The sequence below is a fragment of the Drosophila grimshawi genome, unplaced genomic scaffold (genome assembly GCF_018153295.1).
Source record: "Drosophila grimshawi isolate 15287-2541.00 unplaced genomic scaffold, ASM1815329v1 contig_44, whole genome shotgun sequence".
Lineage (NCBI taxonomy): Eukaryota > Metazoa > Arthropoda > Insecta > Diptera > Drosophilidae > Drosophila > Drosophila grimshawi.
The window spans coordinates 15,688,146-15,946,375 of record NW_025063240.1 but is presented as its reverse complement, the minus strand read 5'-3'; the positions used below and the strand labels follow the sequence as shown (position 1 = coordinate 15,946,375).

General features: G+C 40.7%; 28 protein-coding genes, 1 long non-coding RNA gene and 1 other non-coding gene across 48 annotated transcripts; 15 read left to right on the top strand and 15 right to left on the bottom strand.

Annotated features, from left to right (window-relative positions):
- The first annotated feature begins 11,528 nt into the window (after window positions 1–11,528).
- Trnae-cuc lies at window positions 11,529–11,600 on the top strand. Its single transcript has one exon. It is a non-coding gene; the product is annotated as a tRNA-Glu (tRNA).
- Window positions 11,601–23,103: 11,503 nt separating this feature from the next.
- Window positions 23,104–28,854, top strand: LOC6571383 (alpha-(1,3)-fucosyltransferase C). Its single transcript, XM_043215586.1, has 3 exons — window positions 23,104–23,463; window positions 27,620–28,322; window positions 28,381–28,854. Exons 2-3 carry the CDS (start codon window positions 27,643–27,645, stop codon window positions 28,799–28,801), a joined length of 1,101 nt encoding a protein of 366 aa, XP_043071521.1. The 5' UTR covers window positions 23,104–23,463; window positions 27,620–27,642; the 3' UTR covers window positions 28,802–28,854.
- On the top strand, window positions 26,035–27,351 carry LOC6557776 (alpha-(1,3)-fucosyltransferase C). The gene is made up of 2 exons (XM_001984036.3): window positions 26,035–26,882; window positions 26,937–27,351. Exons 1-2 carry the CDS (start codon window positions 26,062–26,064, stop codon window positions 27,331–27,333), a joined length of 1,218 nt encoding a protein of 405 aa, XP_001984072.2. The 5' UTR covers window positions 26,035–26,061; the 3' UTR covers window positions 27,334–27,351.
- A 3,768-nt stretch (window positions 28,855–32,622) lies between the features above and the next one.
- Window positions 32,623–34,141, bottom strand: LOC6557760. The gene has a single exon (XM_001984038.3). It carries the CDS (start codon window positions 34,090–34,092, stop codon window positions 32,809–32,811), a length of 1,284 nt encoding a protein of 427 aa, XP_001984074.1. The 5' UTR covers window positions 34,093–34,141; the 3' UTR covers window positions 32,623–32,808.
- An 8,590-nt stretch (window positions 34,142–42,731) lies between these two features.
- Window positions 42,732–46,237, bottom strand: LOC6557748 (cohesin subunit SA-1). Its single transcript, XM_001984039.3, has 7 exons — window positions 46,130–46,237; window positions 45,963–46,053; window positions 45,693–45,866; window positions 45,353–45,554; window positions 43,845–45,295; window positions 43,480–43,782; window positions 42,732–43,423 (listed from the first exon to the last, which is right to left on the bottom strand). The coding sequence occupies exons 1-7, from the start codon at window positions 46,216–46,218 to the stop codon at window positions 42,917–42,919; spliced, it is 2,817 nt and encodes a 938-aa protein (XP_001984075.2). The 5' UTR covers window positions 46,219–46,237; the 3' UTR covers window positions 42,732–42,916.
- A 29,696-nt stretch (window positions 46,238–75,933) lies between these two features.
- On the top strand, window positions 75,934–81,423 carry LOC6557735 (protein rhomboid). Its single transcript, XM_001984040.2, has 4 exons — window positions 75,934–76,357; window positions 78,402–78,985; window positions 79,941–80,358; window positions 80,436–81,423. The coding sequence occupies exons 2-4, from the start codon at window positions 78,443–78,445 to the stop codon at window positions 80,783–80,785; spliced, it is 1,311 nt and encodes a 436-aa protein (XP_001984076.1). The 5' UTR covers window positions 75,934–76,357; window positions 78,402–78,442; the 3' UTR covers window positions 80,786–81,423.
- Window positions 81,424–84,983: 3,560 nt separating this feature from the next.
- Window positions 84,984–85,627, bottom strand: LOC6557732 (N-alpha-acetyltransferase 30A). Its single transcript, XM_001984041.3, has one exon. The coding sequence runs from the start codon at window positions 85,581–85,583 to the stop codon at window positions 85,059–85,061; it is 525 nt and encodes a 174-aa protein (XP_001984077.1). The 5' UTR covers window positions 85,584–85,627; the 3' UTR covers window positions 84,984–85,058.
- A 6,213-nt stretch (window positions 85,628–91,840) lies between these two features.
- On the bottom strand, window positions 91,841–105,410 carry LOC6557713 (protein rhomboid). Of its 2 annotated transcripts, XM_001984042.2 has the most exons (7): window positions 105,225–105,410; window positions 105,067–105,156; window positions 104,689–104,712; window positions 104,451–104,627; window positions 93,511–93,741; window positions 93,028–93,439; window positions 91,841–92,965 (listed from the first exon to the last, which is right to left on the bottom strand). In XM_001984042.2, the coding sequence occupies exons 1-7, from the start codon at window positions 105,393–105,395 to the stop codon at window positions 92,640–92,642; spliced, it is 1,431 nt and encodes a 476-aa protein (XP_001984078.1). In that variant the 5' UTR covers window positions 105,396–105,410; the 3' UTR covers window positions 91,841–92,639. The 2 variants fall into 2 exon arrangements, with proteins under 2 accessions (XP_001984078.1, XP_032598878.1); XM_032742987.2 differs by lacking the exons at window positions 104,451–104,627; window positions 104,689–104,712; window positions 105,067–105,156; window positions 105,225–105,410 and adding an exon at window positions 94,951–95,127.
- Window positions 105,411–107,467: 2,057 nt separating this feature from the next.
- Window positions 107,468–112,186, bottom strand: LOC6557696 (protein zer-1 homolog). Of its 2 annotated transcripts, XM_032738722.2 has the most exons (10): window positions 111,947–112,185; window positions 110,470–110,874; window positions 109,600–110,399; window positions 109,390–109,514; window positions 109,151–109,322; window positions 108,918–109,079; window positions 108,682–108,843; window positions 108,447–108,596; window positions 108,144–108,389; window positions 107,468–108,087 (listed from the first exon to the last, which is right to left on the bottom strand). In XM_032738722.2, the coding sequence occupies exons 2-10, from the start codon at window positions 110,768–110,770 to the stop codon at window positions 107,926–107,928; spliced, it is 2,280 nt and encodes a 759-aa protein (XP_032594613.1). In that variant the 5' UTR covers window positions 110,771–110,874; window positions 111,947–112,185; the 3' UTR covers window positions 107,468–107,925. The 2 variants fall into 2 exon arrangements, with proteins under 2 accessions (XP_032594613.1, XP_001984079.1); XM_001984043.3 differs by having other exon boundaries at window positions 108,144–108,596; window positions 111,947–112,186.
- Window positions 112,187–112,595: 409 nt separating this feature from the next.
- On the bottom strand, window positions 112,596–118,710 carry LOC6557692 (poly(U)-binding-splicing factor half pint). Its single transcript, XM_001984044.2, has 5 exons — window positions 118,547–118,710; window positions 118,135–118,228; window positions 114,811–115,105; window positions 114,065–114,568; window positions 112,596–113,995 (listed from the first exon to the last, which is right to left on the bottom strand). Exons 1-5 carry the CDS (start codon window positions 118,553–118,555, stop codon window positions 112,966–112,968), a joined length of 1,932 nt encoding a protein of 643 aa, XP_001984080.1. The 5' UTR covers window positions 118,556–118,710; the 3' UTR covers window positions 112,596–112,965.
- Window positions 118,667–126,026, top strand: LOC122322609. Its single transcript, XR_006246708.1, has 3 exons — window positions 118,667–118,918; window positions 118,988–119,059; window positions 124,994–126,026. It is a non-coding gene; the product is annotated as an uncharacterized LOC122322609 (long non-coding RNA).
- LOC6557685 (protein cueball) lies at window positions 119,065–126,182 on the bottom strand. Its single transcript, XM_032741183.2, has 4 exons — window positions 126,017–126,182; window positions 120,620–121,946; window positions 120,221–120,551; window positions 119,065–120,146 (listed from the first exon to the last, which is right to left on the bottom strand). The coding sequence occupies exons 1-4, from the start codon at window positions 126,180–126,182 to the stop codon at window positions 120,027–120,029; spliced, it is 1,944 nt and encodes a 647-aa protein (XP_032597074.1). The 3' UTR covers window positions 119,065–120,026.
- Window positions 126,183–127,402: 1,220 nt separating this feature from the next.
- On the top strand, window positions 127,403–133,350 carry LOC6557671 (puromycin-sensitive aminopeptidase). 4 transcript variants are annotated; one of them, XM_001984046.3, is made up of 7 exons: window positions 127,446–127,524; window positions 127,859–127,924; window positions 128,347–128,759; window positions 130,265–131,081; window positions 131,140–132,464; window positions 132,526–132,648; window positions 132,721–133,350. In XM_001984046.3, the coding sequence occupies exons 1-7, from the start codon at window positions 127,461–127,463 to the stop codon at window positions 132,934–132,936; spliced, it is 3,024 nt and encodes a 1,007-aa protein (XP_001984082.1). In that variant the 5' UTR covers window positions 127,446–127,460; the 3' UTR covers window positions 132,937–133,350. The 4 variants fall into 4 exon arrangements, with proteins under 4 accessions (XP_032596884.1, XP_001984082.1, XP_032596880.1 ...); XM_032740989.2 differs by having other exon boundaries at window positions 128,083–128,759; XM_032740993.2 differs by lacking the exon at window positions 127,859–127,924 and having other exon boundaries at window positions 127,403–127,524; window positions 128,083–128,759.
- Window positions 133,351–133,393: 43 nt separating this feature from the next.
- LOC6557656 (GATOR complex protein Iml1) lies at window positions 133,394–144,291 on the bottom strand. 11 transcript variants are annotated; one of them, XM_032740935.2, is made up of 20 exons: window positions 144,090–144,281; window positions 143,714–144,027; window positions 142,573–143,645; window positions 141,904–142,505; window positions 141,648–141,782; window positions 139,199–139,306; window positions 137,632–138,091; window positions 137,311–137,485; window positions 137,044–137,241; window positions 136,723–136,794; window positions 135,938–136,002; window positions 135,264–135,386; window positions 134,983–135,189; window positions 134,831–134,928; window positions 134,604–134,771; window positions 134,382–134,542; window positions 134,158–134,323; window positions 133,976–134,088; window positions 133,857–133,912; window positions 133,394–133,798 (listed from the first exon to the last, which is right to left on the bottom strand). In XM_032740935.2, exons 1-20 carry the CDS (start codon window positions 144,139–144,141, stop codon window positions 133,453–133,455), a joined length of 4,692 nt encoding a protein of 1,563 aa, XP_032596826.1. In that variant the 5' UTR covers window positions 144,142–144,281; the 3' UTR covers window positions 133,394–133,452. The 11 variants fall into 11 exon arrangements, with proteins under 11 accessions (XP_032596826.1, XP_032596834.1, XP_032596837.1 ...); XM_032740943.2 differs by lacking the exon at window positions 135,938–136,002 and adding an exon at window positions 136,382–136,437 and having other exon boundaries at window positions 133,857–133,915; window positions 144,090–144,280; XM_032740946.2 differs by lacking the exon at window positions 135,938–136,002 and adding an exon at window positions 136,382–136,437 and having other exon boundaries at window positions 144,090–144,280.
- On the top strand, window positions 137,449–157,612 carry LOC6557604 (membrane-bound alkaline phosphatase). The gene is made up of 4 exons (XM_001984053.3): window positions 137,449–137,526; window positions 155,518–155,686; window positions 156,035–157,170; window positions 157,231–157,612. Exons 1-4 carry the CDS (start codon window positions 137,482–137,484, stop codon window positions 157,570–157,572), a joined length of 1,692 nt encoding a protein of 563 aa, XP_001984089.2. The 5' UTR covers window positions 137,449–137,481; the 3' UTR covers window positions 157,573–157,612.
- LOC6557645 (protein phosphatase PTC7 homolog) lies at window positions 144,650–146,813 on the bottom strand. The gene has a single exon (XM_001984048.2). It carries the CDS (start codon window positions 146,349–146,351, stop codon window positions 145,416–145,418), a length of 936 nt encoding a protein of 311 aa, XP_001984084.1. The 5' UTR covers window positions 146,352–146,813; the 3' UTR covers window positions 144,650–145,415.
- Window positions 146,961–148,168, bottom strand: LOC6557634 (alpha-tocopherol transfer protein-like). Its single transcript, XM_001984049.2, has 2 exons — window positions 147,806–148,168; window positions 146,961–147,744 (listed from the first exon to the last, which is right to left on the bottom strand). Exons 1-2 carry the CDS (start codon window positions 148,108–148,110, stop codon window positions 147,123–147,125), a joined length of 927 nt encoding a protein of 308 aa, XP_001984085.1. The 5' UTR covers window positions 148,111–148,168; the 3' UTR covers window positions 146,961–147,122.
- Window positions 148,342–148,971, bottom strand: LOC6557629 (probable 28S ribosomal protein S6, mitochondrial). The gene is made up of 2 exons (XM_001984050.2): window positions 148,877–148,971; window positions 148,342–148,799 (listed from the first exon to the last, which is right to left on the bottom strand). The coding sequence occupies exons 1-2, from the start codon at window positions 148,919–148,921 to the stop codon at window positions 148,401–148,403; spliced, it is 444 nt and encodes a 147-aa protein (XP_001984086.1). The 5' UTR covers window positions 148,922–148,971; the 3' UTR covers window positions 148,342–148,400.
- Window positions 150,573–152,069, top strand: LOC6557620 (collagen alpha-1(XVIII) chain). Its single transcript, XM_001984051.2, has 2 exons — window positions 150,573–151,024; window positions 151,087–152,069. Exons 1-2 carry the CDS (start codon window positions 150,988–150,990, stop codon window positions 152,010–152,012), a joined length of 963 nt encoding a protein of 320 aa, XP_001984087.1. The 5' UTR covers window positions 150,573–150,987; the 3' UTR covers window positions 152,013–152,069.
- LOC6557617 (membrane-bound alkaline phosphatase) lies at window positions 153,544–155,260 on the bottom strand. The gene has a single exon (XM_001984052.2). The coding sequence runs from the start codon at window positions 155,204–155,206 to the stop codon at window positions 153,629–153,631; it is 1,578 nt and encodes a 525-aa protein (XP_001984088.1). The 5' UTR covers window positions 155,207–155,260; the 3' UTR covers window positions 153,544–153,628.
- A 253-nt stretch (window positions 157,613–157,865) lies between the features above and the next one.
- Window positions 157,866–164,582, bottom strand: LOC6557593 (serine/arginine repetitive matrix protein 2). Its single transcript, XM_001984054.3, has 3 exons — window positions 163,349–164,582; window positions 159,516–163,259; window positions 157,866–159,443 (listed from the first exon to the last, which is right to left on the bottom strand). Exons 1-3 carry the CDS (start codon window positions 164,245–164,247, stop codon window positions 158,399–158,401), a joined length of 5,688 nt encoding a protein of 1,895 aa, XP_001984090.1. The 5' UTR covers window positions 164,248–164,582; the 3' UTR covers window positions 157,866–158,398.
- Window positions 164,583–172,011: 7,429 nt separating this feature from the next.
- LOC6557346 (putative uncharacterized protein DDB_G0271606) lies at window positions 172,012–182,457 on the top strand. 2 transcript variants are annotated; one of them, XM_001984055.2, is made up of 7 exons: window positions 172,017–172,265; window positions 172,518–172,628; window positions 174,359–174,385; window positions 175,517–175,714; window positions 180,094–180,335; window positions 180,392–181,704; window positions 181,784–182,320. In XM_001984055.2, exons 2-7 carry the CDS (start codon window positions 172,533–172,535, stop codon window positions 181,804–181,806), a joined length of 1,899 nt encoding a protein of 632 aa, XP_001984091.1. In that variant the 5' UTR covers window positions 172,017–172,265; window positions 172,518–172,532; the 3' UTR covers window positions 181,807–182,320. The 2 variants fall into 2 exon arrangements, with proteins under 2 accessions (XP_032598649.1, XP_001984091.1); XM_032742758.2 differs by lacking the exon at window positions 174,359–174,385 and having other exon boundaries at window positions 172,012–172,265; window positions 181,784–182,457.
- A 70-nt stretch (window positions 182,458–182,527) lies between these two features.
- LOC6557344 (bladder cancer-associated protein) lies at window positions 182,528–184,226 on the bottom strand. Its single transcript, XM_032742759.2, has 2 exons — window positions 184,128–184,226; window positions 182,528–183,939 (listed from the first exon to the last, which is right to left on the bottom strand). The coding sequence occupies exon 2, from the start codon at window positions 183,867–183,869 to the stop codon at window positions 183,630–183,632; it is 240 nt and encodes a 79-aa protein (XP_032598650.1). The 5' UTR covers window positions 183,870–183,939; window positions 184,128–184,226; the 3' UTR covers window positions 182,528–183,629.
- Window positions 184,227–184,368: 142 nt separating this feature from the next.
- On the bottom strand, window positions 184,369–185,564 carry LOC6557337 (CAAX prenyl protease 2). Its single transcript, XM_001984057.2, has 2 exons — window positions 185,065–185,564; window positions 184,369–185,007 (listed from the first exon to the last, which is right to left on the bottom strand). The coding sequence occupies exons 1-2, from the start codon at window positions 185,465–185,467 to the stop codon at window positions 184,502–184,504; spliced, it is 909 nt and encodes a 302-aa protein (XP_001984093.1). The 5' UTR covers window positions 185,468–185,564; the 3' UTR covers window positions 184,369–184,501.
- A 174-nt stretch (window positions 185,565–185,738) lies between these two features.
- Window positions 185,739–187,496, top strand: LOC6557334 (succinate--CoA ligase [GDP-forming] subunit beta, mitochondrial). The gene is made up of 4 exons (XM_001984058.3): window positions 185,739–185,873; window positions 185,966–186,110; window positions 186,177–186,276; window positions 186,404–187,496. Exons 1-4 carry the CDS (start codon window positions 185,823–185,825, stop codon window positions 187,368–187,370), a joined length of 1,263 nt encoding a protein of 420 aa, XP_001984094.1. The 5' UTR covers window positions 185,739–185,822; the 3' UTR covers window positions 187,371–187,496.
- A 395-nt stretch (window positions 187,497–187,891) lies between these two features.
- Window positions 187,892–189,775, top strand: LOC6557332. Of its 2 annotated transcripts, none has more exons than XM_032737938.1 (2): window positions 187,892–188,748; window positions 188,812–189,775. In XM_032737938.1, exon 1 carries the CDS (start codon window positions 187,962–187,964, stop codon window positions 188,691–188,693), a length of 732 nt encoding a protein of 243 aa, XP_032593829.1. In that variant the 5' UTR covers window positions 187,892–187,961; the 3' UTR covers window positions 188,694–188,748; window positions 188,812–189,775. The 2 variants fall into 2 exon arrangements, with proteins under 2 accessions (XP_032593829.1, XP_001984095.1); XM_001984059.3 differs by having other exon boundaries at window positions 187,906–188,748; window positions 188,815–189,750.
- Window positions 189,776–198,636: 8,861 nt separating this feature from the next.
- LOC6557328 (collagen alpha-2(XI) chain) lies at window positions 198,637–212,811 on the top strand. The gene is made up of 11 exons (XM_032743174.2): window positions 198,637–198,660; window positions 206,001–206,130; window positions 207,456–207,787; window positions 207,856–208,060; window positions 208,122–208,619; window positions 209,901–209,906; window positions 210,069–210,218; window positions 210,337–210,381; window positions 210,494–210,544; window positions 210,601–210,837; window positions 210,904–212,811. The coding sequence occupies exons 1-11, from the start codon at window positions 198,637–198,639 to the stop codon at window positions 212,505–212,507; spliced, it is 3,282 nt and encodes a 1,093-aa protein (XP_032599065.1). The 3' UTR covers window positions 212,508–212,811.
- A 2,701-nt stretch (window positions 212,812–215,512) lies between these two features.
- Window positions 215,513–217,289, top strand: LOC6557311 (dormancy-associated protein 2). Of its 2 annotated transcripts, XM_032738385.1 has the most exons (4): window positions 215,513–215,595; window positions 215,679–215,772; window positions 215,835–216,149; window positions 216,892–217,289. In XM_032738385.1, the coding sequence occupies exons 1-4, from the start codon at window positions 215,569–215,571 to the stop codon at window positions 216,918–216,920; spliced, it is 465 nt and encodes a 154-aa protein (XP_032594276.1). In that variant the 5' UTR covers window positions 215,513–215,568; the 3' UTR covers window positions 216,921–217,289. The 2 variants fall into 2 exon arrangements, with proteins under 2 accessions (XP_032594276.1, XP_001984098.1); XM_001984062.2 differs by lacking the exon at window positions 216,892–217,289 and having other exon boundaries at window positions 215,835–216,445.
- Window positions 217,290–232,562: 15,273 nt separating this feature from the next.
- Window positions 232,563–238,227, top strand: LOC6557308 (RYamide receptor). Its single transcript, XM_001984063.3, has 7 exons — window positions 232,563–232,776; window positions 233,410–233,612; window positions 235,248–235,396; window positions 235,491–235,612; window positions 235,700–235,926; window positions 236,019–236,210; window positions 237,267–238,227. Exons 1-7 carry the CDS (start codon window positions 232,701–232,703, stop codon window positions 237,927–237,929), a joined length of 1,632 nt encoding a protein of 543 aa, XP_001984099.1. The 5' UTR covers window positions 232,563–232,700; the 3' UTR covers window positions 237,930–238,227.
- Window positions 238,228–240,209: 1,982 nt separating this feature from the next.
- LOC6557295 (fatty acyl-CoA reductase wat) lies at window positions 240,210–247,113 on the top strand. The gene is made up of 11 exons (XM_032741816.1): window positions 240,210–240,223; window positions 240,688–241,061; window positions 241,171–241,299; window positions 242,379–242,498; window positions 243,150–243,248; window positions 243,462–243,618; window positions 244,611–244,800; window positions 245,211–245,354; window positions 245,843–245,962; window positions 246,535–246,798; window positions 246,944–247,113. The coding sequence occupies exons 2-11, from the start codon at window positions 240,768–240,770 to the stop codon at window positions 247,053–247,055; spliced, it is 1,629 nt and encodes a 542-aa protein (XP_032597707.1). The 5' UTR covers window positions 240,210–240,223; window positions 240,688–240,767; the 3' UTR covers window positions 247,056–247,113.
- Window positions 247,114–258,230: the final 11,117 nt, after the last annotated feature.

The following is a 258,230-nucleotide window of genomic DNA, read 5'->3' as shown; positions in this document are numbered from 1 at the left end:
GAAGCGGCGGCAGCAGCTGCCACAGACGACAACAACAGCAACAACCACAACAACAACAAATCAGCATTGGTTCTTCTGCATCTTGGCCTCAAACTTGGACTTGAAGCTGAAGTTGGACTTGAGTTGAAGTTGGACTCACTGCACTTGGCGTAATTGAAATAATTTTAAGTGAAAAATTTGCATTCAAAAAATATTTCAGCCAGCGCACAAAAAAACAAGTAAGTAACAAAGAGAAGTAGCAGCTCTACAGCACAACAGATGCCCTACCAGGGAAGATCTACAGAGAGAGAGATACAGAGAGAGAGAGAGAGAGAGAGACAGAGTGAGAGAGAGATATAGGGAAAGGGAGTTAGTTCCAAAAGTTAACTGACATTTATAAGCATTATCAAGATCAAAATTAATCAATTACAAAGCAACCCTCCTTGAAAAGCGGCCTGAATGAACCGCTCAGCAGAGGTAGATAAGCTTCAGCTTCAGAACTTATTCGATGTTTTGTTTACAGATGTTATCCTTTTAAATCCTCTTTCATTTTACTTACAATATCTTTTATAAGTTGACAGTTTACACATCCATTCAAATATCATTGATTGGAAGCAATTCAAAATCTAGACTTCTGAGTTATTCCATAAAACTCAAATACCCAAACCTAAAGAGGGCAAGTTTTATGGCCACCACAAAAATTTACATGCGCAAATTTAAAGAGTGGCCGGTTGGACACAAAAAAAGAAAAGAGTCATCAGCTTACAGTTTGCAGTTTGGCATCCGGCCAAACATTGGAGCCATCTTAATCCTTGGCATTAAGGCAAATTGCACAGAACAAAGAGAGAAAAAAGACTCATTGATTGGGCCTAACGCGAGCCAAGCAATGAACTTTCAAGATGGAGCAACGAGCAACAATCTCCGATCTCCGATCACCGATCACCGATCCAGCGATCGACCGAGCACCATAATTTGCTTAATTCGGCGCTCAGCCAAAAGTTGTTCTTGCTCGAGCAACGTCTACGGTTTGGGGCTGGTTTCACGTAATGGGCGCTCAGCACGCGGCTGCCACTCGTCAATTTTGTGGGTAGCATATCTCTTCTTTTTTTTGTCTTCTGTTGGTCTTGCAACTGCTGACGATCGACACGTTCGGATGATCCTGCATCTGCTGCTGCTGCTGCCAAGGAGACAGCAGCTTCTTCAGCAGCAGCAGCACCAGCAGCGCAGCCTCAATTTAACTTTTTGACTGTGCCTGCGGGCAGACTGTAAGTTCAAGTTAAGTTTTTATCACATGTTGCACTTGCCGCTTTTTTCGGTGTCTGTAATTTTGTGCGTCGAGAAAAAAATATGTGAGCACACCCCTCGAAACACAAAACCAAACCCAGACCAAGTTCCATAATAACTCTGCACAATCTCACATATTGATAGCGCTAATAGTGAAGCGAAATATTCAGGTGAACTTGATAGGTCAGATAAAAAAGATGGCAATTTAAATGCGTTTCGTAGGAACTTGTTCATATTGTTTCACTTCGTTTTTCATGATATATTTCTAAAGCTTCAGCTTCAATTCTTTTCTTGGAAGCAGTATATTAAATGTAGAATAAGTAGATCTGAAGGACTCCAGCTAGACATATAGTTTATTTTATTCTTATTAGATTTGTGTACATTTTAAATTTGAACTCAACTACTAAGTTTACAGAAATACACAAAAACCTTTAATAATGCACATAAATAAAGTCTTTTTATTCGCTTCACCTAATTATAATTATGTTTTATTCTTATCCTGCAAATTTCATAATAATCTGACAATCAGCATTCGACCCGAACACAGGATAACTTTCTAGTGGTTTTTTATGCTCTGTGATAATGAGGCGTTGGAGCAGGGACTGCAGGATAACAGTGTTGGAGGATGCGTGCTCAACAATGTTAAATGGCCGACTAATTTCATTGATCGTTGCCAATCTATGCATCTCATTAAAGCTGCCAACAAGGTCTCGTTGTTTGGATGTTGTTGTTGTTTTTATGGTTCACCGCTTGGTGGCATCATAACTCAGCTCAATATAAATCTGTTAACAAAACGCTTAATCCGCTTTGTGCGTTTTATTTATGGCCATTTGATGGCGCATTATCGGATCAGGCACATGGCACCCGACAACCGACAACCGACAACCGACAGCCGACTGCCGACGACCGACAATCGGCAGACATGCGGTTCCATGGCTCATTGGACAGTTGGCAGCTGGCGCGCCTCATAATTGGATTCGTCACAGGCTCTCTTGCGGTCCTGGTCATAAATCGCGGCCTGCTTGAAATGCAAATTCGGTGCTGATACCCTCCCCTCTACCATTCGCCCTCTATCTTGTTTACTGTCGTTGCATGTCGAGTGTGGATATGTGGTTTTGGGTTTGGTGCATGTGAATATAGAGTATCATCGGCAAGGCATCAAAGTGCCACGCTGCAAATGTTCGCCAGCCCAATTAACGCGAGCAGCAGCACCAGCACCAGCAGCAGCAGCAGCAGCAGCAGCAGTTGAGAGAGTGCAGCAGCAGCAGCAATCAGAGTTCACTTGAACAGCGAAATGTTTGCAATTAAGCCTCGATTTTCGGCAAAGTGCGTGGCTCTTAACGGACAACAGGGATGCAGCAACAACAACAACAGCAGCAGGAGCTGTGGCAATAACAACAACAGCAGTAGGAGCTGCATCACAACAAAAAAGTTAACAACAACAACGAAAGCACTACGAAGTTAACAACAAGAAGCATTTCATGTTCCTGAAGCTGGCTGCTTGTCGATGCGTAACAAAGGATAATCCACAATACTGACTCGTTGGCTGGCTGTTTTGGCTGCTGCAGCTGTTGCTGTTGCTGCTGCTGCTGCTGCACCCACCACAAAGTCAGACAACGTCAACAGCAACAGCAACAACAACAGCCCACGCCAATACTCACAAGAAAACTGTCAATTGGCTTAAAGCGGAATTGTAATACCCTTTTAATTCACTTGAATAAGCTGGATAATGTCACAATGTTTTTTGGCATATCTTTTTAAATTCATTTTAAGTCAGGCTTTAAATGAAAAATGACGAAATTATGGCTGTGGAAAGTTTTGACCGGTCCCATATACCACTTTTTGGAGGCATCATTTCAACTTGAATATATGCGTATCCAGCCTTGAATGTAGTATTATTCTAGGAGTCGAACCACCATTAAAAAGCCATAATTTTTGAGAATCAGATCAGTTTCGCCAAAGTTATGGCATTGTAACTTGAAGTATCACAGTAAACCATTGTAGATTAACGTTTAGATCCCTTTTAAATACTTAAAACCGGCTGACCACCAGCAAGAAATAGCTAAGCTACCCTCGTTTATAGGTATAGTTAAGAACAACAACAGCAACAAGAACGACAACTGCAATCGTGTCCACACCCAGGCAGCAAAAGCAAAAGGCGAGAATTGCACAACATTTGACAGCGTCCAAGTCGCACTCCCGGACCCACCCAAGCCAAGCAGGCGAGCAAGTAAGCAAAAGTAATCCTGCCGACGACCCAATGTTCCAATGTTTGTCTTTTTTGCCACGCTGCAGATTAAGTGGTTTGTGGCCAGCTCCTAGAGACTGCTCGGCACTATGATGCAGGCAGCGCATCTAATGCGCAAAGTGCCCAAAGATTCGAGTCATTTTGTTGCCTTCCTGCTTACATTAATTAAACAAGTACCTGACCTGTGTGCAAACATCTTTCTCTCTCTCTCTCTCTCTCTGTTTGTCTATCTACTTATATATACATATTTATGTATAAAAATATATATGTTGTATGTGTTTGTCTGTCTATTGGACTGGGCAAATTAACTGTGGCCCATTCGGGCATCAATTTGTAACGCTCGAGACCAGAATGTCGATCTTGGCTCATTGCCCATTTAGCCATTTTGCAATTTTCACATTTCGCCAAGCACTCAACATCAAAACAAGTCGGAAAATCCAGCAGCAGCAGCAGGCAGGCAGGCAAGCAGGCACAAGATAACAAAAACATCAATGAGCAGAAAAGAAGATGAAAATCGATGCGAAAAGTGGCTATAAATTATGTCTGCGGTGGCGTCGATGGCGTCGACTGCCCGCCAAGTTGATTGAAATCGCGTCTCTGATAAAACGGAATTAACTTCTGTTACCCAACTGCCAACTGCCAACTGCAAGTAAGCAAAACCAACAAAAAAAAACAAACTAAAGGAAAGAAAAGTTCCTGCTGCGGCTGTGGCCGTGGCTGCTGATGCATCAGGTATGCAAAAGAGCAATATTTCAGAAATGATGAGTTACAGATGCGTTTGGGGCACCGCTGATGTGGCAGCAACAGCTACAGCAACAGATGCAAAATATGCTAGCTTCGTTTGTGGCATCAGCAACAACTTCACAATTCCAATAGCCAGCTGAGGAGCAGAGTAACTTCCCCTTCCCCTTCCCCTCTCTCTGTTCCTGTAAAACACTCTCACATATTCACATGTCCACAGCACAGTGGTACAAAGTGTGTAATAAACTGTTAAAAACTTGTGGACAATTCGATATTATATAATCTACAGCAAAAAGCTAGCTTCCTCAGAGTTGAGTATGGCGAGAAGCTCCAAAATCGAACTTGATTTTCCTATGAAAGCAATTTGCTATATTACCCCGATATTGACTATATATATAACTATATATATAACTCTGGAGTTTGGACTGGATAACTTTTATGCAAGAAAGTACTATATTTTATATATTTATAAACATATGTTTACAAACTAACGGATATATTGCAATTAACCCGCTCATTGAGCTTAAACTTTTGTACCACTGTGCAAAGTGAATCATTATCATGCGAGCTTAGCATCTGCCTTCCTCTGCAGTATTTGTTGCTATTATTGTCGATATGTTGTTCTTATTATTGTTGTTGTTGCTGTTGCTGTTGTTGTTGTTATTGTTCCCGGTGCATTGTTTACTTAGCGCAGACCAAAACAAAAATTCAGTCAGTTGGGAGTCCGCAGCAAGGCAGACATCGCCAGCGAAGCGTCTGCTATGAAACGACCACCGAGCAGCAGGAGCAGACGAATATGAGATGAAGATGGAGATGAAGATGAAGATGAAGATTATGGAGGGGGCACGTGAGGGGCATGTGACCATTCGCCATTGCTGCTGCTGCGGCTGCGGTGTCTGTGGCAGAGACTGCGGTTTAGCTACGCTGCTGGAATCTTTAACAGTTCGAGTTGTTGTTGTTGGAAAATGCTGGCAACAAAATTTTTATGGATTTATTGAAAATTGAACACACTTGAAGATGGGCAGCAGCAGGGTAGAGAATGGCTAGGAGAGAGGAGAGATGGGCTATGCCCGCCTCTCAGTCTGGGGGCCATTGCAAAGAGTCTTGTTTGGAAAACAAATAGCAAAATGGAAAATAACCGAAAGATGCTGCAGACCAGGTCGTGGATGTGGCTGTGACTGTGGCTGTGGCTGTTGATGCCACGCGTTGCATTTTGTTTGTTGCCCAGTTTTTGTGTTTGTTTGTTTACAGAAACGCGTGCGGCCAACAACAACTGCACCACCAACAACAACACTAATAACAATAACAATAATAACCAAGAGAAGATGAAGAAGTAGAACAACAACAACAGCAACAGCAACAGCAGCAGCGAGTGCAAAACGCTGCCTAAATTTGAGCTCAATCAATTTCTGTCTATGTTTTGTCTGCAGTCACAAATACATTTTCGCAGAACTCCACTCAGCACTGCCCTTCGATCTTCTTTGGTGGCGCCTCAGAACGGGTTGAGGCAGCAGCCGGTTCTCGGTTTGATTTAGTTAGTTTCGAGCCCGAACTCAGAGTCAGTCTGGGTTCAGTCTGAGCAAGAGCAGGGCAACAATAACAGCAACAACGCCGCCCACTCACTTTCCCAGGATGTCGGCATCGGAATTCGCTTTCGACGCCAGCCACGTGGGCAGGAATCAGGCCCAGCACGTTGCACGTTACAAGTTGCACGTCTACAGTCTGCAGTCGCCACGCACATAGCTGCCACAGTGGGGATTGTCTCTTAAAGGAGAGGGGGGAGGGATCATGCAGTCAATGTGTGGACAGCAGCAGCAAACACCTCGACGAGTCGCACAATCTGCGAATCTATTCGGCAATGTATAAAAATAAAAAAATGTATTATCGAAATTTCCAAGAAACGTGCAACAATCTTTGTTCTACGCGATCTATCCCCACTCCCCCCAACACACACACACACACACACACACACACACACACACACACACACACACACACACACTCATACAGAGAGTCAAGCATATAAACACTCATAAATATCCACAAGCAGACGAATAAGTGTTTTTTCCTAAAATATATACATATATATATATATATATATATATATATATATATATATATATATGTCTATATGTTTGTGGGGTTCTGTTCGTAAAAAAGCAAATTGAAAATGTTGTCGTTTTGGGTCGCCCACGCTGGCATTATGGGCAGCGGGGGTCATGGTGGGGGGCGGTGCTTCAACGTTGACGGCGCCTGGCGACATTTGAAACAATTTAAGCGATAAACTGTTCAACAGGCCAGACAGGTGGCTGGGTGAAAGCGGGAAAGGGGGGTAGTCTTTTGTAGTCGTGTCACATAAATTCATTAATTTGTCGCACTTTGCGAATTGCCTTTAAAATATTGTCAGCTTTATGGTGTCTTTAATTATAGCGACGACGCATTAAGAACTAATGCAAGAAAATTAATAAAAATAAACCGAACAGAAACAAATCGCATGAGAAAATCCAAAAAGGTGTGCCAGAGGAGGTGAGGTGAGCTGTGCGGCTGGTCAGTGAAAGCAAACTGAATGTCGTTATGAATGTTTGGGCATATTTAAATTTAGCAAAATATGCGACAAGACGATCAGACCACTGAGGCGAGACAGAACTCAAAATAGATGTAGCACCAGTTGCTGATATTTTTATAATAGAGAAATACCCTAGCCAAATCGAAAGACTATCCAAACTGTTCAATCAGTTTGCAACCCAAAACAAAACTGAAAGATAAATAAATAAATACAAATGCTGAAGTTGTAGGAAGGCAGTTAGACTTTAAGCTGTGGCACTCTTCGCGTCAAATATTTAGTCGAGAGTATTTGTGCGGCAACTTAGTGCACTTGACTTTGGCATCTCTTGTTTTATATACACAAAATCGTACGATGTTTCAGACGGTGTGATCTGTCATGTATTTTTAGTTGGCCCGTGCGACAGAAGCAAACCGAAGCGGCACGAAACGAAATGAAATGAAATCAAACGAAACGATTTGTGCCAGCGAATGTTTGCGGCTGCAATGTTCGATGCCCAAGTTGGCCACGACGCCTTGTCTATATGGATGGATCGATGGATCGATGCATGGATGGATGGATGGATGGATTGATGGATGGATGGATGGTGGCTCTATCCATATTTGGTCTATCGATTTGCCGTCAATCAATGCCACGCCCACGCTCTGCCTTGAGTCAATCAGTTAGCCCAGTCACTAAGTTAGTTTGTCAATCGGCTGTCCCATTAGCCTCGACACTTGCCGTCGCGGCTAACGGCCTTTTGGCCTCATCGTGTGGGTTAACGGCAAGAAAAGACTAAAGTCAGGGAGCGAGTTAGGTTTCTGCTGCTGTTGCTCTGGCTGCTGCTGCCTAATCCTCGCCATATAAAGCAGCTGCTTTGGGCGACCTGTAAAATAGTATGCAAATTGCTGATTGAATTGGAATTCTTGCGCCCGGTTCTCCAACGGTCCCGCACTGATACTGATGATGATGATGATGATGATGGTGGCGCGACAAATAAGGCGACATTGCTTGCCTACTAAATGAGTAGGAATATGGCAGCAAGAGAGAGAGAGAGAGAGAGTGAGAGACGGAGGGTAGTGGTGGTGGGGGGGAGGTGGCAGCGCCAACAGTGTCATGAATCAAAAATTGTATAAATCGTATCAAGATCTCCAAAGAGTCAAGGTCTTTGGCAGCTTGGACGCGGCCCACATATGACAGTTGTGCGCCAAGAAGGGGAGGGGCGCGGCTGACTGACAGACAGACACACACGCACACACACACACTTACACAGAGGGTAGTCACACAGCCGCATAATTAACATGCTTGACAACAGCGCCAACAACAATAATAACAACAACAACAGCAGCAAAAGTTGACAAGTGGAAGAAGCAGCAGCAAACGCAAAATAATCAAAAGCAAAAGCAAGAACAAGAAGAAGAAGAAAAAAACAACTGAAAAAATACATAACTCTTCTCGTGGGTGTCAAGATTTAATTTCATTTTGAGTTTTAATGCCATTTTATAGTTGGGTTTTTGTTCTCTTTTAGCATTCAAGTTCCATTGCAGGGGAGTTTTTTTTGTGTTCCTTTGCAGAGGGGGGCCCCCTCCTGCTCTACAACTTGGAATGTGTGAGATTTTTATGATTTGTGCAGTTTTAATTATGCTCAGCAACTAAGTAGTGTTGTACTTGTGTGGGTATCTAGTGTGTTGGTGTGTGTGTGTGTGTGTCTGTACAATAAGTACCTTGTTTGTTTTCAAACAAAACATACACAGCGAATACCGTTAGATTGGTCTCTTCAATGGGGTCAAAGTAGAAGGGTGCTTATGAGAAAACGCTGTGATTGTTTTATGGAAATGTGTTAAAACTTGTAAGTTCCTCAAAATATATGTACCTAAATGAATAAGAACAAATGTTTGCTTCAGCATATTTATATATTCCCAATCAAATTTATAATTATTATTATTACTTTATTTGTTTTGATTTTAGAACCAAAATTAGGAAAAGATCATTTTGTGTGCTTCTAGAAGAAGAGAAATTTGATTTGAAATTGGACTATCTAGATTACTACACTAGATCTTTATTAATTCAGAGCATTAATGTAATTATTAAACCTGATCTCAAACCGCTCACATTAAATGTTCCAAATTTCCAACACTTATCCCATTTTCCCCCCGCTGGCCTTAACTAATATGGGCCACACGCACGAAGCCAACAGCGGATTAAAAGAGAAATATTAAAACTCTAAACTGAAAATCAAAAAACTTTTGCATTCTTTTTTATTTTTTCATTAATAAAAACAACGGCAATTCTCAGTGGTCTTTTTCTTTTTTCTCGTGTGTGTGTGTGTAGCACAGTAACACATATTGCATAGAAGCCACACGGGAAAAGGGGTAAGAGACAAAGGGTGTAGGTGAAGGGGGGAGTTGTGTAAGTAACTGGTTGTACATGAGAGAAATATGAGAACATTAACGCGTCATAGTTGGCGGTGGCAACCAGTTACATTTTATGACTTTAGTCAAACCGAGGCCGTAGATGGAGAGCGGCTAATGAAAAAGAATTGAAGCTCGAAAGTAAATGAAACAAGTTGAAAATGCCAGTTGGCCTCGTTTCTCTATACTACCGACAGGGCGAAGTGGTCAGGGGTTTGGGGTATGCAACATAAATCTGACGTCAAATTTGAAATGCCAGAGAAATGAAAACGTTAAGCAGCATTTCTGATTTTTTACGGCTGAAAATTTCAGGAAATGCGCATTGCCTTCAAAACAACAACAGCAACAACAACATCAACAACGAAAATTGCTGCAATAACCCTTTTGAGGCGACGCAACGTTTTCAACTTTGTCGGTGACAACTAAATTAAAGACAGCTCCACCATTTAACACCAACTCCGGCCCCCTCAGCCTGAAGACTGCACCAACGGTAAGCGCAATTTTCTCACCACCGTGCCTCAGCTCAACTCAGCTCAGCTGACCCCCCGGGTTGGCGTCCCCGCAACCAATTCGGACACCCAAGCAGCAAAAATGGCTCTAAGCGCCGATTATGAAAGCTGAAAGACGACAACAGCAACAACAATAACAACTATGCAGAGATAGAGAGAGACGTGTCCGCAGCGACTGATGACATCGCTAGGCGAAACAAATAACACTGTTTTATGGGTTGTACATGTGACACTGACTCCCCCATCCCCCCTGACCAGCCCACCTCCTCATCCAGAACAAAAGTCTTTAGAATCGAGCGTAAAATTTATGTTGAAATAAAACATGACACCGTTGCAAACACAGGAAGAAAAGGCCACATTTCTTCAAGCAGAGGCCAGCGTTAGACTGGGACATTTTTATTAATTATGATGGAACTGCGAGCTATGCCTAATCCCAGAGAATTGATGATGGCGCCAATGCGACTAAGCTAGCACATATAATCTCTGCAAATATCTCGCAGCTTCCGCTTCACAGGGCCCCAAGCCCAGCCAAACAAAAGTGTCACAAACACTTTTTGACAATCGAACTATGAATTTGATTTATGAGCCCGAGATGTGCAGACATAATTTCGGCATCGAAACGAGCCCTCAGCACAATTTTCAATTTATTAATGCAAGTCACAAATTTCATCTGTTTATGGATATAACTTTAGCTATTTAAGTACATTTCCGCTGCTGTTACATCAAAAAGCTTTGCCGCCCCTCTCAATTTCCACAGGGTCGTTCTCGGTGATAGGCAACGACAATTGTTGTTGCTGTTGGTTGGGGGGGGCACATCCCACGAGGCCTGGCCAAAAATAGCAAATCCTGGCGAGCCCGACCAATAAACCTCAAATAATATGTGTCTACTTTGCACGCAGTGCGACATTCAAACAAATTGAAATTACCAAATGCATCTATGAAATTTATCGCACAACAGTCCACACAGCAGAGGCGTAGACAACCACAACAAGAACAACAACCGCCAACAACTACAACAACAATAACAACAATAACAACAACCATCATCATCATCAGCAGCAAAGCGACACAGAGAATTAATTTACGAACATCAATCTCAATGCTTGCAGCTCTGGGCAGCCAGCCACTGAGTATCCAAGTTCGTCTGCCTCATCCAAAACAAATTTGAATGTGTGTGTGTGTGTGTGTGTGTTTGTGTTTGTTTGTGTGTGTTTGTTATTTTGGTTGAAATTTATTTTTAATATTTTTCGTAGTGCTTGGCGTCTGATTCCACAATTCCAATTTCAATTCTCATGGCTTCATTGTGGGCGGCCAAAAGCGATTCCGAAAACACAATAAATTAACAATATTTATTTGTTTGCGGTAATTGTGCGAATAATTGATGATTATGTCTTTTATTCACAGCTCCAAATCGAAATCGAAATCGAAATCGAAATTGCAGTGAGTCGTAAGTGCATAATGTATGCGAGTGCTGAATAGGTTTTTAATTAACAACTTTTGCTGGAATTGAACAATTGTTAAATATACATTTACTGCTCGAATTTGAATAATTAAATATTTGACTACGGATGCATTTTAAATTTACAAATTTTAACTGGGGTTGGTTGAATATTCCAGCTGCACACAGACCACATATTAAATTATACTGACACCTACATTTATTTAATATCTAAGGTGTCGGAGACGCCTCATTCAATCTCCACGACCAAATTAAAACTTCTGCAAATCTGTATTTTAAAAATAAACAAGAAAATTCAAATTCCTCGAATAGTTAGTCGACTTGAATTAAGAACATATTCAAAGTACTTAACAAGTCCCATTTTGTCTAGTGGTTAGGATATCCGGCTCTCACCCGGAAGGCCCGGGTTCAATTCCCGGTATGGGAAACCTTCTCCGTACCACCTTTTTTTATGGGCTGTATAAAATATTTCCTTGGGCAAAACAAATCTTGGAGTCGCAGCAACATTATTTCTCTGGCATGCAATCTAAGCACAAAATAAAAAATGTTATTTTCTACCCAATTACCGCAGTTGCTCCAAAAGAGGGAGGATGAACCCCATCATTTCTAGGCTATCGTTTAATCCCATATAACTTTTGGGATAATTTTCTAATTCAATTGAGGCGGCTCACTGCCAAAAAGAGGCTTTCTACACCCAACTAGTAAAGTGGGCTAAATAAAGCGGGTAGTCAACCCTGAGCTGGCTGAATTACGAGCCACATACAAGAAATGGTCACAGTTCAAGCACACAAAACCGAACCGAAACGAAACGGACAGATTTTACGACTCTGCCAACCGAAAGTAAACTACAAATGTTTACACAACTTTGGCCTGTAGCTTGCACTACACCTACAACACGTCAAGGATACCTACCAAACTGGCAGGCGGCTCAGCAGTCGTTGTTGCTTGTAGGCGTGGTGGGGCGTGTAAAGTTGTAACAAAAATTGAAAAACTTTTGCTGTCTTCTTGTTTCTTTCTGATGATAACGAGAAGCGGCGTGCGCCCTATGCCAATTTCGGCTCTGGTATGGGCCACGCCCAACGCGGCCTCTTCACCTGCCACAAGTGTAGGCAAAGTGGGGCATATAAATATATATATATAAAATTTGGCGAAAAGTTTCTTACATGTCGGCTGCAAGTGAAATACATTTTTATCTGCAAGTGGTTTGAAAGTACTATCTATCTCTAGCTACTTAAGCTTTCAGATACATGTACCAACATATGTAACTCAAAAGCTTTGAGCAGCCCCAAACTTCCTTTACAAGTGCATTTCAAGCGAGTTTCCTCAGAAGAGTTAACAAAAGAAATTCGCTGCATGCGAATGGAATCCCAAAAGTGCTGCTTGTCAGGGAAAAGCTCGCTGGGATTTGCATTTCCATCTCTAATTGTGCGGAAAATTGTATGAAAATAATTCGCGAAATGAGAGCGTGCCAAATGCAAATGCAAATCCCCTAGAGAGAAAATGCGGACGACTTGAATATATATTTAAACAATCGAATATTTAAAGTTCCAAATTCAAGTCGCAGTCTTTAATACCGGACGCATTTGGACTTTTGCGGTTTGCTCGAGCTCAGTTCAAGTTTCATATTAGTCCCCTCAATCCACCTTGCCCAACTGCTTTTGCGGTTTCGCAATTTTGTTAAAGATACCAAACAGCGATTCGAATAGATGGAAAACGTATATTCGTCGAGGTGAGAACAAAGCGCTGCCAAAACCACAAATTTGAGCGCATGAGCGCGTACCAAAGGTTAGACCAAGGGCCCAAGAGTGAATGAGAGGTATTGGCATGCAGCTGGTGCAAGCAGATTAATTTGTCTATATAAATGATTGAATTCCCAAAAATGTTTCTGAATTGCTGCATTAAATTTGGGAATTTTCGATAATACCGATTAACTAAAAGATCATAGACTTAAGTTGAAGATAAATGGGAATAAATTGAGGGAGTAGTATTCGTAAGCAACTCTGGCGTGTTTCATTTGGGTGCAGTGATAGGGTTTCACTTTGTTACCTTAGTTCCAAGTGCGGGTGATTCTCCGGCGAAAGCAAAGCCACAGCAGAACAAACGCTGAATCGCTTGCTTCTCGTGGCACGAGCCAACGGACCGAATGCCACACAAGGCCTAATTGCCACTGTGTGCATTGCTATCCACGCCCACAAAATGTGCAAACACTCTTCAAAGACTGACAGAGAGAGAGAGAGAGAGAGAGAGATAGAGAGAGAGAGAATGTTTGTCTGTGGCTGGTTGGTCTACAGATGGTAATTATACCGTTAAAGGTAAACACACCCGGGTGTAACTAAATAGTGGTACATGTATATACTTCTGTGCATACACATGCATGGTTACACGAAACCCAAGCAGATCCTGGTTTTGTCCAGCTGATGAGTGAATCGCGTGTCGCAGCCATTTCCTATGGCTAATTTTTCTCAATTCGCCCTTTTGGTGAGAACACAAAGTGCAATTTAATTGAGCGCGATGCACAAGTGAATTCAACTCGACACATTGCATCACCAGATTCACTACCCAATGTCGCATGCCACAACCCCCCTCCCCACCGCCAACAAAATGGCGTCAATTACAGTTCACACATGTGGGTGGATGTGTGAGTGTAGCGTGACAAATATTGCAGACATGTGTTTAAAGTTGCACAGAACTTTAATTCATATTCCCAGCGGCGGAAGTGAATTAAATGGCAGTTGTCAAACACCGTTCAGGCTAATGGTATGCAACCCCCTAGGTTACTTAACTGAATTAAAGTTTTATAACGTTTGATAATCTTTAAAATGTCAGGCTATTATTTAAATTATTATTTAAATTTACGATATAAATCACGCATAATTTAATGTAGTGCTTTAGTTTTAATAGACTTGCAGAGGGCATTATAATTTTGTCGTAAACTTATCCGAGGCTTATCCCATAAGGTATTTATATTCTTGATCCGCATCACTACGTGAGTCTATAACAGCAATTCGACTCTTGTCTACAAGGGTATCTAAACTTCGGCTAGACTTGCAGACGTTCTTTTTAGTGATTTATTTTCATTAAAAACAAATGAAGGAATTAGAGCTGCATTTGTGTTATTCATGGGAATTATTATTATTTTCCAAATCAATTGATTTCGATTTGAATAATCAATGATAATAATCGTTTCAGTTTTTAAGCAGCTTATGCAGTTGAGCAGTTTAAAAGTAAGTTGAAAACAAATAATCTGAATCAAATAACTAATGCTAAGCATTTTTAACAAACAGTAAAAAGAGAGATAGAAATACACACACACACACACACACACAGACCGTACAACTTCCAGGGATTCCCTTAAGTCACTAAATCAAAACAAATCAACAACAAACGTGAAAATCAGGTAAGACAATGAAGAGATTACATTTACTTATTCCCTCTGCTGGCCCATAAACAAGTTCCCCTCTCCGATGCCGATGCCGATGCGGTTGCTGTTGTTGTTGTTGATGCTACATTCGAGATACAGATAAAGATAGCCAAGTGCAGTGGCGCTAACAGGATCATAAATTTAACGATATAAATCGTTGAGACTCTGTGCGTGCTGTGTGTGTTTGTGTGTCCCTCCTCCAGCGGGGGCGTGAGTTGTAACAATTTAGAACCCTCATACAAAACATACACTCGCCGATTTTGAATTACTTTCGTTTTTATCGCCCGATTTTCGTCTCTCTTTTTTTGTTGTTTTGTTGTTGTCGCTTTTTCTGTATTTTGATTTAATATAATTTACACGCGAGCTGCGTAGACGAGGACAAAAGACGCTGACGTCTTCACTTCATCATAAATTCACCTGTCGTTGTCGAGTTCATCCTGTGGACCGGACCTGCTTCCGTTGCCATCAACCAACACTGGCCTCTATGTGTCCTTTGGCTAGTTGGGTAGGGATGGGAAAAGCGTTGGAAAATTTATGAATTTGGTCGTCTGGTGTGGCAAGTGCGCGAATATTTCGTGGAATTTGTATTTTCTTATCCATCCCCGGCCAGAAAACAAAAAATAAAACACTACTTGGCCGACAACGGGGCAGTGGCTGTTGGCTAGTGTCTGGCGCGTCAGTCGAATTGAAATTTCATTAGTTTCACGATACGCGACCATAAAGCAATATCAAGAGGATGGGCACGCACCTCAACGTCACGGACTTGGACATCGTCGCCGTTTTACGACCCTTCCCGGGAAGGTTGCATCGTCAGCAACGAGACGGTGCTACTTCCAGTGGCAGGGGCAAGGGCAGCTAGCTAGCACGCAGCTCAATGAATTATTGAAAGCGATTTACATTCAAGCATTCATATTTTATTTGTTGTTGTTAATGTTTTCATTGCTTTTCTTATTTTTCTTATTTTTTTTTTATTTTTATTTGCGAATGCATGAATTATGGATATTTCCTTATGGAATGCGCCTGGCATGCATACAAAAAGAGCCAAAACCAAAACCAAAAGAAAATGAAGCGATGAAATTTGTTATCATTGTTGAAAGTTCGTTTTTGTTTTGTTCAAAATTTATGGAACAAGCTCGGGGAATGTATCGAAAACCATAAGTACAAGTTATGTCCCGTATGTTTGTGCTCTATCTACTAGATATATATTTTACTAGATAGAATGTGTAATAAAAAATGATTTGCATTCGTTGTGGGAATCAAATATAGAAAATATAGTCGTGCACACAGTAAGGAAGCTGGAATGAGGATTCAAAAACTGATTATCATAGTCAAATATATTCTCTTGAGCTATGACTGTATTTTAACAAGTTTAAAAATAAATCAAGAAGATCCAATGAGAGTTAAGAAATTATTATAATTTTAATCATTGACCCATTTTAATATATTTTCTAAAAAAGAATAATAATAATAAAAATTGCTTAAACATCTCAAACACCAAATATGAGAACATAAAAATATTCCATATATATATCAATTCCGCTTATAAAAACTGACAGTGCCTAGGACCACCGCTAGAGGGTGTGGTCAGCCATAAAAAAGCGCCAGCATAATAAAAAATGTACAAGCACAGCAGATATTCATAGTGGAAGAAGGGCAGAGTAATTGTTATATTCTTAACAATATTCCGGATATTTATGACCTATGCTCGGTGTTCAGCTGCAGTGGTCCGCTCTCCTAGTTGGCTGCTAGCTAGTGGGACCGGTGAGGGGGTGGGAGTGGTGGTGTGGGTAGCGCAATGGAGCGTGTTCCGGTCGCCGGTTCTAGTCGCTATTTTGCTGAATGCGTGAATAATGTTGCGAAAAATTTTAATGCGCTCGCTGCGGGCGCCAAATGGAAATGGAAAATGGAATGCAATGAAATGGCAAGATGACAAATGATTATGGAGCAACATAAATTTCAGCGCTGATTGAGCGAAATGTGAGCTGAGCAGTGAAAAGAAATAAGAAAAACAAAATCAAAATAATATTATGCATAATGCACAAAAAAAAAGCATAAGGGCGGAAAGATGGAAATTGTTATAGCACAATGCCACGAGCCCTGAGCAAAAAGTCAAGCAGCAGCAGCTCAAGGCAAAAATCTGTGCAATCCATTAATGAAGTTAATTTGCCGTTGAACGTTGCAGCAGGTTTTCTTTCTCAAGCGTTGTCTTCAAATTCAAAAAACAAAATAAAAGACTTGTAGAAAATCAGACAAAGCCAGCAAAGCTGAGAGTGAGATTGAGAGAAAGAGAGACAGAGACGAGCAGGAGCAGCAGCAGGAGCAGGACACAGCAAAGTTGATCCTTGAGCTTATGACTGGTGAATGACACGAGTGTCATCCACTGCTATCATATCTCAATCTTGGGCAGGTCCTTTTTTGCTGTCGTTGTCCGGGTAAATAACTACAACTTGCCGAGAAAGCAATTTTATTGTTTCTTGCGCATAAAATCCAACAAAAGCCAGGTCTCCATTGTGGCCCGCTCCCTCTCACTCTCCGAGCTGGCACACATGCAGCTAGTCAAGTGGGAGTCCTTGTTGGAGAACTTTGAATTTATTTTGGTTCGAGTGACTCAAGTGCAAGTCTAAACTGAACTGCAAGTTGTCCTTGCGCTTTTGTCCCATGATTGCGTACAGTTACGGCAAAAGTTTTCGATTCTGATTTCTATTGGCGCAATGAGTTTATCAAACGCTTCATTCACCTCCCTGGTGTCCATTTCACTTCACATGAGCTGTGCAATAAAAATGAGGTGACACACACGATTCGGATCCACAAATCGATTTAGACACTTGAGCAAAACTGAAACGGTAGAGCGGAAAAATATTGAGAATAAGTAAAAGAAATGCATTTGTCTCAATTGTCTGCTCCATTTGTTAGATTGATATTTGAGAAGGGTGATTGGAAATTGGAATATGCGAATCTCTAATCATGTATAAAAGCTACAAGTTAAATGTAAATGACATTTTATATTCACCGAACCAATCAAAACCAATATTATATAGTTGTATAACTTCATAGTTCTTTATTGTATGTGTGTATCAATGGGTTCAAAGTATCTCCTATGCTTTATGAATTTAGTATATTTAACGATTTCTAGACCATATTCGAAATATATGTGTATCAATATAAAGCGAATGAACATAATGATTATCTCATATTTTTATCTATTCACACATGTCATAACAAATTCCTGGCAAGTTTTGTAAGCGAAACTTTTCAAGTTGAACGGACGCCAGTCGAGTCATCGACAATGCATGTGACTGTAAATTGTAGCGGTAATGCTGCCACACACACACACACACACACACACACACACATCACACACACACACACACACACACACATCACACACACACTCACATACATTTATAAAACAATGACAACGCGGCACCCACAACAATGAGACAGCAGCAACTGTGTATGCGCTGGGTGCGTGTGTTGGATGTGTTGGACTTGAAGCCGTGTAGACCAAGTCAACAAGTAATAAAATATTAAAAACAAAAAAAGAAACCCACCAAGAAGAAAATGAAGTCATCTTGTGCAAATATGAAAACAAAGTCAAGTGTTAATTTGCGTGGGAAAAACAATTTCATATTTTTTCATTTTTATTTCGGTTTTTTTCGTTGCTCTCCAATGAGGCGGCTAAAAGTTCTGTTGATAACTGTGTTGGGCTTGTCATTTGCCCCCCAAAAAGATACAGTCATCGACATTGCTGTTATTATTGTTGTTGGTGTTGTTGTAGTACCTGAAAGCAAAAGTGTGTAGCCCCCAAATTGTAATTGTCAGGCCGAAAAGCAACGAAAGGCCGACTCAAATCGAGCGTGTGAAACTTGGGGTTAAGAGTTCAGTGTGCGCAACTGAAAATCTGCCTTTGAGCTAATGACAAGTGCTGTGATTAGTTGTTGGCTGGTTTTGTTGGTTGGTTGGCCCAAAAAGGGTCAAAGCCGCATAATATGCGTAAGCAAATTAGTGGAAAATGCTCCATTAAAAACGGGCTCCCAAACGCTAAAATTGCCAAAACTAAAGTCATGTCTGAAATTGGCCGCACAAAACATTAAGTTTCAGGTACATCAAACATTTTGTTGCCTCTCTTATCTTAACAATAACAAACAACAACAATAACAATAGTTAAATGCAAAGGTGCCTCCAACTTGGTCTGCAACTTTTTGGGGTATCCACACAGCAGAGAGTGAAACTTTTGTGCGTCGTTTTCGTTTTTGTCAACATTCATTGTTGCTGTTGCTGTTCTGGTTGTTGTTGTTATGGTTGTTTGTCTTTTTGATGGTGTTATGCGAATGACATTTCCATGTACTACAAAAGTTTCTCGACCGCCGCTTGTTGTCCTGTCATAAGCAACGCACTCAGCAAAGGTATATTGTTAAAGACTGATTTAATAAGAGCTTATCAAAGCCAGGGCATTTCTTAGTCGTGCATTTGCTGTGTGAATATTTCTTTATGAATGTTTAATGTTTTACATTCCACGTATTTGGTTGTCACCTCAGTTGTTGAACCAGTTGTCACAAACTTGAGGGCTTTTCTTTCTTTAGTGTTCACGTCAGCAACTGCATTTGTACATTTTAATTAGACGCTCTGCTGCAGCTGGGAAGAGCCCATCAACACCCCAAAAAAATAAAGCGCTGTGAATGAAGCCAAATTCAAATTAATCAAATCATCAATGCCGACAAAACAAAACTCTTACAAACAATCTGAGCTCGGCTTCAGCTCTTTTCGCTCTTTGATCCACACATACACACACACACAACAGAAAAGAAATGAAAACATATTTCAATTATTGGGCCATGACCGCAACGAAGGCGATTCAGAAGGCGCTGCTGTTGGCCATGGCCAGGTCGTGGCCAGATCGTTGCATGGGGCGTGGGGCATCAATCAAAGCCGCAACAGATACGGTTAATAACAACTACCAAAATTTCTGGACCAGACATCCAGAGCGCGAATGCAACGCATCATCGACAGCTCCATCAACGTCATCATCACCAGGCAAGCGAAGGTCTTGCTAGTGGCGGGGTTGGGGGGGTGTTGGGGATATGAGGTAGGGGATTGGCTGTTGCAGGCGCCCTATTTGCTTGTGTGGTCGGTCGCGTGGTTGATTTTCAATTCCATACGCACCGTTGGATGCCGGCGTTCTATTGACTAACGCATCTCGCTGGCTGCCCAGCAGTCAGTCAACCACCCAGGCTTAAATCTCAATTGTGAGCGACTCCAAAACTGCATCCAGCAGCGATTTTCATCACTTGCATGGTAATTAAAATGTATTTTCTTTTTAATACATCTGTGTTGGGTGGTCAATCAGCTCATTCTCATTCTCGCTCCAGCTCCATTTCACTCGATCCCTCTCTGTCTCTCTCTCTCTCTCTCTCTCTTTCGTTCGCTGGCAGCTGTCACAGCTCTAGGCCTGGCCATAACTCAATGTCCTCGTCGTCAGACACCGTCGTCAGCCAACATCATCAATTTTCTGAGCGACTTACATACAACAAAAAAAATAAAAAGTGTTAAAGCGCGAAAAGCAACAACTAAAAACAACAGTAAAAAAAAAAGAAAACAAAAACAAAACAAAAATTGAGCAATTTGTTTCGCTTTGTTTTTTCCGCTGTTTTTCCCACCCGACAAACAATGCGCATTCGCACCAGGTGAAATCATCTCCCCGCCCACCTCCTTCCCGTTCAGACGTGGACGGGTATGTTGGTGGGGTGTTGCACTTTTATTTCGACACTCATTTGCAATTTTTTCGCTAATGTGCACCAGGCAGCGATGGCTACAGTGATAAGCAGCGCTGTGTCTCCCTAAACACAATGCAATAATTACAATTTATATCTTGCAGATACAAATCGCGCACATTAAGCGACTGCAAATGGAAATGGCCAACAACTGCCGTCGCTTACCAACAAAGAAGAAAGATAAAAAAAAAAACACAAAAAAAAAGAACAAAAAGCTGTCAACGTGTGCGTTTTAACGCTCCGCCGGCTCCTCGGCCTGGCCAGCATATTGGCCAGGCCAGTGGGCGAAGCTGATGCCAACCGAGCACCAACAGCTGCTTCACTCAGTTCACTTCAGCTCAGTTCAGTTCTGCTCAGTTTAGTTCAGGTCAGTTCAGTCAGCAGCAGCAGCAGCTGCCCAACATATTCTGGGGTCATTGCCAAAATTTCAATCAACTTTGGTGGTCAGCAAGAAAATAAATATACATGTATATTTGCTACTTCTAACACCCTGATTATTAAATACCCTATCGACCTTTTATCTTTTTCTTTAAATTAATATTTATATTTTATATTTAGATTATTACGGATTCAGATATAGGCATAGATTAGCAGCTTAACAAAATATTTGCTTACTATATTTTTGGGTTTACTGTTAAAAATATTTTATAATTACGAATCATCATCCCATATTCAATTGACTCTGCGCACAGTTAGTGTATGCTTGAGGAGCAGACAATGTTGAACAGTAAACTTTGCATGGAGTCGACTCGACTCGAATAAGTTGATAGATCCAGTTACAGTTTTGATCGACAGATATCACACCTGGCCTGGCTTAAGCAAACCAGCCCGACTTGTCTCGACTTGTTAACTGCTGCCAATAAGGAACAAAGATCACAGCCGTTGGCCCGACAAGCGCCGAAGGACGATGCTCGACAATGTATGATGCTTGGATACTTAGGCCACGCGTGCCCCAGATTAAATTACGAGGCGCATGCGGGAATACTCCACTCATACACACATTCAGGACGATATTGGAGACGGACCCCCCAGCCAGGATGCTGCAGCAGCAGCAGGAGGTGGAGCAGCAGCAGTAGGAGCAGTCTATTGGACAGCATCAGGTCGCTTTCTCTGCTTGGGTGGCCTTTCGGTGCTGCTTTCGCTGCTCTCCATGCTACCTCCATCAGTTAGTAGCCAATTGGTCATAAATCTTCTGCCCAAGGACGCAAACACTTCAATTAGCCTAAGCGCCGCTGTCTCGTGTCTTGTTTGGACTTCTGTGTCAGTTCGGTCTCGCTGTTTTATTTATTTTTGTTTTATTTTTGTTTTTTTTTTATGTGCCGCATTCCAATCGCAATTAGCACATTAGCATTAGCGCGACTGACCTTTGACCTCGCTGCCACACCCGCTGTGCCCGCCTATTGTCCTGACCTCGACACTGTCCTTGCCCATCCGCGTGTCCTTTTGTTTCGGTTGCTGTTGCTGTTTTCTGTCTTCTGTCTGCTGTTCCTCTCCCACCCCTTGATTTTTCTCGCTATTCTCTGCACTTTGTCACGCATTCATTTGCCAAATGGTCGGCAATAATTGCGGTTGTCGCATTTTCTATTCCGCGCCGTCTACGCCGACGGAACAGGCGCCTCCGTTTATTTACATAATTGTCCATGTCGCGTCGTCACGGTAGCGTCCTCTAGGGATTGCACTGGAAGTTCAAAACTCCTAGAGCAAGTTTGAACATGGAGCAGGGGACTATAAAATATATGTGCATGGATGGCTGAAAAAATGAACGGAAAGACGAATGACAGCAACAAAATGCTGCAAGTTAAGGCTGAAAGCAAGGAAACAAATTTGACAAAAAAATATAACTTATATATATAAAATATAAACGAAGAATAAAAGACAAAATTAGCTAGACAAGTTTTGTGGAATTTTGAAGAAGTCAAATTTAATTACTAAAGAAAAATATTTAAGATAAGTTTGGCTAAGAAAAACAACCTGGAAAAGAGATAGAAAAGTGAAAATCCAATAAGCGGAAAGGCTAAAGAATGCTTTATAAATTGTAAAAAAATATAAAGCAAGAAAAAACATGTAATTTGGACAAGAGAAAAGAACTAATGGAAAATATAAGGAAAATTCAACATATTCAAGTGAAGATTGAAAAACAATAACAAAGCAAGTAAAAACCAAAAGTTAATTAAGTAAACAACGTTTAATTGAGTTGCAGCAGAAATGAAGTGAAGACAAATTGTAAAAGCTGAAATTTCTTAATGTCGAATTCTGTTGAATTTCGACCGGAATTCCTGGTTTACATAATATTGCCGTAGTTCAACTCATTGCGAGAGACCACGAGACTGGGCAAGTCTGTTTCGCCTGCGCATCAATCAGCGGTTGGCAAGTGCCTGCATCCGGGCATTGGAGAGATGCATGTGTCATCAGCGCTGAGTTTTCGTTGATCGTGACAATAAAAATAAAAGCGAGCAGCAATTGGTTCAACTGGGCCAAAGCAACATTTCATGATTGCCATCATCATCAAAATGTTTACGTGGATGATGGACAACTACAGCAACAGCAACAACAACAACAACAACAACAATTGAGGGGGTACTGTGAATTGATAATGACAATAGAGACGTGGACAATACACATTTACCCCATAGACGCTGTCGTAGTCGTAGTCGTTGTCATAGTCGGTGCCGGGCCGTGATAATCACAGAGCTGCTCAGATTTGATTGAATGAATGCGAGAGTGCCGCCGCTTTGTGGGTCAGCAATGTCTTATTTGAGTGGCGCCAAAACACGACATGACTCAACACGCACACCCATTGAGAGAGAGAGAGAGTGTGGGTGTGAGAGCGATTCAGGAAATTGCGTGACGAATTCGCAGCGCGAGCAGTGAAAGTGGCAGATGAGTGAAAAACAAATGAGTTCAGACACTAAGTAGCTCAAATTGGAACAGGCTCTCAAGTTGCGGCACATCAATAACCAAGCAGTTATCCAAAATAGTAGTCGTAGTCCGACACCAACACCTAATTAGGGTCCAAAAAGGCGACTGACAAGTTTAGCGCCACTAGCGCGGGTGGTCGAGGAGCGAGGAACGAGGAACGAGGCACGAAGAGGCACAAGGTAAGATCCTAAGACGGACACACCCCGAAAAGAGCAACACACACAAGGCAACAAAGTGGCAGCTGTGTCTAGGCCACGTTTTGGGACGACTTCGATTTGGGTATCCTGCGGTAACAAGACGAAGTTTTCGTTTTTTTTCTCTTTCTGTTTTTTTCTGTTTTTGCTTTTGGGTGTCGCCCATAAAGTCGCCAGTCGTCGATTCGATGCGTTTCATGTTTGAGGTGCAGACCAAACTGAGATAATTACATGTTAATTCCAATTCTCGGTTATCTCTCTCTCTCTCTCTTTATACCCTTAACCTGTTGAAAATGGGAAACGAAGGCATATTGAAGTTGGGCAAAGGTATGTTACAGGCAGAAGGAAGCAAGCGAACCCATAACGTATATATATTCTTGACAAGCATCGATTTCAGAGACTGTTTGCGTATACCGATACAAATTGAGCCTTGCATCTGTAATCAGTTCATTGAGAACGATTCAGCTTAGGGTATCTCCTAGTCGAGCTCTCATGTCTAGAGCATTCCAAGTTATTTTCTCTTGATGTTTAATCCGAAGACAACGCAATCAAGACCAATTTGAAGCGGCGTCTCTCTGAGGTGGCGACTTTGCCGCCGGCGTCCTTTTTTGTATCGTTGTTCTTTCGAATCGCATTCGATAATTAAGCAGTTGCCGCACAATGTGTGCGGCATTTAATTGAGCTGATCTCAAGGCTTAAGGACACCTCGACCAGACTAAATACTCTCAGTCTCAGTCATAAGCCAAAGGTAAATCACATATATGCTTATATGCATATAGTTGAAACGCTCGATCTCGACTGGCAGGCCTATTAATAACTTTAATTAAAATTGCGACTTCGTCATCATCATGATGAGCACTCTCATGATCGCGTTGTACATTTTGGAGTGTGGGAACCAAATTATTCAAAGCAGCAGCAGCAGCAGCAGCAACAAGCACACACAGAGCCCATAATTCTCGGCACTCTCTCATATGCATATTTATTGCATTTTTTCGACGCGGCAACGCCCCCAAAAAATTCACAATGGAATTTCAATTCCATTCCACCGACTTTTGACTTGCGACTGAGTCCAGGAGCATCGCACCAGATACAGAGTCACAGTAAGACTCAGAGTCAGAGTCAGAGTCAATCTCAGTCTCATCCTCCAGTCTCCTGTCTCCAGTCTCCAGTCTCCTTGCGAAGACTGCAATCGTATCGCTTCTTTTGTTTAGCTATACATTTTTCTTTTGTCTCCCCCGTCTCCGCCGTCTGCCTCGTGTGCTCCTGGCATCCAGTTGAACTCAACTGACTTCGCAGGAATAATTAAAATTTATATGTGTTTCGTTTTGGCTTAGCGATTTATTCTTTTTGTTTAGCTTAGCTCACTTTACTGAGTCCCCCCACACACACACACCCCCACTTCTAATGATATTGCCTCGTCTCCGACGAACCTTTCAACCTTTTGGACCCGTCTGGCACTCTGGCAATTCCATTTCACTTTCGCACATAAACGGCGTTAAAGGCTGGCGCTGCCAATTTGCATATGGCAACTGTTGCTACGTGCCACAATCCTTTACACCAATCCCTTCATCCTTCTCACCACTACTCTTGCTTGTCTCATATTAAAACGCTTGTCAATTGCAAAATTGCGAGCCTTGTGCATATTTCTTTCTTTAAGACCTTTACGGAGATGGAGGAGGAGTAGGAGTCCGTCAAAGTCATCGGCACGTTCCCAACTGTCCAATGAGCAAATACAACTGCTAATTCCCCACTCCCCACCCGCTACTTCCTCAACTAACTTTCACTAGCAGCCACATCCTTGGCAGGTTTGTGCGGCGCATTTGAAATGAGCAGCGAGAAAAGTTGTCAAATGAATATTCGAAACTGTAGTGATATATCATCAATGGATTGAATGACAGACAATGAGAGAGAGAGGGAAAAGAAGGAGTGAGCGGTGAGAGGGCGAAATAGTCGGATATGGTGCGGAACGTGCTTCAATATTCTTCTCTGTTTTTCTCTGGCACCGGGACGAGTTACGCCAAGTTTTCTGCCCAGATTGTCATGTTTGGCAAAATGATTAATCACCTTGTTCCTGTTCCTGTCCTCAATAACAGAAGGCAACTCTGTTTGAATAAGGAGTGAAACGAACATGCGGGGAGAGGGGGAAGTGCAAGACGGAAATGCAAAAGTTGTCGATGTGGAGTGGTGGGGCGGTAAGTGCGCTTGACTGCTTTTAAGGATTTCAACACTTCTCCACCGGGATAACAAATTGCAAAAATTCTCAACAATATTACAATTGTAAATTGGCGGAAATCGTTCCCCATTGATTGATTGATTACAGATTTGACTAATACCAGATATATATAAATATATATACACAAATTATACGCACTTTTGCTGATTTTAAGTTCTTAGACATGTTTTAGATCATTTCACTGACTTACATATAAATAATAAAACCAATCAAGTTTTAGTTAGCCATCTTAGCTGGCAGCGATCTAACCGTTACAACAAAAGCAAACAATATATATATATATAATATTTATATGTATAACTACAAATAAATTGGCACTTGATAGGATTCGTCGCTTACCCATTCAGAAAATGTTTAGCAATCGAATGAGTCAAGCAAAGTCGGAGAATGGAGAACAGATCGAAGCCAATAACAGTCAAGGTGATATTGAGGACTCCATTGACTCAGATTTGGCATTGTTGCCGCCACCACATCGCTCCATTGGAACGCGTCTTCAACTTCGACGTCTGTCGAGCAAACGTAGACTGATTTTGAAGTGGCTGATTTGTGTGTCGGCGATTTTCTTGCTGCTGCTCCTTGTGCCGCGTCATCAAATGATCCGAGAGGGGCAACCAATTGGCGGATCGAGAATACTCCTCTGGAACGTTGCGAATCCTAAGCATTCCTATCAATGTCACTGCCTGGTGACCAGTGATCGTGGCGGTGGAATCATAGATGCCATCATCTTCGATGCGGACAGACCCTATTCGTTACAGGGTCTGAACAATGTTAGACGGACCCCCAATTTCCTCTCTGTCTTTGCAGCCAAAAAACCGCTGAGTTTAGTCAAAAATTCGGTATCTACGCATGCTCAATCTAAATTCAACTTCACCATGACCTATCGCCTGGACTCGGATTTGATCTGGTCAGACCACTACTTCTCATTGCGACACAAGAGTTATAAGCGGGTGAACAAGTTTGAAGAACCAAATGAAGACTTCATGATTAATATGTCGGTAGTGGAAGCATCCAAGCTAAGCCTCAAGCTGGAGCTTAAACACAAGCTAGCTGTTTATATGATGGACAACTTGGTGAACGACTCCACCTTGCCACCACAGACACCCAACTATCTGCAGGAGCTGCGCCTGCACATGGATTTCAGTGTCATTCACGACTGCCATGAAAGAATAGGGTAGCTAACACAACATTCAAACGAGTGATAAAGTAATCTCTCCTCTTTTGGTAGATGCATTTCCTACAATTTTATGCTGATCGTTGAGCCCAGCTACTGTCCGGACTATGTGCATCCGCAGTTCTATTTGGCGCTGGCCAATTATGTGGTGCCTGTGCTAATTGGTGGCACCAATCTCAGCCAGCTTGCGCCACCCAACTCTTATATAAACGCCGACCAGTTCCACACACCTAAAGATCTGGCGGCGCACTTAATATGGCTCTCGACGCAGCCGGATCTATATGAGCAATACTTCTGGTGGCACTCCAAGTACCAGATCCAACTCAATAGGCAGCCCTACTGCCACCTCTGTCGCCGTCTGCGAGAGAATCGAGAAGTTAATCCTGCCACTGAATTCGTTTATTGGTGGACTCAATACAAGTGTCCGGTGCCCAGCAACTTTAGTGTTTAAATAGCTATTACATAAAAAGTAACTTGAAGCCGATTAAACAGTCACGAAGAATAACTTTTGCAGCCTCTTAACCTATGTACATATTCTCAATCAAGAGTTCAAAGCTTATTGATTTGCGATATCAGATATTATATTTGATTTTCAGTTCAGTTACCCCAGTTGGCATTCAATTTCAGTTTCATTTTTAGTTATTTACACAAAAGAATTTTATAATTTAATATGACTACTACATTTAAGTAGACAATTCGTAAATTCTAAGCATTTCAACTGTACAAATTGTTTGCAGGAGAACAAAAGCGGCCACCGGCAATGGCAATGGCAATGGCGAAGTCTAAAATCACTTTGAATAAGGGCCAAGACAAAATCTATCTTACCTTGGCCATTGGAAAGAGCATCGTTTATCTTTCAGTTATATTATTACTGATCCACTGCGGACGATATGTTCACGTGATGAGAAGAGGAGCTAAGGAGTCCAGCGGCAAGGCTATCCTCCTGTGGAGCGAGGGCGCGATGACCATTCCCAATTGTGGCTGTCTGGTGACCAGTAAACGCAATTATGCCGGCGCAACGTTTGAGGCCAACGTCTTCAATGGAGATCGACCGTACTCCCTGAAGCGACTCGATCGGATCAGGCGTACCCCAAATTTCCTGGCTGTCTATGCTCTACGACATCCCAAAAGCCTGTCGCGCGATCCACTGTTGGGGCATGGTAAAACAATCTTCAACTTTACGATGACTTATCGCAGGGACTCGGATGTGATCTGGACAGATTACTACTTTGCCGAAGAGCATAGCAAAGAGGCGAGCTTCCTCGAAGAGGTGAACCAATCGGTTGCCAATTTACGCTCTCAGCTCCAGTCGAAATCCGCTCTGGTATTCTACATGATATACGAAGTGAACAACAACTCTCTGCCCGAAAGTCTCTACCTGCAGGAGCTGAGAAAGTACCTGGAGCTGGATGCCCAAATCAGCTGTCATGGCTATCATGAGTAGGTCTATAGCACTTCTCTCACTTTAGTTTATATTTACATCAAATCTTGTTCCTAGTTGCGCTCAATATAAATTCATGCTGATCTTTGAGACCAGCACATGTCCGGACTATGTGCATCCGCAGTTCTACACGGCAGTGGTCAACTTTGTGGTGCCGGTGATAATTGGTGGCGGGAATCTTAGCCAGCTGGTGCCAACAGGGTGCTACATCAGCGGCGGAGATTTTGGCACACCCAAGCAGCTGGCTGAACATCTGGTGGAGCTGTCGTCACAGCCGCAGCTGTACGAGCAATTCTTCTGGTGGCATTCCATGTATCGACTCCACAAGAGTCCGCATCCCTTGTGCGCCCTCTGCCGCCAACTCGGTCGCGAGGTTCCGCGACGAGAGCGCCAACCTGGCGAGTTCCTTAAGTGGTGGACTGGATACCAGTGTCCAACTCGCACCGATCGTCTGGCCTCTTTGCAATCTTCTGCCTGATTCGACACACACACATTCAACCCGAATTATAATTGTCGCCTGCCAAATTGGAATCGCTGAACACTTTTTTTATTTCACGGAATTTCGGCGGCACTTCATTGACCTCTTCGCCGACGACGAGTGCTTTGCCTGCCAGCTAATAATTAGCTAAAAGCTAATACCCTTATCCAAAAACTTTTATTATACAACTTTGGCATGAAGCATGTGCTTCTAAGTTTGTAGCATGGCATTATGTTTGAGAGTGATTCTATATATCTGAAGATAGCAATGTTAAAGTCACATTGTTTATTTTTACGTAAAGAAATACTTAGTAGCTGCATTAAAAAAAAACCATAAATAAAGTTCCGAAATTATATTCTAAGCTATTTGAATGGAAGCAAGAGTATTGAGAAGTTGAGCAAATGTTGATTATGTGTTTTTGCGACTGGTTCTTGAAATAATTGGGATGCCAACTCGTGCCGAAATGCCTGGCTATTAGGGTGACCATTTAGTGAGGCAGCTTTTTATTTTTACTTTTGCTGAGGGGGTTAAGGGAACTCAAGGGTTTTTCAACAAGTTGTTTGATGCCTGGGAAATCAAGCGCAGGAACATTAGCAGTCAGTCAGGGCAGAGATAAAGCAAATAGAGAGTGCTCTCATCCATCCATTGTGGAGCTGAGCTGGCCAACTGGATGAGACTGAACTGATGAGAACAACTGTGAGCAACTGTGAGTGGGCGACGGACGATGTGAACGACGACGATGGTGACGGCGTCGGTAAGGTGCCAAGACTAAAGGCAGACACAATGCACGAAAAACAAACAGAATTGTCATGGGAAATATTTCATAACATTGCGTCTGAGTTGATGCACTCCTCTCACTCTGCTCTCCTCACCCTCTCTCCCTCTCTCTCTCTCTCTGGCTGTCGTGTTCTGTTGTCTGTTGCTGGCACATTTCAAAACGGTATCACATACACAAAAACACTTTTCTTCTTGCCACACACACACATACAATATTTATAAGTTAAATGCTTCACTAAACAATAAGCCAAGCCAAGGCAACTCGTCCGACCAAGTGGAGGTGATGGTAATGGTGAAGGTGGTTGGAGGTTGGAGGAGTTGCTGCTGCTGCCGAGAGTCCAACTCTAAAGTTGAAGGCAAGGCGATAATGAAGCACATCGACAAAACGCAGGCAGGGAAGGGTCCCACAAGCAAAACAGCCTTTTGGGTTGACAGGTTGTTTCTGGTATTCGGTTCTGTTCTGGGAAGTTCTCATCACGGCATCTCTGTCGGTCTGTGCCTCCGCATCGCCGACTCTGTTTGCCCATTCTGTTATCAACTATTACAATATTTTTGTTTAATTGACAAACAGGTTTATCATTTGACGCTCCAACTGTCTTTTCCCACAGTCATTTTCGGTCAGCTTAACTATTTAACCTGACACCAAGAAGGCAAAAACTATACAACTTTTCTACAATGGGCCCTTATCACAATGGGAAAACCTATTTGTTAATTAAACTCTACATCAAAAGTTTGCAAATTAAACATTAACTTGTTAATTTTAGATAATATTTTCTGATATTTCTATCGATTATTTAGAGTTACTTTAAGACTTCCCCAATAAGAGATGGAGGTTATAATCAATATCAAATTAATTGTTACTTATTCTCATATTCGCATTCCTCAACTTTTAACCAGTTTGCCATAACTTTGAGCCACTGTGCTAACTGTGGATAGCGCATCTCAGGATTGATTGCTTTGTGGCACATCTCGACATATTCGACACAGTCTCGTTTTTGATCACCATTAAAGCTCACATAACAATGCGATCACGACCAGTTGTCTCCAAAAAAGAAAAGAAATCGCCACCCATTTAATGTCTTAATTCACTTAGATAACACCACAAACTTAAAAACTCAACTAAAAGAGCTTCTGATGATGCTGCTGGCTGTTGATTTTTCTGCTTCTGTCTTGGGCTTGTTTGTGTTTGCTTTTGGCTTTTGGCTTCCCAGAGAGACTTTCAACGGACAGCAACCGTTTTCTCACCTGGTGTTCAAGATGCTCAGCCTGGCCAGAAAGAGGCTGCTTCTGCTGCTGCGGCTGTTTTAATTTGTTTGTTTACATTTTGGGAAGCAAAGAGCTGCTCGGCTTTTTTTTCCCAGCATGTCTCGGAGGCTCATTTGTTGCTGGTGTTTGGAAATAGAAGCGCAACAGAGAGAGGTGGAGAGGGAGGGAGCTGGGGCGATGTTAAGGGCTCGTATCGCTCGTGTTTTGGGTGTGTTAACAACTCGACACTTCATTAATTGAAGTTGAAAAAGTGCATCTATAAAAAGACTATTAAGTTCCACATACAAAAGGAACGCTGTCTCTCTCTCTCTCTGTCTCTATCTCGAGCAACTTGGTACTTGCAACTGCCACAAAGTGATTGAATTAGACGCAAATTTGATTGCTTTTTCGAAAAAGTTCAATGGTTTGCTTCTAACAAACAATTGAATATAATGCCAGAGCTTTTCCAATGCAACTTGTTTACTCAATTCAATTCGATTCAATTCGTTTTGATTCTTCAGTTTCTCAAGTAGAGTATTCCAAGTGGGTTTTGTACATGAGAACAATACACTTGAAGATTTGGCAATTTCTGCATTTTTTGTATATCATAATTGTTGGAATATTATTGAGTGTCAGAATTAGCAGCAGATTAACAAGTCTACAGATAATCACAGCAATCAAAGCAATGACTGGCAGAAATATTCCTCAGCTAAACGAAAACTAAGCAGAAAATTAAAAAAAAAATTACTAACTATAAAGATATCTTTGTACATAACGAAGATTAGATACCCTAACAGACCAGGAAAGAATATAGAATAAACATAACTATATATTTATTGGTCTACTGATCTAGAATTTATATAATTTATGGGCTCGTTGACGCTTCCTTTTGTCTGTTACATACTTTGGCGCAACTTTATTATACCCTTTATCAGGGTATAAGAAAACTATCCAATGTGAAGGCTATAAAAATAAATCTATATGCAAATGCAGCGCTCAGTGAACATGGCAGACGAGAAAAGTCAAAGGTATTTAAGCATAAGTCAGCGTTTAGAGGCCAAGATGCGAGAGAGATACCTGCAACGAGGCAAGTTGCAAGTTGCAGCTAAGAGTCTGGCCCACCAAAAATAGTCTTGGTGACAGCAGTCCAAGGACTCCGCAACTGGCGCTGCCAATACAAATAGCAATGGACCATGGACCATTACCAGACAACTGGCGCAGAGGGGTCTGCACAGAAATTGTGACAAGTTGCGGAATTATTTTTCGCAGAAGATGTTCATGGTTTTGCCCCAACCCAATGGCTGCGTGCAGATGAGCCGAGATTGATAAGCAGCCAGGCAGAAAAAGAAGAAGAAGACTGGGAGCTGAGAGTGAAGCCCGTGCCATACTGTTCCCATTCCCGATGCAACAGACGTGGACGTGGCTGCCACTGCGATGCAAGTGCGCAGATAATGCGAGCGATTTATGCTGTGCAGCCAGCGGGGGCAACGGGGCACAAAAACGAGGGCGTTGTTGACAACAGTAGCTGCGGCAGCAATTTAACAGCGATTACAACCGCCAACTGGCATTTAAGTGGCCATTGTCAGAGGGAATCGCGATCTGCGAGTGCCAGCAATGCCAGATAACCGATCCGCGACTCCTTCTCCACTTCGCATGTGGGCGAAAGATGGCAGGATTGTCGCCCTGTTCTTCTGTCTCTCCACTCTTAATAGTCGACTCTTGAAACACTCAAGTAATGGGAGCTTAAAGAGTGGCGCTAAAAATAAAATAATAACTAACTATGGCTATAACAATAAATATAAGCCGACGATTATATGAAATCTATTTGATATAGTAGTCCGAAGTTGATGATACTTTGTCCAACAATGGGGAAGAATTCTCACGCATATTTAGTAAGTTTGATTCGGAAAACTTGGTAAGCGAATATGTGTATACTTTAAATTTGATGAATATACTTTTAGAACTGACAGACAGATATGGCCACATCAAGTTGATAGTCGCTTGCAAGGTCCGCAGGGTGACACTTTGGTGTTGGCCACATAGGTCTTGGGATTATTTGTGACTGCCAATTCCTCGGCCCACAGAGTGTTCAGATAGCGTTCGAGCTTATCGACCGTATCTTCGCTTTCGGAGCAGGTGGTGAAAGAGGTGTCACTGCCTTGCGAGAGGCTGGTGGGATTGTGCTCGTGACACACATTCGAGGACTCACTGTACTCGTTGTGCACACAATCGATGGGGCAATGATGATCCTCCCAATCGGGCTCCTTGGCATCTTCATAGCTGCTCTCTTCCGCATCGGATATAGATTTCTTCAGCTTGGACTCCGCTGGTGGTGGCTTCTGCTCCTGTTCGAGGCGATACCATTTGACCTTGTAGGAGTCCTGACCGCATTCGCCATACAATTCGCCCGTCAACTGATCAATGTTGCACTCACAGATGAGCCTCGGCGCGTTGCACTTGTGGCAACGAGGAAACTTCGACTCGTGATTGAGAATGGGTCGTGGTCGCTTCACGTTAGACCTAATCTTGGGCACCTGAAGACCGCATACAATGCACGCCTGGGGCAGATCAGCGCAGTCCGCCAGCTTGAATTTTTCGCGCACACGTTCGCCAGGCTTGGGATGTCCCGGAACCGACTGCCTGGCGCACTTGGGGCAGCTACAGTTGGGCACCGCTAGAGGATTCGCCCTGGCGCTCATGCGTTCGTATAGGTCACGATAGACAATGTTGATCTGCTTCTCGAAAGCCTTGTGTGCCCAGAAGAATGCCGGCCGATAGTTGTCAAAGATTTTCGCTGTCCTGTAGGCGGCATGCATCCAGGCGGCCTTCTGTGTGCTTATGGCCATGGCATCCACAATGGGATTACTGATCGTCCGGTCCGGTTTGCCGTGAAAGAATGCCTTGAAGGCCCGTTTGATGATCGCATACGTGAGCATCGCCTCCACGTTGCCCATCTCGCACTTGATTTGCAGCGCCTGCAACAGATCCTCGCGCCGCAAATGTGTCCCTTCGGGGGGATTGGCAGGACATCGGGTGCGCAGCTTCTCGTGATAGATGAACGCCCGCTTGATGATCGATCTGGCATTGTAGGCCCGACCCGTGTTGATGCCACAAACGACCATGATCTGGGCCAGACTCTTGGCAATGTCCTCGACATTTTCGTCGAACAACTGATATGGATCCAGTTTCCGTTGGCAGTTGCAGCAACATCCACTCGACCCCGGATCCAACTCGGTAGTTGCAGCACCTTGCTTTTGCAACATTGCCATGTTTGCTGTTTGTTCTCCAGGTCTTTACAAACAATTTTGTGTTTTTATTATTTTTTCTATTCTCTACAACAGTCAAAACTTTAACAAATTTTGTTTCGGTATCTATTTGAAATTTGAAATAAGGAGACCTGAACCTGTCCCTTGGCAAACATAATACATAAAAATGTTCAAACTGACGCATTTCAAATACAAGCAAAATCTTAGCTTTAGGCTGGAACTAACCAATCAGTCCAAGGCCAAGCTATAAATCATAAATTATTAATAATCGTTAATTCCCTTCTAGATAAATGCCTTTCTGTGTGTTTTGAGCAATCTGTTCCACTGTGCACATACATATATTATAGTTCTAGCTATAGGTATAGGTATCGGTATTGGTATTGGTTTACCATAGACCACCACCACGAGCCGCAACAAGTGGAACAGGCGGCTGTGACTGCAATTATGCTAAATAGATGCTATGATAGCTTCAATGGGCAGGGCCATCGGTATAAATAAGACGAAGAAGAAGAAGAATACGACAAGCCAGCCAAATGGGTATTTTTGTTGTTGTTCTTGCTGTTGTTGTATTGACTAAATTGTTCAAATAAATTAAGTTGTAGCTTTCGAAGCGACATCGGATAGTCGTCGCATAGATGGATAAGATACTTATATAGCTTGCTTTGCTCTTGGTGTGGGGATTGGGGCAAGCAAATAGCAAGAGCTTGCTTGGAGACGGGGCAACAAAACACAGACATAGATCGAGGCTGTTGCGCCTCACAGAGGCTGCCGCCTTGTGTCGCATTGTCATTTGATAAATTATGATATTTGATCAATTGTTCAACAGATGGGGCAGGGGAACGGAAAGGAGGAGGGGTAGATGCACTGTGTCTGCCTAATGAAATGGCTTTCTACGTGTATGCCTGCCCCTGCCTCTGCCTCCTCCCTCCCTCCTCCTCCTCCACCACCTCCTCCTCGCCACACCACTGTCATGGCCAGAAGTAAGAGAGAAGACCCGCATCAAGTTGCCGATTGAACTTTTCTTGTATTTACATTGTAATGGCATCTGGCGAGCAAACAAACACACAACAAGACACACACACACACACTTAACGTGCCAAGGCGAACACATCTGCATAGCATTCACAGCATAATAGAATTGGGACTCGAGACGACGAAGAAGAAGAAGAAGCAGCAGAAGATGCCTCTTTATTGTGGCTAATAGGCTCTTCTTGTGGCCTTTGTTGTTGTGCCGCCGTCGTTTGCACTCCAAGGCGCATTGCAATGGACCCCAAGATGCCGCCTCACCTTGCCACATGTGGATGTCGATTAATGAATGGTCCGACACGCTGGACATGTGGCACGATGGCAGGGGTGTCTGGGGGGAGAGTGGGTAAAGGGGTAAAGTGTTGCTGCTGTGCCTGTTTACCATTCATATCGCATTCATTGTCGCCGCAGTCAACAGGCCTCTAATTATGTGTAAAGGTGTTGCCTGTCTGTGTCTGTGTGTGTGTGTGTGTGTGTCCCTCTTACCCCCTGCCTTATCCTCTCTTGCTAACCATCTCTCGCTGCTCCCAGACATCTCTTCAAGGGTTAATTTCTGTTGTTGTAGGCAGGATTTGAACCTTTTGTCGAGTCAATCAATCGCTGCTTGCTACTGAAAGCAGCTACTGCTGATGGGACAACTGTGTGTGGCATCTGTTTCGGTTTGGCTACCGATACCAAATATCAAATTAAGAACAACCTAAATTGAATTGCCAAGTACCAATACAATTTGTAACTATTGATTGAGCCAAATAAAAAAATCAATCTAAAATCAGTTAAACTTTGACCTCTAGATTAATATTGAATTCAAAATTTAATATACGATTCTGTTTCTATTTTTAATACAAAATTAAATTCCCAATTTGTTTAAATTATTTCATTTATCAAAACTAATCCGATTTTCAAAAACCAGGCCTGCTTGGACATGGCTCGAGGAGCATTATAAGTCGTTTAACTATTGAGTTTGGTCTGAATAACTTAGTAAACTAAAAAGACTTTAATAGACTAAATCATCTGTCGCCCGATTGTTACTATGGATTTTTGCATAGAAACGGATGAACATTGCTATTCATGGCTAGTGATGCTCATCAATAATATATTTACTTTCTGTGCTTTGAGTGGCCTCCTTCAATATCCTCTGCAAGCTTATAAAAATGTATTAATAAAAGCCCAAAAAAAATATTTGTCTTCACTTTCGTTTGAGGCGCTGTCGAAGTCAGCTGCTGTCGCAGCAGCAAAGTTCAAAGACCCAACGAGACAAACAAAAAAAAACAAAAAAAAAAAAGGGGCGACAGCTGATGATGCTGCCACTGATGTTGCTCCTGTGGCAAGGGGCATTTGCACTTTTATTGCTTCGAAATTGAACGCCTCTTGAAAATGAAAGAGAACGCGCCAAGTCATCATAAAATGCCAATGTAATGAAATAAATTGAACACAACATTTGTTCCACAGCCTCCGCTGGACTTGGACTCCTTTTTTGTCTCCTTGGTATTTATGTGTGTGTGTGTGTGTGTGTCTTGCCCCTGTCACAACAGCAAACAGACAGTGAGACGGTTAGACAGACAGAAAGACAGACCCATAACAATCAAAAGGCACACAAATATTTTCAATAATAAATCTATTTGATGGGCTGCTTGAGGCACACATTTATCAGGGCGCAACGCCAACTTTATGTTGCAAGGCGCCTCTGAGAAATGTTTTATGGAATATGCTATAAGGAATATGGAGTATGGAAGGTTATGGGTCATGGGTTATGGGTTATGGTCGAAGGATGCGTTGACAGCAGGCGCAGTCGTTAAAAATCTCAAAATGACGACGCTACACATGATTAATTGTTTGTGGGCACACTTGGCACATACATTTAATATATATACGAGTATAGTGGGCAGATTCTGTCTCAGTCAGTCTGTCAGTCAGCTGCTGTTGGCTCAAAACACTTGTCGCCATAACTTGAATATTTTATATTCATTCTGTTTTCTTCTTTTTTTTTTGTGTCAGCTTGTAATTAATTTCTGTCCACTTTTCGTAGCCGCATCTGTTTGAGTTGGTCAGAGACCTGATGACAATCCTGACACCCTTGCCGCCATCTGGCACCTCTTTGTCGCGGTCACCTCTCCTCACCCCTGGTTGGCCAATTGTCCGCCTTTTTGTGGTCAGTCGATATAAATATTGCATTTAATTGAACTGTCGCACGCTTGACCTGGCCCACAACAATTAACCTGATCGACCTTTACATACATCGTAATCTCAATGAGCTAAGACGAATATATTTAGTGAAGCATGGCACTATTAAGTATATAACCTAATGGGTAATCAAATATCGTATTGCTGAGAATACGCATGGGAAATCCTTTTTTAGTTTTATTTATTTCATTTGCAATTCAAGCATTTCTTTATCAATATTTTGAGTATAAGATTAATATGCTTAAATGTACTTATTTTATTTATTTACAGGTGTTCTTTATAAGTTTCAAGTCATAAATTTAAACACAATATCAACTTTGTGCTGAAAGTCAATCCAGTTTCTCGAGAAATCTCAAAACATATGCAGTATTCTCCATCGGTCTTCTCAACACTTTCTCCCCTCTCCAAGCGTAAATAAATCAATGCGAACAGAGCAAAGAAAAACCCTTGTAATTGCTTAATTAAATTGCCGCTAAAGTTATAATTTGAGCTGTGAGATAATACCGAAGATTTTTCAGTTGCATCTGCTGCTTGGAGAGGGGGACACTAAATCAGGTTTGCTGACAGGGCTTGACTAATTTTAACCCGGCCACAATTCCGGCTGCACTTGAGTCGGAGTCGCAGTCTAAGTCCTGTGCAGCTTGTCTCCATTCTCCTTGCTGCACATATCCTTTCAAGTGGATGCTGCGCGTGCGCCGCGATCTGTCTCTGTGTGTGTGTGTGTGTGTGTGTGTGGAGTGTGTGTCTGTGTTTTCCAAGTGGTCGCGTGCTAATGGGGAGCAAAGGTGCAGCCAGCCAGTCAGGGCTCAATGGAACGGATTTGGTTTTGGAGCAGCGTGTTAATTTATGCCTCAGATGCGTGTCCTACGCAGTCTCAGCTGCAGTCTGCAGTCTGCACTCGGAGTCAAAGGACACGACACATGCCGACACATGACTTTGTTGACACACACAGGCAACAGGAGTAGGGGGCGACTCCTAAGTGGTATTTATTGGTTTGCCAAGCGGCGACAACTGCCGCATGCATCCTGCTTGCTGTTCGCTGCTTGCTGCTTGCAACTCCTGCTCCTGCTGCAAGGATTGAGTTACGCGTTGGCGACACATTTGTAAACAGGCAACCGATTTTTGTAGCTGGACTACCGTCGTTGCAGGCGCGTCTTATTTGCAGTCACATTAGGAACGGCGCACACAGACACGCACACACACATAGGGGAATTACAATAACAGATTGTTTCCTTGCCACACGGTGTGTCCTTGTTTTGTTTGCCGTCACTCAGACAGCACACGGCGAGGATCAGGATCAGGATCAACAGCAGCAGAAGCAGAAGCAGCAGCAGTCCGTCTGATTGACAATCTACAAATTTGTGCGTTTATCAATCAATGGAAAGTCGCCGCTTGTGGCAAGGACAACATGCAGCCACGTCAGTGGCACGTCACGAGCCCATCAACAGTCCCTCGTTTGATGGATCGTCCGATTCATGTTTTTACACTCAACTACGCGCCTCAAAACACGACTGTGCAACTGACAGTGTGTGTGCCCTGGTGTGTGTGTGTGGGTGTGGGTCTTTGATAAATGCATAATAAATGAACCAATGTTCAAACGTAATGGCTGTAATTTATTAAAAATTATTCGTTCATTTACAAATGACTTCTAAATGTTTTAATTTCAGTAAGCAAGAACGCCCAAAAATCGAACTACTTATGAAATGTAAACATACAATGGAAGAAATATCAGTAAAATCCTTTGCATTTATTTTTCACTCTTTCTAGAAACTTACAGCGAAATATTATGTTTGATTTATATTATAATTTATATCTGATATTTTATATCTATCTGTTATTAATTCAAATACTTAGGACGCTTTCTATGTTTTTAAAAGCTCAGATCAGGTTATCTCCTCTCTCAACTGGAACATTCCATTATGTTTTCCAGTGATTCCATTCCAATATGCAAGACAGCAATCAATCAAACCAGCTGATCAAAAGCAATGACAAAACATGATTCTTCACACACACACACAAAAGTACTCTAAGTCTGTACGCACACACACATACAAACAGAATAATACAACACGTTTGATGTCCATATATTAAAATGTATGTCGAACAATAAACAGCTTAACTTGTGAGAGTAAAACCACCCAAACCCCACCCTCTCTCCGCTTCATCAAACCAAGCGCAAAGAAAAGCAAAAGCAAAAGCAAAAGAAATTCACGTGCTGCTGACTGACAAAGAAATAACAACAACAAAAACAACAACAAAAACAACAATAGAATTACACAATTAAAGCGGAGCGCCAACAGATTTAACGGACTCTGCACACTTTCAGACACTTGCACACACACACACATACACGTGTATACAATGTGCTTGTTGACGCTGAGAATTGTGCTGCGACAATGCCGACGTTTAAATTGTGAAACTCGAGCAAATGTTTGCCATGAATTACTATTTAATGCTGATCAATTTGAATTTGGTTAAAAGAATTTTCCAATATTGAATAAGCTCGAGGCGTCTATTGGAATTTCAGCTGTGCTCCCTACTTGCAAATGCTGGCAGTGCTGAACGCGTTTTGGACGCGTTTTAAAACGCATTCCAGTTAACTGAATTGCGAATTTCCCCGTTAGCAAATTGCACATTTTTAACCAAAAAAAAAAAAAAGAAGAAGAGAAAGATGAAAGATAAAACTCTATACGACTAGTGCAATAAATTTGTGTTAATAACAGTTGTTGTAACTCCGCCTCTCCCCCCCACAACACAACAAGTGACCATAAATATGGCCAAATGGGTTGACAGTTGGCAGACACCAAAAAAAAAAAGAAGAGGAACTGGAAACCCTTCCACTCGAAAAAGTGAAAACGAACTGTGAACTTCCAAATAGTTGTGCATTGCATGAGAGTGTGTGTGTGTGTGTGTGTCTGTGTGTGTAATACAATTTGTGGCCAGAAATTTGATATGAATCAAGTGCCACGTGTCGCCCTTCTTTATTTATTTTGTTTTTGCGAAATATTTTCGGGAAGAGTCGGAAAAAGAAGAAGCAACCTGGCTGGTTTGGTTAGCTTGCCCCTTTAAAAGGGGCACAGGACACAGGACACACAGGACGACAGATGCGCGTGTCGAAAATTTGTTGCTTTGTGTTACACTTTCGTTTAAACTCGGCCAAGAAACTAATTCGACGAAGCGAGGACCGTTTTATTTTTATCGCAAGCAGACATCGCTTGCAATGAGAGATAGACAGAGAGAGAGAGAGAGAGAGGGAGAGGGAGAGGGAGAGCGGGAAGCTAAAGTTGGAGGCGGGAATGCATCTCGTTAAACCGCAACCGCAGCAGTTGTTGTTGTTGTTGCTGCTGCTGCTGCTGCTGATTCGGATCGCATCAGCACATCTGTGCCGCCGCTGGAAGTACTCTTTTCCCGTTGTCTGCGAGAGAACGAGAGAGAGAGAGAGGGAGAGCAGCAGGACAACGAATAGCGGTTGCCCGTTACGCGAAATTAATGGCCCCTACCTGCTACATGGCGCGGGGGGGAGGGGCGGAGTGTGACGCATGCCTGGTGGCAGATCGCCAGATCTGTAGATGGGCCAATTTAGATGCACAGATGTTTGTTCGCCGTTCGCCTGCTGCTTGAGTTGGCGCAGCAGGACTAAAGACGAACAACTCTTTGGCATCGTAAATGGTAAATGCGAAGTGGTAAATGCTAAATGCTAAATGCTAAATGGTAAAAGGTAATCAGCACACGGCTCCAACTCGCACAGCTGCCACCGAAATCGGAAATCTGAACCTGAATCCTTAGAGAAATAAACCAAACAGTATTTTTCAAACATTTGCACAATATTTGTGATTATCCTTTTCCGACCAAAACAAATAGGATGTTTTTGCTTGTATATGTAAATATTTAAGTTATTATAGAAAATATTGTTAAAAGCACACATCTGCAACAGTCAGAGCTTAGTTTGCCTCTCATATATCAAATTCCATTCCATTTCATTTTTGATTTTCATTTTTTTTTTATAAAAAATAATAAAAGGAAGAATAAAGAGTTCATCCTCTTTTTGGCTATTATTTATTTTGCTTTTACTAAACTTTTCTTCGATTTGAGGATATTGATTTATATTTAGTTAACAGAGTTGCGCAATTAAAAAGATACTCGAACTTTCTGTAGATTTCTCTTTTGCAGTTTAGGAAAACCAACAAAAAATTAAACACACAAATTGTAAAAATATTTTATATCATATTTACGCTCTTTGGAAAAATCAATGGAAAGGATTTACATTTAATCTTAATTGAGTGCAGATAATAAAATTAATTTGTGTAACAAGCGCTGCAGCGCTCCTGAATATGCTAGTGGATCCGCGGGTCTTATGACGTCAGCTGTTGGCTAAAAATGGACACTTGAACGACTTCGTAATCGGACACCACGGCCGGACACTTGGCATGTGCCAGGGAAATGAAATGAACTGATACCCAAAACCAATAAACAGAAGTGCGTCCACTTGAATTACATTCCCGAAATATTGTATTTAGCGCGCATACACCTTAAGGTTAACCTTCTCTCACTCTCGCTATCTCTCTCTCTCTCTCTCCCTTTAGCGACCGGGTGTCAAAGGACGTGTTCATCCTTTAACAGTCGCTGAGCGAGGTCCTCTCTCTCTCTGCCCCCTCCTCTCTTAGTCTCCAATGAACCCGCAAAGTTGCGAGTCAATTTGTCAGCAGACAACACGGAAAAGGCCACGGAATCGAAATTGAAAATTGTTGAGCTGCAGTTCTCCTCCTCCTTCTGCAACTGCTCCTGCTCCTGCTCCTGCTCCTGCTCACCATTCGTACTTTTGAATGGAACATGGAAATTCGATACATTGCCAGCTGCTTCTGATTGAATGCAGGCCACCCTGTAAGTGCACCCATCAGACATCGACACACAATGCACACATACACACACAGACACACACATATTATGCAACGATTTTGAATAGAGTCCTTGAATGTGTGGCATATTTGGTGGGGGGATATGTTTGTCAAAGGACACGAGAGCTTTTGCAACTGCAACTGGCAAACAGCAGTACAAAGGAATACTAAAATATTCAAATATTCGAATATCATCCCAACCCCTATCCAACTTCAGTTGTTGCATGCCGCATTCAAACCACAGATTGTAAGCCAGAAATATTTCGACCATTTTGTTGTTGAGGGGACATTTATACAATTGCTAAAGCACAATAAAAGCCAAAAATAATAAAGTGAAACAAAAAAATTCAAAAAAAGTTTAGCAAATGAAAAATGTAAGTAAAAAAAAAGCGAAATTAAATTTGGTAAAAATATTATAGTCTGAAATCTATGGTTGAAAAAGAATCTGTGAAAAATGTTGTCAAAAATTAATCAACAGTTTTTAAAAAAAAACAGTAAGAGATGATCTCAGCAAAATTTAAGAAATAAATACCGAAGCAATCTATGATAAGACTTTACTCTGTGAAAATAATTGGAGTAAAAAATGTTCATAAATTAATCACCAGAAGAAAATAATGTTTGATTAACTATCGAAAGTATTTAGTCGGTTTCTGATAGATGCCTGCAAAATGCTTGGTCCGTTTTCCATTTCTATGCTAATGGATTGCTCATTTCGTTGCCTTCAATTATTCTTCCTGTTGCAAATGAAAGTCACGGCGACAGCTCTTTGCGATGGCTATGTCCAGGGCGTTGCGATAGGAGACGAGTGATAGCCAGTACTCGGTACTACTGTTGGACAGATTCGAGGGGTAGTTGGTGTTCAGGAATCTGTGCACATCCAGCATATCCTGGGCGAGAAGTTGCGGTATAAACTGTTGGGTGACGCTCAAAAACAACAGATTGCTATTCTGATGATCCGAGGCAAACCGGATGCCGGCCCGATGTAGAACGACTACGGATTGACGAGCCTCCAGCTGGCTGGAGTTCAACTGCTCCGCCAGCATCTCGGCCAGCCTGATGAGCTCAGCAAAATCCAAAGATGTCGCAGCCACACTCGCGTCCGGATAGTTCACTCGAATGCGCTTATACACCATTAAGATGGTGTGCATCAGGGTCATGCCAAAGTTCGGGGGATTCATCGCAATACTGCGCTCCATCAAGGAACGCATTATATCCCCATATGGCAAATGGAACTGCAATCGTATATAGTTAAAGATACGCTAAGATATTAGTTATGTTGAGCTCTTACTGTCCTATAATGCTGGAGGGCAATGGAAGTGCGCATCATGACCATCACATTGTGGAACGAGAGTTTCAAGTAGCTGGTCAGAATGCGACGCTTACTCTGGAGCTGAGCAAACTGTTCGGGTTGAGTCAACTTGTGAATAGCTTCCACATCCGCGTCGGCAAACACATAGCGCTCCAGAAACCTCTCGAGCAGCACATAATCACTGGATTTGGTTCGATATTCCAAGCCAAGGATATTGGTGTCCTCGCTTTGACGCAGCTCATCGGCAAACAGGCAAAACAAATCGCAGGTGCAGACAAAGGCCTGAAAATGGGGGAAAAGAGCAGAAATTAAAGAAAATTCGATGAGGAAACTCTTACACATACTGTGCAGCTAACTTTGAGCTCCGTTGAGTGTTCGATAAGACTGGTAGTCACCAGCAGGAACAATTCCAAGCGTTGCCGCAATGCCCTGCACTCCTCGGCCATGTCGATGTTGTCGGCATGGGTCAGATACTTCAGATCCCAGCTGAGAGACGAGTACATCAACTTCAGATAGAGACAAAGTGCCTTTGGGCATGGAGCGGAATCCTGCCTGAGAATGAGCAGCACTGGATCGCTCAGCTGCCACTCCCTAAGATCAAAGTGGGCATACAGTGCGGAGAGTAGACGTAGCGTAACCAGCAAACGCTGGGATGGCTCCTCCGATGGGGATTGCTTGGAGGCAATAATATAATTGGTCACCGCTCTGTTGAGCAGCTGCTTGCAATGATTGTCGTTGCTATCGCTCTGATCGTAGAGATGCTCCAGCGTCTGGGCACCCATGCGCAGCACACAGTTCTCCTGCTCCTCGAACATCATGTCGCCGATCTGATCGAGCAGCGCCTTCACCTGTGGCCCCTGCAAGAACATGTATTGCGGTAGCTCGAGCAGATTACGCAGATCGTTGCTGTGGTCACGATACTGGCGCATAAGTGCCGCCAAATCTGGCAGCAATACGGTTGCGACCAACTTCTTGGCATTCAAGAGCGGCTGATGCACCGGATACTCCGTGTAGCGACCCGGTGGCACCTCGCCACTAACCGCCTGCTTGATGGCCCGCGACATGATCTCAATGAGACAACTGTTCTCCTCCCGTCGCCAAGACTCTAAGTTCGGAGGCGTCAGCAGCATGGAGATCATGCTGGACCAGGCCAGCACAATGTCATTGCGACCGTAGTAGGCATCGATGAGAAAGGCGCAATGCTCATGCCCCGCGACACGCAGAAAGAACTTTACCAGTATCTGGAGAAGCTCCGGCTCCGAGATGTCGTCGCGATAATGGAACGGAACCAGTGCGGCTGCCGCTTGGGCAACGCCACGATGGGCAGCAAAGACCAGGGACTCGATTGCCAGCTGCATGTTCTCGTCGAGTATGTGGGGCGATGATCTGTAAAGGTCGCCCACCAGTTGTATGGCCATCTGGCTAATTTCATTCTCGGCGCTCATCGTCAGACCGAGCAGGGTATTTCGGTATTTAATGCCCTGCTCAACGCAGGCGACACGCAGCAAAGCATTGGCATGCAACTTAAACAATGCCTGAAAGCTGCATTCACACACCTTTACCGCATTATCCTGCAGCGAAACGAACAAATACTTGACATCATCCGGGTTCAGATAGCAATTCGGATACTCTTTGATCCACACTCCGAACTCGGCCGCACTCATTTGGCGAATATGCTCCACACAATCCATGCAACGCTCCAAGTAGACTTTGGCGAATAGCTGCAGCCAAATCTGCCGGAGCCTCACATTCGCCAGGAAAACGGTGGCACTCAGCGCCGTCATCATCTTCAATGCTACGCGAAATGAATCTCATCTAGATTAAGTAGTTCTATTTGGTGCTCTTCTCATACCTATTAGGGTTGTGGTGTGTCTAAAGGCACGCACCTTCGAGTCGGCCGCAACCATCACAAACCCAGTGATATTCTTCAGGAAGTAGTCATCCAATATGATGGGCGTAGAGATCACAGAATTCATTAGTTCCTTCACAAACTGACTGATATTTTTGACCAACAAATAACGCATTTTCATTGTCATGGGATATTGCACACTTTTCTATAATTTAATTGTATAAAAATATATGTAAATTATAAAAATAAAATATGTTTAAGATCGGAAATGGGGCTGCACATAATTCTATAAATATTCATTGTGTATTTTTGTTTTCAATCATTATTACAAACTAGAACTTACATTGCCAAAATGAGCCGTGGCTGTAATGAGAATATTGCCAAAGTCAAATGGTAAGTTTTGGCTTTGGGGTATTTGATAATTGCAGCCGCTGGCCTCCAAAACAAACTGCATGAGCTTAATCAATGCATCTGTAGGATTATTCATATAACATCTGATCCACGCCTGGCAGATATTCTGCAGTAATTCAAATGAGATATGCAACATTTTAATGTAACGTGGAATTAAGTGGCGATTTGAGAATGAAATATCTGCAAATTTGGCTGAACTTACCTTTAGCCTTTTATTTTTACCGCTTACAAGTGTAAATAGAGAATATCCTGACTGCGTATCCTCATTTTCCTTATTGTCGCTCACATCGATGCTTCAATGGTGTGTTTTATATGTATTGTAATGTAAATATAAGAATAATATATAATGCATAATATGCATAATATTACCTATAATGCTGACTAGTTTCTTCCAAATTGTTGGACAAATAGGATTGTTCGGAATCCTCTGCATTGAGTTCAATTGAAGTGCTGCTCATTTTGAATATAATATTATAAACAATTCACAGAACAGAAATTTCTCGACGTGTGACACACGTGCAAAAGCTGTAGACAAAAAGTGTTGCCAGCCTTTTCCGAATACTAAGCAAAAAAGGCAACTCTAACTGTTAATTTCAAAATGGGAAAGTGCTTAGCAGTGTTGCCACTTCAGCATCCTCAAGATGCTGCTGCCTTTATTTGATCGAAGTTAGGCTAAATGAAAACAATGAGAGAACATTTTGTGAATACATACAGGAAATATATATATATAAGTGATGATCTGGAACCCTGATCTGATCAATAGAATCTGATGTATAAGCTGTTCGTTAAATATTCATAGCCGTGTAGCTGAAATCGTGTTGACCTGTTAAATCAATACTTGTGTTTATTTCTAGGCTAGTTGAATGGTTCTTCCCATCGAGCATGTCAAACAAGAGCTGCTTGGACGTGATCGCCGCGGTATGTTTGTGATAATTCAATCCAAGGGCCAATTATGTGGTCAGTGCCATATTCCCACAGGTCGCAAACTGAAGCTGCTGGTGGGTCAGGTAGCGAACAACAACAACAATAACAGCAAACAATTAGCCCGACAACAGAAACAGAGCGCAAATTGGGCAGCCACTTGTCGGTCGGTTGGTCGGAAGAGAGAGAGAGTAAAGGAGATCTAAGGGCACCGCCCTGCTCGGGGTCGAGGCTAACAAGGACCAAATAATCGGCCTCTGCTCCCAAAACGCCAAATACAAATATTGACGTTGCTTATCGCACGCGATCTCCCGTCGCAACCACCACGAGAACCACCTAAACAGATCACAGCCACCGACGCCGACGACGCCGCTGACCACTTGAATGACTTGGCAACTTTTGATTGTTTTGTTTTGTTGCTGTTGTTATTGTTTTTTTTTTCCTTTTTGGCCTGTCGAATTATTTCAATCTGCGCTGATGACGCGGCTCATTCCGCGATGATAAAAAGCTGGCGATAAGACGCATTCGGGGCATTCCTGGAATTCAAACAATATTGATGTTCAGCAAACACAGCTCAAATTGGCGCACGCAGTCAGCAGCCAGCTGCCAGTCAGCCAGCCAGCTCCTGTGATTGAAAGATCAATCGAGTGTGGCCGAGAGATCAGGAGAGATCAGCTGCTCCCCTCCCCCTCAGTCCGTAATTGGACTCGTCCAGCGCCGGTCAAACAGCCTGTCCACGATCACATCACGAGCATATTCAAAATGCTCGCCCATTGTTTTGGGCTCATTGCAATTTCCATTTCTCATATTTTATATATTCGCATTCAGCACGAAATTTGACCTTTACCTTTGTTGCTATTTATTTTTTTTCGGGTCGGGAATTAGCCATTTGGCCAGCTGCATGTGGCGCTCATCTTTTTTGAGGCGCACGTGGCCCAAATCCTGGCTGCGAATGCAGATGAGCAGCTCAGCGTGATTGATGTGTTCCTGCTTTAGGATATTAAACAATAGCTGACATTTTTGGCAGTCGACTCAATTGATAGGCACAAGTTTGCTGCCTTCTGCAGCAGGCATTCTTGGCCAAAAGTTTGTAGCGCAAATAACGCTCAACTTTCAATTCAATCTATTTGCAACAATAAAGATGCCAACAAAGAGAGTGAAACAGAACAGGGAGTGTGAGGGAAAAGTTGAAACCGCAAGACATCATGGCAAAAGTTAAAATGGAAAGGATAAAGTTTGTGCTAGTTTCTTTGGTCCTTGCCAAAGGCAGTTGCTAGATTTATGTGCAAGTGTGGCTCCGGGCATGCCTTTGTCTCAATTCCTCCTTAGAATATGCACGCTTGGAATATATCTAAGCAAGATAATTTGTTTTCGAAAATTGCTTTTGCAGTTTTCCCCAATTCGATTGCTTAAGTTGGGCACGTGTTCAAAATGTTTTGTGCCTAGTTTAGTCGTTGTCTAATACAACCAATATAAATTATATATTCAAAATAACTAAAAATGCTTTTCTGTGAGTGGAGCCAGTTTGTTTTTGGTGACAGCAGTAAGAAAATCTAAAAAAATAAAGCTGAAATTCGAACACTTCGAATATATATATATAAAATATATTTAAAACAAGTTCAAGAATGCGTTAAGTAAGTTTAGCCAGTTTATTTCTAGTATCAGAAGAGCCACTTTATGATATAGCTTTCATAAGAAAAATCGTTCGGATTTATTAATTTTAAACTGAAAGTTAACTGCCGGCAGGTGGAAGGTATCTAATATAGCCATTCTTATATGCTTACAATTATTTCTACATAACACTTAACTAGCTGGCCTGACTCATACGAAAAGGCTTCAAACTTATTGAACATGGTGGGATTTGCTTTACCTTTTAAATATTAATTAGAATATTTAAATATGATTGGAACCTTCTCAGGCATGACACTTGATATTTGTAATAATTATCCACATAATCATTTATATTTTCTTTCCCATACTCTGCAGCAGATGTTCCATTCACTCAGCTGTCATATTTTTGTCGATTTCTGCTCCGCCCACAGTGGCAGCAATTACAGAAAATAGTTGTAACCAAGGTAATACGGTCGGGTGGCAACAAAACATACAAAAAAAATCAACGTGCCATGTCCAGGCCTTGTCGCACTATTTGGGTCAACTGTGGTGGCAGCAACTGAGGCGCGAACGACGGCTAACCAATAAGTTTACCTGTTTGCCCAAATGCTGCAACACACAAAGTACTCGAGTACATATATAAATACATATGTACTTGTATGTCTTTGGACGCGGGCGTTGCTTAATTAATCAAAGCGGCACGCGGCGGTGGGCGCCACAAAGCGAGCCGCCACCAAAGACCAAAAAAACCAAAACCAAAAAAAACCCAAGCACAAAATTCAAATCCAATCCCGGACAGCTTTGCCTAGATAGTTGCATACAAATGTTTAAAGTCAAACGCCTTCTTCCGCAGCGGATGTGGATGTGGACATGGGATGTGGACACCCGCGCACACACCACACCGCACACACACACACACAACAGTCAGCCACATGTGGGTGCTCAGCCAGACAGTGCAGGAAGCGCAGTGTGGCAAACCAGTTGTTGCCCCAAGCTCATTCATGAATTGGCAAAGGCGTCGTCGTCGTCTTCGTGGTTGGATGAGTCACTCACATCGACTGGCATATAGTCTGGTCTGCGCCATCCTCAGACTCACAATTAGGCTTTTAGCTAAGTTAAGCAACTGTTGTAAGAGAGAGAGAGGGAGAGAAAGAGAGACTCTCTGCCTGCCACAACTGGCTGCTAATTGACACACCTCGATGGTGACGTTGTTGCCATCACGTGCTCAAACCCAAGCTGCAGGCACAATGACTCATCCAGTCAGCCAGCCAGACAGCCACTCAGTTAGCCAAGCAGTCAGTTAGCCAAGTTAGCAAAGACCGGCCTCAACACATGTGCCAAAAGACTGCCAAAGTCGAAGTCGAAGCCATCGCCTTTTATGAATGAAACGATCTACACAAATGAATGTTAGCAAATGTCTGCAGCTCCAGGCACAGAGAGCTCCAGACGTAGTCAGTGCCCCCTCCCTCGACACCCCACCACCCCTGGTGTTTGTTGTTGTTGTTGTTGTTGTTGTTGTTATTGTTGGTGTCGGTTGTCTACAACTTTTGCCTTTATAGTAAATCGTGTTTTGCATGCGCGAGTAGGTTGCCAACTGTCCCCGCCTCTCACCTACTCTACCATCCTGCTGCCCACCTTGGCTGCAGTTCTTGCTGTGGGGGAAATGGTTATTTTGAAATTCATTCATGAAAAAGTTGCCAGTTGTTTGGCGAGTTTTAAACCTTACTGCACATTGAACATTGCAACCTGACGGAGTTGGTAAAATGAAACTTGAATTGACTTGAGGTACTTCGCTGCGGGTACTTGGAAGTCGCTGCATTACGACACGTCCAATAGATTTCTGCTTAAATGACCAAATGCTGAGTTTTGTAAACGTTAATTGGGTGATTAGAGAAAATGAATTTTAATATGCTGGCGGAGACATTTAAAAGTTCATAAGTTAACAATATTATTATGAGTAGTAAAAGAAAAAGAAGAAAAATATAAATTCTCGAAATAACTGATGTCTAAGATGTCTGTCAAAATCGAATCAGTTGATAAATCACTCGCTTCACATAGATATATACATAATACTATATAAGAATTATTCTTCCATGTCAGATTTAACATTATCAGCTTAAAGTAAGTAGTAGTAGTTGGGTGGAACAGCTATATTCACAGAATGGGACACAACACACCAACATAGGTCATACTCCCAATAATAATAAGTTCCTCACAATAAGTATGATCTAAGAAAAATGCACTTACTTTTAAACATTTTCTGAACAGTTGTCAGTTGTGAAAAAGTGGTCAAACAAAGTTCTTAAGTCCCACGGGGAAATAGCTTTCGAAGCTTCAAACTAACATAAAAATGAATATGCTAAAAAATGCTAATAAGAAGCACAATTTGAACCATTTCGTATATGAAAATGAAAATGTCATGCATATATGCGATATACATGTGACTGTTGGTGGTGCTGTTGGGTGGTTGCCTAATCGGTTTAACTGCTGTATAAATCTGGAGCAGTAAGCTGGGGATCTCTCCCCATCTTTTTCTAACTGTCTCTCTCGGTGGATGCAACGAATGCAATATCTTTCAATCGCACAAAGCTCGCAATAAACAAAACATAATTCCCGAAAATACCCAAAAAAAATGGAAAAAAAAACGGGTAGCAGCTGGCTGCTGGCTGCTGTCTGTTCCTGTGGGATGACCCCACAAGAAGTTGTCAACACTCTTGACAGCAGCTGATTCTCTGGAACTTGTTGTTGACAATGCGCCCACAAAACAAAAAAAAAAATAAACTGCATGTGTGTGGAGTGTGTGTGTACAGTGTGTGTGTGTGTGTGTGTACAGTGTGTGTGTGTGTGTGTGTGTGTGTGTGTAGTTGTAGCGCCGCTCAAACTCACTGTGGCTCTGTGGGGTTAATGATTGTTTATGACTGGACTTGGAAGCGGGAACAATCCAACCATTTCTCAGGCTCATAACTCGACAATATATATGTGTGTGAGTAGATATGGTTTTTTGTAGGCTCTCGCAAGATTGATTGCAGCGGGACACAAGTGAAATTAAAAAAGTGTTAAGCCGCCACCAGGTGGTGGCGGTGGTGGTGGTGGTGGTGGTGGTGGTGGTGTTGTTGTTGTCGCACGGTGGTCCACAATAAATCCCAGCTAACTTGACCGAAAAAACATGACGGCACTTTTAATGTCTTTATTTATATAAAAACAAAATCGGGGCGAGTGACAAGCGAGCGACCAGCGACCAGAAGATAACAGAACTTTACGAGCCACACGGCCAAGAACGAAGTCAAACGAAACGAAACGAGACCTTAATTGAAACAGCATCTGGACCTGGTCAACAGACTGCGGCACGCATGTTGACTGTTAGGGCCTCGCTGCCCATTAAGGCGATAAAATGCAACAGGCCGCTAGCCAGCTACACTCAGCAAAACAATTCTATCTAACTAATAACATTCGAGAGAGTTCGAATAGAAGGTATCCTAAACTATAAGATACTTGATTTTTGATTAATATGATATTATATTATTATATTGATTAACAAAAGATGTATGTCCAATTTGATCTTGATGAAATTTTGACGGCTGAATATGTCTGGATATATAATATACCAATTAAAAGACTGTATCCTTACCATCTTCGTCATAGAATTTTTAAAAGTTTTCTTTACAAATATCAATGTGTTCTTTTTTCTGAGTGTGGCAAGTGTCGGTTGCGCACTTTAAACCCAGTTGGACATGGTCGACACCTCCGGCAGGAGACGCTAACTGGGCTTAATCGGCGCGTTGCGTTGCGTGCGACACTTGCAGTCAGCGCGACCGCTCATTGGGGCCTCATTAATAAGGGTTTAGACGGGACACCGACTCGGACTTGGACTTGGACTTGGACTTGGACATGGACACTGTGAGATCACTGTGAATAAATTAGGCGGCGGCGGCGGTGGTGGTCCACAGTCAGCTCTTCAGGGCCCCAACTTAGCCATCATTATAAGCCTTTGTTCTCTCTTTCTGATTTCTTATTTTTTTTATATTTCTTTTTTTTTTTGTCTCATTCTTTTCTTTATGTGGCTTGTTAGGCAATCGTGTTGTGTTGTGTTCTCTCAATTTTTGGCTGCAAGTCTGTGCGTTGAGCGTTGCGTCTTTGATGTCTTCTTATTTTTCGGGGTTATCATTTTTTATTCGGTTATTAAGCGAGTGTGCTGTGAGTGTGTGTGTGAGTGTGAGTGTGTGTGCTGCCAGAGACCACCAACATTGGGCCGAAAACGAGAGACAGATGTGTGAAGCGCGCTCGTTTGCTTGCCAACGGAATTCTTAACAGGATTTCAGTGATAAACATGGAGCATATGGTGTCATATATGTTTTATTTTATTTTTTTTGTTGTGTTTTTCGGCCCGATAAGACTTCTGCTGGACAAGACCTTGAACGGGTTCTGCGACTCGACATCACTTGCACAATTGTTTTGAGCTACTTTTCTCGATAAGCATCGTAGACGTTTTTTTTTTTGGGCTCATAAGTCGCTTGAAACCTGCCGCCTCGGACAACATTTAACTCACATTTGGCACAAAGGTATTAAATGTCCATATCCGCCCATCGAACAATCGACTCAGTTAATGCATTTCCAAATTTTTCGCATTTTTGGGCTTCCTGTTTTTCCGAGGACTCCTTTTACACAGGTTTCCAAGCAAAAGAAATCTTTAACAACAAAAGAGACCAGCTAAAGAGTTATTAACAAAATTGTTGTTAAAAATTTGTTTGAACAGAGAGTGAGATAGATTGAGAAGGCTGGGCAAATTCTCGAATAATGTTGGACGACGGTCCAAACAAAAGGATTATGTCCAGTTTTGTGGGATTATTATGAGGCCCACGCACATACAATTTGTACCTTTTATCTCTCGCAAAGAACGTGAGAGCAAAAGGAAATTAGCAGAAAAATATGTGCAAGATGGGACCTTAAACGACATTGCGATTAAAGGATTAAGCTGCATAATGTTTCCAAAATATAGTAGAGCGAGAGGGAGGACCGGTGAGAGACAGTTGAGAGAGAGAGAGAGGGAGTGTTAAGGAGTGACAACAATGTTGCTGGAGGCTTTGAAGCAGCCGAAGTGGTGCTTGGGAGACTTTTGCGGTTAACTACTATATATCTTTATATATGTATATATCTTCAGCTACAACTGAACGCTTGCGGTCGAAGGGGCGACAATTTAATGCACGACTGAACCAAGCAAATCACAACTGAGTCACAAAAATGTCCAATGCCAAAGAGAATTTATGCAAATAAGCTGCGGCTTTCTAAACGCACGAATCGAAGAGCGATATTCAAGATAGAGAGAGATAGAGATGCAGAGATTGAGAAAGACAGAGAGAGAGAGAGACTCCAGCGATCTCCTTCAAGCGTTTGTCATGTCACCAAGGCAAATAATGTTGAGGTCAATGTCGATGCTGGTTCCCACGTCCGCTGCAAATCAAAAGTCATTACAAACACTTTGCTGCAAGTGCCACTAATCCGGCAAGTGCAGCACAAAGCACATCCCACAGATGGGCCTCTCTCTGCACCCCACCCACCAAAGAGAGCAGCAATGCGTTTCCAGGCTGGGAAACTGGGAGACTGGCAGACTGGCAGACTGGGAAACATGTCTCAATTTTCGTGTGGGCGCTGGACGATCGCTTTCAGGTGTCACACACACACACACACACACACACAACACACACTTTAAGCTGAGGGTGGGGCGGGGGGGTTTCGTTTGTTTACTTTTCTTTTGATCAAACAATTCTTGAAAGCAACGAGCCGATGAAGAGTGTTCCAAGCAAAGCTCTGTGGGAATAACGCAATCGACTTTCCATACCAACAACAGCAACAACAACAGAAGCTGCCTGGAACAGTTATGAGCATTGCTTAATTTGTGTAAATATTTGGACATTTATACGAGATTTTGTAACAATTTATGAGAGAAAAGTCAATCGAATGGAATTTCTCTGGGAATCCGTCGTAGATGCTATTGAACCAAACAATTTGTAGTTGTTTTGTCTAGGAGATTGTATTTTAGTATGGCTCGAGTATGGCTTGAGATCAAAACACCAAACAATGGGCACCACTCTTGAATGCTTACCATAAATCGGCTCTCATATGCAGATGAGGCGATTATGAGACAAGGGACTCGATTCATAAGTTAGATCGATGATGCTAATCATATTCTACTTGTGTTGATCTCCTTAAGTAATTACGGACATTAAGTAGAGCAACAGTTCTCTCTGTCTGACTACTCTTCTCTCGGCTTAAATACTTTGTGATATTTTGCGGCGCCTTAAGAAGAATTAAAATTATGTTACTCTCCTCAAGCTGATTCTTTGTTTCGCATGCAAGTTAAACTTACAAGAATGACTAAATATTTATTGTTTCTGCACAGCGTTTATCGAGATTTTCGGTGCAGATCAAAGGACATAATGCAGCCGAGGGACGACAAAACACAATACAAAAGCAGCAGCAGCAGCAGCAGCAGCAGTAGTCGGACTCAGGCTCAAATTGTTGTGGTTAAAGCGGCTCACAGTAATTGCCATCAAATTGGCCCAAACTGTTGGCCAACAGCACAGTAAAATTTGGAACTGAGGCGCACGCAAAGGACCCAAAGAAAGAAAACAATTAGAGCACGAAACGGTTAATTATCCTTTGTTCGCATCGCATACGTCGCCTGGGATTATCCTTCTGCAGCAGCAGAAGCAGCAGCAAGATTCAGCGGCGACAAAGGAATCACGCCCAAAAAGTTCCGATTTGCCGGACAAGCCGATAAGCTTGCAGGCCCACAGAGCAAACTAAGCTACTTAAAGGACATTTGCAGCGCTATTAATTCAATTGTTGCGCCCCTAATCCTTCAGCAGCCTAAACAGAGGCCTAAGACTGATTTGCATAATTTGTTCGATTTTGCGCCGCCTGAGTGAGTAGACGAGGATGAGGAATTGCTCACCACGTGGCGACAATTGCTTCCTGCTACTGCTAGGGAAACTTCGCCTGCATTTTGTATCTTCTAATTGCTCATCAATGTCGGCAATGATCGCTTTGATCACTCTCTCTCTCTCTCTCGCTCTCCCCCGACTCTATCAAATCCCTTTAACAACATAATTGAAGTGCTGCCCGCACAAATTGACTGACAAAATGATGCGATGGCGGCGCCTGCAAAAGGATCAGTCGATCAACCAATCAAGTGACCAAGTGGCTAACACAAAAAAAAAAAAAACAGAAAACTCTAAGCAACCTTAGCTAATTGTTTTGGCCCCCATCGACTGTAATTACATGGCCAGCGGTTGCAACTACTCCACGCGAGGATCGGCAGCGCCTTAACTGCCGCTGACGATCACAATGATGACGATGACGATGACGATGATGTATTGCCCTTTTGTGGACCAGCACCGAGGATCGTTCGCCAGGTACGCCCAGAGCCAACGCCAACGACAAACCGCCAACGCCAAAACGTCAAACGCCCGCGCCACAAAGGGCGTTTTGACGACTCGATCTGCCTTGACTCCCATTTCATTGTATTGTATACCCTTTAAAAATAGATGTAAAGTGTATAACATTGTTGTGGCAATCGGAGATATCTGAGACTATATAAAGCAAACATCAATTTACAGATGCGATATTAAAAGCTTTGTCGTTATAGCCATGTCCTAGGCCCTTAGGGATTTCTTGAATGACTTAAAGGCCACATTACAAATTAAAGATATTGAATCCTATATAAACTTGATGACTTTTATATTCACTTTTGACAGCAGTTCATTCACAGTGTAAATTACAAATATTTTCATAATCTGAGTTTGTACAGGGCATTTGGCAGTCGTGCACTCTCGAGTAGAGCACTCTAACTTGTTGTTCTCTCAATGCGCTTGGGATGCTCACGAAAAAGGAACGTTGCGGCGCCTTTTGGCCCTATTCGCTGGCAAACTGTGATAATTACACATTAATTGTTTAATTCCATTCGATTGTGCAACAGAACTCAACTCGACTCGACTCGATTCGAACTCGAACTCGACTCGAAGTCGACTGGAACTCTGTGGTAGGTTTAAAGGTTCTGGCAGTCGCGCCCAGTTGAAAACGAAGGGAGTGTTTTGGGTTTGGTTAATAACTAATTAAGCGCTCATGTAAAGAAAATAAAACGACGCATAAATCAGTGAAGAAGCTGTCTTTGGTGGTCTTCAAAAGACGCCCACGCCAGCTGATCCTCTGAGCTGTGCATGACTTAACATTCCTGCTTATCACAGGGCTATAAAATTGTTGTTCTCTATTTTTGTTTTATGTGACCATTTGATAAGAGTGGAAAATAAAAGTGTGACGCATGTGCTAGGAATGTGTAAACGGGCAAAGGACTTTATCTAACAAGGAGTGCTGCTGTCGTCTGCAGGTAGCATGCTATTTCAATTTGGTTGCAGGTAACGGACGACTCTCTTTTGAAGCCCATTGAAAAGGGCTGGTATTTGATTTAAATGGGGTAAGCTTTTGGTCGGTTGGAGCATGCGGCTGGCACTGGGGCAGGCAACAAAGGGCATTGCAATGGCGACCACAAAAGGCAACCGCACAATTCTATTTGGAATTCACTGACCAAAGCACAGTCAGCTGTGCAGCAGTTGAGTGGGGGATGGGGGCGTGGTGTGGCGCAATATTTGTGTCTGCCTTTAAGGCTGAAATGTTGCAAGTCTACCAAATTGAAAATATTCCACTTTGTTTTTTGGGCTTTCCACGTTGCTTTCCACTGCTGATTTTCCTTGTTGATTTTCATTTGTTCTTTTCTTTTCTTTTTTTTCGTGCCACATTCATACTTAATTAAGTTTTCACACCTACAAGCAAGCACCTACCCGTGGGCGCCAATTGGGTGGGCGTGGCCTGAGAACTTCTTAATTGTGCGCTTCATTTTTGACCTGTCACTACGACGGCTCGCTTTCCACCCATTCCCTATCCCTTTCTGCCATTTTTCGATCTTCTTCTCAGCGATTCCCTGGAGTTGCTGCACACACAAAAAAAGTTTTAATTTCTCACTTGTCTCTTGGCACTTGCCAAGTTGCCAGGTGCGCATAGAATGAATGAATGAGGGGGAGCGACCAGGAGGAATTGGACTTGCCCTGACAAAATAATTAATTGCAATGCCACTTTTTTAGTTTTGTCTACAATTTGTCTTTGATTCCCTCGCTGTGCCTGCTTCTGTCATTTTAATTGCTGCTCGCATTTTAATTGCGCCTTTAAATGAATAACAACAACAACAACAAAGTAAACAACTTAACTGAATAGCTAAAAAATGAAAATAAACAGTTCTCTGCTGTGCATCAATCAAATATTTTATTGCAATTTCGCTGCACTTCCGAAATGCTCATAAAATCAATTCCCAAATAGAGTCATAAAAACAGAGAGAAATGGACAGGTAACAAAAAACCCAAGTGAGGGTCCCAACAACAACAAAAAAACCAAAATCCATTGTCTACTTAGTTGCCTGATTTTTGTTTCTTGTTGCGCTGTTGCTTGTTGCCTGGTTGCCTGTGTTTTGTTCTTGTTTCTGTCTCTGCTTCATAATTGCGGCCAGCACAAATATTTTGATCATATTTCACGGCCCAATGACGCTGTGTGCGTGAGAGAGAGATAGAGATAGAGAGAGAGAGACTGCTTATGACTGCTTATGATTATGGTCCAGTCATCTTACTCGCATATAGATGGCATTTGGTTTTTTCTTTCTGGGCGTAAGCTATAACTGTTCTTGTGTCATTTGCCTTTGCTTCTCAAATTCTCACACTTTCCATCGTAAATCTGTTGGGTTAGCGCCGTTTTGCATCATCTCTATCTCTCTATTGCGCTCGCTCTCTCTCTCTCTCTCTCTCTCTCTCTCTTACTCTCTATCCCTCTCTCTTTATCGCATTATCGCCTTTCCGGTTGCCATTGGGCATATTAAAGACACCTTATCGGTGTTTGCTCATCGCCCCTAATCCGTTGTTAGCATCAGCAGCATCAGCAGCAGCATCAGCAGTTGACATCTCCATTTACTTCCACGAATGACAATCGAACTGACACTTCTTAATAACAGTGGCATGTATCGGAGTGTTGAGGTTGGATTGAGCAAGAAGCGAAGAATGAACCGTTAACTTAGCGCCAGGAATATAACAGGAAATATTTTTTGATTAATGAAATGCACTCAAGTTGAAGGAGCATAAAGAATGGAGAGTGGGGCTACTGATAAATTTTGCTTACGAGCATATCCTTTTATCCTTTTTGATTGAAAGAACACGTACAGAGTACATAGCACACTAACAAATAGAATAATGACAGAGGAGAGCTACAGATTTACGAGCATTTCCTTTTTGCTTTCAACTATTTCTTGGTAAGTACGTATTCTAATTACTTTCTTGGATTTTGCAAAACTTAGCTGGTTGTTAAATAACTTTGACTTAAGCCGCAATCGTAGCCAATTATATAAATGTTCATATATGTAACATATTACAAAAAAATAAAAAACGAGAGAAAAATTGCTTAGCTCAAGACTTAATGGAATGCTTTCTTGGCAAGTGCAATTCCTGGGCATTGAGGCGTGCTGCTAATAGGTGTTTTATGCAATTTTGCAGGGAGTACTCGGCGTGATAGAATTGATAGAATTGTTTAAAGACGGGCTAATTAACTGCACACCAACGACAATGGCCAACAGGTGGCAACAGGTGAGTGGCAGCTGAGCATGCGTCGAGGTGTGACCAGACCAGACCATACCAGACCAGACCTGGGCTGCCTAAGCTTCAGCTTCAGCTTCAATTTCTTCTGCTTCTTGGCCTTCGCGAGGCATCCTCTTTCAGTGCCGCCCAGTAACAAGCGAATGCGCCAAATGATTATACGGTAACAGCTCTCTCGTTCCGGACCCGCAGATTCAGGCATGTGTTTCTGTTTATCAATATATGGTTTGGGTTATGAGATTGGGTTCGAGTTTTGAGTCTGTGCCTGGGTCGCTAATGATGATTATGCCTGTGTGCTGGGTGCTGTGTTGTTTTTACCGATTGTTGTAGTTTTAGCTGCTGCTGTTGTTGTCTTAAGCGTGTTCGTTACGCTTCGCAGTTGCATCAACAACAACTATAACTAAACTTAACTTCAAGTTAATGTTAATGTCTGCAATGCGCGTTCTAGAAATGATAATGACGAAAGATGAGCCAGCAAAAACTGCAGCGTCATCATTGCTTGGCTGTAACGATGTCAGAGCCATGTGACAAAAATGCCGCCAACACTGCCACTCTCCCCCTCCACCACCTCCTCCCCCCCTTTATCACACCCTCGCTGTTCGGCTCTGCTCCAGAAAGCAGGCAGCTGCCATCCGCAAAGCGCAAATGATATAAAAATATATATATATACATACACGCATCCAACATATATAAAGTTATTACAATTTCGTATTTACTTTTCATGCCTGCCTCCCTTTCCCTTTCCCCCTCCCCCTCCCCTCTCTTCGTCACTTGTCTGTCAGGCTGGCGTTCTTAATTGGAAACATTTTCCCAAAGACCTCCTCCGTTTATAAAAGCAACTCGAGCAAGCCAAGAAGTCTAATTACCAGAAGTCATTCTGTTTTACGCTAACACTCTATACCCACCACCCCTACGCACCCTCCCCCCGCCCCGCTCCACACCCCGACACCATTTTTTGGATACAAATTTTTGACAGCAACTTTTGCTGAACTACAAAACCAACAAGAGCAGCACCGAAGAAACATATAAAAACAACTATGTTGAGAAAAAAAAAAAGAGGGCCAAAAGAAATGAAAAACAGCAAAGTCATTTAATTGCGAAAACGCGTTTTAATTGCTTTAGTCCAAGAGTTCCAGCTAGAAGTAGTACATTGGTTGGTTAAGCGAGCAGTTTTTGCTACTTGGCTGCTTGGCCTGTGAGCTTTCCCAGCATTAAAATTGTGAACTGTGGGACAACTATTTCGATTCTTATTTTTTTGCTGGCCAAAAACTACCAAACTACTCAAAAAGTGCCACATAATTTGCTTAACCAAAAGGGTCAGGCGGGCCAGAACAGGCCGAAAGTAACGCTCGACTGGCCAACTTGGCATTTTATCTTTCAACTGAAAAGCTGTCAAAGTGGAGCCAGTCTGTGTTGGGGTCCGGGTTCGGGTTCGGGCCAATTTTCCGGTTAGTTACTTGGGCAGGCATTCATTTCAAATTTGAATTTATTAAATGCCAACCTAAATGGATTAAGCCGTTTTCGCACCGTTGCAAGGATTAGCTGCAACAAATTTGTTAAGCACTCTTGTTAGCCACATAAAATCCTAATTTTATTTGACGTTCACTTTTAAGAAGGGGGCTGGGCCCCACCTGAGCTCTATAAATTGAAATCAATTATTGCCACAACAGATCTACGGCATGTGAAACAACAAATGCAACTGCAACTGCAACTGCAACTGCCACAGCAGCCCCTGCCAACCTGCAACGTGCAACTCACCAACTGGCCATGCTCATAAATCGAGCCCGATTGTCATAGCCGCAGGCGTTCTTTTCGACATTGATTGCCAGCTTCTACATATTTTCCCACAGTGCGGTGTTGCCCGAAAAGTGAAAGAACCAGCATAAGGAATTGAACCAGTTAGTAATGTTCAAATGCATTAAATGCTAAAGTTAAATACCACACCAAAATACCCTGTTGAAATAGTGTCAACTGAATGTTTATCGAATTTCTAATGAGTGTCAAAATGATGATTTATTAAATTAGAATCAAATTAAATGAGCAATGTTCAAATGAATCAAATGTAGCTAAATACCCTGAGAGAAATACTATTAAGCAAATATTTATTTATTTGTGAGTCCAGATAGCTAAAATGTTTGCTAGGAATCAAATGATAATATAAAAATTATTGATTCAACACATTTTATTATTATTTATGCAAATTGTTATTGTTTGAAAAATGAATATTAAAATTACAAATTAGTTGAGCTTTATTATTTTAATATGTAACAGTAATTATGGTAAATACACATTTATAAATATATTTATATATATATATATTAATTGTGCCGCCAGCATATACAAATTTGTAATGATAAACAGAGTTTTTAAAATACACTTATGTAAACACAACAGTAAAATATGTAAGACTCTGTTTAAGTTTTAATAAGTGTTATTTAGAGTTTGGATCGAACATAAAATGTTATCACTGTAATTATAACTAATTAAAATAAATTAAAAGAAAAAGAGAAAGAATCGGTAAATATACGCTGCATATCAATGATTACAGGGTATCGAGCAAAAAGTTATTAAATACTGGCAAAATTGTGGGGCTCGGGAGTTGGGGAACGTGTGGCACCAACACTGTGACATGAAATGAAGCATGGCATGGGGCAAACACACACACACATATGTATACATATTTGTGGCATGGTTTAGGCGCATGCCGCAGCGCCAATTACGCGTCTCTAAACAGCTGAGCCGGCAAATGGAACCGAGACTCGCCTGCATCCTCATACCCAATACCCAATACCCCATACCCAATCCCTCATCTCCGATTCCCCCATTCTGCACACTGGGCATAAAAATTAAAATTACACCCGCGGGCCACAAGTCCAACTGGCCACATAGAGACACCCAGAATGAGCAAAATGGGTTGGGGATGGGGATGGAGTTCGATTCGGTTCTGTTCTGTTCTGTTCAGTTCAGTTCTGTTCTAAAAATGATAAACACTCTGCAGTCCAGTCGGACAGTCGAAGTTTTTGAGAGCCATGGGAATTACACTAATTTAAAGTAATTGGCTATAGTTTTTCACTTGGCATTTAAATATGTGTCGGGGCATATCCATTGGTGCTACATGGTGCTCCACACACACACACACATACACAATTTTAATCGATTTGCGTATATGGCGAATGGCGGACTATTAAAAAGGCCCCAAGCCGAAAATGAAACCTGAATGGATGGTTGGAGCGTACCCAAAAGTGGGCGTTGCCCGAAACTGAATGGAAAATGAGTGAGTTGTGCGCGAATTGCGAATTGCAAGCTGAAACCCCTCCCAACTTGCACCGCTGTCCTACCAGCTGGAGACCTTAGCGCATTCCAAGTAGCGCATATGCTGCACAAATTGAGTCAGAGAGGGAGTCAGGGAGTCTGGGGGTTCAGGAGGTTCAGGGAGCACAAGGTAGACGCAGCGAACTCAAAACCAAAACTAATTAAAAAATTGGCCCAAAACAGCTCAGCGACGAGTGTATGATTGTGTGTGTGTGTGTGTGTTTGTGTGTGTGTGTGAGGATCGTTGGATTGCGAGGCCAGGTTTTAGCCCATCTGCATGCCTCATCTGCGGCATTTGCCTGCGGCGGTGCCGATCGGTAGGACCTGCGGAAGAGTCGGACGACTCGCTCCCATTTTCTTAACCACTAAAATTAATAATAAGTGATCTGGATCTGGTTGCGAGCAGCCAAAGATGTAGAACGTTCAGCGCATAAATAAATGTTATGTGTTTTTTGCCAGCCACCACAGGAGCAACAGCCGCCGCCGCAATCGTGTTGCAAGGGTCTCCTCCTAAAAAAAAAAAAATACATAATGCGCCCTGGACTCGGTTGTTGTTGTTGTTATTGTTGTTGTTGGCACCTTTGTGGCCCGCGGCGAGACAACAAAATCATTTCACCGCCGCCTGTTTGGACAGTGCACCACATTTGGCAGATTGCCTCAACAACGGGGGGAGTGGCAGTAGGTACTACAGCGCCCATTATTGATTGGCTAATCAAATCATTTGAGAGGCAAAAGCGAGCACAGAACAGAACAACAAACTCCCCGACGAACATTCAACGACAGCCGCAATTATCATTCCAAAGTCGAGTTGCGATGCGATGGCTAATTAATAATCCCAGCGATTAGCAGCAAGCGAATCCGAAACAAAGCCTCAACAGGCTCAATGCCTATTAACTGTCTCAAATCTCAACCGCTATTTGGACTTGGCCCCTTTTGTCTCCTGCGGTTTGCAGTCGCCGTTTATTAATTAAAAGTCCCTCAGCTTTTAGGTGGCTGGGCTGGCTGCCTGGCATATTGACCGGGGCCGCCGACTCATCTCAACACCTACGGCAACAACAACAGCTACAGCTACAGCTACAGCTAAAGATACAGATACAGATACAGGCACAGCTTAAGATATGGCAACAGCTTTAACTTCCAAGTGCAACTCCATCTGGCTTTGTTTTATGCTCAGTCTCAATCTTTCATCATTATACGCTTTATGCTCTGTGGGGCATAACAATTTTGTTATGGAGCTTACAGCTTATTCAGAGCTGAATATATAAAAATTTAACTGTTTGTCTAATTTTTAAAGTTAATGTACCATAGACTTGTCGCTGAAGTCGACATTATTTATTAATATAAAACAATGCTTCAAATATAACAGTTTATGTTCAATTTATAATGAGAGTCTTGTTGCTCCAGATTTACTATATATATTATAACATGCAGTGACTAAAGTAACAGCAAAACTGAGAAATTTTTACTGACTTACACTGAAAATGTTCAGTTTGTACTTAAGATATTTTAAATAAATAGCTCGATGAGTGTATTTAAAATTCGATCGTTTATTCATTTGGTTGTCTCGTGCTTTTTGGTTATTCGGCATTAATTAGTTGGCTTTCGCGTGGCCATTTAGTGGCCGAGACTGCCGAACTGGAGTGGAGTGGATTGGAGTCGACTGCTGCAGTCCTTGTGCTTTGTGCCTTGTGCCTTGGCTTGGTAGGTGTTCCCTAATGAGTTGAGGCGGTGGTGAGGGCGTCTCCGCCCCGTGCAGTAAGTAAGGTAGTAGAGGTGTACTTGATGGGGCCGCCCAATGTTTGCTCAAGTTAGCCAACTAAATGAGTTTATTAGCCAGCTTGAAGGCGGTTCGCACAGCGGCTCGGATGATCCGTTGATCAGCCCAGAAGCACCACGAGAAGAACAAGAGTTATGTGTGTTGCGTATAAAGTCCGGAATCTATGAATGATTAAAGTGCTAATGAAGATATTCACATTAAGAGCATTAAATGCGCAGAATGAGCCATTTGCACTTATGAACCATTAAATCTGAGGAAGCTGCAATCACAAAAAAAAAATAAAATAACAATGTAATTGCAGTAATATGCATTTACATTGCAGTAAAGTATTTATAACAGACCCATATATTTATATATATATACATATGTTGCTGTATGTTTGCCCCTGCTGCGATTCATTAAATTACTTCTTAAATTGACAGCAAGCACAATTAATAAACTTCAGCTGGATGCTTTACAAGATAATTCCAAAAAGAAATAAAGCCATGAAGTGAAGCGAAATGCTTTTTGACCACATTTAAAAATACATATAAAAATATATTTATCTTATAGCACAACATGTGCAGATTAAAGCACAGTAGGTATTTAATTGTTGCATTAACCGCAACGATAATTGAATTAATTTTGACTGAATACGTTGTAAATTGCTGATAATTGATTTTTGGTTAGACAAATTTAGCAAACTGATGCGAGCTTTGTGTATTTTATATCCAAAATCAGGGCAGCCAATGACCAGGTGAAATTGTATGCCAATTAAATTGGCAACTCTAATCACTCATTTGGGCCAATAAACAGATGATTGATGATTGAAAACATTTGATGCAACACTAATTGGGGAAGGAGCACAAAAGCTAAACTTTATATAATTAAAAATCTATAAACAAAATTATTAGGTATTAGTATTAGAATAAAACTCAACATTTTTTAGCAATCACTCAACTATTTTATGATTCGTCAACAGATCACATTTGTTCCCTTACATAAATGTCACTTGTCTCCTCAGTTCTATCTTCGGCTTCCCTTCTTTAATAAACATTCATTTTTATTGCAAATTTCTTGACTCAACAGGAAAGAATCTGACTTGTCACCCATCACATGTTGCGTCCAAGGCAAAATGTAGCATATGGCCAGGATCAGAGGAGAAACACACAGGACTAGCGGTAAACAGCTGTTGCAGTCAAAGTCGCGTGGCATCTTGAGTGGAAAGTGGAAGTGCGGAGCGAAAGTGAGTCTGGGGCGCCCCAAGGAGCGTGCTTATCACAATTTGTTATGAAACAAACGCAAGAGGGACGCAGCTCTGTGTCAGTTGTCAGTCAGTAGCCAGGACAAGGCTCCTTTCTAATGATGATGCTGTCAGATTTGCATCGCTCGCCCTGCCACACAACAGTTGCTTGAGTGACTTGACTGCATTTTCACTTTTTCCCGAAATGAAAAGTGTTTCTTCCATAATTTTTGTAAATTTAATTTGGTTGCCGCAACAGATGCCAAACAGAGAGCGAGAGAGAGAGAGGGAGAGAGGGAGGGAGAACTAGAGGGACTATATATCCTGCATCCTCTTATTTTGTTAACGAAAATGAAAATTAGTTTTGACGCTGTTATGACGGCTGCTGCTGTTGCTGCTGCTGCTGCTGCTGCTATTGTCCCTCTAAATAGGGAACGAGAATTCTTGCCTTGATTGAGGTCCTCACAACGATCCGCATACTTAATTTAACTGACCCCGCTTGACCGCTCTGCTCCTGCTCTCTATCCTTGACCGTATGGCCAAGATTGTGAAGCGTGCCCAGCACACGATTTCCAGGAACTGCTGCCCAAAACCAATCATAATATATGCATGTGTCTACCAAAATTGAGGCTGAATCATTAGAACGTTTATTAAACGGACTTCAAATATTGGCATGTGTGCGATTGATGAAGAAACTTTATTAAATGGTTCCTATTTAATTATTTGTGTACTCCTGCAGTGGATATTATATTATATTCTTGATCAGCAACAGTTGCCTGATCAATCTGTCAGCGTATTCCTAGTTGACCTAGTCAATGATGAAACAAGATTTATATCACATGCCCAACATTAGTTTTTGGGCCTACAATTGAAACATGAAAATCAAGCCAGAATCGCGTTTCCAACTTTTAATGTAGTTTTAGTCTAGAGACCAAACGATGATTAATAAACCCTGGGTATTGAAAAACGAAGAAAGTTTCACAAAGTTATGACTCTGGAAAGACTTGAGCAATCGCCAATAATACTTTTTGGGGCATAATTTTAACAAGATCATCGAGCCACTAGAGATTTAACTATGATTAATCTTTTGGGTTTATAATTTAAGCATGAATTCCAATCGAAATTCGTGTTGTCAACAAAATTAGTGTTTGGCACAATATTATTCTAGATGACAAGCGAATGTGAAAAATACATTCGATTTCAAAATCCGATCAATCCGGGCTAATAAGTCTTCGTATGACAATGCATAGCTCGATTTTCATTTGGAATCTGTGATATTATGCACATTCATCCTGTGCACTGCAGGATATTGCGATGAATGGCAATTGTGGAAATGAGCAAGACCAATTTCCATTTGTTGATGACACGTTTGCACACACATAAATACAGATACACACACACACACACACACGCATCAATGTATACACTCACATGAGCGGGCATTATGCATGAACGTGTCCTTTGCCAGCGTTGCTAATTCCACAGATACAAAGAACAACACACGCAGCGAGTGTGTGTGTGAGAGAGAGAGAGAGAGATAGAGACAGAGAGAGAGAGAGAGAGAGAGAGAGTCCCAAATTTAATGCGAATTAATTTCCATTTTCCACAAACGTGACCGGTTGCGAGTTGGAGTTGGAGTTGGAGGAGAATGTGTGTCACGGTCAGGCCATGACAAATCGAGGCGCGTGAGCCGAACAAGAATCTCGACCAGGTCAGACCGGTGCAGAGCGCTGAGATTTTCCACAGCATAAACCCAATGACACAGCGGGCGATTCGGCTTTGCGTCAAAAAAGTGGGAAAATGCATTTAAGCCGATTTACGGAGTTATTACGCAAAATTGCGTTTTAAGCAAGCAAACAGAAAAAAGAAATAAACTGATCAGGATTTTAACTGGGACAACCCTTCGCTGTGTGTGTTGGAAGAAGCCTCACATTAAAACCAAATAAATTCACATTAGAGAGGACTGTTTGTGCGACGCGTTCAGCTGGAAGCGCTGGAAAAATTATCAGCACGCGATTGAGGCAGCGGCCTGTTACTAATTAGCCCCCCGCTCCGACCCCTGCCAAAGCCACACACACACGCCCCTCTCGACAAACGTTGCAATTGCAAGCAGCCAGCCAGGCAGGTGCAACAAATGCTGCAGCCGCCTGATTGAGTTGCACTCTCTCTCTCTCTCTCTCTCTCTCCTTCTGCCCCTGACTCGCTGTGTACAGCAGCAGAGCGGTACGGTCAATGGCTTGGACTTAGATCGGGGATAGTCGCGAGCGGCGCGTGCTTTACTCGGTCTTAACTGAAATGTCGATTCGTGTGCATCGCTTCCGTGCGCCAGCTGCAATTTGTGGCTCATTGCAGCACAAAAACAAAAAAGAAAGAAAAAAAGGGCAGCCGGAACATCGATGGGTCAAACAAAAACGAAAACCAAACCTGAACACAATTTATAAGTAACCACAAATAAACGGACAACGAATAGAAAAGTACACTTTCCACTGAGCAACAGATCTCAGCGAGAATCCTTAAAAGGCAGGGTTTTTTCCAACTTATGTTGCTGAGAAATTGCATACCAAAAATTCCTATGGTTATTGAGTTCATTTACGGATTGGTTGTCAATCACTCAATACAATTTTTACTCCTTGTAAAGCATTTGCCAAACTTCTTCTTCTAGATGTGCCCAACCTATACGAAAAGCCTTAACCAAAAATGTATTGATTTATTTCCCAACTAAAGGAGTAACGTCACAGATCTTGTTAAATAGTTGTGTTGCCCTCTTTGGACTACTTTGCGATCCGTTGATACAATTTCATAAAAACAAAACACGAGAGACAGCATTTAAAAGAGCAAGCGAGGCGTTTTACCGGCAATTATCGCAGGAAGAGTTGTCGACCTGGGGAGGGGCGAGGACTGCTGGCAGAGAGAGTGCTAGAGAGAGACAGAAACTTTGCGCTATCAAGCGGCTTGAGCCTCGCACCGAATCGGGTTCATTATTAACCACAACAAAAAAATTGGTAAAAAAAAACAAAAACAACGCAAAGCGAAAATCGTCGAAAAACATAAGCGCAAAAAGCTAAAAGGGCCGCATCGAAAAACAAATTGGAGGCTGCAGTTTCGGTTTCGGTTTCGGTTTGGGATTCGGTGCCTGCCCCCGTCGTGCTTGCAACCTGTTGTCTGCTGGCTCGCGTGTTGTAATTGCCCCCCAAAAACCGATGTCTGCAGCATCTGGTGGCGGCGCAGTTTATCGCTGTTTGCTGTTTACCTCATTTCCTTTTGCTCCAACTCCTCCATCTCCATCTCCCCAAATCCACACTCGGCCACATTCTGTACTCAAGTTGGAACGCAGTGTCAATAATCGACAGCTGCCTTGGCATTTCTTTTTCGGGGATCCATTCCGTGGCGACCTCCCCCTTTTACATAACTTTGCCAAGCTGCCACAACTGCCACAACAGCCACAACAGCCAATACACCTGCCCCACTCCCCTTACAACTCCCCACTTACCCCTTTATTCCATCAACGACCGCACGTTTTTCACATTTTACCGCCGTCAATTTTATTATTTCTTTTTTTTTGCTTTTTTGAATGCAGCTTTCAATTAGCCGCCTGCTTCTTGTAATGAATGCCGACAACGTTGGAGCTTCAATCGTCGACTTGTCGAGGCTTCACTGAGGATGAAAGTGGGGTGGGGTGGGGGGGAGAGGTAAGGGGTTGGCAAGCACGTGCCACATGCGGCAGCATGCGCCAGACGGGCTTAAGCCGAGCAATTTACCAGAGATTGACAGCATAATCCATCATTGGCAGCCGGCGGCAACTGAAACGAGGAATTACGCTCTTCCCCCTTCTCACCCCACAAACCCGACCCTTTTGGGCAGAGTCCATGGCCGATAATCTTGTAACTGGTAGCTGGGGTTTTTCACAACCGCTGGCCACAACAACAGGTGCATATGATATTTATGGCAGCTCTCGCCAGGAGATGGCCCATAAAAAATGCCTGTTAATTGATGTGTTGGTCAGTGCGAAGAGCCAGAAATCCTTTTGAATGCGGCAACAGGATTGTAGCAGATGAAATGTGAAAATTGTTGAAGTGAAATCCTTTTGAAATGACTAACAGAAAAATTGCAGCACAAGGGATTGAAAAGTGAAAGACGACTTAAGTTAAGGATATAACAACTTGATAAAGAAAAATGAATAAGGACTACAGAAACTCATCTTGATGCCAACAAGTTGGGAAAACAATACTTATTAACTTCGGAACTACATTCATTAGATGAAGACAACTACATCCAGGAAGTCTTTGATTGTATTGAAGAGAAGTGAACACAATACTTCTTAACTTATTTAAAGCTCCTGCGCCTGCTACGATAAACTTCATATGAAAACACTTCTAATAAAAATACCCAAGATAAAACCACTTTGAGAAAACTAACATGACAAGACTCCCGTGATAAAACTTATAAGTTAAAATTCATATACAAAAAAAACTACTATGAAAAAACTTCCAAAACCAAACTTCTATGAAAAAAGGAACAAAATAAAGCTGCTTCGCTTAAGCTTCCAACCAAAAACTCATTGCGTATTCTTAACCACTTCAATCAACAAATATTTAACTTTAATTCAAAAATAGTGCAAGAAAAGCAATTAAAATGTATTCATAAAGGGGAAACTGAAAACCCATTTGATGCATTAAAATATTAAATCCGTTTGAACAGAATATCCACAGGAATGAAACTGTAGACGGGAAATGGAGTTGCCACTTTTGCTTGTTTCCCGTATGAAAAACTTAATTTGAAATTCAGTTCAAAATTTCAGTGCAATGTTTGCGCAAAATCCGTAATTAAAATTCGTTGATAGCTTACAGAAAGTCAAGCTGCAGTTCGTTAAAGCAAACAAGGTCAGTTAAGGGATTCAGGGAGTAGACGGAAGAGGAGGAGGAGGAGGAGGAAGAGGAGCAGTTTGCCGGGGGGTGCTGGACGATTCCGATACGGTATCCATTTCCATGGTCAGCGTGTCGCGCGAGGTTCACGCCGCAAGCGCAAATTAAAATTATAGAGCTGACTGGGTTAGTTCTGAGAGGGGGGGAAATAGGGAACCCCCGGGAACTGTTTACATTGGACAACTAATGACAACTGTGGCCAGTCTGCCCAGCGTGGAAAAGTATTGAGTTTCAAGTGCAACTGCAATTTGGAGGGCAGCAGCAGACGCTCGCCAGACAATGTCACCAAAAGGGGTTGAAGGTGACACCCGACTTAAGGGTTGGAGGGAGGCCACACAAGTGCCAAAGCCAGCACTCCATGGATTTTGTACTAAGCAGCTGATTCCGCTTGAGTTGCAAGCAGCTCTCGAGGGCGCTTCAGTCGGACATTCACTGGGAATAACAATATTTCAAATTGGGCAGACAGCTTCCGTTAGCAACTGCTGCAACAAATGTAATGCATTTAAAACCCAGGCGAACCAGCACAAACTTCTCCTTAGCCAAACCAAAACCAGCCCCCTCCATCCGCCCCCCTGTTCACAGTTGGATAGCAAACGACTGTCGAGAACTTTTGTAATAAAAAGTTCATTAGTGCAGCAACTCCTGCTGAGCTTCATGATTCTGTTCCTTGCTCCTTGCTGCTGCTCTCGCTCTCTCCCTCTCTGCCTACTTACCCCACATGTGTGTCGGCTGAATTGCAGTTTTAATGTGTTGGTCGAAGTTGTAACTAACTGGGCAGCAGTTGGCGAGCAGTTGAGTGAAGTGCAGCTGACCAGAGAGAGAGAGAGAGCAACTTGCAAGCGGCTCGAAGCGCGGCTTTCGCACTGCGGTTCAACTTTTGCCGCGTAATTAAAACCAAAGCATCCCAAAGTGAACAAGTGCCCCCTAAACTGATTACTGCAACGATTGCAACGATTGCACAGACTCCCCAGTCACCCAGACTCCGAGAGTCTCGTGGTTCACTGGGATCAGCTTCATCATAACTTGCTTGCACAGCGACCGCCTTTTTAATATGTTGTGGCCTCTGTCAACACTGTGGCAAGTTGCATGTTAAAACTGTAGTCTTGCCAAGGGAAACAAAACAAACAAAAGATTTTTGATTCAACTTTTACTACACTCTATTACACAATATTTGATACTGTTTGGAGGGGCATAAAAATAATTTAACTTTAAGTTTACGAGTTCAATCAAATACGGACTATCAAAACATTCAATATTTGGATTCAAAATATTTGGAAATATGCTCAACTGACATTATTTTAGCTTCAATTTATAGTTTCTGCTTTCAATTCCATTTTGAAAATTATATAATATTTTACTGAAAATGTGTACAATTTTTACTTAATTTATTTCACTGTGTCGTCCAAGTTTCGAAGCTATCAGGTAAAAGGCTATCTGCTGAAAAGTATCTGGCTTAAAGTGAATTTTAGTTTTGTGAGATGTTTAATCTGTGTTTGCTTTATTCGCAAAGACTGCACTGCACTGTCAGAGTCGGCGGAGTAGACGTGGAATCAGTTGCACATGAGTGAGCTGCTGCTCCATTTTCCCATTCAAGTTGAAGTAATTTGTTAATTACAAGTAAAATGGGAAAGAACTTTGTTTGTTTGTTTGCTTTTTATTTTGCGGAACTTTGATGCTGGCCAGCAGAACGAGAACACACGGCAGACAGAATAAAAACACATTGCATTCGATTATGCAACGAGTATGAAAAGGAAAACAACTTCGAAATGTAAACAAGCCATACCAATACCAAAAAAACAAAACTAAAACTAAAAAAAAAAAAATTAAAAACATTGCAGTTGAAACTAATGCAAAGAAAATTTCCATTTGAAAGCGAATGCACAACTTGCTGGGCTACAACAGTGGCTGGAAGGGGTAGAGGAGTTGAGGGGGTTGCCTTCAGTAAGTATTTTACAGTTGGTGGCAGCAAATGTTGTGGCTGCGACACTCAATTGTAAATGGAAATTGGAAAAATTGATTGAGTTGATGGCGAGAGAGGAGTATATAATATAATGGCCCCAGTAATGAGACTGTCCGCAACACAGACAAAAACAAGGACCCTTTCTACGGCAACTGCTGACGACGACGACGAGCCCTCAAATTTATCTATTGGATTAAGTTTGCCTTTTGTGGACGTCATTATGGCCAATGCCAAACACAAATTGGAAATTTATTGTTATTGCCAGAGCACAAGGAAGGATGGAAGGAAGGAAGGATGGAGGGATATGCGGAGAGTGTACATAGTAAAAATGTCAATCAATGAATTGCAACGCGAGTCCAGGCATGTCCTTGCCCGAATGCCAGACCCATGGCCGTCTATAATTGAACATAAACATTGCATTCAAGTAGTAATTGTTGAAATTATTGTGCAGCCTAATCCCGAAACCGAACTGAACCCAACTGGCCAAGGAGCAGGACAGCAGCAGGTCAGCTCCCTTTAAGCAGGACATTTGTATGCCAAGCAGTTTTCCCAGACTGGGCCAAAGACAACGCTTTTGTTTCAGTTTTCTGTTGACTCAAGCAGCACTTTGGCCAAACGGCAGAAAATTGGGACAAGCGGCAAATGTTTGGCATGGAAAAATCATTGAAACATCAATTGGCAAATTTGAATTGGCTTTGACTTGGTCAAATAGTCAATGGTCAATCGCAATACATAAATAAACAGAAAATAAACAGATAAAATAAATCCAAGTAGGAAGGAATCTATAACAATTCAACAATTTCATTCATTCCCAGATCAACAACGAGTCATTCATAAATGTTGAGGAAGCAATCAGGAAAAGGATGTGATTAACATGGATGGTTCTAAGCCATGGGAACAGTTAGCAATTTTGTCATAGAAAATATATAATCCAAATACAAACAATTTGCTGGAATTTCACAAAAATTTAATTTTATTTAGATATAAATTTGCTTTTTGTATTTATCTTGATTTATTTAGTCTCGCTTTCTCGACTAAATATCCTTTAGTAGCTGCATTATTGATTTGAAATATTTGCGGCACGTTCGCTTTACATTCTAGGAAGCTGTTCTGAGAGACGCGCCCCTGAATTTGTTGCACCGACTCGAGAGATTGTATGCCATGCACTAAATGGGAAAAACACACATGGACTCACAGGATGAGCAATTTTGTTGACAAGTGCAACAAAAGTCGCCGAAATCGCGAAATGCGCTTCACAATTTCAGATGAAAATCCGCAATGCAACGGAAGGGAGCAAGGACACCGACGTAGACGATGAACCTGTGTTCCTGTCGCAGCAACAGCAACAAACAAGTGCGGAATTTCCTGACTCCGGACACATGTGGCACGCACATGTTTGGCAGAGCGAAAAAGAAACACACATCAAAAAGGAATTCCCCAGGTCGAGAGAGGGAAGCCCACGCCCACAGGTGACTGGGTGACTGAGTGGGTGACTTACCTGTGATTTGCGACGAGTGACTGTGACCAGTGACTGTGACCAGTGACTGTGACTGTGACTTGGCAAGAGAATATTTGTTGCGTTGCGTGTGGAGTCCCCTACGTGCCTGGGACGTGCCTCCCCGCGCTGCAAGCGAACGTGGGAAAAAAGGATTTACGATGCTGGCTGCTGCTGGCTGCTGCTGCTGCTGTTGATGACGTGCCACGGTCATGGTCATGGTCACTGTGTGTAGTTGTGTATGTGTGTGTGTGTGTCTGTGTGTGTGCGGGCTTACCTGTTGCATGCACATGTTAAAAAGTCATCATAAATCTCTGTGCGTATGGTTTGTGTGTATGTGTATGTGATTTTTATGTGAAACTCTTCGAAAACACATTGGAAAAACACTTTTCACTTTCACATGCAGCTTGAGACTTTCTGCTGTGTTTGTCTTATCGAATGGCATCTGTGTAAATTCCCGGCTTATCATGCAAAACACGTAGCCACGTAGTAGTCGATAATAGTAGATCCCACTGTTGATCCTACTGTGGCATTGCAGCTCGGCTTTAGGTGCTTGCTACTCCTTTTGTGCAACATTTCGTTGCCTTTTCCAGCGAACGAGTTCGCCCTTTTCGTTTTTCTTTTCCTTATTTTTGGTCTTAGTCTGCCTCCGGATCACGCTTTGTGGCAGTCGTCTTAATAATTTGTATAAATATTTATTTTTGCTACCGATTTTGATCTAGCAAACTTCTGCCACGGACGAAGGTGTGAAATTTAAAACCACTTGGCGTCGATCGGCGAGATAGACACTGAGGAAAATCTATCTTTTCCAGCAGATATGAAAGGGTAGGAAAGGGAGTCGGGGTATGTTTGGGCCATATTTTGCATTTTCTTTGTTGATTTACAGTCTGCGTTGATTTCTCATTGACGTCTTTCAAATTTAAACACACCTGCTTTATATAATTAAGTGAAACAGCTGCCAGTTGTTGCTGTTTCTGAATTGTGGCACGCTTCAAAAAAATATATATTTATTTATACATATATCTATAATCTAATCCTTGAAAAATAAGTAATAGTTTAGTCCGACTTTGAATCTTACACAGTATTTATAACATTTTTGAAAAATATGATTTAAATGTTTGCGGCTCCAATGCCACAAATATTGCATTTATGTTTATATGTATAAATCATAGAATCTATAAGCAAATATATATATTTTGATATTGAAAAGTTTTTAATTGTTTGAAATTGTTTTATCCTTGTAATATAGAATTATGAGAACCATGTACTAAAATTTGCCACTAGAAAACAATTAATTCCAATATTGCGAATTATAATAATATTAAAAAAAATTTGCAGTAATTAGGAAATTTCTCCAATCCTAAAAACCCAAATGAGCAATATTAAAAACGACTTTTTCGCAGAATTCACACAATAGTCCATTTCAAAAGAAGCAATTTGCAGTTTGATTTAGAACAAAGATAAAAATTGCTTAAGTTTTTCTTTCATTGAGTTGATTCCCTGGCTAGAACGGCGGGCAGTACACAAAAATTTCATCACAAAGAGTATCTTTTCAGGTTTACTCAGTCAGATAGAGATTGGTAATGGCGCTGATGGATGAATCATGGTCAACAGCTCAACTGCATTGCAAGACGATTGACTAATCGCATATTACGCATATTTGAATAAAATCGCAGCTAGTCGAATATACAATGTGGTATGCATAGCGGCACAGTAGGAACTTTTTGTTTTTTTGTATATATATTTGATTGGTTGTATGAATGGTAGCAATGGAATGTGCCGCACATAAGAAGTTTGTATTGCTATTGACGGTTGCAAAATGAATTCAAGTTTAAAATACCGGATTTGCGGTGAACAAACATGTTGCAGAGTGGACAACAACAAGAACAACACTGAGTGAAACTCTTATACGCTTACGCTCGCGAACCACAAAAACGAAAACACAACATGCTCGAAGTCCAACATACATTTCTCTCTTTCGCTCTTAATCTGCAGTTGCACTCATTTCGAATAAGCTAATTTAGCCTATGAATTTAGCCCATACGAAAATAATCAATTTAAAGTATTTAATATCTGCAGATATCAACAGACTTTTAAAAGAAAAACAATTAAATGCAATTTGTTGCAGCCGGCTGTGTTGGTTCGAACACGTTGTAGACATTCTCTCTCTCAGTGGTTCGACTCACCTGCCTGGTATGATGGCAACCCACCCCCATGTGAGAAGTTGCGCGACCAGCTATTTAAAGAGCGGCACTTGCTTGGAGCTGCTTTAGTTGCGTGCGAGACGTGAATGCGAGAGCATCGTCTAAGAACAAATAAGAAAACGATTCACTTAACGGACTCGATAAACAACAAGAAATTCGTCAAATTGAAAGAAAATCGCTCAAAGTGTTCAGGTGTTCAAATGTGCGTGTAAAAACCAACAACATCAACAAAAAAGTGTAGAAAAAAGCAACAACACAATTTTCGCTCTATGCTCAAAATGAATTTTATGAGCATTAAAACAAAGTTTAAAATTATTATCAATTGTGGCAAGCAGCAGAGTGAAGCAAAGTGAAAAGCTATAATAATTTTAAAAAAATAATTAACGAACAAAATTAAGCAACAATTGGATTAAAAAAGCGACACCAACATTAATTTTAGATACCAAAAATAAGTTCTTAAAAGAAATACACAAATATCATAATATTAAAAGGTAAGCCAGCAATTTTGACCTTAATGAGATAAAATTGCAATGGAAATTGTCGCAGGGAAAAATATTAAGTGCAGCAAAAGGGCCCGTAATGAGTTTGTTCAACTCAACAGTTTATATTTTTTTGTTATTAGGGGTGGCGAGCAAAAAGGCGATTACATCTGCGTGTGTGTGTGTATGTGTGTGTGTGTGTGTAAGTGCAATGGGCAAATTGTGACTGGGGTTCATGTGAAACTATTTTTGAGTTTGAGTTTGAGTTCGAGTTAATTTCATTTATTGCAAATCATACGCAACATGTCTGCTTGTCTGTCTGTGTGTTAATTGGCAAACGTGCAGCACGCAAGCAAACAGGCAACAATACAAAATTTTCATGCTCTTTGCTTATTTGGTGCAGCTTGCGCAAAAACGTAAATTCCGCTTGAAAAATTAATAAATTAATTAATGAATAAGCAAAGCAACAACACACATAAGAAATAACCAAAAAGAAGAAATGAAAAATGAGAGAAAAAAAGCTTGCTGCTGCTGCTAGGCAACCAAGCAAGACAACAACAAACATGCACAGTTAGAAGTGCGCTTCGAACTTCTCCCACACACAAGCAATATCAACATTAAAATATGAGTGAGCGAGTGAGTATGTGTGTGTGTGTGAGTGCACTTGCGAAGACAGCAGGCAAGCTTAAAGTTTGTATGTGTGTGTGTGTGTAGGTGGGAGGAAGTGAACGAACAAACTCATCATACATGTGTGCGTCTGTGTGAGTGTATGTGTGTGTGTGTATTTATGAGTGTGCATTGTGCAATGGAAAAGGCGACGTTAAAAATTTGGAAACTTTTTGCCTATTGTTGAGCGACTTAAAAAACTTAAAGAATTTAAGTCAATTTAGGCGTGCAAATGTGATCACAATAAACAATACACTGAGCGAAGAGATTTCTTTTTTTTTTCTTTTTTGTTATGTTGTGTGCAGGCAGCAAAAATGTCATTAGTGATACGTTTGGTAATTGAAACGAATGCGATTAACATAATTTGAACAAGACAAGACAAGAAAAAAAGAGAAAAATTACAATAATTTGCTGTTATTAGCTGATTGGTTTGTTGGCCCATTAGCGAAACGGCCTTCCAAATACAACAACACCAACAACAACAACAAGAAAACAGCAGCAACAGCAGTAAAAATGCAGTTAATTTAAAAGCCATTTAGTTATGTCAACAACTTTGAACTCGAACTTGGCAAAAAAAAATATACAATCTTTGTGAGCAGCATTCAAATGAAAATTACTACATAGAAGCATATTACATAAAAATAGCACCTTCCCTCCAACTCTCCTTCTGTCTCTGTCTCTCTGGTAGGCAGCCAAGTGAAGTTCCGTTTGGTTTCATATAAAGCACATGCAGACGAAGAAAAAGCAGAACACAGATAGTAAAAGTGTGGGAGGGAGAGAGACGGGTGAAGGAGGGAGTGGGAGTGAGCAGGCCTTTAACTGTATTTTATTTCAACGTGCGCCTTGCTGGCTAATTTTAGTTTTGTGAAGCCACCCTTAACCAGAAACAAAGGAGAAGGAAAAAGAGAGAGAGTGGGAGGGGAAGGGAGATGGAGAGTGAGAGACCATCAAATTTGATGGGGCTCTTGCAGAGCGGAGATGTTACTGCTGACCTACATACAAATAAACATTCCAAAATACAAACAGGCAACTGAGGAGCAGCAGAGAGGAAGGGGGGCGGGGGTGGTGTTCCGGCCTAGGAATGCAACTTGCAAGTTCTGCGAGCGATAAACAAAATGCCAGACGCAAATGTAGAGTTTCCGATAATTAATGTTGCTATTGGCCCCCTTTTTCTTTTTCCTTTAGTTATTTATTAATAATTTTTTGTTGTTTATTTGTCAGTTTATTATTTGTTTATATCATTTTTTATGTTGTCCGGATTTTTTTCAATTTTTTTTTTTTTTTTTTTTTGCTTGTTTTATGAATAATTTATGCACTTAATTAATTTTTTGTTTATTGTGCGCGGCAAGTAAATTAATTATTGATTTTTATTTTGTTTTACTCATTGCAGCACCAGCAAATAAAAAGGGAAAAGACTTTTAGCTCAACAAAATGGAGGCGAGAACAACAACAGCAACAACAACAACAACAGCAACAACAACAACAGCAGCAGCAACAAGCAGCACACAGAAACCGCACACAAAGCTGCAACTAGAAGCGGACGCAACAACAGAGGCGGAGGCGGAAGAAGAAGAGCTTCAAGCAGCGGCAACAAAACCAGCAACAGCAACTGCAACAGCCGCGATCATCATTGACATTCCAGCGACAAGTGGCAACTGCAACTTTGCCCGCTCCTGCTCAGCCTCATCCTCCGCATCCGCATCGTCCTCTTATGACACGGATTGCAGCACGGCGAGCAGCACTTGCTGCACCCGCCAAGGCGAACACATTTATATGCAACGCGATACGCTCCACAAAATGACAGCGCCAACAACAGCAACATCTACAGCAGCAACTGCAATACCATCTGCAACAGTTGCTGCCACAAATGCGGGCTGCAATTTGGCAACGCTGGAAGCGGATGATTTGGCAATGCTCAAATTCGAGCATCGCAAACATTGGCCTTGGTTCATTCTGATGATCTCCGTCATTGAGGTGAGTTAACAATTAAGGCTAAAAAAAAAACACCCAAAAGTGGAATGGAACGAGTAACTTGCCCAAATGTACCACACTAGAAAACAAATATCCCTTTCTACCACATAATCGTAAATAATATATAAATAACGCGTTTGGTACATTCGTACCACAAAGTCGTGATCAAGTATCCATTTTTGGTACATTTCTACCTTTTTTGATACATTTGTACCATACTTTTTTGTTTTATCGGTACATTTCTACCACACTCATCCTTACCAAGCACACACACACACACACATACATAGTGCAAATTAGCTCATGTTTCATTTCCGTTTTGTCTGCACAAAAAGTGTTTGCAAACATTGAAAACAAAACCAGATAGCAATGCTCATTGCTAATAGGATTTGTTGTTGTTTTGATAATTTATTATTATGATTGAATCAAAGAACCGCAAAATGCAATAAAATTCGTTGAAGAACTTTACAAATTCTCCACTTCTAACTAAAAGCGATAAAATTTCTGCTTTCTTTTGCACATTCTTTCACTAACACACACATAGGGAAAAACGTAAGAAGTTTTTCCGTCTCTGGCTGCCTGCCTGGCGCCCCAAAATCGATTGTAAACAAGCAGCAACAACAACAACAACAAGACGAGCATAATAAAAACTAAAAGTAGACTGAGAAAAAAGGGCAGACTGAGACTGACTGTGTTAGTGGGAGTGAGATGGCGCGCTAGTAAAGTTACAGCGAATGCCAAAATAAAGTTGGCAGGACTCAAAGCAGCACTGCTATGTGTTTGTGTGTGTGTCTGTATGCAGCTCCGACTGCTGTATGTGTGTGTGTGTGTGCTGCTGCTTGTCTTTTATGTGGAACACATGGAATTTGTACGTCAAACGTCGCGTGCTGCGACAACAACAACAACAACAAAACTAATGTTTCACATTATGCTTTCTCTTCCTCTTTCTTTTATGTAGATTGCAATCTTTGCCTATGACCGTTACACAATGCCCGCCCAGAACTTTGGCTCACCGGTTCCGATTCCCAGTGATTCAGTTTTGGTCTATCGACCCGATCGTCGCCTCCAAGTCTGGCGTTTCTTTAGCTATATGTTCCTGCACGCGAACTGGTTCCATTTGGGGTTCAACATCATCATACAGTTGTTCTTTGGCGTTCCACTGGAAGTGATGCATGGCACGTCGCGCATCGGCGTCATCTATTTGGCTGGCGTCTTTGCTGGGAGTCTGGGCACCAGTGTTGTCGACTCGGAGGTTTTTCTTGTGGGTGCCAGTGGCGGGGTTTATGCCCTGTTGGCAGCTCATCTGGCCAATATTACGCTGAATTATGCGCACATGAAATCCGCATCGACTCAACTCGGCTCTGTGGTCATTTTTGGTGAGTTAAAAAGAGACTCTTTCTTAAATAAACCCCAACTAATTTAGAGTCTTCCCCTCTGCTCCTTCTCCTTGCAGTCTCTTGCGATTTGGGTTATGCTTTGTATACGCAATATTTTGATGGAGACGCCTCCGCCGCTGGCGCCGCCTCCGCAACAACATCCGCCTTTGCCAAGGGACCCCAAGTCTCGTATATTGCCCATTTGACTGGAGCATTGGCGGGTTTAACTATCGGTTTTCTAGTGTTGAAGAATTTCGGTCATCGTGAATACGAACAGCTGATTTGGTGGCTGGCGCTGGGCGTCTATTGTGCATTCACCGTTTTTGCGATCGTCTTCAATCTGATCAACACTGTCACCGCGCAGTTGATGGAGGAGCAGGGCGAGGTGATCACACAACATTTGCTGCACGACTTGGGCGTGTCCTAAGCAACTACTAAAACTACTACAAACCCAGGAGAGAAACATAGACAGATAGGAAGAAAAAACAAACAAAAAAACGAAAAAAAAAAAAAGTAAAAAAGTTAAAATGCGATTTTAGTTTAAAACTAAATTCGAAATTCGTTCGGCTTTACTTTTCGTTCCGTTCCGTTGCGTTGCGTTCCGTTAGCGTTTCATTTCCAACATTTCACGCAGACAACAAACCGAAAAGCAGAACAACAACAACAACAGAAACAACAACAACCAAAATCAAATCACTCAAAAACTCAAATGAAGAACGGGCCGAAACGTGTAAACAAATGTTGTGATAGAACCAAAGACTGAATTTATTTTGCGTGTAAAACAAAACAAAAATAACAAAACAAAAACACCAACCCCCACCCTCGAAGAAAAAGAACACCCCAGAAGAAGTAGTAGAAGATGAAGGAGAAAAACTATAACTAATCGCCTCTCTCGCTATGATTTCCTAAACAATGTTTATAGTTCATTTATTTTTTGTAATAATTTATTGGCACCAATTTAACTTATTGATAGGATTTGCGATTAGAGCCTAATGAATTTGATCAGAGCTCCTTGTTTATATTATAGTCTATTTAATTATTAAAATAAACACACTCTAGATATACGCCACACACTATATATATATATATATACATAGCTATATATATATGTATAATTAGACATAACAAATTGTTTGAAATTGTAAATATTATTAAGTCGCACACTAGTCAAAAGCAAAAACCACAGCAAACAATAATTAAATTAAATTAAAGCCACTTCAAATGCGTTCAAAATCCACAAAAAACAAAACACACACAAATATTTATTAACCTAAAAAAAACACAAACCGAAAAGCCAAAGATAATACAAATAATCAAAAATAATTATAAAACACAACAAAAACCACAAAAATTGCGAGCAAAAATTCAAATGCTGAAAAAAAGAAGATTAAACTAAAATCAATATTTACGAGTAGTTAGAGTTAGTTCTTGACATATTGACCGAAAATTACGATTACTATAATTACCATAATAAATATTCATTCACGTGAAATCAAGAGTTAATCTAGCGTAAAACTCAGCAAAGCGTAAGCCAAAAAAAATCAATCCCCAACAAATTCGCATATATATATATAAAAGCTAAGCTAATGAAAAAAATAGTTGTGAACACACGTAAATCCCCCCCCCCCCACCCCCCTTATCCTAATAAAAATGATATAAAATATGTACATGTATGTGTCAAGAACGAGACAAAACAAAATAGCAAAGAAAAACAACAAAAAAAAACAATAAATTAAAATTTGAACAAAATAAATGTCTAAATTATATATGAAATTCATGGTGCGTTTTATTTAAAGTTTTTCATTTCAGGGTAAAATTTGCATTTACAGCAAGAATAGAATTCCCAACTTGGGGTACTCACTGAAGGACTCAACAGGATATTCTTTTAAAATGACTACGGTTTTCAGGGATAGACGAAAAGCTGAAATTTAAAGTGAAACCAATCGCTGAATAGATTGAAAAGGAAAGCAAAAGGATTCTTTCTATGAAAGCCATATGATATGGTAATCAGATAAGTTTTTAAGTTAATTTGAAGAGCATAATAATGGAAGCATGGAAGCTATGGGAGCTATAGAATATAATAGTCCGTTTTCGATGATATTTTGTCCAAATGTTTATTTAAGATATCTTGGTAAACAAAAAAGCTTTTTATACAAGAACTTATCTCTAATTCTTGCATTTAAAACCCATTTGTTATTCATATATATTATTTACATTTATCATACACATTTTCTATGTATATATATATATATATATATATGCCCCTTCATCATAGCCACGACCATGTTTCTTTTTTATCGCAACTCGCACAACTATCAATCAATCAATCGAGTGAAACTAAGCTTTGCTCCGGCTTATTGCACTTGCAACAATCATAAATAAATAAAAATACATGCACAATTGTTGCAACAACAGATATTAATTGAATATGCACTCATTATCTATGCTGCATAATCAAAAACAATGGCAAAATGATTTTGCATTACATTTGCCATCTGCTTGAATGCATCTGCTAATTATTTCTGCATTTGCATTAGATCTGAGCAAATAATGCATGTATAAATATGTATAAATATATATATATATATATATATATATGTCTATATGCTGTTATAGAGAGTTTTGGGATTTGTGGTATTTGTCATTGTCGAAAGCAGTCAACTGAGCAGGAGCAAGAAACACAGAGCATTAGGGGTTCTGTCCCAGGATTACACAGCTCGTTAGTCCCTGCCACCCATCCATCTCCGCCTGCTCCTCCCCCAAGCCAAGATTTATGTGTGTGTGAGTCAGAAGACAGAAGCTGCCGCCGTCAACCAGCCATCAAATTGAAATTCAGGTAAAATGTCAGTGACAGTTTAGAGAGACGAGGACGACGACGACGTCGTCAGGCTTGAGAGTTGAGCCAAAAATCCACATAAATAACGCGAGCATCGGGCGTTGGTCATCAAGTACACACACACACACACTGACACACTCACACACACACTGACACACTCACACACACCCCACCTCACCCCTTCGTGGCCTGGCAGAAGCCGTTCGGCTTGTTTTCTGCGAATGGCAGGTGCAATTCAATCAACGCCGTGCTTGCAACGTTACGTTTGCGTCTGTGGCACCAACTGGCCAACTCAGCCACCTGCCCCAAAAGCTAAGAGAGAGAGAGAGTGTGTGAGAGAGAGAGAGAGAGAGCGAGCGCACTGTATTTGGTCCAAAGGTGAAGCCGTTCAAATCGCTCAAGTGGCTCAACTGAGGAAGCTGGTCCGCTAAGCTGGCCTGCCTCAAGTGCGGATCAAAGATCAACGTTCGTCCGAGGGCAAACCAAGAGGGCCTCTCAAGTGTTTGGCTAAAAAAGAGTGCAATATTATCACAGTCTCTAATGCCAACAAAATTGCATCTTCACGCAAAACGGAGTTTATCAAGAGTTTGTGCATAGGAAATCTTATCGAGGTTCTCATCAATAAGGACTACTCAATGCAACAAACTTAGCAATCAGCTTGGCTTGGGGCAAGAACCGTAAATTTCAAGCCAATTTATAATCTAATAGCAAAGAGAATATTAATCAAATACTATAATTTATTAAAGTATCGGTATTTTGATTTGTAACATTTAATTTACGACTTTTTAGTTATCAAAGAGTCGTTAATTTTGTTAGCAAGCTTTTATGATTTATTTCGATTTATTTTGGACTATTTATTTATCAAAGTTTCGATAGTGTGTTTTGTGAGCTATCTTTAAGAATTATTTACAATTTGCTTATTAAAGTTTGGCACGTTTTCCAACAAATTCATACTGAGCATGATCAAAATAAACGTATATATTTTTGATAGAGGAAAATCAGACGAAATCTTAAAGCTAAAGAAACCTTTTTTTATATTTATTCTGCAAAATAAATAAGACAAACCTAGACCCACTTATATTTAGTTATGAATGTATAACTAACCATTAATATATAAATTCTAAGAAATACTTATTAAATAATTAAGCTAATAATAACTTTGATTATGCGTTTCGATGATTTTGTTATTTTTAGCAAAGGGTAATGATTAATTATTATATATATATAGCATCTATTAGAATTATAAATGAAAATCATAGCATAATTTGTAGCTAAAGAAAATATTTATATATATATGATGCTCACTCTCGTGTGCTAAGAAAGGACCACCTCGTAGCCAGGACAAGTATATATATTCTTATGTATTTATGTATGTATGTGTATATCCTTATCATAAGTGGCTGAGCTCGCTTAATAAGTGCATAACTCGACGAAAGAGGAAAAGTCATTTGATATGACCCTGAATGGTAATTATCCCTCCATGAATAGCTGGCCTGGCTGGCTGCTGTTGGCAAGGGTGAATGTCAAAGGTAATCTTTGTGTGGGTTACAAGTTTCACATCCTTTGAGCTGCTTGTTGCTTGCTGTCGTCCATCAGTAATTGCACTCAATTAGGTGGCTATCAAATAGTTTGCCTTACCTGAGCACAAGTTGTCAGTCGGTGGCTATTAAGTGACTACTGTAGCTGCCTCACCATGGGGCGCTAATTGACAGCACAAAATGACAGCATCAGGAGAGAAGCAGAGAATGAGACAGAGACAGGGAGAGCAGGAGAGAGAGCCAGAGAGAGGCAGTCAGTTGAGCAGCATCTTTATCTTTAAGCCAACACATCTCTACTGTAAGTAAAACTAACAACAACAACAACATCACTGTAATTTAGCATTCGAGGAGAGGATTAGCCTAAGACCCAGTGCATCCACACCGTTCATATAGAAGCGCAGCATACGCTTCTCCCGTATGAAACCAAGACTCTCGTACAGACGCAGTGCCGCCTTGTTGGACAGTTCCGTTTCCAGCGCAATCTCATCCACATGCTCCAGCAACATGGCCTCAATGGTCTTCTCCACGAGCTTGGTGCCAATTCTCAACAGGCGATAGCCAGGCTCAACGGCCAGCATGGCAATGTAGCCGTGCCGCGCATAGCTGCTCTTCTGCTCCATCTTGGAGACGATGACGCCCACATAGCGTTCACCATGACGCGCAAAGATGCAGAGCTCTGGCCAATTGTAGACAAAGTAGCGATACGTGTAAATCGAGTACGGCTCGGAGAGCGACATCTCGATCAGGGCTCGAATGGTCTTCAACTCGGATTCGCTGTTGAAAACGGTGTATGTAATCTCTGGCGGCAACTCCCTCCTCAGCGCCAGAGCCGGATCCGGTCCATCGCCCATATTTGCGTTACAATTTTCTTAAATGATATAGTAAATGGTTGAAATATCTACACTGACTTATTAGTCAACTAGAGAGAACAAAGTTAGAGACAGAAAATCTTTGCTTCTTATTCGATCTTAATGAAGTGTTCACACCTAATGAAGAATTTGTAACTTTTTGTAATAATCGCGGGCTTTATCTTAAGAATCGCGTCTTTTATTGCTATCGGAAATTGATATGTATCGATATTTGCAAAAAGGGCACAGGTATCGATAAAATAAAAGAAACTTTTTCAGTGGCAGAGCTTAGATTCCAAAATTGAAAGTTTCTAGATCTTTTTGTCCCTGCGATCGGTTTGTTCATCCTGATGATACTTGGATGTTGATGCTGATTAAGAAGATTTATATATCTGTCTGATACTTTCTTTCGCACAACTTCATTCCAATTTTTAATGGGTTGAGGTAAAAAGAGACTCCAAAATGAAGTAAGAAACATATCCAATGAAGTTTTGCCAATGAAGTCTTGATATAAACACAAAATATCTCGATAAAAATGATATTATTAATGCACTAGCTAATTCCATACCCTTAAAGGTAAATTATTCTTAAGCAAGTTGAATTCTATCTTTTCTTCTTAAGAGCAAATGAACATTAATCAAGTCGTCTTCTCTGCTTTTAACAGCAAATAGTTTCCATTTAAACGACCTTGTCAAAGGGGCTGCAGGGGCACAGCTCCATATCAGCAGTTGGCACATTCGGCTGACTCGCATAGAAGGATATCGCCCACAAAAAAACCCATTCAGCCCGTGAGCTGTGGCAATTAAGCGACACACCCAGCCGGGTGCTATCTGCTCCACACCCCTTGCCCCATCCACTTCCCCAATCTACCCTTTTGGCGTTGACAGGTAAGCACGCAAACACCTGGGTTTTTGAGCATGTGAAAATTATGAAAATGTCTGCAACCAAATTTTGACATAACGCAAATCCTTTGTTGTCTGTGGCAAACAGAAACAGTGTGGCAAATATTTTTAAAACAACAAGTTAGCGGGTTTTTGTTTATTTTTTTGGCTTTTTTTCTTTGCAGAGCAAGCAAATGCTTTTAAAAATACTAACAAAAATATTTAAATATTGGTAAAATCATTTTGGTAGGGATTTGCACACTTTTTACAGTACACAAAATATATTTGAAAGCTATATATAGCTATAAACACATTATATATGTATGTAAAGCTGATTATCACTTTTTTCGATTCCCTTTTACAGCTATTACAATTCAAATATTTAAAGTATTTAAGCTTAAGTTCTATGTTGTTGAAAACCCAACTCTTAACTCAACTTCAGATAAGTATCATTTGGCATTTTTTTTTGCCATTGGAATCCTTCGTTTTTTTGTTTGTTTGTCGAAAGTTGGCCAACACTGTTGCCAGGATATAAATGAATGTTGGAGCACTTGTACACCTCGAATGGGGGGCCAGACTTAAATTGCCAGCCAGCACGCACAGGGAGGTGATGTCGCGGAAGGCGCCTTCTGCATAAATGAAAACTAATTTCGCCTGTGTCTGCTCCTGTTTCTGCTGGCTAAATGGGTGGTTTTTGTCGGATTTTTGCCTGGCTTTCGGCTGGTTTGGGGCACGCCGCAATGGCAAGTTTTGATGAAGCCACAATATGACCTCATATGGGGCAAGCAGTTTTTGGACAGTCCAGCTCAGTCCACTCCATCCAAGCTGTATTGCAACAATGTGCTGGCGACACCAGCAAGGCAATTAACCTAAAAGCTCCGCCCATAAATGCCAAGTCTCATATCCCGATCCATGAAATTCAATATGATGTTGATGGTGGCACACACATTTACGGCCCATTGCATAGATTAAACCCGTAGCTTGATTTTTTGACCGTCCCCCAAATCCAACTTTGTCGCAGCTCCACTCCACAACGCTCAGCTAATTTTGTTGGAGCTCTGCAAATGAAATCCTTGCAGTTTCTGCCTTATTTGTGGTTGGAATAGCAGCCTTATTATTTCAACATTTGTGTCGCATTTTTGTATAATTACTTTTGGCTACGACCGCAAAAACGTTTAACATCGGCGAATCCTTTGTCCTAGCTGGCGGGGTCAAGCGGCTTTTGGCACTGCCACAGAGAAGGCGCTTTCAGTCCTGAACTCGTTTTCTAAGCATTTTTTTAAATATACCCTTGCAGAAAGAGTATCGCCATTTTATCATAAGTTGTGTTACATATTGAAGAAGGAATTAGATAGTAAAATGAATTGAAAATCATTTTGACACAGTTTGGGTTGCTTAAAGTCATTCTAAGCAATTTTAGATGTAGAATTAAACTAAAGTACAAATGAACTCAAAAGTTGAGTATAAGTTCAGCTTTGGAAAAGTTATTATTATTAGAATTCTGGGTAAACTTTATATGTGAAATGTTTTTAATAAATTCGAAAAGTTTACGAAAACAAATTGTAGAATAAAATAATTAAAAATGCCTCAAGATTTAATATAGTTCTCAGTTTGGACAAAGTTATGGATGTAAGAAGTTTTGGAGAACAATTAAAGGGGTTTGAAAACTTTACAGCACAAAATCTTAGATTTCTAAAAGAGTTTCACTGAAATTGAGAACTAGCGATATTCTCTAAGAGTGCCTGAAAAGTGTATTCAAACCGTGCCAAGCCAAAGACACAACAAAAAATCCCTTTTCTAGATATACATAAAAAAAATTCAGGTCGCAACAATTAGTTATAGCATAAGGACATAAGGACACTCAGGCAGTCGTGCTGCGAGGCAGGACTCACTGCAGTGCCCCAAGTACTTAATGAAGCGCTTAGCGGCATAAAATATAACAAACAAAAAAAAAAGAAGTCAAGTGCCGCATGCGGCAACAAAAAAATAATAGAGCTTGCAACAAATTTCCATATTTGCCATGGCGCCAAGTGAGATAAATGCACAAATCCTGAAGCAGGCGGCTGCTTCACCTTTTGTCCAGGAGTGGATGGCAGAGTTTATTAAAAAAGTTCAACTGCAAATGGCCCGAGGGGCACACACACTTCAGTCGAGTTTCAGTTTAGTCTGCACACATTCCTGGCCACAATATTTCAGTGGGCCTTATGACAGGTACAAGGAGAACTTTTGATAAGCATGCATCGCGAACATGAACAGTCCTCTCGCTGTTCCGCACTGTTCACTGTCGCAGATAAAGGCGAACGGATACCCAACCAGAACCACAACTGTGAGATACTTTTCCACATCGTTGCCGTCGTCGTCGTCGTCGTCATCATCTTCTCTGTCATCACAGTAACAAAAGCCAAAGGCATAGCCACAAAATGCAGGTTGATTTTTCTGCGTCGCGTGGGACGCATCGTCCGCACTTTACATGGTCACCAATGATGCCCTCACTTGTCCTGCCCTCCACCTGCTCGCTGCTCCTTGCCTGGCATTGTTCGCCTCTTCAGCTAAATTCCTGATACATGAACGCGTGTGCATGAATATGTCAATGTAATGATCCGAGTCTCAACGTTGTTGTACTTTGTATCTGCTGCATTACATAAATATTAACTTGTACTTTTTATTCGCAGCAGTTCCATTGTGTAATGGGTAAAAGGGGTATACTGAAGTTATGCGTACGTATGTAACAAGCAGAAGAATGTATCTTAGATACCTGAAAGTATTTTTATTCCTGACGAACGTCTGTGAAACTTTCATCAAGATTGGATAAGAAACGCATATATTTTCTTAACCAAAACGTATTCTCATGTTGAAGAAAGTAAACCAGCAAACCTTTCATATATTTAACAGCTGTGTATAGGATATCTTCGAACTTTACACTCGTACTTGTTATAAACATGTTTGCCAAGCACAGCAAGAAGGCAGTTAGCAGACAGTCAGCATAAGAACCAACTCTATACTGCTCTGACTTTAGTCTCTTTCTTATTGATATGATTTATTTACTTGGTCTCAATGAGTTCATCGTGATTTTAATGTGTGTGTTTAAGCCTTGGGACAGCAGCACAGTTTAGAAGTCAATTAAAAATATTACACAGGTTATTTTCGACTTTTTTCTAATCGTTTGAAACTGTCTACAATTCCGGAATTTATGCTAAAATACTTTGACAAAAATGCTCCGAGCTTTTTAAATATGATTTCACCTCTACATGTAAATTGCAATCAAAGTTTTTAACGTAATTCTGGCTCGAAATTCATGTTAAAATTATACCCTCAAAATGTGGCGTATTAAAAGTTTTTATATGAAATAAAATTGATGAGAGCCATATATTTTGTCAAAACTAAACCAATTTTTTCTACAGCTGCACCTTTTTGTTAATGTTTTGGCATTTATTAAAATACCGCTTTTAAATTTGTGCATACTAATTTTTAATCATTTATTATCTGCGTAATCTGGGCGCGGACAATGGCTAATTAGATCGTCAGACCCGCATTAATCAACGTCAATTGAATCCTTTGTCCAAGCAAAAGTGTCAGCTTATTTTTCTTATTTGTGCTTCTTCTGTTGCTACGCCCATTTCCAATTTCCCCGACTAGTTGGGTGAACATATTATTTGCTTATATCATTTTGACAATTTTTGCATTGGACTCGCTCCTTTTTGGTTGTTTGTCTGACAACGCCTGACGAATGACTAACGTTGAAATATGCTCAAACAAACGTAAACTCGAGTCCGCCGGGATTTGCTGAAATGAATGGTGAAGGAGCATGTCAATGCGAACTGGGAGCTGTTATTTTTTAGGCAAAGCATGGGTTTGCCTGGCACGGACCATGGAGCATGGGGTATGGGGTATGGGGTTTGGGGCATCTGTGAGTGAGACATCGCCAGCATAACAAAAACAGTGCCACAGCAAAAAGACAAGGTACAACGCTTTGTTGACAGCCCAACTGGTCGTGGGATGTGAAGGATGGGGTGTAAAGGGTGGGGTGTGAAGGGTGGCGTGTGAAGCATGGGGTGTGAAGGATGGGGTGTGATGGTTAGAGTAGTTCCCGGGGTAGCTCTGACAGTTGGCCGTGTCCCAGGTGCGTGCACGAAACTGTCATGAAAATTTCTACAGTTTTTCGCATTTCACTGTCAAAGTAGGACCGCCCTCGGCTCGCCCCTTTAACACGCAACGCTTTTGATAGAGATGGATGCCATGTTCAAATCTTTTATAGCACCTTAAAAGTTTTAAAAAAAAAAGCTTGCGTGTCTCAAGATGTCGCCAATATGTACATTTATATAGATAAAATCTAACATTTTAAAATTTTACGACTTATCTTTAACATTTATGACATGTGTTTCAGTATTGAGTGCTTGCTCTATGCCCGACACATAAATGGGTTATGAGAAACCCGTAAGCAATGCTAAAAGTCCGTAAGTCAAGGAAACACGACTACCAGTTAAATACTACCACTTCCACTTTATGTGTGTTTGCTGTGCAAGAGCATTTTCACAGTTGTATTATATAAATTTTAATACATTTTTATTTTGCATATAGATCGATTGTAAATTAATTTCACCGGAAATTCTAAACATCATTAAAATCTCTACAATTTCCATGTCTTTCACTTTGAACTTTCTTAGCAGAAGATAAACAGCAGCTGACCCTCTCTTCAGATTTGATTTCTTTGCATCCTTTGTTAATTTCCATTCATTAAACTTTTTTGAACGCACCAAAAAAAAATACAAGAAATAATCCCTTTAAAAGCATTTTAGTTGAGTAGTTTATATTTACTTAAAAGCAGCGCGCATTTGGCGAGTTTCGCAATGCGCCAATGGCAACAGCAACAACGACATAAAAAGCAGCTCATCTTCTCTTCCGATTTTTTGTGTGTTCAGAAAAAAAAAGCAATAACAATTTGCAGCTTGCATAGAAACTATAAAAAAAAAAGAAACAAATACACGGCGCTTCTTTGATATTGTTAATGCTGCGCGTACATTGATTAAACACAATTTAAGTATTATAATTACGCGTTTCAATTTTAATTGAACAGTTCAGCGTCAGATTAGCATTTTCCCAGTTTGTGTGTACATTTGTCTGAACATCGAGTAAAAGTCGCAAGTAGACGGGAAATCTGCAGCAGCAGCAGCAACTAATAATAAAAAGGCAATCAGTTTTCAGTCAGCAAGCAGCACAAAGCAAAACAATTTGCAGTTAGTTCCAGTTTTTCTTTTCTTTTTCTTTTTTTTTCATCTGCTTTACACTTTACTTTGTATTTCATGCTAATCAAGAATATATATCCATCAGGCGTACTTACCGTCTACATAAAAATCATTAAAGAAAAATACTCGTAGCTCATTTCCGTTTTCATTTAGATTACTTTATTAGCTTTTCAAAATATTTACAAAATACATTTCAATTGGTGCTGTTTGCTTGTTTTGTTTTGTTTTTTTATAATTCACTAATGCTGGCAGTGATGATTTCTTTCATAAGGGCAATTTAAACTTAACTACGTTTACCAATTTGAGGTAGTCTCGAGAATATACGTTATTCATTGTATATGTAAGGCCTGCAGTGGGACAGTTCGGAAAAATGTTTGGAATAAATGCTTGGACTTTCCAATATCGGTTTCAATATATATGCGCATTTTAGCACTTAAGCATATTTTATTTTACAGCTGTTGTATCTCTTGCTTAAGCCTATAGAAAAATAGTTCTAAATTTGTGATTTGCAAATATCCCTTGAGCATCAAGTTGTATGTATATATGTAAATCTAATCAGTTCCGATTTCTTGTAAATAAATACATATACCCTAGATGTATATGGTTTCTTATCGATTTCAAGTTCATTTTCCAGCTTTTGTACTTGTAAAACGAAGCGTTGAACAAAATGCGTTAATTACGTAGAGAAAGTGACGATTGTCTACACTGTACAAATATGTAAGTATATATGTATATATATATATATCATACATATATATATATATAGCGTGTCTGTACAACAAAACGATGAAACTATAAACTTATTCACTGTCCAATTGGGGCAAACAATAAACTAAATAACAAAAAAAAACATTAACGAATCCAAAATAAAGAATAACAAAATAATCGATAATCAACTTTTTCTTTGGGGGGCAGCCTCCTGGGTGTCCTGTGTGTTATACTTGAAAGTCATTGAAGTACGTCTCGGTGAAGCGAATCTTCTCCACACGCATGTTGAACAAGGTGACGCCATTGAGCACATTGAAGGCCACGGCAAAGACGACGAGGGCCGTATACGTGCCCAGCGCGATCCACCAGAGCAATTGTTCATGCAACTTCTGCTCAAAGTTCTTGAGCACCAGCAGACCGATGGTTAGACCTGCCACAGCGCCAGCCAAATGTGCCACATACGAGACTGCTGCCGAACTGCCGCCCATCTGACCAGGCAGCGAATCCTCGCCAGCGTAACGCGCATAGATGGCGAACCCAAAGTCAAAAGAGGCTGCAAGCGACAGATTAAACCCAAAAACTGTATAAATAACAAAAAGGAAGTGAAATCCTTACCAAAGATGAGTATGAATGCGATGCGCAGGACACCGTAGCGCATCTGATGGTAGTTGAGCAGCACATTGGCCAGATGTGCCGCCAGCAGGGCATAAACACCGCCACTGGCGCCAACCAGAAACACCTCCGGATCAAAGATGCTGGTGCCCAGGGAGCCGGCGAGCACGCCCGAGAAATAAATGCAGGCGATGCGCGACGATCCATGCACCATCTCCAGCGGCAGTCCAAAGAGCAGCTGAACGGCCACATTGAAGCCGAGATGAAACCAGCCGGCATGCAGCACCATATATAGCACAAATCGCCAGATCTCGTGACGCTTATCGGGCCGGTAAATGAACATGGAATCGGTGGGTATGGGACCCGATGGCGCCGTCTCTCCCATCGCCAGCGAGTGATACACAAAGAAGGCCAGCTAACAAATTGCCAACAAAACTCAATATGTATGCAAGTAATGTAATATATGTATATATCTAGACTAGATACCTCAATGATTGTGACCAGTATGATGAAGAATGGGGGCGGGCAGCATGTATAGCGATCCGCATAGTATTTACGATCACGCTCCTCCGGCAGCACCTCGACGGCCACGGCATGCACCATCTTCCTGAAGAGCGGCGGCTCACTGAGCACCAGCTGAAAATCGTTCTCAGAGCACACTTCCCGATCCCGCTGATGCACAGCGCATTTGAAGCTGCGCGTTCGCTTGCCGCTCATCTGTGGATGTTGCAAATATAAATATTATAAATAATTAAGTTTATTTGATTCAGGTCAAAAGATCTGGAAATTGAAATGGAAATTCCCATTAGCAATCTTCAATCTTCTAACGTGCGTCAATGCTGAAATCAGCTGTCCAATTTCCATTTTTTGCCTATGCCAAATTAAAAGCCTAAGAGAGCGCAAAGATGAGATAAAAACCTTGGAAACTATTTATTTCTGGCTCGCATATCTGTCGACGAAATCTGCAAAAAGACGCTACTACATAACATTTAAGCCACAAAACTAAACGAGCCATAAAATTATGAAAACGAGTGTAAGACAAAAAGTCAGATTGCTACCGAATTAAGACTAAGCTAGAGTTGGTCGCACTCAGCGCGATTGCAAAACGAAATCATTTTTATTATGTAATTAAGATGTTCCAAACGCGATGCGACGAGAACTGGGCGAGAGCAATTACGGGGCTCATAAAAACTAACAAAAAAACACAACAAAAACAATACGAAAAATCTGCAAAAGGCGGAAAATGTGTATTGTGTTTAATTAAAACTGAGACTGTGACAACCACCAACAAGAAAATCCAAATGAAGCCTACGCGCAATTAAAACACACGATTATGAAAACGAAAAAAATAATTAAATGGAAGTGCCTGACTAAAAAATACCCATCAATATATGAAGTAAACAAATGTATACTAATATGCACACATCTATTATTCTCCTTTTACTCACGTAAAAGTTTGCAAGCCCCCCACTCAGTCATTTGCCATTGCACAGGGTATACAAACAAAGCAAAAACCATTCACAAATTAAGCTCGCAAGCGGAATGGCAAACAAAAGAGGAAGGCGTATAAAATAGTTACTTCCGCTGGCAGCCGCAAGCGGCGCTGTTTGTCCGTGGGAGGTTAAACAAGTGTCGCTTCTAGTTAGCCAGTCGCGCGACAGTCTAATATTAGTAATTATCAAATTTGATTTAATTGAGGAATCGCCTGCGGGACCAGCCAACCAGCCAGGCCATTAAACTTGCAATTCGTACTCTCTTCATTACACTCCTCCTTCTCCCATCAACCACACTCACACTCATAAACACATTATGCATGCGGTCAAACGCAATTATTACGGCATCAATTTTACTAGCTCATTGAAAAGAACGAAAATTATTTAATGAAAGCAATAAATTGCGTATTTTGAACATTTAGTGCATACTTACACAATAAAAACACTAATTTGACACGATTTTCGCCTTTTTGATACTGACGCAAATTCGAATGGCAATAATTATGTTATCACTTTGCCCAACAGCTCGTTAACATAATGCTCAATATTGCATTAATAAACAATAAACAAATGTACACTTAACATTTAAACTAAATCAAGTTCTGTTACACAAGATGCAGCGTCGCGCGTTGCTTAAGTTTTGCGAACTTTGCTTTAATTCTTCAATTTGGCAATGCTGACAACACTTGCTGCCAATCAGCCAGAGTTGCATTTGCCATTATCTGCTCATCCTTTATCAATTGCAATTCTTCGCTGCAAAAATTCAAATAGGCCAAACATTTTACTTCCGATTTGCAATTTTCTACGTATTAAATTGTTAGTGGCTGCTGAATGAGGACAATGGGAACACCCAAATGCATTGTGAAATTGTGATAAATCTGGTTTGGCCAACAAACAAGAGATCAAACGATGAGGCGGCAGCAACTAAATCGGGCCGGAACATTTGGTAACAAAATAATTGTTTATCATTTGTTTTGTGACGTTCACCACGGGGTGTGCGAATTACATTGAGCACTCTCCCTCTCTCTCTCTCTCTCTCCCCGCACACACACATGGTGTCCTTGCGGCTGAGCCTGATAATGACATTACGAAGCGGTCGCACCGCATGACGTCATGACGACGGCAACCAAACCAGGTAAAATATGCAATACATATATACATATAAATATATATATATTTCCCACATACAATCCGCTTTCATTTAACTGTATGTACATAATTCTATTTTGTGCCTCATTCACAGGAGAGGGACGACAACGATGTGTGGACGATTGTGGATGTGAATGTGGGCAGCGTGTTTTTGGGTCGCAAAACATAAAGCGACAAATTGACGCAAAACATTTAACACACTCCCCCCCACACACACAACGAACAGAAACAGTCAACATCATTCACGATATGGTCAACATTGGGACAGAGGAACGTCGGCGGCGACGGCGGCATCTATTTAAGAGGAACACCTACGAAAAAAATTCCTTTGAATTACGTTGCTGCGTTTGTTTGCCAGCGCCTGTGCCTGTGCCTGTGTGTGTGAGTGTTTTTGTTAGCCATGGGCTATGCGCAAAAAAGGACATCTTCGCTGGCGACGAAAAGAGGGAGGAGGAAGGAAAAAACGCTGTGCACTCCATTATGCATTTTATGTGCCCTCATTGAGCGTGTTGACATTTTTATTCCATGCAGTTAAGCAATATTTATAAACTGTGCCCATGAAACCAGGCCAGCAATGAGCCGGGCTATAAATCCGGCCAATAATCTCAACATATATAACGATTTGAATTTACATTTGCGTTGAATTTGTCTTGCTGTGGCACTTCTTACAATCATATTTTCTGCAGCTTATTGCGTGTTCCTAGCTCGAACTTTTTGACGTTTGTAACTCGAAATCGTTTAAAACTCCAAGAAAAATAGGCTAAACTTATGCCATAAGTTGACTTTTTAATTGAAAATTAGTATGAGCATTGAATATATATAAATTCTTTAACTGTATGCAAAATTCTTAACTCGAATTTGTTGAGACTGTAAAACAACTCAAGTTTATAAGTTAAATTTTTAATTCAAAATTAGTATGAGTCGTGAATAGATTATTTGACCAACTATTTGACTTAACTTAAAAATAACTGATTTTATATTGAATCCATGCACCCCAAATTGTCACTCAAATATTTTGTTAGCTTTAGATATTTTTGTTTATTGTTTTTCATTTAATTGAATAATAATATTTGAACAATGCAGCAAGTCAACTTTGCATTGCTTGGCCGCAGGTGGAAATGGAAAATGTGGCTTAGCAGCATCTTTCCACAAGCAACTTGAGGCACTTGTTGTTCCTACTGTTTTTGTTGATGGCTCGGCCGTCCTGTGAGTAATTTGGGCCTGGCTCAAATGGTTTTTACTCAACGCATAATTACTGTCATTTTTTTTTGTTGGTGTGCATGTCTTTGTCGGCCTCTCTGGCGTCTACTAATTATCACATTTTTACTCATTAAAGTCACATTTGCCTTTGCAGAACCTGGCGCCCCCGATGATACTCCAACTCCTGATGCTGCTGCTGCTGCTGCTGCTGCTGTTGCTGCTGCTGCTGTTGCTGCTGCTTCTGCTCCTGCTTCTGTTTCTGTTTTGCTACTACTCTTTGGTGTAATTAGAGGTCGTCCTGAAAGGTAATCAGCCTTTCAATCGTTTTGCTACTGCTGTCAGCTGATGATGATGCTGATGATGATGATAATTGATTAGCCTATATAACGCAGATGAGTCCGACGAGCTGCCAGATTCTTCCTCTAGACCAAGTCGAAAGTCAAGTTTCATTTTGCATCTGATTAAACACAGCGCGTGCCGCGTATCAAAAAAAAAAAAAACAAAAAGCAGCAAACAAACAACTGAAACAGCAGCAGCTGAAGCCAAATCGAAAACTGATTTGGAGCGGAAGTTCGTTTGCACCTTTTGCTGCAGTTGTTTCCTGTCTGCAGAACAACAACATATATATAGATGTATATGTGTGTCAAGACTTGATTTGAGATTGCTGCCGCTTTGACGTTTTGGCCTTTGACGCCGCCTCGATTGTCGTGGAGTGGAGAGGAGAGTAGAGATGGGGAGGAGGCTAGCTTCAAGAAGGTAGCTGGCTGGCTGGCTTTGTGCAAATCAAAAGCTATATTCGTTTGGCTATATAGATTCAAGATTGCCCCGCTCTTGCACACACGCACACTCACAATGGGCGCCCTGCAAGGATATGTGCCACATATGCAAAGCCAAGGAGCAGCTGTCGTTCTCGTCGTCGTCGTCGTCGTTTTTGTTTGATTTGCGATTTGGATTCGTGGCAGGCGGAAATGGAATGACACGCAGCGGGCACAAAAGCAAACGTGGCGCAGCCTGAAGCCACTCCACGTCTTTGTTTGGCAGCTCGTCGCTAAAAGATTGCCAAAATGGAAATGGAAAACAACAAGACCAACAACAATAACGAGTCTTTATTCCACTTAGCGCACGCATTGTTGGCAACTAGTCGTGCGATGGGTAGGAGTCCAAATGGGCGTGCCCCTAATGCTGAAAATGAGAACACAGCCTGCCAACCAGACTCTCCCTCTCCCTCCCCCTCTCTCACTCTCTCTGTGTGTACTTGCATGTTTTTCTAGTAATCGGATATCAGTGCCACTGACTAACAATCAAATTTTATTTGATATGTTCCTCTGTAGTTTTTTCAATGTTTTCCGAGCGACTGCACACGGCATAGCCTAATGCCTTCCCCCCACCACCAACACTATCAGCTGCCCCGCTGCTGCTGCTGCTGTTGTTGCAACAAGGTGCAAGCATGGCCAACGCGTGTCCTAGCAGTCGCTGCTACGCACTTGATGTCTCTCATTACGACTAATTTTGGCAGAGAGTATTACTGCTTTGTCATTGAATATGTAACCAATAATTAATTAATACTGATTTTAAATTAAAAAATCGCATTTTTAGTGGTTGACTCAAGTAAGAAATCTGGTAGAAAGCAGCCCATAGGAGGATCTCAGTTATTTGGCCATACCTGGAAAGAATACATCCGTTTTTGAAAGCGTGCAAATTATAATTATATACCCCATAAGGTATATATATACATATATATTATTGATCAGCATCACTTGCAGATATATCCGTTTTTTGATAAATATAGTAAAGAGACCAATAGACTCCTATTCTATTTGTAGAAGAGCAGTTGCGAGTCTGCTTTGGTGAGTGTATCTAATCTTCAGCTAGTTTTTGGTTTTTCTAATTTTTGTTTTCATTTTTTATTTGGGCACAGGTTAATGATGCGCGCCCCGTGCCCGCGTCCGCCTGCGCTTCCGCCCAACTACAACGGCAACACCAACAGCAACGTCACAATTATGCGAGGCACTTGAGCTTGACACAGCCAGAGTGCAGGGTCATCATCAGTGGCATCTGTATGTCCACGCTGGCGTCATTGCCTCGTTCCATTGACCTTTTGCAATGCGACGGCTGCCAAAAAAAATGTTGAGGATCGCGGGGAAAGAGTGCTAGTTGTGTGTGTTTGTCTGTGTTTGTTTTAGTGCCATCATAAATGTCAGGTGCGCTGCTGGCTGACGGCAATTTAAATTTGATTCAACATAATTAGTTGTGGCCATTACGGCCAGTCTAATTTGATTGCCGATGGTTACCTGACTAATGAGCACGGCACAGACTACGTCAAACCAAATTCCAAGCAATTGCTGTGGTTAAGCAATCTAAGATTCACACCTGCACCTGCCACTCTCCAAACATCCAAAGACAACTAAGAAGAGAGAACGCCACTGGGAAATACCCTTAAATACATGGCAGACTTGCTGTTATCAGTTTGTTCAATATGAAAACATGATTTCAATTGAGAAAATCAGTGTTTCTTATCCGATCTTGATCTGCCAGTTAATCAGTTTTGCACTAGTTGATGATACCCATTTTGAATGTGTTCAGGGTACACATAAAGTGCAGAAAAAATGCATAAGCGATTATTGGGCAAGCTGAGACAAATGCAGTCAATGAAGTAGCATGTGCCTGTCCGCAGGACATCGATGCCACCCACATCGAGGCACCCAAAAGCACAATGCAAAAAGAGTTGCACGAATCATTATCAGCACATTTCGTGACTATGGCAAAAGAATATCCTACAGCAGCCAGAGCAGTTATCAATTTGTGCGTGTGTGTGTGTGTGTGTGTGTGCCTCTATCTATGTTGCATAGTTGCAGTTGGTGCTTTGCCAATTCGTGTTCACATCGTTATCCTTGCCCCGGTTGCACAACAATCAAAATAAACTGCTGCCAAATTGACCATTGGCCAAACATCGTCAGCAGCAGCAGCAGGAGCCGCAGCAGCAGGAGCCGCAGAAGCAGGAGTTACAACAGCAACAGTAGCCATCTCCTCGTCCTCTCCTCTCCTCAGCTACTCCTCTTGCGACGGCTGGCCATCCTTGGCATTGTCACGTTTTCGGCATGGGCCACAAGTCAAAACGAATGTTGGAACGATCCCAGCAAAAAAAAATGCTGCCATTTTTTGCTTGCATTTTTTGGGTGTAGATAGATGGATTGATATAAAAAGCAGATAATCGAACGAATGCAGTTTTGCTCCAAATGGAAAATCATAAAGGTTTTTATTGGCCTTAAAGCCGCTGAAAATGTGGCTTAAAACTAGTTTGATAAACTGCTCTCAGTTTATTATAAGAAAAAGCAGACAGAGTACAAAAATTATGACTGTGCTGAAGAGTAGAAGAAAAGTGAATCCTTCCTTAGACAGCCTTCCTTTATAACTTTAATTATAATTGAATTGAATTGGGAATTTTAATTGCTCAAAAACTGAAAACACTTTTAATTTAAGTAGATTAACACTTTTGAATATGGAAACTATGAAAATGGGGAAAAGGGACTTTTATAATTATAATCATTACTCAACTAAAAATCACCTCAAGAATTTTATTTTATTTTTTCAGGCATTCACTTCTTCATAATACTAATTAACCCCACGTAAGCATTTACTGGAATTATGATTGCAGAGCTGAAGCGACTGCTCTCAAATGGACTAACATGGAGCACATTCACACCTGGAAGCCACTCACTCCAAGTGGTGGTGTTTACCTGGAATTGGACAAAGGCAGACCGTTCTAAAGTGGCCGTTTTTCATGCGATTTGCGATATTTTATTGTGGAATAATGAAATCGCTCACTGAGAGATTCCAATTCAATCTACGCGCATCGCTGCGGAGACCCATTTATGGATTGGCATTGATTTAATACCGCGTCCAACGATCTATGTGCGCTCGGGAGAGACTGCTGGCCAGTCTCCCGATGACTTGCGTCCCCCGAGTCCAAGGCGCAAGGCATTTTGCACCTTCGAAAGGCAAACGTTCGGTGGCTCCAAAGTCCGCGGCTTCGGCTGATCTGATTCCACCGCCTATCAGCGCTGCAAATCAGCAGTGGAGACGCCACCAAGCAATGGTGGATGGAACTGGACAGGAGAGCGGACAGCAGAGGAGTAGCCTCAACTCAATGTTTATTCAATAAACCCGATCGGCGGGCAGACAATGTCGCCAGCTGGCAGCCAGTTGGACATTCCTCGCTGCCTGGCAGACATTCCCTGCCCCAACCAACCCGATGCCGCCTTCTTCCGCCTGCAATGCGACAAGCCACAGGAATTTCTTGGTGCGTGCTCGGCACAGGTTCAGCTGGCTGGCTGGCTGGCTGGCTGGCATTGCGACTGCGACTGCGGCTTGGGCTTTTGGCGTCTGCCAGCTGCGCCGCTGATTATGATAATGGAAGCGACTTGAGAGTTGAGTCTCTGTGTCTTGCAACATGCAACTTGCAACTTGCGATTCACCAATTGCTTTCGCTTATGATCGAATGCTTGAATGGCAGCAGCAGCTCCGTTTGACTTTCTGATTAATGCAAGAATTCTTTCCACTCAACGTTCCTGCTTCTGTTGTTATTTATTTTTGTATTTTTTGTGTTTATTTTTTTGTTTTATTTTATTTTTTTTGTTTGGCCTGCAATTAAAAGCCATGTACCCTTGGATTGTCAGCTAAATGGCAAGTGTGCAAATCATTATATACACGTTCATGCCACAAATGTTGATGAGCTACCTCGAAAGTTTCTTGATTTTTTCTTTGTGGCTCCTTTGCGGATCCAAAATATCCTGCTGTTGAGGGTTCTTTGCAGGAGTCGCTCGATAATTGGCAAATTCAGTTATAAGAATTTGGCTTAAATCGCCATTTAAAATTCCAACCAAAAAAACAATTTTTTTGTTGCGGTTTTTAAAAGCTTATAGGAAGGAATTTTATGAAATGCTTTCAAATTGCTTAGCGAAATTGATCAAATATGAAATCCATGTTTCTTTAAAACAGAGTTTTTCCTTTCTTTGTGGAAGAAAAACGCGTATAGAAACTTAATTCGTTATTTTCAATGTATTAAGGGAATTGAAAATGGGATTAGAAAATGATTCGTTGTAGAAACAATTGCATAGCTTCCTATCTGCAATTTGTAATACAGTCAGATATATAGCTAGATATATATATTGTTTATATAATATAGATAAATAGGTCTTTATTTATTGTGTGTAACATTCAAATTGTAGAATTTATATCAATAAATTAGGCTTCTCGCATTGTAAATCTAAATTGAAAGAACAAGTTTCGATCTTTATCTATCTTTACGTCGGAATTCTTGTAAAATACCTTCTGAAAACCCCACTCTATAAAATAATCGTTCATTTATCTATAATCTACAATTGTACCAGAGAATGTCTATTTAAAATTATAATCTTATTGGAAACGAAAGCATTATTTCTTCTCAAAATTGTCAAACAAGTTCAAACTGTGCTGACTGCAGAGTATAAATGCTTCGATCTTGCCACACACACAGACACACTGAGTGCTCCGTTTGGATGCGTGAGCCTTCAGCTGCAACTTGTACTGGTTTCTGGTGTCGCCTGCTGTGCCTGGCCAGATGTGCCCCGGCCTGTGCTGACGAACGACGATCGACGATCGACAGTCTCGTGCCTGCAGTTGTCATAACGTTCAACACGTTTGGCCCCGCGTCGGCGCCGCCAACGTCTCTGGCCTCAGCTGGCTGCCACAGCCAACGGGCAACTGGCTGCCTCACCTGGCCACTGCGCTGCCATAAAAGGATTTGTCACGTGCGAGCTTTTGTTAATCAAAATGCAGCAATCATCGGGCAATCTCCATTGTATCGATGTCGGCGGAGGCATCGCCTCCACGCCGGGCCTTGCATTATGCATGCCGCATGTTGCTCCTGCTCCTGCTGCCCCATCGATTGCGGCATTCCTGCTTTAATTCAGCCAGCGACCCAAACAAGGACTTGCCCCCAACTCCGACTCCGCCGCCGCCTCGTCTCGTCACCCTTCTACCCCCGTTTTGCGATCATTGAAATTTATAATTAAGTGCAAAAATCTTGTATGTAGCATGTTTGCTGCCCCTTCCTAGTTTGCCCCCTTGTCTGTGGTCCCAGCTTGCCTAGCAGGCTGCGATTGCTGGTCGCTGATAGGCAACGTTGTCTCCTTTTTTGCTTGACACCTTCGCATAAGGAGCAACGCGACAGGATCTCTGCGATTCCAAAGATAGCATTGAAAACTGATGCTGCAGTTGATCTCATTTGAGAGTGATCGACGAGCAGATGCCCTGTAAAAATAGCCACAAACAAGTGGATACAACAAGTAGAATCTAGATCTAGTTGAGACAGCTCGACTAGGAGATACCCTCTACCCAGTTGTTAAATGCATATCAGGCTTTTGATAGTACTTTTGTCAAGTGTCTTTTATGAAAATCGGTAATCGATTTGTATCGATAAAATTAAAAAAATATGAGAACTATTAGTCCAAATTTGAAGTCGCTAGCTCTCAATGTGCTAAGATTGGCTTGCTTCTACTAGTGATGCTGATGAAATATATATATATATACTTTATGGGATCGGAGATGCTTCCTTCGTCAGTTATAGCAGTGCAACTTGAGCACAGGGTATCTGGCAATCAAACAACCTAGACTATAACACTTTTATTTATTAGGGTTAGAATGATTAACCAAAAAGAAAGACAAACGCGTTAGCAGGCTATCAGCAGGAGCTACTTAGTGTCAACAAGGAATATGTCATTACGAGGGAAAGACACGAACAGAAAGACAAACGAATGTGCTGTGCCCATTCACAAATGCCGTTAGACACACACACACATAGATACACACACCCACACACACACAAGAATAGACAAGGGTAAACAGACACACTTTGTGTTGGCCTGGCTAATTCATGATTTTGAGGACGCCCAAGCAAACAATCGAAAAGCAAGAAATACATTTGGCATTCATTATGTATGTCCTTGTGTGTGTTTAGTGTGTGTTTGTGTGTGTGTTTAGTGTGTGTTTGTGTGTGTGTGTGTGAATCAAATCGAAATTGCATTTGTCAGTGGTAAGTGAAAAACTTTCAATTTACTGCCACAAATGCAAGTGGAACTTTAAGTCCTAATGCAGGCATTGCTGCCCTAATCCTCGAGTCCAGTGACAGCAAATATAACAGCAACAACAACATCAACAACTGTTGACCAGCCAAAACACACACAGTGCTGGCGGGGCTGTGTGGCAGCCAGCCAGCCATGACGAAGGTGCATTTTATTTGGCGAGTGCCAATGGACTTTTTGCATTTGCCACAGTGCAAACAACACAAACAGGAGAGAACAACAACAACAACAAGAAAAGCAAATCCTGCTCGCAGGATACGTTGCCCGTTGCCCGTTGCCTGTTCTGTGTTTGAACACGAGCCTACACTTTGGTCATGGACATGGAGATGGACATGGGCAAGGGCATTCCACATGCACCTGCGATTGCACTTAAATCCTGCTGTTTGTTTCGTGCCGCACGAAAAAGGGGTCACACACGAGAATTCGATTTAGATTACGACTTAGATGCACAGACGCCACTTACCACGTTGACAAAGTCCTGGAATGTTACATAGCCAGGGCCATGCGGCAGTTGTGCCTTCTTGGCCCGCTCCAGCAACAGCTCCCGCTTGTTCATAGGCACTTGGGACAGAAACTCGGGCGATCGCAATGCGACTAAAAATTCGCAAACTGATATCTCGCCAAAGCCCTCCGGATCGAACTGTTATAAACATAATATATATTTAATATAGATGATTAAGTTAAGATCTCCTTTTACTTACCATATCAAATAAAAGTTTCCATTTCTGCGTGTGAGATAAGAATCGAGAGATTTACATAAGTTATAAGGATTGCACATGTAAATTACAGAATTTGCTTGCAAATTGAAATCGTTTTACTTTTAAAATAATAAAGGGAAATTTATGAATATATCAGCTTAATAATATATTCTTAAAAGTCTGTCTACAATGCCACATTCAAAAGTATTTAAAAATATGAAAATACCTTTGAAATAATTCTTTTTCTTTTCTTTTTCTTTTCATATTTTTAACAAGTTTCCTTCTTGCGTTCTTAGTTTGAAACACTTTTAAATCATTAGAAAATGCGAATCCAATTTAAGCAATTTCCAATTTGCGAGCAAAAAATGTATTCAAACCTACATCTCTGAGCAGTTCCCGACGCAGCTCGGCCTCATCAAAGTCGGAGTTGAGTGATGTGTGTTCCGTATCATAGCCGGCATCGTTTGTGCACTGAGTGGAAAGGAAAATGCAATAAATATTGATTGATAAAGGAATCAGTAATAAAATGGAATACTCACATAGCGCATCTGTGTGTGTGAGAGGGTGCCAATGGAGGCCAATGAGCCGGCAATGGTCGATATGTGCTCGATGTCCGCCAGCGTCTCCTGCTGACTACTACCGCCTGCATTCTGTTGGCTGGTGGGTAAGTCCAATGCTCGCGAGCTGCCTGGCTCGGAGCCGGGCCACATGTCGCCTTGCGTCCGTGTTGCGCCTGATCCGCTCCAGGATTATTAATGAATTCGCTTTAAATGATCTTACAACTAAGTCTGGCAGTGTTTCTGATTTGTTTCTGATAACTACTGTGCTGCAAGAAATAGAGATAAAAGAAATACATATTAATTTTAGTTCTGCATTTATATTTTCAATCAATTCAATATCAACTTGAACAAATTTTCAATTCCATTTATAAACAACTTTTACACACTGTGCGAGCTTTTAACAGAGAGCTTTTGTGCCCTTCCCAAAGCTTGTGTCTTTGATATGTTGAAATGCCAAGAAACGATTCGACGTTTGTTTGGTTGTGTGCGTTGAGCTGCAACAGAAGAACATTTTGTTGGTTGTGGTTCGAGGTTCAATTCCCATCGGAGAAATGTTTTTGAGAGTGTGTGAACCACCAGTTAATTTATTTCGCCCCGCAGAAACATAATTTGTTGCAATTTGTCGTGCTTGGAATTGCGGCATTCGCTTTACGTGGGCCAGAGAAAACTTAAATTCCGTTTAATCATAGACTAAAATCGGTACTCAATACCTTAGCCTATTTCATGCCCGGAATACAGATCTTTTAGATAATAATTGCATGAGTCTCAGTCTCCGGTCATCTCTTCCCCTCTTTTTTATTATAATTTGCAAGGTTATTGATCTGACTATGATGATGATGATGAGGTAAAACGGGAAGTACTTGAACACAATTAAACAGCAAACTTGGCAGTTGCTTAGCACCGGCAAACCGTTAGCCGACCCAACACACAACACAACACAACCTAACAAAACAGCAAAAGCAATGCATTTTCATGTTGATGTTATTTCCCCACTCACAACTCAAACCACTTTCCGATTTCCGTTTCGTGGCGACGAAGTGCGCAGAATCCGTTTTCGACTATTGTTTTGCCTTTGGTGATTTTACATGTTGACTTTGTTCAATTCACTTGTGAATCGCTGCTGCTGCAACTCACAGTAAGGAAGTCTTGAGAAAATGTTGCTTCTTAAAACCACATCTTGATATCGTTTATCGCGTTTACCGTTTGTTATTCCTTGTGCTTTACCACGCAACACGCAAAAAACAACAAACAAACGTTCGACCGGGCGGCAAAATGGCAACTGACAAGAGCAGAGAGCGTTGCCAACTGCCTGCAAATGTGACACGAGTAAAGCTCAAGAGAGACTCAGAGAGAGAGAGAGAGAGAGTTGGCAAGGGTTGCTTGTGGTGAGTAGTTGGGTTGGGTGTGGGTGGGTTGGAATGGATATGCTTGATGAAGTTGGCAATGCACATGCGTCACTCGTTGCTTGTACGCGCTTTTCAACTCGCTGGCATTTCACGTGCCACCAACAACCCCTCCGCCCCCCGTTCCATTATCAGACGACCAACCCCATGACGCAAGTGTCAACATTTGTAGTTAACAACACTCACAGACTGCAGCAATTTGCTCGAACTACGTACATACATAGCTTTATTGTAATAGGGGTAGGAGTTCCTTATGTAGATCCCAAAAGCAGGTGTTCTCCCGTTCCTCCCACATATGGTTGTGAGAAAACGATAAGACACAGATGTGTGTGGCTCTCATTGCAAAACAAATCAACTTGGAAATATGACCGTCTCATGAATTTATGCACAACAAAAATAGAAGAAAAGGAAACCAATCTTAAAAGTTTGAAAACAAAACACAAACTTATCGTATATGCATACAATATAATAATAGATATATATATGTATATATGTACATTTAATTTAGCCTAGACTCGTAAGCATAATTTGAAGAACATTCTTGCAGATGGTTAAAATCCTGACACATGCGGTAAACAAATTAAATAGTTGGATGGGAACCAAACAAAACACGATTTGCAATGAACACAAAGCGGACAAGTTAATATTGGATCTGTGGTTACAGCTTAATCTCTAAGTATATAAACTCTAATAAAAAAAACAAATCGAGACATACGCATACATGTATATATATAAATAACTAAATACCCATACATACATGTATATATATATATATATATATATATATAATTGTAGTATACACATTATGAAAGACTCCAATAAATTGCATAGGGTTATTTAATTAAGGATCTATTTAATATGCAGCTACTTCGTTTGCCTTTTTTAATTACTTTCTTAATTTTTGCTTTCGTTAACAATATTTACAATATTTCCGACAGGGCCTTAATCTCGTCTTAAAAAAAATCGCTCGCTTGCTTACAACATGATATATATATATAAATAATATATACTGTATATATAATCTAGCAATCAATATTATATATATATATATATTTATATAGATTTAGCGTTCTTTTTACCTAATTATCTGCCATAATTCTCTCATGTCTTATTTTTTTGTTTTTGTTTTTGTCGCATTTAAAATTTGATTTTGTTTTGTTATTGTTTCTCTTTCAAGTAAACATTAAGGAAAATCGAGGAAGAATCTGAACGATAACACTTGCTGCTGTCTTAAACACAAACATATTACAACAAACTCGAATAGTAATCCTAGTGGCCTAGTTCTCCTCCATGCGCTCCACACCCAAATCGCACTGTTCGATGACCAGGCGAGCAATCCGCTTAATCTCACAATAAGGACTCTCGTGCGCAATCAGCTCGGTCAGTATTTGTATGCCATTCTCCTGTTCCACCAGCTGGCAATATTTGTCCGGATATACCTAAAATCAATCAATATGCGATAATGACTCCGTAACAAATCCGTTGTACTTCATACCTGAGTGAGATTGGCCAGCGCCCAAACGGCCCAATGCTGACACTGTGGCGTCTCATAGCAGCGCACCAAGCTGAGAATGGGCTCAAAGCTGCGATAGTTGATGTTGCGCTCACTCTTGATGTTCCAACGCTGTATGGCGGCCACCATGCGTTCGAGGACGTGTTGTCTGGTTGGTGTCTTAATCGTCCACGCATCGGCGCCATCGGACGCAATGTGCGCCAGCACTCCAGCCGCATTGTAGCTGACCTGGAAGCGCAGTTGGTTAGCATTGTCATTGGCTAGTCTTCCACCTTGCTGACCCACCTCGATGCCATCGCTCAATGAATCAAGCAGACGCGCAAACACCTCTATAAACTCCTGCGTCATCAGCTTGGGCCGCAGCCATTTCACCTCAGCCACATTGCCCAGCAGCCCCATCATGTTCCTCAGCAGCTCGTCACGATCGGGAAATGTCTGTGAATAAGTTTCACACAATTTGTGTTTTAAATTCAAACAAAAATGCGCCAATCGAAAAAGGTTGCGACTCAATTGTGCTCACATTTAAACACTTAAGGAAATACTCCATGCCGCGTCCATCCAGAAATCTCTTACAATTAATAGCAGTCTCATCGGTTACATTCCACATGGTCGACCACGCAACCTCCATGACATCGTCAAACACTGAGCGCGTCAGTCGATCCTTTATCAGAGTCAGCATTGTCTAAAAAAAAGCAATCAACCCCAATAAATCATTGGGCAAAAAAGGGGAGTTTATAAATTGATTGCAAGGCTTACGCTGACCACGCCCAACTCGCCGAGAAAGAGCTTCTGGCGGCCGTCCACCTGGCAGGCCAGTGTGTTGAGCAGATAGATGGCGATACGTTGCACGAATCCCTCCTGCTCCGTCTTGGACACACCATGCAGCAGTATCTTAATGAGGCGCTCGTACTCGAACAGCTGTTGTGCATACAAATTATTGATTAATTTGAGATAGATTCACAAGATTCTATTACAGATCCTGGCCCTACCACATCGGCTGGCATCTGGAATTGTGTCAGCGTCAAATAGCCATTGCGCAGCATTGTGTCATCCGTCAGATGCATCTCCATGCCATTGAGCAGCGTTCGAATGATGTGATTACGCAGCAGTGTGCCAAATTTGGAACGATCACGACCCTTCACTATGTAGAACAGTGTAGCGCTAAGCAGAATGAGATTTCAATAGATGATTGCGTTTTTTTTTCTTTCTTCATAATTACAGCACTTACCTGCCCGATATTTGCATGTGCTTGAACTTCAGATGCCTATCCATGGCGCAGAGCACCACATCCAGCGCTGTGTGGATATCTTTGCAGTTCTCAAACCGAAATAGATGATACAAATCGTTGAGTACCTGGCAACGAACAAGTGATAAGTTTAATATAAAGTTGGAGTAGGGTTGTAGGTGGGTTGGAGTAGGAGTTGGGCTTGCCACTCACCCTTGTCAGTAGAACGGGCCTGTCGTGGTAGTAGCGCGCCGCAGTGAGTATTTGCTGCTCATTGGCATCGCCGGCCACTTCGAGAGCGGGTATATCATGCCGTTTACACGCCCAGTGCGCCGTGTGATAAAGGCCGAGGAACTGCAGCGGTCGCTGGGTGCGCGACGCCAGCCCCGGTATATCGGTGGGGCCGAAGTGCTGCTCTGTCTTGGTATTGGCATTCGTTGACTCCTTGGTGGCGACACCGTTGCCCGCCAAATTTGTGCCCGAGATATCCAAATGCGTCAATTGTCGCAGATTGTCCATGAGCATCTCGAGCGTCTGATCGGGCAGATCGTAGGTGCCATGGCCATTACCCAAACTGGATATTGAAATGTCGAGGGTGCCGAGGCGTCGCAAACAGCAGATCGCATGCAACTGATTCGCGATGGGCCACACATTGAACAGGATGAGCGTATGCAGGTTGGGCAGCATGCCAAGCGCCTCCAGACTAAAGTTGGCCAGCACGCACGACGTCAGATCCAAATGGCTCAGATCCTGCAAGTGTGCGAACTGCAATCGATGATGCATCACAACGCCATTCAGCACCAGACGGCGCAGATGTGGGCAGGTCAGTTGAAAGTCCACCGGTTCCTTCTCGTTTGGCTCGGCATTCTGCAGCAGATGCGAACTGATGCCTAGCTCCAACGAGCGTAAACTGTCGCCATAGTGGGCCAGCAGGTGATGTGATTGCACCGTTATCTTGTCACAATACCACATGGACAGGGCAAACAGTTTGTGACGCATCAGCGTCTCCAGACCTGCCACATAGCAATATGATAAGAATTAGCTATTGTTGTTTAGAATTAGAATTGCGAGTGTAAAACTAACCGGAGCTGCTCAGTGTGCTGTAGCGCAGATTCACAATCTTCAGGGATGTGCGACGAGTATCGCTAAATAGATTGATCACTTTGTCGTCCAGTGGCCGATGGAAGCGCTGATATTTCTCTAGAAACTCATCGCATATCTCATTTGTTAGCACAATGCCAGCGTTGAGGGTACGCTGCCCGCTTTCCGTATGGCTACTGATTATGTCCAGACTGTTGCACACCTTCTGATAGGCGATCTCCTTCAGTGTTAGCGGCTCCTCGTCCAATGATCCATCCTCCATTAATCGCACCTTGCAGCTCATCTTGTGCGTTTCTATATATATATATATATATATATGTGTGTGTGTGTGTGTGTGTGTGTCTGTGACTCAACTGCTTGCCTCCGGATAAGTTTCTGAGTCAGTTACTGGAACGACAGATGAAAAATATGTTGTGAGTCAGTTGAGAATTTTTTAATTGCACAAATGCTTACTTTATTTTGAATAGCAAACATAATAAATCAAAACTGATCCTGCTTCGAAAATAGGTTGTTGCAAGTACAACGTTTTCGAAACTGTTACAAACCAGAATTGATAATTGAATTTAACTTTTTTGTGTTATTCAAAAAAACACTTTAAAAAATATGTGTCAATATTGCAAGTTCCGAAAATGATGATAAACAAAAACAGTTAGCTTAGTCATCAAAATATGTTAAGAATGGTGACTCTTTGGGATATATATTTTTAAACTGATAAATAAGAATAGAATGATATCATAGAGATACTCAAAGGATCCAGCAGATCTATTAAGATTTAATGAAGCCATTGAACCTAGCTAGAAATCAATATTGGCAGACTTGATCTGTGGATTATAAATAAAACAAAATACTGAAAAGTGCTGAAGTCATGCTAAAGTGATTGTTTTAATAGCTTTGGTGCTTCTTCAGGGGGTGCTGCGAAAGACGCATTACGTAATAAGTCATAGCAATTACTTGCACTAGTGTGCGTGTGACTCTGTGTGTGTGACTCTGTGTGTGTGTGTGTGTGACTCTGTGTGTGTGTGTGTTTATTTTTGCATGCGTGTTGGAAAGCGAATAAGAATTTGGAGACAGGACAAAGTCTGTCACTGCGATTTGGACTCTATTTCGCCAGCGCTAAATGTCAACAAACATCGCAAAGGGCAAATCGAATAACGGAAGTAACAAATGACTGACAACAGCTAACTGAAGCTGAATTTCTACTGGTGTATTGGTGCGTAGTCAGTGAAGGGGTGAAGCTGTGTGCGTGCGTGTGTGCGACAGACAGACAGTCTGTCTGCTCTTATCAAGGCAAGGCCAGCAACAAAAAACACAGCCATATTTTAGCCATCATCGTTCGCATCAGCTGTGTGTGGCCAGCACAGGTGCCAGGCGCATTTAAATTTCATAATAAGCACAAAAAAAGGACCTGTTTAGTTTTTCCCATCTTTGTTTTTTTTTTATTTTTTTTTTTGTTGTGTACCTTTTTTTATTGGCAAGAAAGCTGTTCGCGAGTCGCGACTAGCGACTCAATCGTCGCCGTCGTCGATGAATTGTTGCTGCTGCTGCTAAATGCTGCTGCTGCTGCTGTTGGCGATGTCTTTGTCAGGAAATTGGTTTATTCTAGCATTGAATACGTTTGATTGCTGGCGCTGCACTGTTTGGAACGCGTTCACATTCCAGGTGCGCCACACAAACACTAATTTATTTGTTTTTCGCCCAAATTACACTTTATTATTCACTTTTTGGCATCATATTTTCTATTTTCTTTCTTATGCTTCTTCTTTTATGTGTTAACGCAAATTGAAGTCTGTTATCGCCAAATAACAGTGCTCTGTTAACATAACATAACATCTTTTGGCACTGCCAACTGTTTCAGCATATATCTATCGCCCAACTGATTCTTGACTTTCTGTTTTCGATTCCGAAAAATCGATGATGTTCAGTTTAAAGTTTAGAAATTTAAACACTGTTAACGGAAATCAACTGAATCAAATTTTATTTTTATGGGAAACTAGTTTTTATTTTGTATATTTTAAGCGCTGAAATGAATAAAATTTACATTTTGTTAGTTGTGTGTGTGTTTTTTTTGTTTGCTTGTATGCGACAGAATAAACTTGACACGTGCAGAGTTAAATCACTTGCAAACTGGCTGCTTATATTTATACAGAACTGGCGACAATTGCTTGGATCTTTGCGGACCGCGTTAAAACCTAAATCACTCTCAACTTACTCTTTTCCAATTGCCCATCATTACATCGTATTATTATAATAGATACTGTGCTTTTCCCATTCGTCTCGATTCGTTTCGGAAAAATGTACAAATCTTGTGACTCGCGTGCGCATCAAAAGTAAAGTAATAAATAATTGTTCGTTTGAGTTCTAAGTAAAAAAGGCTGTTGCTTGCTGCCAATTGAAGGTCCGAATCCATAAGCTTAAAGATCATAATCATAATCGTAATCGTAATCCACTCTCCACTCTCTCTTTCATTCACTCCATCGTCTACCCGGACAGATCGCCCTGATCGAAAAGGGACTGGTCATATAATTCAGCGACGACTCGCCGTCCACCAAAGAAGCGTCCATGGAGCGCATCCTTGCCACGCATCGCCTCAACGCCCGCTGAGAATTCAACAAATATCTTAACAATAATCTCCGCCTCGTCATCGTCCTCGTTCTCCGTTTGTTTCTCATTGAAAATGATGACACGACTAACGATGCCAAACTTGCTGCACTCCTCCTGTATCTCCTCCTGCAGCGTCTCATCGACATCATCGGGTCCGACCATGTTTCGCAAGATGATGACACGCGAGTCCTGTGGCCGCATCAGCCTCTGCATCACCAGCTGACGTGCACTCTGACCCTTAATGGACATGTTCTCCTGCTGCTGCAACGTCTGCACATCGCCCTCATCCATTAGCTTCTTTTGCAGCTCCTCCTGCTGCTTCTCCTGCGCCTTTTTAATGTTCTCCGACAGATTCGCTGCGGTTACCGCTGCATTATTTGCAGCTGCCGAGAGCACCGCTGCTGGCGCACCATTGCTGGCCTCGACGACGACGCCTCCAAGTGGCACGGTGGCTGCACCGGCGGCGGACACCGCACTGGCCAAGGCGACCACCGTTGGCGGCGTTGCGAGCAGCGCGGGTGGCGGCAGTGTGGGTGCCACACTCTGAAGCGCGGGCAAACCAACGGGCGGCATGCCCAGCAAACTGGGTCCACCCAAGCCCGGTGCCTGGAATATGCCTGGCGGCAGCAATGCTGAAACTGTGGGCGCTGTCGGCAGCGCCGCCAGTGCGGGATGGAGGGCAGCAGCCGATGTTGCAGCACTCACCACCGGCATCGCGTTCACCTTGGCCGCAATGCCCAGACCCGGTGTATTCTGCGATAGACCTAATACCGCATTGCTAGCCACCGCGTCCAAGGCCTGTATCTTGGCCGTGGCTGCTGCGGCGGCAACAGCAGCTGCCGTTGGCATTGTTGAATTCGTTGTTGGACAAGACAGCACATTCGGCGGCGTTATCGAACGTCCAACGCTACAAATGAAAGCACAGTTTTAGTTAAAGAAACGTTCAAAGATCAAGGGTGGCTTCCTTGTTACTCACCGCAACAGTTGGCCGCCCAAATCGAAGAGATTCATGCTGGCAATGGCCTCGTCCATGGCCTGTTTGTTGGCATACTCGATGAAGCCGTAGCCCTTGTGTGTGTGCACAGACGAGCCCTGCGCCAGTTTGCAATATAGAATCGGACCAAATGCCTCGAACACACTCTTAATGTCATCCTCCGACAGGTCGGGATGAATGGAGGCCACGTAGATGCGATTGAAACTCTTTGCTTCCTCCTGCACCTCATCGATGACCTGTTGCGCCTGCGGCATATTACTCGGCCGGCCCACTTTAATGTTGCGTCCACCCATCAGGGCACCATTCATCTGCTCCAGCGCCAATTGCGCTCCCTCCGGTATCTCATACTCGACAAACGCGAATCCCTTGTGCTTTTGTGTGATCGGATCCCATGACATATTGATCGATTTAATAGGACCAAATGGCGTAAAGGCGGCCCTTATGGTGTCCTCCTTGAGCTCAAACGAAATGCTGCCCACATATACCCTGTAAACAGAAAGCGATCAGTTAAATGCGAGTCTAAATAGTGAATGAGATCTAGGAGGAGAATTCTCGCTCAGATCTTATCAGCTAGATGGCACAGCGAATAGAGACCGCTTCAATGACCAGCTCCAATAACGCGGAACACTGGCCAAGCAGTCGATAGTTCTTCACCAAATATTATTCATATTTTGCATCACAACGATAACTTTGAGTTGATGGTAATTGATGATGATGTTGTTAATTACCTGCACATGAGGGCCAAGGCCTGTTGTCGCTGCACCTGGGTACGCTGGGTGGCCAACTGTTGTTGCTGATGGGCGAGGGTTTGCTTCATCAGGACCATCTTGATGCTCTGCTCCATGGCATACTTTTTGGCCTTGCTGACGAGATCATGCTGTTCCGATGTCAACTTGGGCAATGCACCACCGAGCAGTCCGAGGAGAGCGGAACGCGTACCGGGTCCAAATTTCACATCACCCGTCTGTTTCAGATCATACAGTGGCTGCGAAAGGTAGGGAATTTTCGTATCCGCTGACTTGCCTAGAATTGGGAAGACAGATTAGTGCATCTCATACGATGGGACGGGGGGCAAATGGGCCCAACATCATCATCAAACCGATCAGCTATGCGATCGATTTTATTTGCAATTTGCTTTGAATACGACTTTTTTAGTTTGATTTGTTTTTTGTTTTGATTCATTTTCATGAGTTATTTGTGTCGACCTTAAATGCAACAATGGACACCAAATTGTTGTCCACCGTCCCACCACAATATAGAGCTGGTGGCTGAGGGGGACGGGGGAACACCAACGGGTCAAAATGTGATTAAAGTGAAAGAGGTTGACATTTGAAGTGACACAAATTTGAAAAACCGATGCCTGCAAGATAAAGACAAAAAGGAAAAAATAGAAAAAAATCATTAATCATAAAAAGTTTTGCTGGACGGCGAGAACTAGTAGTAGCAGTAGCAGTAGTAGTAGTAGTGGTAGTGGTAGTGGTAGTAGTAGTAGTACATATTATGTATCAGTGAGTGTTCTGGAGAAGATCTGGAACTGCTTTGCGCACGTGCCAATTGCCAGCCGGCAGAGATGATTCAGATGCGGTCACAGAGATTCAGATTGTTGGCTACAACACACAATAACAATTAAAAGCTATCGTTGCATTACTCGCTTTAACTCATTATTCATACAGGCAGTATTTATCTCTGTGCTTTCGATTATCGATTATCGGTATTTTTTTCATTTCTGCAATTGGCAAAACTTTGCATATCGTCTTTTGCTTCACGGTTTTTTCTTTGGTTTTGTTTTCATTTTCTTTAACAAATCATTTGTGATGCATCTTTGCATTGGACAAAAATAAGATTTCGATTTACGTAAAGAGTAGTTTGTCTGACAGACTCTGCAAGTCATTCGAATTGTCATTCGTTAAGGCTGGAAAATGCAAGAAAACAAAAAAAGGAAAGCACCCGTAAAATAAAAACATAAATTATCCTAATATAATTTAGAGTATAGATTTCTTTTGGAAATACGTAGGCGGTGCGAGTATATTAAGTACGACAGTGCGTGTTTTTGTGTGTGTGATGGTGATTTATCTTTCTTTTTTTTTTTTTTGTTGTAGATTTGAGATAAATGCAATATTAACGAGTATTTCAATCTAGAAATCATTATAAAGCTCTTCCAACGGACATCCAGCCGGCAAAACGTCGCCGCACAAATCGAAACCAAAGAAGAAATACCAAAAGAACTGTGCACACTGAACAAATCGCACTGCTCCGCGATCGATTGTAAAAAGTATCGATACATTTAATTGTAACATTTAATCAAGCAAAAGCTGCGGTGATGACACAGTGTGCACAGCTCCTCTAAATGTAATTTTTGTTTTTGATTTTTTGTAAAATAGAAATTATAAGCGACCTTATGTGCGTTTCGATACGGTTATCCATGAGTTGGGGGGCGTGGTTTATTGACTTGAAGGGTCACACATTACATTTGCTCAGTGATAAAAAAGAGAAAAATAAAAAGAAAAACAAGACGCTGAAACGATAATAAGAGCAACAATATGTTTTAAGTTGGTTAAGTATTTCCGCCGTACCTTAATCATGGTGTTTTTGTGTGTGTGCGTGTGTGTGTGTATATAGGTACTATATGTGTATTTTGATTTTCTTTAACTTTCGTTCTTTTTTTTTTATATATATCTAATCGGGCAGCATACGTGGATTTTCTCGCTAAATCTGGCTAACCCATCTACATCATCTTAAAAACGTGCTTTTTTATAAGTTTGAATATCGGACAACTGTGTTGGGCAAGTGTTATAATTTCAACTGCTTCGGCTACAAAAATTTTTTAGTCAAAATGTATGTGTTGATATTAAAACATTATGTGATACAAATAGAGTTATGACTGTCGCAGTGACTGTTGTTGATGCCGACGACCCATCTCGGGGCAGCGAGCGGAGGGAGGAGAACCGGGTTACCGCGACGACGACGTTGATATCGGCAAAAAGGTTGGTTAAAAGCAACAAATGCATTTTCATCGATGTTTGTTGGTAGTAGTAGGCAGTAGTAGGAGTATTGGCAAATACTCTATAATGGGGCTCATCACTTGTGATAGATGACGATTCTCGACAGTCGATAAGACCACAACAACAAATCGTCGTCGTTTCGGGGCGGAACAAACATAAGAAAAGAGCGCTTACAAAATAAATGTAAAAAAAAAGAGAGATATATATATATATAGAAGAAAAAGAGAGAGAGAGAGAGAGAGAATAGTTATATATGCTTTTTTGATTAGTTGTTTTTTTTTGTTGTTTTGTTGCAGTTTGGTTTTTGTGTGTATTGTTGCAACGGGGATTCACCGAATTGGATACATACACTCTGGTTGGAGAGCCTAGCTTAGTATTAAATATATGATATATTAATATATAGGTTGGTTATTTATTTTTTTGTATTTTTTTTCTTAGTGTGTGTCTCGTGCAACGCACTCTCTGACAACACATTCGATTGTTATAGATAGTTTTATGGAACACTTGAGTCGATTCGCAATTAATGTTTTTGGGGGGATCGCGTGTGCTTTTGACTGACTTGACTTTGTTTCGTTTTCGTATTGGTTTTGGTTTTCGTTATTGTTTGACTCTCACCTCACCTCACTTGAGATCATCGTGCGAATTTGAAGTCTGCAATTACTTAAGCAGAACAAAAAGAAAAACCGATTATTTAATAGCGTCTGTGCTGGCCCTTAAAATGCAACGAAGTAGAAGTAGTAGAAAAGAGAGAGAGAGAGAGAGAGATGTGTATGCAATGTATATGTTTTTTTTCAAGAGAATATAAAAACAACAAAAAAATGTAATAATAATAATAAGAATAATGATATATATAGATATTTTCCATTTTGATGCCTTGCTTGTGGATTCTTTAACCTATACATACATATATTTTGTTTGTATTACTTTTGTTTTTGAATGAACTCACTACATACATACATACATGTATATAAATGTATATATATATGCAGATAAACACATATACTTATACATAGTACATAAGCAATTCGCGAGAATAGCGAAGACACTTACCCGAGTCAGAACGCGACCTCTTTGTGACTGGCATTTCGCCGATTTCGCGCTGGTCATCCGAACGTGGCGATCTGGAGGCTCTGTCGTTGCTGCCCTGCAATTGCAATTGCGAAGGTCGCTGGGTTATTATTATCGAAGAGAATTCGTAAACGGTTAACGTATAGCAGATACACACGGATACAAACTTTAAACTACACACACACACATGCAAAAAGTGAAGCTATTGTTTTTTTCGCGCACACACACACACACACTCGCACTCACATCACACGTTTGAGTGAAGTGAAGAGCAAAAGAAAACGCGAAAAAATGGGTGCAAGGCACGCGCTGCGGCTGCGGCGGCCATTAAGCCACGCCAAAATACAAAGGCCTAAACGGGTACGAAATAAGTGGAATTGTGTTAGAAACATACCATCCTCATTAATTGCACAAATATAACTTTGTTTTGTGTATTTAGCTATGAATTATGTTGTTTAAATACAAGTTGAATTATTTTTTGCGAAAAACTGACGTGACGTCAAGAAAAATGGATACGACGAAAAAGTACTTGCTTTGTATCGATACCAGTATCGCCGCTGATTATCGATATGTATGCCTCAAAAGTGGACAGTGCCGATTTATTTATTTTATTTCACGAATAGCTGTCGTTATTTGTGGAGCATAAGTGTCGTCAGAAAATGTTTTCCAAAAGTATCCACAAAACCCACGAGTACCCACAAAACATAATTGTGGCTAAACGTGTTTTTTTTTTTTTAGTTGATTCTCTTCTACACACGTACACCATGTACGTGACACGCAGTATAAAACTACCATCTCAGTTGTTAAAAGCGCATACCAAATCCCCCCATTTCAGTTACCGATTCTAACTGAAAGCAGCATGTGCAAATTATCTAAGAAGTGGAAGAAATTCATAGATTACTGCAATGTACGTATTGTTTTTTTTGTTTTTATTATTCAACCAGTGTCTTATTTATTACAACTAAAGCTAATTTACACATACATATTTACATATTTACTCTCGTTAGCCGAGTCTCGCAGATTTTAATTTTTGTTTTCCAAAAAAAAAAAACTAAAGCTTAAGTACAAAGGCAATTGTGGTGCGAGCATTTTTTTTTTTCTTGGTTTATGGCAGTTGCAAGTTATGACCTTGGCTGATCAGCGAAGATCAGAAAATGAAAATTGAGGAACTTTCTCGCTCTATCTGAAGTAGAGATAGACACAATGTAAGCAATGACGTCAGTAGTCCATAGCTTATATATTTTTACTTATTTACCACAGTTTTGAACCGTTATGAATCACAATTACTGCCTCGTTTTGTGCAAATATTCGCGAAACATTTACCTGCTTATATAATTTTTATCTGTGTGTGTGTTAAAGCTATCTAGAATTTTCATTTCAGTTTCACTTTTCATTTCATTTCAAATTCAATCAAATAGTTTCGTACGTATGTATGTAAAAAATTTCCGTCTACCGTTCTCAATCTAAAAACTTAAAAACTACACGATTGAGCAATCTATAAAAAAAAACCCAATTGCCAATGGTTTGGGAGGCATTTTTTCGTTCTTGAAATAAATAAATGAGACCAGACTAATTCAAAGAACGATTGCTAAGTACACGGTTGCTTCAATTAAGTATGTGTGGGAGGGGGGATAACGGATATTTCATTCTTGAAATAAATAAATGAGACCAGACTAATCCAATAGAACGAGGGGGGTAGGATGAATTCAGCTAGTAGGTTGCATAAGCTTTGGCTAAAACACCAGCAACCGTTGCGTTGAGCCGGGGCGGCGACAGCAGCTCTTTCCAAGCTCGAATGCCAACAGATCCGTGCTCAACGACAACGATGACGAATGAGGATGGCAAATTACTCATATGTGTGTGGGTGTCTCCGCCTAGGACAACAGATTGTCTTCCATGCTGTGTATCAGTATCTTTTTGTCCTCCTTGACACACGGCGCCTTCCGATCGCGTGACGAGAATGTTTGCTCCACCAGCTTGGGATCAAAGCACGGCTATAAATACAAACAATTATTGCAATTAATAACCAATCCAATTTTGGATGAGGAGTAGAACACTTTTCACTAACCGTTTCACAAATATTCATGTTGCAACAGTTCTCTATCGTAATCTCGCACTGCTCGGTGGTCAGCGGGCGATTGGTCAAGGGTGTATCACTTGAGGAATTGAGACGCGCCTGTTTGCGCACCACAAATGTCTTTTTGATGCGTGGCCGCTTTGGCTTGTAGATCAGACGTACGCCATGCACCGTCAACGCCACCAATCCCGATGTGGTCACCAGACCCAGCACGATCACAATGATCAATGGACCCTGCACCGGTGGCGCTGGGCCACATTGACCCGCCGTTTGGTATTCGGTTATGGTGGCGGTGTCATTGCTGTTGCTCCACTCCTCGCAGCTGCAAAAGAAAAGCGGGGAACATTAATAAAGAGAAGGCAATTAAGGTGGGTCAATTTCACTACTCACAAATCCAAGCAACTGACTGGCAACTGCGTCTCCGGATGTTGGCAGTAGATGGCGCACTGTTCCGTCAGATTGTGTTCGCAGCGTTCACCACCAAAATTGGGGCGACACTCGCAACGCATTGCGTCGCTCTCCTTGTCCATGCTACAGTGACCCGAATTGAGGCAGTGGCCATTGCACTTGTGGTACTCGCAACGTTCGCCATAGAATTCGGCTTGACAGTAGCACTTGGGGAAGCCGGCATCGGAGATTTCACAGGTGCCGTGCACACAATAATTATGACACTCGGAGATCTCACAGCGTGCACCCTTAAAGCCCACCGGGCAGATGCAGAACTCGCCCCTGCTCATGAAACTGGCACCGTTCAGGCAATGCTCCCGCTCCAGTTGGCTGATCCGGTCGCCTTCGGCACTGCGTATGTGCGTCCGGTTGTTCAATCGGGTGTTCAGCTGTTGTTTGACCTTCTTCACTATGCTGGCACAATGGGCATCCTTCTGTAGGCGCTGATAGAAACCGGTGCGTGTCACAATTCCATATGCCTTCTCCTTGCTGAAGGGTTTCGCCAGTTCTGGCTCTGCTTGCGTTACATTTGTCACTTCCTGTGAGTATGTGGGCTTGGGATAGCTCCAGACCGCCTTGTCCATTCTGTCTGTCCAGTAGATGGCATCCTCGTTGATGGCCAGATGCTTGGGATCCTGATGTTTACCTTTGACGACCACCTGGCGATCGCTGCCATCGAGTCGAGCACTTTCGATGGCAAAGAATATGCCCACCTTGTTGTCAACCCAAAAGATGCGATCCGACAGCTGATCCACAACAATACCCCGAGGCATATCAATGTCTGCACTGATGATCGTTTGCCTGCCCTTGCCATCCAAACCAATACGTTCCACACTGGCACTCTTGATATTTCCGTTCGTCCAGTAGAGCTGACGGCGACAAATATCCACGGCAATTCCATCTGGTTGACCGCCCTCCCCGCTGAGATCCACCAGCACTTTTGGCAACTCTGTGGCTAGTGTATCGACGCTGGAAAAGAAGATCTTCTGCTGACGCATATCGGCCCAAAACAGATTACGATTGAGTGGATCGTAGGCGAGTCCCTCAACCGAATCATTCCCTGTCCGCTGCACCACAATGGGCGTTGAGTCATCGCGTCTCAGTGCAAATATGCTTCCGTTTTGATGCGTCTGATCGCTGAAGTAGATCATTTCCTCGGCCTCGTCGAATGCCAATGCCGAGAGATCCTCGAAACGATGTGCCGATGCATGGATCTCGCCCCATGTGCTGTTCAGAAACACAATCTTATCGCGCAACGCGATGGCAAAGTCTGTAAAATGCAAAAATGCAAATGTTCCATTAATCGGCAAGTCACGCACGCGATGAATAATCAATATCGATATCGATGACAATCGTATAATAAGATAAGAGCAGCCCATAACTATTTTATTTATAGCATGCCTAAATGATTATTAGTAAAAGGTGGCGGGGCAGCGAGGGTTTGCAGGTGGATTGCAAGAGCGTATTGCAAACGGAGATCAATCAGATTTGATCGATACGGTTAGCGCTAGCTCTGCACTACTAATGGATCATCTTTGCGAGCAATGCAAGTGCTGCAAATCACGCACACGATGCAGATTCAATATCAATATCGATAACAATCGTATAATATAGATAAGAGAAGCCCTGAGACTACATAACCACTACTGCTATCTATGGCATGCAAAATTGATTATTAGTAAATGTGTGTGTGTGTGTTGAGGAGGGGGGGTTGTAGGTGGGTTGCAAGAGTGTATTGCAAATTAAGTTCAATCAGTCTCGTTCGATTTGGTTAGCGCTGGCTCTGCTTCTTCCTAACCATCCCAAAACGTATTGTGTTTCTGATCAATGTACGCCATATTTGATTTATGAAACGCATTTAGAATTTCGAATTGAATTTCAATCAATTACGCGCCAGTTTTATACACTCTGCTAACCAATATAAAAGAGAGTATATTCTTAAATAAGATTTTAAGTAAATGCTTAAGAGATAAAGTTTCGAACTTCGTTGATTAACGCCCCCCAAAAATCAGGTTTAAAGTGAAAGTTATTGATGAGTTCTTGTGGAATGTAAGCAAACCTGTTGTTCCAGGCCTCATTAAAACTGTTTGCCACCTGTTGACGACTTTTCGAAAGAAAAAAAAAACTGGAAACAGATTAGTACGCAATTTGCCACTTGTCAATTTGCAAACTCATGTAATTAAAAATAATAATATGACGTTTTTCCAAAGGGATTTGATTGCACAACTTTCTTCAATTAATTACATTTATTTTAAACGATTAAGTCTGGCTGATAAGATAACCCAGGGGAAATTTGAAAATCCCCATAAGCTGCATCAAACAAAATATGCACATGTCAAGACGTAATAGAACTGGGAATGGAGCAAAGGTGCATTCCACATCCACATTCTTGTGTCGTGTGGAAATCTCCAGAATTTATTTCAAATCAACATTGATAAAATGCAGCGCAACTTTCAATTTGGCAAAAACCGAGGCGACAACAAATAAAAAAAACCGGTTGCTTTAAGAGGGGCGTTTTAATTTTGGCCAATATGGCAGCTGTTAATTACGCACTTAATTGAGTTCATTATGATTAAGTACAGTAAACAAAAAAAAAAAAACAAAATAAAGCAAAACAATCGTCGCGGAAATGGTAGAAAACTCCCAAGACGGAATCAGCAGTTCCGTAATTGAGATACGTGTATATATTTGCACACGATCTATAGATCGAAGGCTGAAACAGCTGTTACTTTTTCTTTATTTATTTTATGTTGAATTTTTTAATTCGCGTGTCTTTCACTTTCACATGCTCACGTGCATAGTTCAATAAGCGACTTTAAAATTGATTGTTTATTGCAGCTAATTGTTTATGAAATGACTTATTATGTTCTGTTTTGGGCCAGCGAACTTTTGTGGGTCACAGTCGCGTGCAAAAAGCATCGCATGGCTAATTCAGCTAGCCAGCGGCCAGGTTAACTCCGCTAAAGACCAAAGCAAATAGCAAATAGCAGCAAACTTAAGACACGCTTACATAAACAAGTTTATAGACAATTAGGGGCATTCATAGACATGTGTTTTCTGTATTGGCGGACCTTTCCAAGTTGCGGGGAGACCGCTGAGGGTCTTAACCTTCGCTTGAGGTCAACGGTTTATCGGTGCAGAAAATGTTGAATTCGTTACATATATCAACACATAATCAAAAAGCAAACAAGTTTACGACTACTTTTGCGCGATTACTTCAATTATTCTTTGACAAGTGCAATTATCAGTTAGTGTCATTTGACTTAAAGTAATAGCCATAAATCAATCTTCCACCTTGGACTTATTATTATCTAATGTCGCAAATGAATCATCAACAATAGTCAATAATATTATCTCGGAATAATGGCGTGAATCGAAAAAGTCCGATTTAACTACTTCAGATAGGTTTTCCAGAAAGTTTTTGGACCCTATTTTAATTATTTATTTTACAGTTTATGAATGCAGTTTTGATTAAAATTGTTACGAATCTGAATACATTCAGGTAGTATATAGGATATATGCGAAGCTTTGTCAATTTAGCATATGCTAACAATATAAAAGGTTCCCCTACGGCCTGGCCTTATAGCGTGTGTTCATTTAAAGTGATGTTTTCAAACCAAAAACTAATAATAATTAAAAATTGAAAATCTATTTTTTGTATATGTATTGTATTTTGCGTTGTAATTTTTGTTTGTATTTTGTTTTTCGTTATTTATATTATACATAAACACAAAGATCATCCAGTGATCAATGACATTGACCCTACGTCTTTCAGATAATGCAAATGAGCTGTGTCTTATGCGCTAACCGATTGAAATATTTATTTGGCAAGTCGGATCTCTAAGCGGAGATTTATTGACCAGCATAAATGCATTTTACGGCTTGTCTAAAGTCATAAGATAACATAATTCAGATTGTATTCCGCAAATATTCTTAGATTCTTAAAATATATTTAGCAATTCAAAAGAGAAGAATTTTTATTTAAAACTGAGTTTATACATAAACATTTGCAGCTGTGCTCAAGATTGGATTCCAGCCTATTACATATTTAAATGAGTACAGTTTATCATATGTATCGATACCTTTTCCTGTATTCTGCTTTAAGGGCAGGTGCATTGATCTTCTAGAATCGAGATCCATAACACACAACGTTACAAATATTTATCGATGACTTTCTGTATACTGCTTTATGGTGTATTGATCTTCTAGAATCTAGAACTTAAGTCTGTAACCTGTTTGTTTTCTTTTTGTTTATCTAATGAACAAATATCAAGCGTTAATAATAGTAACGATGTACTTTTACTAATGTCATTGCAGGTAGCAACAGGTTGCAATATGGCGTACTTCAATGCTAGCGTCTGCACGTGGAAACGCTCAAATGACCAATAACTTATCGGAGCGAATGCATGTACATATGCGCAGATGTGTGAATGCCATACGCACACATACACCCACACACGCCTGTGGATATATGTTTATGTACATTAAGTACAGTTCTTTTATTTTCTAGGAATTTGTTTCCAATTTCTCAGCTAGAGTGCCACTAGCTGAAATTTCAACGCAAGAACTGTTTGAAGTTGGATTTGAAATGCGAGCTCGAGCATAAACAAGATTCCCAGCTTTTTTGTTTGGATAAAACGAAGCTGGGAAACAGCGACGCGGCAACCAACATTGATGGCAAAATAGTCCAATCAGCAAAAAAAGAGAAAGACTGCTGGCATACGTGACAATTAAATAACTCTAAATGGCGGCGGTCTCCCGGTGTCATTGCCGGTTCACGCCATATATTCGCTTATTGCAGAGAACTAAAATAGCACTGTGCTCTTTGCTCTCTCGTTTTGTTAAACTGGGGGTGAAAGTGCGCAGGGACCTACCAAAAAAGAAACGGAAGAAGTGTTGGCAAAAATGCTACTATTGCAAACCAACGTGTGTTCTATGTTATGAAATTCCAAATAGCTGAACTTGAAATGACAAGCGCCACACTATCATGAGTTGATAAGACCAATGCGTAAATTCTGAATGTACAATCAAGAAATTTTGCATAATCAGCTGATAGATAGCTATAAATTGCACGAACTACACGACAAGACACGTAGGAGTGATACAATAATATGGCCAAAGATATCTATATCTATATATATATATAGATATGAGAATCTCTATGCGTAACAGTGGAGAATGTTCTCTAAATGCAATTTTTAAATTGTTCGATTACATAAGAAACAACGAGTATATATCATAAACAAACACCTGAAAACTTAGCAGTTTGGCAACGTTGCCACCGCAATGCAACCGTTTCTAACCACTCTGCTAATTCGCACTAATTGTATAATATCTTACCCCATCCCATTGGAGATGCATCTGTTAGCAGTGTGTTCAAGTTGATAATCAAAAACAGAGTCGAGAAAATAAGCATTTTCGATTTATGTGGCTGCATTCCTTGTGATGCCATTAATGGCTGTTCTTGGAATCGATGGAATCGTTGTAAATGTCGAGCGGGAAGCATGTCTTGCTTATTATGGTTATTACGTGAACATGTAGCGCAGGATGTTTTGAGCGCAACCAAGCCAGAGAACCGTGCACCCAAAATACTTATAATCAACTAAGTTCATTTTAGCTGGTGGAAAATGCATCTCTGGTTTTATGTGATTTGCTTTACTGTATGACAGTGGTGCCACGTTTTCATTGATTTTTCATAAATATGCACTGTTTTTTCTACATGTGGCAACTCACATGTCCCACAGCATGGCGCAAAATTCGAAATTGTAATTGGTCTGATGTCGGTGGAAAAACATGGCAAATGTTTTTATTAGCCAAATCGACTCGTCTGCTGAGCCCAGCTTAGTAACCATTTCTGGTAGTCAGTAAAATTAATATAAATGTAATTTGTACGCTTTTTAATAAAATGAAATCAATAATATTATGCATAAAATCGAATGTTTATACCCTGAACCCATAAAAAACGGGTAAAAAGGGTGCAAATGTATGTAACAGGCAGAAAGAAGCATCTCCGACCTCATAAAGTGTATATATTCTTCATCAGGGTCAACAGCCGAGTTATAGCCATGTCCGTCCGTCTCTATGAACACTCAGATCTCAGAGACTATAAAGCTAGAGACTTTAAGTTTGCAATATAGGTGCACGTTTTTTTACTCTTCCTACCTGAGCTTGATATAAGAAATGAGTATACTAGCAAATCTGCTCACATTTGGGTGCAAAACTTATTATTGGGAAATTTGCCAATAGTTTATTAATATATAATATATTTAATGTATTTAACAGCCGTGTACAGGGTAAATCGTTATCGAGCTCACTCGACTACTGCACTCTTACTTGTTATGGCACTAAGCTAGGGAATTCAAAAAAAAAAACAGCTGAAAAATTCAAATGGGACTGAAAACATAAATGCCACTGTGAATAACGGTTTTTACTTGCTAACGGTATGTGCGCACTAAGCAGACAACGTATAGAAGCGACTGAAGAAGATATTACTGTGAATAACGTCATTTACTTGATAACGGTATATGTCGCATAGTGCAATAGATGAGATGAGAGAGAAATATTTCCAAGAGAGAGAGAGAGAGAGAAAGAAAGAGAGGATATGTACTCAAGCGATCCGATTTTCCAGTCAGTTTGTCTACGGCCTAGTATGTAAAAATGTACAACAAGTCGTTTCGTGTAACGATATTTCGACAGTGTTGGTAAACATGGTGAAAAAGTGAGTCTCACTTATTGCGCTGCCAACAATCGTTCCATTTTAGAAGCAGATTAAACGTAAAGTACGATGTACAAAAATGTTTTAAAGGGAGGTATTCGTACAGCACAGAAGGCCTGGAAATTACGAAACGGTGATTACTCACACATTCATTAAACAATTTATAACAACAAACAAAAAAACAAAAGAAAAAACACTACGGCTGCATAACAAAATACACGTCTGAAGTGAGTGAGAGCGAATCAGCTGGTGTGTGGCCCATTACCAAAACGTACCAAGCGCTAGTGGGTCACACTGAAAGCGTGTGTTGTTTTTTTTCTCTCGTCACCAGAAGCCGCCAGCCGCAGTTGCCCGCAGTATTCTGCTCTGCTCTGCTCTTTAATTTCTGCTACAAATTAATTACAAATACAAATACAATTCGGTTATTAAATTTATCACAAGTGTTAAATAAACGTCATACTTTGCAGAACTTGGCAAACTCAATTTGGATTTAGCTAAAGCCAATTCCGATTTCGAGCAGCATTTGTGCGAAGGTGAGGCAAAAAAAACATCCACCGCCCGCACGCCCCAAAAAATTAAAATAAAATAAACCGCTTGCAATTGCAAATCAAACGCGCTCTCTCTTTCACCCACACGTTATTCATTATTTAATAATCCTTTTGTGCTAGCTCTGTTCCACTTCTAATTACAGTTGCAACCAGTTTCAGTTCCCGCAGCCTTACCCGTTCCCGCTTCCCCGCCTTCCAGTTACAGTTACTAAACAAAACCCATAGCAACCAATCCTACATATTGGCACAGTGGAAATTGGCTGAGAAGAGCTTTCAATATTGTTGTCGCAGTTGTTGTTGTGCTTGCTGTGCTTTTACTAACGCCCCATTGTTACCCCCACGCCGCCGCCAACTTCTTCATCGTGCGCTGAACGACGCTGATAAGCATTCTGGGTATCTACGTGCAGAGACGTGCCACCTAAATACACTCGTCTCATCGAAACAGTTCGTCAAAGTGCAAAAGCAATTTTATCGCGACTATTCGAGCGTTTCACTGGGTGCACCACTCAAAATAAGCGACGCACCACTGTTGGGTGATCTTTGCAGTCGTTATCGTGATATACTTGGACACACCTCGGCAGACGTCGTTGGAACGGGAGAACGTCAACAAGGCGATAAGAAGCAGCAGCAGCAGCGGCACATTCACAGCTGTTGCTCCAATCAGAATTCGTCGTTAACGAACGGATGCGATAGGATGGCCCAAGGCAAGGCGGAATTTGAGCGTTTGCCCACGAATGTGGTGCCAAAGCATTATGAGCTAATGCTGCAGCCCGATCTGCAGGCGTTCAGCTTTACGGGCAAGACAATCGTGCAAATCAATGTAAGTACCGTTTTGTTATCGTTGCTTTTGTTTTCCTTTTTTCTTCGTTCACTTTGCAGCCGCGGGCAACTTTCGCTTTCACCTCGACGACTGCTGCAAATCATAAATATGTATGTCTGTCTGTATGTCTCTCTCTCTCACGCGCTCTTATCTTTAAGTGCCATCGTGTGTATGTATGTATGTGTGTGTGTGTGTGTGTGTGTGTGTTTGTTGTATTTCATTACTGACGCGTGCGAAAATTGTACCGTCTCCTTCACACACACGCACCCTCATAATGTGTGCATGTCTCTCTTGTGTGAGTGTGTGTGTGTGTCTGCTATTTATTTTCTCTTTATGCTGCAATTTGCATGCAGGCAACGTTCGCACATTGGGCTGATGAGGAAGTGTTGTTTCTTTGTTGACACCAGGCAATGACTTGGCACATTATTGCAAATTTATTTGAAGCGCAACGCATTGCGCCACCCACTCAACACCCCATCATCCCCTCTTGCACTGCACTGCACAGTCGACGCCTCTGCTGATCTCATAACGGAAAATGTCGACAATTGTGTTTACGTTTCCTGCGCAGCAGCTACGGGATTTTTGATCACTCCTCGAATACACTAAAAGAAATGAGTACCTATATATACATATACATACATATGCACATATACATATATATATATATGTCAAATATTTGTCTAAAACTAAGCGATCGCTTCCAACAGAAATACAGCGTAGAAATTTTAGCCAAAACGAGTTTTAAGCTGTTAAGCAGGAAACCGGCAGGAGAAAAAAAATAAATAGCATACAGTAAATATTTGATTTAAAGAACCGAGAACATGTTCTCGCTTTGTTCACACAAACAATGGCCTTAAATTAGCAAGTTAAAATACAGCTCAGCATGTATTAGATGCAAAGAACTTTCTATTATTAATATTATTAATATGCATAAAATAATCGTGTTCACTTTAGGCAATGTTCACTGCTCACATGTGTTCGACCTTGAAATAACGGTTCATAGCGCATCTTTATCGTTTGCATCACTTCCACTCACCTTTCGCAGCGTTTATCTTTTAATACACTGTCAGACAATAAACCGTTTTGATTGGGACTATAATATAATAATAATAATACGTGTGCAAATAATTTTAGCGGTTTTAGAAAGTCACTTTGTGACTATATATATTATTTGTCTATAAATTATATTTTTACATTGTTTCGCACTCTTAATTTAAGCTCTTCGTCTTGGCTTGAGTTGTCTGTTTTTTTTTTTTTTTTTAATCTCATCTCCCCTCTTTCGTTGCCCACAAGGTATCTTCGAATCGAGCAAACTTCTTTCTTGTTTTTACTCGTTTTTGATAATGGTTAACTGCCAGCACTTCTGACGCACGATCATTGACTTATTGCCCCTGCTTCTTCGTCTTCTTCTTCTTCGACTTCTTGGCTTGAATTCCTAGAAGCGCGTTCTTTCTAATTGACTGTTATTATTATGATGATGATTATGATTATGATGCTTGTTGCAGGTCACAGAGCCAACGACTCTGATCACGCTGAATGCGCTGGACATAACCATCGATGGGGCGCAGTTTGAGTACGAGTGCGAGAAACTGAAACCGCATCGCATCAGCTACTCCAAGGAGAATGAGACGGCAACGCTGGAGTTCACCAATCAGATACCGGCTGGAACGGCGGGTGTGCTGCACATGTCCTTCACTGGGGAGTTGAATGACAAAATGAAGGGTTTCTATCGCAGCAAATATTTCACGGCCTCGGGTGAGGAGCGTTATGCTGGTGTCACCCAATTCGAGGCGACAGATGCCCGTCGCTGTTTTCCCTGTTGGGATGAGCCGGCCATTAAGGCGACCTTTGACATTGCCCTGGTCGTGCCCAAGGATCGCGTGGCCCTCTCCAATATGCCGGTGAAAAAGGAGGACAATTTGCCGGGGGAATTGCGTCGGGTGCGCTTCGATCGCACACCCATCATGTCCACCTATCTGGTGGCCGTTGTTGTCGGTGAATATGATTTCGTGGAGGCCAAGTCGGATGATGGTGTCATCGTGCGCGTCTTTACGCCCGTCGGGAAACGGGATCAGGGCCAGTTTGCCTTGGATGTGGCCACCAAGGTGCTGCCCTATTATAAGAGCTATTTCAATATTGCCTATCCGTTGCCCAAAATGGATCTAATTGCCATTTCCGACTTCTCCGCCGGCGCCATGGAGAACTGGGGTCTGGTCACCTATCGTGAGACATTCGTCCTCGTCGATCCCAAGAACACATCCCTGATGCGCAAACAATCGATTGCCCTCACCGTTGGCCACGAGATCGCTCATCAATGGTTCGGTAAATATTATCTGCTTAAACAATACTTGAAATCTTTATTAACAATCAATAATTTCAGGCAATCTGGTGACCATGGAATGGTGGACGCATCTCTGGCTCAATGAGGGATATGCCTCATTTGTGGAGTTCTTGTGCGTGCATCATTTGTTCCCGGAGTACGATATCTGGACACAGTTCGTGACGGATATGTATACGCGTGCCTTGGAGCTGGATTCGCTGAAGAATTCGCATCCGATTGAGGTGCCCGTCGGTCATCCCTCCGAGATCGATGAGATCTTCGATGAGATTAGCTACAACAAGGGCGCCTCGGTTATACGCATGCTGCACGATTACATTGGCGAGGATGATTTCCGCAAGGGCATGAATCTATATTTGACGCGGCATCAGTATAAGAATACATGCACTGAGGATCTGTGGGAGGCACTGCAGGAGGCAAGCTCCAAGAATGTGGGCGCTGTCATGTCCAGTTGGACAAAATACAAGGGTTTCCCTGTTGTCAGCGTTGAGTCCGAACAGAAGACGCCTACGCAGCGCATCCTGCGCCTGGAGCAGAGCAAATTCACCGCAGACGGTTCGAAGGCGGATGAGGATTGTTTGTGGGTGGTGCCCATATCGGTGTCCACATCGCGTAATCCCACCAAGATTGCCAAGACCTTCCTGCTCGAAAAGGCCAGCATGGAGGTGGTGCTCGATGATGTTAGTGCCGAGGACTGGATCAAAATCAATCCCGGCACCGTTGGCTACTATCGCACACGCTACTCGCAGTCGATGCTGGAGCAACTGTTGCCGGCCGTCGAGAATATGGAGTTGCCGCCGCTGGACAGACTTGGCCTGATCGATGACATGTTCGCTATGGTGCAGGCGGGCCAGGCCAGCACTGTGGACGTGCTTCAGTTGGTTGGCTCCTATCGCAACGAGACCAACTATACCGTGTGGACGGCGATCACCAATTCGCTGGCCAATCTGCATATCCTGATCTCTCACACAGATCTCATGGATGACTTCAATAGGTTTGGACGCTGCCTGTACGAGCCGGTCGCCACACGGCTCGGCTGGGAGCCGCGCGAGAATGAGAATCATTTGGATACGCTGCTCCGCAGTCTTGTGTTCACACGGCTCGTTTCTTTCCGCAGTCCGGATATCACGGAAGCGGCACGGAAACATTTCCGCAGCCATGTTAATGGCACCGAAGCACTGCCAGCGGATCTGCGCAGCACCTGCTACAAGGCTGTGTTGCTAGACGGCGACGAGGCGATCTTCGAGGAGATGTTGACGCTGTACCGTTCCACGGATCTGCACGAGGAACAGGATCGCATCTCGCGTGCCCTCGGCTGCATTGGCGATGTGAAGCTGCTGCGTCGTGTTATCGACTTTGCCATGTCCGTAAGTAACGCATAATGCTTTAGATGAATCTGGTTGCGTACTTAAACTGCTCCATTTGTAGGGTGAAGTGCGTGCTCAGGACTCGGTGTTTGTCATTGTCGCCGTCGCTGTTAATCCCAAGGGTCGCGACATGGCCTGGGAGTTCTTCAAGGAGAACAACAAGCAATTGCTGGAACAGTATCAGGTAATTGACTAACTTTCCTCAACTTCTATGACTGTGCTCTTGGCTCATCGTTATCCTTGTTCATCGTTGCAGGGTGGCTTCCTGCTGACGCGTCTCATCAAATATCTGATTGAGAACTTTGCCTCCGAGGCGAAGGCGCGCGAAGTGGAAGAGTTCTTCCGGACGAACCAGATACCCGGCTGCGAGCGCACCGTTTCACAAGCCGTGGAGACAATACGCCTTAATGCTGCCTGGCTGGAGCGCGATCGGGAGAAATTGACCGAGTTCCTGAAGGAGCAGAATCTGTAGACCGTTCACCTTTTTTTTTTGTGGTCTGGCCTCATACCAAAGCATTTAGCAACAACTACAAAGCAACTAACAACAACACGAGCACGACCAAAGCTGTCACAACAACAACTACAACAATTCCCAATCCCTGTTAAGTGAGCCAAATAGGTTAGCATTATTTAGAAGCAACTATAACTATGACTCCTTGCCTTTCTCTCCTCATCCTCCTCCTCCTTGGTACCTCAATCAGACAAGGCCATCAACAAAGAGCCCAGCGGCATTTAAAAACCGAGCTAAATATCAACTTGCTCAACAACAAATAATAATAATAATAAAAAATGTGCACTTCTATCTTATACGTATACAAAAACAGAAAGTTATGTTGAATTTATGACGATAAATAAATGCAGTTAAAATAATAACTGACTTAAATAATGCTGTTGCACTTCTCAAACTGAAACGCATAAGATTCCCCAAATCAGTTTTCCTATATCAATATTTAATAGTTTAAATTAATTCATATCTTAAGTTGGAAGTCTATACAATTTTTGCATCATCGCTGTTGTTATTGTTGTTGTATTCAAATTTAAGGCATTTCCGCTTTAGCTCCTGCGAATCCGTCCAAAACTTGGCCAGACGCTGATCACTGTTCGAGCAGAACTCACGGAAATCCTTCAGCATGCGCAGCTGGAAGAGTTCGCCATCTGCCGAGTTGTTGATGGTCAGCGCCTTCCACTTCTTGTTGGGTATCATGTGATTCCAGGCCCACAAGAAGCCCACCTTTTTGGGCACATTCGTATTGTTCGTGTGTCCATAAACACAACGCGTGAAATTCGCCTCCTGGCGACTGGGTGACTCCACCTGGTAGTTCTTGCTGGCACAGCTAAATGACAGATGAAATGGCTTAATCAGGATTCCGAAGGATTCTGCCGTCAACTTACCGTATTAGAGCAAACATATTGCCAGTGCAATGGACATATTGGTATTCTTTGGGCATCTGCTGGAAAAATGATGAACAAAATTACCAAGGGACAATATCAGATGAGCAGCTGCGACTTACGTCCTTGTTTAGGGTGAACTTCTCCTCGAGCACGCAAGGCATGAAACCAAATCTGGCCAAAATGGTCTCCTGCAGGAAGAGCATGCGATCGGAACGGCTATTCTCGGGGAACTCTGTAAGTGCACATAAAGAGATTACAAAGATGCCCCTGCTCCAATTAAACCCCAAAATGGTGCACATACCATCGAAGAGGGCGGCGCCATCCGGTAAAAATGTGACGCACAATGGAATGAAGATGGGACCACGTAATGGATCTGATTTCTCTGTAAACGGCTCAGCCATGGGATCAGCGGGCACAGAGACTAGCTGAAAGCCACACTGATTCGCCTTGCGCATCCAACCAGAAATCTTCCAAAGAATTACAATTAATATGAGGAATCTTAGGCAAGCTGAAGTATTTCATTACCAGATCAGAAACAATGGGTCCCGATGAGGTTACCCACTCGACGACCAGCTCGAAAGCGAATCCTGGCTGCATGACCGTGTGATGCTTGACATGACCCCATTCCATGCGATCGCTCTTCTGGTTCACATCGATCTCCAAATGCGACTTGCGACAGACGCGCTCTGCAATATAAAGTGGATTAGTTCCTATCAGGGATCAGGCTACAGGCAACAGGCTATTTACTGTTCATGCAGTACTCCGTCCAGGATTGTGGAGCGGGCGTATCACGCAAGAAATTGGGCACCTTTGTGGGCGCTGGCTCGTCGTGCCACAGGAAGCCGCAACCCTGGAGCTCAATCTCCAGCCACTCATTGACAAATGCGCTATACTCGTTCAAAGGCGGCGCATAATCTAAAAGGATGCAAGGATTTCTGATTGCTAAGAAGCTCATTGGCTGCAGATATGCTCACCTTTGGCATTCTTGTCCTGCTGGACGACATAGTAGAAGACAAAGCCCGGCACAACGGGCTGATTCCAATCGCCAGAGGCGTGGCATATCATGCGCTCCCTGCAAGAAGTGGAGTTAGTCTTGTTGAGATGGAGCTTATAGAGATAAACTCACTTGCGCATTGCCTCCAACAGCTCCAGAGGATGGCGGCCGTTGGTCACACGAGAACGGAGCCATATCAGCGCATCGTAAGAGATGAAGGTGCAGGAGGGTAGCGATTGAGTTTGGGTAAAGAAGCCCACGCCATTCACCGGATGCTTCATGGCCTCAAACATCTCTGCCAGCGTTGCACTCGCACTGAACTTGATATCCATGGGGAAACTTACAACAGAAAAAGAAGAAGAAGCTAACTGGTGAACAGAAGAGCAGAAGTTGTCTCGGGCTGATGCACTTACCCATCATCCTGATCGTCGCGTGGAGCGACTGCAGTCGCAGTTGCTGCCGCCGCTGTTGCCGCATCCTGACTGGGCAGGATGCGAGAAATGCGGCTGGCATCCAGTTTGGGTCGCACATCGATGCTGTGAAGACAAAAGCTGGATTAGCACTGGCAAAGTTGGCAACGCTGACAAACCATTTGTGTGTAGGGAAATTAGGAGGTGAGTATGTTATGTGGCTGTGTGTGTGTGTGCAAGTGCCAGCATTTGTGCAGCGATTACAATTTAGTAAAGTGTGGTGGGTTTGAGCATGTGTGTGTGTGTGCGTTAGTACAAATACCGAAAAATGTGAGACAACTTAGTGCAGCTCTCTCTTTCTCTCGCACTCCAGCTCACTAAATTCAAATTTAGGAAATTTAAGTATGTGTGAGCTAGTGTGTGTGGGGGGGGGGTAGAGGGGAGGGGGAGTGTATGCAAAATCACAAACGCAGCTTTCACTCTTAAAATTTGCAAACCAATGGTAGAAGTGTGGGGAGTTTTGTTTTGGGAGATCAGGATGGGGTACAAATAAAATAGAATCGCAACGCAAGCCTCAAATACAACCAAATAGCGAGAGAGAGAGAGAGAGAGAGAGACAGATATACTCTCTCAATTGTATGGTTGAATTTGTTGCCTGCTCGCTGGATGGCACAAACCTTTGCTGTGGTGAGTTTAATAGATTATGAGTCTTTTCAGTGTTTCTAGGTGTGGGTGTGTCATGCTGCTGAAAGCCAAATACCAAATTAAATCAAATAAATATAACAGAGCCGAGGCATTAATCGCAATAAAATTATAAATATAAATATATAATTATGATTTTCATACGCTACAAGTCAAGTGCAAACAAACTAACAACATACAGCTTAGATCATAGCTACAAAAACATCAGTCACCAATATATTTTTAAAAGGAGGAGGGTGGGGAGAGCAGCGAACAAAAAATAAAGAAACTCAACTCGCAGGCGCAATGAATGAACATTCCCATAATAAATGTGCTACATATTGCGTGTTTGTGTGTGTGTACGACGTGTGTTCGTGTTGGCGTGTGTGTGTGTGTGTGTGTGTGTGTGTGTGTGAGTATTTTGAATACGATATAAAAACCTGGGTCTCTTTCCGGGCAGCCGATTGCTGCCGACGCGCTCACGAAATGGCTCTCCCTGCAGACGGACGATTTGCAGTTGCAGTTATCGTTTCAGTTTCATTTGTCGTGTGGAGAAACAGACAGAGACAGCGACAGAGACAGAAGACATTGAGAGAAACATTAGAAGTATGTTCAGCTTAAGCCTGGCGCCTAGCGCATTATTATGAAAGTAGTGTGAGTAGTTCGAACAAACGAGACAAAAATATTGCAAAATAAATGGGGCCGGGGGGTAAATTGGTACAAAATGTGCGCAGCTGAATGAATGTAATTAGATATTCGGTAAAGTGGATAGATAAATAACCTGGTTAAGAGGCCTGGACAAATTGCTCGTACTGTGTCGTCGCTTGGTTAGACTGTGGGTGGTGGGGCTATCCTGTAAATGTACATTATGTTAAGCGGTAAGCACTACAAATTGCAATTACATAACGTATGTCAGTGACAACAGCCTCTGTTAACTGTCTTTCTCTCTCTCTTTGAGAACTGCAGCAGCAACTGGAATTGCAACTAGAAATCGCTCAACGATAACGATAACAATAACGATTAAACTCGATCAAAACAAAATAAGACAATAACAAACTAAACACAACGAAAGAATGAACTAAAAAATTCGCTGGCATCTTACGCGAGCTTTGCGGCCATTTTGTCGCTTCAATTTGCTGACAGTCTCGATCAGTCGTACAAAATCCTCAATTTGCTCCCGTGTGTTATCCACCACGGCTTCGGTGAATATATCACAGCGCTGGCACCCAAAGCTAACGATCTTATTAACCATGCTATCGCGCGGCAACAGATACATGCGAAAGCGCCAATACTTCAGGCTCTATAAAATCACAAGAAATAACGACATTAATGAGTGGTGAACGAGGTGAATTACGCTCAAAATACTCACCTCCATTAGCGGATAGTCGACGTCGCCGCGCGTGCAAATGTACAAATCCATGTGATTCCAGCTGAAGTTCTCCAGCTTTTCAGTGGTGAAGTTAACGCCAGATATCTCATACGTCTCGTGTTGTGGCGCGTGAAAGCGATAGCGATAATCCACATTGATGGGCGGATAGGGATGCCTATTAAATTGCAACGAAAAGAGAAGTTGCAACATGAACAAGTAATAATGATTCAGTAAGAATATAAGTTCTTGTCATATTGGCATCGATTGCTATTTTCTAGGACCACAACTTGTCTTTCTGTTTGCTATTAGAGATCAGCTCACCTGGGCCTGTAACCCGTTACGGTGATAACAGAGCCGCTGAACGAGATCTTGTGAAAGATGCGTCCAATGGAGAGCAGAAACTCCTTGTTCGACTCGCAGGGTGGCTTTACGGGGAGCACAGCAGATGTGGATTGGTTGTTGGTGGTGGTGGCACCACTGCCAACTCCTGGTCCACTGGCCGAACAAGCGTTGCTGGAGCTGGCTGTCGTCGGCTTCTCCTCGACAACAATTAGCTGAAAGCCCTGGGCCAGCCGCTGTGAGACGATCTCCTTGCAGACCTCCTCCGTGGAGAGGGGCTTGCGGTAGACGGCACGACTGGTGGCATAGTCCTGATTCACATCATCGGGAAGCAGTGTGTACGCGGAAATCACGTAGTCGTTGTGAAGTGAACGCTTGTCCGGAAAATAGTCCGTGGTGATGGGCAGGCAAGCGGGTATCGATAGCGATTTCCAGTCAACGCCTGAAAGTGGCAACAATAATAGAAATGCATACCTAGGCAGTAGACGCCGCAGCGTGCATTTGGACAAGAGGGCGGAAATGGGTGTTCAAGAGGTACGCAAATAGAAAAAGCCAACGCCGATACGAGATACGAGTATTAAAAATAAGTATTTATAGTATTTATAATTATATATATATATAGTTGAGTAACACAATTTGCAATTCGCTTAAGCTCTATGCATAATAATTAAAACCAGATTCTCCACGTGTACGCAAGATTCAGAGAAAACAGCGTGAAAACTTGCTTAACTTTTAGATTTGCATTTTTTGGTCAAACATTAAATTAGCAGCAGGTGCATGGACGTGCAATGGGCGTGGCTGAAAAAGCATGCGAGTATTACAAATAATAATAATAATAAAGGGAATTACACATGCCAACATGCTCGTGCGAGAATTCAACAAACCGTAACCACCTCAATCCGATGTGGATAAATTGTGCATAGATTAAATATACATATATATATATATATAATGGGTGGTAAACATTCAATAGTGTGTCTAACTACATGGAATGTTGTGGGCTGGAGCGGGGCAAGCGAATTGAGGCGGGTGGGTTGATGCTTGATGTGCTATTATATTTGAAATCTACAATGTCCTCTATGAAAAACTTGTCGATTTAGTACATGTGCGTGAAATATACAATGCAGATATAAGCGATGAGAAAATACTTTGATTTCATCTAGATTAGACAGACGTAAGATTTCCCAAAATCATTTCGAGCATTCATTTTGCTTAAACAGACAAAAGTGCCAAAATTTAATTTGAATTTCTGTTTTTTTCTCTCAGCTTATACTCAATACTTGCTTGCTTACCTTGCAAATTTGTATTAGTAAAGTGTATCGATTAAAATCGATAACAGACATTGATTTAAAAACAGCGACTACAAAGTGCTTTAGTCAAGATGAGTATTTGTGCAACATCTACTCTACTAGACAATGTTATTACATAACTACATTTTACAGGGTATGTGTAGGGGATATGTGTGTGTATGTCTGTGCATGTATATATGTGTGTGTTGTAGATGCATTGCTTTATACAAAATTGTGATTATTTTTTGTTTTTGCCAAACCTATGATGATCTTTCCTTTGCCGACCGCCTCTGTTGTAGCCTCAAGCGGTGAGCTTCCAAAATTATTATGGTCACTTTCGACAATCGGTTTCATAGTTGTGTGTTTGCCTGCCGTATTCCCAATAAAAGCATTCCCATTTTTTAAATCGATTTTTTTTGTTGATGATTGAACGATGTTGAGATCGATTAAGTTTCGATTGTTATTGTGAATTTTGATTTTAGAGGTTACATTTCATATCCAATTGGGGTTTGTTGTTGTTGTTGTTTGTAGTCGTTGTTGGCCGCACAGTTTTATTGATGTGTTGGTGGAGTAGCGGGATTTTGTGAATTGGCCATTTAAGACATATACACATATATGTATATATAAATATATATATCGTTAATATAGATCAAATTTCGAATCAATTTTCGTCGATAACATTTAATGGAAAATATGTGTGTTAAAAATCGTGATATACAAAAATACAAATGTGAATTAGTTGAGATATCAAATCCGAATGCCTTAAATACTAAAAAAAATATATATAATAATTGTAGAATGCGGTTAATATTAGGCTACATTAATAGTAGTTATTAACGGACAATCTCCACGATGAATGCGCCCAGACTGACGAGGAATCCAATCAGATACAAATAGAAAACAAAAGCGACCCTATGGAATGTTAAAGGGCTCTCCTGGTCCATCTGCAGAAAGTCCGCAACACTGGCAAAATCACGAACATAGCCAACCCTCTTGGCACGGGAATACCAGCGATTGTGCCACTTCTGTGGCAAACCGGCCTCGTTGACGCGCAACTCGAAGACGTGCAGCGGATGCTTGAAATGTGATCCGATGCGCAACTGGAACTGATTGGGAAATGTCCCGTAGCACAGTCCCGATAACCAGAAAAGTTTGTGCTGCAGATAGCGCTGCTGCAGCTGAATGAATTTCCAGCGTATTGTGCTGATGGGATAGATGTAACCCGGACTCAATTTCACACGCTGATCATAGAAATGCTGGGCATTCGTATAGGTAGACATTCGACGAAACTGTTCCTCGTGTCCAAAGGAACTGACAATCGCATCAATATCACTGGGTACCACCAAAATGGAATAGGGCTGCTCAAATAGTTCCGTTAATGTCCCCGATGGCTTTATGTTTAGTCTCACCGTCCACAGCGATGTGACCCGGCTGACATACAGGGAGACAATGACAAAGAAGCTAAAGACGAAGCAGGCGGAGATTAGCATGTTGCAAGGAAATATCGGAAAACGCTGAGAGACACGCACTTCATCATAGCTGAACGCATGATTGCCTGGCACTCCCAGCAGGGACCAGGTCTGCATTCGCACCGAACGACTTGCCCAACGTTGCAAGAGGATCACAAGTGAACTTAGCAGGACCAGATAGAGCCATACGTCCTTTTTGAATGCCGTATACAGGAAGAAACCAGCTGGAAGTTTATAATCCCGTGGCATCAAAAAGCATCGCTGCACCACCGAATATGGATACGAATAGTCCACTTTTCTGGAGACCTGTAGCGTCGTAAACTGATGTGGACTCAACTCGATTCGATTCTCAGCGAGCATTTGCACCAACGCTGGCATATTGATATTGTTGGATTCGTTGATATACAGCGGATAGATCTCCAGGCACACATTCAAATGCCGCATCAGTTCAGTTATCAATGCGCCACCGGCACCATCCAGGTGCAGCTGCCCCTCGTTCGCATACCAAAACGTGGACGGCACATCCACTTGAACGGGCACACGCAGCTTGTAGCCAAGGAAATCTGGACGATTGGGCACCGGGAACAGCGTGAGTTCGTCTTGGCTGCGACTCAGTTCGATTACACGCAGCCTGGGATAGGGATCCATGTGGTAGAGTTGTTGCTGAGCAACCATGACGAGAGCCGAACGAAATCCATGCAACCACAGGTACTCAAAGAAGGACTTCAGCATTGCACGCTTCTCCTTCCGTTGGAGGATGAATAAAGTCTTCCACTCTCGACAACGTTGTAATTTCGTCGTATGCACCTGTATCACGGGATCTCTAGAATCACGGGCAAAGATCACAAACAGCGATTGTCCATTGGTCATAGGGTTTAACTCGTCAGTGTAGCTATCAGTTGCGATGATCTTGGGCAGCTGCTGAAAGTAGTTGTTGTCACTGCTCAGTGCATCCAGAAAGCCCTCACTGATCGCTCCAGCGCTGTACGTTATGCTGATGGACTGCAGACGATGTACACGTCCAATCCGATCAACAAATTGTGCCACATCCGTTGTGGCATTCGCAGCCAGCAGCTGCAGCATCAGCAGTTGCAACATTTTCCCCGTCAATGCTTGAAAGCAATGATTGCAACGGGTTTTTAAGTCGTGATTTTGCGTTACCCGCCCCATGATAAAAATCTCTCGAAATAATTCCCGCGCGCTAACGATTATTGATTAAATAAGAGCTATGCAAACATACCCGTTGTAATCGCTGGCGTCCACTCCTGCTCCCCAGTGGCACCCCACAGATACGACTTCGCCTGTGTGGCAGTCAGATTGGGCACATTGGCGGCCGGCGTTGCATTTAGCAGCGAATTGTGGCGCTTCTTGAAAACTGAAATGAGACAATGGCAGGTGCATCAGTATAGCTCAAACCGTACTCTAGCAATCCTGACGGACAACGGACAATTCAACGGACAACCGACACTTCTCCCGTTTCAACTCTTAATACTTACAATCAGATTTGTCATCGCCTATGGCAAAGTTTTGTGAAGTAAAAGATCTGGTCAGGCTAATCATGGAGTGAGTTGACATCTGATCAAACTGATCGCCAGCCGACGAGTTGAACTCGTTGTTCTCATTGTTATTGTTGGTGTTGTTGTTGGTGCTATTCGAGTGCTGCAGATGGCGAGAGTAGTTGATCGCCGGCACTGTTTTTGCTGGCACAGCTTGGTAATGATGTTGTTGGATGAGCACACCCGTTGGGCCCTTGGGAAAGATGTGCGTCCAACGGCGTCGATTGGAAGTTAGCTTAATGGTCACATGCGATGGATCAAAGGGATTGATGAGCGCCCGACCCGGGCGCACAATTGGTGCAATGCTGACAATTGTTCGTCTGGCATTCTTCTCTGATGCCAGCGACTCAGACAGATTGGTCGCGTCGGAGAGGGTGGCCAGCATGCCCGAGGTGCCGTGATGTATGTCCGGATCAGACATCTTACGCCGCAAACTGGGTATTTTTGTGGGCGTCAGATTCTCCCAGTCATTGTTGCGATACGCATACGTCTCAAAGCTGGGCACCGACGTCTTCTTTGCCCTCACCACACGCTGCAAGGAGCTAAGAATTCGAATTTGTTAATATTGCATTAATAGTATTTGGCATGGTATACAAATCGAAATGTTACCAGGTGCTCTGGGCGGGCAGTGGCTGAAAGATTTGCTCATCGTACGCATCATAGTCGAAGAGGGAGTTGTGTATATACTCGGACTGATTGCAGCTGAGAAAGTTACGCTCACTCTCCTCCACATCGGGGTCATCGTCAAACGATAGAATCGGCAGCTTGATGCGTGGTATAAAATTAGAATATGCAATCTTCTTGTTCGTGGAGTAGAAGCTCAGATTAATCCAATGCGGCAGTGAGTAGTCATCGGCCGATGTGAGTGTCGTATCCTTGTTGTGGAACTTCAGCAGCGGCACAGCATGCAAAGGCTGCTCGCCCACACACACAAGATCGCTGCCGACGCCGTTGTCGATGATGCGCTGCTTGGTGATGTTGGTGAGTTCTCTATCCACTGAGAATACTCCGACACCGGGCGTAATCACAACGGACAGTTGACCAGTGCGATCGAATGTGCGATCCAAATAATGTTTCTCGAATGTATTCAACGATATGTTGAGCACCTCCAGGAAGTTGCCCTGCGTCGCCGTCGAATTGGTTGCCAGCGGTATGCGCATATTCTGACGTTCATGATAGCGCAGCACAGTCGCCTGATACGAGGTGAACAGTTTCCGCAGCTGGGCGAGCACAGTGCACCAGTCATCGTTGCGTTCGTTCTGTATAGCGACGCGATAGAAATCCTCGTAGTAGCGTCCCTTGTAATCCTGCTGCAGGCAGTCGCGCATATGGGCGGGAAACTCATCGAGGTTCTTGGCCGCATAGAAGGTGCGCGAGAAGAGGACAATGGTCACCTCGTGATTGCAGCCGAGTTTCTTCCACTTCTGAAAGAGTTCGGTGAGAAATCCATTGACCGCTTTCTCAAAGTACAAATCGCCGTGGATATCGAAATCCCACATTTCCGAGGACATTTGCAGGAATAGATAGACCATCGAGGTGCTGCTGCGGAACACAATCTTTGTGTCATCCGTAATGACGCCGCTGGCCACACGCTCACCCTGCGACCACATCTCGTACACCTGACACCGTATCTGCATGTCATTGTAGTCGATCTTCTTGTTCACATACACGCAGGTATTTGTCTGATTGATCAAATTTCAATTAATTGTTATTGCACTCTACCAGAGATACGTGAGACACCACTACATACCAGATACGTCTTGAGACGCCACATTTCCGAGCGTCCCATATACTGATCCTTGAAGGTGATCTCTATGGAGTCGAGTGCAACATCCGCCGGATTCACAATTCGCATCACGACATGCGTATAGGGTTTCATCTTGAATGCGACAGCGATGCACGACTCAATGCTGATTACATTGCGGCCCGTTTTGTTCTGTTCGTTCAGTTCGGTTATCTGCAGCAGCAGATGGGTGCCATTCTCATCGTCGGGTGCATAGATTTCCACCACATCGCCGACCTTGGCTGTCGGATGATCCTGTGGATTTAACACTAAATCGGCATCTGTGCAAATATAAAGGCAATCTAGAACGTTTTCCTTAGATAACATTGTGTGCATTTCTCACCATATGACTTATTACAGCCCCTTGTGTGCGTGATTAATTTATAGGTCTTCATTTTATTTTGTTAGCTTTACGGCTCCATTTACATTGAACAAAACTTTGTCCTTCTTCTATTCCGTTGTTTTCTTGGGTTTTGTTTTTCTTTCGTTTACTGCTTGTGGGATGGTATTTAAGTGTTGGCTAACGTCGCGTGGCGCGCAACAGCTGATGCAAACGAGTTAGTGATGTGCTCAGCACTCAAGATATCGGCAAAGCAAAAGGACTGCGCAATATAGAATCTCGCATCGTGCGGCGATAATCACTGGTGTTATCTATAGATTCTCTGTGATATAAAATATCTATTTATATTTATATAACATTTCTATTTCAAGCAGTTGGCCAAAAATTCTGCAGCCAGTATCGATACTTGATATTTTATTGGCCTAGTGACCTTTGTACCCTCATTTTGCACGCTTATTAATTACAGCGATAATGTTGCCCATTTAAAAACGAACAATTTCAGGCAATCTATAAACTCTAAAATAAATACAAAATATATAATATAAATATAAAAACGATATTGATTATAATTTCATTGAATAATTTTTTTATTATATCGCAATATCAGTGAATACATTTGACTAACAGTTTTGTCAGACAGTTGCCTGGAAAAATCCTCAGTTCAATAATTGCATAGCGTTTTGCATTTCAACTTCCACAACAATTATTATTTTTGTTTTTCTCGTGGGTGTGTTGGGCGTATAAAGTATGTATGTATTTATGTTTTAATGTCTGTATGTTTCTGCTAGTGTTTAGTGTGTCGCATTTAATTGTTGATTAGAACTCGTAACCGTTGCCATTGACGACAACGATCTTTTCGGCTGATAATGTCTTTCTCTTTTTTTTTCGTTTTGTAAGCGCATCTATTTATACATAATATAATAATTATATATATGTATGTATATTATGTAGCTTAAGGCATTGCACGCGCTTTAATAATAGTTGATTCGCTGTTTTTGGACTTTGCATAGTTCTTTTTTGTTTTGTTCTGGGTCGCTCACCAGGATGCGTCGATTAGTAGAACGTGGATAAATATGATTTATTTGTAAGTATTTATGAGTGGGCGAAGGATGTAATTAACAATTGAAGTGTGTCGTTTGTTGTGTGTGTTCTCAAATCTCCCAACATGCTCTGCTGCTTAAACATAGACAAAACTACCACACACACTCCTAAATAACTAAAACGAGTACGGGCTACAATTAATTACAGTTACAAACTAGCGTTGTTTTTAAGGACCGACGACTAACTACTAACGGACTAACTCAACTCAACTACAACTCCGACGACATCTCACATCGCCACAGTGGCAAGGACAACGGTGATGTCGTCCGGTTTGCCGCCACGCGCCTGTATATTATTGCGACGCGCACTGATCGCAAAGGGGGAGAGGAACTCGCTGTTGAGGGACAGAGTGCGTGCCATCAGTGCCAGAGTATTTGCTGTCATTTGTAGCTTGACGGGATCCCTTTCGCCCTCAACGTCGCGCAGCACCTGCAACATCAGATCCTCGGGCACATTATCGAAAACGCCATCGGTGGCGATCAGTATGACATCACCCTCTTTGACGGGAAAATTCATTGTGTCCGCAGATTCGGGACTGTCGCTGAGCACATTTGGCCCATGGCCGGGCGGGGGCAGCGATAGTTGGAAGGGTGTGTTAAAGTAGTGCTGTTGCTCCTCCGATTTGTGGACTATTTCACCGGCACGCACCACCATAAAACCACTGTCGCCAATGTTGGCTGTGTGCACCGTGCTCGTCTCACGATTCAGGATGAGCACACAGGCTGTGCTGCTGCCCAGAATGGGTTTCTTTTGCTCCATTAGCTCGCAGTAGCTGTAGGCAAGCAGGTTGACGGGTCGTTGCGGATTGAAGTGGGTGCAGCGCACCAGGCGCTCGCATGTGCGCATCAGAAACGATGAGAACTCGCCCGGATCGATGCCGTAGCTCCGCCAGCCGCCGACACCATCGGCCACGCCCATCACATCCGCCTGCTCGGTGGATGCTTTGAACCAGGAGTCTTCGCCGTATTTGCCCGGCTTGTATTTGTGTCGCAGATTGTCCTTGGCAAACCCACAAACCACCGAAACGAATCGGGGTCGAGATCGATTAGAGTTTGGCTTTGCAGCACCTTTGGTTGTGGCACCCGTTGCCGAGTCGAGCAGCGTTGAGAAGCTACTGCGTAACGCCCGTGATATCAGACGCGATGTCCAATTAAGCGAATGCATCGCAAAATAATATTCTTTCGAAACGCGTCCTCGTAATTGTCGTTTAGTCGTTATGCACACACACACATATATATGCAGCTAGTATATCGATTTTACACAGTGTACATCTATTCGTGAACTCTGACAGATTTAATTGGCATACGCAACCGCTTTTAACCAGTTGCGAGCCACTAATTTAGCAAATTTACGTCCTAATTATTAACGAAAATACAACTACGACAGAGTTATGTGATACACTTTTTTCCATTAGTCGTCTGGCTCACATACGTCACGAGAACAGGGATGTTATTCAGCAGCATTAACATGGCTGTTGATAACAGCAAACAAACATTATACATTGATCGCACTTAATTTTTAAATAATCAACCTATTTTAAATGCTAAATTACATTAATTATGTTGTAAATAGATTTTAACTGAAGTTAAACAATTAACTTGCTCTAATTGACGGCTAGTTTTGGAGAAAATTGTCTCGAATTTGAATTCATTTCACTGCCAAAAGTATGCAATTAAGTTATTTTATTAACAGGTGTAACAAACCCTCGTTGCGCTGTTATACCATATGTCAAAGTCACATGGGGCAGAACTGTCAATAAATTCACAATGACGATACCATCGCATCTTTTTTAATCGATATATTTTGACAAAATTTTTTGAAAGTCTCAAATTACACAGTAGCCTTTCATTGTTCCTAATTTTATGCCAATCAAAATGTCCGACCACCATAATTTTGAATAATTCCCCGTTCTTACATACTAACAATAGACAAATTCTAGTCTACATTTAGTTTCCTAAATGATCCTTCTATACCGAAGATGCTCTCAAAATCAATAGGAACTCCGGGGCGTAGCTTCTCGTCCGTGCCATATTGTGCGTTAGCCTTGTAGTAATCTCTGTGATCTTCGATCTTTTTACCCCAGATCGTAGTACTTTCCTCAATGGAGCCATTTTCACCACCATACTCCTTGGGCAGATATTTCAAAGGAAGCTGTTCCATCAGAGAATCAATATTGCTGTGAATAAAGAGTCGCCCCTGTTGTTTCTTTGACATCATGGGCTTAATCATATTGAAGACGGTCTCAAATCCGGGGATTACGTTGACAAAATGCTGAGCCTTGGGTCGTATGGGGAACGCCTCCTCATTGAATACAGTCATCTTTTTCGCCAAACCCGGCGTCATTTGAAACAAGTGCGATGCAGTCGCACCCTTCATATCCATAATAAAAACCACTCCGCTTATAAGAGCATCATCATCCTCTAAAATTGACAATTCCTGCATAGCTAGACCCACTCGCATAACATCAGTTATTTTATATTTATCAGCTGGTGTAACGCCCATTCTAAAAATGCCCACGCGAGCTCCATTATACAGATTAGGTAGGAAGATAATGGGTCTGTTTATGACATTTAATACATTAATAAGTGACCTTCGTATCGAGTTTTTGGTCGGCTTACCCCAATCGTTGAATTTCTCGAAACTTCGGGTCGTCAATATCCGTAATGTTAAATAGCTCCGGGTATTTGGTGCGCAACGTGTAATATTTATCCAATTTGGATTTGGTTCGCTCCAGACTGTACTTGCAGCCGCGCAGAAAAGCGATCAAGAATTGATCATCTTTGCGAGAATTAAGATGCGGTTGCTGGTCAATCCATGTCTTCAATGTCTCCAGGTCGGCTTCAATGCGCTCAGGAACCTCGTTGAGGTACTCCTTGGCCTTTGCTTGCAGTTCCGCGGAGAGTGGTCGTATTTGGGGTGGCATATTTAAATGTTCTGAGAACCGCTCGTCACTACCTCAATCACTGACTATTGGACGACTATTGATAAGTAAGTACGTTCATATGCGCTGTAAGTTATTGCTGATTTGATTAGTTTATCATTTTGCGATAACATTAATGGCCGGCCATATACCCAACTTACCCGGCCTTCTAAAGTATGTATTTCATCAGCGAACTTAAGCAGTTCATAATGTAAAAAAAACAAAAAAACCAAATTCATCCAGGCACTTTTCAATTTACTGGCGTGCTATAATTTAGTTGCTCTTCTTATAGTCTATTTCTGGAAGGGATAATAATCTAGGCCTGAATTGTAGTTATATTTGGGCTTCTGTTTCCTTTTCGCTATATCGATAATCTCCTGCACATCCTTACGGTATGCCGGTGGCAGCATTTCCTCATGCAACGTGCACTTGTGCTCCTCCGGCTCCTCCACCCGGAAGATGTAACGGCGTATGATATCGATGTCACGCCCGAATTCCTCTTTCAGATCCGATATCTTTGTGGGTGCCGTATCAAACGTAATGGTAAAATGTGTCGCCTCCCTATGGACGACTCCATGTTCGCTCACTTTGTGTGGCAAGGCGCGTGTTCCAAGATTCTCAAGTTTGCGTATAATGCCGCCTTTGTCGAATATAGCTTCAGCTGTTCGCTTTATCACCGAGATCAATTCCGGCTGGAATAAAACGCACATTGTTAATATTTAATTTACATAACTGTGCATTTGCATTTGTTTTTTTATTTATACTTTACCCGAGGCAGTTGCCGCAATACCAGAGCCAATTCATAGGAGGGCATTTTATCGACTTGTGGCAACTAAAAATTAAGGCTCGTTTTGCACAATTAAGTTATTATTATTATTATTAGTATTAAATTACAAATGGTACAAAAAGCAATAAAATTGTTTTGGTTAATGTGAACAGTGTGACCAACAAAAGATACAAAAAAAAAAACCTTATTAGCACAACAGCTGTGAAACACATTTGATGCATGCTTTCCGGCAGTGCGCCAAATATGATTTTTTATTTATAAAATGTAGCTGTTTGATAAAGAAAAAGAATGAATATAAAAATACAAGACACAGAATGAAAATTTAAATCAAAAGGATCTTAAACATAAGTACACAGCATGTATAAGCATGAATTTTAAGCTTTGAAACGGGCAGCCCCAGTCGTGGTGGTGATGTACTTATTGCTATCGATGCAGATTTGTCTTCGGAGTTAAATTGAATATTAATGGTGTAGTCTTCTCATTTATCTGCTATACCTTCTGCTTCCTTAAAGCTTTCTGATCGTGATTTTCTTGTTGTTCTTGGTAACTTTAATGTCACTGGAACAATATGGACTTCTTTTCCTGACAAGTGTTTTCTCATTCACGACTCAAAATGAGTTTCTTATGGACTATACATATGATATGATATGATATTACAAATTCTTTAAATAAAATGCATTATCTGATTTTTGTCTTGGATCCTTCCTTCTTCTCTGTGTTCCGTTTTGAACCCATTCCCTATCCTGAAGATTCCTAGCACCCAAAGTTGGAGGTGTTGTTTGATGATTCATCAATATCTGCATTGTTGTCCTCGCTGCCTGTCACTAGTATACTTGGCTGGCTCCCAACTCCACTCCCCTAACCATTTACAATTGTATTTATTATGTAGTCTTTTAGTTAACTCCCTTTCTGTATTTGTGTGCAGCAGATTTCTTGTAATATAATAAATGCCTAGGAACTATGCTATTGCAAATGTGATTTCAAATTGTTTGCGACAATCAAGTTTATCTACATTGTAGAATGGTTCCGATTTAAAAGTCGATAATATTATCTTAATAATATTATATTTTTAAGAACACTTCAGATTTCTAATCAAAGCAGAATATTTACCTTTGTTATGGAATAATTTTAGCAATTGCCAATTTGACATATAAAAATGTATTCAGTCAGTGAAATGTGGACTTATCAATTAAACAAAATAGGCAGCCAAGCAATTGAAAGATTAGTTTCGAAAGTAGTGCTTTATCAAAAACTTATTCGAACATTGAACATCACTTTTTCTTTCACAAAGTATGTACTCAAAAGACGAGACATCTGAGATTAGCTTTACTGTAGCCGATGAGGATGCGTGTTTGGGATGCGGCACTTTATTAATTGATAAGGCACAAATGGAAGAGCACATTTTATTCAGTTCTTAGCCAGAACATGAGTACTAGTTAATTTATGCAAATACTATTGAGTTTTCCAGTTCCAATCTCTTACTTTAAATATAAATGTTTGTTTATGCTTATCACTGTTTTTTTTATTTATTATTCTTTGAAAGGTGGAAAAAAAATATATGTGTCTCATCGATGTCATTATTATTCAATGGCTCATTAAACTCAGCAGGCTCTAAATAACAAAGTCTCGTCTTTCGAAAGTAATAAACATTAGGCTTGGAAAAGAATTTGATGTTCTGATTGTATTGAGTGACATGGCATAAAAAATGTAGCGACCCAATTCTAGAATCGAGTCCCGGCATAAAACCGAACATGTTTTTCGACATAAACTATCATAAATGTCGCGAAGCTGGCAATGGCACTACCCACATCATCTGATTTTCTTATTCTTCATTCTATTATTTTCTGACGATTATCTGATGCAAGACCAGTTATAGGGCAAGCTGCCCACCTGGAAAAACATTTTTCGGTCTCTCAGTCGGACTCATTAGAAAGAACATTTTTTTTGGGTAGGCTATTTCAATTCGCATCGAATATCATTTAAACAAGCACTCAAAATTCTTATGTCCACCGCTCACGATATAAAAACCAAAGACTCGCTCTTAGCTCAGGTCAGTCTATAGTTGTTGTTGGACTAAACCACAAGAAGACATCATGGAGGCTCATTCCGTTCTCGCGGCACTGCTGCTTGGTAAGTTTATGCGAAGTATTGACTAAGAATCCTTTAACTGAAGGATTTGTTTTCGTTTTAAGGCATTTATTGCACGGCCAGTGCAACATTATTGAACTGTAATTGTGAGCCAGGGCCAAGAGGACCACCAGGACCACCAGGACCGCAAGGATCACAAGGACTGCCTGGTCTTTCAAGTGGTGGTGGCCTAATTGGTGGAGGTGTTATTGGTGGCGGTGGACTTTGGCCACCGTTTCCAGTGCCCCCATTTCAGGGACCTATGTTAGGTCCAAGAGGCTTCCCAGGAGCATCAGGGCTACCGGGACCACCGGGACCACCGGGACCGCCAGGATACTGTTTCCCTTGCCCGTTTAATTTCTTTGGATTACGACCAGGTTTCGGCCCAATAGTCGGACCAGGACCAATAATCGGACCAGGACCAATAATCGGACCAGGACCAATAGTCGGACCAGGATTAGGAACCGGACCAGGAGCTAATGCCATTGGCCAGGGTACTGCTATTGGCAATATTGTTATTATCCCACCGACCCCCAATAATCGCGCCATGTTCTTCCGCATCACACCCGATGGCCAATTGATCCGCCTTGAAAGTCCCAAAAATGAGCTCGCTGAGATTCTACCGAGTAATTTCCAAGAAATCATCGCCCAACAGTCTGCCGTGCCAACAGCTGCCTCCTCAGAAACAGGCATAACACCACCCACAGAGTCCGCTACCGATGATCAGTCGCCCGATGGCCTGGATGAGATGTTTGCAGCAGAGACGATACGCAAGGAAAATGGCAACTCTGAAGCAAACGATTGGCGTCGTGTCCTCCTGCTGGGCGAGCCGCCAGCAACAAAGGCTGCCTCCCCAGAGCCGGGCACCGCCAAACAGCTAGAAAACAGCATGGACAGCTTTCAACAAGCGCTGATCGATCTTAGGGATAAGTATTCCTCTCTAATGCACGCTCCACGCGCCAGCCATCCACCATATGCAGTTATTGTATAGACACTCGCTTTAATAAAACACGTACTCATAATTTCAATAAAAGTTCTTGACAGAGGATAGTAAAGGGCATTCTTTGAACTTAAAATACCTGCAGGAACTGTAACTTTGGCAATACTGCTCCGATTTTAAAAACCCAGGGGCTCTTTAGTATTGCTTCTTGTTGTTATATGACTAAAGATAAGATTTAGAAAGCAATATTCAGTGTAATATTCAATCATGAGAACTTAATAGTACTGTTTAACTATAATCAAAAAAAGAAAGCACAGAATAATTTCTTAACCGACTTGTAGGTTCACAAAAGTTCACGAAAGACTTAAATTAATTCATTTAATTTTTAATTTAATTAACCGCCACTATAAAAGCTGTCATAATTCAGAATCAGTTGAACTCAGTCTTGTCAAAATCGGATTACCTTTTAATAGTAAATATTATTATTATTTACAAAGTTGCAGAAATAAACATATTTGGGTATTTCCATGGTCGTCACATTTCGTCACATTTGAACGTGTTTGGAGCACTGTTTAGAGCAAGAGGCAGTCTCTGCCGATTTTGTGGTTCCAATATATTACCAATATTTTATTGGTAATAAATTAAAACCACCAAATCGGCAGAGCGTTCAATTTTCACGTGAGTATCACGTTCACAACAATATCAATGCTCATGTACAATTTAGATTTAGAATACAATAGAACCAAATTTCTAGACAGATTTGATATCGGTCAACATAAGCCCACGTCAAGATTCAGACTTACTGATAATACATAAGAAACGTTTTTCTCCACCTGTGCCCACCGCCATGAGTCCTATCAGCAATTGGAACTGGAATAGGACTAGGAATAGGCACAGGTATCGTTGGATCCGCTGTTGCTTATTATTGATTAACATTTATCTGATAGTAGTAATAATTTAATGTCTTTTTTCGACCTCTAAATTCATACTACATTTAAAATTGAATGCATGATTCTTAGTTGAGATTCTTCTCATATCCTCAAAGTTTATCCAAGTATAAATAAGATGCATAAGCTAAAACTGTACCAACTGTTCAATTTATATAAGACCATATACTAAAAGTCACTCACTAAATCAATTACTTATAATTCAACGCGTGTGTTATATGACAAAAGATTAGATTTAGAAAGTTAGTTGTCCGAATCATAATCCAAAGTCGTAGCAATATTCAGTCTAATAATATACAATCATGACAATTTCATAGTATAGTTTGCCTGTAACAAGAACACAAAATCATTGAATTTCAAGATAAGAACAACTAATAATTTATTAACCAATTTATAGGTTCACGAAGGATCCATTACAAATAAAGCTGTCATTGTACAAAAATAGTAAACTCAGTAATGGGATTCAAGTTTCCGTCAAAAACGGATTATCTGCTGATTATAAACATACGCAAAGGGTAAATACATTTTTCAAGTGTATGGAAATGTATGTTTTATTTTTAGATTGTGAATACCATCTACGTTAAAATCCCAAAAATAGTATAATCAAATGTCACGACAAATTATACCAACTGACATTCATCAACAGTAATCTTTAGACTATGTTTTTAATGATATCGCGTTCGACTTTTAATTAAAGTTAGAATTTATTCAAGCTGCCAATCAATCACAGGCTGTTTTTCCATCGCCAACGCAGGCGGCAAAGGCCATCGTGTGGGGAATGGAGTTCTGCTCGTAGACACCAGTGAAGAGATGCGCCCAAGGACCCGATGCAAATACTGCAACGTCCTCGCCACCGTGCGTCTCGGACTCCAGGGGAGCAGTAGCGGGGAATAGCTGTTCAAAATCGTTGCCAGTCAATAGGGAGTTGGGGTCGACACGCTCGTGTGCCTCCTTATCGTAGTAGATGTCGAAACTCTTGCCATTCGCATAGCTCAATGGCAAATAGGATTTGCCATCGGTGCCCGGGGTTTCGGCTGCGCCAAAGATATCACTGCCTCGCGGCTGATAGCCACCCAGGCTGAAGGCGTGCGAGTGATCCGACGTAACCACAATCAGTGTATCCTCCTCGCTGGTCATCTCGCGCGCACGCCTCACAGCCTTCGACAACTCGGCGGTCTCATCCAGCGCAATGCGCGCCATTGTATCGTGATGGCTAATATCAATTTTGCCACCTTCCACAAACAGGAAGTAACCGTTCTCCTCGTTCTCCAGCATCTCGATGGCCTTCTCCGTCATCTCCTCCAGCGTGGGCTCATTGTTGTCCTCATCGGCTAGCTGCTCCAGATGGTAGTGCATGTGGCTCTTGCTGAACAGACCCAAAAGACGATCCGTTTCTTTGGGATCAACCTTGAGCAACTTCTTGCGATTCTTTACGTAGGTGTTGCCCTTGGACAGAGCCTCGAATTCCTCGACCAGATTGCGGCCATCTGTGCGACGGCCCTTGTCATAGTGCTCGGGATCAAAGAAGTTACGCTTTCCGCCGCCAAGCACGACCTTCAGTTTGCTGCCCACCTCGCCATGGATGAGTTGCACTGCAATATCGTCCAATCCGGTGGCCAGCTCACCACAAGCCTCTTCTAGTAATGCATTATTCTCCCATTCACGATCGGCAGTGTGGGCATAGACGCCCGAAGGAGAGGCGTGTGTGACACGTGTAGTGGTCACGAGTCCAGCTGCCTTGCCCGCATCCATTGCCCATTTGCCCAAAGAGAAGACGTGATTCGCTTCGTTGGCCATGGCCAGGCAATCGCCGCGTTTGATGTGAGCATTGACACCAATGGTGCCGTAGTTGGCCTTGACGCCGCACAGATACGATGTGGATGTTGACGCCGAGTCTGGCACAATCTTATCCACGCAATAGGTCTTGGATAGGCCCGTGTAGGGGAATTCCTCAAATGATAGCTTCTTCTCCTCGCCGCCAATATAGTTTCTAGCTGCAGCCAACGTTGCCAGTCCCATGCCATCACCCAGGAACAGTATAATATTCTTTGCACGCTTTGTATTCCGCACATAGTTCAGCTTCTCCTGAATATGCTCCTTGCTGGCCGACAGCCAATAATCCTGTGTGTCCTCGCCGTTAATGTGTTTCGCGCTCATACGTGCACTTGATGGCAGAAACGGATGCATGAACTCTTCGTCATCATCCTCGGGCACCTTGCCCGGCACTGCTACGCCCAGCACACAGTCGGCCAAGAGTAGCAACGGCAAAAGACCGCTCAGAAATCGTTTAGTTAGCATTGTTTTCTTAACTGGTTCTCAGCTCGGGAGTTGAGCAATCACTGAACTGGGCAGACGCTGAACGGTGCTACTTTATAGAAGCGCTTTTAGCGGCTGCAATTAATTTCAAGTGATGATAGCTCATTTTCGCGTGATGTAGTATTTATGGGCACTTCTGGGGAAGGTGCATGTGTCAAAACAGCACTTGAGCTGTCGATCGATTGACACATTCAAATATCACACAATACCAAATAATATACGACTTGAGTAGCGGGATTACAATAACAAAGGCCCATTTTGTTGGCTATATAACCTTGCCTGCTTCTCGATAGCTCAACAGTCTAACGTTAGCCGTCGGACGGATCGAAATTAAATCGAAAGTTCCGAACAAATTTTACCAAATGGCAAATAGTAGATTTAAGAGTACTTGCTTGCTGCTGGCAATTCTCGGACTGGTCACCTGTCCAGTCTGGGCTGAACCAACCGATGAGCAGGATAATGGTGAGTAATGTCAAGAAGTTCTTGATGGTAATCTTTTTAGTGGCATTTCTATTTTTTCTTTGATTTATACATTTAATTACACTTACATATAATATAGAAATCTTATCGCAAAAAGATTGTTACACTCGCCATCACGTTAATCTATTAACAATATTCAATATATTTGATCAATAATCTATTTAGTGTATCTACAAATCGATTAATTGTAGAAAATTTGAGTTTTAAACATTACGAAGCAATTTTGATTACTATCTGTGAGAGACGATTAATCATTATCAGACAAAATATTACTTACGTCTTATGAATTGAAATTTGATTAGCAATTTGATTTATGATAACCAAAAACAGCACAACATCCACGTTTGCAAATCTCACGTGAATTTGTCGAAATGGCCGAGGAGTTGGACACACGTTTCTGGCATGATAAGGCCCAATCCATACTGACCGATAAGCTGGAGCACCACAAAAAATTGAATGAGAATCGTGCCAAGAATGTGATACTCTTCTTGGGCGATGGTATGTCCGTGCACACGATTGCCGCGACCCGTGCCTTCATGGGTGATAGCAATAAACAGGTCTTCTTCGAGAAGTTCCCCTATGTGGGTCTGTCCAAGACCTATGCGGTGGATGAGCGCACTCCAGACTCGGCCAGCACGGCGACGGCGTATTTAAGTGGTGTCAAGGGCAACTATGGCACTATTGGCGTCAATGCGAAAGTGCAACGTGGCGATTGCCACGCGGCAACTGACAGCAGCACACACACGGAGAGCATTGCCCAGTGGGCGCAGGAGGCGCGCAAATGGACGGGTCTGGTGACAACGGCTCGGGTGACGCACGCCTCACCCGCTGGCGTTTACGCCCATGTCGCCGATCGTAAATGGGAGCATGATGGCAAGGTAACCAAGGATGGCTGCAGTGCCGAACTAAACATCGACATTGCGCGACAGCTGGTGGAGTCGCCAGTCGGCAAGAATTTGCGTGTGGTGCTGGGTGGCGGACGTGCCAATTTCCGTGACAAGAGCATGGCCGATGAGGAGGGATATGCGGGCAAGCGCACGGATGGGCGCGATTTGATCAAGGACTGGCAGGAGGATAAGCAGCAGCAGGGCGCTGATGCACACTATGTCTGGTCACGCAGTGGTCTCTACAATGTGGATCTCAGCAAGACGGATTATCTGTTGGGTCTATTCGATGCCAGCCATTGTAGCTACCATGCTGAGCGGGAACATGATGAACCCTCACTCTCCGAGATGACAGAGGCGGCCATCGATGTGCTGAGTCGCAGTGAGAATGGCTACTTCCTGTTCGTGGAGAGCAGTGGAATTGACGGGGCACATCACGCGACAAAAGCACGCAAGGCACTTGAGGAAACCGAGGAGTTTGCTCGCTCCATTGAGCTGGCCCGCAGTATGACCTCGGAAGAGGACACGCTCATCGTTGTCACCTCGGATCATTCCCATACAATGACCATCAACGGATATCCGGTAAGTTGCCTATTAATGCAGCTTTAATTTTATACTCAATCGCTATTCTTTTCTGTGCAGTATCGTCGCCAAGATATCCTCTCACTGGCTCCGAATTTGGCCACCGATGAGGTGCCCTTCACCATACTCTCCTATGCTAATGGCCCGGGCTTTGTGAATACCTATGACGATGGTGGCCGCATGGATCTGACGAATGTGGATACCACAGATCCAAACTTTCAATTCCAGGCCACAGTACCACTTGCGTCGGAGGCCCATGGCGGCGAAGATGTGGGCGTCTTTGCATCCGGTCCGCACGAGCACTTCTTCTCCGGCAACTATGAACAGACGACGATTCCCGCTCTGATGGCCTATGCCGCCAATATTGGTCCCTTTGCCAAGAACGAACTGAGAAAGTCTTAGTTTGAATAAAGTGATCATTGTGATTAATCTGCTCATAGAATAGGGTTCTAATAAGTTTTTATAAAGTACATGAAGTACATGAAGTGGGTGGTGTCCTACAAAATTAGATGGTAGATTCAGTTGTGGATTTATCACTCGCTGTCAGCAGAAATAGACAAAAAATAATATTAAAAGTGATATATTTATATAAATAAGAGCAGATAAGTCTGGTTGCATATTTTGTGTATATTATTTACGATCACTTTGACTTTCAAAGGGCATTCACTCAAAAATTAGTACTCAAAAACACATAATTATTTGTATTCTACGTACATGTAAGTCAAATGTACTTTCGTTTAATTATTGGTTTGCTTTGTTTGTTTGTTTTTCTTTTATAGTTTTGTATAAATTTTCGTTAAATACATGTCGTATCATGTTGCTTAGGCTAAATTCGACTCTATTTGTTTCAAGTCAATCGCTCTATTTACACTTGTTTTATTTTCTTGTAGAAATCAATAGACTAAATGTTAAATTGGTTCACAATGCAAAACTATAGCTATAAAAAATATGTCTAACAATAAATGCGCTTTCTTTACAAAATACAAATGGTAAATGATATAAAAAAAAAGAAGATAATAAATGATGCTGAATAATTGCCAGGGACTCGTTGCATTGTTAAAATAATATATCTAGTTTGATGATACAAGAAAACTACTTAAGTCTAGAATTTTATGATGTGTCCAGCTAGTTGGGTGTTCTAAGTACATACTATACATTGCGAACGGGATTCTTAAAATAGACTTTAGGCATGGGTTTAAATGGGTGCGTGCAGTGGGTTTGTTTCTTTTTATAAGGTCTCCACCAGCTGCGCCGGCGGCGGATGCTGATCAACATCGGGAGTCGCTTCAGCAGGCGTAGCCGTCGTCTCGTCTTCATTGAGATCGGTATTGGCCTCTTCCAGGCCGGTATTGCCCACATCAAGATCTAGTGTCTTTGGCAGCGGTCCTATTTTCTGCAATATGTCCACGGGCATAATTTCACGCATCGTCGGCACCGGCTGTACGGTGAAATGTGACGACAACGTGGGCAACGGCGGTGGCGTAAAGTATGGTGACACCAACGCTGGCGGCGGCGTTAATGTCAAGGGCGGTGCTGTCAAAATGGGAACGGGTCCGGGTACAGGCAATGGCAATGGCAGGGATACAGGCACTGGCACAGGCGCTGGTATCGATGCAACGGAAGGCACGGCCGATAGCACAGGTGCTGGTGCTGGTGGATAGCAGGGATAGCTCTGTGCGCCCAGCACGGGTATCGGTTGTGAGGCGATGGGAGGCGGTGCGGCGGGATGGGGCACCGTTGCCATTGGCGGTGGACCACGCAAATAATGTGGCAATCCATGCTGCAGTGGTGGCGGCGGATGCTTACTAAAGAACTCCTGCAGCATGGCATCCGCTTGCGCCGGCAACGGCGGTGGCCGATGCCTCAAAAACGCTGGCATTGGTAGGCGTCCAGATTTGACCAGCATGGCCATATACTTGGGATCGAAGCGGGGTGGAGGATGCGACACTAATGGTCGCAGCTTGCGCTCCCATGACTTAACAATGACGCCCTTCATCGGCTCAAAGTGATAGTAGCGGAATCTGGGCTTCTTTTGCACCAGCACAGGTTTCTCCTGATTCGGCGGCTTCGGCGCAACTGGCGGCAGTACCGCTGGCATCGCCAACAGCTGTTCGCGGATGCGCTGCAATCGAAGTGCCATGGCGGCACAGCGATCACGGCACAGACTCACTCCACGCTCCACGGCTGTCTCAATCTTGATGCGATCCTCGCTATCGCTCTCGTAAGTGGGCAACACGTTATCCACAAAGTTGACGCGCTTGCGTTTCGGTTTGCTGTATGTGGCGGATAGTGAATTGGCAATGATCAAGATTTGTACATTTCAATTAAGATTTCAGCCGTCTTACCTGTTGTCCTCGGGTGGTTCTTCTTGCACAATGTCCGGTATATTCGCTAGTTGCATTGCTGGCTCCATGGATGGCACAATTTCCAGCACATTACCCTTTTGCACGGCCACCTGCACAACGGGAGCCATAGGCAGCTCTCGCAGCACTGGTATTGTTGACGGTGGCATCAGGCTGACAGCATTGTAATCGTAATCCATGGGTGCAGCAACCGCACCCGAAGAGTACTCCTTGTATTGGGCATAGGCCTGGTCCATGTTGTAGGCGGTGTCCATGTACGCCGCATAGCTATCATACTGCTCACCACTCGCATCCTGCTGCATCAGCGACATATTATAGTAGTAGGCAGCCGCCTCCAATCTCTGATTCTCCACAAAGTAATCATCAAAGATCTGGGCGTGCGGCGATCTCGATCTGCTTTTTGATCTTGTATGGCTGCGTCTGCGCGACCTTGAACGGGACCGGGACTTTGTCCAGCTACGTCGCATCGGCGGCGACGGTGGCTTGAAGGGCAGTGGTGATCGCGAAAAGCAGCGCTCGCGACTGTAGGAGCGACGTCGCGAGATCTTCGGTGGTGGTGAGCGTGGACCTAGCATCTTGCACGGCGGCGACAATGAGCCGCGTCGTCGTCCCAGCGTCGGCTTTACGCTTCGCCAGCGCAACGGACTCCGACTGCGCGTCCGACTGCGACTCGCACTGCGGCTGCGACTGCGACCCCCACCCAACCGTCCTTTGCCAAAGCGTGGTCGTCGCGACAACAGCATCGGACGACGTCGTCGTGGACTTGGCGAACGTGTTGAGTCCTTGCCGCGACTGGGTCGCACATTGCGGCGGAAACGATTGCGCGATATCGAACGGGATCGGGAGCGTTCGCGGGTGTGTGATCGTTTGAGTTGGTGCTGCTGCTGGTGTGGGTGGTGTTGCTGGTGTGAATGGTGATGTGGATAGTGTTGATGTTGCGAATGCTGATGCTGCTGGATACGCGGCTGCTTGGTGCGGGTCTCCACTATGGTGGGCTTCACAATCGCTATCTCTTTGGGTGGCTTGGTAAGCTTCTCCTCGAGCGGCTGTGGCTGAGGCGCCACTTCTGCTTCATCCTTATCGAAAATAGCGGGCTTTCGTGAGAGTTTAAGGGGTGAAATTGTTAGCTTGATGGCTTCACGATTCGCATCAAAGATCTTATTAATTGGCGACTCTGGGATTGGCAGCTGTGTCTGCTCTTGCTCCTGCTGTTCCAGTGGTTGCTGCTGCTGTTGTTGCGCATGTTGTCGCTGCTGCTCCTCCTCACTGGCTGGTTTCAGTTCTGGCTTCCGGTACTTGTTCATAATGGCATTGCGCTGCATGAGGAACAACGATTCCATTTTCAGCAGCTCCTCGCAAATGTCATCGCCCGAGTCATAGTTCTCACGCATCATCTGAATGCGCGCCAGATTATCTTCGAGGCTCTTCAGTTTGCGCAAATCCTTGCTGACATTGTTCTTCTTGTGGCTGAGCAGCTGTTTGCCACCAACTGCAACGTCTCGAGCATCGCCAGCAGCTGGTTGCGCTTCCAATTGTTGCTCCTGTTGCTGCTTCACTTGCTCATTATTGTCATCCTCATCGGTGCTGGAATCATCATCATCATCGTCATCATTGTCATCATCATCGGAGCTGCTGCTGCTGCTACTGCTGCTGCTTGTCGTAGCTTCTGTATCACTCGATGATTCTTCGGCAGTGGAATTGCTTAAGGAACTATTTGTGTTTGCCTCCGTTGTGGCAGCTGTTGTTGCTTCACTTGCGTTGCCGCCCATTTTAATACTCTTCATGAACTTCTCGTACAGATCCTGTATGTTGATCAGCGCCTTGTCGGGCACAGCTGGTCCTGGTCCTGTTACTTCGGCTGCTGCTGCTTCAGTTGCAGCACTGGCTGTTGCAAGCTGCTGTTGTTGTGGCTGCTTGGATTTAGGTGGCGGTGTGCTTTTTGTATTCCACAGGGAATTCGAATCCTCATCGTCGCCGTTCAAGCGTGTCGCAATTGTGGATGCCGGATTTTTGGGCGTATTACTGTCCCCAAACGCCATAGAGTCATCGTTCTCCCAGTTGTCTATGTAGTCATCTGTGTCGGGACTGTGCCCATCCGCCTTATTGGCAGCTGTCGTTGTCATCAGCGTCGCTGGCGGTGGCGGTGCATTGGCAGCCAGGACACCATTGCGCACGGGCACATCTCGCTCGGTGTCGCGTTGCGGTGGTAGTGGTGGCGTTGTATCGCGCTCCACTTTGATTTGTCGCACTGTGAGCAGTGGCGGTGTTCTGCTGCGATTCTTCTCTTGCTTGATTGCACGCTCCTTGAACTCATCGCTCTGCCGCTGCGCCTTCGAGTCGCGCTCTGCTCTGCTATTATGTCTGTCGCCATTGCGCTGCATGCTGTGACGCAGTGACTCCGTTGAGCGTCGGGGCGACACGCGACTGGAGACTTCGTTTAATACTATTTCTCGCTTGAAGGGATTCGTGTGGCGTTGCGGGGGCGGTGCCGTGCGGTGTTCGGGTGTGCTGCTCTTCTTGGTATGGCGGCTGCTTGAGGTGGCTGGCGATGGTTCGATCGGCTCCTGTTTGATTTGCAGGGGCGAATCCTTGGGTGCCTCCTTTTTGTTGCGATGCTCGGTGCTCTGGCGCAGCAGTTGCTCCTTTGTGGCCAGCAGCGCTTCAAGGTGCGGATCATTCTCCTCGAGCAGTGCACCAATACGTATGTGAATCTCGCTGTGGATTTTTAGTTGCGGTGTTGTCGCCGTCGCTGTTGGCTTGGGCGAGTCTGCAACTAGTGCAGCAACTGGCTTGGGTGTCATGTGTCGGATCTCCAGCGGCGGCGTTGTGCTGCGCTCCACCGTAGTTGCAATATTCATTTGGGCAGTAGTAGGTTCACCTGACAGATGATTCGGGATTGGACTGCCTGGTTTGTTCAGTCTTGGCGGCGATTCGGCAAATATATCGAAAGATTTGCTTGAATCGACTGCAGGTGGCGTTTGCTGCAGCTGCTTCTCCGCATCTTGGACAGCTGCACTATTGGCCTGTGGCAGTGGCGGCGTCTTTGCTCTGCTCTTGGACTTGCGACTTTTACTTCGACTTCGTCTATGTTGGCTGGACATGGTTTTGAGCGTGAAGTTTTCGGTGCGATCTCGTCGCTCGTCTTTAGCTGCAGTGGAAGCAAGTTTGTCGGTTGAGCGAGACGTAGTTTTATCTTTAGAGCTATTTGGGTCTCGTTGCCTCTCCTTAGAGAGTTCCCTGCGCTTCTCGTTGGAGCGATCCAGCTGCTTCTCCTTGGAGCTATCCAATCGCTTCTCCCTGGAGCGTTCCCTCGGCTTGGCCTTGAAGTGTTCGCTCTTCTCTTTGTAGCGCTCGAATCTTCTCTCTCTGGAGCGATTTCCCTCTTTGGAGCGTGCTCTCTGCTTCTCATTCGACCGTTCCCGCTTCTTTTCCTTATAACGTTCTCTCGAGCGCTCCCTTGGCCTGTCTCTTGAGCTAGCAGTTTTTGACTCCCGGGAACGTTCGCTTCGCTTCTCTCTGAAGCGATTCCTATGATTCTCTTCGCGCTCCCTAGGCGTATCCCGGCTTCGTTTACCCTGCTCCCTTTGCGCACCATCGCTGGCAGTTTCATTGGAGTTGGATGCGGGCAGTTGCGACTCTTTTGGTTTACAGCTCTTGTGCTGCGGATTGCCGCACTCCGAAACAAAATTGAAAACAAACGACACTGGTGGCTCCGATGTTGTCCAGCTGTGCAAAGACATCAAATCAAAAGTAAAAGGATTTTGTTTTTGATTTTGCTTATCGACTGATCACTGTATATTATTAGTTGTACTCACATTAAGACGGACTGCGGCCGCTTGCCGCCTTGACCTTGACCTTGCGTCTGACCGGGTGGCAGTGCCGGGCCGTAGGCACCAACACCAGCCGAGGACGACTGTTGACCTTGAATTCCATTGCATGACAATGCTGTCGAAGGGGGCGGCGTTGCGCCCCTGGATGTGCCACCGCGCTTCGGTGCCGGCGGACGTGGATAGAGTGGGGAGCGGGCGCCGCGAATGCCGCCACGCTGCATTCTGGGCATATAGCCTAAGCGAGAGTAGTCGAAACACGGCGGACGCATATGAAAACGTAGCGGACTCATGCCCAGGAAGGGATGGTGGGGTGCGGGTGGTTGTGGTGCTGCTGCTGCAGCTGCTTCCTCTTGTTTCTCCTTGCGCGCCTGCTGCACGTCCTCCACATTCTTCTGCTCATCATCGGCGGAGGAGTCCGTATCGGAGTACAAGCCCTCACTATCATCAGCATCCTCCGTTGATGCAGCCAATGCTGTGGACACCTCTGCTGCCGTTGCACTGCCATTTTCAAGAGGCAGCGGTGACGATGGCTTCTCATTGGTTGCAATTTTAGCGGTGGTCTCCTTGCGTCTGATGGCCTCCAGCTCTAAAATAGCGCGCTCTTTTTCCCCACAGTTGACCGCTGTATCGATTTGTGTCAGCTTGCGCAATGCTTTGTTCATAACGTCCTTGGCGAGCAATTTCTTCGGAGCCGGACTGGCACTGGCATTCTCTGCCTGCTGATGCGGTGGTGTTACCAACTCACCCGGCTCCAAACTATTCTCACCATCTTGCAATTCATCGGCAATGAAAGGCGTCTTCTGCGCATCGCTGACTCCGCCACAAACTCCGACTCCGCCGCCGCCTTCGTCGCCATCTCCGTCGATGCGCGTCATTTGCGACATTTTCGCATAAACTTAGCGTTGAAAATGCTTTTGGTGTGTAGAACTTGCCTGTTTTCAGTTTCAATGGCGGCGCCGCGTTTCTTTTTAACTTGCTCTGCTTTGCACACGATGAAAATATGTAGTAATCAATGCGTTTGCGGGGTGCGGGTGTTGGTCATCCTCATGGACGGTGGCGGTGGAATAGTTACTCGGTTGTTGCTCCGATTGCTGATGGACGCCCTTTCCTCGATTGTCCTCGTACGGCACACGCGCTTCGTTGCATCCACGTGCACACGTTTTGGGTTTGCTTTTGTTTGAATACTTCATGTAAAAAAGTGTTTATACATTTTCAAAGAGCTGATGTTCATTTTTGGGTCATGACTTGCGCAGACGATACTGATACTTTCAGGGCTGCAGTGCGCTCGATGGCATCGATTACACAAATACAATGATGCATTGAAAAACTAACTTTGTGTTTTGCTCTGCATATGTTTATGACATATTTAAAAATCTCCTGTTTTTTTTTTCATATAAAATAATATACATAGCATTATTTTTACTATTACTTATCTTAATAACATTTCTTAAGTTCAATAACAATTTTTGTGCAGCTTAAAGGTATGCAACGAAACATATCTTACAGTTTGAGATCCACAAACGATTAAAGACCTCAACAATCGATAAGTTGCAATTTAGTAACGATATATTTCAAATAGATTAAACGGTAGCAAATTAATTTTGTAAATTAATTTAAGGTAAATAATGGATTTGATTTTATCGCAGTAAATTGAGCGATAATGCACTTAAAACATGACACTCTACCAACATAAAGTTACTTATTTCCGCTTCCTATGCCCACAGCAAAGCAATGCGCACTCAAATGCAAAGTGCAAATAAATGACAAATAACGAATACAATTGCCATTGGGCCTGGCACCCAACTCAAGCGAAACGATTTCGGCGATTGCAATGAGGAAAAGCCACAGCGCCAGATTATGACATAGCCACAAAGCACATCATCGCACTGTAGGAAAAATAAGAAGGGCCCAGCGGCCACTTGCCACCAGCCGATTGCAGCAGACCCAAAAGATGAAGAAGAGAAAAGAGTGCAGCGAATCATGGTTTGGGTTTGGGTTTTTCGCTGCTGTGTTAGCCAGTCACAGTTTTTCTCTGCTTTGTATTTGCATGCAACTTTCACCAACTGCTGCGTCGCTATCTCTGCTGCTACTGCTCGGACTGATGCTGCTGCGACAGCTGCTGTTGATGCTGCTGCAAAGGCGAAAGGTGCAATTTAATTTGTGGCGCCCCACAATAACCTTATTCGCTTTGTCTTTGTCATTACTCGTATTTTAAGTGTAATTTTATTTTCATTGCTTTTCTACTGAAGTTTATCGCACTTCCCAAAAAAAAACTCCAAAATGTGACTTGTTATCACTTTCGAAAATCGCATTTGTTAAGTGAATTTGCAATAAGAAAAATCCACCATTGTTTTTCAAGATGTCGACAAAAAATAATAAAAAAAAACCCCCAATCAAGATAAATATTCATAAGTACATATACACTTATATATACTTATTGAAGCTGGAGCGCAATACGCGGACTTTGACATTTTGGCAATTGTGTGTTGCCATAATTTTGACACCTCGGTGTGAAAACCCTGTGCATTGTTTTCATTTACGCTTAGCCCCTGGATAATTGTAAACATGCGTAGATGGGATGAACAATGCGACTATTTGTTGCCTTTTTTGCCTTGAATCATCATTGATTTTGCATAAAATGTTGATAGTTTTTCAATGATCATTTTAGTTAACTTTACTACTTATCGTACTTTTCCACAGCTCTTTGGTTGAGGAGGCCTGTTCTCTAAATTTGAAACTCGAAACACTCCCACAGCAACAAATCCGGCAATTAACATTTCTAAATGCCATTTCAAGTCAAATATGTAGCTTCAATTGTTGTACATATAGTCGATTATTTATGATCTGCTTAGCAAATAATAACACAAAAGCATTAAAAGCGCAACGCTGCATGGGCATTGAGGGCGACATTGTTGCTGTTGTTGGTGTTGTAGTTGCTTGTTGTTGCTGTTGTTGTTGTTGTTGTTGACAAATGAACACTGCAAATGCCACTGCCTCCAGCTACAGCTCCAGCAACAACTCCACCAACCAACCAACAGCAAGTCATTGACATTCAGCACGAAGAGCCGAGCCGAACAACTCGAGGGGGCTTGAACTAGAAAACAGCCAAATGGGCTTGGCAGAACGGATGGTGTTAATCACTTAAAATAAAAAAAAAAATACATTCAAAACTAATGCCAATTGGCATTTATATACAATAACATAATGGTTATTATATTTACAATGTGCGCAAGTAAATTTCACTGCTCACAATAAAACCATCACTAATTTGCGGATCTACACGTAGATATAATAGTAGATCTCTAACAGCAATTAACGGTCTCGCTCTGCTTTTGTTCCAGTCCAAATTGATTAAATGCATTTGCTCATGCTTTCATCACATGCACACTGAGAACCCCTTGGAGCAACACATCAAGGGAGCGCTGGTGTGAGGGGCTGGCGTAAGTGTTATATTTGTGAGGTGCTAAACGCAGATAGCATCTTCTTGAAGTGTCGGAGCAGGAGGAATTATCTTTCATGCTGTTGAATCACTTAACAAACAAAAACCTGTTCAAACCAATTGTTTTTGTTCGATGACAAACTGCGAACTATTGTATACCTGTGGCCAGTGAAAGAAATAGATAATTTGGAAAGAAGGGATCTACACTATAATTACCAAGTCACAACAGAAGTACCACATCGTGATTTTTTCTTTCAAAAAAGAAAAAAGGTATCAATCATGGCAAAAAATATTGTTTGCTTACGAAAGTGGCACACGCTACATTGTTTTTACGGGAATACCCCTTAGATCTGCGCAGTATAATACAAAATCCCCGAACAGTGTACAGTCACTTAAAACTAATTCTAATTTTTAACACCAAAGCATCAATTCTATCTGTAAAATAACTATGAATGTAATTATATTTGTTATGCCCGACACAATATTACAGATTTGAAATGGAATTTTAAAAGCAAAACAAAAATAATAATAACGAAACGTGAAGAGAAATTCTAAAAATGAAGTGCATTAGTTACAGATTCGTTTTCGTTGTTATTCCTTGAGTAGAGCATTACAAATTCGTCTCAAACTATAAATAAATATGTATTATTGTTCAGACGTCGCATGACAAAAAATTGTTGATTTTTTTTTTTACGTAGAGTTTGTTTTTTTCCTCTGCTTGTTTACCTTTTTTATTTTTGTTTTTACCTCTTTTTTTTATTATTAGCTAATTTTAACCGAAATCAAAATGGCGACGCCGCTGAACAGCATCTAATGACTACAAATAAAAACATTGCTTTTTTTTTGCCGCCGATGTTGTTAATATTTATGAGATTTTATATACACATCTGTGCTTAGTTATAACTATGTATCTGTGTTTGCATAGTGCATATGTGAATGAGTACATGAATACATATGCTAGTATCTTTCACCGCTCCCTGTTGAGCAGCAAAGCGCTTTTGTTTTCCTTTTGTTGCCGCTGCTTAATTCCCAGACATGCGCCTAAGCCGGCATTGGTGCCAAGTCGTTGCTTGGTACCGTCAGCTCCCTAGTCAGGTTTGCTTAGCGTAGATAAAATTACAGTAAAAATAATCAGGAAAAAAGCACCACAATAAAATGAGAAAAATGTAATTTGTAGGCGCCTTTAATGGTTAACAATTTTGAATATCAAATAAATCCCACATTTATTTTTGCAATCAATTGCGCAGTAGACAATTTATAATGGGTATGCCATATGCATATAAACAGATAAGATATAAGAGATAAGATTTGCATCAGTGACAGGTCAGAGAATTCAGCGAAAATTTACCTCAACGCTAATTAAAAACATTTAGTTATATATTCTATAGTTTTAATATACATATAGATATAAATTTCTCCAGCTATTAAAGAGTTAGTCTCAAATTAATTTAATTTATTTCTGTTTTGATCAGAGTCCTAATATATTATAGTAGAATATACAACAACATTTTTGAGGTAACATGGGCCAAATTTTGTTAGAACTGCTCTTAGTTCTAAAACTTTAACCTTGCTCTCTCATATTGCTAGATTAATATTTAAGTGGATGAGCGATGAAACCAGAAAAGTGACTTTTGAAGTGGTAATTCCCGCAAAGCGCTTAGTTCACACAGGTTAAATAATTAAGATAGTGCGCCATTTGGTGAGACAAACAAAATCCCAGAAACTTAATTAAGATCTCTGCAAAAATCAAATTTATTTTTGTTTAATTGAACGATGAGAAATTTGTATTTAAGAGCTGAAATATCTAAGGTGCAACGATTAAATATATTACGTAATTTTTCTATAATTAAAATCGTTTGCTTATCATGGTAATTTAATTGGAGAAGCCTGCAATTGGATTACTTAGTTGGTGCAAGATTTTTGGTTTCTCATTGGGAATTATCTTTAATTAATTGGGCATTTCAGCTATGCGCCGAATTATATGCAAATCAGCAAATCCACCTTTTGAATCTGGGAACGAAAATGAAACAAACAAAGCCCTGAAAATGAAAACAAACGAAAGTCATGCTAACTTTGAAGCTGGCAATTAGTGGAGCTCTGACAGCGACTCCAAAACGCTGGAGGATGCCGTAATGTCCAAGTGGAGACGTTTAATGAACTGGGAATGGGGCGGGTGATCGCTGCTTTGCGTCGGCGTCGGCGTCGCCGTTGCCGTCGTACATTGGGCAGTGGGCATTGGCCACCTGATTGCATAAGCATAAGACCTAAAAAAGAAATTTAATAACTAATCACTCAATGGCGAGCTGAGGCTGACTGAAATTTGTGCGGCGACTGCGTTCGTTGGCTTGTGACATTTCAAACATAACAATTATGTAATTACAATAATAAAAACAGAAACATAAATAAACTGAAGATTGCATAATGAAATCTGTCAAACGCCGGTGCGGGCATTAGGTCATTGAGATGTTGCTAATAAACGAGCGTCTAGCATGATACAAAGCATTAGTAAAGCGATCATAAAACAACTCTCGAGCTCACCGCGTCCACCCTCCATCCCCCCTAATACTACCTATCCCCCCTGACCCAACTGCGGATGCGTTTGAATACGTATACCATTTATAAGAATTAAATAATAGACGCAGAGATTATACAAAGTCGTTGGCGATGCCAGCGCCAATCACCGAAAAATTACGAACACCAGAAAACAAAATCAAAAACCATAAAAATAAAGCAACAATATAAACAATATATATAAGCAAATACAAAAAATATAAATAAAAAACTTCCACTGTTGTTGTGATGGCTTATAAAAGGAATAATAATAATAATAATAATCAAAAGGTAGCGACTAATTTGAGCGGTTATATGAGAGTCATTCGTATACAGACATGAAAAATGATATTGGTTAATGATTCGGACACGGGATTTGATACACTCCAATGATATTTGCAACGTGGCGTATAAGCAATGTTATTTGCTTCTACAATTCATTTGCAGGCCACTGCGTTTTTATCAGCTCAGATTATGCACCTCTGTAATCATATATGTATTATTACTAAATCATTTCATACACAGATTTGCTGTAGTGCTGCTGAACCAAACAAATTTGGATTTCAGCTCAAGTGACTCTGAGGTTAAATGGACAAAGCAAAGCCGGCAGCGCACAGCGGCAGCTGCTAAAGCAATCAAGATGAGCCCAGGCCGCCAACAAACTATACGCTATTTATATATATATATATATATATAAATATATATAAATATATAAAATTATCTGTGTGTACTGCAGAGTGCAATGATTTTCTGTGGCCACTGCAATTATTTGAGCGGCACAGAAAACGAAAAAAGAAACAGCAACAAAAACAAAATCTGTACTACAGCAAAAGCGAAAAGTTTTTGTTTTTCGTAAGCAGCAACAAGTTTGAGTGGTGCAACAACAACAACGTCAGCAACAAGAGCAGCAACAAAGACAGCTGCCACAAAGGCGACTTGAACAACGACCATTGCAGTGTAGCAGCGACGCAACGCTGACGCCGCCGTTGACAGCGACGCCGACGCCGACGTCCACAACAAATCTAAGCCGCAGCGAGTTTTACGATATCTGAGTTTTAATTTATGTATGTGCGAGTGTGTTGGGCACCTTTAATTTGCTGCTTGCCGAGCTTTACGCTGCGCTACAAGTCGAGCATGTCATCCGATGCAGTTCAGATGACATATATAATATATGCAATATAGAACGATCATTTCAATAAGTACTATGAGCCTTTGAACCACAGTTTTTATTAGCTTGTGCTAAGTTTGATTCAGAATCAGGTTGTTCAACAATCTTTCAACATGAGAAAAGTAAGCCGTATTTCAGTTCATTGTTTGTATATTTATGTAACTATAATCTATAATACACGTAATATATACACTGTTATTTATACTTTTTATAAACCAAACCCTTCTGATGATGTAATCAATTCTTAAAATTGTTACAATGTGGAATGATTATTGGCAAAAGATCGGACTCTCCAAGAACATTTTTACTTCGATTATCAATAAATTCACTTTTTATACACATTACCCATGCACTTCCTCTTCTCTTTACATATATAAGGCCAAGCAGTTGCTAATCTTTTTTGTATTATTTTTATGGTATATTAAAAATGAACAGCTGCAATGATTAAATTCAATTTTTCTCAGAATCTTGCTCGATCTGACAGCATAGAGGAATCTCTAATCAGTCGATAGGATGTGTGTACGTTTGTCTGTGCGCAGTTTCCTGATAAACTAAATGGGAGTAGATTACCTGATCAAGCTTATAATCAGTTTTATAAACTTGATGCATGTTTACAATTTAATAATGAGCATTTTTGACTTGAATATACAAATTCAATACAAATTTAACGTTATCTTTTGAGTTTCGAACAATGCTTTTTCAGTTATCACTCGTAGGTCTTAACATTTTGCTTGTTACTTCGCAAATAATTACAACTACTGATAGTTTATAAAATCGGAATGTGAAGTTATCTGTTCTTTGTAATTTAAAAGCTATGTGTTCAAATTAGAATTATTTTTTGTACTTTAGCTACAGTTGCATAAGTCCGCAAGGCAGCTGTCAATTATTTATATGAATGATAATCTTTTTATTAACATTAATAAGTACGAGAACTGTGTGTAATACTAAATGTAATATTATTGTGATTGCTGATTTTAGATTTGTAATCGCAATTGCTATGGTCTATGATAAATGTGCAAATACTCGGAATGTGGGAATTCATCACAATATATATAAGAACCAACTCCATAACGAATGGAAAAGACTGTACAGGCAATTAGAAAAGACGAAGAAAAAGAAAAATATATATATATTTATACATATATATATAAAGTGCTGCGTAGCTGCTTTGGTAAGTCAACAAACCGCACCCGAAAGCTTTTAAGCTTGCAGTCAAGCTCGACTGCAAAGCACACAATCACACGGGCTCACACACACACACACGCATACACACACACAGACATGCGATTGTCAATGCTATTTGTGTAGCGTTTTACTCTTATTTTTATTCGTTTCTCGTTCGCTTTTTTTCAGCCGCTGCCGCCGATCGTCGATCGTGTATGGGGTTGTCTTTTGTGTGTGTGTGTTTGCGTATGTGTGTGTGAGCGGCGCTGGCAGTCGACGCTGGCAGACGAAAAAAGTTTTAAATCTGGTAGAAAAATCTGAAACGAAACGCGTTTGAGGCCTCAGACGGCGAGTGGCAGTCGTACAATAAAGACGTATTATTTTCGTTATCCACCTGGCGGACCTCTGAAAAGTTGGTCAGACAACTTTTTAAAAAAAACCGCACAAAGCAACCAAAACGGTTAAAACACTACTAAGCGCAACAAGCAAGCAAAAAAGTCAAATTAAATAGAGCTCCTTTTACTTTTTCGTTACTGAACGGCGTTTCTGTTAAAAAAAAAACAACACATATAAGTTTCAATGTAAGTGAAGAAGTCGAATGCAAAAAATAAGAAAAAAAAGAAAAAAACCAATACAAATGTCATAAAAGTGAAATTTTTGCAATATGTATGCATTAATTAATGAACAAGTAACGTTTTCGAAAGTGCATGAAAAATGGTCGAACTGTGTACAGAATGTATAATTCCAAGAAATCAATCAATGATTTCAAGGAGAAGAATGTGAATGAAAAATCAAGTCATTTATATATGTATGTATATGTATTTATCTTATAGTGCATAATAACATAGATGACCGAGAAGGATAACGTATCGATGGCTACCGTGCAACTGAAGCCCGACTATGCGGCTAGCGAGGTCTACAGCACCGCCAGCGAACCGCCACCGGTGAGTAGTAAACTACGCAATTAACTAATAACTAAGACAATCAACAATGGTCACATTTATATGTATATTTGGTCGATTGCGTTTAATGCGTCTGTTTGTCATTGTTGAATGGCGCAACTAATTACAATGTCCATTTGTCATTTACCTCTCGCAATTATTTGCGCCAACTTTATATAAGCGACAAGCAGGTCAGCAGCGATCCAAGCGTTACCTGCTGGCCCAAGCCCAGCTGCAGATTAGCAGGTAGCAATTAAAAAAATGCCAGGGTCAACTCAGCTGGCCAGCACATCCGTTGCGGGCAGACTATGCGTATGCGCAATATGTCGCTGCCTGCATCTTTTGTATTTTTGTCTGCCTCTCTGCCAGTCTGTTTGTCTGTTTGTTTTTGCCTGTCTCTCTGCACGCAGCTGCAAACGTGATCAGTTTCACTAACGAAGTCCTCGACGACGTTTCGACATGGCCTCTGCAAACTGCATGCATAAGCAATTTGGCTGCGGATAATTTTAATGCATTTTTTTAAAATTATTATTATGATTACAAGACCATTGCGAATTGCATGCAGCATGCACGGCTTTGACAATTGTATGTTTGTGTGTGTGTTGCACCGTTGACATTTGAAAACTACAGAAATAAAATCACCCCATACAGACAGAGGGCTGCCTGCCATTAACCAAATAGGTACAGCGCACAATTCTCGGCAAAGTGTGAATAGATTCGTTCCCATTTGCAGCAGCAGCAGCCGCAGCAGCGGGCAAATAGAAAACCAGTTGAATACCAAATTTGAGATCTAATACAAAAGTCACGACTGTAAATACAAAACTTCATAATGATAAACACAAACAAAAAACAAGCAACAAATGACATCAGGCAGCAGCAGCAGCAACAGCAGCAGCAGCAGCAGCAACAGCAGCAGCAGCTGAAACTGGCGCAATTATTGCACTGGTCTCGAGCTTGAAGAACTATATATATATATATACGTATGTGTAGTGCACTATGTGGGCCGCAATTGATTTGAAATTTGCATAAATAATGCATTTGCATTTTGCATTTTTTTTGTACCCATTTTTTGCATTTGAACATCCGCATCAGCAGCCATAAATTGCATTTTGTGTAGCACCACTCAGCAAATGCCAAGCGGCCAACCCACTTACAGGGTGCCCCTTACAGTGAAAGCTGGCAGTTATCTAACATGCTTATTTGATTGATGCCAAGGTTAAAGACTAAAACAAGACGTCTGTCTTTTTTTCCAGTGTATTTGCAAAATAATACATGTTAGTTGAGCTTGAGCTGAACTTTCTTGCTCATTATTATTAGACCTAATGATGGATTCAAAACAAGTTCAACTAGTTTTCAAGTTATTGATTTGCTGATGACTATTAAATTACGCGTCTCATCTCTTGGGACAGCCTTCAAAATAATTTACGTAGACGACCAGCTTTCACCGTCACTTTACTTTAAAAGCCATTTGAAACCCTCATGCAACCAACTCATTAACCTTTTATTTTTTTTGTTTTTCTCCCCATGTTATGTGTGTGTGTGTCTATGCCTTTGTCCAACAACCACAAAAATCGTTTTTCTTTTACACACTTCAACCAAAAATTGTGAATGCAAATCGAAAACGCGATTGACAATCACCAAAATAATAATAAAATAAAAAATATATATATATGTATTTTTTCCCCCTCGCACTACACATAAAAAACCAACAACAACAAATATGTAAACCACAGCTGGGATTTTTTCACTTTAATCATCAGGTTTGTCGTTCAAGTCTTTTGTCTTCAACTGCACAAAAAACACCAACTACATAAATAATGAGCCAACAACAATAACAACAAAAAACTCAACAGCAGTAACAAGCGACAGCTGTTTTTTTTTTAATGTTGTTTCTATTGTTGTTTTTGTTGTTGTTGCATGTAGCTTCGTCTAACATTCGCCAAAAAAACAACAACATCACTTCACTTCACTTTGCCACACTTCATTTTTTTACACACGATGTCTGCTGCTGATGACTTCGACTCACTTTCGCAATTGCATTTGAAAACAACTAAAAAATGAGCACGTAGCACATCACTATAGCAATCTAAAGGTGTAAAATTGCACATTTCGCTGCACACACACACACACACACACACAGCTGTGTGTGTGCCTCACCTGACTGACTGCGCCCACACCCACAATACAGCAAAGACTTTGAAAAGGCGTTAAAACTCTCCTTAGTATTTTGCCTGTTTCTTTTTTTTCGGCACTGCTCTGTTGGCATTTCATTTCCTTACATTTTTGCGGTCGTCTTTTTTAGTAGTTTGGCATTTCCTCTTATGCAAGTTACTTTATATAGTTATATATATGTGGTAGTTTGGTTTGTTTTTGACCAAAAAATATATCTCAACCTATATTTTTGACATGAAGTTGTCACTTTTGGCACCTACAATAACAATATTTGTCAAAGCACTTAACTGAATATTTTGCATAATAAAACAGAGCCACATTGCTGAATTATCTAATCAGTTCCAGTTACAGATGGCCAACTCAGTTAACAACTTGGTAAATTGGATACATTGGGCAATGCCAGCTGCCTCAATAGCTGATTCAGTCGAAACTTAAATCTTTTTCTTATAATAATATTGTAACTGTATATATATATATTTTACATTAACACTCAACTCTTTAACCTTTCTGTTTGTAGTTTGCACCTTGTACTGCAGTTTTTTTAAGCCACAAAGTCAAAGACTTGGCTTGATTGCAAGGTCAAAAAACGCTTTTACTCGCTCGAAAGGTCAACACCAAAAGAGCACGTAACACTTTTACTTTAAGTTAATATTAAAATGAAAAATGAAAAAATACAAAAAAAAAACTGAAACTAATCTAAAATTTGTTGTTGCTTGCAGGCGTACAAGCGTCAGGCGAATTCGGTGAAAATCGCCAAAATCGCCGCTTTCACCATTATCGCCTCCTCCTTCATCCTGGGCTCCTTCCTCTTGGCCTTGTCCTATGTGCAGGCCAGGGCATCCTGTGATCAGGTGCAGGCGCTAGATTCGGTACTGGAGAAGGAGCTAATGCTAGAAACGCTGCAGCAGGTGAACAAGGTAAGTCTGGCGATTGTTGCACGCCTCAATGCACACCTTAGATAAGAAATAGAGATAAGAGAGAAGGGAAAGGGGGAAAGGGAGCTATAGAGTCAAAGTACAACTTATAAAGTTAGGTAATGCCTACAATTTGATATGGTCATTATTGCTTTTTGCATCGTTCGTTGCGCATGCCACAGCATTTTAGAGTCGTCGATTAGCCGCAACACTCGAATTATTATTTTAAATTAATGATAATTACCGGAAAATGTCCGCACTGCCTACACCAATAGATTGCCAGTTTGATGCGTGTTTACTGATAATTCCCTATATATATATATATATATATATATATATACATATATATATATGACATGCACTAGCAGCTGCTGTTTACCCGCATATTTATTGCTAAAGTTAATGACTTGGAATAACCCAAGCGAAATATGATCCAAATACAGATGTTTGTAAATAAATATGATGATACATGAAATTGTACAAAATTAATAAGAAATAATCCAAACACAAATGCTGGAAAGTAGATAAAAATGCATGTTTTTTAATAAATATTTGTATTTAGACTATTTCTCGTTTGAGGCTATTTCATTGCCCTCAGAGTGTGAAGGTTTACAGAGTCTAGCGAGATATAATATATACAGATATGTATATATGTAAAGGGCTACCTGTTAGACTCAAACAATAGCTGCATAGAGTTATAAATCAAATAGATATAGATCAACGGCTGATGGAATATCAATAGGGTATAAACTTTAACCTTTGCTGTCAGCGCAAAACAATATAACTGATGTCTAGAGAGTTACAAGCTGTATATATACATACTTAATATATATGTATGTAGTATATCGTAATATTTGCCAACTTGCATGCACAATTAAGTCAATTGAATGCACACCAAGTATTGGGCACTCATTGTGCATTCACATATTCATATTCATATTCATATTCGTATTCATATTCGTAAAAATTGTATAAGTGCAAATTCAATTAGCGTGTTGCGTGCTTCCTTGAGAAATTTCACTCCATGTAACCAAATAGCGCATTAAATCCATTATAGCCTCACCATAACAACCACATGCTATGTATGTATGCTAAAATGTTAGACATGGGTCAGGTATATAGAGGCAACTATTTGCTATTAACTTGATGACGGCGCAGTTTTGTTACATGCCACATAATTCAAATTGAATAGCGTTTATAATTCAACTGTAGCCGACGTCAAACGTATGCACATATAAAGATAGAGATTTTTTTTAAGTTGTCTATCCATAATTTGTATAACTCGTAACTGTATTTTTTTATTATTTGAACATTTGCATACGAAATTATGCCGCATCATCAATATTCAATTATCGTGCAATGAAAGTACCCATAACAAACAATAAAACTAATTAAATGCAGCAGCAATTAAATTTAATGATGATAATACAAAAATACAAACACAGACACAGACACAGACAACAACACGAGTTGCATTCAACAGATGATGCTGCCAATTGGAGCAGGTTATTCAACTCGAAACAAAAATCAAACTCTCTATAAAACGCATTGTTGGCTTATGTAAAGTTTGCGGCGTTGCAATGAAAAATTCAATCAAGCGAAATTCCCATAATTTGACGCTTAACTGGACACCAAAATGGAATGGAGCTGGGACAGCTGGTGGTGATGGGAGATGGGAGACGGGAGACGGGTGCTCTGGGAGCTTTGGCAGCTTGCGACATAATCATCAGTGGCAACAAAACTAACAATTGCAAATCAAATGGCATACAAAGTGAAAGCAGCAAACGGAACACAGCAGCCGCAGAGCAACACAGCAACACAGCAACAGAGAGCAACTGCAATGTTGCATGTTGCAACAACAATACAAAAACCAGATTTACACACACACACACACACATATATATAAATATATATAGTAGTCCGCTGAAGCGCGGAGCAGCGGGCGTGGGCGCGGCAAAATGCCAGAGATCATCAGTTGCAGCAGCCGCAGCAGCAGCAGCCATAATGCATTGGCTGTCACTTCTTGCCGGCTGGCGCCGCTTGGCACCGTACCACAAACAGACAGACAGGCAGACATACAGACAGACTTGTAAGCAGTCAACACACACATATAAACGTATATATAAGCAAACGACGCAGTCGAAGACGCGTTGACTGTTTGCCATTTAAGGCAAGTTGCGCGCTCAAGTCTTTCGTTTTGGGCACGCAAACAAAGCCAAAACTTATGGCCCCAACTGACGATTATGTAATGCCAATATACACACACATACACACACCTGGAAAGAGATGAATTATAATTTATGCGGCTGTTGTTGTGCAAATTTGCCAAACACTTTGAGCAGATGTGTGCCTGATGAAAATTTTAATAATGATTGGCATTTTCGTAAAGGAAATTTGGCGCCTGTAGAATTTCAATTTTGCAAAGCCAACACTTGCGTCAATGCTAAAAATAGGTTTAATCGACAGACACTCGTACAAAAAAGTAATTGCACGCAGTCGCATTCAATTTGTAATCATTTAATTGTCATCTTTTGATGGGGCCTACGTGTCTAGTTTGTTGTTTAAAGCCAAGTAAATAAGTTTGTTTCGCAAACCGTTCTCTGTGCTGTGTAGTCTAGTGTATTGTGTATAAGTTATCTGTGCTGCTTGGCCTTGAAATTCATCAGAAATAATACACTGAAAACAAATAAACAAACACACGCATACACATACAATAGACAATTGAGCTGTAAACCAAAGTTTATACTTAGCAATTGACGAAGTGATGGCGCCGCAGGGTGGAGGCTAAGTGGAACTGGAACAGCGACTTGCTGACTTGGATTCGAGTGCTGTCAAACTGGTATTGGTTGGCTCTGTTTTTAGTTTCAGTTGCTCATTTTTGTAGTGAAATTTTTACATTTTATTTCATACGAAAAGTAATTATGTGTCACACACATATTTGCTAAAGTGAGCACATGAGGCACACAGACTTACAGTGAAAAATAAATCATGTTTAAGATTATGTTTTTATCTTATTGTACGAAAGTGTCTCAGTATTGTTCTGATTACAAGAATGATTCACTCGAATAGCGAACAATTTAGTCAAGTTAATGAGAACGTCATTCCATTCTCTGTGCATTAAAACAGCTGTGTAAGTATAAAAGCTTTTGCGTCTTTTAAAAAGCAACGATTTCTGGGATGTATAATATGTCGTCTCATTAAGCGCTAATGAGTCTTTCTAGTGTACAGATGACATAACAAGAAGATTCCTAATAGTGGAGAGCAGCTAAGTGGCATTTTCATAGGAAATGTGGTAATGCGATTGACTTGAGCAGTCGTTATCTAAATTCAAATTGCAATTGCAGCTGTCCAATTAGCTCCCTCAAGTTATGGTCGAATGTCATTTGACAAAACAAGCAAACAGAACCGAAAGCGTCGCACATCAAACCCATCATAAGTTACCGGATACGACATATAGTATTTAACATTATTTTTCTGGCCACATCACTTGATGGGCGATCTGCCCCTGGGCAGGTACTCGACGTACGCCTTCACCTTACCCTACCACCACCAAATCCACTTGGCTCCACTATCAATCATCATCAGCGGCAACAACAGAGTCGCATTGAATTAATGAGGTTTTTTTTCTTCCATTTTTTTTTTGTTGTTTTGTTCAACAAATTATTTAAATTTTGCTTTTGTGTGTGAGTTTTGTTTTGTTTTGTTTTCGGTTTTCTTTTTTTTTTTTTTTGATGTGGCGTAAAGTATGCTTAGCCACAAGCACAAAGCACGGCTCGAAACACACTCACACACAGACGCACAATTTGGGCGGCTTATATATATGTGTGTGTGTGTGTGTCCGCTTATGTAATATGTGTTTTGTCCAAAAACAACAACAACAACAACAACAGAAAGCTTAATTTTATGGCATTTTACTTTTAGTTTCAGTCACAGTTGCGTCTGACGTCGATTTGTTTATACATGTAGGTTGGGGTCACATCTTCTGACGATAACTGCTCATTGTTAGTGGAACATAACAATTGCAGTCACTGTAGTATGTAGAATACTATATTGCCACTACGTGCCTGTTGGCCCAAACCATTTTAAGTGGATTCAAACACATACACACAATACAAAAAAAATACGTCAAATACATTTCCTTGTCAAATGAAATACATGAGATATGCTAGAAAACCTTGAAATTCTCTAAATTCTGTAGCTTTGTGGTCATGGAGAATAGTAGACTAAATTTGAGAACTTGTTATACTGTAGGAAATGCAGAGAATAAATATTATTGCGAATGACTTTAGAATCGACATAAATAAAAATAAATGTTTGTATTGTGTTGCAAAGATTATCTTTTTTCCTGGTCTAAATTTGCATAACTTTTTTGGCATTTACAGGAACTACCAAGAGCTGAAGCTTTGCTGGGCAAATCAGAAGCCGGTGAGGATTTGCAAAATCTAGACCACGATGAGACACTTGCTGAAAAGAAGACAGTGTCAAAGAACGAAGACGTCAACGATCACGACAACTCCTATTCGGACAGCGATGAGACCGAGGAGATGCAAAAGTTCCCTGGCAAGATGCCGCTCGAGCTGGACTTGAGCGATCTGGCTGCTGCCATTCTGCGCAACAACAAGAAGTAAAGCACAACCAATCTCTTTAACTGTAACCGTAACTAATCTGTGACCTTATTAGATCCCGCATGAACTGCGTGGTGGAGCGCAAGCATGCCGAGGAGATTGTCGATTCGCCCTCGAAGACTGTGGCGCTGCCTTTTGGCGTCAATCTGACCACCGATCCGAAGAAGGCACGCATTACCGGCGAGCGCATTTCTATTTTCTGCGATGGCGGCGAAGATAAGGAGGAGAAGGAGGCGAAGCGTCAGCGTGAGGAGGAGGACGATTCGGAAGAGGATACTGAATCAATGCATCCCATGTTCATACCACTGCAGCGTGTGCCAATGCCATTTGGACGCATACCCGACCAGATGCCACTGACCCATATGCCACAGCGCATGATGCCGCCAGCGATGCAACAGCAGTTGCCCCAGCAGGGTCATCCATCCATCATCCTTCGCCAACTGCCTCCTCCATTCCAGCATCTGCCCATGCGTCCACCAATGCCGCCACAGGTGATGCAGGCTCCACGCATGGAGGAGCAGCCACATCAGCCCCAGATACAGACCGTGCGCATTCACATGCATCAGCTGCCCTTCCGCCCCACCTTCGACATGCCCAACGATATTCCCAGGCCCGCTCAGCACCAGCCAGAGATGCCTCAACGCGACATGCCTCCACGTGAGTTGCTGCAGCGCGAGATGGCCCAACGCGAGATGGCTCAGCGCGAGATGGCTCAGCGCGAGATGGCCCAACGCGAGATGGCCCAGCGCGAGATGGGTCAACGCGAGATGGCTCCACGCGAGATGGCTCCACGCGATATGCCCCAGATCCAGATCCAGCATATGCCACTGGGCATGGCTTTGGAAAGCGTTGGAATCACCGCTGACGATCTGCGCAACATTCAACGTATGGCCATGAATAGCTTCGCCGGCCAAATGCACCGCTTTACCGCCGGGGAGGGAGCCGACTCCAATGAGAACAACAGCGCCAACTCCAGCGAGGAGGAGGAGCAACACTCTGAGACGGCCATGCCATCTGGCGAGCAGTCGACCACCACAGAAACTCAGTCCTCGAACCAGCAACAGCAGCGGGAGCAGCAGCCAGTGCAGCAACCGGAGCAGCCGCAACAGCAGCGTGATCAGGAATCCAGTGAGCAGCAGCAGGAGGAGCAATTGCCTCATATGCAGATTCAGCGCTTGATCCTGCAGCCGCTGCCAGAGCAGCCACGCGACACAATGACACCACCCATGCCCGATCAGTCCGCACAAGCCGTGCCAGTCAACCGCATGTTCTTTGGACGCAGTCTGGCACAGCCTGTGCGCATCCCAGTGCCCATGATGCAGCCAGCCGAGGGCGGCGCCGTCTCCGAGGAGTCGCAGCGACCACACTGTAAGCAGCAAATACCAATTACCAATCCACCAATATACCTATAATTTTTACCCACTCTCTCCCTCTCTCTGTCTTTCAGTCGTCCAGCCTCGTTCCGTTTAAGTAACAACAACAACACGCCTGTGATTGCTGCTCTGCGAATCGGATCTGGTTGTCGTATTGTTTCTACAAATCAAATTGTAACTGTTTAGCGTCATCCGTTGCTCGATTCCATCGAAATTAAAAAAGAACATCTCAAAAATTAATTGCATATTTGCATGTGTAGCAGCCCCAAAACGCCAAAAAAAAGCAACAAAAAAAAAAGAAGTAAATAAAATGAAGACCGTCAATTGTTAGAAATTTTTGTGTTTTGGCCCCAAGAAATCTCTGTGTATGCTTCCCACTGTATCTCTTAACCCTATATCTACTATTTGTATATGTATTTGTATATTTTCGTATAAATATTGTATGTATAACATTCCAATCGGTCCTTTGACGTTTGTGTTATTTCAAAAAATTAAGCAAAAGAGAAATCGTATGTGTATTTTTTTTTTTTATAAATATTTGTCTACAGTTTTAATTTGTTTTTCTTTTCGCCTCTTTTTCACAAATAAATCCGATGAAATTTGTACATAAATTATTGTATTTTATTTTTAATACTTTTTTGTAGCTTTTAGTAAGTTAAAAACAAATGAAAACAAAACCAACAAATTGTACATTTTTTTATATACATACATTTTGAAGCGAATAAAATTGTGGATAATTGGAAATTAACTTTAAAAGATGTTTGCCTTAGAATCGAGAATTCTGATTAGGGACATGTCCTCACGAGCCAATGGGGAACATCATAACATATTAGAATGGAAATTATTGCCTTATCAACGATTAGACAGCACAACACTTACAATAATATTGAGTTGTCGACATTCCAAAGTCTCTTAGCGCATCTAACGGCAACCAGACCTGTGATGATGATTACTACTTGAACTTAAGATCAAAACCAACTCGATAGCTATAGCGTCATTAAATTGTTTTAATTGATTTGATTGTATATAAAGTTTTAAACATCATTTTCGGTTCGTTACTTTTCGGTACGTTTGTTTAGTTGTATTATTATTATTATAATATATTAAATCTCGTGTTTAACAAATTGAATTGAATTTGTTGTCTTAAATTAGGTTTACGAATTGCAATTCGTAACATAAAATCGAACAACTTGTATCTGATTATTTTCTTTACACTTTATATATATATATCAATCAATGATGTAAATCTGTATGCATGTGTATATGGGTGTTTGTGTATTTATGTACAATTTGCATGTGCACAAGACGGGGAAACAACCGATATCAACGTCCATTGGCGCAGCAAGGACGCACAGCACAGTATTTACTTCCATTTTTTATACAGTTAGTTTATTTAAATAACATATGACTAAACGTAATAGAAAGTTTGCATTGACGTGGTACCTCGCCTCTCATAACCAGAAATTTACAATACATTTTTATTTTGCTTTTGTGGCGCTTGTGGTAAAAACTAGATTCGTCCCTAAGCCTAATAAACAGTTTCGATTATAATTTTGGGGAGTTTGTGCGTAAATTTTTAGCTAAATTAAACATTAAAATACATTGTGAAGTACCAGCAGCAGTTGAAACGGGATATCTATCGATCGCGTTGGGATGGAGTTGATTTCTTTCTATTCTTTTGGTTATCCAAGTGGGGCAGATGCAGTTTAAGTTTCCTTCGTCGTATTTATTTATTTTTCACTTACTGGCAGCAGTGCAAGAAGCAAATCGCTTCAGCTCTTGCTTCTTGTTAACTCACTCAGTTTTATCACTAATTATTTGTTGGTTTGTTAATAATGCAAATTGTGTATATATTGTATAAAGCTGTAGCAACGCGAACGAAATTTATATTTATCACTTCTGTATTCCGTATTTGTGGTCTTAACCGTTCTCGCAGAGATGACCCTCACAGTTACCCCAGAAGATGCAGTTGCCGACGCCGCTGTAGCAGATCAGCGAGACAGCCGTGAGAAAGACCAGGCTACAGATTGTGCATGGCTTCCTCTCCAGAAAGAAGCCAATCAAGTAGAGAACTATAAACATGACATGCGTCTCCATCAGAGCTGGATTAGTGGGCTTCGGTATCAGCAGCACTGGCAGTAAACATTGCAGGCAATACATTATTTTTTGTTGATTTGTGCGTGTTGTTGACGTGTCCGCTTATTGTTGTTGTTGGGTTTTCTTGTTGCAGCTGCAAGAACAGAAATTGTATCTATAATTCCGATAATCGTTTTGTCCTGGAAAGAGCGAGACGTCAGCAGTATTTCTGTGCCGTTCTTGTTGTATTTGACGTTGTCGCATTTGTTGCTGTCTCCTCTATTGTTGTTTACCCAGAAATGTTTCCCCTTCCTTTTTCTTAATTTTGTTTGTGACACTTACCTCAAGCCCAGCTCTCTGCGTCGATCGTTGCTAATTTCAGAGTCAGTTTGTTGTGTGTTTTAATGTTATCACACATCGCCCATGCTTCTAAATTTCTCAAATCATTTTACACATATGTCCACAGCTATCGTTATCGCAACCAGACCTACGCACATATCGTGAATATTTTATTATCGATAGTTGTGTGATAGCAACACTGCTGCTGGACAAGAGGACTGCTAAATTTAAAGCGATTTTAATGTGCTGTAAAAATAGTTGAATGCTTTATTCTTAACGGAAGACTTAGTTACACACAATGTACAGTCAGCTAAGTGTGATATGAACTACAATGGCAACAAAACAGTTATTAGACTAATTCTATTTCTTTGCTTCGACTACTTAACATTCCAATAAAGCTTATTATCGTAAAGAGACGGTTCAGTTGCAATGGGCAGCAGATAAATCCAACTAGCGAGTCCCACCAGATATAAGATGCAGGCAACTACGCGTCGCCACAGATCCTGCTGCCACAGATCTTGCACATCTGGTAATCCCATATGATTGCACACCGCGTGGGCCAACAACGGGGCAATATAATGCCCCGTGCGGGCAAACAGATATGCCGAATAGAAACCGAAGAGGGTCGTATAGGTGAACTGGAACAAACCGATCATCAAAGCGGCGCTCAGCTTTACGCCCAGGCTCAGTCTCTCGGCGATGTGATGCAAATGGGCAACGCCAAAAAATAGAGGCGTTATAAACACCGCCGTCAGGGGGGTGAAGCTCTGCAATATTAGTGGCATCATGCAGGCACGGAACACAAATTCCTCACTCAATGGTGCCATCACATGGTTACGTATCCAGATAATATTCCCAAGTGAGCCACGCCAGTAGTCCACGTCTGAAAGTGAGATTTGTAACAATATTGATTGATTTGTGAGTATTTCAATTGACATACCAAAGTACGAGCGCCATGATTCGTTCTGCATGTTGACAAAGATGGGACCCGCATAGAGGAGTGCTGTCAGCAGATATGGGATCACAATGGCCTGCCACAATCCGTGCCAGCGAAAGCCGAGCAGCTTGGGGAATGGCTCTTGCTGCAGCAGTTCCGGCGACGAGAAGAAGTATACGAAAAGCGGTGCGATCAACATGACACACGAGACGCTTGCGAAACGGCGCTTTATCGTCGTCGGATGATCGCGATTGTGTTTGGTGTTCCACACGTAGAGGCTGCCCACATAGATGACTGCCAACACAAAACTGCAGCCAACCGATTGCAGCACTGGAATTTGGGGCAGTGCTTCTGTCATGTGTGGCAGTGTTGTGCTTTCAGCAGCCATTTCACTCATGTTGTCCATTTATTGCTTCTTACAAGATTAGTCATTAAATTTGTATGTTTCTTCTCGGAAAAAAAGATATACAAAAACAGCTGTTGGTTCGATCCCAGCATAAGCGAAACTGTTTTTAGCGTTGCTAGTGCTCACTTAACATAACTCTGTTAGCTAGACGTTTCACTTTGCTGCATACGTTGCTCAGTTTGCGCTTACGTCGTCTGATAACATAAGTGCTTTTCTGTTAATCGACGGTGGCGGCGACTGCGTTTGGTTGTGTTATTTAAACCAACCGCATTAATTGATATCAATAAAAAAAATTTGCTACGCTATTCAAATAATTAAATTTGCCCTATAGTTCAGTGTTAGTCTAGAGTGCAACATGTCGCTATTAATAAAAGCCGCCACAACAACACGCCAGCTCATTCATAAGGTTTCTTAAACATATGTTCAACTTTATCGTTCAACGTTGTTGACCTTTGTCTCAAACTCCCTTTTGTTTTGTTTACCTGTGTTTTTTTTTAGGCATCGGGGCTGCAGCAGCAGGTGCGTTATCTAAATTTGCTCGAATTCCAGTCGAAGGATCTGTTGCAGAAGTATGGCGTAGCCATACAACAGTTCAAAGTTTTGGACAACACGAGCAGCGATAAGCAAGTGGTTCAATCATTTGGTAATCAAACCGGTTTGAACTTTATGTAATCGTTGGCTAAAATTATTGCTAATTATCATTTATCAGATTGTCCCGAGTATGTGGTGAAGGCACAGATCTTGGCGGGCGGGCGCGGCAAAGGTACTTTTGATAATGGCTTCAAGGGAGGCGTGCACATAACCTCAAAGTAAGTGGCCGCCCAAAAATATATCTCGTACCTCATTCAATTGATAACGCAGATGAGATAAGAGCTACGAACGACGACAAATAATACATAATAATCATAAAAATAAACATTGAAAATTACTTTGCAGCAAGGGAGATGTGCTGTCTCTGAGCAAACAGATGATTGGCAATCGTCTGATTACCAAACAGACGCCCAAATCGGGCATCCTCGTCAACAAGGTGATGGTGGCGCGCAGTGTGAATATTACCCGTGAGACATATATTTGCTTCCTGCTCGATCGCGAGCACAATGGACCCGTGCTGATTGCCTCGCCGGCTGGCGGCATGGACATTGAGGCTGTGGCCCAGGAAACGCCGGAGAAGATAAAGACTGTGCCGCTGGATATTGGCAAACCTATACCTGAGGCGACACTGCTCGAGGTGGCCAGGTTTCTGGAGTTTAAGGGCGATGCTGTAAAGCGTTGTGCGGATGAGATTCAAAAGCTTTATACTCTCTTTAAGGCTGTGGATGCTCTGCAAATTGAGATTAATCCGTTGGCCGAAACCGATAGCGGCGAAGTCATCTCTGTAGATGCCAAACTCAATTTTGATGATAATGCCCAGTTCAGGCAGAAGGACATATTCGCCATGGATGTCACCGAGGAGGAGGCCGATCCCCGTGAGGTGGAAGCTAACAAATATAATCTCAACTATGTGGCTATGGATGGCAACATTGGATGCTTGGTAAATGGTGCCGGTCTCGCCATGGCTACAATGGACATCATCAAGTTGAGAGGCGGCGAGCCGGCAAATTTCTTGGATGTTGGCGGCAGCGTTAAGGAGGATCAGGTGGCCAAGGCATTTGAAATCCTCACATCCGATCCGAAGGTGAAGGGCATTCTGGTGAATGTATTTGGTGGCATTGTTAATTGTGCCACCATTGCCAATGGCATTGTGGCGGCGTCCAAGAAGCTGAAGCTAAATGTGCCGCTGGTTGTGCGTCTGGAGGGCACCAATGTGACCAAAGCACGCGAGATTCTGAAGAACTCGGGCCTGCCCATACAAACCGCCTGCGATTTGGATGATGCCGCCAAAAAAGCAGTTGCTGCCCTATAAAGTTGAACTACAGCAGCACCCGCACAGTCAAGACGCACATTGCATTTAAACGTCGATGACATATAAATTGTACATGAAAGGCCTCTATTTACTCTAAGACTTAAAGACAATATATATGTATATTTATATATGTATTTATCACTATATACAACAAAAACGAATTTGTTTAAAATGTGAACGTTGCGCGCTACAAGAAGTTAATTAACAGCAATCTCTTGCAGCCCTGCCTTATCGACGGCCCAAGCTAAGTTTTATCGGTAGCTCTGTTATTTGGAGTCAATCTGCTGTTAACTTAATTTTTGAGTGGTACTCGATGCTTATCTTGTATCTTATGGTAACGAAAAGCTTTAATTAAATTTATTAAATCAATTCGCATTAAATTGAGAACTTAAGTCAAAAAATAAGAAACGAATTCTAATAACGAACTAGCCGTAAAATCAGCGACTTAGCTCCGTGATTCAGTTCATTGAATCGCTGGTTCAATTGAGCTTGTTCAAACCGATTCAATACAACTCTGCAGTCCACACCCTAAGCCCAGGAAACACAAACATTCGAAGTGAAAGATACGTTGCTAAATTTATCATATAGAGCATGGAAAAATCGCCTCATTTTGCACGCGAGGATTCCCAGGAGCATCTACCCAGTCCCCACAACACAGTAAACATGAAGCGTCGCACCCTCGCTGGCAGCTGTGGCGTTGGCGTCTTCATCTTTGCATTCGCCTTCATTGCAATCGCCTTTGCAACGCCCAGTTGGCTGGTCAGCGATTATCGCATTACGGGCGCCAAGCTGGACAGACTGGGCCTCTGGGTGCACTGTTTCCGTTCACTGCCCGATGTGAATGATGACAGCCAGCGACGTTTTTTTGTCGGCTGCCGCTGGGTCTATGACCCATTTACGAAGGGCTACGATGAGATTCGAGGATTCCTGCTGCCTGCCTTCATGATAACCACACAGTTCTTCTATACGCTAACGTTCATTGGCATGCTGGTCAGTGCCATTGGTGTGTTGGTGTTTTTCCTCTGCGCCGGACCTGATCAGCGCCATTTCATCACTCTAATCCGTGCCGTTGGATATGTCTTGTTGGCTGCTGGCATCAGTGCTGCCATTGCAGTGATTGTATTTGCTGTGTTTGGTAATCGCAACGATTGGATGCCGGAGCATGCGAATAATTGGTTCGGCTGGTCCTTCGTGCTCGCATGTTTGGGCACTGTGCTGACACTGGTGGCAGCTACGCTGTTCCTCACCGAGGCCGATGTGCAGCATCGCAAGCGCTTGCAATTTAAGGAGTCGCAGACACGATTTGAGCTTGTGCGTGGCTAGCGCTAGTTGCCTTATTCTTCCTCCTCCCACCCCCACAAAGTGACAATAATTTTCGGTAAGTATATATGGCATACCAGCAGAGAATGACCTTCCATCTAAAAATTCTGTTTACTTGCAGCAGTACACAAATTATCACAACAACACTAAAAACATTCCGTCCCACGACAGTGCTGCGAAAAATTCTCACCATATAATTAAATTTAGTTTTAGTTGGCGAATACAAAAAATGAGCCGCTAGTTGAATGTTTATGCAATTGTCAGACAGCTTTCCGCATTGTCGCACCATCATCCAAAGAGACTATCAGTTGGTACTTATGAATCATCTAATCTACAGCTTATCAGCACGCACGCAATAGCAACGACTGACAGAATTCGCAATGCTTCATCTCAATTCAACAACAGTAACAACGACAGCAGCTACACATCAATGAAGCTTAATTCTACAAGCTAGAAACTCAAATGAATCATTATCGCGTGTATATCAATATTTGCATACCAAATTGCGCTCAATTAACGTACAAGGCTTCCCCCGTCCACTTTCAATACCCTCCCGTTAAATTAATTAATTTGGTCGTCGCATGCGTTTAGAACTAGCAACAGATACTAAAAAATACACACGTGCCTTAATTTAGACAGCTCTGCTGTAGTTTATGATTAGTTTTTATAAAACTCTTGTTAGTTTATAATACTGCCTGTGCAAGTGCACTGCGACGACTACCGATTGGATTGCATAAACTTCTACTAATCTAGTGCCTTAGTTAAGAAATTCGATGCCCAAAAAAAGAACCATAGCATAGGCTAAACGAATCGATAACGTCCAATATTATTAAGACATTCCATTTTCTGTATTCGAATAATATAATAACAAATGATTATAGTGCTTGTCTAACCTGCAACCTGTAACACACTCTATTTAACAAATTGTGTACCATAATTGCAAAAGTATTGAAACATTTTTACCTTTTACATATCTACATGCATACAATATATATACATAAATATGTGTAACTTTTTTGTACAAACGATTTTTTAGCTAAAGCGACGAATAATAAAGATTTTTTTATTGTATACAAATCAAAAAATGAAATGCACACGCTTCCACTTGCATTTCCATTACTGTGCCCCAACTTATCTTTGTATCTATAATGCGAGTTCAAGGCAGCAAAAGCAATAACAATAGTCGCCGAAAGAGCTTTGTGTAAAGTTTTCACATGAGATTCAGCTGAGTTGTTGGGTAAACAACTTTACTTATAGACTTTGGATTTGTGTAAAGTTTGGCAATGTGCAACGGATTGCATAGGGAATTGTAGCAACCATCACTGGATGTATCTACATGTTTTTGATGATATTAGAATTGCTCAAGGTAGATAAACAACTCAGATTTGAATATTGTTCTTAAGTTAATTAATTGAAACATTTTAATGTTATTTGGTCATAATTAGTCAGCACGTCAGGCTTAATGTTACCGAATCAATTATGAAACCGATTTTAGTCAGTTGCCCACGCATTCGAGCTCAATCTTTGCAAATAGCCTCCAGCTTTTGTGGCAGCTAATTTCGAAACTCGTGAGGACGTGTCAAAAAATAGCTATGAACTTTTTGAAGCGTGAAAAATCACAATCTACATTAAAATATCTATTGGCATTTGATGGATGGCAATTTAAGTTAAATTAAAACAAAAATAAGGAAAGATTCGCCACAAATCTGATTAGCACTTGCCGAACCGGATGCCGGACGAACAGACTGACTCATTGGATAAGCCTATTCAACTACATATACAAATACATATATGTATATATTTGTAGCCTTGATGATATATACAAAAATGTGCTAAGCGAACAAATATTTATGAATATTTAATGACACTCCAAATAAAAATCAGAAAAACTCACTTCGCATGACCTCAGACACTTAAAAAATTCCCAAATGCCGTTAGTAAAGCATATTATAAATCCGATTACAAGTGCAAAATAAGAATACTAATAAAAAGTAACGGAGCGGATTTGAAAATGCTGTGAGAACATTTGCCAAGTTGTCGACGTTGGATGGCGGGTTCAACAAACCGCATGACGGCATAAATGTCATGAAATGACAGTTGCGAGAACAAATTTTAAATTGAGCATAGAATGCAAAGCTAATTTTAATTTCAGACAAGTCATAATTACAAATTTGAACATATTTTATATAATATATAAATTATTTTGCGGAAGATTTTGAGCGTGTGCTAAATAAAATGATTTAAACAAATTTTAATGTATTTATTCAAATGCAAATAAATAAATATAAACAACAAAAAAAAAAAGAACGAGCATACACAACAATTTAAACACAATCTCCAGTCTTGAATATAAATAAATTCTATGTTAATTTGTATCTAAGTTTAGGAAGTTTTAAGCTTTTTAAACATATTTCGTTTTCATTTGCATAAAATGTTTTTGCAACCATCAAAAACTTGACTAAAGGATAGACAGACAGACGGCCAGCGCGACCAACTAACCAACCAAATAAGCACAGCAGCCTGTCAGCAAATTAATTTTTAAGCCGAGCTTCATTAACAATGGCATTTTGGACCTGTTCTCAAGCGCCAAACACAGAGATTAATTACCAAAAAAAAAATCTCGATAAATATTCAATACAATTATTGTTTGTGGTTTCTTGTGACTGCTACGTGTGTCAAGTGAATGAACGCATCGAAAACAAAAGTTTTTGGCATTCAAGAAACCGAGAGTGCGCTTTCGATTACGCAAATGATTTTAGATAAACACATTAGTTTTGACTTTTGTTTGCGTCACGCAAACTTTCGTTGTTTTGTTAACCTAACTCTAAATATTGATTGATATCGAAGAGTGGGCTGACTTTCTGAACTGAAGGTCTTCAAATCCGTGTGTTACATTAAAAACTTAATCAAAATATTTGTTGTCATTCAAAAATGTAGAACAATAAAATGGCTACACATGCCGACTTAAATGATAAACTTGTCTTGTTTATTAGATCTTATTTAAGTGGTTTCCTTTTATAACTACTAAATGATTTTGAATGCGGTTTTGCCGCTGACCTTGAGCTTGACCAGGACAAAAAAAGCACTGATTGGTGTTTAGCCTAAACGCCGCTGACGTCTTTTTAGTTTATTTAAATGCTATTAATGATGCATGCCTCCTCGCTCTTAAAAACCACCTTAATAGTTTGAAATTTGCATATTTCAAAATGAGCAGCCACAAAGCAAATTCAACTTATATAAAATGGAGCAGCTCTGCAGGAGCCAGAATTAACTATGTGATTAGCATTTTATACGTGTTTCTGCGTGTGTTTCTATAAATATGTTAATTTCACAATAGACTTTCTTAATATTGAAATCGAAAAGTTTCATTTTCGGAATAAGATTAACTATAAAAAAAACTAAGAATAAATCGATATGTTAAATGTAACCTGCATGGGAATCGACTTATTATCGAGAAAATTTCATAAAAAATTGAGAACAAAATAAATTGGAAAACAAACCGCCCAGAAATAATCCGTATGAGTTCAGTTTTTACAAAGTGTATTAAGTTAGTCACATTATTTCATATTTGTAAACATGAATTTTATTTACGAATTTCAGTCTCAATATGTTTGTTGTGAATATATTATTTTGCTTTGCATATTGAGCCGAAGATCTTAATTTTTTAAGCAAAATGTCACAACTCGGCCGGTTCCTTGAACTTCACACTGCTCGGGATACAAAACATGTTAGGCTTGACCCAACATAGGCTCGAAATCAGTAATAAAAGTATGAATACATATACGATCCTAATATTTACCAGACAATAGAACCTGTGCGAGTGAGAGATATTATCATTTAAATGGTTTGCTCAACCGCGATGAACTAGCCACCAATCCGGAAAACAAGATTGGGAACATAAAAATAGTGCTGAGCGAATGTATGCTGGATGAGAGAAAAAATATCTAGCTTATTTGAAATTTATGCTAAAATATTATTATCGTGGGCTCATTGGTTTGATACAGGTAAAACTAGCTGGCAGACTTAAGAACAACAGTCAAGAATGAAATTTGAAGAGTTATGAAAGTAAAAAGACGTTAACACTTCATATATAGACCTGTTGAGTACGAATTTCAAACCACTTTTGGTTGCTATACTAAATTAGAATATACATAGCAATAAAAATTTGGGCGCACACGTCGGATTTTTGCCAGAAAGTGGCTGACTAATAAGACAAGACATAAGACAACCAAATGAAATTGGCATACAAAAATGTGGTTAACTTTTCTGCTCCTAGCCGAAAAGTTAAATTTTTATGATTAGTAAATAACAAAAATTGGCTTGTTTGACTAGATTTGGAGTGCGGCTTTTACGAGCGTCTGTTAATTGAGTTTTATTTGTGAATGTATAAAAGCAAAATAGCTTAAGGCCAACTAATTGAATGATTTCCATACAAATCGTAAAAATTTAAAAGCCCGCCTTCTAAACTTCCATAAATTATAAAAGTGAAACATTAGCTGCAAATTTATCACAATCTCCTGCTAAACAATTGCCAGTTGAAATGTTATTTAATTTGGCATTTGTCTTAGTTTTAGTTTTGATCGCATTAATCTTTGTTTTTGCTTCTGCGACGCGTCAATGCCACTGGTCTTTTTTTTCGTATTGATATTTATTATTATTATTTGCTCTCATTTGATTGCATTTCCTGCACTATCACTTTAGCGAAATGCCAAAAGTCAGTCAACTGAGCTGTTATATAAATAAAGTTGAATCAATAAAGTCAGTTGAGTGAAGCGACAATTTTGGCATATGAAGCATAGATAAATAAATTTTGAAGTCATGCGAGTCGAATTTTTAATACATTTTTGTCAACTCGTTTCAAAACTTAGTTTAACTTGAATAAATAATATTTTCAAAAAAGTACACGAAAATAGATAATTTCGTATAAATATGACCAAGGTCCTATCTAACATTGATGATAAATTTTGAAATTTATACTTATTTTTAAGAATTCCTTCGGGACTAACAAGATTATTTGAATAAATCAAAAATCGATTGTTATATATTTTTTAAGCAATCATAAATAAATAAATATTCATAGAAATGCCCAACATATCTTCTTCATTATTGTAGGTACATATTTAAAGCTGACACTTATTGTCTATTTAAATATTATGTTTCATAATTAAAGACCTATAAATAATTGATTATCTTGAATGTAAATTTGAAATTATTATATAATTTAATATATCTAATAGGCTCATTGGAACTAATCGAATTATAACTTAATCATTCTTCTAATCATATAGAATTATTAATGATACAAATAAAAAATGTGGTTAAATATAACTTCGACAAATCTGAGCTGATTTTTATGAAGCAGAGCTTTTCCATCATGATTTGACCTATAGATGAGTGCTACATTTAAAGTTGGAAATGTGATTCTAAGTCAAAATTCATGTAAAAATGTATGCTCGAAAATTACTTCTGGACTAATTAAAATTGTAAATAGTTTGACTTTTCCAAAGTAAGTAGATTTTAAAAAAACCTGATCTTTTAATTAAGGATTGATTTCCAGATTGATATATCTTTCTAAAGCTCAATGACATAACAGCTATTGATTAAATTAGTTTATTTAGGAGAATCTAAAACGGATTGTATTCAGTGTGTTAAATGAATTAATTGAATATGATAAGAACGAACGTGAGCTGAATTTTTGACGGAAGTACTCAAAAACTCTGATTATTTTCTGGTTTGAGTAGCTGCAGTCTTGTCAAACGACCTTTAGACACAGACAAACCAAATACATGTATATTTTTTTATATATGTATTAAAAATAAACACACAATATGTGATCAACAATATTAGCATTCAAAACACTAAGCACCGTTTTGTAGCAGCCTTCTAATGACTTCGTTTGATTATTGATTGATTGCAAAATGAGAAAAATGTGAAATTTGTATTCAGTTTGTCCAAATGTTTTCACCGCCTTAACAGCCTTCATCTTAACGCAAACGCAATTTCTAACTAACCAAAGGAATTCACAGTAAAGATGGGCATGTGTTTTGTTTTTATTTTTTTTTTCCTCCTCAATACGTCGTGTATTTCCTCTTGTTTTATTTTATTTTGTTTGGAAACTGTAGACATATTATATGCTAAGTTATTGAGACAAGTAAAATATATGCAAACTATTTGTTAGTTTTTATTTGAAGGTATTTATGATGATGACTCCCTGAGGTCGCCAGCTACTGTGACAAACAAGTTCTTGTTCTGATATCATTGATAAGATATCAAATACAAACAACGAGCTGTCATTTTGACAGCTCTGTCATTTGTTTTCCCATTATCTTCATTTTAATTGGCTATTTTAAGACACGCATATTGCTTGAGGCTCGGAACAAATTTTCACATAGGCTGATGGCATTGTTTTGGACAGTGTAATAGGCACACGTCATAAGCATAGTTAGATTTTAATTCGTGTTTTGTGTAAATTTGGTTAATGCATTTATAATGAACTAAAAGAAGCGTAATGACATCATCTGATGTTTTGATCTGATTCAAACTGAAGACCTGCAAAATAGATGAATGTAGTACGTTTCAAAAACTTCTGAAAGATTATGATAATGCAAAAGATTATCTTCGTTGTGGTTCCGCAATGAAATGCATGCACATGACTTGCATCAGGCCAAGAACCTTTCATAGTTAATTTACTTTTCGCAGGCTTCAATTTAGTGGCTCAAGGTCACGCATGCGACGACCCCACTTCAAGTTCAGCATCGTCAGCATCATCACAGAGTCATTCAACTTTTTTTTTGCAAGCGCTCGCCTTTCAAGTTGCGCAAGCATGTCCGCATGTCACCAGTGAGGCATGCAACGAGAATTGCACAGAGGAAACAGCTGGATGCCTCCAGCTGGATCAAGGTCAATTTATGTTGTCAGCTTATGTAAAAGGCAGAAGGGCCGACAGGAAGCTGGTGATTCATGCACAGAAATTGTAAGGCTGTAAGCCATGTTGCCTTAAATTTTAAATTGATGGCCTCACAATATTGTGAATATTATAAGGTAAAAGGCCCAGACTCAACCGTCTGAGTCAGTGCTATCTGATGATCATTTTTTTAAGCACAGAGTCTGAGGCAGCCGTTGACATTTGACATTTTGGAGTCATCTGTGGCGTCATGGCGATTGCAATTTGCAGGCTTTCTAAATTTGGTCAGCCAGTAAAATGTTGTCCAGTTGAGAACTCGAGCGACTAACTGGGAAATTATGGCTGAGACTTGGTCAAAAACTCACTGCGCATAAAATAAACGATTTTGTGTTAAACTATTGACTGCTTGTCAAATAGATTCAACATTAATATACATATTTGTCAGCCGTATTTCGGTTATTGTTATTTTCGGCATATATTATAAATATTCAACTTGTTTTTCAACTCTGCCTTTGACTCTTTTTGTTTTGTGGTTCTCATCAAAGGCCATTTCCAATATTTTCAGCATTGTTTCAACAAATTTGAGACGCGTGGGCTTTTTGAAAAACATTTAGTCACAAATTTATGTTCTTTCTCGCATTTTTCATCGATAAACCAAATTACATGTATTTTGGGGCTTGCCAAAAATTATGATTAATAAATTTGGCAAAAAAAAAAGATATCGCCCATAATATTTTTTGTCTCAATGAAGCGCTGTCAAAAATACATTTACATATGCAAGTAAGTATAAGAAAAAGAAAAAAATATGAATCCATAAAAAACTCATAAACTTGCATTTTTCACTTTGGCTTTACAATTATGTGTAAGGCACAGCTTGAGCTGATTGGAGCTCAATGTATTAATATGTGGCTTATGCGATCCACCACTTTTATATTTTATTTAAATGCAAACTAGAAATGGTAATGAAAAAATATATATATAAGAAGTAAAGATGCGCTACAATTGTGGTGTATTTTTGTTTGCTTAGTTAGAAACTATTAGAAATTGTATATCACTTTACTTATAATAATAATAATATATGTATAATAATATAATAATTCAAAATTTATATATTTAAATGTACAAAATCATTTAAAAAAATTTTGTAGAGGGCACACTGGGGTCGCCGTGGCTCCATAGTTATAGACATTGACCAGGCCCACGAGTTATCTGTTTTAATTCAAAAAAGACTGAACCAAAGCTGATACATGTTGTGATTCGTTTTTTTTTTGCTTCTCTTATTCTTTTTTGTAGCTAAATTTTATAAATACATATTTTATGCCTCGATTGTTGATTTCGCCTTGAGTTAAGCATTGTCATTAACAGCATCCTCTTTATGACAGAATTATTATTATTATTATTATTATTATCGGTGTCAATTGCAGTTTTCAAGAGCAACAACCACCGGACTCTAGTGAGATTTTTCAAATTTAATAAAGTGTTTCCTTTTACGTAAGCCAAGAACAACAAATCCGAAAAACATTGCGTATACGCAATGACTTCGTTGTAGCTAAATGTCAGCCAGAGCTTAGCAACTTCTCACAAAATTCTAAATTCTTAAGCGGATCATTAAACGGAAGCATGTCGTCTTTGAAGTGCTGCCACTTCAGGTGTCTCAATTAAGCCAAATGGATTAAGATCAGGCTAATCAATTTCCTATACATACAAATATAGTATATGAATAGCAACATGATCTCAGCGTTGGTTACCGTGTGAGTTCATAATGAAATTATAAACGATGCGTGACAAAGAAAATATTCTCATCTTGAGCTAGTAATTTATTTTAATTATTGGACGTGGAGACTATTAAATATATACGGAAATCAAATATCGCATTCTGTCTAAATGTCCAAAAAAAAACTAACAAACGCGGCATTATATAAGCATTAATTTAATTAATTAAACTAACTAACTATTTTTAAGATACTGTACACTTTTGATATTTACATAATCTTGAGTAACAAAAACCCACAAACAAAATTCCTATGTGGCTACTATCTTTTGCCAATAGATCAGTTTTCTATTAATGCTCAAAAATTAAGTCAAAAAAACAAGAAAAACACGAATTTTCAATTAAATACAAAGACTCATAAGAACCCCAAATTATTTTTGCTAAAAAATTAAAAACAAAAAAAAAAAAAACAATAAATCTTAAAATTTGTTTAATGAAGAAAAAACCTGAAAGTGAAGCTGAATTCTTGAAACACGCAGCGCGGTCCTCGCTCCAACTTAGTAGGGGTTGTCCAGTTGTTCGGGTCAGTCTCTGAGAGAGTACATTTTTTGAGTATACAATCTGAGCTCAGCTGCAACTTAGTTAAGCTCATCTGCTGCTCTTGCCCATATAAATTAGTAAATTTATCGACGAAACAAAACTTGTTTCGAGCTACGCAAATCACACACACTTACACACACACACACACACCCATACTGAGGCACGCACTTTAAGCCATGTTTTACACACACACACACACGTAGATGCTGACAATCAACTGTCACTGTAGCTGCTCCCCAACTCATTTGTATTGGTGGGGAGCTGCTCTCAGGCTGGGCTTTTGGTCTTTTACTTTTTGTTTTCGACTGCGTTGTTTATATGGCAAAGACGAGCTGCGTTCATCTTCAGTTCGTCCACATCGGTCCCCACGGTATGAGCTCTAGTTAGGCTCCCTTCCCCAAGTAAATACAGTGATCTACGCTAAACTCATTGCAAACAAAACCTCAAAACTGAATCAAGAACTCATCATACTGTACTAATCAGAAGGACAACAAAACATTTTTTGGCGAGGAATTCGCTATATAAATATCTCAGTGTTATATGTACAAATATATGTATATATAAAAAAACGAATGTGCAAAAATACAAAAGATATTTTAAAAACTTTTTCTTAATTTTCTTTATTTCAAGATTGGATAACACAGTATTTTCAATTGCAAAATTTGTTAAAATCAATATAAAATAAATAATTACTGGCGATTCTTGTGTCAATTTCAATTGTTCGTTGCAAAATGGCGCGTGCAGTTCTTTGCATGGTGAGTGTTTAAGCTAAGATTCATAATCAATAATCATTAAAAAAAAAATCAATTTTTCTTGACTCTAATTCTTCAATACCAATTAAGCAAAAAAATAATTGTATAAAAAATAATTTCTTGACAAACTTCAATTTATCTCCATTATACGAACGTAATGAAAATGAATTTCAGCTATCGATGAAATAAAATTAGCTATTATCACATGCAGCGATTACTATTATAGTATTATGATTGCCAGCTACCGTTTTGAGTCATGGCCAAAACTGAATCTACCATCTGTACATATTGGCACTTAGCGCTTAGCTAACATAAAAGATAAAATATTTCAAAAAGTTGTTTTGGTAGATGAGAAATGCAAATAAATAATCGAAATATGAGTTCAGACTGTAGTTGCTAAGAAATGCATGAGCTCCAAGGTTGAGGTTGCAGATGTAATCAAAATTAGTAGGTTTATTTGCAAATCTTTGCTTGTAGGCAGACATTTGAAAAACTCGCTTGATTGAACTTCAGGTCCGGGTCAACTTGTAACTGTGTATAACATTTTGCATAGCATTCCAGGTGCTAAGTGACGGCTTCGGTAATAGCCGGCTTTTTGCTCATAATACAAACAAAAACCGGAGATCTTAAACGACTTCTGAGTAGCTTAGGTTTGGTTTGTGGTTTTGTGTACATTTACAAGTACTCGCCTGGTTGATACAGTATATATATATTTCAGTATATTTCTTATTTGCAATTTTGTCAGCTGTTAAATAGTCATTATTGAGATATTTGTGCTCTTTAAGGTTTTGCGTCAGTTGACAAAAATGACTGAAAAAAACCACAGCATTATGAATGTGGGTCTTCACAACAAAGCGCTTTAAAAATAATTAGCTACAGATTTTTGTTTTTTATTGTATTTGTTTTGAATGAATTATTTACTTATGGTCTTTTGTTTTGCTTATTTACTTTTATGCAAATATCCAATTGCGTTGTTCACAATTATCGATGGTTGCCAAATATAAGATTGGCTGTTACTCCAGCTGGGTTAGACACATTTGGGTAACACACATAAAATGACAAATCCATTATGTTATTCATTATTTATCTATTAGAGCAGATATTGTTTGCACATCACGAATGTTTCAAGGATATGGCGATGCTTCATTAACTTTGCTAAACTCATCTAAAAACTCATCTAAAAACTCTAATTTTTTCACCAGCACATGCTAATTGATATAATTGCAACCAAAGAAGAAAATGTGTAACTTCGGCTGGGTTTATTCAAATTCTTCACGCCGTGCGTGAAAATATGAATCTGACACGTGCTCAGCGCTAAGTTGAATCAACAGATTGTGAGAGTCACAATATCTAAGACAAATTATTTTATGACAGGTAGTTACAAAAAAAAAACAAAACAAATATAAACTGTACATAAAGGTGTCATAATGACACTATAAGAGCATTGCGATATGATCAACAGCAGCAGCAGCCTCAACACCTTTTGCACAGACGAACAAGTGACAAATTTTTGGGGTTCGTGTTTTGTTTTGTCACCAAGTCAAGTGGCAGGCTTTTTTTTGGGGCACGTGCCACAGTTTTTTGACCTGTGGACTTGACTTTGAACTGGAGTGACGCCAGTTCCCATTTGATTTATATATTCCTTTTATAAAGATATCTATGTTTGTCATCAACAGGCTGCTAAGCCAATTTCGTGGTCTGCCGGGGCACAATCTTAGTCGTGGTTTGCAGACACGTACGCGGAGTTTTGCCATCAACTGCCAGCTAAGCCAATTTCTTGGTCCGCCTGGGCTCAATCTTTGCTGTGGCTTTCAGACACGTATGCGGAGTTTAGGCCCATTTGTTTTCCCAGTGTTCGTCGCTCTGACTTGACCCACTTGATAATAAGCTGGGTAGCTTATAGAACTTCAACACTCTTTGCAAAAGGAAGAAATTAATTTGATCAACTTAATATTCATCAATGCGGATTGCTAAAAAGAAATGGGTTTTGGGTTTATTTTGAAAATATATATTAAACTTCTTTATAAAGTTAAATATTTGGAAAGGGCAACTCTTGTTCGTTGTGACACACAAAGCTCTTACCGTATTTTATTTTATTTCCTATAACACTGGAATTTTAAAGAGTTGGGCATTTTTTGTTATTTTTTTGCGCTGCACTTGAAGATTTCGCATTTAGATAGATTTAAGTTTTGTGTACGTGGGCGTGTGTGTGCCATTCAGAATTCTTGCACTGATATCTCAGCATTGTCATATGTGTATGTGAGTATCTGTATAGCAGTCCGTGTGACTCATAAAAGTCGAGACCCCTGCCAAGTGTTTGGCATGCTAAATCAGTTCGTTTTATGGGATTTATTGGGGTCCATAAATGTGTTTACTTTGCAAGTCAAGTGTTAAACTATTTGTTGCTTTTTACAGTTGCTCACCGCAGATTGTTAATGGCTTATTTGAAGAGCTTTAAAATCTTCAAGAGCTTTAAAATCTTAAGAATGCATTTCGCTATTATTGATTACATCATTTGATCGGAATGAAATTTGCTCAGATTCACTTTTAAAAATGCTTGCTACCAGTTTCTTCGCTTTCAATATGGTCATCGAAGGCGCTGCTAAAGGTCTTTGGCTCGTTAAGTTAGTTGGCTTGAGCTCATCTACTAAAAAAGACAAAACTCGCCAAATTGGATAGTGCATATACATATCTATAATACAAAATCTAGAAATGCAAATTAGTTTTTTGATATTCGTCAGCGGCTAAAAAAACACAAAGAAATACGCAAAGAACGGTTGGGTTTGAATCGCAACTTGAGGTTGTCTCGTTTAAATAAAAATGAAAACGTTTTACGTAAATGATATTTGATATTTGACTGTGGCTTGCCTAAATGCCAAAAGTGGCTAAAAGAAAGTAAGAGTTATTTGTATAGTATGATATAATTATAAGAGTATTATATATTTGATAGAATGTGGCTTGTCTAAATGTCAAAAGTGACTAAAAGAAAGGAAGAGTTATTTATATAGTATAATAAAATGAAATGATTATTATATGCTTGAAAGTATGTGGTAACCAAATGATGTCAGCCTTGGCTTGTTTAAATTAGTGTATCAGAATAGTTTTGCATTAATATAGCAACTAATAAGAGATTCTGTTGATTCGCCTTATGTGTTATATAATGTCTTAGCTATCTGCACTTGTCTATCTCGGTGACTTTCAATGATCTCAATGAACTCATTAGCGCTGTTCTCTAGTTTGTTCTTCATATTTGGCAAACAAACTCTGCGCTAATTAAATCAATGTCTGGATTAACAGGAAAAACCAAAAAGGCCATCGCCCAGAGCTGGTAATACTTGTTTTTTTTTTTTGTAGCTAATAAACAACGTCAATGCGAAGCGAAGCTATGCTAAACTAATTCTTTTTGTGTTTGAGCTCATTTTATTTTAAGATTAATTTATATCCATTTCTTGTTTGGGCTCTTTTTTTTATATGTACATAAATGGAACTGAACACGGCTATCTTTTCAGGGATTTTACTTTTCGCAATGTGTACCTTTATTAAATTTCACAATTTCGATAAAACGGTCAAATTTATGGGTTGCAGCTGAGCAATTTTATTACAATGCAGTTGTTGTGTTGTGCTGTGTTGTGTTGTCATCGATTAAGGTCAGACACAGCCCAAAGCAGTTGCACTTTATGATAAAACATATATATATATATCTATAAATACATATGTATATTTCTTGTAGTTATTGCTGTTGTTGCTTTTGGCTTTTGCACACAGTTTTGTTTCAGCACCAGTTACCAGATACCAATTGACCTTGAGGTGTAAGTCCAAAAGATACTAATAAAAAAAAAATTTAAAAGGAAAAAAGTTTCGATGACGCTAAAAGGGCAACCAAATTGAGAGCAAAATAGAGAGCGAGAGAGGGGAGAGAGAGAGAGAGTGAGCGAAAGATTGAAAGCGAAACCAGTTTGCCTCCGTAACGGGCCTTAATACTTTGGGATGCTACGGATTGCTCATTATTGTGCATGCTGATGATCATTATGATTGTGTAGCTTGCCATGTAAACAAAGTGTGCGTGCGAACGACTCGATTAATATAGATGGCACGGCAACTGTTCGCCTCTGTAAGACCGCCCAGCTGTCTTCTCTCTATATACCCATATGTCTGTCTAGATATCTGACAACTTATGCAAAGCTATGCAAGATTCATGGCGCATTGTAATGGTTTTTGAGACTGAGACAAGGCTGGCAGAACTTTTGGGTCAGCCACGGCGACAGCAGCACATTCATTTAATGTCTTACCTGTAAAGACGAGTTGACTTGAATGATATACGAGCAGCAGAACTTGTTGAATGTTGCACACACCGTTGCGTACAAAATGAAAATGTACAAAATGAACTTTTAAATGCTGCATATTCGCACCTCATATAAAACTCATACGCCGCAACTGGCAACTAAATTGTCTCTTAAATTGATTTTACTTGAAATGCGATTTGACTGCTTGCGTCATGCATGAATTACACGTTAGTCAACTGAAATGTGGGGCATGCCACGCCAGCGGGCTGCCTGTCTGGCATGCCGAGGGGTGCGGTAGCCGCCAAAGAGCTTCAATAACTAATTAAGTATAACAAATGATTTTATGCTTTACTTTTTACCATTACAGCCAGCTGATTGGCTTAACACTTATATAATTTGCACATGTGGGTGGTAATAAATGGGCATGGTTAGCCAATTAATTAACTCAATTATAATGTCTGCGAGTATGAGAGTTAGTTAATTGCGGTTTACCTTAATACCCCGCGGCGTTCATTTATTTTGAATGAATGCAAATTATTTATAATGCAATTTTTCAATTTAAAGTGAATTTCAGTGTACCTGTTACCATAAAACCAACAACCAACAAGTTCAGAAGCATTTCCTTTGACATTTTCTACAAGAGTTAAAGCCCTTTTTCATTTCTGCTCAAAATAACCAGGTGGTTAGGAAAAAGTTTTGAAAAGGGTTTAGCTTTTTCGTTATATCAATCAATAATATCGAATGTCAAGTCGTGTGATCAGCATAGAAAACAACTTTCGCAGCAATCAACGAAATAGTTCTGCAACTTTTACTAAATATATTTATAAGGTGTGTCCTGATCTGAATATGGTCTGCAAAGTAAAAATCTGTACGCAGAGCATTTTCCTTTTTTTGAATTTACACTTTGCCAAAATCGATGAAAAGTTTTTTGTGTTTGCTGCTGCAAACTTTTTGGACCTGAATATTAATAACAGAAAGTACTAAAAAGGTCAATGTTAAAAATGATTCATACGGGCAACATCGAAAAAAAAAATGTATAGACAAAAATAAAAGAAATACCCGTTAAAGTTGCTGTTTGATATGTGGATGACACTGCGACCTCCACTGTCAGCAGCTGAAATAAATAAATAAAAATCCAACATCTCTTGAAATATGATTTGCTGTTGTGGCGGTTGCTGCTTCATTTTGACTGCAAATATTGATTTGTGGATATTTTGGAGCAGGCAAACAGGTAACAGACACCAGCAAGACCACCAGCTCATAAATGGCTATGAATTTATTATTGCAACTATTTAGCAACAATAGGAATCTGTTATACTCATAGGGTATGGCATAGCGCAGTTTTCAGCCTCGTTAAGATGGCCATTAAAGCCATTTGCATTAATGAGATTCGATTCCACAGAGTCTATGATGGTCGTATGGCTACTGAGCAAAATTCCCAACGAGTGGATCAAGTTCAGCCTCCTTTTGAGTTTTGATTCATTTGGCTTCGTTTGGTTTTCATTTCGCCTATCCAAGCAATTTATCAATCGTTTCGATATGGGTGTATACAATTATTATTTAAAATGATTGACCTTATCACATTTCAAATGTTATTGGCATTAATTTATTGCAAGAGGCCGTACGACCGCCAGTTAAGGATAATTTGTATCCACAATTTATAAATAAACTGTGTTAGTTGCATTTTATTGTGGTGCATTTGGCTATGCTCAAACAATAAATACATTTTTCTGATTTATGTCTTTATTTTTGTTAACCTTAACACACCGAAACACACCCAATCAAGTCCCGCTTAGAAAAGTCAATTTATTTTGAACGAAATGAAAGATACAAATCACAGTACAATAAACCAGTGTAAAAAACTCCACAATTTACTGAATAAATTGATCATAAAAAATTGTAAAAACCAATTAATTATTTGGCTGAATGTGAAGGTTAAAAGTTTTAAACATTTTTCTTTTAGTTTCCTTGAAGAATTTTCGACAAAGAGATATATTTGAGAATTATTGCTTTATGAATTCTACTATATTAGTAGAAACATATATCTATTTCAAATTTGAATATCATGGAACTGGTTTCTTTATAAGGAAGTTTTTTGAGCATTCCCGGAACTTGAAATAAGTTATTTGCTACATATAAGTATGTGAACACATATTATGTTAATTTATAAAGAATATGTATGTTCTCAGAGTATATTCAATTTGGTTAAAAGTGAATAAGCACTGTCTGAACAAAATATAATAGTTTCAGTTTGCCCACTGATGCAATCTTGAAGTTAATAGAAATTCACAGTTTTTAAATGAACATTGATGGGGTTGTCATTCTGTATGTACATTAATATCTAAGCTAATTGACCATAGCTGTCAGCAGAGCCACTAAAAATCAACTGGTTTTCCAGCCGCTGACATTTGTGCTACATACATGCGTAACTGTTGTATGCATCACAGCAACTAAAAGATACAAATATATCTGCGTAGAGCAATTTGTTGCACGAAATTTGACATAGTAGGTGCAGCCAAGTGAGCCATAGATCGAGTTCGACACAAAGTTTGTCATCTGCTCAAGCTTGACAATAGAGCGAAACAAGAATTTGAGTGTGATTTAAATATTCATACCTATAAATGTATACATGGATAATGCCTTTGACATTTCGTTTGCTTGTATTTGTGGCATTTTTGGGCATTATTTCGTTGCTTTACTTTTTTGCAAACTAGACGTATCGAACCGGATCTAAAAGCATTGCTAATTTGCATACACAAACAACAACAACAATAAAAACCAGTGCCGCTCAGCTCACGGACTAACTGCCTTGAGTGTGGCATCTTTTTTTGAGTCATCTCACACAGGTCTATGTAAATGAAGTTGATACCCAAGAGGCAAATCTGATTGTTAAAAGCAAAAGTTGTGGGCATACCGTGAATGACATGTAATGACAATAAGGCGGTGACCATTTATCTTAACTGCTCCACTTGACAGCCGCCTATTTGGTCTTCGACATTATTTGAATTTTATAAGCTCTTATATAATACGATTATTTTTCTTTTTTCCATTTATTTGCAGGTCGTCGCTTGCATTTTATTGCAATGCGTTTACTCTGCTAAATTTGATTCAGAGAATCGACGTTTAATTCTCGATATCAATGATCAAAAGACAACGAACCAACAATATTATTCCTCAAACTTTGACACAAGTAAGTAATGACGTTTAACAATTTGTATCATACATTCGCTTAATCACATTCAAGAAAACCCGAAACTATATCCAAATTTTCTTTCCCACACATTGAAAATGTAATATATTAGATTGAAATTTGTATCATCGTATCGTTATCATAATGACTAAATCTATTTGCCAAAACCATTCATGCAGTTTGTTAGTTTTTTGTGTACTACATTGTTTCGCCCTGTAACTCGTTAATCGTATTTACCAAGTAGCTCAATTTGTATTTGTAATTTGTTTGTTTTTAAGTAGTTGACCAATTTACATATTATTTTGTTTTTTTTTTTTTGTATTGTTGAGTAGTTTTAAGTAATCGTTTTGGCCCCAAGCCCTATCTACCCCACAAAAACCAACTTCAGCAGTTTGATCAAAAACTTACACATTAATACCCCGATATCAAGAATCAAACGAAACAACAAAAAATCAACAACAACAACAACAAAATGCCACTATTCTTATAGTGGTTATTATTTATATACATATATATTTTTTACCCTTGTAGATCAGCTTTACTAAACTCACCGTAGAAACCGTAGTCTGCGTCGTAGCTAAAACTCAACTTGTATATATGCTCAAAAATCGACAACAAAATCGCTCTATCTTCTATCTATCTATCTATCTTTCTCTTACTCTACTTACGCTCTACTCTCTCTTACTCTCTCACACACACACACACTCCAGACCTCTATCTCTCTCTCTCTCTCCATCTATCTCTCCTCTCTCTTTCTTATGTATAAATATTTCCATATATTTTTATGTATTTATTTTGTTCTTAGTGGAAAAAGTTATACATAAAATACAAAAACAAAAGGCTTTGCATACTCATACTCTCCACACCATTAAAAAATCAACCCCAACCCGAGCCAACAAAAAACAAAAAAGCCAATTATAATAAAAACAAACAAGAAAAGACGAACCCACAAAAGCACACACAACAAAAACACCACAAAAGATATTTTCTCTATTTTCTTCAACTTCATATGTGAATGTACGGATTTGTAGGCTTACTTTCAATTTTTGCAGTGTTCAGCGCCCAAAGGCAGGCTATAAATTGATGTTAGGCAGTTAAAGAGCAGGTCGTAAACAGAAAACTTCTACAACAACTTCACAGCGCAATTTTCAGCTAAACTCAAAATCACTACAACAAAAACGTTATACTCTAAAAACATTATCTTTCAACAAAACCCCTTTTCCAACACAACAAAAACCAAAATCTAAACAAAAAACAACACACACAACTCAATCGCAAACACGTCGAAAACAATAACAACAAAATACCAAATTGAAACGCAATAGACGCCTATCGTTATGGCTATGATGTGGGGAAGACTGGAAACTTCCACCACGAGACTCGTGGCCCCGATGGCGTCACCTACGGTTGTTATGGTCTGATCGATCCCTATCATCTGCTCCGCGCAACACATTATGTGGCTGATGTGCATGGCTATCGCACCGTGGAGCCGGAGAAGCCAGTGGAGACCTTCCCACCCGGTCTGTACAATGAGACAAGGGGTGGACCATCCGAACCGGGCATTCTGCTGCAGTGGAACGAACTATATTTCCCCATTGGCTGCGGCAAGTTCGTGGGAGGTGCCGTCCATGATATACCCTATTTCGTAAAAGACGATGTAAGCAGACCGAGCAGCGCCAGATGATATGTGGCTACAACTTACTCATGGTGTGATCATATTTTTAGAATAAGGACAAGGGCGATGGCCTCGCACACTCCTCGATAAACATACCCTTGGTGAAGGGCGAGGCCCAGAAGAGTCTGCCCATTCACAAGCAGGGACCCAAGGGTCTATTCCACACGGATAGCGGACATACGTACGGAGGTCCTGGCGATCAGGCGCCATCCTTCCATTCAGTGAAAACTCTCAGACCCGGAGCGGCTGGCGGCAGTGAGATTTTGTCTGCCAAAATGGAATGTTTGGGGTGGATTCAAAAAGATTTGTGTTTCAGATGATGGAGGCTACACGCCAGATGATAGTCCCTATAAGCATGTTGTGGGCTCTCAGGGCGGTGTTGGAGGCAATGGAGGTTTTGGTCCAAATGGTGGACCCAACGGTGGTTTCGGCAATAATGGTGGATTTGGAGGAAATGGAGGATTTGGACCCAACGGACCGGCCGGTCCCAATGGCCCTGGTGGCCCTAACGGCCCTAACGGCCCTAACGGACCCAGCGGCCCATCTGGACCCGTGGGACCATTTGGACCAGCTGGACCACCTGGACCCCCAGGACCCCCTGGACCTAATGGACCTAACGGACCAGTCGGCGTGGGATCCGGAGCCTCAGGAAAACCGGTATATAGGGATGGTGATCGCACTGGCAGTGGTGCCGGTGGCGGTGCCCATCTGGGAAGCGGTGATGGCGGTCCTTATGGCCCGCAAAGCGGGGGCAATGGCGCCTTCACTGGTCTCTCAAATACCGGTTTTCCTGGGGCCGTGGAATACACTCCAGGTTAGATAAATTGAGATTTGCAATTGCGTCGCACACAAAGATCAAAATTTGAACGAGCCGCAGAGCGGGGCGCAGATCTATTTGCGGAACTCATCAAGTTTTCAGTTACTCTTTTGTACAAAATTCCACCCATTCGCCAAAGACGGTTTGTTCAAATTTTCGTCTGCTTTGCTGGCCTAGATTTTAAGTTCTATTTAAATAACATATACTTTTATGTCTATATTACGCTAATATACATTGATCTGTTATCTATTTTAAGCAGTCTTGTTTATTTTCAGCCAAATTTTAAATCGATGTATAATTTTTATAATTTCGCTGTTATATTCCTATTGCTAACGCAATTCTCAAAATATTCAGGCACACACACTACTGTAGGGCAACTTTAGGGCACCCCCTAGTTATCTTTATCGTTATTAGAGCACTTTTGTTAAGAGCGCACAATCAAGCAATAAATCTCTCTCTCTATCTCTCTCTCTCTCTCTCTCTCTTTCTATCTATCCATCTCTGTTTATTTCTATATCTATGTCTATACACTGTTACCATTTACTCCACACTCCATGATTTTTCAAATATGAGAACTATTTTCATAAAAATCAAAAACAAAAAAAAAAAAAAACCAATTATATATATTTTTATATCTGCATTTGTCATTGTTCTCTGTTTCGTTTCTTAGCTCATCATTTTGGCTAAGAAATCTTAAGCATTTCACTGTTATTTCTCACTCATGCTTTCATGCACGAGATCTACACAAAAAAGACACACATACACACACACGCACACCCACGCACACAAACGCAAAATACACAAATCGCCCACCTTTTCTTGGAAGCCTCGGCACATTTGTTAAATGTTTATTTACACTGCACATTAGTCACGCCCACATACCAAATGCTTAAGCAATTTTACTAACGGTTCATGAATAACAACTAATAAAGGTTTGGTTTTGTTTTGTAACGTTGGTTTTAGTTTTGTAACCTTGTATAAGTCCCTAACAAATATTATTAATTACCTAACGCATGCTTTTTAGTTATTACTGGTGCTGGTACCTGACCACTCCCCGTAGCTGTAAGTATTTTAGGTCTATCTAAATGTTCCTTTGTAGTACCTAAACGTGTATCTACCAGTATGCAGTACTTTTTGTGTACTGTATTTTGTAGTTAGTCTCTAGCTAATTTACACTAGTAGTATGTAGTTTTTGTATCGAAAATGCATCCTATATCTTTATACTTGCAAGTTTATTAATCGAATATTTTGCATCATATTACTTTCTATTCCCCATAGGATCCGGTAAATATAGTAATCCTAACGACGGGCGTTATTACGGTAAGTTACAACAAGAAATATGAAATCGTTCAAACTGAAGCTAATTTTGTATGCATTATCGAAAACTAGGTGTTAACGATGGTAAATATTATCATGATGATTCTGGGAAATATGTGCACGTTGAAGGCCCAACTGGACCTCCAGCTCCACCATATGTGCATGTAGTTGGACCTAATGGCGGATTTGGCGGCGATGGCGATGGCGGCGGTACCGGAGGATTTGGTCCTAACGGACCCGGCGGACCAAAAGGACCTGGCGGACCACGCGGACCAGGCGGTTAGTGGAAGGTTTTTTTAATAGTGCTGAAGTGGACAATCCATTATATTTTTTATATGGAGACTACAAAATGTATGCAAAACTATTTCTTAAAAACTTGTGAATTTTTATATTTTAGGACCTAAGGGACCCTTTGGCCCACCGGGGCCTCCCGGACCACCAGGTATGATAAAATAAGGATATGATAAGATAGCTAGCGATGGTTGTACGCAAGTGTTAATAATGGGTTATTAATGGGTTATTGTACAAATTAAATGCGATTTCTTGCAATTTAGGACCACCTGGACCTAATGGACCCACTGGTCCAGGACCAAAAGGACCCCCTGGTAAGCCTTTCGCTAATAATTGGGTGCATAGTAGTTCTTAAACAAAATTCTTGAAGGCCCACCCGGACCACCTGGACCACACGCACATGGCGGACACGCAGAGCTTGGCCCACTAGGCCCACCCGGACCAACTCGTCCAGGACCACCTGGACCACCCGGACCACCCGGACCAACTCGTCCGGGACCACCTGGACCACCCGGACCAACTCGTCCAGGACCACCAGGACCACCCGGACCAACTCGTCCAGGACCACCCGGACCAACTCGTCCAGGACCACCACCACCAGGACCAAGTAAATGACAATTGTCTAGATCTGTAGATGCTTAAAGTAACTTGTTTTATTGATTCATTGAAAAAGGACCAGACGATCCCAGGCATTCGGACAAGGATACACCTGGCTACTTGCCACCAGTTCATTTGGGTAAAATCGAACAACCATCGCTATCGAAAGTTATTCAACCGACCCAAAAGCCGCAAACTTTCAAGCCAAATTACGATCATAATGATAATTTTGTGCATAAGAAAGTGCCGCCATCAACAAAAGCACCACTAACCTATATTCCACCTTCTTTCCCAAATACCGTTCCTATCCATGTTCCTGCGAATCCCACACCACGACCGCCAACCCAAACTAAAACCACGACGATAATACAGCCCCAGCCCAAGGTCCCGGCTATCACTATTAAAACGGATAGACCAGGCATTACAAACACTGGTAATTTTAATATCCATAAGACTGTACCGATTGTACCGGCACCCATACCCACACACGCATCCGTACCCGTACACGTACCAGTACCAGCACCCGCACCCACACCCATCCCATATAAACCGATACAGCCAGTACAGCCACACTTTGTCAACCCATACAGTCCAAAGCCAACGGCATCGATACCAATCGAACCCGTACGAAACACGATCAATATACCGACCTATAAGCCATCGACACCGCGGGCATTTGAGCCAGCGCCGACATACAAACCGACAACCAGACCAGTCATTTACACTGAACCGAGACCGACGAGCACTGTTTATGTTGAGCCCAACAAGAAAGTAACTCCACGTCCCTCTCCCCCATTGCATGTGCCGTCGCAACCGCCAAGCAGCGAAACCTGCGTTTGTAATGCCGATAAGACGCATTCATCAAAATCAACCTACTCCTCCTCCTCCACCTACCCTAACTCGAATCCGGCCTCGGTCGACTTTAACAAACAATTCTCCGGTTTTAATGGCAATTTCGGCAGCATAATGAACACCATGTCACTAACACAACTGCCTGTCGTGCCGCAGGCACCAGGCCATCCAGCCTTCTATCCACCCGACAAGATACCCAAAGGTGCTATGATTGCATTCATGCCGGTGGTAATACTGCCACAAGAGTACTACGCCAACTGCGATGATAATAACCTGCACACGGCCAACAAATATCAAAAAATCGATCCTTTCCCACTGGGCGTACAGCCAGCAGCGATACCAAATAGCTTCAGTGTACACTCGATATTCTCGGGCGCCGGACCGAAGGATCAATGTATGTGCCCCTGTTCCTGTACCCAGAATCTGGATAAATACCATAAGAAGCGCGAGACTAATGCTGAGGATGCTGTCGCGGTGAAAGCATCTGTTGAGACACCTGCTGCTAAGCCTGATACTCCTGCTGAGGTGAAGGCTGCGGCACCTGTTGCTGAGGCTGCCACACCCACAGAAGTCAAGGTTGAGGCACCAGTAGCTGAGGCTGCCAAGCCCGTAGAAGTCAAGGTTGAGACTCCAGTAGCTGAACCAGCCACACCCACAGAAGTCAAGGTTGAGGCACCCGTAGCTAAAGTTGAGGAAGTCAAAGTCAAGACCGAAGTCAAGACAGACGAGCCACTTGTGAAGGCCGCTTCCGAGGAGAGCAAAGCGACAGCTACTGTCACCGACGATAAGCCAAAGGTCGAGACTGTAGCCGCGCCGACAGCGAACTAGAGACACAACAAATTGACGTCTGGACATCACTGAGTCTACCCCTCCCAAATCCCAGCTCAAGCTTACAGTCCCGCTCCCAGCACCTCCAACAAACCCTGCACTTTGATTCCCTTAATCCGCAGCACCTCAACTAACCCAATTTACCAGCCCAAACAGCTTAGTCTAAGTGTTTTTATTAACGAGATTACTCTCAGCCAGGAAAGGATAACAACAAGAAAATATTAGCAAAAAAAAATAAAAATAAAAAAAATAAAACACAATTAAGATAGATAAAAGAGAGATGTAAATAAGTGCCCATTGAATGTGTTCGTTTATTTTTTGAAAAAAAATATTATCACTTTATTTGTGTTCGCGTAATACTCAAAAATGCACTCCAAACTTCCTGTCAACTATGACGCTATTTCTGTATCCAAAATACTATTGATAAATCTTTCACTTCTTTCACGTTTTTCGTAAGCATTTTGATATATGGCAGTGTGAGACACTGGCTAAGCACAATAAGATAGATAGAAGAAAAACTATGAAAAACGATGGAAAAAAAAAATTGTTTGTGACATGTTGTTTATTATGCATTTTTGTATTTCTATGTATTAATTTGTATTTTGTTCACTTCCATTAGATTTTAGTTGATAGTTTATTTAATCTCTATTCTGATAACGCTTGAAACGGAAAAATGAATTGTTATATTTGAAGAGAAATTATGGAATTAAATAAAATGTAAGAAAAATCATATATCCAAAGTTGTTTTCTATTGCTCAATAGAATCTAAAAAATATAAATACTTATTTTTTAGCTGCGCCGAAAAGTATGCAATACATCCAAAAGACCCTTCAGCCAGACATCATTATGTAATGTTCGAGCAACAATTGCTGGGAATAAGACCACCCTCTTTTTGTAAACAAATCTTTACAAATTCACTCGCACAACAATTTCGGAGATTCGAATCTTTACACAAAATTCAAAGAAATTATGTTAATAATAAGAATTTTTGGGTTTCATCATAGAACTGCTATAACCCATCAGACACTCAGAGAAAAGGTGGTTATTATTACGGGTAAGGCTTGGTGCACCTTTTATGAGAAGATTTTATGTGAAGATTATATTACGGTTGCGTTTAGGTTATAATTGAGGTTGATAATTATTTTTTCTCGAGTGTGTTTCTTTATAAATAAGCCTCAGCCAGCTTTCTATATTGTTGATTTTACATGTACCCTTTTTGTGTAATACTTTTACAGCCATGAAATAACATCAACACTAAGAACAAACAAATATCTCGTCGAGATTTGTTATTTTTTGCACATCTGCCAATTAAAGAATTGTTGGCATGACCATGGAGTTATACAAAGTAATTGCAATGGATATTTACATTTTAAGCCGGAGATTGGAATATACAGTATAAATATAAAATTTCGTTTATCTTCTATTTCTAGACTTGAGGTAATAGCTATTCCATAATATAGGCGTGTGTTTAACATCTTTAAGAGCAGCAATTCGCTTACCTTGAGTTACGTGCTACGTAACCCAGTTTTTGTTTAGTTTACGACTGTGACAAGTCAATATTGAACAGTTGTAATTCCCGCATCGCACAAGCCCAAAAATGTTTCATACGTTTTTAGCGAGTGCTAAAATAAAGATATGCGTGGAGGCTATGTATATTCCTAGATATAAGGCAAGGTCGGCATAATCTTGTGCCAGCTTATGGTCATATGAAGAGTTGAGTTTCATCGGAAATGAGAGTGGATCCCTAATTTGAGGAAAACAACGAAGTCTGCAGTCTGTCGATTATATCCTGCGTACTTGTATCCAAATTGAGCAATTAGCAGACACACCTCCAAAGTTTCATGAAGGAATTTTGAGTGCGTTTTGTGTATAACGAAGTTTTTGTATGACAGGCAATTATCTTTCTGGCCGGGTTTTTTTTTGCAAGAGCAGCAACAAAAGCCGTTAGTAGTGGGCCAGCTAAAAGAGAAGAAGAAGAAGAGTATGCCAGAATAGCTGGTCAATATTAGTACAAGTCGCTCAACGATTGGGCCCCTGCCACAGATTTTGCGTGAATTGTATGTGTGTGGATAATTGGAATTAAAGATATAGTATGCAAACAATATGGGTACTTGCATTTGGTCTGAAGTTCTCATAAAAAAAAACCGCCGACTCGTCGGCCCACATGAAAGAAAGCGATCTCTGTGAACAAAGTTAAACAAACCCGATTTCGAGCGTTTCGAGTTTTGTGTTTGTGTTTGTTAAAGTTTAAGGCGCAAATATCTAAAATTAAACTCACGCACTGCCAACAAACAGCAAGCGACAAGAGACAGCTAAAATGAGGCATTTATTTTGTCACCTGCCCCATACAAATATGCATAATAATACATAATCATCCACAGGCAACAAAAGGTCACAAGTGCCGCTTAATTTGAGGTTAAACATATGTATAATGCTCAAGAATAGTTTGGAAAACGTAACTAGATGTTTGAGAGTTATGCGCAATTGTTAACTAAATTCATGGTAGAATAAATTCAGTTACAAGAAGCACATTTAAGAATTTTGTAAATATTTTATACCCGAACAGTAATAACAATCAATTTACGAATAAATATCGACAGCCTGTTGCTTAAGATATATTTTTAATAGTGGATTCTTTGAAGTCATCGTTCAAAAGGCAACTGCCAGCCCTGATAACGTAAAAGCATTTCAATTTTGGTTTATGGCGCCGTGCTTGTGACTTACGTGTCGTATGAGCAATAAAATAAACGTATCCGCACATTTTAACTGGTGTCTGTGAAATGCGACTTGAAGCTGGCCCAAGCTTTATTATTGTTTTGGCTTGTTTGCTTCGACGACGTTGACGTCTACGCTGACGTTGAGCGGCACAGTAACTCAGCCGGAAAATGAAAAATATAAATTGGCCCCACAACTGGGAAACAGAATTATTTAACGTACAAGCGTCGTGTCAAGCAGTTGTCTCTTCTCACCGTTCATTCTATCTTCTTTTTTTGCGTCTGCCAGTCAAGTAAATTTGTGTTTCTTTTTCTTTGCAATTTATACACTTTGGACAAGAATAACAATGAACGCCAAGTGCTTGTCACTTTTGGTAAGTATTCACAGAACAGCAAGTCAACAAATAAATTTGAAGCTGGCTAAAATTAAACGTGTGTTCCTTAAATCCGTTCGCAGCTGCTCATTTGTGGTGCCGTCTATGGTAGAGCAGAGTCTGCCGCACAGGATGCCAAGGCGAATGATTTGGCCACAGCTGAGACCTCAGCGAAATGTAAGCAGTTTTTATATTTTGAATATTGTTAATCGAACTAAATCAGTTTTTGTCCAACAAAGTGTTGAATTGGAGCGGTTTATTTGGACAGGGCTCGGGTTATCCGAACTATAATAATCCCAACTACAACACTGGCTACTACAATAGACCCAACACTGGATATTATCCCAGCACTGGCTACTATCCAGGCAATACCTACTACGGCGGCAGTGGCTACTATGGCAACACGGGCAGTGGTTACTATCCGAGCACAGGAGGTGGTTACTATCCCAACACCGGTTCGAGCACAGGAGGTGGTTACTATCCCAACGCCGGTTATTATCCGACCACCAATATTCTGGGCAGTGGTGGATATGGCGGATATGGCGGATATGGAGGTAATGGCGGCTTGAGACAATATTCAGGTTATTGGCAGCCAGAGTATAGTGGTCAAAGATATCGCGGTTATGGTTATTATCAGCATACCGATCGCTATGGCCTGCCTTCGGTGAGGGATCGTGATTACTATCGCGATCGGAGCAGCAACAACTATGGCGGCTATCGTGGCTATGACTAATTCTTTTGTTCTGTTTATTGTTGTTTGCTGTTTGCTGTTTGCTGTTATTGCTCTGCTTTTTGTATATAACGTCTGGCTTATGCTAATCACATAGCAATAAAACTTTAATGTCTACTAATTTAATTTAAACAGCATTTTAATAATCAATCAATTTGCCATCTGTCTGTGTGACAAAGTCTCATTTCAGTTATATCAAGCACAAAATTATGAAATAATATTGTAATCGCTGGTTGGATGGGGTTACGCCCAATTGCACGATGAAATTATTTATTCTGGGTGTCATATGCGAAGGCACCTTGCTAATGCCAGCTTACGTCTATTTAATTATGTGTGCTTGCTTGTGGGCAACAAGGCTTAATGGGCGGTAATTGTTCTTGTCTTAATCATCTTGTCTCGTCATGTAATTTGCATGACAAGTACATTTTCAGCTGCTGCCTAAATGTATGTGACGTTATTTATGCTTTGACTTTATCGCGTTGCCAACCTTTTCGTTTTTAACAGCATCTGCATCTGATTCTCTATCTCTCTCTCTCTCTGTCTCTTCCACTTCGTTTCTTTCACAGGCGGCTATGTGCGCAATACATACGGCTAAGGTGGCGAAACAGAGACAGAACGACGCCCACAAAGAACTTGCGCAACTGCTATGCAACAGCGGGCAGCGGCAGCAACAAAGTAACAACAGTAACAATAACATCAATTTCCCGCACAAATATTTTTACATGCACATTGCAGCTACAAGTGTTGCCCGCATTGTCAACTTTCAACTTTACTTGCAGCTTCGCAAGCAAAATGTAAAAAGCAAAATAAAAGCAAGACGTTGACGAAAAAGCATAAGAGGCAAAGACAGATACAGTTATAAAGCATTCATTGCTGCCAACGCATTTCAAGGCCAACATTTGTATTTACTTTTTTTTGTGCTTGAGTCTCTTAGCTTGAAATTAAAGTCATGTTTATCTTTCAATCATTCTTTTGTCTCGCATCATGCTGGGGCAATAAAGGGTCAAAGCTGCTGTTATGTATCGTATATATATATGTATATATATATATATATAAGTATATGTATATGTGTGTCTGTAAGCGTAAATAGTGTACACACAATGCAGCGAAGCGTGTGTTGTCTCGCCGTAATTCCGCTTTCGGCATTTCAGTGGGTTAGTTGCCCCAAACAACGGGTGTTGACAGTGTTAAGTCTTTTGTGATAAGCTAAAAACCATTTGCGCTTGTCATGCGCTCAAGAAAATAAAGTAAACTGTATCTGTCTACGTTTCTTTAAATATACTCGTACATTTATGTACATCAAAAGTCTTTGAAATTTTATACCCAATCGATTTGAAGCTGCGAAAATCAATGTATTATGTTGTTAATCATACTAAAATAAACCCAATATTTGTATTTTACTACTTATGGATAATTGTTGAATTTATATACTCAATTTGTCTACCCTTACCCGTTGATAAATTCAAAAATTCGCCAATGCCAACAAAATGAAAGCATTCACTAAAATTTTTCCATCAGAGCGTTAAGATAAAACACATGTGTGCAAATATTTTATAAATGTACGTATGTTTATTCTGCATCAAGCTAAAATGTTGTTAAATTTCGGAAACTGTATAATTAATGGAAAAATTGTGGCATCTTTAAATTAAAAGTTCGTATCATATGACGGCAATTAAAAAACGTAATTTTGGCCCCGACAAAATATTCCACAGCTCTATGGTCGGTTCTTTAATCTATTAATGCGCACATTCATTCAGTCAGCCAGCCAGCCAGTCTTCAACTGGTTTCATTCCAATGAATGCGTTGCTTCCTTGCGCGTTGCCCATAAAAAAATGTAATGTGTACAGACACAACACAAACCGAATGCTGTGCGGAATTTTATTTATCGCTAGATTGCTTAAAACTGACACACACACATACAGAGAGACTCCCCACACATTTATGTGGCTATAAAAAAGACACCGAAATCGGAAAAATGTTTCTGGTGCACTAAAATTATGATCAAATGGCAACTTAGCATAAATATTTCGCATGCGCAATGTTGTCGGCGAAATATGTTTGCTTTTTGGCAATGCTTGTTGTTGTTTAGAGGAAATGTTTTCGGCTGGCATTGCGAGCACATTGAACGCAAATAATAATAAAAATAATTAAAACATTGACAGTACGTAGAACGCGTGCTCGATGCGGCGAGCACAATAAATAAAATGATAAAGAAATGGAATTATTTATTTGGCGAGCGGCTTTAATACTGTCACGCGTTCAAATCTAATGTTAACAACATTTTAATTAACGCCACCAACAGCAACAATAAGAACAATACCGACGCCAACCAAATTAATGCATATTTTAATTTGTTATTGGATTAATGGCCAACGAGTTGTTGTCTTACCGGCAAGAAGTGTAAATATTTTCCTGGCATATATTTTTACGGTCGCCATCATAAATGTAAGCCAAATACTCGAAAATGCAATACTAATAATGCAATTCCAATTACGAGTTCAAGTACTCCCATGCCAGTTAATGTTGTGGGTGCGGCATAATTGATAACTAAGCCAGTCAGCTAAGTTAAGCTCAGGGTCAAAGTTCGGATGTGTTGGGCCCTTAAACTTGTTGAACCAAATGATGACAGCACTTACTTACCTAAATGTTAGCCGTTGAGCTTAGTCTGAGCCAACAAACATTGATTATTCAAGGCAAAGAGTTTGACTTCCAGCTAAATAGCCCCAAACTTTTCGAGACATTTCATTAGTTAGCTGCATCCGCAGGGAACGCTTCAGCAATTTGGCAACAGCAAAAGTTTTTGCACAATATTATTGCGGTCTCGATTTAAATTGAGTTGGCATATAAAGAGAGGGTTAAGAACCAAGCAGAAAGATTTATTTAGTATGCAGATTATTAAGATATTTACAATTGTGACTGTTATGCTTTAGCTAACCCACATCAAACTACATTTTATGTTTTCCAATGCAAATATTTTATCTGTCAGGCAATAAACAGCATCCCAAACTCGGCTAAAAATATGAAATTTACACTTGTAGACTGTTGGCAGCTGTCGGCGAAAACAAAAGTTTAATAATTAAGCTGTCACATAAATCGGCTGTAGCAATTTATCTGAAAGGTGAATAATTATGATGATTTCCAAATTCCTGGTCTAAGCGTAATACTTCAGGGAGGTGTTTTTCTTGATCCGTTTTGATTGTATTTAAGTATTAGCAAATTTGCTACAATTTCTTCTAAGATCCGTCCCCTCTAATGTAGAGCAAAAGTAAATACATTCTGATGTCTGATGCCAGACACACTTGAGCACCTTTCAAGGCGATTCAAATGTTAAAAATCCGAAATGATTTAATTAAATTTGACGCACGATTAAAAAAAAAACGTAATGTCATTTATTTTTTTTTTAATTAACTCAACTCGCTTTTGTTTTTATGTACATACACTGTAGTATTTTTATAGAAGCGAACAAATGGCATGCGTACCTAATTAGCACCTCGGCGAGTTGAATGGCGTGAGTGAATTTGATTTAGTAAAAAGTGCCACGTGCCCACATTTTGGTAGTGCAAGTCTGATGAGTTCAGTACAGGGACAAACTAGCTAAAGTTGAATTGATATCAATCGCAGAAAACACATGCAAATTGTCAGCTTATCATCGTGGGCTATCAATCAATTTCCCTAAGTAAAAACATTTTGCCCTGACAACAAACCAAACGAATCGAATTCTCATCCGGGGCAAATGTGCGTTATCAAAAGCACGTGCCAGACTGTCAGAATAACGCTGCAGACAACTATAAATGATTAAAATCATTATCACATCGCACTTTGTTTCGATTTCAGGCATTTATTGAACAGCAGGAGGTAAACATCGAAATCCGGCTGCCGGCTGCCAAAGGCCTCCAAATTATTGTGCATAAATCAAGTCGGAAAGCTCGTTAACATTTTGCCATCTGCACTCAAGCGGAATTTATGGATAATTGAATGTAATTTTATGCGTTTTAATGAAGACCAATTTCTGTGAGTCTATAGATGCGTTAATAATTCAAATACTTCAAGGGATGATTGAATTAAAAAAAAGAACACTTCAGAAACCAAAACAATCGATAACTCAGAGACCATTAAAGTGCAGGTGAAAAACCTGCAGCAGAAATTGAAATACACTTACAGATACATTATCAATTAAATAGCTGCTTCAATCTATACTTATTTAAATATATATATATATATATATACGACCACATATTAAAAATTTGTGAGCTTACCTAATTTCACATATTGAAGCCTATTGCAAGCGTGGCAAGCATTAATGACTGCAAATTTAAAAATATCGCATACTCCTAAAAAAAGATATAAATTTGATTTGCGCATTTAGCATTTAAAAGAAACTGGTATCTGCTTTAAGAAGACTTTAAAACTCAGACAAAACAACTCAGACAAAACATATTTATGTGTGTTTTGGTGTGAAAATCGTATATAAAATAATTTGACAACTCTACGCCTCAGCAACTTGAGTTTCATAGCCAGGCACAAATTTACTTTAATTAGTTTGTATTTAATTCAATTGACAAGTAAGTAATGAATGCCTTATGGCGTCTGTTCACCTGCTTTATACTCCAGATCCTCAACACGTGCGTCTTTGTAACATGCATGGGTATTTGTGAAACTATTTAGAGTATTCAAATTAAATTGGGCGTGGCGCTATTAATATTGCGAAAATGCTCTTAATAAAAGTGTTCTTTAAGTTAGCAGCCGATCACAACTCAATTCGAAATGTATGCAATCAATTTGTCTGCACCACAACATTGAACTCGTATAAAATGTCATCAATACAAATTATATCAAGCATGAAAGTGGCTTGAACAATTGAATCTTATTGATTGCCAAATTAATATACAGACAATTATATTATATAAAGCAGTATAGTGGCAATTGAATCTTATTGATTGACTGTATACAAATTAATAAACATTCGATTGTTATATACCCAGTAAAATGAAAATTTGTTTTGTAGTTTTCATACAAAATAATTTAAAACATAACTTTCCTTTACTCCTAGATTCGGTATATTCTAGTCCATAATTTTAAACAATCTTGTTGTATTGTTAACCAGTGTGCTGACCCATTTTTATCAGTAATTAAACATATAGATGTAGTTGACACATTTAATTACCTAACATAAAGATACTGATGTTTGTTTTTGCACAGATAACATCGAAATCTTGGCCGATTGACTTGACACAACATTCTAATTAAATTAAGAAACAATAAACTACACATAGAACAAAATCGTTGTTATATCTTTAAAATAATTTATCGCTATGTTGTTTTTATCTCAAACTAAACCCCAATCGTCTGAAAATTGCTGTGCAACGCCGTAGATGATAAACAAAATATTTGTTTGGTATCAGTATTATTATTTTTTGGGGGGGCAATCAAAGCCAACACAACAAGTATATAAAAGTGGGAAGGTGCTCTGGGTGCCTAGTAAATAAATACGATGTTAGCACGACACTGGACTGATATAAAGCAGAGACACGCCCATCTTCTTAGATTTGGGGGTGTTGTTGTTGTTGTTGTTGTTTGTCGCAAATGTGATTTTTATAGGAGTTCATTGCGAAAATTGATTGAGATATGAAGCTGCACCTGTATTTTCGCTTTCGGTTTTGCAGGTACCACGTGACGTATACGTATTCTTGTACGATAACTTGCTCAGCTTACTGTCTTTGTGTGCGCACGCCTGCCTTTGTTTATGCCTGCGACAGTGTGTGCGTGTGCCTGTGTGTGTGTGTGAGTGTGTGTGTGTGTGATTGCGAGGAATCAATAGAGAAGCGTATACGCTTTGCCGGTCCCAAAAAAAAACGGATACGTAGCCCATCAGTTGCTTCTGAGAGCTTTCATTGTGCGGTTGCTCGGCATTCCGCTGTGATCGTTCGAGCCGACAGCTTCGTGTGTGTGATTCTATTTAAAATTAATAAATTGTATCGCACTGAAATCGAAAGCGAACCAACACGCCTCCGTGCTTAAGTGAATTATTGTGGTGGTTATTTGCATGGTATTTTCTCTCCATCAAATGGCATTGGCATGCAATTTGAATGAAATTTAACTTTAACCAACGACAACAGCCCAATCAAGTGACCAAAAAAAATTGTAAACATACTTGAATAGAGGCATACACTAATTAAGAACATAACGGCAAAAAACGATGGGTAATATGTGATTGTGCGATTATCAATGTTTGACCGCAAAATCAATAAAAAAGCGATTAAAACTAGAGCTAATTGCGTTTGGCCAACGGACAGCGAACAATAATAACTGAAAATTGAGCATTTATTATTTAATTAATATTATAATATTTGAATTCATAACAACAGTAGCAGTAATTAATTTTTGGGTAAGTTGCAAATGGATATTTCACACCACAAGTTGAAATTTATTTTTCGAGCGAATCACTAATAAAAAATAATGTGTTTCCGTTGATGACATATGAATGCATTTCAATAACATTTTAAGCATTTTAAGCGGCGCGCACATTTAAATTAATATTCATTACAATTAAGAGCATTAAATGCAATTGCGCCCGGTTCAGTTGACAACACAATCCGCATACTAAGTACAACCAACTATGCAAGTAGTCAAACAGTTCGTCATCGACTATTCCGATCGCATCCGCTAATAAAATAATAATAAAATAAAAATAATAACAACAAAAAAAGAAAACTATTAAAAATACACCTACTTGTCCTTATTTGTTTAAGTAGTATTTTATCGTTCGGAAAAATTTATCAATGAATTTTTAGCATCTGGTGATTTCCATAATAGACTTGCCATCAGACGAGTGAGCGCCACAGCAAATGTTTACTTTTAGCCCAATACTTTTGGCACTTGGTTCACAAAATAAAATAAATACATTTCAACCTTGCTTATGTATTCTTATATGTAGTTAGCTGCATTTTAATATTTTTGATCATATTTGCAATAAATATTTGAGCTTTCAATTAGACATACCTTAAATCTGTATAAAGTACTGGCACTTGTGATTTAGTTAATTGAAGTCGAAGATGTTCAATTATTTTGTTTCATTTTAATATATATGTTAATTTTGGAATTCAATAATTGAATTATCATTTCAATTTGTTGTAATGTATTCGCACTTGTTTTTAAGTTAATTGCTATTCGGGTTTAAATTGTAACAGTTGTACGAGTATGCTATATTTACAACACGAAAACGACATCGTTTCAACTGTAAAATCAATATAGAGCATATGCCACCACAAATATATTCAAATAATTTTAAATAATAAAAGTCTGCATTGAGCAGAACCTTCACATTACGTCAACAAATTGTCTTGTCGCCAGGTGTTCGTACTCTTGCCACGCCCAATTGCCAGCAGGTAAACTATAATAGCCAAGCCTCAAATGATGAAACGTATAAGAGCGAAAATACAGTTACAACGTACGCTTAACGAACTGTAATTATGCGAACAAGCAGCCGGAATGTAAGGACACGTTTGGCACCCAACACCCCAAACAATTCCTTGGAATGAAACTTGAAAGGAAATTTCGTGTGCTCCTAAGAATTATTTAGCCATAATATCACGCTCTTCAAATGCGATTTTCTTGTTGCTTGCCAGCTTATATCTTTTAATTTATGCAAGCAATTTTTCTCAGTTTTCAGCAAAGCAAATTTGGTTTAAGGCCAAACATTGTTGAGATGTATAAATTTATGAGCGCTGGTACAAAATGCCGGAAATTCCTGATATACCAACTAACTGTCATGCTGTCAGTTTAGCTTATTGTTTTCTGTGTAGCGTATCCTTTCAATTAAGTTCAATTTCATTTACGACCCGGTAGTTATCATGTTACCGACAAACGCATCTGACGTAAGGTAAGTGATGTTCATTGAAATATGCTCAGATTCTTTGCCTTTGGCTAATGTTATGTTTCAGTTAACCAGCTTAATTACATTTCATTAGAAAAATTTATACATGTTTGCGCATGGCATTTGAATAATTACACATTAATAATTATACGCTTGAGTAGTTGCGTGAACAGAATTAATTATGAACGCAAATATTTGTGTATATTATTAAAATAAACAAATTCCAAATTGCAAGTATTAAAATCCATAAAATTGAAATTAAATTCATTTATGGCTTATGAAGAAGGAAGCGTGATAAAAGCTACTAATCGAAAGATTGAGGCGAAGCCAGACTAATGAATGCAACATTTGTTGACATTCTAATATGTATTGATTATTAAGATTCACCTCCCATTCGTCGCCTACTTATGTCATATTAGCAGAAGATGCTCTAAATTTAATAGTCTACTTATCTGCGTATAGTATGAAATACCTTTCCATTTGCTGCATATACAAATTTGGGAAAGGGCATGGACTCTTTATATTAACATTGGCAAATCATTTGGTAAAAGGAAAATTGGAATGTACAAAAAAGAAAATTGAAACTCTGTGAAAAGAACTGTAACCGTTGGCTATTTTCACGTTCTTTTGAGCGTTAAAAATATAAGTAAATATTTAATTAATTTCTATTTGCGAATGCCTCCCAGGATTCTCGCTCTCTCTAATTTATTTCATTAAAAAGTTGCTCTTTGTTTATTTTCTACGCGAAAACCTCAGAATGCGTGCAAGAACAGAAAATCGATATAAAAAAATAGGTGAATTTCGTCTACAATACAATTTGGCTGCAGCCGACGATGTGTTTAATAAAATCTGGCACGTGCGGATTCGGTTGGTATTTATTTTTTTGTTAAAATCATTGTTAAGAGGTCATTCCTAACAGCAGGTCCCATTACAAATAGGTAACTTGATTTGTCTAGAATGCGATCAAAGGATATTGGTGATTAGCTGGCCAAAGTTCAATATACATTGAAATTGGATGCAGTCACATGAAAAAGTTTTTGAAACTTGTCAAACTAACATAATCAGTATATTTAATGTTATGTCTAATTTGTCATTCGATTGGCGAGCACACTTTAATATTTCCAACGGTGAGAACTAAGTTCACCGAGGCACGTAAACATTTCCACATATTTTCCCTTGTTGACACTTATTGAAATATGCAAATGGATTTTCGCGTTCTTTACAACAACAAAATATAACAGCAAAAAGAAATCACAAGAGCAGCAATGCGAATATTGTTAAGAGAAGAGCGACCCTTATAATGTTAAGGACACCATTTTATATGTCCTTGGAACGCTCTTGAATGTGTCTGCTATAAACAGCAATTATTTGCAAATTTATGCACAATTTGACATTTTAATACCCTGCCCTCATTAAGTCAAAAAAAAAAAGGATTTGAATTCTTGGAAGGGCATTTCATAAAATTTGAAACAAAGGCCATCCTAGATCGGACTACAGGGTATCTGCTCTTTAACACTGACTTGAAATCATTTACGTACATTGCTATTTTGCATAAGTACAAGTATCTTCTATATATAGCAAATAATAATTTATGCAATTTAAAGTAATACACTGTTGATTGTTCAACTTACTTAATTTCGCCCCGCCAGTATTCACAGAGAAAAGTTGCATCACATAACTTTCTTATAAGACTTTTGAACTATTCTACTGCAGTAGAATCACATTTGTGAACAATAATGAATTCTTAGTCAAACAATACGCTGAGCCAAACCCATTTAGCAATTGGTGCTTGTGCAAATATAAAAACCTTACGGGATTTTCCCAGAAGCAGTTGATGGCAGTAAATATTTGCGTTATAAAATATTGTACAATATCATTATAAAAACCAGCACGTGCCCGACTTTCGCATTGCGAAAAATTTTCCTGAATAATTGATTGGGAAGAAAATTGATTGGCAGACCAGGTGGTGTTTTGTTTTTGTAGTGTTATTCGGCCTTGCTGAAATCATTTTGGTATATTCCTTTGAAGTGACAAAAGTTAAGATGAACTTGTCAAAACCGATGAAGAAATTTCGGAATGTTTACCGTAATATAAGCAAAAGTTGTACTTAATAATTGATTTAGTTGGTTTTCATGAATTTCATTGCTTTTAAAATTATTTTTCCATTTTACTATTACATAGGTAGTATTATTTTTATATCAAGAAATATAAGAGCAGCATAAAACTTGAAAACTTGGACTATTCTTTGATCTATATGTTCTTAGTTATTAAACAAGATATTGGTTAAATTCAGTTTTTAAGTTCTGCAAGAGTATTTACGCTTCCATACTTGAAACATAAATAAAAACATTTCTGTAGTCGGTATTTTCTATTTATATATACTACACATAACTCATAGATGCAACATTTGACCCATGTCAGAGGCAGATGCTGCCGCTGCGATAAAACAAAATATGAGCGGCAGACATTGACGAGTTGTCCGGCGGCTCTATAAATATGTATTTATTACCGTGTTCACATTATAAGATTGCTATCAGAGCAGAACACAAATGTCGCAATGACAACAATTAGTTACATCAAATATTTATTAGGTTTGTCTACTCGATGCGTGCAAGCAGATAAATGAGATGTCTAGACCTAAGGCTTTATTTGCTTGATTGGATGTTTTCCTAGTGCTGTTCTGCATTTAAATGTGATACTAAACTCTATTTTGCCAAGTGTCATATGGATAGCCCTAAGTACTGATCAAAATCTATTACACTGCAATTAGGTCCACATTGTCATTCTTGAAAAGTTGAAGTTCTGTATATACAAGTGAACAAGTGAATTTGGTCCGGATATTTTGGTAATCAGAAAGTTTCTCATACAAAAATTCCTCTTTACCCCAGCTCCAAGATCTGTGCTGCCTGCAGTCAAACGACGGATGTAATTTATGTTTCATTATATTACTTCAGAGTGAGGGACTAGTTCATGACACAGGCAGACAAAAAGGCCGACATGGCTATATAATACCCTCTGCAAAGCTTATATTATGAAACATAAATGGAATTTCGTGCATCAGATTACGCATAGGACATGTAGTTTGAAATATTTACATTTTTGCTAGCTCAGCTAAGCAAAGGCAATTTTGATTACATTCCCACAGTTTGTAATAAGCACAAAAACTTATCACTTAATATATTTTTGCACACACACAAGCAGACAGACTGGCGGACCGCCAGAGGCCACAATGTCCGAGTGATAAACAGGCGAGCGAACAATGGGGGAGAGCGAGCTTATCTTGAAATCTGAGCTCTTGAGTTTATAGAATAAATATGTATTTGAATTTCACGAGAAATTCAAATAAATTCAAATAATATGCGCGAGCTATTTGCATTGTTGAGGCACCAAACTAAGTAAGAAAAGAACAACATAAGAATGGAATAACAATTAAAATATTTCTGAAATATAAATATAGTCGGAGTAAAAGCGTCTGTTTTTAGAATTGGGATAACAGTCAATGAAATGATTGCCAAGGATGCTGAAATGGCAAGTATACGCTGAATCAACTACATAAGAGCAACTGAATTCCAAGAGGACTTAAGTTTTAGTTCGGTAACAGTTCTACCAGCATTTATACCAGTTGTCATGGTTAACTTTCCTTTTCATGTTTTAATGATGTGGCTTAACCCAAACGTGAACTGTTTTCATAATTTCCAAACGTTCGACCACATATCCGCTTCATTTCGTTGACCTGTGAATTATTCTATACATTTCTAATGATGTTTACCTTGTTAGTTGTGGAAAGGCTCATGTGCTTTCTGAGTGAATAAATTAACATAATATAGAGTTAAGTTTTTAGATATAAGGGAGAAGTCTGCATCAATGTATGAATTTTCAACATTTTCCTTTCATCAGCATAGAGTATTTCTTAGTAAAAAGCTCTTACTTACTTACTCACAGTTGAGTGCCCTTTCCAGGTATTTAGAGTTTGCATAAAATGTGTTTTGGCTCATGCCAATTATATGAGCAAAATACTTCTCTACTGGATATAAATATTCAGGCGAAAAATCCTAAGCCGAAAACACTTAGCAGTGGCCTGACTTAGTGCCACTTTGCAATACCAATTCTTTAAAATATTTGCGCAGTAAATGTCTTATTTCTGACAAAATATAATTGACAGCCAATCAAAAAAAAATTGAAATGATGAATGATGAGCTTAAAAAGCATAATATAACCGGACCTTTAAGATATCTGTAGCAAATTTAAATACACTCGCTTGACTGGCTTTAAGGTCAACAATATATATTACAGAAAGGTAATTATAATTTTGCTTATTTTGCTGAAAATATGTTATTAATAGGTTTTGTTGGGTTAAGAAATTGAAAAATGTCAAAAAAACACATTGACGGGAGCAAAGTAGTCGCAAACGCAACTGCAACATGTTCGTGTGGCAAACAAGTTGCTCTGCAACTTGTTGTATTTTGGCTTGAAGTGGCGGCAGCTTGAGTTGCCATTTGCAGTTATATTCCTTTTGCTTGTCGTACACGCATCCTGTCGTCGTTTTCGCAACTCGGGCCTGCGCTGCACGGCTGATAAAAACAGAAGACGAACTCTGTTGCACAGTTGATAACGCACACTCGCGCGGTTAGGTCGAGCATTATACCCGATATTAACCGGATAATATTCAGAAAATAAACAGACAAAGTGACAGTGAAAGTGGTGCCTTATCTGAACTATGATCATTTTAGGATTTTATCCACACGAACTTTGCCAACCTTTAATTACGTTTCAGCTCACGCCTTTTGTGGTCGGCACACTTCGGGCTAAATCAAGGGAAAATAATTAAATAATCAAAAGAAGAAGAAGTTAATAAAATTTCTAAGGCTTGCGGCCTAAGCCGAATGCCAGGGGCGGCAACTTACAACACATATGGGTAACATTCACATTTATTACAATCACATTTAATACCTACAACCACGCATTCTCACACCGTGTATGTGTATATTTGAGCCCATGGCAAATCTTGTTTCCTTTGTGTAACTCGAGATGTGTTTTTCTGTCTTCCCTGACTTTTATTCTTTTTTTTTTTTTTGCTTGTCTCTGATTAGACTTTTGTTGCCATTATCTCGAATTGTATATGCTTGTGACTCCATTTAATTGGTGGATCTAATTGGACTCTGTACCAAATCGCTGCTGTAAATGTCAGGCATATGATTAGGCGGAGATAAGTACTCAAATGTCTCCTTAATATTAAATGATGCTGCGACTAGTTTCATAAAATTTTGAAAACTCTGGCTCAAAGCACATAAAGCAGCAAGAAACTACAATGCATATGTAATCATCAACAAGCAGAGAACATAATTTTGCTTTTGACTTCGTTGTAGTGCCAACATAAATTACTAAAATTAGTAGCAAAACAGTGTTTTACTTTTGAATGCGAAAGAGAGCTAAGCTGAATATCTAATAAATTAATTGTATCTATACTTATATAAAGTAGGATAATTATGTAACCCATATACTAAGCTTTAATTATAGTTTATTTATGCCAATTTTGCATTTTTTAAAAAGCTGACGTAACATTTAATTTACCTAGTCCCTTTGGGCGCAACAGTAAATTGAAATATTTAATGAGCTGTTCAGGAATGAAGTTGGGAGCGTGCAAAAGCGCCAAGAGGCTGGCAATTAAAAGAATTCACCTGAAAACTTCTGCACAGCTGAACTAAGCTAACGGTAGCCGCTTAAAGTGTGCTCCGGGCTCCGAGATTAAATGCTGAGCTCTCAAGAAAACGCAACAGACAGGACAAATGGCTTAGGCGGGTTCAAAAAACCAATAATATAAACGACCTGTAGTGTTAAGATATTAATTGTAAATGTGTATACATACATACCAAAAAGGATTCAATGCTTTCCCTCATCAGAATTTCATGAATGTTTTCAGTAATAATATTTTTTTTGGCAACAAATGCCCGAAGCAAATTCTAAAATAAGCAACTTCTGCTTGCCATAACTGAAGACTAAGAGAAGGACACTTAATGCTTCTAGTCTTCCACACTTTATGCCACCTTCTTTCCCCCCAATTCACTCTAAGGGTATAGGGAAGCGTGTGCACACATAATAGGCTTAGAATAAAGTTTAGCCCCAAATTTCAAAGTCGGTTTACTCTATTGTGCTCTTTTCCATTAATTTAGTACACAAAAATCGCATTAGATATTTGTAACTACCTTGCCAAGAAATTTTTTGTACTGTGAACTTTTACTTTTCGTTGGGCCGTGTTGCCACGAGTCGTATGCGCAATATTTCTATTAAACGAATTTTCTGGAAATGATTGCTGTTCTTTTCATGCACTGAGATAAGTACTTCCATTATGAGTTCACAAACTTCCACTTTGATGTCTCATTTCTGTTTATTACAAATTTTTTATATTTTAATATGTGCCATTCAAAAATATATTTTTAATAAATATTTTCAATATTTCTTTTCGAATTGTAGACGTGAGCTTCACATGCGAACACGTCCAAGCAACACAAAACCGCCCACCTGGGCCGTAAAGTGTCTGCTATATGTGAATTTAAAGGACCCTTGGGTGCTCAGATTCCTGTGCGTTCCGCTGACAGAAATTCTATTGTTTAGATCAAAAATATAAATTTTACACTTTTGCGTTGAATTTCTTTACACTTTGAGTTTGGGATCATGAACTTGACTTAACAAATGAGCTTACTTTTATTTACATTTATACGACTTAGGCTGACAAAATTGTTGGCTAATATTCGAATCGATGGTATCCATAAAAGCGTAGCAACATAATTTGTCGACAGATTTGAGCTTGCTCTTTCGAATACCTAATTGATTGTGTAATTTAATAATGTTGACCTTAAAACGCACAATTTCATATTTTTCACAAATATCCCATTAAGTCCGTTACTTAAAATGAGTTGTGTACTGCGCTCCGACAGGCAACATAAAAGAATTTTATGGTCTACAGATTGCAGCATGAATCCTTTATCAACCCGGCCATTTACACAGCACTGCGCTCGCCGTCGTTATGTTCCAGGGCTACGCTTCCCTGGAGCTGATAAAGTACTGTTTGTATCAAGTTAAATGAGTTGCTTGCTCATAACTGATGTATCTTGTTAGGTAACACCTTTAACCAACCTCCAACATTCATGTGTAGTTGCCACAAGCTTTTGAATGCAACCTGAACTGATAACAATGAGTCGATATTTGTTTATTTTTTCCTCTTTTTCTCAGCCTGCATCCTTTTTTGGATACAAAATAGGTTTTATTTTTGGGTTACGCACATATTTAATCAACTCGAGGCTGAACTAAGGCCGAGAGCTAATAAAGGACTTCAAGTAAAAGCCGATTAAAGAGTTTACCGAAGTGTATACAAAGGGCAAAGCAACAAAGTCTACTTATTAAATGGAGTTCGTTGGCTAAATTATACACGGTCTTCACATATGGGTTTAAAACCATTTGCTTACATGTGGGGCTATTATAACGAAATGGAATTTATATGTTTTCATTTAGGTGACATGCAAAATTTAAGGTTGGACCTTAAACTCACAAAGTGAAATGTCTGTGGCATGACAGAGAAATGTAAAATTGAAAAATTAACATGAATTTCCAGCGAGGCTAAAGTATGAAATAATAATAAAAATATATCTTAATGAAGCAAAGGTTAATTTTTCATTTATATTTTCATTGAAATCAATAAATGAACATAGCGTGAGTTTTGTAAATTTATATATTAACAGGTATAAGGGATATTATCTATAAAGGTATTCGATTAAGGTCCACTCGAATCCAACTATCAACTTTGTCTTGGCTTCTTATAGTTTCACTTAGTTATAAAAACAAGAAAATATGATTATATCCTTCCTCTAAGACAAATATATGTATTCAACTAGTTTTAAGGACGGCAATAATGTGACCCGCACCCAATTTCCCAAGGGTCGCCAGTGTCAACTGACCACTGGCAACAAAATAAAGGTTAACCAAATGTGGGCAGCATTTAAATTTGCATAGATTTTGACTTCCGTCAGTATCAAACTGACAGTGCGAACAGATATGGACAGACGTTGAATGGTTGAAACAAACTTTGTCACGTGGAAGCTGAAAGCTGTCCATAACTCATGACACTTTGCTAGTAGCTGTTTTTGATACTGCAGCATGCTGAATGCAATTATCTATGAATTACTGCAGTTTCAAATTAGTTTGAAGGAATTCAATATAATTATAGCCTAAAGCTCTTTTTTTGATTATTGAGCCAATGAAAATTGTTTTTGAAATTGTATTTTGTTTCAAATTAGTTTGCCAATTTAACTTTTCTCGTTTGATTTCTCATCTCATATATTTGTTTTGTGTTATCTATTTGCAGCCAGCATTAAAATGCATTATGCCATATAAATAAAATCGCGTTAAGCAAGAAGCATTTTTTGATTAAGCCTAAATAAATCACAGCCACTTTATCTACTGGGAATTCAAGTGAAATAATATTAATAATTACACAACAAAAACAGCATGGAACCTGATATAATATATGAGCAACATTTACATGAGGAGCTGTTGCCTGGCGCCGAGGAAGAAGCCGAATTTGGTAAGCCTGAAAGCCAACTCACTTAAATTTAATATCACTTAATTTTTTCCAAGACACCTGCTAACGGACTAATACATAATTTATAAACTTTGAGTGCAGATGATTATTAATCATGTTTGTTTTTTAGTGGTTGTTATGTTGTAACTTTTATATTTTACTTAAAATATGCTTATTTGCTTGCTCGAGTCAAAACTTTCCTCATTAAAGAAAGAGACTTACAAGTTTCCATAGTTTAATCTAGATAAAGAATAAAACAAACCGTAAGCGTTCTTAATGTTTTTGTTTATTGTTCTTTACCGGGAACTATATAACTCAATTGAACGAGGATTTATTACGTGCCTGTCAAAGCTAACAGGTCTTTTGACATGCTGTCGAACTTGGAAAAGTAAAATGCAATTTTTTAAGTGCCTCAATCCGCTTGGCCAGCCTGACGCCATTTATCGTTTGTAAATAATTTCGTCGTTTTCACATGCAAATATTAAATCTTATTATGGTAAAGGAAATGTAAATGACACAGTGTCACTACAAACTGACAACTGGCTTCCATTAAACCGTCCCTGTCACTTGGAAAGCTCGTAAATTATTTCAATTATGCATTGCCTCTTATTATTTATATTTATCTCGTCATTCTAGAACGCCTGTATGCGGCACCTGCGGAAATTGTGGCGCTGCTTTCCATCTTTTATGGCGGCATTAGCATTCTGGCTGTCATTGGCAACACGCTGGTGATTTGGGTTGTTGCCACCACTCGTCAGATGCGCACCGTTACAAATATGTACATTGCAAATCTGGCGTTTGCGGATGTCATCATTGGGCTGTTCAGCATACCATTTCAGGTTAGCTCTAAATGCAATTTAATAAATTAATTTTCCCATTCGCCCATTCGCAATTTTTTTTTTTTTGTGTGTTTTCTAATTATGTAAATGATGATAAAAACCAAATTAGTCATGGCTGAAAACATTTTCATTATACCAATTGAAGTTTTAAATTTAAATGGGTATTGCATTAATTAAACAGACGCGTATACGCAATGTACGTCCGTCCAGTCGGATATATTCAATAAATTAAGTTTCACTGATATTCGACTGGCTGTTAACACTTTGTGCACATAAATCAGTTTAATGGCATTAGCCCAGTTTCATTTTTGACTTCTGTTGCTGCTGCTGCCGTTGCCGGCACGTTAATATTCCGTTTATGTGACAGGCACACGCACGCACACACGCACTCCGACACACACAACCACAACCTCGATGTCACTATAATCGGGCATCGATTTAATTTCCGGAGCTTAAACACTGTCGTCCTCTGCAGCCCACTCTACATAATATTCGGATTAGAGAATGGACAGTATCTCTGATATCCAGCTAATATTAGTCTACTCTGCTGTCTGGTCTGACTGGTGCCTAGTTGTCTACAAAATTTTGATAATAGAATAATCATCATTGGACCCAGTGCTAATGGGCATAGACCATTTCGTATGCAAGCCAAAATGTGCTAAAAGCCATAAGTAATTTCCAACTGAATATTAAAATTGCTGTGAGCAGATAAATCATGATTTCATGAGCTTAGCCGAGAGGCGAGACAATTGCCGCTGTCATTTTCATGATTCTGTTGATTTTGATTTGCATTTCGAAGTGAGAATTATCTGGGCACACAAACTGAATATGAAATCTAGGCCTAGTTTAAGTGCATATGCATTATTGATTAAGGATAGCATTTCAAATGAGAAACATGCTCTAAACTTGACTTTTGGGCTAAAAGCACTTTCAGTTGTAATAAATTCAGTTATAATACACCAAGATGTTTTTAAACTACACTTGGCAGCTATTAAGTCACTGTTTCAAGTCTTCTCACTCAGTTGGTTGATATCTACTCAATATATTATATATAATTAATACATGCCACTTAGTCAGTAATCGATATCACTTAATCTTTGGGCTTGAAGTGTGGACAGGCATTCTCACTCAGGCACACTTTAATTCACATACAGACACACACACACAGCGCAGTAAATATTCATTAACTGGACAATTAAATGACAGCTGCTGTCAGAACACATAATCATTTGTTACCAACAGAGTGTGGCTTTAATTATTTGTAGACCCTTCTCAACTACGCCACTGGGAAATTGAAACGTAGCCGCATGAATTGAACGCTGAACAAGACCACAATTTGTGCTCCTCAGCATGTCAGCGCAAATGAAAACCAAACTATTCATTTACCATTCATTTACACATCTACAAAAACACCCACACACACACACACACACACACACACACATACATACATGGACACGAACCCACAATTTTGGCAATTTATTTTGGACAATTGCCGGCGTAACCGGAAATTCCTCTTTAATGATATTTGTGATGCGCTTTGGCTGATTTACTGGCGGGATTTTGATTAATCATACACATGTACCAGCTATTATTTAATCTACATATGTATCATTTTTTTGTTGTTTATATTAGTTTCAGGCAGCACTGCTGCAACGCTGGAACCTGCCATATTTCATGTGCGGCTTCTGTCCATTTGTGCAGGCGCTGAGCGTGAATGTCTCTGTTTTTACTCTGACTGCCATTGCAATTGATCGCCATCGGGCCATAATTAATCCATTGCGGTAAGCCACACAACATTCTCGATGACTTGATGGCATAGAAATTTGTTTCATTAATACGAGTGATAATTTATATTTCCATATATTTTGCTTGCAGCGCACGTCCCACCAAGTTCATATCGAAATTCATAATTGCGGGAATTTGGATACTGGCTTTTGTGTTTGCCGCACCATTTCCAATTGCTTTTCGTGTGGAGGAGATAACGGACCGTTTTCGTGGTAAGCATACAGCTTAGTCTATGAAGTGGAAAGTCATTAATTAATTTCTTCTCTGTGTATATCTGTATGTATATGCTTTATTCACAGAAAACGATGTCTATTTTAATTTGACTCGACCGTTTTGCATGAACAAAAACCTATCCGATGAGCAGCTGAAGGCCTATCGATATGCCTTAGTTTTTGTCCAATATCTGGTGCCATTTTGCGTCATTAGTTTTGTGTACATACAAATGGCCGTTCGATTGTGGGGCACACGGGCACCTGGCAACGCGCAGGACTCGCGTGACATTACGCTGCTCAAGAACAAGAAAAAGGTTAGTTGGGTGGCTGTTGTTGTTGTTGTTGTTGCAGCTAAATGTGTGTAAGCTGCTCAATTACCGTAATGTTACAATCGTCTTACTTGCAGGTCATTAAAATGCTAATTATCGTTGTGGTTATTTTTGGCCTGTGCTGGTTGCCGCTGCAGCTCTACAACATATTGTATGTGACGATCCCGGAAATCAATGACTATCATTTCATTAGCATCGTTTGGTTCTGCTGCGACTGGCTGGCCATGAGCAATAGCTGCTATAATCCCTTTATTTATGGCATATACAATGTGAGTATTAAGTGGTTTCCGCTTGTTTATCGCTGATGTATTTCCCCATCTGTATATTTATTTGATTGTTACTGATCCGCCCATCAAGTTTCTGGCTTAGTTAAGACTTATTGATGGCACATAAAAATGCCGTACAGTAAACACTCCGTGCATGCACCTGAAAGTATATAGTATATTTTTTTAGATTGATCTGTTGGATAGGAATTCCTTTGATAGTCACAATAAATATTTTATTCAATTATCTGCAACGGGACTTAAATGCATGACAACGTTGACTTAATTTAAATTGGTACAACAATTTTACACAATTCTTGAACAATAACATTCCCCTCTAGATTATTATTATAAATAGATCCGTCTATATTTGCAAAATTCCATGAATTGAATATGCGTACTTTGTCCACTCTAGATAATTAGAAGCACGTTCCACTGTACATAATAAAACAGAAAAAGAAAAGAGGAGAATAGAAAGCACCTACAGAAATCCTGTCAGGTTCACACACAATACTAAAATCCGTAAATCGCTGGCATAAAGCGCAAATATTTTAGTTCTTTGTCGAAGTTGGGCAAAAGACGACGGACCTAAAATCGATAAAGAGACAAACAAACAAAGGCACGGCAGATATTAGCATCTATTCACGTGTGGGCGTGGGCCTATAAACCCAAGATGTTGCCAGACACAACTTTGCCGACAGATGTCTATAAATGTCATGGGTGGTGTGCGCGGCGAAGAGGGGGAGTGTGTCTCAAATGGTTGCCACTTAGGCCGTTGGTGGTGAGAAAGGTGAAAGAGCTGCTTGATAAACCTAAGTGACAGATTGGCATCTGTCAACAAGCAGTATAATCAGAACACGACACTCATTAGCAACTTTTCGGCTACTTGTCTACACTGCCAGCGACGAATTACTGAGGGTATTGTCTAAATTTGGCTATACGATTTCATCCCATATATGATTGATATCTGAAGTATTTTTGTGATGTCCATTAATTTTAAAATAATATGCGCAATGTCCTTTTGATTAAGCATACTAAATAGATTATTTTTTTATATTTCAGGAGAAGTTTAAGCGGGAGTTCAACAAACGCTTCTCGGCCTGTTTCTGCAAATTCAAGACCAGCTTGGAACCACACGAACGAACATTTTCGATGCACACCCGTGCCAGTTCCTTGAGGTCAACCTATGCTAATTCATCGATGCGTATACGCAACAATTTCTTTGGTGTACGGAATACGGGCGGAAATGGCAAGGTTGGCTTGCATATTGGTCGCAATGGCTATCAGGCCAATACCAATGGCAATGGCAGTGATAACACCAGTTACAATAATAATCACGGACACGGACATCAGACAGTGGTGACATTTGCTGGCAGTGCGGTCACAACCATGCCGCCGTGGCGACGCAATAATTTCAAGCCGCTGCATCCCAATGTGGTTGAGTGCGAGGATGATTTGGCGCTCATGGAGCTGCCGTCGACCAGCGAGGATATGCCCTCCAGTTGTGCGGGAGCGGGTGTTCAGCTGGCACTGCTGAAGGCCGAATCGCGAGAAAATTCGAGTTGCATTTGTGAACAGGAATTTGGCAGTCGCACCGAATGCGACAGAACTTGTATACTCAGCGAAGTATCCCGCGTGAAGCAGCCGGCGACGAGAACAGGAAACGGAAATGGAACTGATTGCGGCATTGGGGCGGAATGCGAAACTTTGTGGCAGCCACTGTAAGATTTGCCCAGAGAAGAGAAGGGAAATGCTTGGGCATTGGCTCTAAGTCTGTGATTTCGTAAAAATGTATTGTGATTACAAAAACAATGATGTTGAGTGTTAGAAATGCTACAAATTATGTGCTCGTCGTGTGTGCGTCTCTGTGTATGTGTATATATATCAGTGTGTACATACTATCCTTAGCTGCAAGCCATGTACAGTATTATAATTATACATATAAATATATTCAAAATGGGTTTCATAAATTCCAAATGGCCAACTATTGCATGTTTTCGTATTTAAGCTTTAATTATAATAATTATTTTAGTAATCTAAATGGATATTTGTCTAGAATAGGCGTTGAAATCAAATCAATGAAATATTAAATCCAAAACTTGTTAATTAAATGTAAATGTACTTTTTATTCCAGCTTATTTGTTACTTAACGGCTTAGCTTTGCGTATATTTATAAATAGGCACGTCAAATCAATTAACTAGCATTAAAACATAAATTATTAAATTAGTGCGTAAGCAATATCCTTTTAATTATATCAATGTATTTGTATGTACATATTTGTGTGCGCATTTTTGGCATAAATGTAATTATTTTATTAAATTACCAATGGAAGAATAAACATTTCGTGTCATTGCACAAATCGAACAAATAAATATACATCTATTTATTGGTATTCTCTGCGCACTGTTAATTACAGCTCAATTAATATTATGAGTCATAATTCATATCGTAAATCATTATTATGCATTTAACCATTATTTTCATGTGACTTGTTCTGCGAATTATTTCACACCTAGCTCTGTCAACAAAAGCTTTGATCTGTCAATTGCAATTTATAGCAAGTTTTTAAGCTTGAAATGGTGTCAAAGCTATAAGAAGTTCTACCTTGTGCCATAAGTAAATTGGCCAAGACGAATAGCTTGCGACGTAAGCTAAGACGCAAGCTTTTGTCTGAAGCATAGCGCAGACGCAAACCGGAAATAATAACAGAAAAGCTGAAGATGACCTGAGTTAAGCTCAACGTTTGCTTTAAGGTGAACAATGATTAGTAAAAAGCTTTGGCTTACAGGGTGACGCATGTCGACTTTAGAGCTTGCTCTTGAGGTGGGAATTGTGGTAAGATGCTAGAAATATTTGTATATAACTATTTGGGTAAAATAGGTTCTATGTTTAGTAAAAAATAAATAAATGAAAAAATCATAAATATTTATGATAAATTTTTAAATATTTTAGGACTTGTACATGGTAGAAAAGAACCAAATCCATTTGAGAGTATCTTAAACATTTTATTTTGTTGATACAAGTTTTATTTAAAAGTCGCCTGCATTATTATTAAACTACCCTTATAGCGAGGCCAAGACACGCAGGCATTCTGATTAACAAAGACTAACAAAATATGACAACAGAAACAAGGCAATACTCTTCGGCATATGTGCGGCTTGCTCCTCGTTCGTTTCTTTTTATGCCACATGAAATCAAACAACATATGCTACACTCTGAGACCCACACACATTCGCAGACACTCACACACGCACACACACACTGTTAGATACACAGTGCACAACACGCAATGAACTGACGCAATGGACATGCACATGGAAATGAACGTGCCGGCTTAAACTCTCTCTCTCTCTCTCTCTCTCTCTCTCTCTCTCTCTCACTTCCTCCATCCATTTTATATATGGACACTTGTGTTGCTGACCAGCAGGCAGAAGCCGCATTGGCTGTTGATAATTGAATAATTAACAATGTTTAAAATGGCTGTGAGAGAGCGTCTAACGACAGAAGTGTGTCCTGCAGGGGGTTGCATGGGGGTTGATTGAGTTGAGTTAGCGCCACGCTGCCAGACGCTAAATGTACAAGGGGTGTCACTGTCACTGTCAATGTGTGTGTTTATGTGTGTGTGTGTGTGCATAGTGCAGGTCAGCAGGTCAATTGCAACCGCAATGTCAGCCAGAGACCTCAAAAGCATTTAGTTGAATAACTCTCCAAGTAAACCACTTATAATACACACACAGTACACACACCACACACAATCCATTGCATACACACACACATATATATATATATATATATACATATAGAGTAATAATTGGGTTAGTATTGCTGCTTAATAATTGACATTTGGTGGGAAAATCTTCGGGGGCCAGTGTCTGCCAGTTATTGATTGCCCATCGCTGGATATGTGATATTTTTAAGAAATTAATACAGGTTTTCAATATGTTTTCTGCCTTGGTACTGAGTGGTTCACTTTTATTTAACCGCATAAGCAAAATGGATGAAGTAAATACCAATAAAGGTGTGTATTGTAAATTCAAAATAAAACATATAAATATATTTAGGTATTAGATAACTAACTTGATTGTTAAAGTTATTGGAAATGACAGATAATTGTTATTTCAGGACTTATCGAAAGTTAAGTATACATTATTAAATAATTATACATTTATGAATATTTTTAAAGAAAAACTGATTTTCATTTGTTTGCATAGGAATTAATTTTATAATAATAATAATTTTTTAATATTTTTTGGATGAATTAAACAACTAATTAAAGCACCCTTAACAGCAGCGACTTTTAATCTTTAACTAAATAATTATTTTATGCAAGCAAATAGTAAATATTAATGTGTGTAGACAAAGTCTCAAAGTGAATTTGTGTCAGTTATGTAAAGCAACCTTCAACCTTTAAATGCTATACAAACTATGAGTCACATGTTGCAAATTCGCTCCACTTAACTTCCCCGCGGTTAACAATTGCAGCGTCTCGCAAGGCATTCTCGTCGACCAGCTCTTCGCGTCGCAGCAGTGGCAGCAACACCGAGTTCTGCGAGGCATCCACAATGAGCAGTGGCAACTGCATTGTCAGTGGCACTGGCAGCAGTACAAATAAGCCAACCGATGCAGATGCCGCTGGTGGGATTGGTAATAGTGTGGTGGCGATGCCGACAACAACACCCGTGACAGATTTCTATAGGGATGCGACCGTGCTCATTACGGGCGGCACGGGTTTTGTGGGCAAGGTCCTAACCGAAAAATTGTTGCGCTCCTTTGGTTTGCGTAAAATTTATATGCTGATACGCAGCAAGAACAACATGAGCGTGCAGGAGCGTTTGCGGGGATTCTTCAATGAGTCGGTAAGTCAATAGCAATCCCGGGGAAATGAGTTGTTGCCTCACTCTGTACTGTTGAACAATGAACAAACTGCTGCTGCTGCTGCTGTTGCTGCTGTTGCTTCTGTTGCAGATATTCAATACAATGCGCGACGAGTTGCCGGAGTTGTTGGAGAAGGTGCATCCGATACGCGCTGATTACAGTGCCATCGACCTGGACATCGATGCCGCCGACCGTGCAATGCTCTCGTCTGAGGTCCAAGTGAGTATGCAACATGTACACACACACACATACATCCATACTATATTGGCATTGCCAGCATACCCGTTTTGAAGAGTCGAGCCGAGAAGTTTTGTTGGCAATTCAATCAATGGACTTTTGTGTGAAACTTTGTGTGTGTGAGTGTGTGTGTGTGTGTGTGTGTGTGTGTGTGTGTGTGTATTTGGATAGGGCTCGCTACTGCTGTCTGTTTATCTGTCTGACTGTTTGACTATCTGTCCATTTGTCCTTTGTGCATTACACTACGTAGCGTTGGCTGCCAAAGGCAGGCGCCATGTTTACGACAACAGGCATGCAGTCGGTTTATTTCCTTTTTATGATTTTTTCTCCTCACACACACACACACAAACACACACACACACACTCACACGTTGAAGAGCCAAGGCAGGAGAATATATATTTTGTACTTTTCAACAAAAATTGAAACCCAGCACGTAGTGCTGTGAAAATGTGTGTTCCTGCTGCTCATGCTCCTGATAGTCCTGAAACTCCTGCTGCTGCTGTTGCTGGTTATAAAAAACAATATATAAATAAATGAAAATTCCAGTGCATGCTTCAAGTGTTTGGCGTGCGCGAGCCATTGTCCTGCCAGCCGCATCCGTTTGGCGTTTTAGTTTTATTTTATATTTTGTATTTTTTTTTTGGTTTTTTTTTTCTGTATTTTCTTTTTTTGTTGCTGTTTGCAAAACATTTTGCATACAAGTCACTCACTTCCCATGTGGTGCAGAATCGGCAGGATTCGCAGCGCTTAGTCCTAGCACTGTTTTAAAACGAAAATTGCTTTGTTGTCGATGTTCAATGCAGCAGTTGCATGTCTCCTCCTGCGTCCTGCATCCTGCGTCCTGTTTTCATGCTGACTTTGAGGTTATCACAGAATGCAGCCAAACAGGACACGAGCACACAAACCCAACATCGCATCCACCAAGCGCTTCTCTTTTGCATGCACTTCTCATGCATTTTGCATGCCCTATTGTTGTTCAAATGTTCCATTTGTTGTTGCTGACATTTTTCAATTTTAATATGTATTACTTTACTTCCTATTTATTTTTTTAACCCGTTAGATTGTCTTCAATGTGGTCGCCTCGGTGAAATTCAATGAAAAACTAAGCGATGCTATTGACATTAATGTTCTGGGCACCAAGAAGATACTCGACTTGGCTATGCAAATGAAGCAGTTGAAGGTAAGCAATGTCTAGCTGCGAAATTTAGTTGCTCAGCTGCCAAATTTTATAAATTATATATATTATACATAAAGAAAAATATGCAATTTTGTACGAAGCTCGATCAATACTGTTTGAAGTAATTTGTGAATATTATCTCAACTAGAAAATCCACTCTTAACTTCGAATTTGATTGATTTTAAAATATTTTATGAAGCATTTTAATGAAATTTGTTCTTAATTACAAATATCCTTCAATTAATTAAAAATGCCTTACATCTATTGACATAACTATAAACCACTTTCAATTTCGAATATCGAGCGTATTGGCAACGTATACGTTAACAGGCGAATTGACTTTTACCTGCTTTTTAAAGCTGAATGCTGTCAATATTTGCAGATTGTGGTTGTTATGGAATATTTTTTAATTGCATATTCGCATACCACATTTAAGTAACCAAGATACATAATTCGCATGTCTGCATGAGAAATATTTTTGAATGAATTTTAATATTGACAACTGTTTATTTTTATTTAACTGTAATGCTTTTTATTGTTGCATGTTTTTTACGGCTGCGGCGTGCAAACAATTTCAACACAATTCAATCAACATTCGACATGATGCCACACCCTCTCCCCCCGCCCCATTCTGCCACTCCTGCCACTCCGCAGTCATTCGTGCATATTTCGACACTGTACTGCAATTGCAATCGCAAATTCATCAAGGAACAAGTGTACGAGAATGAAATTGGCTACGAAAAAATCATGCAGGTTGGTCCAACGAGCAAACTCAATGCGAAGCGGGAAAGAGACACAGCGCGAGAGAAAGCAAGGGAGAGAGAAATGAATTACATATTCGTACACCATGTACTTGGCAAATAGCACTCATGAATATTATTATTATTATTATTGCTATTGCTATTGCACACACAACACTTGATTGGGTTAACATTTTATTTAAATTGAAAATCATCTCACTCACAGATTTATCGCACCTTCGATGACGAAACGTTGGAGAAGCTGCGCCATTGCCTAATTGGCCAAATGCCAAATACGTATACTATGACAAAGAAATGTGCCGAGAATTTGGTAAATCATCGTGCCTTTCACATGCCGGCTGGCATCTTTCGGCCACCCATCGGTAAGTGGGTGAGTGCAATGCAACACAAAAATTGCATCTTAATGTGAGTCGAGACTGTTGCGGACAGTGCGGTTTTAAAGTTGACTTCACAAACTAATTGTCAGATAATTAGCCCTAAAATGCCCCAGGGCATGCAAAAGCGCACACGAAACTTGCAACGCTTTTGCACGTTGCACAACACAAAATAGCAAAGAGGGAGAAGCGAGAGATATGTATATATACGAAATGTGGCAGCTGCTTGGACTTGGACGGCGCTCCCCCAAAGGACTTTTGTAGCATTGGCAAATGGAATATTTAAAATTTTGTGAAAAATAGCAAACAATGTGCATTTTCGCTACCGACAGCAAACACCCCAAAGTCGAAGAGTGTGTGCGCCATGGCTTAGCAGATAAATGCATGTGGAAAAAACGATATGTTCTTTTTTTTCCCCCTATTTTCAACTAAACGCAACGTAACGTAACGAAAACAAAGCCCAGCAAAAAGTCAGTGGTTGCCTGACTTGCCTCAGACTCCGCCACCCACAACCCACCACAGACTCGACTCGACTCGACTCCATCTACAGCTGCGAAGCTGCAGCTTCAGCTTCAGTTTCAGCTCGGTAACAAAGCGCAAACAAATTTTCATTTATTTTAACACAAAAATGCCAAAGCATCGTAGCATCCTAAGCTGCATCCTGGCTGCCCCCAACAACTGCAAATAGTAACGAACGAACGAACAAAAAAAAAAAAAAAAAAAAAACAAAAACGAAAACAAAAAACAAACCAAAAACAACAAAAAAGTTCAAGTGCAGAACTTGCAATTGGGAGTCAGGCATATCAGCTAGCAGTTAGCATAGTCATAGGGGGAGGTAATTGTAGTTTTCTGCTTTTTTTTTTGTTCCTTCAGCAGCAACAGCAACCGGTACCATTATCGCTTTTGGCGTTGTCTAAAATCAACAACGGTCTCCGGTCGGGGCCCAAACAAAGCAACCATTAATTCTTATTTATTTGCAGTAATGTCAACGTACAAGGATCCATTTCCCGGCTGGACTGATAATTTGTACGGGCCATCAGGTTTATGCACTTGGTCAGCTCGGGGACTCGTACGTTGCATTTACGGCACGGCCAACTGCAAGGCGAACATGGTGCCCGCCGATTATGTGGTAAACGCAATGATAGCATCCGCCTGGGACATTGCCAGAAGGTTAGTAGATTCCCACATTTGCACTAATTGAGCTTCTTAAGAGTTTTTATGTGTAACAACTCGCAAAATGGGGCAGCAAGTAAATCAACACTGACTTATTGCTCAATAAGCTATTCATATCAGGCAACTGCTGTAAATAAAATTGTTAAGCTAGCAGATTCATTTAGTTATCTTTTACACATATTATAGATTTCATAAGCTATAAGCTACTACTAGCATTTCTCACTAATAAACTCTAATGAAGAATATAATTGTATCTAAAAAGCGCAAGTAGTTATTACAAAGTGTTTGATTTTATATTTATTCTTTAAAATGTTTCAAATTGAATGGGTATTTAATATTTCATAGCCAATTACTTTCATAAGTTATGAACATTAACTCACATATTCTAAAGCAATCACATCTTCCAGGTTTGAGCTGCGGGAAAATCAATTGGATGGCAGATCGGAGCTGCCCGTTTACAACTACGTATCCGATGTGAATAATATTACCTGGGGCCAGTACATGCACCTGTCGCGTCAGGGCTTTCATGAGCCGTTCGACAAGTCGCTCTGGTGAGTTTGGCAGCTGCTTAAGCACATGTATAGACAAAGATCCTTGGGCCATAAGTAATTTCTGTTGAATTTCTATTTATCTGCACGAAACGTTTCCATATTGCATACATTTCTAATCCGAATGCTCAAATATGGTTCTATTTCGGTTTGTGTATGTGTGCGCCGAACGTTTTGGTAAATTTATCTACACATTGCTAATACCTTGAAACAATGAAACTGAACACATTCCAACCCAACAAAACGAATGCTCAAACAAAAAATTTAAAACCCTACGAAACATGCGACGTGTCGGCAACAACAACAACAACAACAACAAACAATGGGATAACAAAAACCTCAAACCACAAAAAAAAACCCAAACAAAAAAATGTGCAAAACGTAAAAATGTCAAACTAAACCCAATCGAATGGCAATCGCATACAATGTACAACAACGGACTGCAACTTTGGACTGGACACGGAACCCATTGGACCGCATTATTGTCACAGGTGCTTCTCGTATGTTATAATACCATCGAAGCCTCTGCATTGTGCAATTGCATTTTTCTTGCACAATATCCCAGCTTATATTTTAGATTTAATTGCCATGGCCACTGGACAAAAGCGCATGTAAGTATGCGCACACTCTGCCACAGCCATAGAGATACACACACACACACACATACACTTCGATTGAGATTGTGTGCACTCCAAGTTAGTTGGTGCCGCCATTGTGGGTTTTGGTCTTGCTACATTTCATTGATTTTAAGCGCTACATTGAAAGGCAATCGAATTGATTTCAACTGCATTTGCTTGGACCAGTTCAGCTTTATAAGTTGATTTTAACTAAACTGCTTTTATCCACATTGTGTGGGGCGCATATTAAATGCCTCTGATTTGCGATATATTTCTAGCAATCTTCATGAAAATACCTGTTGTCGGCAACTGATCAGATTTGGCTATGGATTGTTTAATTTGGCTGGGATATCTTCTAAATTAACAAGATTATCCGTTATCCGTTTTAACTGGAATCTGGTTAACAAGTTGTATGAGATATATTTAAGATTTGACCATTTGATGGCAATACGGGTATCATTAGACAATTATTCATGGAGTGCTCAATCTTGATCTTGGTCAGCCAATTAGCGGAGGTAATCAATACAATATGCTCTTTATTTGCGTTTTCCTTGTCTCGTTCTTAGCTACGTGAAGGCATATCAGAAAATCTCGCGCATAATCAATATGATGGCTTGGTTCGGGCTCAAGGAATGGAAGTTCGCCCATCGCAACATTGACGAGCTGGACGAACGGCTGCCGGTTGGGGAGCGTGATAAACTGCAGTTCAACATAGCAACGATTAATTGGAGCGAATATTTTCACTCGTATCTGAGCGGCATCAGGCGCTACTTCTTTAAGGATAATGCTAACGATAATAAATTACAGCAGCGCAAAACTATTTATCGCAGGTGAGAGACAGAATGGAGAGACAAAAAGAGAGAGAGAAAGACAGATAGAGAGAGAGAGAGAGAGAGAGAGACAGAGATAGTGAAAGAGACACAGAGCAGAGTGCACTAAGTACTTTTTAATTACACTTTGTTTACTCTCTTACAGAATGCTGCTGCTGCATACGGTGCTGAAGACGACATTTGGTCTTTCATTAATTATGTGCATTCTGCGCTTTTATCTCAAGATTCTCAAAATTATGCCAAGGATTGCGCTGTAAGCCGACCCCTGACCCCGTTATTATAAATTATAATTCAGGCGAATAACGTTTTAATAAACTCGATGGAAAGCGATTTCTTAAAAGGTTTGCACAACTTTGTCTCGCATTACTCATACGCAACAACAACAACTTGTGTGGCAACATTTTCTCTTCTTCTTCTTCTGCGATATTCCTCATCTTGTCACATGTTGCCGATGTTATTGTTGTTGTTGTTGTTGGTGCTGCCAGTGTTGACTGAGCGGTGACTTCACCGAAGCAGCGGAACAGGTAAAAAAAAGTTGGCTGCTCTGCGAACTTTGTATTTTTATATATTTTGTCGAGCTGCCGTGAAATATGATGCAATTTCTGACGCGATAAAGTTACAAGGACTAAAACGTCATAACACACACTCACAGCAGATTGAAAGTGTTGACTTTATGAGAGAGGGTGTTGCAAAATATATAAATATATACATATATATATATTAAAATATACACATATATAGAATATATGGGGATTGCAGTTGGCTAAAGTTGTATGTGGCGCTAAAGGCAAAATCAGCTGGCATATGAGTGTTTTCCCTATGAATTTGTAGCAAAAGAATAAGTTATTTTTAAGTTAAAGCATAAATTTTAATTAAAGCAGATTGTGTTTAGAGCTAATATACATTTAAAAGCATCTCAATAATGCGAGGAACAGCACAGAAAAAATATATAAATACCAAATAGAACTGGGCGCAGTCAGACAATAATCTTAGGCAGTACAATAATTAGATGTTTACTCAATGAAATGATGAAGAGTATTTTTTATTTACCAATGTATCAGACCGATGAAATGAGCTTTCATCACATAGCTTAATCTGAACAAGTTTTGTTTGCTATGCATTTGATTTAAGAATCAAACAGCTCTCAGATTTAAGTGTAGGGCACAAGAACAGTCCAAAGTGCTGCATAAATTTTCAAGCAGCATTGCCAAAGAAAAATGGCCAAGAAATGAACGTAAACAACATGACAAACCAACGTACACCCACACACACACACACACAGCCATACAAACACATACACACTCTGAGAGAGGGACACCATTACATATATAATTTTAGTTAAAAGTTTTATTTTCCGCATATTTCATATTCTTGTTTCGTTCGTTTTTTCTTTCTGCAACTTTTAGCGCTCAACATTTGCTTGTTTCATATTTCATGGCAGCGCAGACAGCGATACCAAGGAAAGAGATAACAGCAGCGTGAGCGAAAGAGAAAAAGAGAGAGAAAGCCATTGGAGTGTTCACACACACACACATACACACACACACACACAGACAGAAGAACACACACACACCCCGCGCGCATTCATTATTGTATAATATTTTTACATTATTTTATTATAAATCAACAAAATGCACTCAACACTGCTGAAAAGTTGCAACAGCAGCAACGTCGACGCCGACGCTGCTGCCGCTGACAGCAGAAACACATTAAACGTCATAAAATGCACGAGCAGCGAAATGTCGACGATGCGTTGCCTGTGCGGACCTTTTGCTCTCATAATTTATTTTTACTTGAATTAATGTGCATCCTTTTTTCGCACTTGACTGCACAGTTGGCCCACTACCTGATAGTGTCCTCCCCGCCACCGGCCTTTGGTTGAGCCGCTGTGTGTGCGTGTGTGATAGGCAAAGTGGCCAAAAATTGCGTTGACGTTGGCACAAAATACTTGTGAAAACTATCATAAGTTCATGGCATGGAACCAACATGTGAGCAGACTTAAAATCGTTTAGAGTAGTCGGCTAATTTTGACTAGAATGTGAATTAGTTAGTTAATGGCAGCCATGGGGTAATTAGCAAATCAAAAGGTTGTAAAATTAAAGTGTCTGTAAAAACTTTAAAGAAAGACTGCAGCGAAATAGTTTTACAAGTTATGTCTATCAATTTCATGTTGATATTGTATTAAATATTTAAATGTCAATTAATTCTATTTATGCGGCAGTTTGCGTTTGACAACTAACATAACTGATCAACTGTGATTTGCAAAATTTGCATAGTTCGCATAAATTGGAGGCTGCATCTAATCTGCATTATAAGTGAAATCACGTCAATGTCGGCAGACATTCAAAATGCATTTAAGGGGAAGCCTTGCAAGCTGTGGCATCATCTTCTTGCGCTGCCAGCCCTTGCCAGCTTAAAGTGGAACGTGGCATGGGAGTTCATCAGATGCCAGATGCAAATGCAGTCGCCATCAGCTGTGCAAAGTTCAGCGGGCGGTGATAATCAAGTCATGAACTGACTGCGCCCCAATACCCTGCAACTGGCTTCAACCCCTTGGCCCTCCTGCGGGGCAATGCATTCACATAACGTGGAACGTGCGTGTAATTGGCCGCTCATGTGCAGCGAGCTGGTCACACACTCACTCACACACACACACACACACACACACACATTCACACATAATACTATAACTGGAGTTGGCATTTGGCATTTTTCGTGTTGATTTTCATAATTTTTTTTTTGCCAAGAAATATGTCAGAACGAGAGATTTCGAGAGATTTCATTTTGCTGTGAACGTGCAATGCGGCGTATGCGCAATATTTGTGCAGCTCGCCTACGGCAAGGCGCCTGAAATGAATATAATAAAAATACATAAGAAAGCAGCAAGAAGCCAACAGAAAAAATATCCAAAACGAACACAAGGCCAAACGGCATAAATCAAAATATTTTGGGTGACCAAGAACTGCAAGCATGGACAATATTCCAATGTCTGTTTGATGGTGTGTGTGTGTGTGTAGATTTTTAATTTAAAACAACATGCTGGACGTATCGAAGAGTCAAAGCCCAGCACCTGTGTGGCAGGTGAATTTTGCAGAGGGAGTGAGAACGAGAGAGAGAGAGAGAGAGAGAGAGAGAGAGGAAGAAAGGGATTTGCTGTATGGCTGGAGCAAGAACTAAATGCCTTAAAAGGCCATTAGTTGTTTGTCTAGGGCCTCCTAATGTGCGCTTGTCAAAGTGCACACATGTGCACCTGCCTAAGTGTACATGTGTGTGTGTGTGTGTTTGTGTGTGTGTGTTTGTGTTTGTGTGTGTGTGTTCTACCTGTCTGTGCATGCAAAAACGTACCAGCAATAAAGAAGATTTGTGTCGCCGTCGCATTTTGTGGACACTTTTTTCTCTCTCTTATATTTTTTTTTTTGCAAATTCTGCACAAAATCTCAGCCAGCGAGACCATAGCCAGAGAGGGAGTGAGACAAGAGGGGAGGAGAGTCAAATCAGCTTTGGTTTAGGCTAATGACCACAGAATGGCTGCTGCTGCTAAGCCACAAGCTACTGCAGTCACCCAGCTAGGGTCAAATTCAATGTCCTTTCACATTGTCTGTCCCCGAGTCCAAAATGTAAGGCAAAAGGACTCACTTGAACATGTTTTCTGCACAAAAAGAATAAAGTGGAAAGAATCCTGCTGCTGCTGCTGCTGCTGCTCCACAAACAGTATTGCCAAAGCTAAGATGGCCTGATGGGTCTGAGCCATATGAGCGATGACAGTGTGATGGAGGTGCTGACTTAGCTCTGTGGACAGATTGCAAAAGTGAAATGAACGATTGCTTCGTTGAACGCATAATAAACAATGAAGTGATGCATAACTCGGTTACATTGGCCAAGGCTTTTGATTTTCCTGATTACAACTGGTCAAACCCCACGCTAAACTTAAGGCTATCTGCTGTTTGTTAACTCGAGCCAGGTAAGGTTTTAGAAATGCACTTGAAATTGGTTTTTGGATCTGTTTATAATTAGTGATAATTTAAATGGCTGCTTGAATCGTATCCATTGCGTGGAGGGTTTCTCCCTCCATCTTTATTGGATCTCTGTATAATTAATAAACTTCCGCAATCCAACAAGCAGTGTCAACATATTTATACCCTTATAAATAACATAGCCAAGCGATTAATGAAGTTATTCGCTTAGATTATAATTCTCGCAAGCTGTTTCCTTAGAAATAATTAAATTTAATTTCCAAGCCGCAACATGTTGCTCGTGGGCATTGAGCGCATTGATGCATTCATTAGTCCCCATAAATGATGGCATGCCCTCCTCAGCTCATCCACCCACATCGATTTTGTTACACATCAGCGATATCATCAACATTTTCAATGGCAAGTCAGTCGTCAGTTGGCTGGCCACATGCCCATTAAATTCTGGTGGCTCAACTTCCAAACGGTTGCTCCCCAAAGATTACCGCAAATGCACAATGGTAAAATAATCATAATTGCATATAAAATGTTAATGGGCAATGGACCAGCATCAGAAGCAGGACTCGGCCGGGCACTGGGACCTGGCCAAAGCACCAGCACCAGCACCAGCACCAGCACAAATGGCAAATGCTGTTTGGGGTGCGGGGAGTGGGGAGTGGAGGTGGGGCCAGGCGGTGTGCGGAGAGCAGCGCTCTAAAAACTTTTTAATACACCAAAGGACACATTTGGGCCTCAGCCGTGGCTCCCAGTGTCCCCAGCTCCCAGCTATAGACCCAACTGTTTTCAATGTGAGCGCCACAAATGCAAAAACAATTACGAAAACTTTGGGGGAAACGGGCCACCCTAACACCAACACAACCAAAAAATTCAGCTACGATGGCAAAAAAAAATAAAAGTCAAAACCAAATGTGGAAAATTTTTGAGAGCAAGTTTCTTTTTCGGCCGTTGCTTGTTGCTTTTCTTGTTTTTGTTGTTGTTTTTCTTTTTTTTTGTTTGTTTTTTATTGGTTATTGCCGTCGTTTTTGCTTTCATGTTTTCATTGCCATGTTAAGAGTGGCAAAAAAGCAAAACAAAACGCGTGGGCGTAGCAACAACAACAACAACAGCAACAGCAACAGCAAGCTATAATAACAACAGGCAGGGAGCCAGCCAGGCGCTAGCAACAAGGCGAAACACTTATATTTACATAATTTCCGGTCCTCGTCACTTATGTAATGCCACGCTTCATCTGCAACAAAAGCAGCAGCAGCAGCAGTAGCAGTAGCAGCAGCCAGCTGGATTCAGGACCTGTAGCAGCCATAGGAGCAAGGACTCGTGCGTGCCTTTAAAAAAGCCTGTGTGGACCAACTGGGGAAATGAAGGCGTTGTGTTGTATAGACTAAGGGGCAGTTGGCTGGATTGTGGAGCGCGGAAAATGGACAGCGGCCAACTTTTAGCTTTTGAACTCTGGCGAAGTGTGGGCAATATTTTAACGGCAGCTAGTTGAGTTTAAATTTTAGCTCGCCTGCCAGCCATGTTAGTGCTGATGTTGCTGTTATTTTTGCTTGTGGTCTACCCACTTTGTATATATGCAACAGCAACAGCAAAAACGAAAACAAAAACAACAACAACAACTATACAGTTTGCTCTGGGGTGCAGTTATTTGTTGTGCAACAACTTTATAGACGCTATGCAATTATAGCAATTGCAATTTCTATTGCCAAGCAAACGAGCTGTTCATCAATATATAACAACTGCTCTAGATAAATTATTAAATAATCATTAAAATAAATGTAATAAGCATCTGCTACAATGTGACCCAATAACTTATTTCCAACTAACTGATTCTTTTATCCAGCACAAAAAAAGGAAAAGTATTTCATTTATGCCATGACAATTATTTGGGTAGCGATTTCCAATTGGCTCAAATGGCAAATCCAAGAAAATCAAACTGAAGATGGCATTTAATTAAAAATGTATCGTTCTGTCGCTCCTCTCCTCTGCTCGCTACCCATACCGGCAGATGGAAATATAGACGCCCATCATGTCAAGCAAATGCAATTAATTTTGCGATATAATTCATTTCATAAATCGAATTGAAATTGCTGGCCAAACAATGAAATTATCAGTTTGAAGATGAGAGTAAATTGGATTTAAGAAGAACATTTTGAGTAATTGGTAAGCCGAATCATAATTATATAGAACAGTTAACCATTAGTGTCGTTTTAAATTTCATTATAGTAATTTACAATTATAATTATATTAAAGCCAACTCGTTAACTTTATTATTGTTTAACAGAAATAAATAAAAGCAACTTTATAAAAATAACCCAAAAATATTAGTATTTATAGAAACTTACAAATGAAACGGCTTAAATAACACAAAGTACTCTTACCACATTTTGTTATGCAAATTCAAGTTGAAATCATCTAGAGCCTCTCACTCTGAGTCTCATCATAATAATGAGCAAACAGCTCATGTTTGCATACTATTTTATCAGCTTGTTGAAGTTGAGAACTCTTCACGTAATCACGCTCTCAACTCCGAAAACGTACTTCATCACGGAGGCTAGTGGCTAATGACAATTAACAATTTTTGTTTTCCGTTTTGTTTTTGTTGTTGTTTTTTTTTTTTAATAGAGCTCAATTACAAAGCAGGTTTAAGTAAGATTTATAAGTGCTAAATGCAAACAACCCGCCAGAGGGCGCTGTGGCCGCTAGGCAGCGTTGTGTCTTAAGTAGCGTCCAAGTCGTACGCACACAGTTGGCCTGATTATTACATTGTTTATGAGTTCTGCTGCTGCTGTTGCTGCCGTTCTCAATTTAGTGTTTGTTGTTGTTGTTGTCGAGTATTGTTTGTTGTTGCTGTTGGCTGGTTTGTTTTACAAGCGCGTCTCGGCATGTTTTACTCATGTTTCCTGTTGGTTCTCTCTGCTTTTGCCATTTTGTGGTCGTCTTGGCCGCAGCAGCCTCAAGCCCCAAACACAAAGTCATATTTTCTTATTATCTCTGTAGATGTGGAGACCGGGTAGGGGGGGAAGGGGGAGTGGGCACTTGGCTATTTTTGCCTGCGCTTTTTGCGGCTGCCCACACAACACAACAGAGGAAAAAGTACAAAAAAGAAGAAGAATTATTAATAGCCTCCTCCATTTGCTGCTAAGTGGCGCAAATTGTGTGTTTGTTTATATCATTTTGTGGCCGAGCGGTCTTTAAGTCTTTTTGGTTGCCCTGTTCTTATATTAAGCAATACGATTTTCGCAAAAATTTAAAATGCCGTTGCTTATTTTTATTTGGACTGCTGCCTGTTGAAATGCGGCTTTGACGGGGAGGTTATACTGTGTTGTATACTGGGATGCTGCGGTGGTAGGTATGGTTAAAGGTGGTGCGTTGGGGCGTGTGCAGTTTATGGAGCGCGTTGAACCGCGAACTGTTGTTAATGGCACTTGAACTCATCGCCTCGGCGCCAGTGGAAAGGTGTACACCGTGGTTTATGATGGGAAACCCATGACGAAAGCATTGCCACTTAAATGTGTGCCCCACTTTCTAAGAAGATAGCTGAAATTAAAAAAAGAACACTAAAAGCGAAAAAGCTGCGGCAGTCCACATATAACTTGGCATTCATGTGGATGCAATCTCGACGGTTTTGATTATAGCAACAGTGCTCATTGAAAGCGATTCCTTGATAGCTGATCTTCTTATCTCTGAAATGTATATAATATTAATACTTTTAAGCTTCAAAACCGCTAGCGGTTTGCTCTTAGCTGTAAATTAAATCAAAGTCACTTTCTGGAATTCATCTAAATACCGATTTTTTCTCTTTTTCTTTAGCTAATCAAATCTTTTTGGTACTTGCAGTTCCCCCAATTTTCTCAGGCATTCCTTCTTGTGCGCATTTTAAATACAATTCTTTATTTTTACTTTAAGGCAACAGTTGCAATTCCATTTCCACGGACTTCGTCGCTCTGCCATTTGTCTGCACACCTTTGTACAGCATTTTCATCTCTTGTTGCATTAATTACCACACACAGATGTACACGGGATATATACACACACACTCACACACACACACAGCCAGCCACATACAAGCACTCTTCACACACGCACACACTTGAAAAACAGCTGAGCAAAAAATCTGTGGCATCGCTAAATTGCACTTCAAAAGCACAAAACGAGTTGTGCATGAGATGAGACACAGAGACAGGAGAGAGAGAGAGAGAGAGATGGAGAAAGCGGTGATTGAGGGGGTGATGAGGAGGAGGAGGAATCCCGTAAAGTGTTTGCACGTGAGTTTGTTGGCGGAAACGTGCGCTGATTGAGTTCTCCTCGCACTCATGCACCGGGGTGAAAGGATAAATGAAGGACGACGCTTAGATATGATGTGGCAAGCGAGCAACGAGCTGAAAGCTTCAGAGTCCTTGTTTTTACCTCATTCGTCTCATTTTCCTTTACTTTTGTTGTTGTTTTCAGCTGCTGCTGCTGCTGCAGTTGTTGGTTCGTTTGAGTGTTGCTCAAGCGCTTTGGCAAATATTTGATTTTAATTTTTCCAATTAATTGGTTTTCCATCAAAAATTTAACATCGCATCCTTCAGCACCTGCCGGCCGTCATTTTAACAACATGCAACATGCTTTTGGGTAGCTCTCAAATACAGTTGAAAAGAAAACACAGACACAACAGCCAAAACAACAAAAACAACAGAAGCCGAACAAAAAGTCAACGGGCTAAAAAAGGCACAAAACTTTGTCCGGCCGCAGTTTGTCGTTTGTTTGGGCGTGGCATGTGGGCGGCCGCAATGTCAACTACAAGAAAAATTGTCACTAATGAGTGGTAAAAAGGCCGAGTCCACTAACCAAAGTTGTTTGTCTAGGCACTGCCAAAAGGGGCAAACAGAGCTAGAGAGCGAGGCAGAGATGGGGGAGGAAGGCAGCTCATGAAAATGCTAAATAAAGCAACTTTAGTGAGGGGGGGGGGGGGGGGGGCTGGACAGTGTGGGCGTGGCTGCTGTTGACGCTTCGGCTACTGCATTGTCAATATTGGCAAATGTGTCAGCTGCAGCCGCCCAACTGAAGCTGCGGCTTATGAGCAGCCAAAAGGCCAAAACGAAAGGGATAATGAAAACCACAACAAAAGCACCAAACTTCCACACAACATAGCGAAACGCAACAGGAGCAACATGAGGGAAGCGAGAGCAGGAGTGGGTACAGCAGCCAGGACACGTACTAGCCACGGAGAAAAAGAGACAACAACAGTTATGTACATGCAAATTATGTTGAGAGCACCCAAGAAAAGAAAATAAGAGTAAAAATGGTAGCATAGAGTGATATGCTAAGATATACTCTGTAAAAGCAGTGGTCCTTCTAGATTTATACTTTCTCAACAATTTATTCAGCAATCTTGGCATATTCAAAAAGAAAGTCTATCTAATTTCCAAGTAAATTCTTGCTCGAGAATGAGAGAATACCTGTAAGGGTATTGAATCTTAAGCAGAAAACGAATAAGCCAAAAATTGAAATATTAAAGTTGAAATTCCAAAATGTGATATATACCCAGCCGGCCAGAGTACAGGATATCATAGAGAAAAAGCAACTGATGTCTGTCCTGAACTTTTGTGTTTTGTGTTAATGAGATAAGCATGCAAATGCGCTAATAGAATGAGAACTGGCTCTGGCTCTCTGGCTAGGCCGAATAACCTGAGGTAGTAATTATGAGGTAGCTGGAAGTTGGGATATGGTATATGGTAGATGTGGGACGAGTGTCTGGAATTGGGATTCTGGCTTAGCTGCCGTTCATCATGGTTTATCTTAATAAACCGCGTCACTCAGTCAGACATTAAACCGAAAAGCAGCCAAAAGTCTCTTGCGAAATTGCTTAATTTGCAGTTGCTAGGCAGCAGCAGCAGCAGCGTAGTGGGTGGGGGGGACGTGGGTGGATTTGGGCCAGGTGGATGAGCGTGAAATCAGAGCCTGACAAAGCGAATGGTAACGTGTATGCTTAACGCCGCGCATGCTGCAGTTACTCGCTGGCACGTTAAGGTGAAGGCAACGTAAAAATGTTGATAAAACGCACAAAAGCCCGTTGATGATTTCAATTTATATATCCAAGTGGAACTCATCTTCAGTTGTGCCACACGTATGTAGCACGATGCTGCTGCCACTGCTGCTGCTGCTGCTGCTCAGTGATCCACTCACTCATCCCATGTAACACAAAACACTCACACACACATACAAAAATATATATTTACATGGCTGCAGGAAAATTTGCTGAAGCATCTCACGTGCAACATAATTTTTCCGAGCGACTTGCCGACGAAACGCGTTACATGAATGACACACCCTTCTCACTCCCCCCTCACTTCTACCCTATCACAATGGCCACACACTCTCTACATTCGTCAATGAGGTATGTGTGTGTGTGTGTGTTTGTGTGTGTGTGTTTGTGTGTGTGTGTTTGTGTTAGTGCTGTGCTTTATATGCTGGAGGATGTGTGGCATTATGAGCGTGAAGTAGACTAAATAAATTACATTTAAGCGCGAAGGTGTTACGCATTGCATGCCATGCCCACGAGGCCATCGCCACTCCCTCCCACCTGCCCACTCAACACCTCTCGAAAGCAGGGCGTGGCTGGTTACTTTCAGCATAATTACACCGTGTCAAAGACAAAAAGTGCAGCAGTTGCTCATTAATTAACAGATTGAGCGCATTACTAAATGGCACACTAGATGATTTGATGGAATGATGATGATGATAAAGCAACTGACTGATGATTATGATAAATGGCATTTAAATATTTAATATTTGAAAATATTAAAGTAAATAACTTAAGCAAACAAAATTTAAAGTGATGACATATTTGTGAAATATTGGCAGAAGCAGACTCAGATCTTGATTAAGCAATTTGTAAACATAAAGCATGCATGATTATTAAACATTTCTTCTTCCTTAACTAGAAAACTCTCTTTATGCCTTCAGGCTTAAGGCTTCCCTATCAAATTTTACATTAGTTTTATCACAATTGTCTTATGCTTTAACTATTTGCCGTCTATTAATCCAAATACGCGTAATTTTTCACCATCCATGTTGATCGCCAATAAAAATGTCATGTTTAAATATCAAAAGTTGAAATTGCTGTGTGAGGAGCGCAATGAAGTTTTCCATTTTCATAGGCAGCGTCGTGTGGCACACGGTTAAAAATGCGCACCTGGTCACCTTTGGCTGTCGTAAATAGTCAAAGTTAAGGCGACTAAACGCTAATATCATAAAATGCTGAACTGGATGCATTAAAAGTGTTGGGAAATGCGCCATTGAATAGGGGGGGATGGAAAAGCGTGAAAACTTTTTGCAGCCAAATAAAAAACAAACAAAAAACAAGAAAAAAAGAAATGGACCAACTTTATGCAGTTTTAAATGTTTTCCTTCAGATATTTAAAGTGACTATCGAGGAAAAGACTACGAATGCCAAGCTTCTTTCCCTTGGTCCACCGATTT

Excerpts from the sequence above, each read along its gene's own strand:
- LOC6557776 (XM_001984036.3), top strand. The coding sequence starts at position 26,062 with ATGTTTAGCAATCGAATGAGTCAAGCAAAGTCGGAGAATGGAGAACAG. Across the intron at positions 26,883-26,936 it reads GACTGCCATGAAAGAATAGG|ATGCATTTCCTACAATTTTA; the intron begins GTAGCTAACACA and ends CTCTTTTGGTAG.
- LOC6571383 (XM_043215586.1), top strand. The coding sequence starts at position 27,643 with ATGGCAATGGCAATGGCGAAGTCTAAAATCACTTTGAATAAGGGCCAA. Across the intron at positions 28,323-28,380 it reads AGCTGTCATGGCTATCATGA|TTGCGCTCAATATAAATTCA; the intron begins GTAGGTCTATAG and ends TCTTGTTCCTAG.
- LOC6557760 (XM_001984038.3), bottom strand. The coding sequence starts at position 34,092 with ATGGCAATGTTGCAAAAGCAAGGTGCTGCAACTACCGAGTTGGATCCG.
- LOC6557748 (XM_001984039.3), bottom strand. The coding sequence starts at position 46,218 with ATGAGCAGCACTTCAATTGAACTCAATGCAGAGGATTCCGAACAATCC. Across the intron at positions 46,054-46,129 it reads GAAACTAGTCAGCATTATAG|CATCGATGTGAGCGACAATA; the intron begins GTAATATTATGC and ends ACACCATTGAAG. Across the intron at positions 45,296-45,352 it reads ACACACCACAACCCTAATAG|CATTGAAGATGATGACGGCG; the intron begins GTATGAGAAGAG and ends CATTTCGCGTAG.
- LOC6557735 (XM_001984040.2), top strand. The coding sequence starts at position 78,443 with ATGGAGGCGAGAACAACAACAGCAACAACAACAACAACAGCAACAACA. Across the intron at positions 78,986-79,940 it reads TGATGATCTCCGTCATTGAG|ATTGCAATCTTTGCCTATGA; the intron begins GTGAGTTAACAA and ends TCTTTTATGTAG. Across the intron at positions 80,359-80,435 it reads CGGCTCTGTGGTCATTTTTG|TCTCTTGCGATTTGGGTTAT; the intron begins GTGAGTTAAAAA and ends TTCTCCTTGCAG.
- LOC6557732 (XM_001984041.3), bottom strand. The coding sequence starts at position 85,583 with ATGGGCGATGGACCGGATCCGGCTCTGGCGCTGAGGAGGGAGTTGCCG.
- LOC6557713 (XM_001984042.2), bottom strand. The coding sequence starts at position 105,395 with ATGTGGCCCGGCTCCGAGCCAGGCAGCTCGCGAGCATTGGACTTACCC. Across the intron at positions 105,157-105,224 it reads CACACACACAGATGCGCTAT|TGCACAAACGATGCCGGCTA; the intron begins GTGAGTATTCCA and ends CTTTCCACTCAG. Across the intron at positions 93,742-104,450 it reads TCCAGGACTTTGTCAACGTG|ATGAGCGGCAAGCGAACGCG; the intron begins GTAAGTGGCGTC and ends CAACATCCACAG.
- LOC6557696 (XM_001984043.3), bottom strand. The coding sequence starts at position 110,770 with ATGAGCTGCAAGGTGCGATTAATGGAGGATGGATCATTGGACGAGGAG. Across the intron at positions 109,323-109,389 it reads CACATGCAAATATCGGGCAG|CGCTACACTGTTCTACATAG; the intron begins GTAAGTGCTGTA and ends CATTCTGCTTAG. Across the intron at positions 108,597-108,681 it reads ATTTCCTTAAGTGTTTAAAT|ACATTTCCCGATCGTGACGA; the intron begins GTGAGCACAATT and ends ACTTATTCACAG.
- LOC6557692 (XM_001984044.2), bottom strand. Across the intron at positions 115,106-118,134 it reads GAGGTCGCGTTCTGACTCGG|GCAAGTCAGCGGATACGAAA; the intron begins GTAAGTGTCTTC and ends TCCCAATTCTAG. Across the intron at positions 113,996-114,064 it reads TTGGGCGGCCAACTGTTGCG|CGTTGGACGTTCGATAACGC; the intron begins GTGAGTAACAAG and ends TTTCATTTGTAG.
- LOC6557685 (XM_032741183.2), bottom strand. The coding sequence starts at position 126,182 with ATGCTTCCCGCTCGACATTTACAACGATTCCATCGATTCCAAGAACAG. Across the intron at positions 120,552-120,619 it reads CCAGTCAGTTGCTTGGATTT|CTGCGAGGAGTGGAGCAACA; the intron begins GTGAGTAGTGAA and ends TTTCTTTTGCAG. Across the intron at positions 120,147-120,220 it reads ACATGAATATTTGTGAAACG|CCGTGCTTTGATCCCAAGCT; the intron begins GTTAGTGAAAAG and ends TTGTATTTATAG.
- LOC6557671 (XM_032740989.2), top strand. The coding sequence starts at position 127,461 with ATGTACAAAAATGTTTTAAAGGGAGGTATTCGTACAGCACAGAAGGCC. Across the intron at positions 127,925-128,082 it reads CGAGCAGCATTTGTGCGAAG|TTGCAACCAGTTTCAGTTCC; the intron begins GTGAGGCAAAAA and ends TTCTAATTACAG. Across the intron at positions 131,082-131,139 it reads GATCGCTCATCAATGGTTCG|GCAATCTGGTGACCATGGAA; the intron begins GTAAATATTATC and ends CAATAATTTCAG.
- LOC6557604 (XM_001984053.3), top strand. The coding sequence starts at position 137,482 with ATGCCTATTAAATTGCAACGAAAAGAGAAGTTGCAACATGAACAA. Across the intron at positions 137,527-155,517 it reads AGAAGTTGCAACATGAACAA|CTCAACAGTCTAACGTTAGC; the intron begins GTAATAATGATT and ends GCTTCTCGATAG. Across the intron at positions 157,171-157,230 it reads TGACCATCAACGGATATCCG|TATCGTCGCCAAGATATCCT; the intron begins GTAAGTTGCCTA and ends TTTTCTGTGCAG.
- LOC6557656 (XM_032740931.2), bottom strand. The coding sequence starts at position 144,141 with ATGAAGACCTATAAATTAATCACGCACACAAGGGGCTGTAATAAGTCA. Across the intron at positions 139,307-141,647 it reads GACGCCAGCGATTACAACGG|GCAAACACACAACTATGAAA; the intron begins GTATGTTTGCAT and ends GGAATACGGCAG. Across the intron at positions 137,486-137,631 it reads GTAACGGGTTACAGGCCCAG|GCATCCCTATCCGCCCATCA; the intron begins GTGAGCTGATCT and ends GCAATTTAATAG.
- LOC6557645 (XM_001984048.2), bottom strand. The coding sequence starts at position 146,351 with ATGCATTCGCTTAATTGGACATCGCGTCTGATATCACGGGCGTTACGC.
- LOC6557634 (XM_001984049.2), bottom strand. The coding sequence starts at position 148,110 with ATGCCACCCCAAATACGACCACTCTCCGCGGAACTGCAAGCAAAGGCC. Across the intron at positions 147,745-147,805 it reads CGAGAAATTCAACGATTGGG|ACCCATTATCTTCCTACCTA; the intron begins GTAAGCCGACCA and ends TGTCATAAACAG.
- LOC6557629 (XM_001984050.2), bottom strand. The coding sequence starts at position 148,921 with ATGCCCTCCTATGAATTGGCTCTGGTATTGCGGCAACTGCCTCGG. Across the intron at positions 148,800-148,876 it reads TATTGCGGCAACTGCCTCGG|CCGGAATTGATCTCGGTGAT; the intron begins GTAAAGTATAAA and ends GTTTTATTCCAG.
- LOC6557620 (XM_001984051.2), top strand. The coding sequence starts at position 150,988 with ATGGAGGCTCATTCCGTTCTCGCGGCACTGCTGCTTG. Across the intron at positions 151,025-151,086 it reads TCTCGCGGCACTGCTGCTTG|GCATTTATTGCACGGCCAGT; the intron begins GTAAGTTTATGC and ends TTTCGTTTTAAG.
- LOC6557617 (XM_001984052.2), bottom strand. The coding sequence starts at position 155,206 with ATGCTAACTAAACGATTTCTGAGCGGTCTTTTGCCGTTGCTACTCTTG.
- LOC6557593 (XM_001984054.3), bottom strand. The coding sequence starts at position 164,247 with ATGTCGCAAATGACGCGCATCGACGGAGATGGCGACGAAGGCGGCGGC. Across the intron at positions 163,260-163,348 it reads CGGCCGCAGTCCGTCTTAAT|CTGGACAACATCGGAGCCAC; the intron begins GTGAGTACAACT and ends GTCTTTGCACAG. Across the intron at positions 159,444-159,515 it reads GAACCACCCGAGGACAACAG|CAAACCGAAACGCAAGCGCG; the intron begins GTAAGACGGCTG and ends CGCCACATACAG.
- LOC6557346 (XM_001984055.2), top strand. The coding sequence starts at position 172,533 with ATGACCGAGAAGGATAACGTATCGATGGCTACCGTGCAACTGAAGCCC. Across the intron at positions 174,386-175,516 it reads TTTTTCACTTTAATCATCAG|GCGTACAAGCGTCAGGCGAA; the intron begins GTTTGTCGTTCA and ends TGTTGCTTGCAG. Across the intron at positions 180,336-180,391 it reads ATTCTGCGCAACAACAAGAA|ATCCCGCATGAACTGCGTGG; the intron begins GTAAAGCACAAC and ends TGACCTTATTAG.
- LOC6557344 (XM_032742759.2), bottom strand. The coding sequence starts at position 183,869 with ATGTATTGCCTGCAATGTTTACTGCCAGTGCTGCTGATACCGAAGCCC.
- LOC6557337 (XM_001984057.2), bottom strand. The coding sequence starts at position 185,467 with ATGGACAACATGAGTGAAATGGCTGCTGAAAGCACAACACTGCCACAC. Across the intron at positions 185,008-185,064 it reads ATCATGGCGCTCGTACTTTG|ACGTGGACTACTGGCGTGGC; the intron begins GTATGTCAATTG and ends TCTCACTTTCAG.
- LOC6557334 (XM_001984058.3), top strand. The coding sequence starts at position 185,823 with ATGTCGCTATTAATAAAAGCCGCCACAACAACACGCCAGCTCATTCAT. Across the intron at positions 185,874-185,965 it reads CACGCCAGCTCATTCATAAG|GCATCGGGGCTGCAGCAGCA; the intron begins GTTTCTTAAACA and ends GTTTTTTTTTAG. Across the intron at positions 186,277-186,403 it reads GGCGTGCACATAACCTCAAA|CAAGGGAGATGTGCTGTCTC; the intron begins GTAAGTGGCCGC and ends ATTACTTTGCAG.
- LOC6557332 (XM_032737938.1), top strand. The coding sequence starts at position 187,962 with ATGGAAAAATCGCCTCATTTTGCACGCGAGGATTCCCAGGAGCATCTA.
- LOC6557328 (XM_032743174.2), top strand. The coding sequence starts at position 198,637 with ATGGCGCGTGCAGTTCTTTGCATG. Across the intron at positions 198,661-206,000 it reads CGCGTGCAGTTCTTTGCATG|GTCGTCGCTTGCATTTTATT; the intron begins GTGAGTGTTTAA and ends ATTTATTTGCAG. Across the intron at positions 210,219-210,336 it reads CGGACCACGCGGACCAGGCG|GACCTAAGGGACCCTTTGGC; the intron begins GTTAGTGGAAGG and ends TTTATATTTTAG.
- LOC6557311 (XM_001984062.2), top strand. The coding sequence starts at position 215,569 with ATGAACGCCAAGTGCTTGTCACTTTTG. Across the intron at positions 215,596-215,678 it reads CCAAGTGCTTGTCACTTTTG|CTGCTCATTTGTGGTGCCGT; the intron begins GTAAGTATTCAC and ends ATCCGTTCGCAG. Across the intron at positions 215,773-215,834 it reads AGCTGAGACCTCAGCGAAAT|TGTTGAATTGGAGCGGTTTA; the intron begins GTAAGCAGTTTT and ends TGTCCAACAAAG.
- LOC6557308 (XM_001984063.3), top strand. The coding sequence starts at position 232,701 with ATGGAACCTGATATAATATATGAGCAACATTTACATGAGGAGCTGTTG. Across the intron at positions 232,777-233,409 it reads CGAGGAAGAAGCCGAATTTG|AACGCCTGTATGCGGCACCT; the intron begins GTAAGCCTGAAA and ends TCGTCATTCTAG. Across the intron at positions 233,613-235,247 it reads TGTTCAGCATACCATTTCAG|TTTCAGGCAGCACTGCTGCA; the intron begins GTTAGCTCTAAA and ends TGTTTATATTAG.
- LOC6557295 (XM_032741816.1), top strand. The coding sequence starts at position 240,768 with ATGAGCAGTGGCAACTGCATTGTCAGTGGCACTGGCAGCAGTACAAAT. Across the intron at positions 241,300-242,378 it reads TGCTCTCGTCTGAGGTCCAA|ATTGTCTTCAATGTGGTCGC; the intron begins GTGAGTATGCAA and ends TTAACCCGTTAG. Across the intron at positions 243,619-244,610 it reads CATCTTTCGGCCACCCATCG|TAATGTCAACGTACAAGGAT; the intron begins GTAAGTGGGTGA and ends ATTTATTTGCAG.